Here is a 288,358-nt window from a genome sequence, read left to right on the forward strand (position 1 = left end):
GGCTTGCTGCCTTTGCTCTTCCCCGCTCCCAGACCCACAGTACTTATGCAAATATCTGTAATTTCATTTATTTGATGTCCATCTCCCCCACTCTAGACTATAAACTCGTTGTGGGCAGAGAATATGACTGTTTATTGTTGTATTGTACTCTCCCAAGAGCTTAGTACAGTGTTCTGCCCACAGAAAGTGCTCAGTGAATACAGTTGAATGAATAAATGAAAATATTTTTCATAACAACACAAACACACAAACTTGTTATTCTCTGTGACCTTTAGTGGATTATTTTGCAAGAAAGATATACATTGAGGTGAACCCTGTTTGGTTTTAGTTAAACTAAAACTGAAATGAAGGATTTGGGGCCCTGTAACCAAGTTATTAAAGGAGAATCATGAATTGTTATTGCTTGAAATAAACCACAATTGAACTCTTTTCCTCTTGGTGCAATAGTTCCAGTTTGAAAAGGAACCGAATTCTCCTGAAGGAATTTTGGTGGATAGCAGTGGTTTTCAGTTTTTAAAAAAATTCTCAGAACTCTATAAAATTGCTTCTAACTTTATGGAATACCAGGTTACTTGGAGAGCAACAAATTTTCAGTTCACTGCCCCTGGATTCCCAAAGTTCCACTAAACTGTGACCCACACAAACTGTCAAATTATTTGGATAATACAAGCCAAAATTTCATTTTGAAATAATGACTCAATAATACATGTGAACATATTTTTTTAGTTTGAGTTGTCAGTGAGTTTTCTATAATTGACTTGGCTAAGACGTTCAGTTGACTTAATTTAATTTCCTTCATTTTGGAGGGGGGATGATCAAACTACCCTGGTTCTTGGCACCAAACCGAATAAATCTTTTTGGTAGGTTTAACAATTTGGAAATGACAATAATAACAACAATAATAAATAATAGCAAAGCAATTATAAGGGTGATATATATGAAGTGCTTATCTTGTGCCAAGCATTGTACTAAGTGCTGAGGTAGGTACAAGATAATCAGGTCAGACACAGCCCCTGTATTGCATTAGGTTCACAGTCTAAGCAGGAGGGAGAAGAGGTGTTTGAGGCACATTTTGCAGATAAGAAAACTGATGCAGAGAGCAGCTAAGTCATAATCTTGGTATTTGTTAAGCACTTACTATGTGCAGAGCACTGTTCTAAGCGCTGGGGTACACAGGGCTTAAAGCTCACCTCCTCCAAGAGGCGTTCCCGGACTGAGCTCCTCTTCTCCCTCTACTCCCTCTGCCATCCCCCCTTTACCTCTCTGCAGCTTAACCCTCTTTTTCCCCTTTTCCCTCTGCTCCTCCACCTCTCCCTTCCCATCCCCACAGCACTGTGCTCGTCCGCTCAACTGTATATATTTTCGTTACCCTATTTATTTTGTTAATGAATTGTTCATCGCCTCGATCCTATTTAGTTGCCATTGTTTTTACGAGATGTTCTTCCCCTTGACTCTATTTATTGCCATTGTTCTCGTCTATCCGTCTCCCCCGATTAGACTGTAAGCCCGTCAAATGGCAGGGACTGTCTCTATCTGTTGCCGACTTGTTCATCCCAAGCGCTTAGTACAGTGCTCTGCACATAGTAAGCGCTCAATAAATAAATACTATTGAAAGGTTGTCCCACATGAGGCTCACAGTCTTAATCCCCATTTTACAGATGAGGTAACTGAGGCACAGAGAAGTTAAGTGACTTGCCCACAGTCACACAGCTGACAAGTGGCAGCGGTGGGATTCAAACCCATGACCTCTGACTCCCAAGCCCGTGCTCTTTCCACTGAGCCATGACTTGTCCAAGGTCACAAGAAGGCAAGAGAAGCACACAAGAGATGCATTGTGGCCCACTGGAAATAGCACAGGCAGAACACAGGCCTCAGAGTCAGAGAATCTGAATTCTAATCTTGGTTCCATCACTTGTCTGTTGTGTGACCTTGTCACTTAGCTCATTATAGACAGGGAATACATCTGTTAATTCTCTTGCAGTGTACTCTACCAAGGGCTTAGTACAGTGCTCTGCTCATAGTAACAGCTCAATAAATACCTTTGATTGATTAATTTACCTGTGCCTCAATTACCTCATCTGTAAAATGGGGATTAGGGCCGTGAGCTCCAAGTGGCACAGGGACTCTGTCCAACCTGACTACCTTGCATCCACTGCAGTGCTTAGTACAGTGTCTGGGATATAATAGGAATTTAAATACCATTTTAAAAAAACGGTGCAGCTTGGATTGGACTCCTAGGTTTGTGCACATTGCTTCCCATGCAAATTTGTGACGGTGAAGCTAAGCAATAAAACTTAAACAAGCCTGTTCTTGTTTAAGTACTTCAAATAAAGACATTTCAAGATAATTCAATTTTTGCATGTGGTTTCTAGTTAGGCAATAATATAGTAATAATAATAATAATGATACTGAGCAGACACTGCATACAGAGAAATGTACTGAGTGCTACAGAGAGTCACAAAGAATAATGGCTAGTTTAATAGAAAATGGTTCAAGAAACTTCTACGATAATGAAATTGAAATCAATAAGTAGAGATAAGGGTTGTTCTGTCATTCAGCTGAATGAAGAAAAAGAAGTTTAGGGAGGGGTTTTTTGATTTTTGTTTTTTAAACAATTTTTATTCAGTACATCCCGCTTCTTTTTATCACGTAGTTGTTTGGTTCATCAGGGCACACCTATCCATTAGAGTTAGCAGCCACATCTTCCTTTCTAGAAATTGCAAATTTAAGGTATTTTTGTTTTTAATCTTTATACTGTGGATTAACTCATCTAATGCCCTGGGGTCAGCACCTTGCTACACAGCACTCTGCCTCCATGAGAACCTTTCAGCTCTTTCCTCCAACTGGAATCAAACTTTCAGAAAACCAAGCTCACAACAAAACCATCCTCTTGAGTCATTTTGGATGGGAGCATAACTTCTGGCCTAGGCCACAGATGGGTTGGGCCAGGTTCAATGCTCAACCCTCAGCAAGCCCTCAGTAAATATGATTGATTGATTGACCAGTTGGGAGATGGCGGGAGAGATCAGGGCAGTTGATCCCAGAACATTCATCTCATTCTAGGACTTCAGGAATCAACAACTTTCCATTGCTCTCTGGGTGCTGCCTCTTCAGGCTTAGGTGATTACTGCTTAAGTGAAGTTGATCAGTCAATCAATCAATGGCATTTATTGAGCATTTTCTGTGTGCAGAGCACTATACTAAGTACTTGGGAAAGTACGATACAAGAGAGTTGGTAGACGTGATTTCTGCTCAGAAGGAAGTCAACTGTAATTGGCTCTTTAACTAAATCTATCAACAGCCAGAATACTGGGGCCCTCACCATAACAAAAAAAGAAAAAAAATGCCCTCCAGATAAACTTAAAGTTCCCCCAAGATAAAGGAGTCACAACAAAAATGTGCTTTGAAATTGCCTGAAACTAAAAGCCTTAGCGTAGCACTGAAACTACTTGGTTGATTCCCAAACGAGTCCAGCTTATTCATCTCTTGGCAACACTCATAACTAAATTGATCAGATCCTCGCAAGAGGGGAAGATCTCTCACATGAGGCTTCCATGAGAAAACTCTGAAATGGAAACAAAAATGAAAACCCCTTGAACTTTTGCCCGTGATTAAAATTTAACCGTTTTTTTAAAGTTCATAAATGTTTATAAGTGGTTTCTGGCCTGGATCTGTACCAAAAATGGCAAACCCTGAGGAACAGCTGAGTTGGTGCTAGGCTGGGAAGGAACAGAGGTAGTCAAGCCGGAGATAACTCCCTGAGGCCTTTCTCTTCATGGATTCGTAGTTTGTATCTCTGGGTTAGAGAGATTTGCTGCCTCTCCAACAAAAGATATGGATGTGTCTGCAAAGGGCAAGCTTTTTCTAAGAAAATCTTGCTGAGGAAAATTTCAGTTTTTCCCCCAATCTGCAAAGAATAAACCTCTCATTAAGTACCTATCATTTTGGTACAATGAACTATGTAACTAAAACCTCTGCTGGGGGAGAGGAACCATTAGATTAGTCTTCCTAAGTGACAAAAAAACATTTACATTGTTTCTAGTCATCTCTAGCTCGGACACCCGGCTGACAGGAGTGGGAGGGTCAAAGCACCAACTGGCCACTCATGTGTATCCAGGCTAATTAGTTCATAATAATACCAAAAATGATAATTATGGTATTTGTTAAGCACTTACTATGTGCCAAGCACCGTTCTAAGCACTGGAAGGGGTTAGATACAAGGTAATCAAGTTGGACACTGTCCCTGTTCCACATGGGACTCAAAATATAAATAGGAGGGAGGAGGGAGTTAGGAATGAATCCCCATTTTACCAATGAGGTAATTTAGTCACATTGAAATTAAGAGACTTGCCCAAGGTCACACAGCAGAAGCATGGCAGAGCCGGGGTTAGAATCCAAGTCCTCTGATTTCCAGGCCCAGTCTCTTCCTGGCCATGCTGTTTCTCATAAATTGTCATACACAAAGAGTTGCAATATTGCAACAACATGCCTCCATTATCACAATCTAAGGGGCTCCTAGATTTACTATGCTGAATTCTTATTAAAACTATTTTGTCAGACTAAAGGGTTTGATCTTACTATCAGCGTGAAAAAACAAATAGACTCTGCCCTGTTTTCAACCAAGAATAGGGTTTTTTCTGTTCTATCCCCCTATAAACCATAAGCTCCTTGTGATCTGGGAACATGTCTCCCAACTCGGTTGTATTGTACCCTACCAACCACTCAGTACAGTGCTCTGCACACATTAAGTGTTCAGTAAATACTATTGATTGCTTGATGGATTGCCAATAGGATCAGTATCTGAATTGGACCTGAACTCTCATCAAGTTAGGTGAGGTTGCCCTAGCAAATTAAACAGAAATAATTGGATTATTTGCTAATTTAGACCGGCTAGGGGGAATTCTCCTCTGTAGAGGTTGTCTGCAGCTATTGCTATTGTTCTTGTCTGTCCGTCTCCCCCGATTAGACTGTAAACCTGTCAAAGGGCAGGGACTGTCTCTATCTGTTACCAATTTGTACATTCCAAGCGCTTAGTACAGTGTTCTGTACATAGTAAGCGCTCAATAAATACTATTGAATGAACGAATGAATGAAATGAACCAGCACACCACATCAGACTACTGAAACAAGAATTTATAGGTGTTTTTTTTACTGCTCCATATGATTCATTACCAATCCTAGCAATAATAGTACTTGTAGTGATTAAAAAAAAAGGGGAATAATATATGCTTCAGCAGCGTGGCTCAGTGGAAAGAGCATGGGCTTGGGAGTCAGAGGTCATGGGTTCGAATACAAGCTCTGCCACTTGTCTGCTGTGTGACCTTGGGTAAATCACTTAACTTCTCTGTGCCTCAGTTATCTCACTTGTAAAATGGGGATTAAGACTGTGAGCCTCACGTGGGACATCCTGATTACCCTGTATCTACCCCAGTGCTTAGAGCAGTGCTCTGCACATAGTAAGCGCTTAACGAAGACCAACATTATTATTTAACTCAGGCAAGTCAGTGGTGGTTGTTTCCAGAAACAAATTTAGATTGTCTTCCTGGATAACTATAGCCTGCTGCATAGCTTAATCTGTGGATAAATTCAGACTTATTCATCCATTGTTTAAAATTAGGACCACATTGAAAATTCAATCAATTGATCGATTTTGGATTGATCTCATATGGCCAAATATTTTGGGCTAATCTCTCCGCTGCCAGTTGCCCAATGAAATACCGATAACTGGTTTAATTTAAAAGATGTTTGAAATAACATCCATATTTGAGTCTGTGTAGAGAAAATGTAATGGTTCTGTTTCTCCAACCATCTGTTATGTATACTCACAGTTGAATTAAGACAGGGCCTAACAGGGCTTCAGCCTGGAGCCTTGGGTTTATGTTGGCCTTGGACAATTCCCCCAAATTGTGCCTGTCTAGTTGTTTTGTTTTGCTTTGTTGTCTGTCTCCCCATTCTAGAGCGTGAGCCCGTTGTTGGGTCGGGATTGTATCTACCTGTTGCCGAACTGCACTTTCCAGGCACGTAGTACAGTGCTCTGTACACAGTAAGCACTCAATAAACACAATTGAATGAATTAATTAATTAATGAAATTGTGCTTCCCCTTGACCTTAACAACAAAACCAGTGTTGGTTCATTATGAACATAGTGGTGTTGTTTTTCAAAATGGCTACCACAAGGCAGCCCTCGCTGGCATAACTGTTATATCCCGGCTAGACTACTGTGTCAGCCTTCTCTCTGACCTCCCTTCCTCCTCTCTCGCCCCGCTCCGGTCTATTCTTCACTCCGCTGCCCGGCTCATCTTCCTGCAGAAACGATCAGGGCATGTCACTCCCCTTCTTAAACACCTCCAGTGGTTGCCTATCGACCTCCGCTCCAAACAAAAACTCCTCACTCTAGGCTTCAAGGCTCTCCATCACCTTGCCCCTTCCTACCTCTCCTCCCTTCTCTCTTTCTACCGCCCACCCCGCACGCTCCGCTCCTCTGCCGCCCACCTCCTCGCCGTCCCTCGGTCTCGCCTATCCCGCCGTCGACCCCTGGGTCACGTCCTCCCGCGGTCCTGGAACGCCCTCCCTCCTCACCTCCGCCAAACTGATTCTCTTTCCCTCTTCAAAACCTTACTTAAAAATCACCTCCTCCAAGAGGCCTTCCCAGACTGAGCTCCTCTTCCCCCTCTACTCCCTCTGCCATCCCCCCTTTACCTCTCCGCAGCTAAAGCCTCATTTTCCCCTTTTCCCTCTGCTCCTCCACCTCTCCCTTCCCATCCCCACAGCACTGTACCCGTCCGCTCAACTGTATATATTTTCGTTACCCTATTTATTTTGTTAATGAATTGTACATCGCCTTGATTCTATTTAGTTGCCATCGGTTTTTACGAGATGTTCTTCCCCTTGACGCTGTTTAGTGCCATTGTTCTTGTCTGTCCGTCTCCCCCGATTAGACTGTAAGCCCGTCAAACGGCAGGGACTGTCTCTATCTGTTGCCGACTTGTTCATCCCAAGCGCTTAGTACAGTGCTCTGCACATAGTAAGCGCTCAATAAATAAATACTATTGAATAACTGGCACTTACAGGGCACACTGCCCTCGGAGTTGAGGGATGAGAGAGGAGCCCCCATGTTCTTGGAGATCAACTGTTCTTTTAGAATCCACACCAACTTGGCCGTTTCAGTCTCCTCCCTCCTTGCTCTCAGTGAGCCCAGCGGGGAAGTGATGAACACAAACTTCTCTCCACTAACTAATTCATTTGTGGTGCTTCAAGGAGGAATCTTGTTGATTTCTAGGTTGGGAGAAAAGGTTTATCAGAGAGTGAATAGAATGGGGAAGGTGGGTTTGTTACTTAAGAGATGGTTTTGAGGCAGGTGAAACTGAGAAAGTCAACAATCTTCCCAAAGTAGAGATGATTTGAGAAGGTGCCCCTCCAGGTCCCCCTTTATGTGTGTGTGTGTATTTGCTCACTGGGGTGCTTCTTTGCTGCTCTGAGGGGTGTCACTATGATTGGGGAGAAGAGGGGGATTCCCCACCATCTCTCTTCTTCTCTCAAACCGCCCCCTCCGGCTAACTCTGCCTTTGGAAGAGCAAGCCACAGTGGGAAGCGAGGTGAGGAGGGGAAAGGAGAAGTCCATCAGGGAATGCCTTTCAGTCACAGTGAGGCCTCCCTGAGACCCGCTCCCTTCACACATAAGGTGGCCCCACTCCGGTGGTTCCTGTCTGTGAGGAATGGCTGGAGATTTTTTCTCCTTCTCCTTCCTCAACCTCGGGCTCCCAACCCAGATGCAAAGTGCAGAGTCCGCAGAGACAGGTCAGAGGTGATTTGTGCGTGCATAGCTGTGTGCCTGTATGTGTCTGTGTATGTGTGTACTAACTGAAAGTGCTGTGGCCCCACTGTGCAGCAGGGTGTCACAGTGACTGGGGAGAATGGGAGGGGTCCCTTCTTGCCCCACTTCCTCCCCTCAGCCCCCCTCCCCAAAGCCTCCTTTGCTCTCCTCAGAAACCAGAAATCATGACCTAAAAACTATGGGATGAAATGTGGCAAGGGAAGGGGCAAGAGGGGCCCATGGGGAGGGTCGTCATGACTCTTGATCCCCAGACGACCCCCACCCTAACAAAAGGCCACCCGGTAACTGTTTCCCAGCTGTGCATATGCAGCAAACCGAGGCCTCCCAGAGCTTCTCTTCAACTCGGCCGCCGCTCTCGCTGGTGGCACTATGGCGATGTCATCAAGCAGAATTGTGTATTACATCTGGTCATGGATCACATGAGGGGTCCCTCTGGATGGACCAGCCTGGGGCTCAGGCTTTGGCTAACACAGCCCTGTGCATTAGACTGTAAGTCTCTTATGGGCAGGAAATGTATCTATTTGTTTTTATTTTGTCCTCTCTCAAGCGCTTAGTACAGTGCTCTGCACGCAGTAAGAGCTCAGTAAATATGATTGACTGAATGAATGGAATGAGAATGCTACATCACTGTCACCTGAAATGAGACCATGAAAGTTAACAAAGTCCATTCCTGTGCGATGTTATTTCTTAGAGGGATTTATGATTTTTCCACCACAACAAAATGGATCCAGTTTTCCTTCACCCTCTTCCCCACAGTACCACCCAAGAATATGCACTTGAAGCCTCTTCTTGAAGACCCTAAGATGTAGTACTGGCCCTAAAGAAAGTGATGCCAGGGTGAAAGTTAGAGTCAACCCACCCAAGACTTAGAAATAAGATTCCTATTAGTACTTAATAACAAATAATATTGATCAATGCGTTCATCATTGCATTTCCCCTCTAAAGCAACAGGATGAAGTGTTTGACCCCATTACAGGTAGGTGGTTGCTTCTCCATTTTCCCTTTCTTTGGCCTGAGCGACTGCTACATTGATGCACTGAAGCCACTCTTCAGCATTTTTCTCATCTTTGGCCTTAAAAACGTAGGTCTTGTTATCGGTGAAGATTTCGAAGGCTCGAGGGAGACTGCGGTCTCGACGTTTCTTGGCTACGACTTTCACGCTCTGTACCTTGCTCAGCTCAATCGGGCAATCATCGGGATCATCTTTCTGAAAGATTCAGGGGAGGAGGAATGGGCGGAGAGTTCAGATTGGTCATTAGCAAATTGTCAGGCTCTCGCTGCTGCCTTTTCCTACAAATCTACCATTCTGTCAATCAATCGCATTTATTGAGCACTTACTGTGTGCAGAGTACTGTACTAAGCACTTGAGAGAGAATGATAGGATGGTGTTGGTAGACACATTCCCTGCCCACAACAGGCTGACACTCTACCCTCTTCAAAGCGTGCCTATATGATTGCTACGTTATGGCAACTCTTCTCCAATCTATCAATTAATCAATCGCATTTGTTGAGCGCTTATTGTGTACGGAGCACTTTACTAAGCACTTGAGAGCATACAATATCACAATAAACAGTCACATTCCCTACCCACAATGAGCTTACAGTCTAGAGGGGGAGACATACATTAAAGTAAATATGAATAAATAAATTACAGATATGTATATAAGTGTTGCGGGGCTGGAAGAGGTAGATGAATAGAGGGACCAAGTCAGGGCGACGTAGAAGGGAGTGGGAGAAGAGGAAAGGAGAGATCAGTCAGGGAAGGCCTCTTGAAGGAAATGTGCCTTCAGTAAGGTTTTGAAGGGGAAAGATTCACTGTCTGTTCGACAGTGTAAGATAGAAAGGAACACTGAATCTGTAAAAATGAGCTGGTTTGGTAAAGGTGTTGTTTAACTACAAGAGATAATCAATTTTCATTCAAATATTTGATCATTTCCCACTGGATCAACACATTTTGATCAAATGCTTGAGTGATTTTGTATTAATTTCAGTTACTGAACTCAAAGTTCAATAGAGCAGCAGCATGGTCTAGTAAATAGAGAATGGGCCTGGCAGTCAGAAGGAAGGTTCTAATTCCGTCTCTGCCATTTGTCTGCCGTGTGACCTTGGGCAAGTCACATAATTCCTCTGTGCCTCAGTTACCTCATCTGTAAAATGGGGATTAAGACTGTGAATCCTGTAGGGGACAAGAACTGTGTCCAACTTGATTAACTTATATTTGTCCTAGCATTTAGTAAAGTGCCTGACACATGGTAAGCTCTTAACAAATACTAACAAGAAAAATATCATTTTTCATTGGTTGCATGGCAGTCTGTGTAGCTTACTGGTCAGGTTAGGTGGGTGCCAGAGGGCAGTAGGGAACTGAAAACCTGGTTAAAGGAATTGATTACAGCGCTAGTGGCTGGCATAGCTCCACTTGCTCACCACTTGGCAAGGACCTGGGTTCTAATCCTGTCTCTGCCATATGTCTGTTGAATGACCTTGGACAAGTCACTTAACTTGATTTGAGAGTCTCTGAGCCTGTTACCTCACCTGTAAAATGGGGATGAGTATGAGTCCCATGTGGGACAGGGACTGCGTCCAACCTGATTAACTTGTATCTACCCCAGTGTTTAGAACAGTGTTTGGCACATAGTGAGTGCTTAATAATTACCATTATTATTATTATTATTACTGCCAGGCGTGTTTGCACTTGGGTAAAGAGTGCTACGAGCGAGCAGGCGGGAAGGGGTGCTCATCACTTCCAGGTGTGTCCCACTGGATCAAGGAGTGCCATGAGCGACTAGAAGGGCAGTGGTGTAATAATAAATAATAATAATGATGGTATTTGTTAAGCGCTTACTATATGCCAAGCACTGTTCTAAGGGCTGGAGTAAATACAAGGTAATCGGGTTGTCCCACATGGGGCTCACAGTCTTAATCCTCGTTTTACAGATGAGGGAACTGAGGCTCAGAGAAGTTAAGTGGATTGCCCAAAGTCAGGGACAGGGACTGTGTCCAACGTGATTACTCTGTAGCTATCCCAGAGCTTAGAACAGTGCTTGACACATAGTAAGTACTTAACAAATACAATTATTACTATTAGTATATTAATTATTAATTTGTTCAGTGGTCTGAACACAGTAAGCATTCAATCAAAATGATCCACTGATGGATTGTTTGGTCTTCACGACCCATGTTAGCCAGCAGTTGTTCAGGATTCTTGACGGGCCTGTCCATCTCTCTGAATAATAATAATTATTATTAATAATTGTGGTATGTTTTAAGTGCTTACTATGTGCCAGGCACTATACTAAGTGCTGGGGTGGATACAAGCAAATCAGGTTGGACATAGTCCCTGTCCCACATGGGGTTCACAGTTTCACTCCCCATTTTACAGATGAGGTAATGGAGGCACGGAGAAGTGAAGTGACTTATCCAAAGTCACACAGCAGACGAGTGGCTGAGCCGGGATTAGAATCCATGACCTTCTGACTCTCAAGCCTATGCTCTATCCACTACAGCATGCTCCTTCCCATACTCCAAATGTATTAGTTGGTTCTCAAATGAGAATCACTAGTGGAATAGAATAGAACCCAGGTTTCCTGATTCCAAAAGAGAGGTTCTTCTCACTGGTCCAACAACAGAGCTAGGTAATCGTTGAGGCACTAAACAGGGTAAGTACAGGAGCCTAAGAGAAATTAATACCCTGCATACTAACCGACTTTCCTTTACGAAACAGGAGCTGGTTGCCGGCGAGGGTAAAATAACGGGTTTTCCATCTTTTGATGAACTTCCATCTGACTTGTTTCTCTTTCAGCTTTCCTTCCATGAGAGGCTGGCCATCTTGATTCACAACTAAAGAGGAGAAAGAATGTAATGATCGAGACATTAATTATTATTTGGGTGGGAAACTGATCGACTCTAGTCTGTCAGTTTATATGAAGAAATTTATGGCTACCATCTTAATTATGAAACCACGTAACTGACTCTCCCCGACTTAACTCCTCACTCTAGGCTTCAAGGCTCTACATTCATTCATTCATTCATTCATTCAATAGTATTTATTGAGCGCTTACTATGTGCAGAGCACTGTACTAAGCGCTTGGGATGAACAAGTCGGCAACAGATAGAGACAGTCCCTGCCGTTTGACGAGCTTACGGTCCAATCGGGGGAGACGGACAGACAAGAACAATGGCAGTGAATAGAGTCAAGGGGAAGAACATCTCGTAAAAACAATGGCAACTAAATAGAATCAAGGCGATGTACAATTCATTAACAAAATAAACAGGGTAATGGAAATATATACAGTTGAGCGGACGAGTACAGTGCTGTGGGGATGGGAAGGGAGAGGTGGAGGAGCAGAGGGAAAAGGGGAAAAAGAGGGTTTAGCTGCAGAGAGGTAAAGGGGGGGTGGCAGAGGGAGTAGAGGGAGAAGAGGAGCTCAGTCTGGGAACGCCTCTTGGAGGAGGTGAGTTTTAAGTAGGGTTTTGAAGAGGGGAAGAGAATCAGTCTGGCGGAGGTGAGGAGGGAGGGCGTTCCAGGTCCGCGGGAGGACGTGGCCCAGGGGTCGACGGCGGGATAGGCGAGACCGAGGGACGGTGAGGAGGTGGGCGGCAGAGGAGCGGAGCGTGCGGGGTAGGTGGTAGAAAGAGAGAAGGGAGGAGAGGTAGGAAGGGGCAAGGTGATGGAGAGCCTCGAAGCCTAGAGTGAGGAGTTTTTGTTTGGAGCGGAGGTTGATAGGCAACCACTGGAGGTGTTTAAGGGGAGTGACAGGCCCAGATTGTTTCTGCAGGAAGATGAGCCGGGCAGTGGAGTGAAGAACAGACCGGAGCGGGGCGAGAGAGGAGGAAGGGAGGTCAGAGAGAAGGCTGACACAGTAGTCTAGCCAGGATATAACAAAAGCCCGTAGCAGTAAGGTAGCCGTTTGGGTGGAGAGGAAAGGGTGGATCTTGGCGATATTGTAGAGGTGAGACCGGCAGGTCTTGGTAACGGATAGGATGTGTGGGGTGAACGAGAGAGACGAGTCAAGGATGACACCGAGATAGCGGGCCCGAGAGACGGGAAGGATGTTCGTGCCATCCACGGTGATAGAGAAGTCTGGGAGAGGACCGGGTTTGGGAGGGAAGATGAGGAGCTCAGTCTTGCTCATGTTGAGTTTTAGGTGGCGGGCCGACATCCAGGTGGAGACGTCCCGGAGGCGGGAGGAGATGCGAGCCTGAAGGGAGGGGGAGAGGACAGGGGCGGAGATGTAGATCTGCGTGTCATCTGCGTAGAGATGGTAGTCAAAGCCGTGAGAGCGAATGAGTTCACCGAGGGAGTGAGTGTAAATGGAGAACAGAAGAGGGCCGAGAACTGACCCTTGAGGAACTCCAACAGTTAAAGGATGGGAGGGGGAGGAGGCGCCGGCAAAGGAGACCGAGAATGACGGGCCAGAGAGATAAGAGGAGAACCGGGAGAGGACGGAGTCCGTGAAGCCAAGGTGAGATAAGGTATGGAGGAGGAGGGGATGGTCGACAGTGTCAAAGGCACCTTGCCACTTCCTACCTCTCCTCCCTTCTCTCTTTCTACCGCCCACCCCGCACGCTCCGCTCCTCCGCCGCCCACCTCCTCACCGTCCCTCGGTCTCGCCCATCCCGCCGTCGACCCCCGGGCCACGTCCTCCCGCGGTCCCGGAATGCCCTCCCTCCTCACCTCCGCCAAACTGATTCTCTTCCCCTCTTCAAAACCCTACTTAAAACTCACCTCCTCCAAGAAGCCTTCCCAGACTGAGCTCCCCTTCTCCCTCTACTCCCTCTACCACCCCCCCTTCACCTCTCCGCAGCTTAACCTTCTTTTCCCCCCATTTCCCTCTGCTCCCCCCCCCCCCTTCCCATCCTCTCAGCACTGTACTCGTCTGCTCAACTGTATATAGTTTCATTACCCTAGTTATTTTGTTAATGAATTGTACATCGCCTTGATTCTAGTTAGTTGCCATTGTTTTTACGAGACGTTCTTCCCTTTGACTCTATTTATTGCCATTGTTCTTGTCTGCCCGTCTCCCCCGATTAGACTGTAAGCCCGTCAAACGGCAGGGACTGTCTCTATCTGTTGCCGACTTGTTCATTCCAAGCGCTTAGTACAGTGCTCTGCACATAGTAAGCGCTCAATAAATACTACTGAATGAATGACTTCAAAACCTTACTGAAGGCACATCTCCAAGAAGGCTTCCATGCCTAAGCCCTCCTCTCTTCTCCCACTTCCTTCTGTGTCACTCTTAATTGTTCCTTCATTCATACTCCCTTCCATTCCCACAGTTCACATGCATATATGTGCCATTTATTTATCTATTTATTTATTTATCTATTTATTTATTTATTTATTTATTTATTTAATTTATTTAATTCATTTATTTATTTTTTATCTATCCATTTATTCATTTATATTAATGTCTATCTCTCCCTCTAGACTGTAAGATCATTGTGGGCAGGAATGTGTCTCTTTGTTGTTGTATTATACTTTCCCAAGCGCTTAGTATAGTACGCAGTAAGTGCTCAATAAATACGATTGAATGAATGAATAAATGAATGGCTATAAACACCCATTCATTTATTCATTCATTCAATAGTATTTATTGAGCGCTTACTATGTGCAGAGCACTGTACTAAGTGCTTGGAATGAACAAGTCGGCAACAGATAGAGAGAGTCCCTGCCGTTTGACGGGCTTACGGTCTAATCGGGGGAGACAGACAGACAAGAACAATGGCAACCAATCAGTCATCCTTATATGCATTGAAAATTACTCTGTTTCTGATATATAGCTTCAAAAGAGAGTGCAGTCTAGTTCAATGGGTTACAAATTAAAATCCTAAATTTAGTTTCTAACGTCTTCTGTTCTCCCGGATGACTTTAGAAGAATCCCTTCACTCCTGTGCTCCTCAATTTTCCATGAGTAAAATGAGGACAAAACTTCCTCATAAAATGAGTCAAAAGACATGATTAGAAATGGTCTTGAAGGAGTTAGTCAAATACAGAAAAACTGCCCAGAAAAAGAGCTGTGTAGAGGCTGAAACTTCCAGAACAACTTGCAGACAGAGAAATGTACACAGAGATAGACATTATTCATTCATTCATTCAATACTATTTATTGAGCACTTACTATGTGGAGAGCACTGTACTAAGCACTTGGAATGTACAATTAGGCAACAGATAGAGACAATCCCCGCCCAATAACGGGCTCACAGTCTAAATGGGGGACACAGACAGCAAAGCGAAACAGAGCAAAACAAAACAACATCATCAAGATAAATAGAATCAAGGAGATATACACATCAATAACAAAATAAATAGGTAATAAATAATATGTACAAATATGCACAGTGCTCAGGGGAGGGGAAGGGGGAAGAGCAGAGGGCGGGAGAGGGGTGAACGGAGGGGGAGGAGGAGCAGAGAGGGAAAGGGGAGGATCAGTCTGGGAAGGCCTCCTGGAGGAGGTGAGCTCTCAGTAGGGCTTTGAAGAGGGGAAGAGAGTTAGTTTGGCGGATGTGAGGAGGGAGGGCATTCTAGGACAGAGGTAGGAAGCGGCCCAGGGGTCGACGGCGGGATAGGCGAGAACGGGGGACGGCGAGGAGGTGGGCGGCAGAGGAGCGGAGCGTGCGGGGTGGGCAGTAGAAAGAGAGAAGGGAGATGAGGTAAGAAGGGGCAAAGTGATGGAGGGCTTTGAAGCCAAGAATGAGAAGTTTTTGTTTCGTGTGGAGGTTGATAGGCAACCTCTGGAGGTGTTTGACGAGGGGACTGACATGGCCAGAGCATTTCTGTAGGAAGATGATCCGGGCAGCGGAATGAAGAATAGACTGGAGTGGGGACAGACAGGAGGGAGGGAGATCAGAGAGGAGGCTGACACATTAATCCAGTTGGGATATTATGAGAGCTTGTACCAGCACGGTAGCTTAGGTACACATCATTATACTTGGTTGCTTTCTCGGCTTGTAATTTCTTTTAATGTCTGTCTCTCACCCTTTGGATTATAAGATCCTTGAAGACAGGAATTGTAGGAGCTAACTCTATGATACTCACCCAAGTGCTTAGTACTGTGTTCTGCACACAAGTAAGCATTTAATAAATGTGACTGATTAATTGATTGATGACAACCAACAAGGTCTAATGAAAAGAGCATGGGATTATAAATCACAATATCTGCTGTCCCTGACTTGCTCTGCTACTGACCTGCTGTGTGACTTTGGGCATGACACTGAACTTCTCTGTGCCTCAGTTTCTTCATCTGTAAAAAGGGATTAAAATATCTGTTCTCCCTCCCTCGTGGTCATGGGTTCGAATCCCGGCTCTGCCACTTGTCAGCTGTGTGACTGTGGGCAAATCACTTAACTTCTTGGTGCCTCAGTTACCTCATCTGTAAAATGGGGATTAACTGTGAGGCTCATGCAGGACAACCTGATTATCTTGTATCTACCCCAGCGCCTAGAACAGTGCTCTGCACATAATAAGCGCTTAACAAATACCTACATTATTATTAGATTGCCATTATTGGGCAGGGACTGTCTCTGAGCCATTTATCTTTTGTACAATTAGGCAACAGAGACAATCCCTACCCAATAATGGGAAGGAATCTGAGGCATAGAAATTTAAGCAACTTGCCCAAGGTCATACAGCAAGCCAGTGGCAGAGCCAGGATTAGAACCCTTATCCTATGACTACCATGCCCATATTCCTTCCATTAAGCCATGCTGCCTGACACAGTGCTTGGCCCATAGTAAATCCTTAATAATAATAATAATAATGTTGGTATTCATTCATTCAATAGTATTTATTGAGCGCTTACTATATGCAGAGCACTGTACTAAGCACTTGGAATGAACAAGTCGGCAACAGATAGAGACAGTCCCTGCCGTTTGACGGGCTTACGGTCTAATCGGGGGAGACGGACAGACAAGAACAATGGCAATAAATACAGTCAAGGGGAATTAAGTACTTACTGTCTTATTTCAGGTCAAAAAAAATCACATACATTTAATACATTTATTAAGTACCAATAATAAATTACTATAATAAATTAGCCATGATTGTGACCTTGGTAAAAGGAGAACTCTAGGATGGGAATAATGTGTCAATCATTAATTACTATTCAACCTTTCCATAAGCCATAATACTAAATTGTACATTCCAAGTGCTTAGCACACTATGTTCTGCACATAGTAAGCACTCAATATATACTATTGAATGAATGAATGAATTAATGAATTAATGAATGTGCCAAGAACTGTTCTAAGCGCTGGGGTAGATACAAGGTAATGAAATTGTCCCACGTAGGGCTCACAGTCTGCATCCCCATTTTACAGCTGAGATAACTGGGGCACAGAGAAGTTAAGTGATTTACCCAAGGTCACACAGCTGACAAGTGGTGGAGCCGGGATTAGAACCCATGACCTCTGACTCCCATGTCCATGCTCTTTCCACTAAGCCACACTGCGATAAGTACCAAAATCCCCCCCAAACCCCAAAACGTAGAGTCAGAGAGAATGTGCCTGTGGATACAGAGAGAAAAATGCACCCGACCCTGAAAAACAAATGCTATCTACAATCCTTGGACAGAAAGCAGCATCGCTTAATGGATAGAACACAAGCCTGGGAGTCAGAAGGAACTGGGTTCTAATTTCGGCTCCACCACACGTCTGCTCTGTGGCCTCGGGTAAATCATTTAACTTCTCTGGGCCTCACTTACCTCAACTGTAAAATGGGGATTCATTCATTCATTCAATAGTATTTATTGAGCGCTTACTATGTGCAGAGCACTGTACTAAGTGCTTGGAATGTACAAATCGGTAACAGATAGAGACAGTCCCTCCCCTTTGATGGGTTTACAGTCTAATCGCTAGTCTAATTGCGAGTGTGAGTCCCATGTGGGACAGGGACTGTGTCCAACCTGATTAATTTGTATCTACCTCAGCGTTTAGAACAGTGCTGGCCACATAGTAAGTGCTTAAGTACCATAGTTATTGTTATTATTATTATTCATTCATTCAATCATATTTATTGAGCATTTACTGTGTGCAGAGCACTGTACTAAGCACTTGGCGCAAGGGAAGGTGAAGCTAGGATGATTACACCAATTTATGACTGTGAATTTATACACCCACTTAAATAGTCCCTACAGAACATGCCTCTAAATATGTAAAAAAAAAATAGAATTTATGGGTGGAAGTGAATGGTAGAGTCAGCAGGTGGCTGAGCTTGCAAAGGTATCCAGAGATTCATTCATTCATTCAAGAGTATTTAGTGAGCGCTTACTATGTGCAGAGCACTGTATTATATTCTGTCTTTCAGCCATGGACTGCCCCCTTATTTTGTCCAGCTGTTATGTTCATTCATTCATTTAATGGTATTTATTGAGTGCTTTCTGTGTGCAGAGCACTGTACTAAGCACCTGGGACAGTGCAATACAACAATGAATAGACACATTCCCTGCCCACAGTGACCTTACAGTCTAGGCTGGGGGAGACAAACATCAATGCAAATAAATAAATGAGAAGCAGCATTGCTTAGTGTAAAGAGCGCGGGCTTGGGAGTCAGAGGTCGTGGGTTCTAATCCTGGCTCCGCCGCTTGTCAGCTGTGTGACCTTGGACAAGTCACTTAGTTTCTCTGTGCCTCAGTTACCCCATCTGAAAATGGGGATTAAGACTGTGAGGCCCATGTGGGACAAGCTGCTGATCTTGTATCTACCCCAGCACTTAGAACAGTGCTTGGCATATAGTAAGTGCTTAACAAATACCATAATTATTATTATTATAAGTATGTAAGTACTGGGGGCTGGGAGGGGGGAAGAGCGAAGGGAGCAAGTCAGGGTGATGCAGAAGGGAGTGGGAGAAGAGGCAAGGAGGGGTTTAGTCTGGGAAGGCCTCTTGGAGGAGGTGCACCCTCAATAAGGCTTTGAAGCGGGGAGAGTAATTGTCTGTCAGATTTGAGGAGGGAGGGGGTTCCAGGCCAGAGGCAGGAGGTGGGCTAGGGGTCGGTGGCGAGGTAGGCAAGATCGAGGCACAGTGAGAAGGTTGATATGCCTGCTTTCACAATACCCGCTGCTGGCTCCCTACTGAGAGCTCACCCCCTCCAAGAGGCCTTCCCAGACTGAGCGCCTCGCTTTTCCCTCTGCTCTCCCTCCACCCTCTGCTCCTCCTCCTTCCCCCTCACCTCCCCTCAGCTGAGCCCCCTTTCCCTCTGCTCCTCCCCCCCTTCCCCTCCCCTCAGTACTGTGCTCATTTGTATATATTATTACCCTATTTATTTTGTTAATGAGGTGTACATCCCCTTGATTCTATTTATCGTGATAATGTCATCTTGTTTTTGTTTCGTTCTGTTTTGCTCTGCTGTCTCCCCCGATTAGACTGTGAGCCCATCATTGGGAAGGGATTGTCTCTATCTGTTGCCATATTGTACATTCCAAGCTCTTAGTACAGTGCTCTGCACATAGTAAGCGCTCAATAAATACTACTGAATGAATGAATGAATGCTCGATAGAGGGAGAAACAGATGAATCAGTAGAAACAACCTATTCTACTGGAAAAAAAAGTCAACTTGTGAAGAGCATCAGAGAACTACCTTTAAGTACATCCAATGTGAAGAGAATATCTCTTGCACATCAGAGTTTACAGCCATACTCTCACACATGAGTGCTACTTCAGTGAGTAGTATCATCTTCCAAATTAACAGGAGATATATTAGATATAAATGATATAAATATATATGTAATATGTCTTTATATATACACACGTGTATAGAAACCCTTGTTGTATCCTAGATTTTGCAGGACACCATACTGTAATCTCCAAGGTGAAATCGCAACATGAGAGTTTACCGTCTATGAACTTTGATCTAAAAAGCTAGTATTAACATCAAAGATATAAACATTTGCTTATACCGTCCTTCTGACATTACACTTCAGTCAAAATACCCCAATTAAACTGATTTGATCAATGTAATTGAAAAATTCCTTCCATTAATTAAACATAACTAGCCCACACAGTTAGATCAAATCCAATTTGTTCCTAAACTGTGGCCGGCACAAGAGATCATAGTGTGTATCTGGGTTGTAATTTAGGATCGGGACTGTGTACTTTTTCCATTTTCACCGGCCAGTTGATTTTGTGAACTAGCTTTGAACTGACTACAGCTGAAAGTAATCGGTCTAGCTATATATTATCATCCAGAATGGTGATTTGCCACTTGGGCAACCATGACCTATGACCTAAATCTCTTGTTCTAACCCAAAAAGACATATTCATCAAAGCTAGTAATTGCGTTTAATATTTACACACACATTCATCCCCTATTCACTTCAGTGTAATTAATCAGTAGAGGAACCCTCCTCCAGACGCATGTTTTGAATCTTTTTAAGGAAACTATTCAACTCCAGAAAAATTCTCATTGCAATTACCCTCATCCAACTCTAAATGAAAGCAGGGATCTGGTGGCAATTTAGGGACAAATTTTCTACTCCTGTCAAGTATCTGAACTTAAAGACCCTTCCTTAAAACTCATCTGATGGGATTACTGATGAAGGATAAATCTGGCACACCGCAAACTTCCTCATAATTCATAGACCTCTCAAAGATCACCAGTGATCTCCTTCTTGCCACATCCAACGACCTCTACTCCTTCCTAATCTTCCGCGACCTCTCAGCTGCCTTTGACACGGTTGACCACACCCTTGGCTTCATTGACACTGGCAGAGTGGATAGAGCATGGGCCTGGGAGACAGAGGTCATTCATTCTTCAATTGTATTTATTGAGCGCTTACTATGTGCAGCACTGTACTAAGCACTTGGAATATACAATTCGGCAACAGATAGAGACAATCCCTGCCCAACAACGGGCTCTAATCCCAGCTCTGCCACCTGTCTCAGCAGAGACGAGGAGATCATTGGTGACCTCTGGTTTCTGTGGATCAAAAGGGTTGGAAGTCAGACTGAAGGGGGTCAGGGAGAGAACCGGAGAAGACAAGGTGGAGGCAACAGTTGGAGGCAACTCGTTCAAGGAGTTTGGAGAGGAATGGTAGGAGGGAGGTGGGATGATCACTGGAGGGAGCCATGGGGTTACAGGAGTGTTATTCTAGGATATATAGGAGACGTGAGGGTATTTGAAAGCAGTGGGGAAGAAGCCATTGGAGAGTGAACATATTCTTATATCCTTATAAATAGCCTTTTACTTGGTTGTTTCCCTTACCTGGCATTTATTTTAATGTCTGTCTCCTCCGCTAGAAGGTAAGCACCTTGACGGCAGGGATCGTATCTACCAACCGCATTGCATTGTACTCTCCCAGGTACTTAGTAAGTGCTCTGCACAAAGTAAATACCCAATAAATACTATCAATTGATTGATTGATGAGTCAGCCCTTTTCCTCTGGGGAAATATGGTTTCTCTATTACCACACCGCAATTCCCTTTTACCACACCACAATTCTCTTGCTAGCTTTCCTCCAGACTTCTGATGGGATGGTTTGAAATGACACAGTTTTCCCCTAAGACTACCTATAATATGTCAGTCAATCAATCAATCAATGGTATTTATTGAGCATTTACTGTGTGCAGAGCATGCTTGGAAAAGTACAAGAGGCAGTAAGCTCGTCTTGGGCAGGGAATGTGTCTGTTTATTGTTATACTGTATTCTCTTAAGTGCTTAGTACAGTGCTCTGCACACAATAAGCACTCGATAAATATGATTGAATGAATGAATGAATGAATGGTAGACACGATCCCTATTCGCAAGGAGCTTACAATCCACAAGGAGAGACAGGTGTTAAAATAAATGAGTCTAACAGTCTAACACTATGCCTGCAGGTTCACCTTTAATGAAACATTGTCTTGGATACAAAGATTAGTTCTGCCAGCACACAGTGAGATGCACAGTTGGGTATTTCCTAGTAATTGGATCCATGTGGGCAGATTAGATCAATGAGATCAATCTGGTATATGCATGTCCATGTCTTGTCTTGTTTGATGCCTTCGGGTCGTCTCCAAACCAAGGAGTCACCATGGACACATCTCTCTCAGAATGCCCCACCTCTATCTGCAATCTTTCTGGTAGTGGATCCATAGAGTTTTCTTAGTAAAGATCCAGAAGTGGTTTGCCGTTGCCTCCTTCCGCGCAGTCAACTCCAGTCTCCACCCTTGACTCTCTCCCGTGCCGCTGCTGCCCAGCACGGGTGAGTTTTGATTTCATTTGATTCCACCCGCCGCTAGCCACTGCCCAATCTAGGAATGAGTAGGCCTCTGCTTGACTCTCCCTCCCATAGTCAAGACTGGTAGGGTACTGGAAACTTTCCAGATGCGACCCTGAGAGGGACACGTCCATGTAATTCTCCTATAATATGGGTCTTGTAAGACCCGCATTAAAGAAAACTCACACTGTAGAGCTTTTGCTACCCACACGAGCCACCTCACAACTGATTTTTCCTACACTAGGCAACATTGAGTCACAGTAGGCCTGTACTGTTAGTACAGTACTCAGTGCTTAGAACAGTGCTTGATACACAGTAAGTGCTTAACAAATATCATCAGTATTATTACAACAGTCTGTGCTGTGAAAGAATTGAGTGTATGTACATTTCAAACTGAAGAATATACTTGTGTCATTTAGTCTCCTATATATTTAGTTTTCCTAAATATGCTCATGTATATACTCTTGTCATTTAGTCTCCTATATATTTAGTTTTCCTCATATATGCTTCTTTCTCTCAGCATCTGATCCAACAGTTTCAGGCTTTTGGATCATAGGCTGGAAGCAGTGTTGCCTAGTTAAAGCACGGGCCTGGGAGTCAGAAGACCTGAGTTCTAATCCCACTCTGTCACTTGTCTGCTGCATGACCTTGGGCAATTCACATAACTTCTCTGTGCCTCAGTTATATCATCTGTAAAATAATAATAATGTTGGTATTTGTTAAGCGCTTACTAGGTGCAGAGCACTGTTCTAAGTGCTGGGGTAGATACAGGGTAATCAGGGTGTCCCACGTGAGGCTCACAGTCCTCATCCCCATTTCACAGATGAGGTAACTGAGGCACAGAGAAGTGAAATGACTTGCCCAAGCTCACACAGCTGACAAGTGGCAGAGTTGGGACTCAAACCCATGACCTCTGACTCCGAAGCCCGTGCTGTTTCCACTGAGCCACGCTGCTTCTCTAAAATGGGGATTAACGTTGTGAGCCCCATGTAGGACATGGACTGGGTCCAACCTGATTAGCTTGAATCTACCCCAGCACTTAGTACAGTGCCTGGCACATACTAAGCGCTTAACAAATACAATTATTATCATATAAGACAGCTCACCATTTTCCCCACCAGCAAAGGCTTATTAAAACCATATCTGTTCCAAGAGACCTTTCCTTACTAAGCTTTCATTTTCCCTACTCCCTCTCCCTTCTGCCTATACCCTTTAAACACTTGTTACTCACCCCACCTCAGGCCCACAACACTTATGTACATATCTATAATTGTTTTTATATTCCCGTCTCTCTACCCCACTAGACTGCAACCTCCTTCCTGGCAGGAACCATGTGTACCGATTCTGTTAACTGTAGTCTCCCAAGCAGTGTACTGTACAGTGGCAAGTCTCTGGACCTCAGTTACCTCATCTGTAAATATAAATGGGAGGTATTCAGCAAAAGTAATACTAGTTAAAAAAAATCACAAGCAAAATAGTGTGTTCAGGCAGGTTTTTGCTGACCTTCTGACTCTTCTCTCACTGGACCCATATTTTTCTTTTTGTATTACATAGGAAGTACTTGATAAATACCACTGCTTGAGTGATTAATACTGAAATAGCATCAGAGAATCAGTGATCCACCAAATGCTATGCTATACTATACCATGAAGCAGCATGGCTTAGTGGATAGAGCATGGGCCTGGGAGTCAGAAGGACCTGAGTCCTAATCCCGACTCCGCCACGTTTCTGCTGTGTGACCTTGGGCAACTCACTTAACTTCTCTGAGCCTCAGTTACCTCATCTGTAAAAGGGGAATTAGGACTGTGAACTCCATTTGGGACAGGGACTGGGTCCAACCTGATTACCTTATATCTACCTCAGTGCTTAGAACAGTACTTGGCACATAGTAAATGCTTAGCAAGTACCATAATAATAATAATAATAAATAATAGAAGTCAAGTGGTTTTCCAGGGCTCATGTAGGCCACAGAAGGGTTGAGAATGAGTGCAGCTGCAGGGAGAAGATAAGAAGCCCAGTGGGGCAGTAATTATGTAGCCCGAGCAATTCTTGAAAAACTAATGTCTTCACTCCAGCTTACTCACAGCCTGAGGCGGCTGGGAGCCCTGATCTCCAGGGGCTGCACCGGAGCCCTTTCAATCCAGCGGGTGAAAACACTTCATCGCAGCAAAATTTAATATCGAATCACAAAACCAGCCCCATCCTCCTCTACCTGACTCCTTCGGTCATCAACTCAAGAACAAAATTTTAAAGTCAAAATGATTATCCAATGTTGGTGTTGTAGTAGACCATTTCAGGAGCTCTTGTGTACTCAAATTACATGCTTAAAAACACAAATTCAAAATAAACAAGATTAAGTCACTGATAGCAGGCCTAGCAGAGTAGTGTCCTCTTAGAGATAAAGAACAACAAGCAGTACCTTCCTCAGAAGACTAATGAAGAACAGTGTGGGTAAAACTACCTGCGAGCCTTTTTAAGGACGGTAAGACTTCCACCATGAATGAAAACTGTGGCTTAATTCTCATTAAAAAATAACTAAATGATAAAATCAGATGAATTCAATGATAAACTAATTCCAGGACTAGCACTCATTTCATGTAAGAGGGATGAGAACATTGGCTTTATTACGCAATCCTATTCGGCTAAATCGGAATTCTTTCGTTCTTAGGGTTTAATATTAACTAAAATAAAAACGAGCAGCTTAGTACCTCGGGGATCTTCAGTTGTTCCAGCATCTCTTTGTTGCTACATTTTGTGGAATGAAGAAGAGATTGTGGAGAAATGAATCAGCATTTTAGGGAAGGGTAATGATGTCATCAATTCCCACAAGCCAAGTGTCTTGGCAATATCGGGCTCTGTAAAAAGATTGCTTCTCCAACTCTCCATTGTGTTGCAGTTTGAGGGAGTAACTTAGTTTGGAATTTCCAGTGACTATTGCATATCCCCCTTCTAAGATGATACCAAGTCACTATCAGTATTGTGTAGATGTATACATGCGAAGGCTTCCGTCCCCTCCACTCTACCAAGACTGCTCTCTCTAAGGTCACCCATGACCTCCTTCTTGCCAAATCCAATGGCTCCTACTCCATTCTAATCCTCCTTGACCTCTCTGCTGCCTTTGACACTGTCGACCATCCCCTCCTCCTCCACACCTTATCTCACCTTGGCTTCACGGACTCCCGTCCTCTCCCAGTTCTCCTCTTCTCTCTCTGGCCGGTCATTCTCGGTCTCCTTCACTGGCGCCTCCTCCCCCTCCCATCCTTTAACTGTTGGAGTTCCTCAGGGGTCAGTTCTTGGCCCTCTTCTGTTCTCCAATTACACTCACTCCCTCGGTAAACTCATTCGCTCTCACGGCTTTGACTACCATCTCTACGCAGATGACACGTGGATCTACATCTCTGCCCCTGTCCTCTCCCCCTCCCTTCAGGCTCGCTTCTCCTCCTGCCCCCAGGACGTCTCCACCTGGATGTCTGCCGGCCACCTAAAACTCAACATGAGCAAGACTGAGCTCCTCATCTTCCCTCCCAAGCCTGGTCCTCTCCTGACTTACCTATCACCGCGGATGGTACGACCGTCCTTCACGTCTCTCAGGCCCACGACCTCGGTGTCATCTTTGACTCGTCTCTCTCGTTCACCCCACACAACCGATCCGTTACCGAGACCTTCCGGTCTCACCTTTACAATATCCCCATGATCCGCCTTTTCCTCTCCACCCAAACGGCTACCTTACTGTGAGCAGCAGCGTGGCTCACTGGAAAGAGCACGGGCTTTGGAGTCAGAGGTCATGGGTTCGAACCCCGGCTCTACCACTTGTCAGCTGTGTGACTTTGGGCAAGTCACTTAACTTCTCGGTGCTTCAGTTACCTCATCTGTAAAATGGGGATTAAGACTGTGAGCCCCACGTGGGACAACCTGATTCCCCTGTGTCTACCCCAGCGCTTAGAACAGTGCTCGGCACATAGTAAGCGCTTAACAAATACCAACATTATTATTATTATTATTGGTACGGGCTCTCGTTATATCCCGGCTAGACTACTGTGTCAGCCTTCTCTCTGATCTCCCTTCCTCCTCTCTCGCCCCGCTCCAGTCTATTTTTCACTCCGCTGCCCGGCTCATCTTCCTACAGAAATGTTCTGGGCCTGTCACTTCCCTTCTTAAACACCTCCAGTGGTTGCCTATCAACCTCCGCTCCAAACAAAAACTCCTCACTCTAGGCTTCAAGGCTCTCCATCACCTTGCCCGTTCCTACCTCTCCTCCCTTCTCTCTTTCTACTGCCCACCCCGCACGCTCCGCTCCTCTGCTGCCCTCTTCCTCACCATCCCTCGGTCTCGCCTATCCTGCCGTCGACCCCTGGGCCACGTCCTCCCGCGGTTCTGGAATGTCCTCCCCTCTCCCCTCCGACAATCTAATTCTCTTCCCCTCTTCAAATCCCTACTTAAAGCTCACCTCCTCCAAGAGGCCTTCCCAGACTGAGCTCCCCTCCTTTTCCCTCTGCTCCCTCTATCCCCGCTTCACCGCTGCGCAGCTAAACCCTCTTCTCCCCCCTTTCCCTCTCCTCCTCCCCCTCTCCCCTCCCACCCCCTCAGCACTGTACTCGTCCGCTATATATATCTTCATCACCCTACTTATTTTGTTTATTTTGTTTAATGAGATGTACATCACCCTGATTCTATTTATTTGCCATTGTTTTTATGAGATGTTCTTCCCCTTGACTCTATTTATTGCCATTGTTCTTGTCTGCCTGTCTCCCCCGATTAGACTGTAAACCCGTCAAAGGGCAGGGACTGTCTCTATCTGTTGCAGATCTGTACATTCCAAGCGCTTAGTACAGTGCTCTGCACATAGTAAGCGCTCAATAAATACTATTGAATGAATGAATGAATGAACGACAAGCACACACACAAACACAATTATATTTTTAAATAATTCATGTGGAGAAAGCATGGTTTAGTGGTAAGAGCACGGACTTGGGAGTCAGAGGGCGTGGGTTCTGATCCTGACTGTCACCTGTCTACTGTGTGACCTTGGGCAAGTCTCTGGGCCTCAGTTACCTCATCTGTAAAATTGGGATTGAGACTGTGAGCCCCACGTGGGACAACCTGATTAACTTGTATCTACCCCAGTGCATAGAACAGTGCTTGGCACACAGTAAGCACTTAAAAAACACCATTATTTGTAGAAGTCTTTGGCTGGGGGAGTGATACAATGTAATAGTGCTAGATTAGCAGCATGGCATAGTGGATAGAGCACGGGGCCTGGGAGTCAGAAGAGAATGGGTTCTAATCCCTGCTGCACCACTTGTCTGCTGTGTGACCTTGGATGAGTCACTTTACTTCTCTGTCCCTCAATCACCTCACCTGTAAAATGGGGATTGAGACTGTGAGGCCCACGTGGGACAGAAATTATGTCCAACTTAATTTGCTTGTATCCTACCCAGTGCATTTAACAAATACTATAATTCTTCTTCTCCTCCTTCTTCTCCTTATTAAATTAGGGTCTTTAGGGGCCTTGGGGCAAATGGCAGGAGAGAGAGGGGGAGTCAGGGCCAGGAGCCATGCCAATTGCTATCACCTCAGCCTGCTGGAAGCCAAACTCAAGCACAGCTGGATCAAGCAGACTTCCCCCATCCTCTGGAAGATGTTACAATGCTGGTCCTCTCTCACCCCGATTTCTTCTCACATCTCAGTTACCACTTGTCATCTCATATCCCTACCTCAGCCCATGTCCAGCCATGGATGTGGAGACTGGGACACATCTCTGGGCAGGCACACAGGCAGACAAGGGCAGAATGGTCACCGTTGCTCTCACCCAAATCTTGGCTTATTCAATCATGATGCTTCTGGAGAGATGGGTCACCTGTCTCCCCTTACCCCAGGATGGACTCTTTGCACATAGGGTGGAGGTAGTTATTCTGTGAGGCAGACTAAAAATGCAGAGTGAAGAATCTGCCTTAAACTCTGTGAGATTGGGTGGCATTTGGGGGGTGGTGGAGAAGATGATTTTATAAATAATTAGCTTTTTAAAGACAATACAATTTTATCCACATGAATACATTATTTCATAATGTACATTATTTGATAAGTAGGTATCAATAAAGCAATCATACTTGAGTGTTTACTCTGTGCAGAGCACTGTACTAAGCACCTGGGAAAGTAAAATTTAACAGAGTTGATAGGTTCCCTGCCTATAACAAGTTTACAGTCTAGAGAGGAAGGCTGACATTAATATAAATAAATTAAATTACAGAAATGTACAGAAGTGTAATGGGTCTGAGGGATGGGTAATTAAAGGATGCAAATCTATAGTGCAAAGAGAAAAGAGTGGGAAAAGATGAAATGAGGGCTTAGTTGAGGATGGCCTCTTAGAGGAGATGTGTTTTAATAAGGCTTTGAAGGTGGGAAGAGTGAATCTCTGTCAGATATGAAGAGGGAGGGAGATCCAGTCCAGGGTCAGGACATGGACAAGGTGTCAGCAGCAAGATAGATGAGACTGAGGGACAGTGAGTAGTTTGGCATTAGAGGAGCAAACTGCACAGGCTGGATTGTAGTAGGAAATCAGAAAGGTAAGGTAGGAAGGGGAAAGGTGATTGCTTTAAAGACCATAGTAAAGAGTTTCTGTTAGATGGAGAAGTGGATGAGAAATCACTGGAGGTTCTTGAGGAGTGGGGAAATTCAGACTGAAAGTTTCTGTAGAAAAATGATCCAGGCAGCGGAGTGGAATATGGACTGGAGTAGGGAGAGACAGGAGGCAAGGAGATAGCAAGGAGACTGATGTAGCAGTCAAGGTAGGACAGAATAAGTGTTTGAATGACCACAGTAGCAGTTTAGGTGGCGAGGAAAGGGCAGATTTTAGCGAGTTGTAAAGGGTGAACCTACTAGATTTGGTGACAGATTGAATATGTGGGTTGGATGAGAGAGATGAGTGGAGGATAGCGCCAAAGTAACAGACTTGTGAGATGGGGAGGATGGTGGTGATTTCTACATTGATGGGAAAGTCAGGTGGAAGACAAGATTCGGATGAGAATATGAGAATCTCTATTATGGACACGTTAAGTTTGAGTTGTCTGTGGGACATCCAAGTAGAGATGCCTGATGGCAGGAGGAAATACCAAACTGCAGAGGCGAGAGATGAGGGCTGGAAAGGGAGATTTGGGAATCGTCACAAAGAGATGATAGTCCAAGCTATGGGAAGAGAATTCATTCATTCATTTAATCGATCGTATTTATTGAGCGCTTACTGTGTGCAGAGCACTGTACTGAGCGCTTGGAAAGCACAATTCAATGAGTTACAAGAGAATGAGTTCTCCAAGAGAGGAGGTGTAGATGGGAAATAGAAAGGGACACAGCACTGAGCCTACACAGGGACTCCCACAGGGGGTGGGAGGTAGAGGAGGAGGCCACGAAAGAGACTGAGAATGAGCAGCCAGAGAGATAGGAGAAACCAAGAGAGAACAATGTCAGGGAAGCCAAGGTTGGATAACACTTCTAGGAGAACGGGCTTTCCCACAGTATCTAAGGCAGCTGAGAGGTCAAGGTCCACCCACAGCATCAATCAGTGGCATTCACTGAGCCCTTACTGTGTGCAGAGTTCGGTCCTAAGCGCTTGAGAAAGTACAGTACAACAGAGTTAGTACACACAGTTCTTAACAAAAAAGGAGCTTACAGTTGACTGGGGAAACAGTACAGTTCTATGCACTCACCTTGATCCTCTAATTCCAACCTACTCTGTGTACCTTGTCAATCCCACCACCAAACGCTCGTCCTCCCATGGGCCTGGAACTCCCTCCCCCTTCAAATCCGACAGTCTACCACTCTCCCCACCTTCAAAACGCTCCTAAAATCTCCTCCAAGTGGCCTTCCGTAATTCCTCATTTCCCCTATACACCCTCCTCTTTACTGGATTATGCACTTGTCTGGATTCCCCACAAACACTTTGCTACTTCACCCAAGCCCCACATCGCTTATGTACATATCCTTATACTCTACTCTTTCCCCTATCTGTAATTCATCGTGGCTCAGTGGAAAGAGCCTGGGCTTGGGAGTCAGAGGTCATGGGTTCAAATCCCAGCTCTGCCACTAGTCAGCTGTGTGACTGTGGGCAAGTCACTTAACTTCTCTGGAAAATGGGGATTAAGACTGTGAGCCTCACGTGGGAAAACCTGATTACCCTGTATCTACCCCAGCACTTAGAATAGTGCTCTGAACATAGTAAGTGCTTAAAAAATACCAACATTATTATTAATGTCTCTCTCTCCCTGAAGATTTTCAGCTCCTCGCTGGTAGGGATCATGTCAACCAACTCTATCTTACTGTTCATTCATTCATTCAATAGTTTTTATTGAGTGCTTACTATGTGCAGAGCACTGTACTAAGCGCTTGGAATGTACAATTCAGCAACTGTTCTTTCCCTAGCACTTAGTACAATGCTCTGCACTCAGGAGTACTCAATAAATACCATTGATTGATTATTTGATTGTTGCTCCATTCCCAATGTTGAAACCACTTAAAACCTGAAGGTTTCTTATTTTTAGGAGTAACCCAAAGTATTTAACAGAAACTCATTAGGTCTAAGGCTTTGAGAATTTTGAGATTGCAGGCACTTCAACAAAAACCTGTGAAAGCTTGGTAATAATGACAAAAACAATTAGACTGTAAGCCCGTCAAAGGGCAGGGACTGTCTCTATCTGTTACCGTTTTGTACATTCCAAGTGCTTAGTATAGTGCTCTGCACATAGTAAGCGCTCAATAAATACTATTGAATGAATGAATGAAAAACGGAAAATAATTTTTTAGAGAATACCCCTCCTGGTTCAATTAGTCACTGTTATTTATTAATATCCCAAGAAGGGTATTTTGGGTAGATACACCATCAGGTGTGCCCCAAAAACATTTAGCTCATGTCATTAACTCCCTGGGGGCCTCAAAGGAATGTTAAAAAAGTAACTCAACCCTGACACAATGAGGCTCAAGGCAAATTAAGACTTGGAGCCTCAGTTTGTCTTCAGTTTCTTCTTCCTTTTCTTCTTTTCTTAGAAAAAAAATCCAGCAAACTATGACCAATATATTCAAAACTAGTTCCCATGCTGAATTAATATAATTCAATGAATGTAAATGAAAATGCCTGTTAACTTGTTTTGATGCCTGTCTCCCCCCTTCTAGACAGTGAGCCCGTTGTGGGCAGGGATGGTCTCTATATGTTGCCGAATTGTACTTCCCAAGCATTTAGTACTCTGCTCTGCACACAGTAAGCGCTCAATAAATACAACTGAATGAATGAAAATACCTTCATTCTGGTATTTAATTTGAATTTGCCATATATAAATTAAATCCTGACCACATAAGGAAATAAATACCATGATAGGACTATGTGGAAGGAAAATATTAACTTTGCTGTTCTGAGCTTTACATTTGTAATTTAAAGGAAATATTCATTAATTCATTCAAACATATTTATCGGGCATTTGTGTGAAGAACACTGTACTAAGCACTTGGAAAGTACAATTCAGCAACAAATAAAGACAATCCCTACCCAACAATGGGTTCACAGTCTAGAAATAGTCATTAGAGTATCACGTAGATTGAAAACTACTGTGTGAATGTTAGCATTTTAGTTAAATTCTACAAAGGTAAGATAACATGTGTAACCTGTATTAAAAAATGGAGGCTAGGAGTTTCAATTTCTTTTTCTTTTTCATATTGCACAATGTACCTAGAGAAGAAATTTATATATTTTGACATTTCCAATGCCAAACATTTAATTTCAGTACATTCTATGTGAAATATATTTTGCTTTTATTTTTACCAGAATAAAACTACGTGATTATCTCTTGACTTAAGCTCTCAGTCAAAATTTAACTCAAAGAAAAGGTTAATCGAGAAAAAAATGTAATACCTGGTTGCTATCATAAGAAGTCAGCAGCGAATATGGTCGCTGACATTGTGTAAGTGGCAGAACTATATTCAACTAACAAAATAGTTAAGCAAGCCATGTTGGGGAACCTGTGATGTTCTGTAATATAAATGGGAGGTATTCAGCAAAAGTAATACTAGTTAAAAAAAAAAACAAGCAAAATGGTGTGTTCTGACAGGTTTTTGCTGACCTTCTGCCTCTTCTTTCACTGGACCCATATTTTTCTTTTTTTATTACATAATGTTTTCCCCAGGAAACAAAAGTGGTAAAAACTGATGGAAAGCTATACTTGACAAATTCATTTTTAGACTTAGAATTAATCTAACTCTAACACTTGTATTTAATCAATGAAGTCAACATTTATTACATTTACAAAGACATTTTTACTAGTTCAGTTGTTAACCTCAAGACAATACCATTTGTGGCGGCATATACATTCTTTTTTACTCTCTTCACCTTTTTATTAAACCTGAAAGCTGTTTGCTGGAATAAACACTGGACGACACATTTTATTTTTCCTAACATTTTAGCAAATCAAATCTGTATGTCTTATCTACTGCTACGTCTGTTTCTTATAATGTGGCCTTGGCAGGAATAAGGTTCAACAGCTCCAGATGGGTGACAAATAGTGAGCTTCTTTGTGTGCCTTTTTAAATTGTGTGCATCTTCTTAGACAGACTCAGATTTAATGGCCACAGTTTGCTTTATGCGTATGTAGATGCACATAATATTATTTCATTATACATCCTCTTATAATGCCTACGCTTTTCTAAATTGCATTTTTTACAAGATCTGACTATTACAAAATTTGACTGGAATTGGTAAGGAGAAAATTATATTTTTTTTTGGTAAAACCTGTAAATATTGAGGGTAGAAATAGAAACAGAAAGGAAAATACTAGCCAAGAGCCAGGGGAAGCAAGCTAATGAGGTGTTATGGATCATAGTACAAAGCTGGAGTCTGAAAATCCTTTGATTTGCTTCGCACAGTTTGGCTTGCCTGAACCCTCCTCCTCCTGGGGTCAACTCCTAAGTAAGCTCCTTTCACTAGAATGTAATAATAATAATATTGATATTTGTTAAGCGCTTACTATGTGCAGAGCACTGTTCTAAGCTCTGGGGTAGATACAGGGTAATCAGGTTGTCCCACGTGAGCTTCACAGTCTTAATCCCCATTTTACAGATGAGGTAACTGAGGCCCAGAGAAGTGGAGTGACTTGCCCACAGTCACACAGCTGACAAGTGGCAGAGGTGGGATTTGAACCCATGACCTCTGACTCTCAAGCCCGGGCTCTTTCCACTGAGCCACGCTGCTTCTCTAAAACTCCTTGAGGGCAGGTATCTTGACTACCAACTCTACTGTACTCTCCCAAATGCTTAATACAGTGCTCTGCACGCAGTAAGTGCTCAATAAATACCATTGTTTGATTAATGACAGGCTAACGTGCAGTTCTGGAGCCACCCTGGGGTTTTGATGAGAGAAAGGATCCAGTTTGGTACAGATTTCTTTTATGACCTCTCCACTTCCAAGCCCATCAAAAACCTGGTTGGGGGCGGGGGGTGGGCGGGGGGAATCTAGAAGCAGTGTCCAAGAAGGGGGGGCTTTCTCTCTCAGATGCCTGCAGCAGGAGGCTGTTTCAGAACCCTGAAGTATTTTACACTCAAGCTGCCATGGAATTCACAGATGCCAGTGGGATTACCTCAGTGGTGGCCTCCTCTCTTGTCTCCCTGCCTCCAGTCTTTCCCTATATCTAGTTCATACTTCCTTCTGCTGCCCAAATACTCTTCTATAATGATCTCCCCCTATAGATGGTACCTCCCTTTCTGGACTGTGAGCTCCTTGTGGTCAGGGAACCTATCTACCAACTCTGTTATAGTGTAGACTTTTCCAAAAGCTTAGTACAGTCCTCTGTGCACAGTAAGTGCTCAATAAATACCAATGGCTGATTGATGTCTTTCTTCTCACGTCCCCCCATTTTTAGAAACCCATTCCTTTCCGCATCAAATCACTCAATGATATTTATTGAGCACTTACTGTGTGCAGATCAATGTACTAAGTGCTTGGGTCAGTACAGTATAACACATTTAGTAGACATGTTTCTTGCCCACAAGGAGTTTACAATCCAGAAGGGAGCTTAAAAGTTCTTGACCTTTAGGACACTCCATCAGTTCCCCCTGTCTTATTTATCCACTCTCTTCTTGCACTAAACTCCAATTCATACTCTTTATTCCTCTCACGTTAACCTACTTATTATATCTCATTTCTGATTCTTGGTCCACACTCATCCTCTTTGCTGGAACATCCTCCCACTTCACGTCTGCCAAACTACAGTTCTTTCTATCTTCAGAGCCCTTCCCGAAATTCTCCTCCTCTGGAAGACTTTTCTGGATTCATTTTTCTTTACCTTATGGCATATCCTCCCAACTAATTCATCAGCACTTTTTCACCACCTTTCCACTTACACACTCACATATTTCCTTATGTACTCTACTCTTTAAACACTTACTCAGTATCCCTCTTTCCATTCTCTTCTTTCTCTGTAATTTGTTTTGTGTCTGCCTCCCCGATTTAACCCAAAGGTACTTCAAGGCAGAGATTGGGTCTTCTAACTCAACTCTACTCTCCCAGGTTCTTAGTCAGTCTGTCAGTCATATTTATTGAATGCTTACTGTGTGCAGAGTGCTGTACTAAGCACTTGAGAGAGTACAAGATAACAGACACATTCTGCCCTCCACCAGCTCACAGTCTAGAGCGTACAGTGCTTTGCACAGCATAAACCCTCAGTGAATAATTCAGAATGATTGTTCCCTCTCGATGTAAGCTCAATGAGGTCAGGGAACGTTTCTACCAACTCTTTTGTACTGTACTTTGCCAAGTGCTTAGTACACTCCTCTGCACCCAGTAAGTGCTCAATAAAAATGATTGATTGATTGATTGATTTCAGGCTGAAACCCAGCTGCCTGCCACCAAACCTGCAGAGTAACTGATGAGAGAGTGTGGATCCAACTCTGTTGTACTCTGCTCGCTCAAGCACTTAGTACAGTGCTCTGCATATAGTAAGCACTCAATAAATACCATTGATGACAAATAACAGAATATTCTGCCCAGCAGAGAGAAGTTAAAGTTACAGTCAGTAAAAAAAGCACCTATAATGGGTTCCTTAAAATTTTCTCCTTCTCCAGGAACTCTTGGGAGGATCTGCTGGAGTGAGCAGGAAGTGTTTGTAGAGCAGGGATATTAGAAAAATATCTCCTTGGCAAAATGTCTGCTCAAACACTAGGGAAGCACTGGGTTGTAATAATAATAATAATAATATTAATAATGGTGGTATTTGTTAAGAGCTTGCTATTTGCCAAGCACTGTTCTAAGCTCTGGGGTAGATACAAGGCTATCAGGTTGTCGCAAGTAGGGCTCACAATCTTCATCCCCATTTGACAGGTGAGGTAACTGAGGCACAGAGAAGTTAAGTGACTTGCCCAAAGTCATATAGCTGACAAGTGGCGGAGCCGGGATTAGAACCCATGACCTCTGACTCCCAAGCCCAGGCTCTTTCCACTAAGCCACGCTATAGAAACAAGGCCACCCATGCAAACAAGTTGTTTACTCACTTGAGACTGTAATAATAATAATAATAATGTTGGTATTTGTTAAGCGCTTATTATGTGCCGAGCACTGTTCTAAGCGCTGGGGGAGACACAGGGGAATCAGGTTGTCCCACGTGGGGCTCACAGTCTTAATCCCCATTTTACAGATGAGGTAACTGAGGCACCAAGAAGTTAAGTGACTTGCCCAAAGTCACACAGCTGACAAGTGGCCGAGGCGGGATTCAAACCCATGACCTCTGACTCCAAAGCCCGTGCTCTTTCCACTGCGCCACGCTGCTTCTCTACCATACTGTAAGCTTGCTATGGGCAGGAAATGTGTCTACCCACTCTGCTCTATTGCACTCTCCCAAGCATACAGTACAGTGGTCTGAACACAACACTCAATAAATGCATGCTCAAAAAATATCATTCACGATGGCAGAGTCAGTAGACAAGATCCCTGCCCATAGGGAGCTCACAGTCTAGAGATGTTTCTTTTATATTGTGTCGATTTGCAAGGAAAATGACTGGCTCCCAAATACAGTACAGTTATGTCATGAAGATATTTCCCAATTGGAAAATTATTTTCTTAAGTGTCCTACAGTTAACTGAATTTAACATGTCTAGTGATTAATTTTCTCTCAAAGTGATTTTGCCAAAATCTTCTTCAACTAGCCATGATTAAACATTTATGCAGCTCAACTTACACTGAAACCACACTTACAGGAGACAGTCATTGTTCTTAAATATAATCCCTTTTTTTGCTCATGTATTAAATATACTTATTACCTTGGTCTTCAGTTCGTAAAAAAACAATTAGAAAGTTTTATAATGAAGATAGCTGTGTTCTCCACATTCTTATGAGCCTGAAAATCTTTAAAATATCCCTCTCTTGGTTCTTCTAACTGGCACTGACCCAATCCAGATTTTCCAGTCACTCAACAATCTGTCTTAAAAGAGGCCAGAATCCAAAATTGCCAGCTTCTCCCCTACATATGGTTAGAATTTCTGTAGGGCAATATATTTTAATTGGTGCTCAGCCTTTAACTCCTCACATCTCCATATGGCCAAATAAACAGAAACTTTCTCAACTTCAGGCATAATATTTTGGCAGTTAATGAGATAGATTAATCATAACGGCAAATATTTACATTAAAAAGCAGCAGGAATTAAAGAAGTTAGTGCAGGTGGTATATTCAAAGGCTTTCCAGAAGGTGATCTGGTGCTTTAAAAAAAGTAGCTATTTTGTCAATGGTTCTGGTGTGTACTAACTTCATCTAAATATCAGTAATGGGAAAGAAACTTTGCTAGGATAGAATTCCTTCAGTTCTCTCCTGGGCCAAAATAGTATGCTTTGTCTTTCTTCAAGGAAAGCAGAAGTTTTTTTGTTTCTGTTTATATTTTAAAACTGTAGAGGCAAAGTTATTTCTTTGAACAAATGTTATGGCAATAACTTGAGATATGCGTTAACCTCACTGATTTATTTGGAGACTTTTGAATACAGTTTTGCATTTCCCCCATACATTTTCAAACTCACGAGCCCTCTTTAGACTTTGTTTCTAACATAACTGGCAGAAATGGGATCATCTTAACTGGAATGAACAAAACTGTAAGGAAAACTAGTAACATTTTTTGACAAGCAATTGGCAACAAGTGAGATGGTATCTCAGTTTTCCTATCAGACAATCAGACAGTGTATAAGAATTTCTTGAGTGGGACTTTGAGGTCTACAGTATTTTAAAGAACAAATTGGGTCCCTGCTCTCAATGAGTTCACAGACAAACATACATTTACCCAAAAATACAGTCTTTACATACAGCAATTTACATTGCTGAGGGCTGAGGGGAAGCAAATGGTTAACAGATGCTTTGGGTGGCTTGAAAAGTCCTAGGATTTATTTTCATTCCTTTTTAAATTATTATTATTATTATTATTATTGAATCTGTTAAGTGTTTACTACGTATCAAACACTGATCTCAGTGTGCACTAGACATGAGTTACTCAGGTTGGACACAGTTCCTGTCCCACATGGGGCTCATAGTCTAAATAGGAAGGAAGAGGATTTAAAGATGCCTGTTTACTTTATTTGAGTCTGTCTCCCCCATTCTAGACTGTGAGTCCGCTGTAGACAGGGAGTGTCTCTATTTGTTGCTGAATTGTATTTTCCAAGCACTTAGTACAGTGCTCTGCACACAGTAAGCACTCAATAAATATGATCGAACGAATGAATGAATCCTCATTTTACAGTTGAGGAAACTGAGGTACAGAGATTTGCCTGAGGTCACACAGCAAGCAACTGGCAGAGGAGGGATTCGAACCCAAGGCCTCTGACTCCCGGGTCCATACTCTTTCCACTAGTCCATGCTTCTTCTCATCCTGCTAACTAGAAGGTTTCTGAAGGTAGTGTTTGGAAGAGTTGCAAATGGCCCTGTGCACAGTGATAACCACAGCATGTCTTTTGAAATTCGAATGACAGAAACCAGTTCAGGAGAGGGCCAACTCCAACCTGAGCAACTTTAGAAGCCAATTTGAACAACTTACCTGTTGCCTTTTCAGGATTATTGCACATGAAGCACTGCCAAGCTCCAGCTTCCTCACTGAAACCAAATAAATCAAAGAACCTCGCTTCTTCTAGGTGCATCTGTACCTGGTCCAGATCCTAGGCCAGGAATGAAAGAACATTCATTCATTCATTCAATAGTATTTATTGAGCACTTACTATGTGCAGAGCACTGTACTAAGAGCTTGGAATGTACAAATCAGTAAGAGATAGAGACAGTCCCTGCCCTTTGACGGGCTTACATTCTAATCGGGGGAGACAGATAGACAAAAACAATAGCAATAAATAGAATCAAGAACAGACATGAACCAACCTGACCCTGATTTAACGCATTGTAATATACACTGGAGAAATGAAATCAGACTGGTCAAAATGCTAAGATGCGACAGGGTCCTTGAAGGCGCCTGGAAGATCTTTGGATTTGGAAAGGCTCAGCGTGGTCTAGTGGATATAGCATAGGCCTGGGAGTCAGAGGACCTGGATTCTAATTCCCACTCCACCACTTGTCTATTCTGTGATGACCTTGGGCAAGTAACTTTACTTCTCCGTGCCTCAGGGAACCTCATCTTTAAAATGGGGATAAATACTGTGAGGCCCATGTGTCCCACCTGATTAGCTCATAGCTACCCTAGCGTTAGTACGGTGCCTGACACATAGTAAGTGTTCAATAAATGCCATTAAAAAATTCTATATCAGTAGAATAATCCCACTGTCTCTTATAGTCTACTGACAAGTAAATTGCACCTAGTGGACAGAGACTGTGTTCAACCTAATTTGCTCGTACCCACCCCAGTGTTCAGTACAGTGCTTGGTACATAGGAAGGGGTTGACAAATACTTTAGTTTTTTTGTTGTTTGTCTGTTTGCTTTAAATGGTATAAACTCCTTGTGGGCAGGGAAGGTGTGAATATTCATTCAATAGTATTTATTGAGCGCTTACTATGTGCAGAGCACTGTAATAGTGGATACAATATGGGCCTGGGAATCAAGAGACCTAAGTTCTAATCCTGGATCTGCCAATTAGCCTGCAGTGTGACACTGGTCAACTTACTTAACTTCTCTGTGCCCCATTTTCATCCTCTGCAAAAACGGGGATGAGAAATCTGTTCTCTCTCCCCCTTAGACTGTGAGCCCAGAGTGAGACAGATAAAGTGCCCAATCTGCTTTATATTGTGTCTACCCCAGTGCTCACTATAGTCTTTGGCAAAAAGAAAACATTTAGTAAATGCCACAATATTAATAATCAATCAATTAATGGCATCTATTGAGTGTTTGCCACATATAGAGCACGTATTAGTGCTGGGGAGAGTACGATATGGCAGTATTAGCATACACGGTCCCTGCTCATAACAAACATATGGTCTAGATGGGGAGACAGGCATTAATATAAATAGAAATGTTATTTATAATATAAACTTTAACGATATGTGCTGTAAGGTAAGGCATGGGAGTGACTATCAAAGGACCGCACATCACAGATCCAAGTGCAGTTAATTAATTATTTCAAATTCTAAAACGACTTTGCTCTCGGTTTTCCACGAAAGGCACAACAGCAACTATCTGAATTTGCCTTTTCTGCTTTCACCAACTCTGTTCTTGCCCCACTAGTAGTAATAGCAGTAGTAATGAGAAGCAGCAAGGGTAGTGGATAGAGCACAGGCAGTCAGAAAAGTATGGGTTCTAATCCTAGCTCTGCGATTAATCTGCTGTGTGATCTTGGGCCAGTCACTTCACTTCTCTGGGCCTCAGTTACCTCATCTGTAAAATGAGGATTGAGACTGTGAGCCCCATGTGGTGGGACAGAGACTGTGTTCAACCTAATTTGCTTGTACCCACCCCAGCATTTAGTACAGTGCTTGGTACGTAGGAAGGGGTTGACAAATACTTTAGTTTTTTTGTTGTTTGTCTGTTTGCTTTAATGGTATAAACTCCTTGTGGGCAGGGTAGGTGTCTGTTTATTGTTATATTGTACTCTCCCAAGCACTTAGCAAAGTGCTTTGTACACACTAAACACTCATTAAATTCTAATAAATAAGTGAATGAAGGAATAATCAATCAATCAACGGTATTTGCTGAGCACTTGTTTGAGACTCAACGAATAACTGGGCTGACAAGCCTGTGAAGTGTCTAACTCCAAACTACTTCTTCTTTGGGTCCAGAAGAAGTAATAATAATAATAATAATGATATTCGTTAAGCACTTATTATGCGCCAAGCACCGTTACAAGCACTAGGTAGATACAAGATAGAGAAGCAGCGTGACTTAGTGGAAAGAGCATGGGCTTGGGAGTCAGAGGTCGTGGGTTCTAATCCCGGCTCCACCACTCGTCTGCTGTGTGACCTTGGGCAAGTCACTTCACTTCTCTGGGCCTCACTTACCTCATCTGTAAAAATGGGGATTAAAAGAGAAAAAAATGTGAGCCCCACGTGGGACAATCTGATTACCCTGTATCTACCCCAGCACTTAGAATAGTGCTCTGCGCACAGTAAGCGCTTAACAAATACCATAATAATTATTATTATTATTACAAGGTAATCAGGTTGGACACAGTCCCCACCCCACATAGGATTCACAGTCTTAATCCCCATTTTCTAGAGAGGTAACTGAGGCACAGAGAAGTGAAGTGATTTGCCCAAGGTCACACAGCAGACAAGTGGCAAGAATTGTCCTAGGCCCCAAATAGGGTGGCCACTGATGGCCGCTGTTGACACTGGACATCGAGATGCACGTGACCCCTGGGACGGGGACTGGACATTTGAAAAATGCACTGTCCAGTATCAAAGTGGATAATGAGCCAGTCTAATCCCAAACTCCTCCTTCACTACAGTCCTCTGCTCACAGTGAACACTATCAATAACACTTATGGATCAAAGTAAGACCTCATGTTTGGTATAGGATCTGAGGACCGGTGGAGAGAGGCTTGGTGTTTCACGGATCCAATTTGTCAAGGTAAAGGAGAAGAAAAGGGCTCTCGGAAGAAAAACACTATCTACAAATCAAGGCTTCCTACACTTTTTAGAGTCCCACTTTTCCTTTTGATCTGACAATGCTGACCTGGCAGGCCACTGCTGTGTCCATGTCCACTTATGATGGACATAAATTGAAAAGTCTGTTGGTGACATTGTCAATATTCAAGCTCCTCTTGGAAGCTCATTCTAAGGTCGGGGGCTTGGAAGCGAAGTAGGAAACAATCTACTAGCACAAGATGTCTGCAAACTATGTTTCCTAGAAACTAAAGGTCTACGGTCTACATTTTCCAAAATCCTTTAGGAAAAAGAGGAAATGACCAAATTGGGCTAAGCCTTTAAAATTAGGAAGAGGAAGCATTCTTCCTGTCATCTGGAAAAGGCTAATAAACCTCGCTGATTTGTAAGTACACTCAATCAGAGTTTTGTCCATGTATCTAAGGAAGTTTGCTCACATGTTTATAAGTTTGTGCATCTCAAAGTCTATATATATATGTATATATACATCTAGGAGTGGATCAGCATTTGGATCTTGTATTATTTTACCCTTTCTTGAAACTAACTTCTGTGTCTAAATTCTGAGAGTTTGGGGAAATATCTGGCAATCCTAAGAACTTTTCTCAGGTCTCTCCCACCATCCCTGTGACAGATCATTTTTGTTTGGTTTTTTAATGGTATTTGTCAAGTGCCAGGCACTGAGTCTGTTGTTGGGTAGATATTGTCTCTATCTGTTGCCGGATTGTACTTTCCAAGCGCTTAGTGCAGTGCTCTGCACACAGTAAGCGCTCAATAAATACGACTGAATGAATTGAATGAACGAATAAGGGTACAAACTTATCAGGTTGACAAGGTCCATGTTCCATGTGGGGCTTACAGTCTTAATTCCTTTTTGACAGACGAGGTTACTGAGGTGCAGAAAAGTTAAGTAACTTGCCCAAGGTCACATAGCAGACAAGTGGCAGAACTGGGATTAGAACCCACTGGGGCCTAGTGGAAAGAGCAGGGTTCTGGGAGTCAGAGGACCTGGGTTCTAAACCCAGTTCTGTCACTTGTCTGCTCTGTCACCATGGACAAGTTACTTAACTTCTCTATGCCTTGATTATCTCATCACAGGCCTGGGAGTCAGAAGGTCATGGGTTCTAATCCCATCTCCGCCAAGTGTCTATGTGACCTTGGAAAAATCACTTCATTTCTCTGGACCTCAGTTACCTCATCTGTAAAATGGGGAATGAGACTGTGAGCCCCACGTGGGGCAGGGACTGTGTCCAACCCAATCTGCTAGTATCCACCCCAGCGTTAAGTAGAGTGCCTGGCACATAGTAAGTGCTTAACAAATACAATTATTATTATTAACATTATTATTAGAGTGGGGATTAAGCCTGTGAGTCCCATGTCAGACACGGATAGTGTCCAACCAGATTAACTTGTATTTGCCCTAATGCTCACTACAGTGCTTGGCCACGGTAAACGCTTACCAAATAGCACACAAAAAAATACACCATAAATTCCCTGCCTATAAGGAGTTTACACTGGCAAAGAGTTTGCAAGGCCGCTGAAACAAGGTTATGGGTACTTTACTCTTGCTTTACAGATGCGGGGGGGGGGGGGGGGGCGGGGGGTGGCTGTGACGCTACATGAACGAGATACGATGTGGTAAAGTGAGATGATCAGGACATACAATAATCAGTGGAAAAATGGCATTTTTATGGGATTTGTTAAATGATTATAAGTGCCAGGCACTGTACTAAGCACTGGGGTAGATACAAGATAATCCATTTGGACACAGTCCATGTTCCACATGGGGCTCATAGCTCTAATCTAATTTGGAGGAGAAGCAGTGTGGCTCAGTGGAAAGAGCCCGGGCTTGGAAATCAGAAGTCATGGGTTGGAATCCCGGATCTGCCACTTGTCAGCTGTGTGACTGTGCGCAAGTCACTTCACTTCTCTGGGCCTCAGTTCCCTCATCTGTAAAATGGGGATGAAGACTGTGAGCCTCATGTGGGACAACCTGATGACCCTGTTTCTCCCCCAGCGCTTAGAACAGTGCTCTGCACATAGTAAGCAATTAACAAATACCAACATTATCATTATTATTATTATTATTAATCCCCATTTAACAAATGAGGTAACTGAGGCGCAGAGAAGTTGAGTGACTTGTTCAAGATCACACAGCAGAAAAGTGGCAGAGCAGGAATTAGAACCCAGGTCCTCTGTCTCCCAGGCCCATGCTCTTTCCACTAGGCCACACTGCTTCTTTTGGAAATGGTGGGCGACCTCAAGTACAACTACCAAACCCCATGCCAACTCAGGTTCCAAATTACAGATGGGATTTAGACATGAAATTTAATAAACATTTAAATGATTGGGAAATTATATCAAAATTTTTAAAAGATAAAAAGCTTTGGAAGGAAAGAACGGCTGTCTTGGATGGAACAAATAATGCTATTTGTTGAATGACCTTTTTCTCTACCTCTGTGGAGAGGGTGAAGTTGTAAGAGCAATTTAGTAAAGTATTTAAAAGAATTTCTCTTTCCGCCCTTCGTTTTCCCTTTCAGACTGCAAAGGAAGTTGAGAGATTATTCACTGAATCATTTTGCTGTAAAATGACAGCATGAATCAACACAATGGATTCTGCAAATGTGTAAAACATTCCTTGGTTCTTACAATGCCGACTATGTGTCTTGAAAGGCAACTGTGAAGCAATTTTCCAGAAAGCAGTGAGAGCATACATCTGGAAGGACTTTATGTTCTGGCAAATTTAAATTATGTTCTAAAGTTATTTGTGTGTGTGGATATACAATGCTCAGTATTGCCTCATGTGCTTTGTGTGACTGCATTAAACAAAATCCACAGAAGACACGTATCTTAGACTTTCCAAGTAATACAAAAAAATTGACTTTTCATTTATTTATCCATTAATGTCAAATTTGCCTACCTGGGAATAACCTCTCAGAGTGAGAATTCAATGTTTCCATAATTATTTTTTAATATATCCCCTTGCCTTGGCATTCTAAGAGGAAAAACCTTCCTATAGATAATAGAGAAATATGCATTTTATACTAGTAAAGTATTATTATATTATTAGTGTTATTACTATTCATGTTATCAATATTAATCTCCTGTGGTTTAAAAAAATATGAACAATTTAACTTTTGAAAGACACCATAAGGAAAAATTTGAAAATAAATACAAGAAAAAAAAATCACTAATCCTACAGAATTCTACTAGAACGGAAACATAATCCTTAATTTCCATGCCATAGAAATTTTATGATAACCTTTGCAGTTTTTACTTATGTTTGCATTTTCCTATCTCTATAATTAATAATAATAATTATGGTATTTGTTAAGTACTTACTACGTGCCAAGCACTGTTCTAAGCTCTGGGGTAGGTACAAGGTGATCAGGTTGTTGTCCCATTTGGGGCTCACAGTCTGAGGCACAGAGAAATTAAGTAGCTTGTCCAAGTTCACACAGCAGTCAAGTAACGGAGCCGGGATTAAAACTCATGGCCTCTGACTCCCAAGCCCATGCTCTTTCCACTAAGCCATGCTGCTTCTCTCCAGAACACATTCATTCTATTTCTTTTTTTTCCTCCTATCCTCCTAGATATTTTCAAAATAAATGCTGGTGTTTTAACAAATAGAGATGTTTAGACGTAGCCAGAACCTGTTTAAAAGCAGCATTTAGGTAGCATCTGATGTGTATTACAGGGTAAAGAAGCCAGCTCCTTTGTGAGACCAAAGTCATGAGTTCGAGGCTATGTGGAGAGTTGACCTGTACGCCAAAACAAGCATACATATATGTGTCTGCCTGTCTCTATTCCTAAATACGCAAGCGTATTTAATTTTGAAAAAAGGACACACAGTAAATATTGCCTGTTCCAATTAGTTAGGAAATCAGAGTTATGAAGTGATGTGGATTTTCCTGATGTTGGAAAGGAAAAAAAAAAGATTACTAGGAAACTGGGGCTGTTAGATTCAGTTTCAGAATCTGAAAATTACTGGCAGTGAAGGGATGGAAGGAGAATTACCTGGAAAAAGAAGCAGCCAGTGAGACCAAGAGAGCAAAATGAAGTAAAAGTTGAGTTCTGACTGAACATGACAGCAGATTACAGAACCATGTTAAACTTTTCTTATTTTGGTTCCAAACTAAATAAGAAACTTGGAATGTTTGACCACATGGGAAGCCAACATGTACTCATTTCCATTCTACATATGGCAACAGACATATCGAAACCCGGTTTTTGGTCCTTTAATACTTATTTTGGGTCTTAGCATTTCAGAGAAGAAAACCTGGTTGCTTCTCTTCACAGAAACGCTCGGTTTGACCATGTGTCAGATTCTGTCTTGAAAATTTGGAGTATTTTAGCAACAATCTCTAAGTGATTCTTTGATGGAAGACCAGATGAATGTCTTAAAACATTTTATTTAGTTCAAAAAGGTAATCCACACTCATCTAGGAGAAGAACACAGAACCAAACAAAAAAGCTGGCAAGAAAATCAAGGGAGCTGAAGCGAAACAGTCTATAAAAATGCCAACCTTGAACCATATGGAATCACTAAGCATAGGAGAGGGCTATAAACCAAACTCTATAAATGCATAATGTGAGGAAATGCTTGTCTAATGTTTAATTTCTTCATAAAGTCAAGTTTCAACATATTAAAACCCACAAATTCATCGTCGGTATGACATAGAGAAAAAAAAAGAAAGCTACAGACAAAATACAAGACTTTCAAGCTATTTCTACAAGACATTTCAATAAACATTTCCACTGTGGCACCTTAGGAAGGAATGTGCCAAATCACCAGGAAGAAAAGATGTACTGATCCCCTAATTCTCTCCAGCAGCTATCTTGATTCATGGAAAGCATTTACGCCTGAGCCAGAGTGGACTTAAGAGGTAACTGAAGTGACAAAATTCGCACCACTTTCTAAACTCTATTGTTAGCAGGCAATTCCAGAAAATGGAGAGTGCAGTTGTAAGTCTTTCATCAAGTGGTCATAAGCCTTTCCTTGACTGATGTAAGTGTGGTCTTTTTATCTGTTTCTAAAAGTTTGTGTAGCCATATCTGTGGGTTGAAAGGCAATTCCCCTTACCACCTGGTTTTAACCTCCTCGCTCCTTCCCACCCTGAGACAATTTTCATCAGGGACTACCATGCTTACACATATATAGGCATAAGGAAACATAATGGCATTTGTTAAGCACTTACAATGTCAAGCACTGTTCTAAGTGATGGGGGAGATCTGAGTTAATCAGGTTAGAGCCACTCTCTGTCCCATATGGGACTCACACTCTAAGTAGGAGGGAGAACAGGTATTTAATCCCCATTTTACAGATGAGGAAACTGAGGCACAGAGCAGTTAAATGACTTGCCCAAATTCACACAACAAAATGGACGGAGTTGGGATTAGAACCCAACTCCTCTGGCTCCCAGTCCTGTCCTCTTTCCACTAGTCCTGATTCTACTCTGATGATAATGATGATGATAAGGGTACTTGTGAAGCGTTTACTAGGTGTCAAGCACTGTTCTAAGCCCTGGGGTAGATACAAGTTAATCAGGTTGGACACAGTCCCTGTGCCACATGGGACTCACACTCTTAATCTCCATTTTACAGATGAGGCAACGGAGACACAGAGAAGTTAAGTGACTTGCCCAAGGTCATGCCCTATTCCTCTTTTATTCTGTTACCACTGGTGAACATCATTCCTAGAAGCTCTCTCCAGCCTTGATTTCACCAATTTAATATTCTACTCGTTCCTTTCCTACCACTCTGACTCCTCCTTTTTTGAGTCTCCTTTGCTGGCTCTTTCTCCTCTCCTGTCAGGCAGTCCGAGAGAAGGTTGAAGAACTAGGCATTTAAGACCAAATAACCACCCACCTTATAAGGCCGCCTTAGCTGAAATCACTGCTCTTGATTGGACCAACAGACCCCTTTCTCACACCCTGACGCCTGCAGGAAATTCCCTCCCAGCTTGTAGCCTTCATTTCTGACAGGTTCCATGCTGGATTGGTGCGTTTTGCTCTATAAAATGTTATTTGGGCAAAATTCTTCAAGATGATATGATGAATGAGAATTCTATAATGATTGCTCACTGCGCCATCTGGTATTTAAATTATGAAGTCATCCAACGTTCTGAGCAGGGGGTGGTGCCCGGGAAGAGGGAGGCAGGACTTCCATGAAGCTCTGGAGGAAGGAACCCAGCCTGACTGAGGGTGCATGCATGCCTAGTGGATAGAACATGGGCCTGGGAGTCAGACGGCGCTGGGTTCTAATCCTGACTCTGCCATACGTCTGCTTTGTGACCTTGGGCAAGTCGCTTCACTTCCCTGTAGCTCGGTCTGGAAAATTCATTCATTCATTCATTCAATAGTATTTATTGAGTGCTTACTATGTGCAGAGCACTGTACTAAGCGCTTGGAATGGACAAATCGGTAACAGATAGAGACAGTCCCTGTCCTTCGATGGGCTTACAGTCTAATCGGGGAAGACAGACAAGAACAATGGCAATAAATAGAATCGAGAAAATGGGGATTAAGACTGTGAATCCCATGTGGGAGAGGGGTTGTGTCCAATTCAATTACCTTGTGTCTACCCCAGCACTTAGAACAGTGCTTGGCACATAGTAAGCACTTAACAAATACCACAGTTATTATTATTATTATTACAAAAGTCACTTCACCCTCCTGAGGTGCTGCCCAGACAGCACAGACCCTTCCGAGGAGCTAGTACAGAGCCGCTTGGGCTTCCCGAGGTCCAGCTCTCCTTTCACCTACACGGCTTGGTGGTGGCTTTGGGAGCATCATCAACTGTATATATTTTCATTACCCTATTTATTTTGTTAATGAGATGTACCTTGATAGATCACCTTGATTCTATTTATTTGTTATTGTTTTAATGATCCTATTTATTGCTATTCTTCTTGTCTGTCTGTCTCCACCGATTAGACTGTAAGCCCGTCAAAGGGCAGGGACTGTCTCTGTTACCGATTTGTATATTCCAAGTGCTTAGTACAGTGCTCTGCACATAGTAAGCGCTCAATAAATACTATTGAATGAATGAATGAATGAATCAGCAGCTACTGGAGATGGGGGCCAATCGTGGAGAGGGTGGGCACTAGACTGGTGTCTAATTGCATCATACGCCGGGGAGGGGGATGTGGCTCCATGTTGGATCGTAGTTCAACCCCTTCATCTGCAGATTGGTAAAACTGACAAGATGGCCAGCCAACCAGACTCTAATGCAGCGTGGCTCAGTGAAAGGAGCATGGGCATGGGAGTCAGAGGTGACGGGTTCGAATCCCGGCTCTGCCACTTGTCAGCTGTGCGACTGTGGGCAAGTCACTTAACTTCTCTGTGCCTCAGTTACCTCATCTATAAAATGGGGATTAAGATTGTGAGCGTCACATGGGACAACCTGATTACCCTGTATCTACCCCAGCGCTTAGAACAGTGCTTGGGACACAGTAAGTACTTAACAAATACCAACATTATTATTATTATTAATATTATTAATGCAAATCACACACCATCATCTTAGACCTAGCTGTCAGGCCACCACTCTCCCCATTTTCAATGCCCTACTAAAATTTTAACTCCTAGAGAGAGCCTAATCTCACATATCCCCAATCTATTTTGTCTCCATGCTGCATCACCTGTGGTGCTCTACCTCATAAGAGGTGTATTTGACATTCATCCCACTGCAGCCCCACACCACTTAGGCACATATCCTTATACTCTGACATTTTCCCTTTCTATAATTTATTTTAATGTCTGTCTCCCAGCTAAACTGAAAACTCTTTGAAGGCAGGGTTCATGTCTACTTATTCTACTGAACTCTCCTATGTGTCTAACACAGTGCTCTACACAGTAAGGACTCAATAAATACACAGAAGCAGCATGGCCTAGTGGATAGACCTCAGGTCTGGGAGTCAGAAGGACCTGGGCTCTAATGCTGGTTCCACCACTTGTCTTCTGGATGATCTTGGGCAAGTCACTTCACTTTTCCGGCCCTCAGTTCCCTCATCTGGAAAATGGGGACTAAGACTGTGAGCCCCATGTGGAACATGGATGCAGTCCATGTTTCACTTGGGGCTCACAGTCTAAATATGAGGGAGAAAAGTTATCGAATACCCATTTTACCCCCTCTCGGGGTCACACTTGGAGAGTATCCAGTACTCTACCAATCTCAACTACGGGAGGAAGAGTCAAGCAGAGGCCTGTCCATTCCATTCCTAGCTTGTGTAGTGATTAGCAGGTGGGAGTCAATCTGCTATAAATCAAAACTCACCTGTGCTGGGCAGCAGCGGCTCGGGAGAGAGTCGAGGGAGGAGACTCAAGTTTACTGCGCGGAAGGAAGCAAGGATAAACCTATTCGGTATTTTTACCCAGAAAACTCTATGGATACACTACCAGAATGATTGCAGATGGAGGCGGGGTGTTCTGGAGAGATGGGTCCATGGCATTTCTATGGGTCAGAGACGACTCGAAAGCATTAGACTAGACCAGACCCATTTTACACATGTGAAAACTGAGGCACAAATAAGTTAAGCGACTGGCCCAAGGTTTCACTGCAGTCAAATACCACAATTACAAAGTGGCAGTTTCAGGATTAGAACCCAAGCCCTTTGACTCCCAGGTATGTCTTCTTTACACCAGGCCATACTGCTGCTTACTGCTCTTCCTAATAGCAGATAAAGCGGACTTTCGAAAAAAATAAGCCTCAAACTCAACTGGTTTCCTAACAACCTTTTTCTGAGTCCGACCTCATTATTTTGTATGTATCTCAGCACTGAGAATATAGTCAGTGCTTAATAAAACACTATAAAAATTTTTCCATCTATTCTCAGAAAAGTCATATCTGGCATGATGTTCTTTAACTTCTTATGGAATTGACCCCTCAATTCAAAAGAATGTGAGCTATTCCAGAAGCTCCCTAAAATGTTTTGTCTTCTTGCTAGGTATTGTCTACGTTTTTGGTTTATATTTTGACACCCCATTCAATTACATTGGGCTGCCAAGCACTTAATTATTTGAAAATCAACACGGCATTAAATATTAGCCAGATGACTAACTTAGTTCAAGGAATATATTAATTTTTTTCTGGTATATTGGATATTTTTTCAACAACTCTCTCTGTGACAGATGGAATTTTCTGAAGCTTTGACAATAGAAATGCTTTTTGATTGCAAATACAATAAATTCATCTTTAAATTTGAAATCTTCAGGCAATCCTTTCTTCAGCCACTTCCTCTACATCGGTTGGCTAAGAGGTTCATAGCAGAGTAGTCCTTACACACAGGATCTAAAAGACACTGGAACAAGAAGCAGTGTGCCCTAATGGAGAGAGCATGGACCTGGGAGTCAGAGGACTGGATTCTAATCCTGACTCAGCCACTTTTCTGCTGTGTGACCTTGGGTAAGTCACTTAACTTCTCTGTGCCTCAGTTACCTCATCTGTAAAATGTGGATTAAAACTGTGAGCTCCATGTGGGACATGGACTGTGTCCAGCCTGATTAGTTTACATCTACCTCAGTGTTTAGTATAGTGTCTGACAAAGAGTACTGTTATTATTGTCAAATGTTGTCGAGTCATTTCCGATTCATGATGACATTATGGATATATATTTCTCCAGAACGTCCTATCATCAGGACGACTAATTCTCTGAAGAAGACACTTATGCTAGGAAAAATCCCGGGAAAATGTGGAAGAGGCAGACCAGCAGCTAGATGGACAGAAACCATAGCACTGATAAGGGAAGAACCATTAGCAAGGTTACAGATTATGGCACATAATAAGCATATAACAAATATCATAAAAAAAAATTTGTCTCCAACAAAGCACCAGGCAGCCTCTGGCCAGGACCAGAGACCCAGGATTCTCTGGTGTGAAAAGAGAGGAGAAAAATTTCAAGATGCACTTACTGTCAAATCTTAAAACTTGAAGAATCCTAGGAGGGAATGTTTCTACTAGTTCTATTATATTCCACTCTCCCCAGCACTTAGTACAGGCGTAGAGGCTTTTTCCACTATAGAAAGCACCACCATCCTCCCTGACTCAGAAGCCCATAAGCTTGGCATTATCCTCCACTCATTATCTCATTCAACCCACATAATCACTGTTACCAAATCCTGTCAGTTCAGTCTTTACAACGTCGCTAAAATCTGGCCTTTCCTCCCCGTCCAAACTGTTATCACATTAATCCAAACACTTATCCTGTTCCACCTTGATTACTGCTTCAGCCTCCTTGCCGACCTCCCTGCCTCCTGGCTCACCCTACTCCAGTCCATACTTCACTCTGCTGCCTGGATCATTTTTCTATAAATTTCTCCATTTTCCCCACTTCTTAAGAGCCTCCAGTGCCTGCCCATCCACCTCTGCATCAAACAAAATCTCCTTACCATACCAATTAGTCGATCAATCATATTTATTGAGTGTTTACTATGTGCAGATGTATTATGCACTTGGGAAAGAACAGCATAACATAATTAGCAGACAGGTTCCCTGCCCATAATGAGCTTATACTCTAGAGGATACTTTAAAGAATCAGTGTGGCTGATTAGAAATGTGGATGATTAGAAGCATCAGTGGAAAGAGCCTGGGCTTGGGAGTCAGAGGTCATGGGTTCGAATCCTGACTCTGTCACTTGTCTGCTGTGTGACTGTGGGCAAGTCACTTCACTTCTCGGTGCCTCATTTACCTCATCTGTAAAATGGGGAATAACTGTGAGCTTCACGTGGGACAACCCGATTACCCTGTATCTACCCCAGCGCTTAGAATAGTGCTCTGCACATAGTAAGTGCTTAACAAATGGCAACATTAATATTATTATTATTAAAGCACTCAATGTAAGCCCGTCAAACGGCAGGGACTGTCTCTATCTGTTGCTGACTTGTTCATTCCAAGCGCTTAGTACAGTGCTCTGCACATAGTAAGCGCTCAATAAATACTAGTGAATGAATTGAATGAATACTTGTTCCTCCTACCTTGCATTGCTGTTTTCCTACTTTTTTTTTTCAACACAGCTGCACACTTCACTCTTCTAATGCCAACCTATTGACTGCACCTCAGTCTTGTATATCTCACCGCCGACTTCTCGCCAAGTCCTGCCTCTGGCCCGGAGTGCCCTCTCTTCATAGCCGATCGATGATCACCCTTCCCACCTTTAAAACCTTCTTAAAACTATATCTCCTCCAGAACCCGGTCCCAGATTCAGCCCCTCATTTCCTCTTCTCCCCCTGCCTTCTGCATCATCCTTGCACTCAGATTCACCCCACCCTCAGCCTGGAATATCTGGAATTTATTTATAATAATAATAATAATGTTGGTATTTGTAAAGCGCTTACTATGTGCCGAGCACTGTTTTAAGCGCTGGGATAGATACAGGGTAATCAGGTTGTCCCACGTGAGGCTCACAGGTAATCCCCATTTTACAGATGAGGTAACTGAGGCACAGAGAAGTTAAGTGACTTGCTCACAGTCACACAGCTAAGTGGCAGAGCCGGGATTCAAACTCATGACCTCTGACTCCCAAGCCCGTGCTCTTTCCACTGAGCCACACTTTATTTATATCAATGCCTGTCTTCCCCTCTAAACTGTAAGCTTATGAGCAGAGACTGTGTATACCAATTCTGCTCCCAAGTGCTTAATACAGTATTCTCCTCACAGTCAGCACTCAGTAAATATGATTGATTAATTGACTGATTGAGTTTTTGAATTGTGGTCATTTGGAATTGGAAGTATTCCCTTACAAGTAAGTTTACCCAGTTAGGCAAATATTTTGATTTCTATAGCTCAGAACGAATAAAACAAAATCAACAATTTTCATTCTTTGCCCTGTCCAAAAATCATATCCTTCTTTGGAAAAAGTTGGAGAAAAATCCAGAATAATAGTTGTCTACTGTGTGAACAGTGTTACACATATGTTTCCCATTTTTAAGATTACAAAACACAGTGTATAGTTATTCTTGTTGAGGTATAGTCATTGTAAAAATATTTGAGAAAAAATGAATGAAGTATTTAGCAATTCAAAAACTCATCTAGCCACTCAAAAATTCCTAGGTGCCTGTCAGCTATTGCCAAAAAAAAATCAAGCTTTTGATTATGGAGTTCTTTGAAGCCAAAGGACATTTCACAATTCTGAAGAAAAAAGACACAATATGGAAATGATAACTGCAATTTAAAACGTGCAAGAATCAAGGGGATGATTTCATAGTTTGACTTTGTCTTCTTAGTTTCTAAATGAAGCAAACCCCAAAATAAGGCGAATGCAATACATGTTTGATGTACCTCTACAATAATAATAATCGTGGTATTTGTTAAGTGTTTACTATGTACCAGGCACTGTAATAATAATAATGATGATGGTATTTGTTAAGCATTTATTATATGCAAGACACTATACTAAGCACTGGTGTGGATACAAGAAAATCAGGTTGGATAGAGTCTCTGTCCCCCAAGGAAACTTAGGGCTCACAGTCTCAATCCCCATTTTACAGCTGAGGGAACTGAGGCACAGAGAAATGAAATGACTTGCCCAAAGTCACACAGCAGACAGTGGCAGAAACAGAATTAGAACCCATGATCTTCTGACACCAAGGCCTATGCTCTAGCTACTACTCCTTGCTGCTTCTCATGCTGCTTCACTGTACTAAGCGCTGGGTTGGATACAAGCAAATTGGGAGGGACACAGTCCCTGTCCCACATGGGGATCACAGTCTTGATCCCCACTGTACAGATGAGGTAACAGAGGCACAGAGAAGTAAAGTGATTTACCCAAGATCACACAGCCGATAAGTGGCAGAGCCAGGATTAGAACCCATATCTTTCTGACTTCCAGGTCTGTGCTCTATCCACTAGACCACGCTGCTTCTTTATGTGCTATGAGCTTCTCATAGACAATAAATACGATTGATTGAATGAATGAATGAATCCCATTTACACAGAAGATAACAATATACAGAAAGGCAAGTAAAGGGTGGATTTAGTAAAGATCATTAGGTCCAGTATAACATTATGAAGATAATAACTAGGAGAGAGTGGCTAGCTGCCAAACTGAGAGGCTTAAAACCCAATACCCATACATTTAACTGTAGAATTTAGATTAGGTTTAAGGAAGAATTACCTAACGGTGCAGGCAATAAACACTGCAATAGGCTTCTGATGGAAGTTGCACATCTTGTTCTTTGGAAATATGTAGAAACATGGAATGAGGCTCACCTCTTTGCCATAGTTTGGGAGAGTCCTCCTTGAAGACAGAAGACTTTTCTAGATTACGTCCTAAAATCCCTACCTGTTCTAAAAAGTAATCCAAGCCAAGCTGGCCTATGACACTGTGGCAATATGCAGCAACCACTTTGGCCCTCGATGGCCAGATTAGTGCAAAACTATTGTCAAATTATAGCATTCTGCCCTCCCTCCTACCTGCTCACTCACTTGTTGTACCCACCCCCAAAACAGAAACACAACTGACCAGGATGAGAGGATTCATTCATTCATTCAATAGTATTTATTGAGCACTTACTATGTGCAGAGCACTGTACTAACTGCTTGGGATGTACAAATCGGTAACAGATAGAGACAGTCCCTGTGCCCTTTGACATGCTTACAGTCTAATTGGGGGAGACAGACAAAAACAATAGCAATAAATAGAATCAAGGGGATAAACATCTCATTAAAACAATAGCAAATAAATAGAATCAAGGTGATGTACATCTCAATAACAAAATAAATAGGGTAATGAAAATATATACAGTTGAACAGACGAGTACAGTGCTGAGGGGAGGGGAAGGGAGAGGGGGAGGAGCAGAGGGAAAGGGGCTTAGCTGAGGGGAGGTGAAGGGGGGGTAGAGAGGGAGCAGAGGGAGCAGAGGGAAAAGGGGGAGCTCAGTCTGGGAAGGCCTCTTGGAGGAGATGAGCTCTCAGTAGGGTTTTGAAAAGGGAAAGAGAATTAGTTTGACGGAGGTGAAGAGGGAGGGCGTTCCAGGATGGCGGGAGGACGTGGGCCAGGGGTCGGCGGTGGGATAAGCGAGAACGGGGGACGGTGAGGAGGTGGGTGTCAGAGGAGCAGAGCATGGGGGGTGGGCAGTAGAAGGAGAGAAGGGAGGAGAGGTAGGAGGGGGCGAGGTGATGGAGAGCCTTGAAGCCTAGGATGAGAGTGGCACTGTGAAAATCACTAGCCCTTCCATCAATTCCTTCACGAGGGTTCTCAGACTATGTATACCTTTATAACTGGACGGAAGCTCATTCATCATTTTAATGGGAAACTTCATCATCACTGGACCCATGGCCATCTTAGTTCTGCCGGGGAGGGAACAACCTTTCCCCACAGAGGAAAGAGCTGACCTACTCCATTTTCCAGAGTGGGTTGAAAATCTTCTTTCTGAAGGTCATGGTATCAATGTTTATCCCAATGCAGATCTTAAGTGTCTCTCATTACTATTAGTACTGATAGTTCAGGTGCAAATGGAGGAATCACAGGTAGAACATTGAGATAGCAGGATTTTATAAAAGTTACAAAAAACTTACCTTTATAACTGAAAACTTAAGGAAAAAAGCAGGTTTACCTTCTTGTGTGGGAATGTAGACTGGATCATTGTAGTTTCAAAACTGTGAGTTCCCTTTATCTGGGTTTTCTCCCACAGTGCTCTAAGAACTTGTACAGAATTGGTTTGTATGGACAACGGCTCTGGAAATAAGCTCTAGAGAAAATATGAAAGAAATCCATTAGATCACAGACCAAGGTAGCAGCTGCTTACTTGTTTTTGGGAAATAAAAAAAAAAAAATTGAAATAATAGTGATGACAATAATAATGATGATGGATCTCCTAGACTATGAGCCTGTTGTTGGGTAGGGATTGTCTCTTTCTGTTGACAAATTGTACTTTCCAAGAGCTTAGTACAGTGCTCTGCACATAGTAAGCACTCAATAAATACGATTGAGTGAATTTTGTTAAGCACTGTGCCAAGCACTGTTCTAAGTACTGGGATAGATTCAAGATAATCAGATTGGACACAGTTGCTGTCCCACGTGGTGCTCAAAGTCCAAGTGGTAGGGCGAATAGGCATTAAATTATCATTTTACAGATGAGGAAACTGAGGCACAGAGAGGTTACACACAAAGACAAGTCAGAGAGCCAGGATTAAAACTCAGGCACTCTGACTCCCAAGTCACACTGCTTTCCATGCTGAAAGATTGTAATACAATTTAGGTTAATGGTCAGGGTCCAAAATTTCAGCCTTCCAGTTGTCTTTACTCTTCTCCATTTTGAGGATCAGTCAACAGTATTTACTGAGTGCTTACTGTGCACAGAGGAGTATACTAAGCATTTGGGAGAGTACAGTGAAACAACCTTTAAGGAAAATGTTTGCAAGTCACTGGTGAGCTTGTGGTCCAAGATATGTTTTTCTCTGGGGATACAATAGAGGAGACAAAATCCATATTGAGCCCAGTTTTCTTCAGGAAGGGGGGAGTTAGGCTTCAGGTCAAAAAAAAAAAAAGACAAAAATATCCAACCTCCCTAAAATTCTGCAAAAGAATTGAGCAACTTGTGCATCTACGAGCTCATTTCATATGCATGTAAAAATCCACTTTTCATTTTTAATTCTTAAAATTGGTATGTAGGCACCTCTGAGAGTTCAGGAAAACAAACATTGAAAAAGTTAAAATTTTCATTCCTAAATGAAGCACACTGTTTGGCACTTTAAAAACAGCAAATACAGAAATCCAAACCACTTTTATTTACAGAATGGCATGGAGATATGTTTGCATGTAACCTTGCATCTTACAAGGTTACAAAATCAAATCACATATTCAGTCATCTTTACTTGGCTTTCTTCTTGTATATTTGCCAGATACTCAAGAGCCCTGTGCACTTATTGGAACAAATGTATGTGAAGAAAATGTTTATTGACATATGAGTTCAAAGGGAGACAGGCCAAATGCCCCCAGGGTCAAAGAAACACTGTAGAAAGGAATTAAAAATTGAGTTTGCTTTGCTTGTTGTTAGAAAATTTGCAAACTAAGTGAAATGGTGAGCAGAAACCCACTCACACATACAATCAAATTGATAAACAGAAGTATTAAGTTGGGGGAGGGAAGAAGTCATTAGTTATTTCAGGGAAAGAAATCAAGATAGTTCATTACATTCACTTACAATTTATTTATTTTTTGTTCTAATACATCAAATGGGTGTTTTTAATGATACTATCAAAATGCCAATTAAAATGAGTTTTTTTCAGTAATTTCAAGTCATTAAAATACATCTGACCTTTCCCATTAATGTTAAATATTTCTTGTTCTGAAATATCCACATAATTGAGGCCAAGTTTGAGTTATCCAGATAATTTACTAGTTTGGTTGGATCATATTTTATTCATTCATTCATTCAATAGTATTTATTGAGCACTTACTATGTGCAGATCACTGTACTAAGCGCTTGGAATGTACAATTTGGCAACAGATAGAGACAATCCCTGCCCAATGACGGGCTCACAGTCTAATCGGGGGAGACAATAGGTTTTATTTCATAAACATTTCCATTTTCCAGAAAGCTAAGTGGGTATTGCTCCCATCTTGGCTCCGTATCTGGAATGGAGCAAATAGCATCTATGGCGGCCACGTAGGGACAACTGTGAGGGAGGAGCATGTTTGCTGGCTGGACCCCCACCGGAACAGGGCCATGACTTGCCGCTGGCCTGAGGCAGTCAGTTGGGCATCATGGCCCCAGCCCCTCAGCCAATCTGTGGCCTTCAAACAAGCTTCAGGAAGGGGAAGGTTTCAAATGGGGCCTCTGTTCTAGTGGGGCTCCTGGCCCTCGGGAAATAAATTCCAGAAATTTCCTTAATCCAAACTCGGAATGACTGCAATACATTCTAAATTGAAGAGATTACATCTATGATATTGTGTTCTTAAGACCTGAATTTGACCCATCCTAAGTTTTTCTGCTGATTTCTGCGGAGCTAAAATGCTATTACTCCAGCAAATCTGCATATCAGTTTTTAAAAAATGAATTTGTCCTATAGATAATGGCTTTATGAAATCTTACATTTTAGAACAAAAGTTTTATTTCACCAATAAACTTATAAGGAGAGCCCGTAAAAATGTTTTGATAACAGAACATTCACTTTTGTATCAGGTTGCACATTTTTCAATCATTCTTTTAATCAGAATTGAATTTTATTTAACTTTGTATATACCCTGCTCCAATTGGTGGTTCTGCTTGGGAAACACTTTGATTAACTATTTTTAAACATCATAATCTTTCAATTTTCTTGATTTTTTTTATGATCATTTCACTTGACTACATCAATCGATACATTTAACTAAAAATCTGTCAATCTGTTATTCAAATAGCAGCCATGGCATGGGAATATTTCAGCCAATACATATAAAATACATGATAAATTTTCTGGGAGTACTGAAAGAACAAAGAGTTATTGAAATGGAGATGTTAATTATAAATACATTTAAATAGATTTCCATCACAGAGTAGCCTCCCCTTCCACTCCCAATAGATTAATTTCTTAAGGTGTTACCAAACATATGTATTGCACACACCTGCTGAAAGAGAAACATGATATGGATCCACAGCTGAGGCTGATGACTGATGAGGGTAAAACTGGATTTGCTGTATAGGCAGTAATCACCTTTCAGGGAACAGCTGAAGAACAATTTTGTTACGCAACTTCTGATAGTATCTAAAAACAAGTAGACATAATATCAAATTTGGCTATTTTAAAAATCTAACTGCAGAAATTATATATTTTTTAACTGAACACATAAATGCTTTCAGAAAACTAGCTCTCTAAGGAACTCCAATTTAATCACTAAAGCATTTATTAAGTACCCACTGTTTGAGGAGCATTGAGCTAGGAAATGAAGAAATCCTAATGAAAGCCATCAAAGAATCAGGCCTTATTTAGGAGAGTCAGTCAGTCTATCGGATATATTGAGCACTTACTGTGTGCAGAAGGCTGTACTAAGTGCTTAGGAGAGTACAATATAACAGTGTAACAGACACATTCCCTGCTCACAGTGAGCTTACAGTCTAGAGGGGAAGAGAGACATAAATATAAATAAATAAAATTAGCACAGTAGGAGGAGGAGGAGAAGTAACATCAGCATAGTGCATCAACCCAGTAGTAGGTGCTCAGAAAGTACTCATTATCAAAGTGACACATTCCCTGTCCTTGTGGAGTTTTCACTCTAATGGAGGAGGCAAACACACAAAAAATTTATAACACTATCAAAATGAATCAACTGAGAAGCAGTATTGCCTAGCAGAGCGGCCTGGGAATCAGAGGACCCGGGCACCACTATTTGTCTGCTGCGTGACCTTCGGCAAGTCATTTCACTTCTGTGTACCCCACTTACCTCATCTGTAAAATGGAGATTAAGACTGTGAGTCCCACATGGGACATAGACTGTGTCCAAACTGATTAGCCTCTATCTACCCCTAGAACAGTGCTTGGTACACAGTAAGCACTTCAATACCATTAAAAACTGAGTTGACATACAAACGTCCGGGTTAAAGAAGGTACAAATCCATTTATAAATGCTACTCTGAAAGAGTTTACAATCTAACTGACAACAGGCATAAACTTTGAACTTGTTGAAAAATGAAAAGATGACAATAGTAATATTAGGAAGAAACAAACTATCCAGCAGTAGAGAGATCAAAAAACAGTCAAGTCTTTGAAAGATGCATAGCAGCATAGCAGCCCTCTTCCAGCTCTGGACTGTTTTTTTGTTGTGTTTTTTTAATTGTCCTCTGTCTTCAAGGCCAATATGAGGCAGCCTTTTTATCAGTTCTTTGTTTTGCCAGGTGATTGGGCCTTGGCTTTCATGGGATTGAATTGGAGGGAGGAGGAGGCTCATTTTAGGTCTCAAATATGCAAACAAACTAATGGCTTAATTTTTCACCTAGCTCTAATTTCCACTGAAATCAACTGAAGTAATATTTTACTTGTTTTTTAAGAGAAATTCAATTCCCACAGTCTAAAGAGAAGTGACAATACAAGTGGTTACTTAGTTCACTCAAGATTAAAAAAAACACCTTTTCCTAAAATATCCAGATTAAAAGCAGTCCCTTAGAACTTCACCAGGTGTCACTGGAGATTATCTGACAACAGAATTTACACCGAACTGAAAGGGTTTTATATCAACAATAATCAATAAATCAATTAATGGCATTTACTGAGTGCTTAATGTGTGCAGTTCATCCTACTAAGTATTTTGAGAGAGTGCAATAGATACTGCCTTTGAAGACGTTACAGTCGAGTTGGGGAGGCAGGTATTAAAATAAATAAATTAGGGTAGGAAGATCAGTGATTAATCAGGGACGGCTTCTGAAGCAGATATAGCTTTTGAAGGGCTTGGAAGATGGGGAGAAAGGTGGTCTACTGGATATAAAGGGGGAGGGAGTTCCATGCAAGAGGGATGGTGTTGGCAAGGGGTCAAGGGTGAGAGAGATGAGGTAGAGTAGATGAAGACCAAAATGTGTGGGCGGGGTTTCTGTGGGAGAAGAGTAAAATTAAATAGGGGAGAGAGCTGACTTGCCTGTCCTAAAGCCAATGGTGAGGAATTTCTGCTTGATGCAGAGACAGAGGGGCAAAATCTCGAGGTTTCTGAGGAGTGAGGTGACATTTTTTAGAAAAATGATCTGGGCATCAAAATGAAGTAAGAACTGGATAGGGGACAGGCTGGGAGGTCAGTGAGGGAGCTGAAGCAAGAGATTTCTTGAGAGATGACTGAGAAGGATGAGAGAGTAGATGAGGAGGTGCAATGGGGGAGGTGCTGGAAAGATATTAGGGAATCCATGCTTTAGTTTGCCAAGCTAACCTCGTTGAATTTGAACCTCTATGTCAGAATATAGACCACTTTATTGTGGGGAATGGTCATCTGGATTGCTGGGGGAGCCGGGGGGTGGGGGGATGTATATGTGTGGGGGGGATGGGGGGGTGGGGCAAGTAGGAATAGAGAAGAATTTGTAGATTTAGTAGTGATGAAAGAAGAAAAGCCTAAACTTAAGTTTAAAGGAAAATGTGGCATCCTTTTGCAAAAGACACAGTCAGAATTCATGTTTGGCAACTACAACAGGTTTTTTTTTCTTTACAGATGTTTTACCAAATTGAATTGAGATCAAAATGTCATTCAATCACGAAACAGACACAGGTATTCCTCTAAGGGAAATGTATCTCTGATAGACTTTTTAAAATGCGCCAGAATTAAGAGTGCAAATCCAATCAGTATTCATCTTGGATTAAGGAAAAGATTGCAAACAAAATTAAGTTATTTCTCAAGACCATATGGAATTTCAACAAAGTTTCAAACTTGGCCCCCTCGTCCTAGAGTTGTATTGTGAAGAGACAGTTTCTGTTTTTCCTCCAGAGTTTCATTGCTCGCTCATGTTTCCATTTTCAAATTGATATTGATTATATTTACTTTACCCTTCCAGAATCCACTGGTTTTCTAAAAACAAACCTCAGTGGCTATAGATCACTTTAAAGGGAAAAAATGTTAAAAGATGGAATCTTTTATTTAAAGATATATATGTATATATATATATATATATATTCCCACAAGCTACTATAATCAATCTTTCTTTCATTAGTAGGTCCTACTCAGTGCTTTCATCGTTTTGCATCAACTTGATCTTTATCAGCTTTAGACTCCACATCTTCTCAATGCATTTTTTTTTTGTTTTGGAAGTAATTTTTATGCTTGCAGCTTATTGTTGACAGAACTATGTTTAGATCCTAATTTTTCATTTTATGAAACTGACCTCAAGTGTTCATTCATTTCTCTGGACCCAGTGCCTCATAGGAAATATTGGGGGTTGACAGTTCAGAATATAATTGAAAGCCATGGCTTTGGGCTTTATCACCAAACCAAACTTTAAAATTTGCTTTATCTTTTGTAAAATCTAACCTCCTATTATCAACTAGGGGTTTATTGTGATTACTAGACAGAACATAGTGAGAAAAACAAATACTGCCAAGTCTCTGGTTCCAAAGACCACAATAAGTTAAATTCAGAGACATATCTTGCATGAATTGCTGATGTCACCCTAGTTTCATAATCTCCATCCAACATTATGTCCAATCACAGCAGGGAATTCAATTCCTTCCCTGCTTCTTACTCTGTCCTACCTAACCCAAACCACAACCTAGTTTCTCCTCTTAAACTGAAATCAGCAAAAAATCCGACGACTGCTCTGTCTCTTTTGCAGTCTCTTCCTCTACCTTGGACCTTCTTACTGCAGGGATGCAACAAGTCTCAGTTCTGGCTCCCTTTCTATTCTCCATGTACATACACTTTCTAGGAGAACTCAATCACCCTTGTATCTCCTCCTGTCTTCAGGGCATCGTTACTTGGATATCCCGCCGACACTTCAAACTTCGCATGCCCAAAACAGAATTTCTCATCTTCCCACCCCGACCCTGTCTTCTCCCTGACCTCTCCCTGACTTCTCTATAACTGTAGACAGCACCCCCACCCTCTCTGTCTCATAAGCTTGCAATCTTGGCATTATCCTCGACTCATCTCTCTCATTCAACTCACACATTCAATCTGTCACCAAATCTAACTTCACAACCTCTCTAGAATCTACCCTTTCCACTCCATCCAAACTGCTTCCATGTTGATCCAAGCACTTATCCTAACCTGCTTAACTACGGTTTTGGCCTCCTTGCTTACCTCTATGCTTCCTTTCTCTCCCCTCTCAAGTCTATTTTAACTCTGCTGAACAGATTATTTTTCTGAAAGATCATTAAAACCATGTCTCCCCATTGCCCCCAAAACTCCAGTAGTTGCCCATCCTCTTCTGCCTCAAACGGAAACTCCTTACTCATCAGTTCTAAGGTACTCACTCACCTTTCTCCTTCCTACCTAAATTCATTAACTCCCTAATGCAACCCAACCCACACTCTCTATAAGTTGATTTCATCTATCTTATCCCCAAACCCTTGATCACATCCTCCCTTGCTTCCAGAACTTCCTCCCCTTTCATATCCGACAGTCCCACTCTCCCCACCTTCAAAACCCTCCTAAAATCTCCTCCAAGAAGCCTTCCCAGACTAAGCCCTCCATTTCCCCTATCCTACCTCTCTTCTGTGTTCACCATACACAGGGCGTGTACTTCTTTAGAACATCGCTACTCACACCGGCCCCCACTGTTTATGTGAATATTATTTTACTCAACTATTTCCCCTAGCCACAATCCATTTTCATGTCTCTCTCCCCCTGTGATCTGTAAACTCCTTGTGGGCAGGGATTATGTCAACTAGTTTCCCAAGTGCTTAGTACAGTGCTCTGAACACAGTCAAGTGCTCTAAAAATACCACTACCAATATCAATCAATAGCAGTTCATATTAGAAGCAGCATTGCCTAGTGGATAGATCATGGGCCTGGAAGTGAGAGGACCTGGGTTCTAATCTTGGCTTTGCCATTTGTCTGCTGTATGCCCTTGGACAAGTCACAACATCTTTATGCCTCAGTTACCGATCTGTGAGCCCTATATTGGACATGGACTGTGTCCAATCTGATGATTTTATATCTATCCCAGTGCTTAGTACAGTGCCTGGCACACAGTAAGCACTTAATAAATACCATTGAAAAATTAAGCAATTACTCTATGAGAAGCTCTAAAGTAGGAGCTTGGGTGAGGACAATACATTAGAATTGGCAGACTCATTCCTTGCCTATAGAGCTGCAAAATAGAGGAGGCTGTCTAAATTTGTCTAAAATATCTGTCCCTTCTACCTCATCCTGACTCTATCCTGCTTTCAAACAATAGCAGAGATAGCCTTTCTTCTGGACATGGAACAGGAGCAGGAGAAGGAGGTTATTATGTCAACCACTGAGGCTAGAACATAAACTCCACCCCCCACTGGGATTTTTGGATTAAAAAGTTGGCATCAGTTTTCAAGAAAATGGATGAATTTATTAAAGAAGGCTATAATAAAGAGATGAATTCAAAGGTGTGCAGAGATAATCAAAAGGATTTAGCCTACTACAAGTTGTTTCATGAAGAAAAGTAGGCTTTTTATTCAACCTGAAATGGACATATTTCTCTGAGCTGACAAATCACAACCACACTCAGCAGGCTCCTGCGAAGTGTAAGAATCTAGAGAATAATAGAGAAGCAATGTGGCTCAGAGGCAAGAGCCCAGGCTTGGGAGTCAGACGTCATGGGTTTGAATCCTGTCTCTGCCACTTCTCAGCTGTGTGACTTTGGGCAAGTTACTTCACTTCTCTGGGCCTCAGTTCCCTCATCCGGAAAATGGGGATTAACTGTGAGCCTCATGTGGGGCAACCTGATGACCCTGTATCTACCCCAGCACTTGGAACAGTGCTCTGCACATAGTAAGTGCTTAACAAATACCAACATTATTATTATTATTATTATTAATCCTAAATGTTCAGGACATGTCATCCGGCTCCTCAAAAAACTCCAGTGATTGCCCGTCCACTTACTGAAAAGACAAAAACTCCTCTCATTGGCTATAAAGCACTCCATCACCTTGCTCCCTCCTTCCTCACCTCAAACTTTACTCCTTTAGTGCTAACCTTCTCACTGTCCCTCGATATTGCCAGTCGTGCCATCCAACGTTAGCCCAAATCCTGTCTCTGGCTGAACACCCTCCCTCTTCAAATCCAACAGACAATTACTATCCCCCTCTTTGAAACTTTACTGAAGGTGCATCTCATCCAAGAGGTTTTCCCAGACTAAGCCCCACTTTTCCTCATCTCCCACTCCCTTCTGCATTTCCCTAACTTGTTCCCTTTGCTCATTCATTCATTCATTCCCCTCTTCCAGCCCCACAGCACTTATGTACATATCTGTCATTTTATTTATTTCTATTGATGTCTGTCTCCCCCTTCTCTAGACCTTTAGCTTGTTGTGAGCAGGGGATGTCACTGTTTATTGTTGTATTGTACTTTCCCAAGCTCTTAATACAGTGCTCTGCACACAGTAAGTGCTCAATACGATTGAATGAATGAATTCATACATCTCCTAGTTTAATTGTTGTTGTAACGTTTGGCTTTGAATTACTTTAATAGAGAATAAATAACAGTTTAGTGAGATTTGATGATACGGAATATTGCATGCAAAGGAATTTCATTTTATTTTTCAAGATATTCGGTAACAGATCCCAATTGAAAACATATAAGTCCATGGGAAATCCCATGATACAGTCATTAATGATACATCTGCCTTTTGAAGGTAGATATTTGACTGCGTTATGGGGTATGCCCATATGTTTTTAAAGGGATTGGGTTGTGAGCTCAAATTTCAATTAATAAAAATGTATTGATTTAATTCCCTAGAACACAATTTTAAGGCATAAGATAATTTAAAAAAAAAGAAAATTTTGATTTTAAAGTTTTCCATAAATGAAAAGTTTTACAACTGTTAAAAGCAGATCAATTTTCCGCTGAACTCTTTTTTGCTATTCACAATGACAGCAGATAGCACAAAATATGGAATTTAAATCTCATTTGCTATGATTTGATGCAACCTTCTTTCTTCCTTCAACTGTCACCTTACTTGACCCAAATTAAGGTTTAAAAGTTTAAACAGTTGAATATTCAGTTTAGGGACTCTCAAATTTCTTCTACAATAATTAAATTTACCAAACCTCTGGTCTGGACCCCAAAAGAAGATAGATTCCTCAAAAGATAATTTAAGCAATATTTGATTTAGGAACTGGATTATCAGAAAGACTAATGTGTATTTGAATATAAATGGGTAATTTCATATTTGACCTGAATATAAATATTCAACAGATGGATATTTATAGGGCTTTAAGGGGAAAGGGGAAAGTACACTTTCTGGAAAACATCTCTGAGATATTGTTGAGAATGTATATGGTAATTTGTATGGGAATGTAAATGAATAAACAAATGATTGATTTCCAGAGTTCTGGCAGCACAGCAAAGGACTCTTTCTATAGGTGTGTGATGTTCAGGAGATTCCAGGGGACCCCCTTGTCTTTTTAGCCACATCTGCTCATGGACACAATCTTACACTCAGGAGTATCATCCTTTAAAACAAAGAACTCTAGAGTCATCGTTGGATTTACATGAATGCACAAGTATAATTTAACCCTTTTTTACCTACTCACAAAGAGAAGTCCAATTAGTTGTGAAGGACCATAAGGAAAAGCTTTTACTTTGAACTTTCAGGAAAGATGAGAAAATATGTGTGGAAAATGAGATAATTGCTCTATGAGCATGAATAAACTGTAGAGGAGGTGAATACTTAATAACATACAAGATATTACCTACCTAGAAGATGGGTGATTTGTTGTAAGATGTCCTAAGGTACAGAGCAGCTGATGTCAGCTGCCACATTATCCCCCCAAAATGCTGGAGAACTCAATTTCTGCCTCTGGCCTGGAACACCCTTCCTCTTCAATTCCTACAATCACTCTCCCCACCTTCAAAGCTCTATTGAAGGCACATTTCCTCCAAGAGGCCTTCCTTGGCTAAGCCCTCATTTCCTCTTCTCCCTCTCCCTCTAGTATAACCCTTGTGCTTGGATTTTCACCCTTTATTCACCCTTTCCTCAGCTTCACAGAATTTATGTACATATCTGTGATTTATTTATTTTTATTAATGTCTGTCTTCCCCTCTAGACTGTAAGCCTGTTGCGGGCAGGAAACATGTCTACAGACTTTGTTATATTGTACTTTCCCAAGAAAACAGTAAATAGTAAGTACGATTGACTGATTGATAGGTACCCCAAAAGGTTCAACCAAGGAGGGTTACTTAGCAAGTTGGTACAGCTTTGGCAGGGTCATATTAAAATTCACCTATAATAATGTAACAGTGAACAATACATATGATATTCCCTTTTACAATTCTCATTTTTTCTCTGGTATTAAATGTTTCTTATTGTTATTGATGAATATGTCAAGTGGCATAATATTCTAATCATTTCAGAAATTTTCCATGACTAAATGATTTGTTCTTCACAATCGCATGAGCCAAGAAAGAGCTAACCAAATGTTGCAGCTTTGTTTGATTGAATGACTTTCAGGAAATGAGACTATTCAACAAAAACTCTTTTTGTGGCTGTTTAAATTTTGTTCTCACTTATCATTAGGTATGCACTGTAAGATCTTTGGATCATTTCCTAATCAGGCTAGATGTACTCTTTAATGACAGTTGCATCTTTTCATAATTTCAAGCTCCAGGCATTTTCTGTATTTTTGGATCTCAAGGAGAAATTACTCCACTTATTTATATATTCTTTTTCACATCAAGAACACAATGCTTTACTTTGGTAGCTGCCATATTTGAAGCATAATCAATCATATTTATTGAACTATAACTGCAGGCAGAGCACTGGACTAAGCATTTGGGAGAGTATAATATAGCAGATTTGGTAGCCCCATTCTCTGCCAACAAGGAGCTTAAAGTCTAGAAAGGGAGACAGACATTAATATAAATAAATAAATTACAGATATGTACTTAAGTACTGTGGGGATGAGGGTGGGGTAAATAAGTCAATCACAGTGTAAAGGAATTTCTACAGGTGAGCGAATAAAATGACAGGATATGGACAGGAAAATGTAAATAATGTGTGTGATCATCCAATTTAAGATGTAAAAATAAATAAGTACAAAATTCAATATTGTGTGTGTTTAATCACAGTGGTCTCTCAGGGATTAACATTCCTCCTCGACGGCACTCCACTTTAATGCTAAGGAAGCACCAAATATCAATTTTCTAAAATAAACATCACTTTTTTTGGCTTATCTTCTTTTTCCAATAAAACTGGTTCATTTATTTTTCCTAAATGTTCGAGGATCAGAGAAGCACCATGGCATAGTGAATAGAGCACGGACCTGGGAGTCACAAGGTCATGGGTTCTAATGCCGACTCCACCACTTGTCTGTTGTGTGCCCTTGGGCAAGTCAATTTACTTCTCTGTGCCTCAGTTACCTCATCTATAAACTGCGGATTGAGATTGTGAGCCCCTAGTGGGACAGGAACTGTTTCAACCCAAATTGCTTGTATCCACCCCAATGTTTAGCACATAGTAAGCTCTTAACAAATACCATAATCATATTACTATTAGTATTAATGTTAAATGATCATTATAGGTTACAGTTCATCTGTGAGCAAAGCTTTGAAAAACTATGTCAGGATTTGCTGTGATGGGAAAGTTGAGGCATACTATATCTTTAAGAGAAAGCCTATTTGAGCTAGATTTGGCTCTTCAGAGATTTAAGATTATATTTATTAATTCAGTGGTTAAGAGGAAGAGATTTCATTTAATATAATATCAATACTAAGCTTCCTACAGGGCAAAATTCAGTTTCTCTGCTGCCACCTTATAGATGTATAGCTATATGAGAAGCCAATTACAATACACATAATTTTATGGTGTGTGTGTCTGTGTGTGCTTTCAACAGTCATGAAGGGGGAAGAAGTTAGTACTCAGAAATGAAAAAAATGTCCTTGGAGGAAGGAAGTAGAAGCACAATGGACTAAAATTGAAGTCAGCACTAAGGAATATACCAAAGGTCCTGGTCATAAAGAGACAGAGGTGAATAGACTGAGAAAGAGCAGGGTTCATTTAATAATAATGTTGGTATTTGTTAAGCACTTACTATGTGCCGAGCACTGTTCTAAGCACTGGGGTAGATACAGGGTAATCAGGTTGTCCCACCTGAGGCTCAGAGTCTTAATCCCCATTTTTCAGATGAGGTAACTGAAGCCCAGAGAAGTTGAGTGACTTGTCCAAAGTCACACAACTGACAGATGGCAGAGCTGGGATTAGAACCCATGATCTCTGACTCCTAAAACCATGCTCTTTCCACTGAGTATTGCCCTACCATGTCAGGGAACTCATTTTCCCCAAGGAATGGGAGGCAATGATTTTATTTACTTAAATTTTTATGTAAATATAGGATCACAACTTCAAAAAGGGATAGAGTCTTTATGCATTTTTAGGGATGAACCAGAAAAAAAAGAAAAATAACAATTCCCTTCAAAAGACAGAGGGCACAGAAAGACCAGAAACCAATTCCTATACTGAGAGGAAATGAAGGTTATCTGGAAAAAGCCCTTTATTCTGGATTGGGTGACAATGTACTTTTGTGAGGTCATCAGTTGTCTCAAATTATTTGTATTTCAGTAAAACTACTCTCTCAAGCTCTCTGGTCCCCATCTCTTCCTTCTAATTACCTAGACAACTACTTCATCAAAAAAACTGTAAATACCAGTTGTGATCTCCATAACATCTCCCCTCCGATTCTCCAGCCTCATCCTCCTCCTTCTCCTGCTGTGACTTTACCATCCTTCTCAGAAGATCTCCCACTTCCTCTTAGACTCTACCCCCTCCACAGGTGCCTTTGACCCCATCCCTTACTTCTCTATTAAAACACTTGTTCTTCCCTTCTCTCCCTGATGGACATCAACTGCTCACTTTCCAATGACTGCTTCCCCACTGCCTTCAAACATGTCCATGTATCCCCTAACAAATACCTCCCTTGATACCCTAGCACCCTTCCAGTTACCACCCCATATCCCTGCTACAATTACTCTCCAAGCTCTGAGTGCACTGTTTAAAAAACTGCCTCAATTTCCTCTTCAATTCTTTGCTTGATTCCCTGCAATCTGGCTTCTTATCCCTCCACTCCATGGAAACTGCCCTCTCTAAAGTAACCAGTGAACTCCTTGTCAAATCCAATGGCCTCTACTCCATCCTATCCTCCTTGACCTCTCATTAGCCTTTAACACTGTCAACACCCCCTTCTAGAAATAATAATGGTACTTTTTAAGCACTTACTATGTGCTTACTTACTAGCCAAGTACTGTTCTAAGCACTGAAAACACTGCTTAACTTTGGCTTCACTGAACACTGTCCTCTCCTGGTTTGGCTTCACTGATATTGTCCTCTCTTGGTTCACCTTCTTTCTCTCTGGCTGCTCCTTTTCAGTGTCTTTCAGCAGTTTCTCCTCTGCTTCCCAGTCTCTGACTGTAGTAGTGCCTCGTTACAATTCTGTGCCTCCTATTTTCCATTCACACCCACTCCCCTAGAGAAATTATTTGCTCCCACCATTTCAACTACCATCTCTATCAATCACTCATTCAATCACATTTATCGAGCACGAACTGTGTACAGAGCACTGTACTAAGTGATTGGGAGAGTACAATACAACAATAAGTAAACATATTCATTGCCCACAATAAGCTTTCAGTTGGGAAGAATGATAAACAATCATATTTTTTGAGCACTTACTATGTGCAGAGCATTGTGCTGAGTACAATATAACAGAGTTCCCTATGCAGATGATTCAGTCACACAGCTGACAAGTGGCAGAGTCGCGTTTCGAACCCATGACCTTCGACTCCCAAGCCCGTGCTCTTTCCACTGAGCCACGCTGTTCTCGCTGCTTCTATACAATACTATATACCTAATGCTCTAAACCTATTTCTATTTGAGAATTCTTCTCTAGTGATTTTTCTTATAAAATTAAAAAAAAAATCTATTTCTACTTTGCCTTTTATAAATGAATCAATCATAATTCTTCTTTTCTCAGTAGTTTTCATTTCAGGACAGAAATGAAATATCTGCATATTGTAATGGGGGAAATGATAATAGTATCATCGACTGCTGCATCATCGACTGAAGTAGTTTTGAAATATCAGAAATTCAAACAACCTGTCCCTTGTGTGATCAGATGATTGCAGCTCTGTGGATGCATTTATGGTGAGTCATAGAACTTCCATTCCACATGTATGTCCCTGCTCCAGGAATTTCCCTGGAATACTCTGAAAGAGGTTCCAGGAAATTATAGTAGTGTAAATGATGACACACTTTAAAATAACCAAATGCTAAGATTCTAGTGCTACCCGGCAGGGAACATACTATTTCATAAAAAAAAACACTATTTCTTATGTTTTTAAAATGATGGATTCATTCAACACTTTAGGCAACACTCCAAGTCACCCAGGCTGTGCTCAAATTCCCAGCGTAATTCATGGAAATGGTAAGAAATATCATGAATTTTGACAACTAATGAAGGAACTTTATGGTATTTTTTTCTCAAATTCCCACAAGAACAAAACCTTTCTGGAAAGAAGATACGCTTTCAATAATATAGATGAAGTTTCTTTCAAATCCTGTGGATAAGTGATACTACATGGTATTACTACATGGTCCTGGAAAATTAATTTGAACATCTCTTAGCCTGTATTTCATTATCAGTGAAAGTATGTTGGCATAGTGGATAGATCATGTGCCTGGGAGTCAGAAGGTCATGAGTTTTAATCCCAGATCTGCCACTCGTGTGCTGTGTGACCTGGGGCAAGTCACTTAACTTCTCTGTGCTTGTGTTACCTCATCTGTAAAATGGGGATTAAAACTGTGAGCCCCAAGCAGGACAGCGTCTGTGTCCAACCCGATTTGCTTGTATCCACCCCAGTGCTTAGTACAGTGCTTGAAACATATAAAATGCTTAATAAATACCACAATTATTATTATTATTATTATTATTATGAACTGTTTGTGAAATGGCTGCCATTATTATGTGACACTTGAACTTACATAACTATTTATACCCATTCTCAAAACTTCATTATAAATTGCCTCTGGCCTGGAATGGCCTCCCTCCTCAAATCTGCCAGACAATTACTCTCCCCCCATTCAAAGCCTTATTGAAGGCCCATCTCCTCCAAGAGGCCTTCGAGACTAAGCCCCACTTTTCCTCATCTTCCACTCCCTTCTGCGTCTCCCTGACTTGCTCACCTTGCTCTCCCCCTCCCCACCGCCAGCCCGGCAGCTCTTGTTATATCTGTAATTTTATTTATTTGTACTGATGTCTGTTTCCCCCTCTCTAGACCATGAGCTCATTGTGGGCAGAGAATGTCACTGTTTATTGTCTATGGTACTTTCCCAAGTGCTTAGTACAGTGCTCTGCACACAGTAAATGCTTAGTAAATACGATTGAATGAATGAATGTTTATTAAATTGTACATCATTTTTTTTTATTACTTTGTTGTAAATTTTACCGCTGTCTCCCCTGTTAGAATGTAAGCTCCTTGTGAGTAGGGTAGGTGTCGCTTGCTTGATTTGTTTTTTCTAAGTGTTCAGTATGGTGCATTGGTACTCATGGGTGCTCAATAAATGCTTTTACTACAACAACTATAACTACTGAATTTATCTTTACTGGTTGATGCGAACCATTCCCTAGAGCTAGCACAATTTATTTAATTCCTCTAAAATTTTTCAAATTTGAAAAGTTCAGAAATCTTACCTTCAATAATACACTGATCGGGAATTGGAATTTTCTTCCCAATTTCTGTGACATATGCTTTTACTTTACTGAGATTTTCCTTTAAGTGCAAGTAGAGCTTATCTTGGTACTGTGTATGACTTTCTATTGACTCCAGAGTTCCTCTGGGATAGTTTTCTTTAAGTGATTCTAGCAAATTCTCTGATTCCGGACCTTTAATACCTGGGTGTGAAACTGAAAGATTTTCCAGCTGTGATTCTTCATTGTCTGTATTTAAGGGCAACTTGTCATTTTCTTGGCTAAGATCTGTTTCCAAGAAAGATAGGGGGGATGTTATATCTTCATTTCCCATGTCTTGTCCATCGTCTGAACTCAAACACTTTGTGCGGATTGCATTTAGAGCTAAACTTTTGGTCCTAAACAAAGGAAAATATAAAGGTGTTAAGCAATAGCGGTCACTTAACAAGGAAGATAAGGACAATCAAGAGGCTAACTTCCTGGAAAAAGATTTTTTAAAAGTTGTTTTCAAGGTGCTTGGCTAAGGAGATAAAGTCACAGATATTCACAGAACAGAGAATGAGCCATTAACAAATAGTCAAAGCCATGGTAATTAACTGGCTTTGGTGACATCATGAACAAATACATCATTTCACAAAACAGCCCTTCAGTAGCATGGCCTGCTGGAAAGAGCAATAGTCTTCTGAATCCAGACATCAAGGTTCAAATGTCAGTTCCACCACTTTCCCTAACCTGCAAGCCACTAAACCTCCCTTGGTCAGTATGTCCTTATCTGTAAAATGGGGATAAAATCGATTGTGAGTCTCATGGGAGACAGAGATTATGCCTGATAGAATGTGTAACTCCACCAGTGCTTAGTAAATGGTAAATAAATATTATTTTTTTCAAAGCTGAAGATGTACTCCATAAAGGCGATCAAGTGAAAAGTGATCAAATCTTTAGCTGACAATATTGGCTGTCTTTCTTAAAAATATCTATCCAGGGTTTGAGTAGTCACTGTTAATGTTAGTTTTCAGGCACATTTAATATTCAGTCAATCAATCAATCATATTTATTGAGGACTTACTCTGAGCAGAGCACTGTTCTAAGCTCTTTGGAGACTACCATATGATACAATATAAGATATATTCCCTGCCCACTGCCTAGAGGGATAGTCACATATCTCTGTCCTGACTAGGTAATTGCAGGGAGGCCTAGCTATATTAAAGCATTTGGAGAAGAGTTGATCGCTGATTTATTCAAAAGGACCTGGTTAGAATGAAAGTTCTGGGGGTGAGAATTATGAAAGTCAGATATTTTAATTTGGTCCCAAAAGGTTTTTATTGCAGAACTGGAAAGAAATCTGATTTTTCATAAGTATACCTGTTAAATCTTATATCTTTTCTTTCTTCTTTGGGAACTTGGCCTAAACTATGTCGGCGGAGAGAATCAGGAGTGCTGTTTTCCATACTTATTTTTTCTTCAAAAACTTGTGCTTTATCTCGGAGCTTTTCTTCTTCTTCAATTTCCTTTACTGCAGATTTGACATCTTTCAACTGTTCAACGGACTCTGCTTCAGTGACCCTTTCTGTTCTAAAGAAGTAAAAATCACTGGGTTAAATGCTGTTACACTTGTCTTTGAAATACTTTTTTTTTGCCTTAATGGAATTTGTTAAGCACTTACTATATTCCGGGAATGGAACTAAGAACTGGGGTAGATATAAGTAGATCAAGTTAGACACAGTTCAAGTCCAAGTGGGGCAAACAGTCATAATCCCTGTTTTACAGATGAGTCCCAGGCCCATGCTCTATCCACTAAGCCATGCTGCTTCTCCTCTTTTACTACTTTTCATTATAACCTCTAATATGTATCTGATAAAATAATTATCCTCATTTGAGTGGGTTTTCTTCTGATTCCTTAATGTATTTTGGGGGCATTTTTAGCCCAAGCTTTATCAAAGGACCAGAGGCATTGAAAGCAAATATTGGATTAAAACTAGAGTATGAGAGATACAGAAAAAAAGAACTTCCTTCAAGAGTCAGGTAACCAGACATACTGAGGTTAATACCTGTTTCACCAACTAAACTGTTATCTCATAATTGTCAGGAATCATGACTACCAACTCTATTGTGTTGCACTCTCCCAAGTGCTTGTGTGGATCCCAAGAAGGATTATCGCTATTTTGAGCTACGACCTGTTTACCCGCTAAAGTCCTGCCAGAGAAGCTGCTAAGTTGTTGCATTGTCTCACCACATCCACCATTGTCTCAGTGGTTTAAACTATATTAGTTGTTGGTCTAGCAAGAAAGGAATGGAGCCAGGGAAGAGAGAGGTGGAATATCCTCTAGTCTACAAGCTCCTCTCTAGACGGTTAGTCTCTCGTGGGCAGGGAATGTGTCTACCAACTCTGTTTTACTCTCCTAAGTGTTTAATACTAAGGTCTGCACACAGGAAGAGCTCAATAAATACAACTGATTGATTGATTCTGTAAATGGCTTCTACCCCTCCCTCAAAAACCTGTCTCTCTCCACCCACGTAACTTCTCCTAAAGTCCCCCTCCACCACCTCTCTGTTTCCCAGAGAGGCAACACCTGTGGCTTTTGGGGGTTATGAAGGGAAATTCCCCTGATGGACGTAACTCCTCACAAGGAGCCAGAAGAGCACCACATTCGTTTTTCCTTCCCTTCCTCTCCATCCACGGTGGTAGCAGTGGGCATGATTTCCCTTTCCCCACCGAGAAGCCGGGCTGCCCTGATGTAAGGCTTGAAAGAAGAGCTGAGAGGAGATAAGCATGGACGGGGACAAGGGAAGATACTGAAAGAATGAAAGAAATGATGTCTTAGGGGAACTTTCCTTGTGGATTTGCTCCAGGACTGTCACTACACCAAGAAAATCTCTGAGAAGCAACTTAGACTTTCAAAAGACACTCTGGAAAACCATGCATCACCAAGTAGGATAATACCAACAGACAGAGACAAACGCACCTAGAACTCCCTCAGAGCAAACAGGCCAAGTACTAACAGATCCTAAATAAATCTACGCCCACACCTCAACTACCAGTTTGACCATTGGTTCTCACAGTGAAAATTTATATTGCTATTGAACAAGAAAACAGGCTTAGAAGAATTAAAAGACCAATTCCCTAAATCCACGTCATAGAAATGATCTTTGTAACTGAACCGCTACTAACAAATGCACTATCCATTCCTTCTATGGCAACAGGAAAAATAGAGTAACTTCTTCACAAGGTTACCACTGGATATGCTCTACAGAATTAATATATAGACAGTGAGTACACATGAATGCTGTTAAGACTAATAAGCTACAGAGATATGAAAAGAAATGTAAATTATTAAACTATGTGAAGAAATATTGTATATTACAGTCCCAATACATTCTAAATTCTCAAGGGAAGGTATCAGGTCTTCTACCTCTTTCTGTACTCTCCCAGATGTTTAGTACACTGCTCTGTATACAGTAGGTACTCACTAAGGAGCATTAACAAAAGGAGAAAATATCCAAGATTTTTTATAGTTCCCCACTGCTGGTAACCAGGCTCCTCCTTTGCATCTCGGTCAACCATCTAGTAGTATCTACTGCATACCTGCTGCAGGCAGACACTTTACTAATCACTTGGGAGAGTGCTCTGCACACAGTAAGCGCTCAATAAATACGATTGAATGAATGAATGAACAATAAACTACATAGGCACTATCTCTGGCCTTCGATGTCTATAGTTCACTATTTGTAATTCTTCATTCCCATTTAATTTCTAAAAAACCACTGAGGCCTGAAACACAAAGGCACAGTAATAAACAAAACAAAAATACGACTTTGGGAGTTTTCAGTTTGATTTCACCCAGTAGTGAAGGTTGGAATGAAGACTTGTTGGCAAGGTGAAAGGGTACCGGCATGGGGAGAGAAGAGTATTTTGGGATTGCTAGCATTCATCTTGACTTTTCTCTCTTTCTCCACAAGCTTCCTTTCTACCTTCCTGAGACTAAGGAGATGAAGTAGGAAGAGAATGACCAAGTTTGAAATGAGAAAGATTCCAGGAATAAACAAGGTCCTACTGGTTTCCTCTAAATGAGGGAAATATTTTTAAGAGGGTGTGTTTGGGTATGTGTGTGTGTGTGTATTTGTCATCTTAAATTGAGGGAGAACTATACGGAAATGGTTGCCAAGTGCTGTAATCCCCAAAACACTAACTTGGCCATAATTCCACAATCCTTTTATTCCTCAGACACATCAGATTTCCAGGAGGATGGTTTTAGGTGTCCACTGCCAAGCAAAATCAGAAAAAAAGATCTCTAGAGATGCCCAGGGGGAGGTCTCATTACCTCCCACTTGTGTAAGTCTAGGCTTGCCTCAATAACAAATTGGTCTTTTGACATACCGAAACTTTTACTAAGCAAGGAAGATGAGACTATAAACCTGGCAGGGGGTGGGAAAATTGGCAGTCTTTCCTGCTTGCTCTGTAAATCAAAGAAAAATAACATTAGTTAATGTTTGAAAATCTTGGCCCAAGGTACTTTGCAGAACATTGTATTGCTGCACTGTTGTGTTGTGAGAAAAGAAGAGATGTAGTTCAAATCAAACATCTACAACATTTTCCTTGGATTGGTGTCATGTTCACCACACTTCAGATGTTTTCCTTCTCCCTTTGTCAGTTATTGAATAACCCAGTATCTTTCAGCAGCTAAGACTCACACTGAAATCAGATGCCTCCAACATCTATGTCTTCCAATTGTGCGAGTCGTGCTTTTAAGGGCTACAGAAGAACTGCTCGGAGCCTCTAAACACTGAGTGAGTTCATTTCAGCCATGGATGAGGTGAGCTGTTTATGCTGATAGCAGTTCAGTTTAAAAATATCTTCCCTTCAGGATAGGAAATAGAATTTTTCGAAGTGATTCCTGTGCTTTTCATAACTCTGGCTGCACTTGCGATATACTTTAGAAATGATAGCCCAGTTTGTTAGCTTGGAATTCACTGGGATTGACTGCTCGGCAAGTTTCTGTTTAAGGAAGGGCATCAATCAGGGCTAAGCATCACGTCCCTTAAAAGTGGCCACACCAGCATTGACCAATTCCAGTTACTGACATGTGAGAAATACAATCTGATAGCCCACTAACTCCCATCTTAAAGATTTCCACAAAATGAATTTTTCACATGGAATCTTCAAATAAACCAACTATTGCCCCAATCCAGCTCTACCAAATTGTACATTCCAAGTGCTTAGTACAATGCTCTGCACATAGTAAGCACTCAATAAATACTACTGAATTAATGAATAATGGTAATAATAGCACATTAAGCACATACTGTGTGCAAAGCACTATACACAGCACTGAGAAAAAGTACAGAAATAGGAATGAGACACTTTCAGACATCATTAAAAATAACTGTGGAACTGTTGAAAAAATAATTCTATGCCAAGCTAAATACTAGGTATAAGCTAATCAGATCAGACACAGGGGCTTCGAAGAAAGAGGACAGGCTTGGAAGTCAGAGGTCATGGGTTCTAATTCTGGATCTGTCACTTGTCAGCTGGGTGACTTTGGTCATGTCACTTAACTTCTCTGTCCCTCAGTTATCTCATCTGTAAAATGGGGATTAAGACTGTGAGTTTCATGTGGGACAACTCGATTACCTTGTATCAACCCCAGCACTTAGAACAGTGCTTGGCACAGAGTAAGTGTTTAACAAATACCATCACAAAAAACCATGGGACACACAGTCTAAACAGGAGAAAGAATAGGTTTTGAACCCCATTTTACAGAGGAAGAAACTGAGGCACCAAGTTAAAATGCTTTCATTCCATTGTATTTATTGAGTGCTTACTGTGTGCAAAGCACTTTACTAAACAGTTGGGAGAGTGTAATATAACAATAAGAAGACACATTCCCTGTCCACAACGAGCTCATAGTCTATAGACTTGCCTGAGGAAGAAACTGAGGCACCAAGTTAAAATGCTTTCATTCCATTGTATTTATTGAGTGCTTACTGTGTGCAAAGCACTTTACTAAACAGTTGGGAGAGTGTAATATAACAATAAGAAGACACATTCCCTGTCCACAACGAGCTCATAGTCTATAGACTTGCCTGAGGCAGGCAAGTGGCAGAGCCAGGATTAGAATCCAGGTCCTCTGACTCTTAAGCATGTGCTCTTTTCATTAGATCATATTACTTACTTCTCTTGGGGTATTGTAGCTAGAGGAGCACAATTTCAAGTTCTTCAAGACTTGGGATGTATGTCACTTTAGCTGCAGCCATATTCTTCCTAATACCCTGAGAAGGCTGGTGTTTATAGCATCTCACTCTTCCCGGGACAGTAGGCAATCTCAATGGGGTGGGGACTCAGCAGCTTCTCCCTCCAACTGAATCAATCAGTGACATTTGTAGAGTATTTACTATTTGCAGAGCACTATACTTATCAGGCAAGTGGTAAGGAAATGGCTAGGGCTCCTCTCTGTTACGCCTGTCCCATAGTAGGAGTAGGGGCTGATGGGAAAGTCTCTAGCAGTGGGGCCTAGTGGATAGAGCCTGGGCCTGGAAGTTAGATTTCTAATCCCAGCTCTGCCACTTGTCCAGTGTGTGACTTTGGACAGGTCACTTCACTTCTCTGGGCTTCAGTTACTTCCTATTGAAAGAGTCGTCTACACTCGGTGCCTTGAATTCCTCAACTCCAACTCTCCAACTCTTTCCTGGACACCCCCCAATCTGGCTTCCGTCCCCTCCACTCCACTGAAACTGCTCTCAAAGGTCACCCATGACCCTCTTCTTGCCAAATCCAATGGCTTCTACTCTATCCTAATCCTCCTCAACCTCTCAGCTGCCTGTGACACTGTCGACCATCTCCTTCTCCTCCACACTTTATCTCACCTTGTCTTCACAGACTCCGTCCTCTCCTGGTTCTCTTCTTATCTTTCTGGTCGTTCATCCTCGGTCTCCTTCACGGGCTCCTCCTCCCCCTCCCATCCACTAACTGTAGGGGTCCCTCAAGGATCAGTTCTTGGCCTTCTTCTGTTCTCCATCTTCACTCACTTCCTTGGTGAACTCATTTGTTCCCATGGCATCTCTATGCAGATGGCACCCAAATCTACATCTCCTCCCCTGTTCTCTTCCCCTCCCTCTAGGCTCGTATCTCCTCCTACCTCCAGGATGTCTCCACCTGGATGTCTTCCCGCCACCTAAAATTCAACATGTCTAAGACAGAGCTTCTTATCTTCTCTCCCAAACGCTGTCCTCTCCCTGACTTCCCTGTCACTGTGGACAGCACGACCATCGTTCCCATCTCACAGTCCTGCAACCGCGGTGTCATCCTTGACTCTGCTCTCTCATTCACCCCACACATCCAATCCATCACCAAAACCTGCCGGTCTCACCTTCACAACATCGCCAAGAGCCTCCCTTTTCTCTCCATTCAAATTGCTACCTTATTGGTACAATCTCTCATCATATCCCTACTGGATTACTACATCAGCTTTCTTTCTGATCTCCCAACATCCTGTCTCTCCCTGCTTCCATCTACACTTCACTCTGCTGCAGGGGTTATCTTTCTACAGAATCGCTCTGGGAACGTCACTCCCTTCCTCAAAAATCTCCAGTGGTTGCCTATCAACCTTTGTGTGAAGCAAAAACTCCTCACTATTGGCTTCAAAACTCTCCATCACCTTGCCCCCTCCTTTCTCACTTCCCTTCTCTCCTTCTACAACCCACCCCACACACTCTGCTCCTCTGCCGCTAACCTCCTCATGGTGCCTCATTCTCGCCTATCCCGCTGTCAACCACTGGCCCACGTCCTATCACTGACCTGGAATGCCCTTCCTCTTCACATCCGCCAAACTAGCTCTCTTCCCCCTTCAAAGCCCTATTGAGAGCTCACCCCCACCAGGAGGCCTTCCCAGACTGAGCCCCCCTTTCCCTCTGCTCCCCTTCCCTCTCCATTGCTCCTACTGCCTCCCTCTGCTCCTTTCCCGCCCCTCAGCACGTGTATATTTGTACATATTTATTATTCTATTTATTTTATTAATGATGTGCATATATCTATAATTTCATTTATCTATTTTGATGCTAATGATGCCTGGCTACTTGTTTTGTTTTGTTGTCTGTCTCCCCCTTCTAGACTGTAGCCTGTTGTTGGGTAGAGATTGTTTCTATCTATTGCTGAATTGTACTTTCCAAGTGCTTAGTACAGTGCTCTGCACGCAGTAAGCACTTAATAGACACGACTGACTGACTGACTGAATGAATGAATATACCTAGAACTGTAGGATTGTAGATATGTGGTTCCATTCCATACATTGTTCCAAACGTTTAGTGCAGTGCTTTGCACACAGTAAGTGCTCAGTAAACATGAATGATTGATGGATTGTTCCCTGTGAGACTGATTTGCTTCCTCAGATGGTGCTGTAGGCAATCCTTGTCTCAGTGAAATAGAGATACAAATAGAGATATCCTCTCTCAGGATACAAATTACTCCTTTGATTTTAATAGCTAATTCAGGATCCAGGGCCAATGAAATCTAAATCTTCAGTTGAGATTGTATGTAAAACAGCTCTTGTTGTAACAGTGCTTTTCCCCTTTGTACATCATTATCTTTAGGATGGTGCATTTGTTTTTGTAGACTTTGGAGAGGTATGTACCAAGGTTTCCCAGATCTATCTTCCTTCCTGGCTGAGGAAAACAGAATGGTTCACCTCTTCAATGAGATAGCTACTGAGCCTTCCAAAGAGAATTAATTATACATGCCTTTTATGTTTGACACATTCTTTTTAAGTCTGATTGCTCTTGACACCAGGTGCTTTCTTCTAATTCAAATTTTTGTAAATTATGGATAAATAATATACATTTTTCAGTGAGGCAAAGATGAACCAGTGAATTTGACGTTTACTTTATGATCTATCCCCTGTTGTCTCTTTGCCTAAAGCATTTATTATAGTTGTAAATTAAATGAAATCAAACACCTTTTACAATAGGTGAATGCCTAACATAATGCATTTCCCACCTTTTTCCTGATTGAATAACACAAATATGAAACTATTTCAGAAATCTGAATATAGCGTGTCATCCTTTTGAAATTGTTTTAGTACAATTGAGAATGTTCATGGGTCGACCTATATTTGAATAAAAAAGTGATTGGACAAATTAGGTGTGCAAGTCCTGAGGATTGTCTTTCATCCCGATCAGATCCATTTTGAAGCTGCCAATATATTTCAACACATTGAAAGCATTTGTTCAAGTACTGAGTAAGACCGATCGATCAGTTGTGTTTATTGAGCACTTACCATGTGCATAACACTGTACTAAGCACTTGAGAGAGAGTTCAACCCAACAACCTATTAGACACATTCCCTGGCCACAATGAACTTAAAGTCTAGAGAGGGAGACCTCTCAGAAACATTGTGTCCTCTTAAATTTGAGATATTTGATATTTAATTTGAATATCAATCATATTTATTGAATGCTTACTGTGTGCGGAGGACTGTACTAAGCACTTGGAAAAATACAACGGAGTTGGTAGCACATTTCCTCCTCACAAGGAGCTTACTGTCTAGGGGGGAGACAAATGTTAATATAAATAGATGAATTAGGAGTATTTGCACAAGTCCTTGTCATTATCCTCAACTCATCACCCTCATTTAACCTCCATACTCAGTGTTATCAAATGCTGTCAGTTCTACCTTCATTCATTCATTCATTCATTCAATTGTATTTATAGAATGTTTACCGTGTGCAGAGCACTGTAGCAAGCACTTGGGAAAGTACAACACAACAATAAACAGTGACATTCTCTGCCCACAATAAGCTAACAGTCTAGAGCAGGGGAGACAGACATCAATACAAATAAATAAAATTACAGATATGTACATAAGTGCTGTGGGGCTGGAGGGAAGAAGAGCAAAGGGAGCAAGTCAGGGTGATGCAGAAGGGAGTGGGAGATAAGGAAAAGTGGGGCTTAGTCTGGGAAGGCCTCTTGGAGGAGATGGGCCTTCAATAAGGCTTTGAAATAGGGGACAGCAATTGTCTGTTGGATTTGAGGAGGGAGGGTACTCCAGGCCAAAAGCAGGAGGTGGGCTAGGGGTCGGTGGCGAGACAGGTGAGATCGAGGCACGGTGAAAAGGTTAGCAAAATGTGTGGGCAAGGTTGTAGAAAGAGAGACGTGAGGTGAGATAGGAGGGAGCAAGGTGATGGACCACTTTAAAGCCAATGGTGAGGAGTTTATGTTAGATTCAGAGGTGGATGGGCAACCACTGGAGTTTTCTGAGAAGAGGTGGTGACATGTCCTGAACGTTTTTGTAGAAAAATGATTTTCAGGCAGCAGAGTGAAGTATGGACTGGAGTGGAGGGAAACAGGAGGCTGGGATGTCAGCAGGGAGGCTGATGCAGTATCCAGGAGGGATAGGATGAACGATTATAATAAGTGGTAGCAGTTTGGATGGATAGGAAAAGGCAGATTTTCATACCTGGGACTGACAGGATATGGTGACAGATTGAATATGTGGGTTGAATGACAGAGAGGAGTCAAGGATTAATACCAAAGTTATGGGCTGTGAGACAGGAAGTATGGTGGTGATGTCTACAATGATGGGAAAGTCACGGGGAGAACAGGGTTTGGGATGGATGATAAGGAGCTCTGCATAGGACACATTAAGTTTGAAGTGACGGGAGGACATCTAAGTAAAGATGTCTTGAAGGCAGGAGAAGATGTGAGATTTCACAACATTGCTAAAAGTGGTCCTTTCCTCTACCACCACATTGATCCAACCATTTGTCCAATCCTGGCTTGACTACTGGGTCAGCCTATTTCCTGAACTTCCTGCCTTCTGTTTATCCCCATTCTAGTCCATACTTCACCCTGCTGCCTGGATCATTTTTCTAAAAATCCGTCTTTCTAAAAGTCCAAGCCTCCCCACTCCTCAAGAACATCCAGTGGTTGCCTATCTACCTCTGCATCAAACAGAAACTTAGGTTTTTTAAATGGGTGTTTGTTAAGTGCCAAGCACTGCTCTAAGCACTGGGGTAGATACAAGTAAATCAGGCTGAATACAGTCCTTGTTCCATATGGGGCTCACAGTCTATGTAGGAGGAAAAACAGGCATTGAATCCCATTTGCAATTTAGGAAACCGAGGCACAGAGAAGTCAAGTGACTTGCCGAAGGTCACACTGCAGATAAGTGATGGAGCCGGGATTAGAACCCAGGTCCTCTGGCTCCCAGGTCTGTGCTTTATCCACTAGGCCACACAATTCCCGATTAGACTGTAAGCCCGTCAATGGGCAGGGATTGTCTCTATCTGTTGCCAAATTGTACATTCCAAGCACCTAGTACAGTGCTCTGCACAGAGTAAGCGCTCAATAAATACTATTGAATGAATATTCCCCTATCTTACCATTACTCCTTACTTACCTTACTCCTTACTACTAGTTTTAAAGCACACAATCACCGTTCTATCTTGTCTTGTCTTATGCTGTCGAGTCTTCTCCGACCCATAGTGACTCGATGGACGTATCTCTCCCAGAACACCCCCACTCCCCCATCTGCAATCATTCTGGCATGCATCCATAGAGTTTTCTTAGTAAAAATGCGGAAGTGGTTTACGATTGTTTTCTTCCTTGCAGTAAAATTGAGTGTCTGCCCTTGACTCTCTCCTGTGCTGCTGCTGCCCTGCCCAGTTAAGTTTTGACCGTAGCACATTGCCTTACACTCGGTAGCCACTGCCCAAGGTAGGAATGGAACGGGTAGGCCTCTGCTTGACTCTCCCTCCCATAGCTGAGGCTGGTAGAGTGTTGCAAACTCTCCAGGTGCAATTCTGAGAGGGGACCTCCTTTCTCACCTCAGTGATTTCCGACAACAACCCAGAACGTTCACTTCTCTCCCCTGATACTAACCTTCACACCGTACACTGATCTCATTCTATTTCCCTGCCATCCCCTCACCCACATCCTGCCTCTGTCCTGAAACTGTCCTCTCAAAGGTCACCGATTATCTCCTTCTTGACAAATTCGACAGCTTCTACACCATCCTAATCCTCCTCGATCTCTCAGCACCTTTTGACAATGGACCGCGCCCCTCTTCTGGAAACATTATCCAACCTTGGCTTCACTGATATTGTCCTTTCCCCGATTCTCCTCTTATCTCTCTGGCCACTCCTACTCAGTCTCTTTCATGGGCTCCTCTTCTGCCTCCTCCCACCTAATTGTTATTATTATTACTGAGGGATCCCCCCTGTAATTGAATTCCCCAAAGTCATGAAGGACAGAGACTGGGAATGCCTTCACCATATCCCACAACACCGAGACAAGGACACAATTTTAAGTGCTTGAAGGTGTAGTATTTTAAAAACAAAAGAAAGAAACGCATAATAATAATAATGGTATTTAAGCACTTACTATGTAACAAGCACTTGTTCTCAGAGCTGGTGTAGGTACAAGGTAATCAGGTTGGACACGGTCCCTGTCCCATAAGGGGCTCAGGGTCTTTATCCCCATTTTACAGATGAGGAAACTGAAGCCCAGAGAAGTTCACTGACTTGCCCAAGGTCACACAGCAAAAAGGTGGTGGAGCTGCGATTAGAACCCATGACCTTCTGAATCCCGTGCTCCATTTGCTGTGCCATGCTGCTTCTTCTTAACTTCTTATCACAGTGGGTGGTAAGAATACGGGAAATGCTATAACTGGTAGTGGTTCTGATCAAAACTTTCAGCAGATTCAAGAGGGCTATGTATGAATACGTGGATTTACCAGAGAGAAACACAGGAAAACTGAATGGCACATTATTAAGCATTATAGAGATAAAATAATTGAGCTGGATGGCCCATAGGACAGACACAGTAGTGGCATTTTCGATAGGTTCTGCTCTTCTCTATCAGCTCACATGCCTCTCTCTCTCTCTCCCACCTATCTCTCCCTACCTTTACCCTTCCCGTTCCCCATATGTACATTTATGTCAGAGATGCATTACATATTTTATGTCATCATAAAGAACTGACTTTTAAGAATAGCACTGCCTAAGCACTTGTGCTAATCTGTGGTAAACAGTCAATCAATTAATGGTATTTATTGAGCACTTTCATTCATTCAATCATATTCATTGAGCAGTTATTGTGTGCAGAGCACTGTATTAAGAGCTTGGAAAGTACAATTTGGCAACAGAGAAAATCCCTACCCAACAATGGGCTCACAGTCTAGAAATGGGGAGACAGACAACAAAACAAAACAAAGAGGCATCAATACCATCAAAATACCATACTATACAATACCATACTTGCCATGAGCAAAACACTCTATTATGCACTTGGGAGAGTAATAATAATAATATTAATAATACTTATGGAATTTGTTAACCACTTACTATGTTTCAGGCACTGTACTAAGTGCTGAGGTGGATACAAGCAACTCGGGTTGGACACAGTCCATGTCCCACATTGGGCTCACGGCCTTAAATCCCCATTTTACAGATGAGGTAACAGGCTCAGAGAAGTTAAGTCACTTGCCCCAAACCACACAGCAGACAAGTGGTGGAGCTGGGATTAGAACCCATGACTTTCTGAATCCCAAGCCCATGTTCAATCCGCTACTTCATGCTGCTTTCCTCGATGTACAGTTAGAGTACAATTAAAATTGGGTTGGTACACACAGTCCCTGTTTTCAAACTTAAGAGATCAGATATAGTCAGATAACTAGAATGTGGTCCCTTGCTGGGAATGGGAGGCAAAACTATTGGTGTTCAGGTGACTATTGGTTTATTTCAATAACCAGTTAGGAAAATTGTGTTTTGAACATTGCTATTATCTCATGTTTTGCAACAAATCACTACTCAGGGATCTCGCATAGTTAAAATTGGCTTTCCAAACATTTTCTTTAAAATATTTTACCGAGGGATTTCCCCAGTGAATTCCCTCTTTGCTAGTCTTTCATCTTTCCCATTTCTATAATTTCCCCACGTCTCAACCCACTATATGACTCATTCTGCCTGTCCAAAGCCAAGCCCGTTTGAAGCTGGGCAGGCAGATTTAGCTCCAGACAGGTAGAATGTCCCAGTCAGATGTTGGAAGGTGAGGAGGTGATGAGATTCCAAAGGTGATCATGGGCTGTGATTCTGTGAGGAAAATCCCCAAATGAACACTCTTGATTTGGAAGAGAACCTGAGAAGCAATGTTCCTACTCCATTCTCTCCTTGTCCCTCTCATTCTCAGTTTGCAGACACCCTGATACAACAGAGAGCAGGTTACTTATTTCCTGGGCGAAGCTTTGCCATGCAGTGGCAGTGTGGCCTAGTGGAAAGGGCTCAGCCTGGGATTGGCTTAGTGGAAAGATTCTGTGCTTGGGAGTCAGAGGTCATGGGTTCTAATCCTAGCTCTGCCACTTTGGGTAAGTCACTTAACTTCTCTTTGCCTCAGTTAAAATGAGGATTAAGACTGTGAACTCCACGTGGAACAACCTGATTACTTTGTATCTATACCAGCGCATAGAACAGTGTTTGGCACATAGTAAGCGCTTAACAAATACCATCATTTCTGAAGCAGCGTGGTTCAGTGGAAAGAGCACGGGCTTGGGAGTTAGAGGACATGTGTTCTAATCCTGGCTCCGCTACTTCTCATCTGTGTGACTTTGCATAAATCATTGAACTTCTCTGTGCCTCAGTTACCTCATCTGTAAAATAGAGAAGCAGCGTGGCTCAGTGGAAAGAACACAGGCTTTGGAGTCAGAGGTCATGAGTTCGAATCCCAGCTCTGCCACTTGTCAGCTGTGTGACTGTGGGCAAGTCACTTCACTTCTCTGTGCCTCAGTTACCTCATCTGCAAAATGGGGATTAAGACTGTGAGCCCCATGTGGGACAACCTGATTCCCCTGTGTCTACCCCAGCGCTTAGAACAGTGCACTGCACATAGTAAGCGCTTAACAAATACCAACATTATTAAAATGAGGATTAAGACTGTGAGCCACACCTGGAACATCCTGATTAGCTTGTATCTGTACCAGTGCTTAGAATAGTGCTTGGCACATAGTAAGCACCTAACAAATACTATAATTGCTATTATTATGATTATTAATCCCAGATCTGTCTCCTGAATGCTGTGACTATATCAGCGAGGCCTAGTGGATAGAGCATGGGCCTGGGAGTTAGAAGGAGCTGCATTCTAATTCCAACTGCACCACTTGTCTGCTGTGTGACCTTGGGCAAGTCACTTAACTTTTCTGTGCCTCTATACCCTCATCTGCAAAATGGGGATTAAGACTGTGAGCCTTCTGTGGGTCAGGGACTTTGTCCAATGGGATTATCTTGTATCTACCCCTGCGCTTAGAACAGTGCCTGGCACATAGAACACTTAAATACCATAATTATTATTTAACTTCTCTATTCCTCAGTTTCCACATCTTTAAACTGAGAATTGACTGTGAGCCCCATGTGTCTTAGGGAATGCTTCTGATCTGCTTATATTGTTACCTACCTCAGCACTTAGCACAGTGGTTGATATGTAGTTATTGAGAAGCGGCATGGCTCTGTGAAAAGAGCCCGGGCTTCGGGGTTAGAGGTCATGGGTTCTAATCCCAGCTCCACCACTTCTCAACTGTGTGACTTTGGGTAAGTCACTTTACTTCTCTGTGCCTCAGTTTCCTCATCTGGAAAATGAGGATAAAGACTGTGAGCCCCACATGGGACAACCTGATTACCTTGTATCTACCCAGCACTTAGAAAAGTGCTTGGCACATAGAAAGTGCTTAACAAATACCATGCTATTATTATGATTGTATCCTAAGTATTCTCTACAGTTAGCACTCAGCAAATATCATTGATTGATAGTAAAGACTCAACAAATATCAAAATTATTATTATTATTATTATTAGCCTCATTTTACACCCCAGAGGACAGGATTGAGATACCTTGGCAGAGTCATAATTCCATTCCTCAAAATAGCTCTTAAGAGCTAGGATCCTGCCAATGTCCAAGAAACAGCCTTCATGGAACATCAAACTGTCTGGCCTTTATTGTTCCTAAGGCTGATATTTGGTGTCTCGCTCAAGTCCTTTACTGGCAAACAAATTCCTGAAATACCTTTACAGCTCTTCGGGTCATCATAAATGTTGTTTAAAAAAAGGACAAATGGACAAATGAATAACAGATGGAACATAAATGGTGCCACATGCTAGACTTAACTTCTTCAGAAAAGAAGGGGGAAAAGCAAAGCTGTTCTAGTGCTATGAACAAATAAATAACAAAAGCTGCAGCTCACACATTTAGTCTGTTTTACGCTACAAATGGCAACAGTTCAGGCTTGCTGTTTTTTGTTTGTTCGACTGAGTAGACTTCCCCCTTGATTGAAGAGATAGACACATCCTACACTGGAAGTCTGGTTTCTTTTTGTCAGTTACCTTTATGAAGGGAAAGATCTGTAGTTTTGCATGTAAGGGGGCAGTGCTATGAAAGTATCACATGCTTTCAATTATAATGCTGGAAAAAAAACTCATTAAAGGTCTCTGCGTCAAACTATCCTGAGCCAAGAGTTACTTAAAAGAATTAACTTTGCTTCACATAAACGTGCAGTTCTTAGAGGATTGCCCTAGTGTTTGAAAGTGCATAAAAGCTCATTTTCCTTCATGGAACACAGACTCTGAACATTTGCTCCTGGTGATGATGATCAGTCCCTGTGTAAGTAGTAGCCACATGTATATCAGCTCCTGGGGTGACAGGTAGATTTCAACACCCAGTTCCTCTGTTTAACTTCCTTCCAAATTTCCTTATCCCTGGCTAGAGTTTCCTGGGTATTTAAGAAGAGGAGACAGCACATGTTTTTAGTAGCAGTATTCCCCAGTGGAATGAGATCAGGCCTGGGAGTCAGTGGACCTGGATTCTAATCCCTGCTTGGTGATAATGGCAAGTCACTTATCCTCCCTGTGCCTCAGTTTCCTCACCTGGAAATTGAAGTTTAATACCTGTTCTCCCTTTCTCTTAGACTGTGAGCCTCTTGTGGGCTTAGGACTGTGTCTGAACTTATTATCTTGTATCTACTCCAGAGCTTACTACAGTGGTTGGCACATAGTAAGAGCTTCAAAGATATTATGGTCATTTTTATTTAATTCACCTTATCTTTTTGTTATTTTCTATAGTTTTGAAGCACTCCAAAGAATCCCTTATAAGCTTGCTTAGTTCACACAATCCACACAATTCATTATACTAGAAATGACATTGGATGAATAATTCAAAATTTTAGGTTTACCTATTGCCTCTGACCTCATCATTTCCCAGTTGTTGGATAAGAAGTTTAGCGATGGTGGTGAAACTATTGCTCATTCGGTAGATGTCCCGGCTCTGGGGCCCCAAAATAGATGAGAAGGTGTCGGTGATGTTCTTAATCTCCAGCAGGAGACTATGATGAAACGAATGTTCCACATTAGCCAACTGGTTCACCAGGTATATCAGAGAGCTTCTGGCCTTTTCCTGCCCAGTGCAATGAAAGAGATGTTAGCTGAAGCCCATCACAGCTTTAATCAATCAACCATATCTGTGGAGGGCTAACTGTGTGCACAGCACTAAACTAAGCGCTTGGCAGAGTCCAATATAAGAGAGTTGGTAGATATGTCCCTGGCCCAGGAGCTTACAATCCAGAAGTGGAGGCAGATGTTAATATACATAAATAAAATACAGCTATGTGCATAAGTACTGTGGGACTGAGGGTGGGGTGAATAAAAAGTGCAAATCCATGTGCACGGTTGACGCAGAAGACAGAGGGAGTAGAGGAAATGAGAGATTAATTGGGGAAGGCCTCTTGGAGGAGTTGTGATTTTAGTAGGGCTTTGAAGGTGAGGAGAGTGACAGTCTGTCGGCTGTGGGAGGGAGTCCCAGGCCAGAGGCGGGAGGTGGGCTACATTCCAAAGTCCCAGGAGGAACAGCAAACAAACCGGAGGAGCTGGAGGGCAGCTGCTTCTGAGGTGACTGAAGTTAAATAATTCCACCCCTTGGGTGAATCCCAAGCAGATATGAGCACCAGAAAATAAACCATGTTATCACACTTTCAAACTGCCTTCTAGAACACTGGGGGAAAGTCTAGGACACACAGGCTCTCTGTCAAACTTCAACCAAGAGGAAAAACCCCTTTGCTTTAAACTGTTTTCGGCAAAAAGAAATTACCCTGGCAGAATTAAAAGACACAGGAAAGACACTATGTGCAGAGGAAGGGGATGAAGAGCTGGGAAAACATATCTCTTATCATGGCCCTTGTCCACTTTCTCTATCTGGAGCTGAGATTCAGCACTCAGGTTTTGTCACCAGAGAGAGTCATCCCATCCTCAGCCTCACAGCACATAGCGTGGCTCGGTAGAAAGAGCAAGGGCTTGGGAATCAGAAGTAGTGGGTTCTAATCCCAGGTCTGCCACTTGTCAGCTGTGCGACTTTGGGCAAGTCACTTAACTTCTCTGTGCCTCAGTTACCTCATCTGGAAAATGGGGATTAAGACTGTGAGCCCCACGTGGGACAACCTGATCACCTTGTATCCCCCCAGTGCTTAGAACAGTGCTTTGCACATGGTAAGTGCTTAACAAATATCAACATTATTATGTCCATAATTTATTTATATTGTCTGTCTCTGTCTAGATCATGAGCTTCTTGTGGGCAGGGAATGGGCCTAACAAGTCTGTTGTGTTGTGCTCTCCCAAGGGCACATAGTAAGTACTCAATAAATGCCATTGATTGATTGCTTCCTCTGGTCTAGGGAGTGCAGTCCCTTTGCTTGCTCTATTTATTTATGAATCTTGGTTTGCCCACATTTTATCTTTACATTAGGTTAATGAGAGGTTCCAGTTTTGCCCCCTCTCTGCTCATTGCATTATGTTTCCTGAAACTATGCCTGGTTATTAGGAACATCTCAGGAAGTTAATCTCTTGTCTCCCAGTTCTATTGGTCTCACCTTTTTCAGTGACCCTGAATATTGGTTTTAAATTTGCAGTTGGCTGCCCTAATTAATGTTTATCTTTGGTCATTAGTGTAGTATTTAGGGCGGAGAACCACTCATTAAGTGGTACCTGAATAGCCGGAAAGAGATAATACGACTTTCTCGTGGGATTCATTCATTATTCTTTGGGATAATTAATTTGAGTAAATATAGTTTGATAGTCAAGAATCCCTGCAGGAGTCATCAGTGTAAAGGTAATGCTAATGAATAACCTCTGGAAGCACATGCATAAGAAGGCATACAAATGACCACAGTTTCTAATTGAAAATTCTATATCCAATCAAACATTTTCCATTGTTGATGCACAGCGAAAGCTATCAAGACACTGTGCTATTTATCAAAGTAGAGAAGCAGCATAACCTAGTTAAAAGAGGCTGCGCCTGAGAGTCAGGGGACCTGGGGTCTAATCCTGATTCTATTAATTGCCTGCTGTGTGACCTTGGGCAAATCACTTAATTTCTCTGTGTTTCACGTTCCCCATCTGGAAAATGGGGCTGGAATACCTGTTCTCCTTCCTACTTAGACTGTGAGCCTCACGTGGGAGAGGGACTGGATCTGACTTGATTAACTTGCATCTAGAACACTGTGCTTGACACGTAGTAAATACTTAACAAATACTATTTTTTTATGGTCTTTCTTAAGCCTTTAATAATATTGGTATTTAAGTGCTTACTATGTGCAGAGCACTGTTCTAAGCGCTTGGGTAGATACAGGGTAATTAGGTTGTCCCACGTGAGGCTCACAGTCTTCATCTCCATTTTACAGATGAGAGAACTGAGGCACAGAGAAGATAAGTGACTTGCCCACAGTCACACAGCTAAGAGGCAGAGCAGGGATTCGAACCCATGACCTCTGACTCCCAAGTCCGTGCTCTTTCCACTGAGCCACGTAAGCCTGAGAGTCGGAAGGACCTGGATTCTAATCCTGACTCCACTACTTGTCTGCTGTGCAACCTGGGGCAAGTCACTTACCTTCTTTGGGCCTTAGTTACTTCATCTGTAAAATGGGGATTAAGTCTGTGAACCCCATGCAGGACAGGGACTGCGCCTAACTTGATTAGCTTGTATCTATCCCAGCCTATTACAGTGCCTGGCACATACCAAACACTTAGCAAATATGATGAAGATGATGATGATGATGATGATTAACAGAAAGAGTCTTCGTTCCACCAGATCAACCAGGAAAGTCTCTTGCCTACAGATGGAATTCTATCATATCACTAGGCTAAAATAAAATGCAACGGCCTGTTTAGAGTGAAATGAAAAGGGGATTTCTAGGGGTCTGAAAGCATTCAGATTGTCTAAATAAGCTTTCCTAATTTAATGGATAATGATGAAGTTTGTGTTTTTCATATACATCAAGCACTTAGTACAGCGCTCTGCACACAGTAAGCGCTCAATAAATATGATTGAATGAATTTAAAGAAGTATGCAAATATAGGTGTCCTTCATATTTAAAGATGGTGATGCTGACAGTGAGATTTCATCTTTACATGAGTATCACTGAAATAATTAAATGACAGTCTATACATACTTGTAAACAAATATATGTAAATATACAAAGTATAGGTAAACAAGCTGATGCATGTTACAGAATCAAACGAAACCTGGGTACAGTGAAACATCTAGTCTTCCGACAGGACCAAATGTAACATCTTCCTCATGTTTTGACAGCTGCACTATTAGACTTTCAACTCTGACTAGATTGGAGATATTGCTGCACTAAAAATAAACAGATGTGACACTGCTTGTATATTTTATTGTAAGCCTCCTTTTTTTAAAAAAAAGTCATTTTTCAATGGGGGACATTTCTGAGCAAGAAACCATTTGAAGTTTTCCATTTATGACATCTGCCCACAATTTACCACTTCAAACAAAGAAAATCCAGTGACAAATACTGGTACTGATTCTTTCACCCTAACCCACTTCATTCTAAAATATATGAATGATCACGATTAAAGAGAGTTTCATCTTCCCGAAGACCTAGTAAGAACAGAGTGAGATCAATGTTTATATATCCTCTAAGACTGTTTTGCTTATTCATTTATTTTGTGAAGTGATGAAAGCTATGATTAGAGGCTCTGGCAAGAGTCAATGTCAGGATCAAGCCAAAACCAACCTAATTTAACCTGTTGTGGTGAAAGATTTGTAGTGCAAGCACCAATTGACAGTGCTGGTTTTAATAATTCATCTTCTATATCAATGCCTTCCTTCTGGATTTGGATTTTGATCATTCAAAAGCAGGATTTATTTCTAACATCTTAAGGAAATCCCATGTTCATCTGGTGGTACAGAACTTTTCCTAAAATAGTTATGATAGGTCAGCAGCTCTGTATCTTCAATCTTTCAATCCATTTTGTTTTGTGGGCAGAGAACATGTCTACCAACTCTCTTGTATTGTACTCTTCCAGGAGCTTAGTTCAAGACTCTGCAAACAGTAAGTGCTTAATAAATACCACTGGTGATGATGTTTTTTAAACTTGAAGTGTAAAACCGGAATGGGCAGGGAACTTGTATTTTTTAATTCTGTTGTATTGTACCCTCCCACCCTCTCAGTACAGTGCTCTGCTCATAGTAAGTGCTCAATAAATGATTGATTGAAGTGAATATCACTGTAAATACACTTTAGTAGCATGTTCTTTAGACGAATCCATATATTTTGTAATTTGCCCTCTCTAGGGACGTAAGAGTAGTGTCTTCCTTAACTATGTCTTTCCATGCATTGACCTTTCAGACAAGCCACCCACCCTAAAAACTACAGTAAATATATCGTGTGAATTTTTGATAGAAAAATCATCAAATTGTTCTATCATAGCTAATTTCCTCATCTTCCTCTATGTTGCAGTTCTTCACAATGTTGAAGCGAACCTCCTTGCCTTCCCAACACACTCTTTGAGACACTGTCAATGCTTCCCTTCCCTCTTGAGGTATCTTCCTCCCTCCACTTTATTCCATGCCTACTTCAAAGCCTTAATAAAATTCTACTTTCTGCATGAATTCCTCCCAGATTTACTTTTTCCTCTTTACAATGCCCTGGTTCAGACAACTCTTCCAGCTTTTTTGGAATGTATGGGGAGCTCTGTTTATTGGATGATGCTAGATCTTTACTATAACACTCCAGCTTTTTGCCCATCTTTCCCATTAGACTCTGGATTCTTTGAGGGCAGGGATCATGTCTTCTTTGGTAATTGCCTTAAATATTCTATCCAACGTGTTCAAAAAGATCTCAAGATGCTAATGATGAAAACAGACTTTTCAAATGTTGCAGTAAAGAAACAACTAAGGTAAACCGGGTTTCTGATATTCATATTTAAGGAGTATTTCTTAATCATCTTTTTATAGAAGACATTTCACGCTTTTTCATGAATCTACATTAGGCAAATAATTGTGGTATTTGTTAAATGCTTACTCTGTGCGATACACTGTACTAAGCACTGGGTTGGATACAAACGAATCCGGTTGGACACAGTCCCTCCCTGTCCCACATGCGGTTCACAGTCTTAATTCCCATTTTACAGCTGTGGGAACTGAGGCATAGAAAAATGAAGTGATTTGCCCAAGGCCACACAGCAGACAAGCAGCAGAACAGGAATTAGAACCCATGACCTTCTGACTCCCAAGTGCGTGCTCTATCCACTATGCTGTGCTACCCTAGGGGCAAAGCACGCATTAGTCAGCCTAGTGCTAGACAAACAGGATTTACATTTTGGGAACCAGGTCCCAACACATCCATTTCCAGGCCCACCTTGGGAGCCTTGGCATTACTCCTTTTTCCGATTTAAAGAGAGCATTCAAGATGCTTCATGTCTCAACCCTGCCCTCCAAATCCCCATCCTGAAGAATATAAAGGAAGTGCAGATGAACTTCATTCATTCAATAGTATTTATTGAGCGCTTACTATGTGCAGAGCACTGTACTAAGTGCTTGGAATGTACAAATCAGCAACAGATACAGTCCCTGCCCTTTGACGGGCTTACAGTCTAATTGGGGGAGACAGGCAGACAAGAACAATGGCAATAAATAGAGTCAAGGGGAAGAACATCTCATAAAAACAATGGCAACTAAATAGAATCAGGGTGATGTACATCTCATTAAATGAAACAAAATAAATAGGGTGATGAAGATATATACAGCGGACGAGTACAGTGCTGAGGGGGTGGGACGGGAGAGGGGGAGGAGGAGAGGGAAAGGGGGGAGAAGAAGGTTTAGCTGCGGAGAGGTGAAGGGGGGGTAGAGGGAGCAGAGGGAAAAAGGGGGGAGTTCAGTCTGGGAAGGCCTCTTGGAGGAGGTGAGCTTTAAGTACGGATTTGAAGAGGGGAAGAGAATTAGATTGTCTGAGGTGAGGAGGGAGGGCATTCCAGGACCGCAGGAGGACGCGGCCCAGGGGTCAACGGCGGGATAGGCGAGACCGAGGGATGGTGAGGAGGTGGGCAGTAGAGGAGCGGAGCGTGTGGGGTGGGCAGTAGAAAGAGAGAAGGGAGAAAAAGAGAGAAGGGAGAGAAAGAGAGAAGGGAGGAACTGGTAGTATATATCTCTACTTAAGTTTAATGAATACACAGGAAGGATAGTATGGGGCTCAGTTCAACCCAAAAGGCTTTGTCATGAGTTCTAGAGCACCATGGGGCATTATCTGTCAATGAGGATGACTAGGAATCAATCAGGAGGGTGAAATCCCACTGGGAAAACAATACCTGAATGTATCACCTCGAGCTACCATTTTAGAATTTTACTGAGCTGAAATGTGACAAAAAATACTAGGAACAAATCATCCTAACATTAGCAGTTAAAATGTGAGATTGTGAGATTGCATCTGGAACATTAATAAAATGGGTTTTTGGTTTTTTTTGGTCAAACTGACATTTCTACAGGCACACGTAGCCAAACAGTTGCCTCGGCTTAGTACAAGATGGTTCTCAGAGAGGATGGTTCTAGAAATATTTGCTCTTCATTTCCCTCCTGAAATTTCTAGTCATTTCTAGTCAACCATCATTTGGTCTGCACATATTCAAGAGGTTAGCTGAGAAATGACTTTTCCTTCAAAGAATAAACAAAAGCCCAATTAAAATGTAATCACATTTGCATATCCCAAACAATCTTTGAGGTTAATACAAATTGAATAAAGAGTTTCCATCATTCTCATATTATTTTGATTCACCATGCATGATTTCAGCCACACAACCCGGTTTCTGTGCGGAGCTTGAAAGAACAATAGCAAAACCCAACCAGGAAACCAATACTATCTGGATAATAACAGGGATGAAAAAACAAACAGGAGAAAAAGACATATGCAAGCTGTAATGTCCTTTATTATATTTGAGTTGTTAAATCTAAATGTCAAACACACTACGGAGAAAGCTGGGCCCAGCTGAGACTTCTTGACAAAGTTTTTGGACTAGAGTAAATCCATTGCTTGGAGGTATAAAGACTTTAAGAAAGTTTTCTCTTTCCAAAACCATTTGTTGATTCGATTTATTGCCATTGTTCTTGTCTGTCTGTCTTCCCCCTATTAGACTGTAAGCCCGTCAAAGGGCAGGGACGGTCTCTATCTGTTACCGATTTGTAAGTTCCAAGCGCTTAGTGCAGTGCTCTACACATAGTAAGCTCTCAATAAATACTATTAAATGAATGAATGAATTAGGTTAAGGACTGACTGATGGCTGAGGATTTGGAGCTGTTGCCCTTTTCCCAATCCTCAGACAGTTATATTTTTTTCATATCACCCCCACCTTTTTATGGTATTTATTAAGTGCTTCCTATGTGCCAGGCACTGCACTAAGCCCTGTGGTAGATAAAAGTTAATCAGGTTGGTCATGGTCCATGTCTCATGTGGGGCTCGCAGTCTTAATCCCCATTTTACAGATGAGGTAACTGAAGTTAAGTGACTATTCAATAGTATTTATTGAGTGCTTACTATGTGCAGAGCACTGTACTAAGCGCTTAGAATGAACAAGTCAACTAGCCCAAGGTCACAAAAAAGACAAGTGGTGGAGCCAGGATTAGAACCCAGCTCCTTCTGACTCCCAGGCCTGTGTGCTATCCACTAGGCCACGCTCCTCCTCACCTCTTCCACTCGAGCAGTGTGGCTCAGTGGAAAGAGCCCGGGCTTGGGAGTCAGAGGTCATGGGTTCAAATCCTGGCTCTGCCACTTGTCAGCTGTGTGACTGTGGGCAAATCATGATTTGTACATTCCAAGCGCTTAGTACAGTGCTCTGTACATAGTGAGCGCTCAATAAATACTATTGAATGAATGAATGAACTTCTCTGTGCCTCAGTTACCTCATCTATAAAAGGGGAATCAAGACTGTGAGCCTCAAGTGGGACAACCTGATTACCCTGTAACTCCCCCAGCACTTAGAACAGTGTTCTGCACATAGTAAATACCAGCATCATTATTATTATTATTATTAATTTGTACATGGCAAGTATCAAGAGATCTGCAGTGCTACCTAAGATTGGTTTACTGCCCTGGAAATACCTGGGTTCATGGAGAAAGCCAATCTTGCCTGCACATGCCCACCTCCGATGAGCTTGCTGTTTTTCCTTTCTGGTCGGTCCAGTAGGGTGGGGACAGCTGTATCTTTTTTCTTGCTGTTGTCATTCTTTGTGTGTGATGGTTTGTTTTTTCTTTTCCCTTTGTTTTCACAAGTGCAAAAAGACCCTCCCAACCTCTTACGAAGCTAATCTGAAAAGTCATATTCACTGATGACACCTGATGGGTAAAGTCACACTGCTCCCTGCTACTGCCGAGGACACGAGGATATTCCGTTCTGGGAAGGCAGACCCAACCTACTCTTCCACCAGCCGTTTCACAGAGGGATTGGACAGCAGAGTGGAGATGGCTCAGTGTAAACCATCACCACTACTAGAAAAACAACTCAAATATGTTTATCCGGCATAGTAGGAAGGCAGACTTTTCCTTTCCTAACCATTAGTGTTAGAGCAGTTCCTGCCTGAATGGTAAGGGAACAAAGAGTGCAAGTGAGCCAGGAATTCTTTCTCCAAGACACTCACACTCATGGATTCAAACTCATTATCGGTAGCGTTGTCTTTGAAATGAATGTCAGCTCTATTTCTACTAACTGGTTCACTAATAATAATAATAATGATAATCTTATTGGTTAAGCACTTGCTGTGTGTCAAACACTTCACTTGTCCGGGCCTCAGTTCCCCTAGCTATAAAATAGGGATTAAGACTGTGAGCCCCATGTGGGACAGGGACTGTGTCCAACCTGATTTGTATGTATCCACCCCAGTGTTTAGTACAGTGCCTGGCACATAGTAAGCACTAAGCAAACACCACAATTATTATTACTATTATCAGTATTATTATTTAGCACTTGGGTAGGTACATGATAATCAGGTAGGACAGAGCCCCTCTCCCACTTGGGACTCGCAGTCTACGTAAGAGGAGACCAGGAATTAAACCCCCACTTCACAGAGGGGGAAACTGAGGTATGGAGAAGTTAAGTGACTTGTCCAAGGTCCCACAACAGATAAGAAGCAGAGGCAGGATTAAAACCCAGTTCCTCTGACTCCCAGGCCTGTGCTCTTTCCACTAGGCCATGCTGCTTCTCATTAAAATGCACTTGGTTAACGCCGCTGGAATTAGGATGTTTACTCAGTCAAAAGCTCAAACCAAAATATGAAGCAGGTAGCTGGAATGATTCAGATGAATAAAGAAAAGTCGTGGTTACTAGATAAATGTGAGGAGGCATGTTTCTGTTACTTTAAAAGTGTACAATGTTTCTACATTTTATAATAAAATAGAGGAATCACAATCAATTTTAGAAGCAACAGATTCTAGGAAGCAATATTTAGCCAGCACTGAGCATTCTGCATAATTATGGAGAATAGTCATCTAAGTTTTTATTTCAGATCTTTGAGAGAGCTATAATCCTGAATATTATCAAAGGTCCTCTGACTTCGATTTGACAAACTTTTTAAAGAACAGGAGGATGTTTAAATTTTAAAGGAAAAAGGCCTAGGGAACTCAAAAAGCAATTCGAAACACTGCAACATCAATCTGTGGAGGTGGAACGGTAATCGTAGCATCAAGCGAGTAAAATCATTGCAGCAGTAGTTCTGGCCCTTGGGCCAAGGCCATTGTGAAGAAAGATGTTTATTTTGGGTGGGAATGGAGACCGAGAAAAATCACAAACTTATGGTTAATCACAGTGAATTAAATACAGATATCATCATCTCATTAGGCAAAAAAAAAAATACTGCTAAATGAATTGTGTAGAGCTTTAAGGTAGCCACAGCTGAACCCTCAGAAAGTTCTCATGTTTTGACCTCCCCAGATGAAACAGATGACGAGGCTGAAAAACATTCACAGAATCCATTTGTTTCATAATGGACACTTTCTGATTCTCTAGCCGGTTAATCAAAATACAAATATGATTTGTAGCAGAAGCCTTACTAAAACCATATCTCCTCCAAAAGTCCTCCTCGACTAAGCCATCATTTCCCCTACTCCCTCTCCCTTCAATATCATCTATTTACTTGGATCTGTAATAATAATGTTGGTATTTGTTAAGCGCTTACTATGTGCAGAGCACTGTTCTAAGCGCTGGGGGAGATACAGGGTAATCAGGTTGTCTCACGTGAGGCTCACAGTTAATCCCCATTTTGCAGATGAGGTAACTGAGGCACAGAGAAGTGAAGTGACTTGCCCACAGTCACACAGCTGACAAGTGGCAGAGCCGGGAGTCGAACCCATAACCTCTGACTCCGAAGTCCAGGCTCTTTCCACTGAGCCACACTGCTTCTCTGCCTTTTAAACACTGAATTTTAAGTCCCACCACGTTAATGTACATATCCGTAACTGATTACTGTGTCCGTCTCCCCTACTAGACTGTAAGGTTTGTATGGGCAGGCACCGTATCAGCTAATTCTGTTGTATCATACTCTCCCAACCACTTAATACAGCACTTTGCACATAGTACGTGCTCAACAAATACCACTGGTTTATGGATGGATCGAAAAATAGTTTGAAGTCATGTAGATGAGATGGATTTGGTGAGAGGTTTGCATCTCCACTCATGACTACTGATGGGTGTTGCTAGTGGCCCAGCATTCCTTCCCTTTCCCTGGACTGGACTTAGAGGATGACTCAGGGACCAGGAAGGATGGCTGCAGAATGATGGGGATTGGCTAAATCTGAACCGCTTTGTCCAATCTGCCCTATGTGCTGATAGCAGGCTTCCGACAATCCTAAAATCTAGTCAGTTGGTCAATTGTATTTACTGAGCGCTTACTGTGTGAAGAGCACTGTACTAAGAGGTTGGGAGAGTACAGTACAACAATAAACAGAGTGGTGGTAATAATAATAATACTAATGATGGTATTTGTTAAGTGCTTACTGTGTGCCAAGCACTGGGATAGATTCAAGATAATCAGGTTGTCCCATATGGGGCTCACAATCTCAATCCCCATTTTACAGATGAGGTAACGTATGAAGGGGAAGGGCGTTAAAGGCCAGAGAGACGATGTGGACAAGGGGTTGGCAGTGAGATACATGAGATCGAGGTACAGGGAGTAGGGTGGTGTTATAAGAGGGAAGTGGGGGGACTGGGTTGTAGTTAGAAAGGAGCATTGCTCAGTGGAAAGAGCACGGGCTTGGGATTCAGAGGTCATGGGTTTGAATCCCGGCTCCGCCGCTTGTCAGCTGGGTGACTGTGGGCAAGTCACTTCACTTCTCTGTGCCCCAGTTCTCTCATCTGTATAATGGGGATTAAGACTGTGAGCCTCATGAGGGGCAACCTGATTACCCTGTATCTCCCCCAGTGCCTAGAGCAGTGCTCTGCACATAGTAAGCGCTTAACAGATACCACCATTATTATTAAATCAACAAGGTAAGGTAGGAGCAGGTACGAATATAGAGTCCTTTAAAGACAATGATAAAGAGTTTCTGTGGCAGAATAAGGAAGCTGATGAATTGCTTAAATAGCAGAGAAGGAAGGGTTGATGAGATTCTTTTTGCCTCTGAAGACCCTTTCCTGTTCTCCTGTATGCTATTGTTGAGAAAATTCTCCCCGTTGCCATTTAAATGTGTATCATTTGTTTAAATTAGCTGGGTTCAATATTCTGAAGACACTTTGTAATTAAGCCTGGAGGTGGATGCATAGTGCTGGAGGTTCTTGAGGAGCGGTGACAAATGAGTTGAACATTTTTTTCAGAAAAATGATCCAGGCAGAAAAGTGAAGTTTAGACCGGAGTGGGGAGAGACAGGAGGCAGGGAGGTCAGACATGAGGCTGATGAAGTGATAGAGGAGGGATAGGATAAGTGCTTAGATCAACAAAGTAGTAGTTTATATGGAAAAGAAAGGGTGGACTGTAGCAATGCTGTGAAGGTAGGATTGACAGGACTTGGTGACAGATAGACTGTGGGCTGAATGAGAGAGACGAGTTGAGGGTAATGCCAAGGTTATGGGCTTGTGAGACAGGGACGATGGTTGTGCTTCTACAGTGATGGAAAAGTCATGGAGGGACAGGGCTTGTGTGGGAAGAGAAGGAGTTCTGTTTGTTAGGTTTGAGGTGCTGGCAAGACATCCAAGTAGTGATGTCCTGAAATCAGGAGGAAATATGACACAGCAGAGGAGAGAAATCAGGGATGGAGTTATAGATTGGGAAATCATTCACATAGAGATGAGAGTTGAAGCCATGGGAACGAAAGAGTTCTCTGAAATAGGTGTGTATGGAGAATAGAAGGCAGCCCAGACCTGAGCCTTGAAACACTCCCACAGATTGATTGTTCTGTTGGGGGTCCAAGAATAGTAGGCTAATCCACATAATATCAGAGGGAGACCAAGCAGGAGTAGTTGTTGGGGTCTAAGGAGAAGTGGCAGAGAAGGAAACAGAAAGGGGCACCATGAAAACAGAGTAACTGATTTCCTTGACAAAAATTGTTGCCCACTAGACTGTAAACCTCTTGGTCAGGCATCATGTTTACTAACTGTTCTTTGCTTTTCCAACCATTCATTCATTCAATCATATTTATTGAGCATTTACTGCATGCAGAGTGCTGTACTAAGCGCTTGGGAGAGTACAATAAAACAATAAACAGACACATTCCCTGCCCACAATGAGTTTGCAGTCTAGAGTGGGGGAGATAGGTATTACTATAAATGAATAAATTACAGATATGTATGTTAGTGCTTTGGGGCTAAGAGGGGGGAAGAACCAAGGGAGCAAGTCAGGGTGATGCAGAAGGGAGTGGGGCTTAGTCAGGGAAGGCCTCCTAGAGGAGATGTGTCTTCAATAAAGCTTTGAATGGGGGGAGAGTATTTGTCTGTTGGATTCAAGGAGGGAGGGTGTTACAGACCGGAGGCAGGAAGCAGGTAAGGGGTCAGTGGCAAGCTAGAAGAGATGGAGGCATAGTTAGGTTAGCACCAGAGGAGCAAAATGTGCGGGCTGGGTTGTAGAAGGAGAGAGTAGCGAGGTGAGGTAAAAGAGGACAAGATGGTAGAATGCTTTAAAGCTAATGGTGAGGAGTTTTTGTTTGATACGGCAGTGGATAGGCAATGACTAGAGTTTTTTGAGGAGGGGGGTGACATGATCTGAACATTTTTTTAGAAAAATTACCTGGGCAGCAGAGTGAAATATAGACTGGAGTGGGGAGAGGCAGGACACTGGGAGGTCAGCAAGGAGACTGATGCAGTAATCCAGAGGGGATAGGATCAGTGATTGCATCAACGTGGTAGCAATTTGGACGGAGAGGAAAGGACAAATTTTAGTGATGTTGTGAAGATGGGACTGCAGGATTTAGTGATGGTTTGAATATGTGGGTTGGATGAGAGAGAGGATTGTTATGCATTTATGAGACAGGAAGGATGGTGGTGCCATCAACAATGATGGGAAAGTCAGGGGGAGGATAGGGTTTGGGTAGGATAAGGAGTTCGGTTTTGGGCATGTTAAGCTTGAAGTGACCGAAGGACATCCAAGTAGAGATGTCTCGAAGGCAAGAGGAAAATGAGAGACTGCCGAGAGGAAGAGAGATCAGGGCTGGAGAAGTAGATTTGGGTATCATCCACATAGAGGTGGTAGTTGAAGCTATGGGAGCGAATGAGCTCTCCAGGGGAGTGGGTATAGATGGAGAATAGAGGGGGAACCAGAACTGAACCTTGAGGGACCCCCACAGTTAGGGGATGGGATGCAGGGGAGGAGACCATGAAGGGACTGAAAATGAATGACCAGAGAGATAAGAGGAGAACCAGGAGAGGACAGAGTCGGTGAAGCCAAGGTTGGATAACATTTCTAGGAGAAGAGGGTGGTCGACAGTGTTGAAGGTAGCCGAGAGGTCAAGGAACATTAGGATTAGGATTAGGCCGTTGAATTTGGCAAGAAGGAGATCATTGGTAACCTTTGAAAGGGTGGTTTCTTTGGAGTGAAGGCGACGGAAGCCAGATTGGAGGAGGTCGAGGAAAGAATTGGAGGAGAGGAATCTGAGACAGCGGGTGTTTGGAGACGAATGGTAGGAGGGAGTTGAGGGCGATAACTGGAGAGAGTTGTGGAGTCAAGGGAGGGTTTTTCTTAGGATAGGAAAGTATTTAGGACAGAGTAACCACTCATCAAACACTATAGATGAATTGACTGTTGGAGAGTGACCTCAAAAGGTGAAAAGCTTCGTCAGATGTAAAACTAAATGATGATTCCACTATTCCTTTCTTTTAAGAGTCAAATGATTGGAAATTACATTGAGATTGGAAATTGAAGTGAAATGGTAAATATTTTCTGGAGCTTTTATAGAGAAGCAGCATGGCTTAGTGTAAAGAGCCCGGGCTTGGGAATCAGAGGTCGTGGGTTCTAAACCCAGCTCTGCCACTTGTCAGCTGTGTGACTTTGGGCAAGTCACTTAACTTCTTTGTGCCTCAGTTACCTCATCTGGAAAATGGGGATTAAGATCATGAGCCCCACCTGGGAGAACCTAATAACCTTGTATCTCCCCCAGCACTTAGAACAGTGCTTCGCACATAGTAAGAGCTTAACAAATATCATTATTATTATTATGGATACAAACACAAGCACCCACCTCGATAGCGCCCCACACATACACATATAATGCGGATCTTCGCCCCCACAGACCCCCAGCCACCAGCTTCCAGTCCATCCCCCCCCCCCGCCCCCCGCTCGGGCCCGGGGACATTGCGCTCCCCTTCTCGATCCTGGGGACATTGTGCTCCCCTTCTCGGCCCCAAGGACATTGTGTCCTCGGGGGACATTGTGTCCCCCTGCTCGGGCCCGGGGACATTGTGCTCCCCAACCGCTCCCCCACTCCGCCCGAGGCGGCCATTTTAGGAAGCCCCCACTCTGCCTGAGGCGGCCATTTTGGGAAGGCCTCACTCCCTCTTCCCTCTTGAGGTGATTCATCCCTCCCGCCCCCGCCCCGGGCGACGACGTCCTTGTTCTCACCATGTTACCTTACCTTAGCCGCCGCCTACGGCCGCCACCCACCCCGGACAACCTCAGGGCCCCCCCGCCGCCACAGGGCTATTTGGTCATGAGCTCTGGGACACTCTCGGCCGCTGGCCGCTTGACTTTGAGTCTGATCGGGTAGGGTCGGCTCGTCCCCCGACCCTGGTCATCGCCTGCTTATTAACACTATTGTAGTGTGCCTTACTGTAGCATGTTGCTATATTTGCGATCTCGCTTTTTATTGTTTATTGTCGTCAGATTTTGAATTTGATCAGGTCGCCCCTTAATCGAGTCTACCCCCGACCCTGGTCATCACCCCTTTTATTAACACGACGATATTGTATCATACTGTATCATGTTGCTATATTAGCACCACTGTACTGTATCATATTGTATCATGTTGCTATATTACCGATTTCGTTTATTACTGTTTATTGTCAGTGCTGCCACCCACCTCTCTGGCCTCGCCATGTCCCTCCTCCCCCCCTCCCCCCTCCCGCCCCTTCCTATCCTCCCCTTCCCCTTCCCCTTCCCCTCTCTCGCTCAGCTCTTTCCCGCTCTCTCCTCTGTCTCCTCCCACCCTCCTCTCTCCCGCCCTAGAACCCCACTTTACCAGCGCTACCCCTCTTCCCCCTCCCCCTACTCTTCCCCCCACCTAACCCCCTCTTCACCCCCTCCCCCCTTCTCTCTTCCCCACCCACGCCCCATCCCAGTCCTCTTGTCCCACCGCCACCCCTCATCCCCCTCTCCTCGTCCAGGGCCCCGCCACCTCCTTCCCATCCAAACCCTCCCCTCCCCCCGCCCCTCCCCCCCTCCTCCCCTTGCACCCACAGCTACTTTCAAGTGTGGCCTCTGGAACCCCCGCTCTGTTACAGGCAAGCTACCTTTCATCCATGACCTTTTCCTCTCCCGCTCTCTCCTCCTCCTCGCCCTTTCGGAAACGTGGCTCTCTCCCGAAGACACGGTCTCCGCCGCCGCTCTCTCCAGCGGAGGCCTCTCCTTCTCCCACTCCCCCAGACTCACCGGTAAGGGAGGAGGCGTCGGCTTCCTCCTCTCGCCCCGATGCCGCTTCCGCACTATCCCTCCTCCCCCCTCCCTCTCCTTCCCCTCCTTCGAAGCCCATATCATTCGCCTCTACCACCCACTCCAGTTACTTGTCGCCGTCATCTACCGCCCTCCCGGTCCCACCTCCAACTTCTTCAACCACCTTGACCCCTTTCTCACCTTCCTTCTCTCCTTCTCTCTGCCCACTCTGATCCTTGGAGACTTCAACATCCATACGGATGTACCCGACGACTCCTCTGCCGCCCGCCTGCTATCCCTCCTCGACTCTGCCGACCTCCTCCTCCACCATACCGCGCCCACTCACCGACTCGGTCACACCCTCGATCTTGTCATCTCCTACCGCTGCACTATCTCCTCACTCACCAACTCTGAAATCCCTCTCTCAGACCATAACCTTCTCACCTGCCTCATCTCTCACACTCCCTCCCCCTGCAAATCTTCGCTACTGCCCCACAGAGACCTCCGCTCTCTCGATCCCATCCGTCTTTCCAATAGCATCTCGCCTCACCTTGCCGCCCTGTCCTCTCTTCCCACTCTCGACGATCAGGTCTCCGCTCTCAACTCCACCCTCACTACTCATCTCGACTCTCTCGCCCCCCTTTCCCTCCGCCGCTCTCGCGCCACTAACCCACAGCCCTGGATCACCTCCTCCGTCCGCCTCCTACGCTCCTATGCTCGAGCTGCTGAGCGCCGCTGGCGAAAGTCCAAGCACCAAGCCGACCTCACACATTTCAAATTTATCCTTTCCTGCCTTAACTCTGCCCTCTCCTCCGCCAGGCAAAGCTTCTTCTCCTCCCTCATCGACACCCATGCCCGTCACCCCCGCCGATTGTTCCGGACCTTTAACTCTCTCCTTAGGCCCCCTGTTCCTCCCCCTCCCCCATCTCTCACCCCTAATGATCTGGCCACCTATTTCCTCACGAAAATCAACACGATCAGGTCTGAGCTCCCCAAAGTCACCCCTCCGCCTCTCCCCTCCCCCCCAACAACCCCCTCCCCTACTTTCCCATCCTTCCCTGCAGTATCCTCAGAGGAGATCTCCTCCCTCCTCGCAAGTGCCACCCCCTCCACCTGCGCCTCGGACCCCACTCCCTCTCACCTTCTTAAAACCATCGCCCCTGCCCTCCTCCCTTCCTTAACTTCTATTTTTAACCACTCAATCTCCAAGGGCTCCTTCCCCTCTGCCTTCAAACACGCCCACGTCTCCCCCATCCTAAAAAAAACCCGCTCTTGACCCCACTTCCCCCTCCAGTTATCGTCCTATCTCCCTACTACCCTTCCTTTCCAAAATCTTAGAACGAGTCGTCTACAATCGATGCCTAGAATTCCTTAACTCCCATTCTCTCCTAGACCCCCTCCAATCTGGCTTCCGTCCCCTCCACTCTACCGAGACTGCTCTTTCTAAGGTCACCCATGACCTCCTTCTTGCCAAATCCAATGGCTCCTACTCCATTCTGATCCTCCTTGACCTCTCTGCTGCCTTTGACACTGTCGACCATCCCCTCCTCCTCCGTACCTTATCTCACCTTGGCTTCACGGACTCTGTCCTCTCCTGGTTCTCCTCTTACCTCTCTGGCCGATCATTCTCGGTCTCCTACGCTGGAGCCTCCTCCCCCTCCCATCCTTTAACTGTTGGAGTTCCTCAAGGGTCAGTTCTTGGCCCTCTTCTGTTCTCCATTTACACTCACTCCCTCGGTGAACTCATTCGCTCTCACGGCTTTGACTACCATCTCTACGCAGATGACACGCAGATCTACATCTCCGCCCCTGTCCTCTCCCCCTCCCTTCAGGCTCGCATCTCCTCCTGCCTCCGGGACGTCTCCACCTGGATGTCTGCCCGCCACCTAAAACTCAACATGAGCAAGACTGAGCTCCTCATCTTCCCTCCCAAGCCCGGTCCGCTCCCAGACTTCTCCATCACCGTGGATGGCACGACCATCCTTCCCGTCCCGCAGGCCCGCAATCTCGGTGTCATCCTTGACTCGTCCCTCTCGTTCACCCCACACATCCTATCCGTTACCAAGACCTGCCGGTTTCACCTCTACAATATCGCCAAGATCCGCCCTTTCCTCTCCACCCAAACGGCTACCTTACTATTACGGGCTCTCGTTATATCCCGGCTAGACTACTGTGTCAGCCTTCTCTCTGACCTCCCTTCCTCCTCTCTCGCCCCGCTCCGGTCTATTCTTCACTCCGCTGCCCGGCTCATCTTCCTGCAGAAACGATCTGGGCATGTCACTCCCCTTCTTAAACAACTCCAGTGGTTGCCTATCGACCTCCGCTCCAAACAAAAACTCCTCACTCTAGGCTTCAAGGCTCTCCATCACCTTGCCCCTTCCTACCTCTCCTCCCTTCTCTCTTTCTACCGCCCACCCCGCACGCTCCGCTCCTCTGCCGCCCACCTCCTCGCCGTCCCTCGGTCTCGCCTATCCCGCCGTCGACCCCTGGGTCACGTCCTCCCGCGGTCCTGGAACGCCCTCCCTCCTCACCTCCGCCAAACTGATTCTCTTTCCCTCTTCAAAACCTTACTTAAAAATCACCTCCTCCAAGAGGCCTTCCCAGACTGAGCTCCTCTTCCCCCTCTACTCCCTCTGCCATCCCCCCTTTACCTCTCCGCAGCTAAAGCCTCATTTTCCCCTTTTCCCTCTGCTCCTCCACCTCTCCCTTCCCATCCCCACAGCACTGTACCCGTCCGCTCAACTGTATATATTTTCGTTACCCTATTTATTTTGTTAATGAATTGTACATCGCCTTGATTCTATTTAGTTGCCATTGTTTTTACGAGATGTTCTTCCCCTTGACGCTGTTTAGTGCCATTGTTCTTGTCTGTCCGTCTCCCCCGATTAGACTGTAAGCCCGTCAAACGGCAGGGACTGTCTCTATCTGTTGCCGACTTGTTCATCCCAAGCGCTTAGTACAGTGCTCTGCACATAGTAAGCGCTCAATAAATACTATTGAATGAATGAATGAATGAATGAATAATGGCTTAAGTTTTCTTGGCAAGAAATAGATTGCAGGTTTCAGAGTTTTGCTGCATGTGAGGTGGGGTAACTTCTTGTTAGGCTGCTTTAGTTGAGAGAGAGCACACAGAATCTTTACAGTGGAAAAGAAACTGGATGAAACATCAACCAAAGTAACACAACTAGGAGAATCTACCAAAAATATCAAGCTTCTATTTTCTTACCCATACATATAATCAAAGTTAACCACAGTTTTTTTTTCCAAAGTTCACAACCCTTTGGAGACCCAGGGATTAATTTTGTGTGAGTCTTCCCCAAATAAGTCACAATTAGGACACATAGGAAACAAAATTTGGACATCTGATATTCACCCTATCCCCAACCTCACAGTGCTTATGTATGTATCTTTAAATCATACATCATAAATTGCTTATTTATTCATGTTAATATGTTTTCCCCTCAAGACTGTAATTCTAATTCTATTGCATTGTACTCTTGCACCCACTTAGTACAGTGCTCTGCACATAGAAGGGCTCAATAAATACGATCGATTGATTGAATTGGAATGTCAAATGGAAACTTAGAGGTTTCATTAATCCCAGCTCGGACAGGCTTATAATGATTTAGAAGGTCACCAAACCATGCCATCCAACACTGTTTCCACTGTACAGTGCTGTTTCCAAAGTTTTATTTTCATGTTAGAGGCCTTCTGGTTCTGTGGCAGAACAAGGAAGCTGATGAATTGCTTAAATAGCAGAGAAGGAAAGGTTGATGAGATTCTTGTTGTCTCTGGAGTCTCTTTCCTGTACTCCTGAATGCTATTGTTGGGAAAGTTCTCCCTCATGCCATTTAAATGTATATCATTTGTTCAAATTAGCTGGATTCAATATTCTGAAGCCACTTCATAACTAAACCCGGTTTCTTGGATATATTATGTTTGGATTAAAAGTTCAGTCAGAGGGTATGAGACCTAAAAGCCATAACTGCCAGAGTAGCTTTCTAGGAAGACTGTCACATTTTCAGACATACACACCAAAAGGTATACTTCACCATCAGTTTTACTGTCAAACCGTAAATGGAATTTATTGCATGCTTACTGTATGCAGAGTTGGGAGATATGATCCTTGCCCACAAGGAATTTACAAACTAAGACAACTATTTCTTTTAAGATGAAAAGTCACTTTATTCATATGTGTGTATATAAGGTGACATATATATATCTATATACGTACATTTAAACTCCCTTCATGTTTGTATTTGAAGACATAGCTACTGATCTATGGATATTCTATCCATAAATGAATAATAATAACTGGTATTGGTTAAGTGCTTACTATATAATAATAATGATGGTATTTGTTAAGCACTTACTATGTGCCAAGCACTGTTGTAAGCACTGGGGTAGATACAAGGTCATCAGTTGTCCCATATGGGCTCACAGTCTTAATCCCCATTTTACAGATGAGGTAACTGAGGCACAGAGAAGTAAAGTGACTTGCCCAAAGTCACACAGCTGATAAATGGTGGAACCAGGATTAGAACCCATGACCTCTGACTCCCAAGCTCGTGCTCTTTCCACTAAAGCCAAGCTGCTTCCCTTATATCAAGCATTGTTCTAAGCAATGCGGTAGGTACAAGATAATCAAGTCCCAAATGGGGCTCACATTCAAAGTAGAAGGGAGAATAGGAACTGAATCTCCATTTTGCAGATGAGGGAACTGGGACAAGAAAAGCTGAGTGACTAATTGCCCAAGGTCCCAAAGCAGGTGTCAGAGCAGCATTAGAACCCAGGTCCTCTCACTCTCAGGCCTGTGGTCTTTCTAGTAGGCCACGCTGCTTTGCCTGAATGTGGCAGGAAAGACGAATACGTCATCTATAATCTATGCTGGTGTGTTTTTCTCAGTTGTTGCTTGTTGACCTTCTGATTGCCCATATGGCACCTGTACTGATTGTTTTTCAAATCTGCCTCATGGTCTCCTGATGTTTTGAAAGCCTCTATTCAAAGATCATATCCCCTGTTCAGCTGTCTCATTGTTATCTAATTCTTCAATTTCTCACATTTACTTTTCTATTTTTACACCTTCTCTTGCATTTTCTGGACAGCAGATTTCAGCAACTGCATTAAGTTTTATGTTCCCCATGAAAATCTTTGATGGGTGTTGTGCTTTCTGGGTGAGACCTGGAAGATAACTTCAGTGTTGGGCAGATTAATTGTTGGCCCACCGAGTTATACGCTATATGCTATAGCATATTTACCATATAGAATATTTACTATATAATAGGGTAATATTCATTACCTTATTTATTTTGTTAATGAGATGTACATCGCCTTGATTCTATTTATTTGCTCTTGTTTTAATGAGATGTTCATCCCCTTGATTCTATTTATTGCTATTGTTCTTGTCTGTCCGTCTGCCCCGATTAGACTGTAATCCCGTCAAAGGGCAGGGACTGTCTCTGTTACCGATTTGTTCATTCCAAGCGCTTAGTACAGTGCTCTGCACATAGTAAGTTCTCAATATATACTATTGAATGAAATACTATGGAATGAATATGCTTGTTTTCTTGTGCATGTATTTCAAGAGCACAGTCACCAGTCTTTGGTAATGATACTCTTGCCTGCTGATTTAGAAGTATTTCCAGGTGAATTAGGAGCAGAGTCTAGCATTTATCAGCTTTCACATCCGCTGTTACATGATGGCATAGAAGAAGGTGAATAAGATTGATGTATTACAGAGTCTACTTCATGTGTGAGAGAGAAACTGTCCAAAAGGGTACCTTCAACTCTGCCTCAAATGACTATACTATATCAGTCCATCGTACGTATCGAGTATTTACTGTGTGCAGAGCACTGTACTAAGCACTTGGGAGAGTACACTATAACGTAGTTGATAGACACAGTCCCTGCTCATAACGAGATTTAGCCTCAGGACCTTGGCAAATTTTTTTTAATGGAATTTGTAAAGTGGTTACTATGTGTCAGGCATTGTAATAAGTGATGAGTAGATACAAGCTAATCAGATTGGACACCGCCCATGTCCCACAAGGGGCTCAGAGTCATAATCCCCATTTTACTGATGAGGAAAGTGAGGCCCAAAGACATTAAGTGACATGCTCAAGATCAGACAGAAGACAAGTAAAGAGGCCATTTTTAGAACTCAGGACACTGACTCCCTACCCCAAACTTTATCCACTGGGCCATGCTGCTTCCCTGAAATTTTCAAGACACCCAAATTTGCCCAAGATTTGCCAGATTCATGGTAGAGATGATGGTTCCAAATACTTTTGGAAATCCTAAAAGTATAGCTTTGAATTCTTGATCTCTGTAATTACCCAGCATGGCCTAGTGCGTGGCTCAGGGGAAAGAGCCCGGGCTTGGGAGTCAGAGGTCATGGATTCTAAGCCCGGCTCTGCCTCTTGCCAGCTATGTGACTTTGGGCAAGTCACTAAACTTCTCTGTGCCTCAGTTACCTCATCTGTAAAATGAGGATGAAGACTGAGAGCCCCACATGGGACAACCTGATTACCTTGTATGCCCCCAGCGCTTAGAACATTGCTTTGCACTTAGTAAGTGCTTAACAAATACCACCATTATTATTATTACTATTATAGTGGAATGCACTGCTGCTGAATGCATTCATTCATTCCATCGTATTTATTGAGCGCTTAACTGTGTGCAGAGCACTGTACTAAGTACTTGGGAAGTACAATTCGGCAACAGGTAGAGACAATCCCTACCCAACAACGGGCCTTATGGGCAGCGAATGCACCATTTCTTGTTCTGTATCTCTATATCTAATTGTCCTTCATATTTGTAGGAGAGAGTCACTATTAAGTGTCTCTTCCTGAAGGAAATTTAATTAATGCCTTATATGGAAGCATTTGTGTGTGCTAAGTCAATCAGAGGAAAGGATTGGGAAGCAAGTAGGAGGGTGAAGTGGTTGGGGAACAAAACTCTCAGCCATTTTATAGGCGGGAGATTGGGACAGTGTTCCTGGGAAGGCTCTGATTTGTGAATCTGGATGGACATAGGGGACACTGAGGGTCCGGAGATGATCCTACATTACAACAGAATTAGCAGACATGTTCCCCACCCCTAACAAGTATTGTACTCTCTCAAGTACTTAGTACAGTGCTCTGCACACAGGGGAAGCAGCATGGTTCAGTGGAAAGAGCCCGGGCTTTGGAGTCAGAGGTCATGGGTTCGAATCCCAGCTCTGCCACTTGTCAGCTGTGTGACTGTGGGCAAGTCACTTCACTTTTTTGTGCCTCAGTTCCCTCGTCTGTAAAATGGGGATTAAGACTGTGAGCCTCACGTGGGACAACCTGATTACCCTGTACCTACTCCAGCACTTAAAACAGTGCTCTGTACATAGTAAGCGCTTAACAAACACCAACATTATTATTATTATTACATACCATTGATTGACTGACTGCAAGGAGAAGGAGTGTGGACTAATGGATAGAGCATGGGCCTGGGAGGCAGAAGGTCAGGGGTTCTCATCCCCGCTCCACCACGTGTCTGCTATATTACCCTGGACAAATCACTTCACTTCTCTGCCTCAGTTCTCAGTTACCTCATCTGTGAAATGGGGATAAAGAATATGAACCCAGTGTGGGACAGGGACTGTGTCCAACCTGATTTGCTCGTATTCCCCATCACTTAGCACACTGACTGGCACAGAGTAAATGCTTTACAAATACCACAATTATGATTATGATTATCATTGCCTGGATGCTCAGGGGCTAGAGTTAAGATTCTGGAAAAGTAAGGCTCATTCCCCTGATGGGGAGACAGGAAATCGAGACACCCCGGAATCTGAAGGATTCAGAGAGGGTGAGACTGGAACCTGGGATACCCCAAGAGAAGAGGGGGAAGGACCAGGGGAACATGAGTCCTGAGAGGCCTACAGGGAACTGATAATAATAATAATGTTGGTATTTGTTAAGTGCTTACCTTGTGCAGAGCACTGTTCTAAGCACTGGGGTAGATACAGGGTAATCAGGTTGTCCCACGTGAGGCTCACAGTTAATCCCCATTTTACAGATGAGGGAACTGAGGCATAAAGAAGTTAAGTGATTTGCCCACAGTCACACAGCTGACAAGTGGCAGACCTGGGATTCGAACCCATGACCTCTGACTCCGAAGCCCAGGCTCTTTCCACTGAGCCATGCTGGTACTGGGGGAAAAAGAATTAGATGTAGGGAAAGGCAGTTTGAATAGGATTTCTGTTTGACTGTAGCCTGATTAAGAACACATGCAAGAACACTAGTAAATCCAGGGAGACACGTGGCCTTAGGAAGATGCGGGAGGAGGGCATGCTTTCTCTGTGAGTTTCCTGAAGCCAACCTGATGACCCTCTGTCCTTCGGAGAGACAACTGGGCTTCAAATGAGGTGTAGTGGCCGAGATAAGAGATCTCCCAACCTGTCATTTAGGGAAGGAAAGAACTAGATCTCCCAACCTGCCACTTAGGGAAGGAAAGAACTAGAGGGCTTTAGGACCCAAGGTAAATTAGCAGACATCCAAGCTCTCCAAAAGTGACTTTGGGGGCGATTTTGGCTGGGATTTCCTGTTTAGAAGACTTGCTAACATTACAGTGGGATCCACAGCCCCCACATTGTGCACACAAAACAAAAAATTGCCCTTTGTTCTATAGTCACATTTAAAGTTTGCGACAACTGGCACAGTTTTCTCTTCAGCCTCCTTGCCTCATGTCTTACAAAGTTTCCACTCAAAAACTGACAGTCCTTTTTTTGTTATTTTTTTTCCTTTAGCAGTGTGGCCTAGTGAATAAAGCACGGGCTTGGGAGTCAAAAGAACCTGGGTTCTAATCCTGGCTTCGTTACTTCTCTGCTGTGTGACCTTGGGCAAATCACTTCACTGCTCTTACCTCACCTGTAAAATGGAGATTAATACTGTGAGCCCCACGTTGGTCATGGATCGTGACCAACCTGATTAGCTTGTGTAGTGATAATAATGATAATGGCATTTGTTAAGTGCTTACTATGTGTTAGGCACTTTATTAAGCACTGGGGTGATACAAGCAAAGTGAGTTGGATACAGTCCCTGTCCCACATGGGGCTCACAGTCTTAATCCCCATTTTACAGGCGGTGGCACAGAGAAGTGCAGTCGCAGCAGACAAGCGGCAGAGCTGGGATTAGAAGCCATGTCTTTCTGACTCCCAGGCCTGTACTCTATCCACTAGGCCATACTGCTTCTCTTCCCCAGTGCTTAGGACAGTACTGGAACATAGAAAGTGCTTAACAAATACCATTTGAAAAAAAAAAGACTGGACAGATAAATGTGGTTGAGTTGATTTCTTGAGACATCCATTTTCCTGTTTCAATCAGGGCCAAACATTGTTGAAAGAAAGAGAAATTCAATAGTTTGAATATGTAACAAGAATCAGCACTGGTAAACTCTAGCCTTCGCTGGTGCTGGAAAACTGACAGACGACTAACAAAAATGAAAACAACTTTCCGAATTCCGACAGCAAATAGATGTGCTTATTGAGCACCCAAACGGTACAAAGTATTGTACGTGAAACATATATTTCATTTCGGTCCTCTGTTGGCAATGAAAATCAACTTGGCCTAGATTTAAACTACCTCAGATTTTGTTAATAAAAGTAAAAACAGCAAACAGATTTAGGCTGTTTTTATAGCTGTGGTGACCTGTTTATCGGTCTCTTATGACAGGTAATGTATTCCCACAACCCAAATAAGGCGGCATGGTTTTCTATGAACTTACAATACTTGAGAAAATGTGGTTTTATTGTTAGATTCCTTGCAATTGATTATAGAAAATGACATCTTGCTAAGCAATAGCCTTGGAGAAAGTAGACTTGCATTCCATCCAGAGGAGAACACAACATAAGCTGGTTATTTCCTGTTTCTCAGAACAGCCAGTTCCACTTAGTTCATGTAACCTTGTGCTCAAGTCAGTCAGCTCAGGTACAGACCATCTGTTGCATTTCTACCTCCCATCTGCTTATCAAATTGTCCAACTGGAAGGCCATTACAGTCTCTTTCTAGCAGAAGCCAGAGGGGAGGAAACTAGGTAGCCATGTAAGTGGCCCCCCCTTCCTTCCCCTCACCTTCCTCTTGCCCCTCTCCTCTTTCCTAATTCCCTTCTTTGGCAGTAGTCTTGGAGGAGGTGGTAAACTCAGAGCTGGCTTTTCCCCTGCAAATCTATGAAAATCAGCTGTGTGTCCTAGTTCTTCAACAAGAGATGCAATCCAGATTAAACCGATGCTGGTGGCTGGTAACCTAAACTTCTGAGGAGACCGAAAGCTCACTGTGAACAGGGATCCTGTCTGTTATACTGTTACATTGTACACTTCCAAGTCCTTAGTACAGTGCTCGGCACACAGTAAGCACTCAGTAAATAACGATTGTCTGAATACACCCTCTAGCTGATTTCCTATCATTGTCCGTACCTCAGTGGCCTATGCAAATATTTTGCTAACAGTGTTCCTGTAGAATATTCATTTTGGGCTCAACTCTCCACGGGACAGATGAATATTAAGGGACAATCTAATACTCACAAAGATTGCAGTTTTTGGAACCACTTAGCACTATAGCAACCAGGCAGTGCATGTCTGATTTGGAGACATCATGGGAGGACTTGATTTGGGACTTTCCAGCATCTCCAGGGAGACTCCTAACCACTTTGCCATCTTGATTTGCTTGAGGTCAAGCCCCAAGGTCCAGGCCTGCCAGTAGCAAGGAGGGCCCGGACTGGATACAGTTATCAATCATTCATTCATTCATTCAATAGTATTTATTGAGTGCTTACTATGTGCAGAGCACTGTACTAAGCACTTGGAATGTACAATTCGGCAACAGATAGAGAAAATCCCTGCCCATTGATGGGCTTACAGTCTAATCGGGGAGACAGACAAAAACAATAGGAATCAGCCAGAGATGCACAGGACAACAAGAAGGCAACACTTTTCCCCAGAGAAGAGACTCTGCTTGCATGACCTGAACCTGACATCTCTCAGTCTTATGGGCTGAACATAATAGAAAATACTATTAGCTGATCCCCCACAGGGGTAATAGGAACAAGTCAGGAAATGATAATAATAATGATGGTGATGATAATTATAATAATAATACTATTTGTTAAGTAGTAGAAATAGTAATCGTATTTCCTCTCCATCCAAGCTGCTACATTAATCCAACCACTTATCCTATCCGGCCTTGATTACTGAATCAGTCCCCTTGCTGACCTCCCTGCCTCCTGTATCTCCCAGCTCAGTCCATACTTCACTCTGCTGCCCTGATCATTTTTCTACAGAAATATTGAAATCTTGAAAAGCTGGATTGCCTAGTGGAAAGAGCATGGGCCTGGGAGTCAGAGGACCTGGGTTCTAACTCCAGCTCTGCTAATTGCTTTCTATTTGACCTTGGGTAAACTGCTTAACTTTTCTGTGCCTCAGTTTCCTCAGCTGTAAAGTGGGTATTAAATCTTACTCCCTCCTACCTAGACTATGAACTTCAAGAGGGACAGGGACTGTGCCCAACCTGATTAACTAGTATCTGCCCAGGGCTTAGAACTCTGTTTGACACATAGTGAGTGCTTAATGAAAAACATAGAAACACTAATAATAATAGTAGTAACATGCAGGAAGAGTCACTAGTTTGTCAACAAGGACAGCAAATCTAGGAAGCACAGATTCTGGAGCTAAATCAATTCACTATACCTCCTAACTGTAATAATATTTGTTAAGAATTATGTGCCAAGCACTGTTCTAAGCACTGGGATAGATACAAGGGAATCAGATTGTCCCATCTGGGGCTCACAGTCTTAATCCCCATTTTATGAATGAGGTAGCTGAAGCACAAAGAAGTGAAGAGAGTTACCCAAAGTCACACAGCTGACAAGTGGCGGAGCCAGGATTAGAACCCACGACCTCTGACTCCCAAACCCATGCTCTTTCCACTAAGCGAAGCTGCTTCTCACAATTGTAGTAACTTGGTCCACACAGCACTTAAGTAAATATCTGCAATTTATTTATACTAATATTTTTCTTGCCCTCTTGACTGTAAGCTCGCTGTGGGCACAGGGACTATGTCTGCTTGTTGTATTATACTCTCTTGAATGCTTAGTACAGGGCTCTGAACAAAGTAAGTGCTCAATAAATACCACTGAATAATGAATGCAAAAGAAAACTTAATGATAACAATAATGCTACTTAAGCATTTACTATATGTCAAGTACTGTACTAGTGCTGGTGGAGATATAAGCAAATCAGGTTGGACACAGTCTCAACTCCCATTTTCCTGATGAGGTAACTGAGGCACAGAGAAGTAAAGTGACATAGCCAAAATCTTACAACAGACAAGTGGCAGACCCGGCATTAGAACCCACGACCGCCTGACTCTCATGACCTTCTGATTCTTGAACGTCTCTTCCCACCAGTTTCTCTCCCTTCAGAGCTAAAATTTGACCAAGTGAACCAGTCCCGTGTTCTGTGGTCCAGGACGGAGTTAGAGGTAGCAATGTGTACAATCACTAACACATCTTCTAGTATCTCCTCTTCAATTAAGTAAGAAGTCACTGAAAAGATTATTTTAGTCTGTGTCTCTTCCACTAGAAGTTTTAGCTCTTTGAGGGCACAAATTGTGTCAGTTGAACTTCATACATTGTGATCCCCAAATGGGACAGGGTCTATGTATAATTAATAATGTTGGTATTTGTTAAGTGCTTACTGTGTGCAGAGCACTGTTCTAAGCACTGGGGTAGACACAGGGTCATCAGGTTGTCCCTCGTGAGCCTCACAATCTTAATGCACATTTTACAGATGAGGGAACTGAGGCACAGAGAAGTTAAGTGACTTGCCCACAGTCATACAGCTCTCACTTGTGTACTCTTTCCCAACACCTTGTACAGTGCTCTGCACATACTAAACACTTAATACTATTACTACTACTGATCTTCAAAGTACAGAGCTTTGCACAGAATAAATGCTTAATAAATCTTATCGATTGACAAAAGTAGATACTGGAACCTTGATTTGGTAACAAAAATTTAATCACTGTTCAAACAAATTATTAAGTATTTGTTAACTACTTACTGTGTGACAAGACACAGTATTGTCTTGTATTGTCACACATAGTACCTATGTGGTGGGGTGGATAAAAGTTCATCAGGTCAGATACAGTCCCTGTCCTACATGGTGCTCATAGCCAAGATTCACCCTTTCCTCTCCACCCAAACAGCTATCTTACTGATACGGGCTCTCATAATATCCCGGCTAGATTACTGTGTCAAGCCTGCTCTCTGATCTCCCTTCCTCCTGTCTCTCCCCACTCCAGTCTATTCTTCACTCCACTGGCCGGCTCATCTTCCTGCAGAAACGCTCTGGGCATGTTACTCCCTCCCCTTCTTAAAAACCTTCAGTGGTTGCCTATCAATCTCCGCACAAAACAAAAACTTCTCACTCTAGGCTTCAAGGATCTCCATCACCTTGCCCCCTCCTACCTCTCCTCCCTTATCTCTTTCCACTGCCCACCCCACACGCTCCGCTCCTCTGCCGCCCACCTCCTCACTGTCCCCCGTTCTCGCCTATCCCACCATTGACCCCTCGGCCACGCCCTCCCACGGTCCTGGAATGCCCTCCCCCATCACCTCTGTCAAACTAATTCTCTTCCCCTCTTCAAAACCCTATTTAAAGCTTACCTCCTCCAAGAGGCCTTCCCAGACTGAGCTCCCCTTTTCCCTCTGCTCCCTCTACCCCCAGCTTCACCTCTCCGCAGCTAAACCCTCTTTTCCCCCTATTTCCCTGTGCTCCTCCCCTTCTCCCTTCCCATCCCCTCAGCACTGTACTCGTCCGCTCAACTGTATATGTTTTCATGACCCTATTTATTTTGTTAATGAGATGTACATCGCCTTGATTCTATTTATTTGCTAGTGTTTTAATGAGATGTTCATTCCCTTGATTCTATTTATTGCCATTGTTCTTGTCTGTCTGTCTCCCCCGATTAGACTGTAAGCTCATCAAAGGGCAGGGACTGTCTCTAACTGTTACCGATTTGTACATTCCAAGCGCTTAGTACAGTGCTCTGCACATAGTAAGCGCTCAATAAATACTATAAATAAATAAAATAAGTAGGATGGAGAATAGGTTTAAGTGAATCCCTATTTTACACATATAAAATAGGAATGTAAAACAGATGTAAACTAGGAATGTAGACCAGATGTAAAATAGGAATAGGCTGTGAGTTCGTTGTGGGCAGGGAACAAGTCTATCTACTGTTATATCGTACTCTTTCAAGCGCTTAGTACAGCGATGATGATGACAGTATTTGTTAAGCGCTTACTATGTACCAAGCACCGCTCTAAGTGCTGGGGTAGATACAAGGTAATTAGGTTGCCCCACTTGGGGCTCACAATCTTAATCCCCATTTTACAGAAGAGGTAACTGAGGCATAGAGAAGTGAAATGACTTGCCCAAAGTCACACAGCTGATAAGTGGCAGAGCCTGGAATAGAACCCATGACCTCTGACTCCCAAGCCCGGGCACTTTCCACTATGCCAGCTCAAGGACTTGCTCAAGATCACACAGCACACAAGTGGAAGAACCGGGATTAGAACCCAGTTCCTCCGACTCCCAGGTCCATGCTTCTTCACCTAGGCCACTCTGCTCCTTCAATCAGCAAACAATGAACAATTCAGGTCATTCCCCTTCCTCCAGCCTCTGGATGCAGTCTAGTCTTTCAGTTGCTGCCTTGACTTTAAATTCCACTGGATTTCCCCTCCAGATATGCTCCCCTCCAATGCTTGCTAATTTCTTCCATCTGCTCCCTGAGTCCCACATCCCATCATTGAGCCTTTCTACTCCTAACTTCCCTGAATCCCATCCCTACTTGTTTCTACACTTAGCTAACACCCAGAGAGGGAATTGGGCTTTTGAGACTCCTATTTGTCTGGACAGCTGCTGCTGCTTCTCCAGGATCTGGGATTTGCAAATTGTTTTAAATTCTTGGGGGGGTCTTTGTGGAATTCCCAAAGGAACTGATTGGAAGCAGATTTTTCACACGCCTACATGGGGTCTATTTATAATCCTCAGATTCAGATAATCTCAAAAGCACTGGACCCTTAATAGTCCCAACTAATAAAAATAATGCATAATTATGGTATTTGTTAAGCACTTACTATATTCCAGGCACTGTAGTAAGAGCTGGGCTGGACACAAACAAATTGGGTTGGACACAGTCCTCGACTCACATAGGGGTAACAGTCTCAATCCCCATTTTACAGATTAGGCAATTGAGATACAAGGGAAGTGACTTGCCTAAGGTCACACAGCAGACAAGTGGCAGAATCAGGATTAGAACTCATGACCTAAATAATAAATATTTATTTATTGCTATTGTTTTAATGAGATGTACATCCCCTTGATTCTATTTATTGCTATTGTTTTTGTCTGTCTGTCTTCTCCGATTAGACTGTAAGCCTGTCAGTGGGCAGGGACTGTCTCTATCTGTTGCCGATTTGTACATTCCAAGCGCTTAGTACAGTGGTCTAGACATGGTAAGTGCTCAATAAATACTACTGAATGAATTATTGAATGAATGACCTTCTGACTCCCAGACCCATGCTCTATCCATTAGGCCATGCTGCTTCCCATTAGCTCAAGAAGCAGCACCGTCTAGTGGAAAGAACACAGGTCTGGAAATCAGAGGACCTGGGTTCTCATCCCAGCTGGCTCTACTACTTGCCTGCTGTGTGACTTGGGCAAGTCACTTAACTTATCTGTATCTCAGTTCCCTCATCTGCAAATTGGAGATTCAATACTTCCTACTTAAAGTAAGAGCCCATGTGGGACCTGATTATCTTGGCATATAGTGTTTGGCACATAGTAAGCGCTTAACAAATACCATAATACCAAGAACTATTATTATTATTTAGAAGATAGAAGAGATTAGAAACAGATAAAATGAGATAGAAGATGAAAGACGGGGAGAGAAACAACCAAAAGAAAAAAAGGAGCAGTGTCAATGCAAGGAAACTAGAAAACAAAAGAAGAAAAGAGAAAGAGGATACATAAAGCTATCAGAAGAGGAATATAGAGAATCAAGGCCACAGAGGGGTAGAAATCTCACAAGGGGGAGTTAGCCATCTTGTACTCTTTTATAATGGTATTTGTTATTTTGATTCAGGCACTGTACTAAATACTGGCTCTCCCCAACATATTCACATTCACTCTCAACTGCCATAACTCTGAAGTCTCCTCCACTCAACAACACTACTTCTCACAAAGTCTCCCACGCCCACTGACTGCATCAACCACTCCATATCTTAAATTACTGATATTCGTATTATTGTATTTGCTTAGAGCTTACTATGTATTAGACACTGTCCTAAGCACCGGAGTAGATATGAGTCTATCAGGTCGGTCACACAGTCCCTGGTTCATTCATTCATTCAATAGTATTTATTGAGCGCTTACTATGTGCAGAGCACTGTACTAAGCGCTTGGAATGTACAAATCGGTAACAGATAGAGACAGTCCCTGACCTTTGACGGGCTTACAGTCTAATCGGGGGAGACAGACAGACAAGAACAATGGCAATAAATAGAATCAAGGGGATGAACATCTCATTAAAACAATAGCAAATAAATAGAATCACATAGGCTGCTGTCAAACAAACCTGAACAACTGACTGCAAAAGCTTACTTGGGGTCCACTGTCTAAGTAGGAGGGAGAAAGGTATTGAATTCCCATTTTAGAGTTGAGGAAACTAAGACACAGAGAAGATAAGTGATTTGCTCAAGGTCACACAGCAGGGAAGTAGCAGAGTTGGTTTTAGAACCTAGGTCCTAGCCCCATTTTTTTCCACACTGTTACTTTTGAAATTCTCTCTTGAAGCCCTCAGTTACTTCACCAGTGTTCTCCCCATCCCTCAGTGATCTTCCAACTATTTGGTTAACAGAATCAAAATATTCGGAGTTATCTCCTACTCCCTTAACCACGCTCTTTCTTCCTGCAAAGCCATCTCTCAGACGGAGATCCTAGCCTGCTTTCAAATTCTTCTTTCCTCATGTGAATCTCTGACCCCATCCCTTCACATCCTATAAAAACCTATGTGCCCAATCATATTTCCTCTCTGATCACCATTTTCAATTTCTAATGACTCCTTTCGATCTGCTTTCAAACATGCCCACAACCTCACTGTCCTAAAAAAACAACTTCTCATGACCCCACTGTACCAGTCAATTATTGCCTCATCTCTCTCCTACCATTTCTATCTACACTTCTCAAGTGGGCTACTTATGCCTGCTGCCTCTCCTTACTCTCTTAAAACTCCTTCTTTGACCCTCTTCAGTCTGGCTTTATCTTCCTTCACACTACTGAACCACACTATATAAATCATCAATTACTTTTTTGACAAATCCAACAGATTTTACTCAATCCCAATATTCCTTGACCTCTAACTTACCTTTGGTACTGGGAATCACTTCTTATTTTGGAAACATTACCTAACCTTATTTTTTTCTGCTTCTGTACTCTGCTGATTCTCCTCCTATCTCTACAGCAGATCCCTTCTCAGTCTCTTTCACAGGCTCGTCCTCTGCCTCCCACTTCCCAAATGTTGGATTCCTTCAAGGCTCAGTTCTGGGCCCCCAACTCTTCAATCTTTCATTCATTCATTTGTATTTATTGAGCGCTTACTATGTGCAGAGCACTGTACTAAGTGCTTGGAATGTACAATTTGGCAACAGATAGAGACAATCCCTGCTCAATGGCGGGCTCACAGTCTAATCGGGGGAGACAGACGGAAAAAAACAAGACATCATAATCACGATAAATAGAATCAAGGAAATGTATATCTCATTAACAAAATAAACAGGGTAATAAAAATATATACATAAATGAGCACCATGCTGAGGGGAGGAGAAGGGGGAGGGGTAGATGCAGAGGGAAAGGGGGCTTAGCTGAGGGGAGATGAAGGGGGGAAGGGGGAATCTAAACTCACTACCTTGGGCAACTCATCTCTCATAGCTTCACAGCTACCACCTCAATGTGGATGATTTCCAAATTCACCCCCGACTTCTCTCCCTCTCTGCAATTTTGGATTTCCTCCCTCACTAGGAAATCCCAACATTGATGTCACGCTGACATCACAAGCTCAACATCTCTCAAACAAAACCTCTCATCTTCCCTCACAAATCCTATCCTCTACCTAACTTGCCCATACAGTTTGGTAAAACCACTATTCTATTCCAATAATTCTTTACCCTAAACCCTCTCCTTCCCCTGACATTACCATCATTGTAGAGCATACCACCAACCCCCGTCTCACAAGCCCGCAACCTGAGCATGACCCTCAACTCATTTCTCTCACTCGATCCACATATTCAATCTGTCACCAAATCCTGTCAGTTCTACCTTTACAACATTTCTGCAAACTGCACCTTTCGGTCCATTAAAAATGCTACCATGCTCATCCAAGCACTTATCTTGACTACTGCATAAGCCTCCTTGTTGACCCATCCTGACTCCCATCTCTTCCCTCTTCAGTCAACATTTCTTCCTGCTGCCCTGATCATTTTCAAGAAAAAAAAATCATTCTACACACATCTCCCCACTCCTCAAAAAACTCCAATGGTTGTCCTACCATCTCTTCAGCAGAAACTTCTCACCATCGGCTTTAAGACACTCCGTCAGTTCTCTCCTTCCTACCTAACCTCTCTCCACTCTCAGGGCAACCCAGTCCACGCAATTTGCTCCTCTGATATCAACCTACTTACTGTGTTATCATCTCATCCCCTCCCACCTGCCTGGAACTCCCACCCGTTTTATATCTAACAGACCACCACTCTCCTTCCCTCACAGAGGGAAGGAGGGTTCCCCCTGAGGTACAGTTGAAGGTAAGGGAAAGCGATACAACTTCTGCGTCACTTCCTCTATTTGCCCTCCGTTCTGTGTTATTTATGCACCTGGGTCTATATCCTTCGAACTTTTTGATTTTCACCACCCCCACAGCAAGTGTGTATATCCACTCTTTTTTACTGTAATTTATTTTAAGGTCAGTCTCTCTTTCAGTCTGTAAACTTCTTGTGGGCCAGGATCGGGTCTACCTACCCTATTTTATCGTACTCTCCCAAGTGTTTAGTGCAATGCTCTGCAGGCAGTCAGCACTCAGTAAATACTCTTGATTGATTCATCACATGAAATTTGCCAACTTGTAACCAAACCATTCTCTTTCCAGTCCATTAGTGAACCACCCAAGGCTTAATCCAGATCCGCAACTAATTTAACATTTTATTCATTTTTACCGACAGAGTTCCAATTGGTTTTACAGGAGCTTAGCTTTTCCACATGTCATTTGCAGGCATAAGGAAAAGGAAATGGAAATAAGCCCTTGTCTTGGATAATTGTACCCATTTCAAGTTTGAAAATGAATGATGGCTATGGAATTTCAATAAACCCTGGCATCACATCTTCTCCAAGAGGTCTTCCCCAATTAAACCATCTTTCCCTACTCCCTCTCACTTTTGTGCTGCCTTATGCTCTTGGATCTGTACCCTTTGATCACTTGATATTCATCCCACCCTCAACCCCACAGCATTTATGTATATATCCATAATATATTTATATAAATGTCTACCTCCCCCTCTAGACTGTAAGCTCTTTGTGGGCAGGGAATGTGTCTACTAAATTTGATGTACTGTATTGTCCCAAGCATCTAGTATAGCACTCTGCACACAGTAAGCACTCAATAAATATCATGGTTTGATTGATTGATCACATCGCCACTTAGAACACCAGCATTATTATTAGAAGATACATGATTGTGGCCTAATGGATAGAGTGTAGGCCTGGGGGACAGAAAGACCTGGATCCTAATCCCAGCTCTACCACTTCTCTGCTGTGTGACCTCGGGCAAGTCACTTAATGTCTCTGTGCCTCAGTTTCCTCATCTGTAAAATGGGGATTGAGACTGAGAGCCCCACTTGGAACAGGGACTGTATCCAATCTGATGATCTTGTATCTACTCTGGTGCTTAGTACAAGAGAACTGCTTAGTACAAGAGTGCTTAGTACAGAGAAGCAGTGTGGCTCAGTGGAAAGAGCCCAGGATTAGGGTCAGGGGTCATGTGTTTTAATCCTGGCTCCGCCACCTGTCAGTTGTGTAACTTTGGGAAGTCACTTTACTTCTCTGTGCCTCAGTTACCTCATCTGTAAAATGGGGATTAAGACATTGAGCCTCACGTGGGACTAACCTGATTACCCTGTATCTACCCCAGCGCTTAGAACAGTGCTCAGCTCATAGTAAGTGCTTAACAAATACCAACATTATTATTATTAATTCCTGGCACACAGCATTTAACAAATGCAGTTATAATGATGACGGTCCTAGAGAATTGTCCCCACAGTGCAAGCTATAGCATGTTTACTCTCTTTCACTGGGCACCATTCATCAGTGGCTCCATTAATTTATTCGTCCCTAGATATAGTTTTAACAATATGCTATGTAAATCCTAGAAATCTGTAAATTCTAAAGACACGCACCAAATGGCTCCTACCTACTAAACTATCTGGTGAAATTGATCATATTAAGATGCAAATTCAGCTTAAGAGTAAAATGAGGAGAAAGGGTAAGTTTAAAAAAATCTGCCTGTGTCCATTTAAAAAGGACTCCAATCCAGTTGTACCCTCTCTCTGTTGGAGACTCACACTTTAAAAAAAATCGAAGGGTTTCAGAAGCTGTTTCCTCAGCTGGGTTGTGTCTTGATCCCATGGGCTTCCATGGCATCCAGCTGTCCCCCTCAAAGGTTCCAGTTACAGGGAACAGGGAAAATATTTGGACTAAGATTTTAAAACATCTTAGATTGTTTATTTCATTCTAAAAGGTAAAAGCACTCATTCCTGTGCCCTTTCACTGGTTCCTAAACTCTACACAAAGTGTTCAGGCTTTTAGTAAACCAGCTGAGCACAGCACACTCAGATCACCTCAACCCTGGCAAATTATCTTGTTCATTGAGGCCAAAAATAAGCTTTGGCTTCAAGTATCTGGCCTGAATGATATAGTTCAGGCCTGAATCATCCAGAAAATTTGCTAGTGTATATTTGGTCTTACCTAATGACAGTAACAATATCTGATCTCTGAGCTCAACTCCATACTTGTTAAGGTCTCCCCTGGGTGGATCAATTGGGTGCTCAGGAATCAAGGAAAAGAGTCACTGAACCCTTGAAGTTGTGGGACAGACCATTGTTCCTCCAAGCAAAACTGAGAATCAGAACTCTCAGTCACAATGTATGAGTTCCTAGACCCTCAAACCCTTGGTATTCCAAAATGAACAGCATATGTGGAAAAACAAACGGAGCACTTACCTCATCCATGTGCCCCACCGCTCCATAGATCTTAGCCGTCTGTCCAATCAGATTTGGAAAGCTCTCGCCAATCTCTTTCAGCATCGGAAGAAAGCTGGTCAAGGCTACTGGCTCATAGCCCGATATTTCTATGAGGATGTTTAATATAACGTCAACATGAGCAGGGTCTCTCAAGTGCCCAATTAGGAAAGGTATACACTCCTTAAGGACCTACAAAATAGGAAAAAAGAAAACAAGGGAGAAAATGATCACACACAATGACAGCCAACATTTTGGCTCCCTGAATAAAGCCTATCGTTCAAGGAACCACCTGTTCCTTTTCATTTGCACAGAACCTGATATATTTTTGTAAAATTAGTCCCTGTACAATTTCTCTTGTAGGTAGTGAGAGCTGCAAATTGAAGATCAAAGGCATAGAACAATTTGGTAGAGATGAGGAAATGTGTTTAGTTAAGAATAGAACCCTTTTAAACTTCACAAGTTTGGAATTTCCAACTAAATTCAAATCTTTAGAGGTTCAGGTTTATTTACTGAGGAGAAAAAAAGTGTCCTTCTCGTATTGGAAGTTTTCAAAAAGACTTCAGAAGGAAAACTCAGTTACTAGTTCCTTTCCTTCAAAAACCACATTTTAAAGAGTTACTGGTAACAAACTAATCATGTCATATTCCAAAAAATACAGTATGCTTCTTTTCATTCTCCACTGGGATTCAATTTAAGGGGAAATACTAACAATACTGAGAATGGTGGGAATTTGGGGGAAAATAAATTTGGAAAATGATTTGGAAATATCTTACAATGTCCCAAGATTGTTCACTCTCACTCTTTCTGGGTCATGAAACATTTCCTCATCACTGAATACTTAAAGGAGCTGAACATTTTTTTCAGTTAATACACATTACTTTGCCCTTGTACAGTTTACAATATGTGTCTACTTTGTTCTGTCTTCATTATGTGTGCATGGTCTAGTGGAAAGAGCGTGAGACTGGAGTCAGCAGCCCCAGTTTCTAGTCCAGGGTCTACCACTTGCCTACTATGGTAGAGTCATTTAACCGCTCTGGCCCTCAGTTTCTTCATCTATAAAATGGGGATAACATACCTGTTCTCCCTTTCTCCTAGACTGTGAAGGCTTTGTGGAAAAGGAATTGGGTCTTAGCTGATTATCGTGTACCTATTCAAGTGCCTAGGGCAGTGCTTGGCATCTAATAAGTACTTAACAAATACCATCCTTTATTTTATTATGTCTATTGGCTAGAACACCATTGGATGTGTTATCAGAGACCTGAAAACAGAGCCCCCATGATGATGGAAGAAACAGCATGGCTGTCTACATGGGGTGATAGACATCTACAACATGAGTCTTCCTTCATCTGGAATGTTGCAAGAATGTGACTCAAATCATTATAGGTGAACCGGATGTGTTTTTTAGGTATTTGTTAAGTGCTTACTATGGGCCAGGCACTGTTCTCAGCACTGGGGTAGATCCAAAGTAATAGGGTTGATCACAGTCCATGTCCCACATGGGGCTAACAGCCTTAATCCCCATTTTACAAATGAGATAACTGAGGCACAGTGTTTTACCCAAGGTTACATAACAGATAAGTGGTGGGGCCGGGATTAGAACCAAGGTCTTTCTATCCACCATCCACTAGACCGTGCTGCTTACTTATTGCTTATTGTATTGCTCTGAAAGAAAACTCTCTGAAGACTGGAGAAGCTTCAGCATCAATACCTGAAAATACACTATTGAAGTGCCCCTTTCTGATTTTATAAGTCCACTGTTGGGAAACTACCTTTTGTAGCCAAGCTAAACATTTGACTAGATATAATGTAATTGACCAAAAAATGAAGGATTTGGTTTCTACGATGTTAAATCTGCAACAGTGACTCTTCCTTGATGTGAATGCCTCAATCACTCACCACCAGTGACAAAACTTCAAATTTCAATCCTACGGAGGTATATTTATGATGCAAAAGGAAGATTTAGGGAAACAAATATACACACAAATGTATATCCACGCATAGTGCATTTGACTGCATTAAATCAGGAAATGGTGCTTCTGGTTTTACATGAATGGGTATGACTATAAAACCATTTCACTGATTTTGGAATGACACTACACCATTTAAGTAAAGAAAGCTATCTTTGCAACACAGAGGAGAGTGAGGTGTCCACAGTTAAGTGAACATACCTATAAGCAATGCTGAATCTATTAGAAATGCAAAACATTTACTTAGAGTTTAAAAATGCAATCCATAAAATTTCCTTTACCAAGTTCCTAATCTCCATGTTTAAACACCAAACTCCTTTATGTAAGTGCTTCTAGTGCTTGCACAGTGATTAATTTAGTGATCCTAAGACACAAATCATTGCACTCATTGCATTGTTTCGTAATTTGCGTGAAAGAGGACTTAAGCGATGACATAGTAGAACCCATGGGACAGGAAAAGAGACAAGAAGACATGCCCGAAACAAGGAGTATATTACAATTCACAACATAAACTAAATGGTATTGTAACTAAATTTCAGATTTGAGATTTGGTTAGCTGTAGCCAACTTTGACTACAGGTAGAAGTGGTGTTTTCTGTATGTTAAGAAGCCACATGATAGGCACTATAGTTTTCTGCTTTACACAAGTCATGGGGTTGAAAAGAAGGAATATCAACCCCTGAAGCAGAGACAACTCCTCCTTGCTAATCTCTAACACTCTCTTGGACCCTGGTTCACCATAAGTCTGCTCTAAATATTGCATATCTAGATGTTAGGCCTCAGGAAAATACTGTATTATGCAGTGACTGTAGACACGACTCTCTCAAATGAATCGATGCCTTAACATGGCAGGAGAGTTTGCGTACGCTGATGAAGTTTAGGCCTTTGCCATAAAGGGCTACCCATAATGGAAAGGTCTAAGACAAAGTGTCAAAGTCAATTCACCTATACTGGGCAGCGGCGGCATGGGAAAGAGTCAAAGGCAGATGATCAAGTGTTCAAAACATTGATCAAAGACAACGGCAGAGATGCAAGTTTTAACTGCATGAAAGAAAGCAGTGGTAAACCACTTCCAAATCTTTACCAAGAAAACTCTACGGATACTTATACCAGAACGACTTTATTACAGAAGATGGGACATTCTGAGGAGAGTGTGTCCATGGAGTCACTATGGGTCAGAAACAACTCGACAGCATTTGAAGAATAGACACAACTGCATTTACCATGAATTACACAAACAAAATTTAGGGAAGTATGACAGAGACTGAATTGATATTTTTTGCTTCCATGCCCTGTTTGCTCCAGAGGAATTTCACTGGAGTTTAATCCTTCAATTAATCAGTCAATCAGTGGTATTTATTAAGAATTTGCTATGTAAAGCCCTGCACTAAGTGTTTGGGAGAGTGGAATACAGAAGAGTTGGTATAGATAAGATCCACCCCCAAGGAACTTACAGTCTAGTATAAGCTCAATTCCTTCCACTGTTAGTCAAAGACTTCTATTGAATAACTGAGGACTGGCAATGAAATGTGCATTAAAAGAATGGAATGTATTGACTGGGACCTAACAGATACCTTTCAGAACAGGGCCATGAACAAGAATATGTCGTAGGGAAGACATGTTCCTTTAAGAAAAGTCGGAGAAAGATCATCACATATAAGGAAAAGATCATTCTTTTATGAATCTGAACTGTGAGGCCCATGAAAAATGGAAGAGCATCCAGACCTGCTGCCCTGCCCGCTGAGATCTCCAAACATGGAGGAGATACCCTGCCTAAGTACATGCCCAAACTCTTGCTAAAATTTGGACCATTGAGGCAGTGCCACAGGATGTCAAAAATGCCACCAACCAATCAATAAGTCTAGGGTATTTAGTGAGCGCTAACTATGCACAGAGCACTGTATTGAACATTTCAAAGGAGAAAGGTGAAAGACCAGAATGCAGCAATTATCGAGGTGTCTCATTTCCCGCTATTGATGGCAAGATCTTAGCCAGAGAACTCTTGGATCAGCTACTAAAGAACACCTTCAACTGAATGCACTGAGACTTCTTTACAGCCACTATAGAGCTTACTAATGCATTTGATACCATAGGAAAATAATGATAATGGCATTTATTAAGCACTTTGGGTTGGACACAGTCCCTGTCCCACATAGGGCTCACAGTCTTAATCCCTATTTTATAGCTGAGGTAACTGAGGCACAGAGAAGTTAAGTGACTTGCTCAAGGTCACACAGCAGACAAGTGGAGGGGTCAAGATTAGACCCCCAAGTCCTTCTGACTCCCAGGTTCGTGCTTTTCCACTAGGCCATGTTGCTTGAAATTACTTAGCAAATGTATCTGCCTGGAAAAGATCATCAAGGTTCTATGACCATTCATTCATTCATTCATATTTTCTGAGTGCTTACTGTGTGCGGAACACTGTACTAAGCGATGGAGTAGCTCATGACAGCTCAGCTGTCAGAGCTGGGAGTACCTTGTCTGGTCCATTCCCAATCACCAGTGGAATAAAGCGGGGATTCATAGTGGACCCCATCTTGTTCAGGTTATTTTGTGCAGTCATGTTGGAAGTTCCAAAATGACTTTCCCAAGGTCACACAGACAAGTGGCAGAGCTGGGATTAGAACCCATGACCTTCTGACTCCCAGGCCCATGTGATAAGGTGAGTATTAGAGGAACAAAGTGTGCAAGCTAGGTTATAGTAGGAGAATAGTGAGGAGAGGTAGGAGGGGGCAAGGGGAATAAGTGCTTTAAAGCCAGTGGTGAGTTTCTGTGTGCAGAGCACCATTCTAAGTGCTTAGGAGAGTACAGCTCTCCTACTATCTCCTAATCCTCCTCGATCTCTCAGCTTCCTTTGACACTGTCGACCATCCCCTTTCCTCAACACATTATTTAACCTTGGCTTCACGGACTCCGTCCTCTCCTGGTTCTCCTCTTATTTCTCTGGCCATTCATTCCCGGTCTCCTTTGAGGGCTCCTCCTCCCCCTCCCATCCCCTAACTGTAGGGGTTCCTCAAGGATCAGTTCTTGGTCCCCTTCTGTTCTCCACCTATACTCACTCCCTTGATGAACTCATTCGCTCCCACAGCATCAACTATTATCTATAGGCAGATGACACCCAAATCTACATCTCCTCCCCTGTTCTCTCTCCCTCCCTCCAGGCTACTATCTCCTTCTGCCTTCAGGACATTTCCACTTGGATGTCCACCCACCACCTAAAACTCAACATGTCCAAGACTGAGCTCCTTCTCTTCCCTGCCAAACCCTGTCCTCTCCCTGACTTTCCCATCACTGTGGACAGCTCTACCATCCTTCCTGTCTCACAAGCCCGCAACATCGGTGTCATCCCTGACTCTGCTCTCTCATTCATCCCACAGATCCAATCCGTCACCAAAACCTTTCATTCATTCATTCAATAGTATTTATTGAGCGCTTACTATGTGCAGAGCACTGTACTAAGCGCTTGGAATGAACAAGTCGGCAACAGATAGAGACAGTCCCTGCCCTTTGACGGGCTTACAGTCTAATCGGGGGAGACAGACAGACAAGAACAATGGCAATAAATAGAGTCAAGGGGAAGAACATCTCGTAAAAACAATGGCAACTAAATAGAATCAAGGCGATGTACATTTCATTAACAAAATAAATAGGGTAATGAATAAATAGGGTAATGCCAGTCTCACCTTCACAACATCCCCAAGATCCACCCTTTCCTCTCCATCCACACTGCTACCTTGCTGGTACAATCTCTCATAATACCCCGACTGTATTATTGCCTCAGCCTCCTCTCCGATCACCCATCCTCCTGTCTCTCCCCACTTCAGTCTATACTTCACTCTGCTGCCCAGATTATCTTTCTACAGAAATGCTCTGGGCATGTCACTCCCCTCCTCAAAAACTTCCAGTGGTTGCCTATCAACCTTCGCATGAAGCAAAAACTCCTCATTCTTGGCTTCAAACCTCTCCATCGCCTTGCTCCCTCCTACCTCACCTCCCTTCTCTCCATCTACAGCCCATCCTATACACTCCGCTCCTCTGCTGCTAACCTCCTCACCATGCCTTGTTCTCACCTGTCCTGCAATCGACCCCTGGCCCATGTCCTACCACTGACCTGGATTGCCCTCCCTCTTCGCATCTGCCAAGCTAACTCTCTTCCCCTCTTCAAAGCCCTACTGAGAGCTCACCTCCTCCAGGAGGCCTTCCCAGACTGAGCCCTCCCTTTCCCTCTGCTCCTCCCCTCCCCATTCCCCCTACTCCCTCCCTCTGCTCTGTCCCCTTTCCCTCCCTAACAGTTGTGTATATTTGTATAAATTATTTGACTATTTTATTAATGATTTGTTTATATCTATGATTCCATTTATCTATTTTGATGGTATTGGTGCTTGACTACTTATTTTATTTTGCTGTCTGTCTCCCCCTTTTAGACTCTGAGCCCATGGTTGGGCAGGGATTGTCTCTGTTGCCAAATTGTGCATGCCAAGTGCTTAGTACAGTGCTTTGCACGTAGTAAGTGCTCAATAAATAAGACTGAATGACTGAATTTATGTTGCCAAATTGTACAATCCAAGCACTTAGTTCAGTGATCTGCACACAGTAAGCACTCAATAAATATGATTGATTGAATGAATGAATACAACAGAGTTGGTAGGCATGTTCCCTGCTCACAGAGAGCTTCCAATCTAGAGGGGGAAGATGAATGGATTCAACAGGGAATAGCTTCTGTAGAATAGGATTTTGGTGGGGCTTTGGCAGAATAGGTAGGAGAGGGTTGGTGAAGATAATGGAGAAGAGCATTCTGAAGAGGGGAAAGGGGTGAACAACAGGTTAGAGTTGTGAGAATCAAGAGCGAAGAAAGCGATGCAGTTTTTTCAGCAGCATCTCATTGGAATCTAGAGTGCAGCAACTATTATATGACTAAAATTAACAGATACCCATATCTCTGAGTGAGTAGATCTCATCCTACAGTTCTCAACATCTGGATAAGACTTTGCCCAGTGCTGCTAGCTTAGGAAGTCCATAACCCATAACACTAGAAGACAGTTTATTATTCTAACTGAAAGAACAAGATGGAACTTATAGTGTCTAGGGGAAAACAAAAAGTTGATCCTACATTTTACTGGTATGTTGGGGAAATCTGTCATAAAGAAAACAAATTCATTATTTTTTTCTATTTATGGGGCCCTCTTCGTCAGCAAATCATATTTACTGAGTGCTTACTGTGTACAGTGTGCTGTTCTAAGCACTGGGGAGAGTATAATAACAATAGGCAGACACATTCCTTGCTCACAATGAGCTTACAGTCTAGAGAGGGAGACAGATATTAATATAGATGAATAAATTACAAATATGTACATAAGTGCTGTGGGGCTTGGAGGGAGGATGAATAAAGGGAACAATTCAGAGCAAGGCAGAAGGGAGTGGGAGAAGAGGAAAGGAGGGCTTAATCAGGGAAAGCCTCTTGGAGGAGATATGCTTTCAATGAAAAGGAGAGAGCAATCATCGTAACCATAATTATAACAAACATTATTATGGTATTTTTTAAGTCCTTCCTATGTACCAAGCACTGTTCTGAACAGTGGAGTAGATACATGTCAATAAGCTTGGACACACTCATGATGGAGCACATGGGCTCTCTCGTTCACCCCACACATCCAATCCGTCGGCAAGACCTGCCGTCTCACCTTTATAATATCGCCAAGATCCGCCCTTTCCTCTCCACCCAAACGGTTATCTTACTGCTACAGGCTCTCATAATATCCCCGCTAGATTACTGTGTCAGCCTTCTCTCTGATCTCCCTTCCTCCTCTCTCTTCCTGCTCCAGTCTATTCTTCACTCTGCTGCCCAGCTCATCTTCCTACAGAAACGCTCTGGGCATGTCACTCCCCTTCTTAAAAACCTCCAGTGGCTGCCTATCAACCTCCGCAAGAAACAAAAACGTCTCACATTAGGCTTCAAGGGTCTCCATCACCTTGCCCCCTCCTACCTCTCCTCCCTTTTCTCTTTCTACTGCCCCCTCTGCTCCTCTGCCGCCCACCTCCTCACCGTCCCCCGTTCTCGCCTATCCTGCCGTCGACCCCTGGGCCATGTCCTCCCGCTGTCCTGGAACGCCCTCCCTCCTCACCTCCGCCAAACTAATTCCCTTCCCCTCTTCAAAACCCTACTTAAAGCTCACCTCCTCCAAGAGGCCTTCCCAGACTGAGCTCCCCTTTTCCCTCTGCTCCTTCTGCTCCCCCCTTCCCCCCCTTCACCTCTCCTCAGCTAAGCCCTCTTTTCCCCCTTTTCCCTCTGCTCCTCCCCGTTCCCTTCCTCTCCCCTCAGCACTGTACTTGTCCACTCAACTGTATATACTTTCATTACCCTATTTATTTTGTTAATGAGATGTTCATCCCCTTGATTCTATTTATTGCTATTGTTCTTGTCTGTCTGTCTCCCTCTATTAGACTGTAAGCCCATCAAAGGGCAGGGACTGTCTCTGTTACCGATTTGTACATTCCAAGCACTTTAGTACAGTGCTCTGCTCATAGTAAGCGCTCAATAAATATTATTGAACATGTAGCCTGGACCTCTTGTATCTATATTCTTCACTGCTCTCCTCAGTTGTTAAACCACTCACATTTGTCACCACACTGTCTCTGTTGCTCTATCAGGGAGATGGAACGGCAGAATTATGGAGCACATTCCCCATCCTATTTCTCCTTTGCCAACCCTGATTCCTGCCAATTACCACCCCACTTTCTGTGAGCTAATTTGGGTCCTGCAGGGGGTGAGCATACCTTAAATTAAGAAAGCTCTCAGTGGGTCAAGCTCAGGTTTTGAGGTGAGAAATTCATCCCAGCGTGCATGTTGTATTCCCAGGCATTTCTGGGTGACACTTGGCCTTCTTATCCACCTCTGTGCATATATAAAGTAAGGTAGCGAATGCACTTCTTACCTCAGGTTGCTTTTGCTTTGTAACAGCCTGCAGCAGTCTTAGGAGATGGTGCTGGTTTGCCTGTTCCAGCTGTGACATTAGTGCTAACAGCTCCGTAAGGTGCCTGTTAATTGGCAGTGGTTCTTTATCATACACAGATGGCAGCACTCTGAGCAGAATGGAGTTTCCTGTAAAGGGGCAAAGCCAATCCAAGAATTTGAATTCCAGGGCACTATCAGCCTAAGAGAAATGAAAGCAACAATCAATGACAAATATCCTCATTCCCTTATAGCGTGGCCGCTTTACCAGCCATTTGTTTTATGCAAAACTGACCGTTGATAATTTCTGAAACGTCCCTGAGGTATCATTAGAAAAAAATGTACTGAAAAAAAGTAAAGCATTTTGTGACAAGAACTATTACCTCACGATGAATTTCACGAGTGAAGCAATATGAAAGTGAGAGAAAAATCTGTTGTTAATTATGAACTTCTCTCTCAAGAAGCAAACAGTGCGGGAAAGGGTATCTAATGAGAATGAAAGCTGAATGGTATTTCATAGGAAACTAAGTTATAATGAACCTGAAGTTGAATTAATTCATTTAAAAGTGGGCAGCAGAACGTTATCTATGTTCTTTTCAGAAAACAAGAAACGTGCTTCGTTCAATAAAAGGTTTTAAAGTAGGAAGGGAAATTTACATGCAAAATCATACTACTTTAAACTCGAAGTAGACACGGTGTCCTTGCCATAGTGGGGTTTGTTTCAAAGATACACTCGATTTCATTTGAAAACACAAACACTGAGAAAAATTGCAGGGACTAGTTGAAGGAAAAACATATGGGAAACATATGGGAAACACAGGCTTATCATACTGTGGGATGAGTCCTCTCAAATTCCCTCAAGTTCTTGAAAGTGTCACTCACTTCCCCACAGAATTTTTGCTTTTATTGCCTTTTAAACATGTGCTTTTCAAATACAGAAGATAGTTATTTGATGATAGCTAAGATGAATGGGTTTTCACTGAGGGTATAAAACTTCAGACACAAGGAAAATAATGAGGAACAAAATGAGCAGCTTTTAAACGTAAACACGTACACATACTCAAGCAACTGATGGAACGTATAAGCGAAACATCTCAACACGTGAGTAAAGAAAGCTGATAAATTTCAGAATTAAAAATTGGAATACAGATGGATGGACTCTTCTATAGGGAATGGAGGATAAGCCTCAGTTCTAATAACAGAAACAGGATTTGTGCTTAGTATGTGCCAAGCACTGTACTAAGTACTGAGGTAGATACAACATAATCAGGCCTCACATGAGGCTCACAGTCTAAATAGGAGGGAAAACAGGTACTGAAATCCCATTTTACAGATGAGGGAACTGAAGTACAAAGAAGTTAAAGGATTTGCTCAAGGTCGTACCTCAGGCACATGACAGATTGGGCAGACTAGAGCTCAGGTCCTCTGACTCCAAAGCCTGTGCTCTTTCCACTAGGTCACGGCGCTTCTAAGACTTCTGGACTGATAATCCATATAAAGGAATTCACTAAAGAAAAATAATGGTTTTGGCATAACCCCAAGCACTCAGTCAATAATATTTATTGAACACTATACTGTGGGCAGAAGACTGTACTAAGTACATGGGAGAGAGTAATAGTAATAATAATTGTATTTGTTAAGCCCTTACTGTGTGCTAGGCACTGTAATACTTGTATGTGGGTGTGTGGGGGGGTAATACAAGCAAATTGGCTAGCACTCTTAATCTCCATTTGACAGATGAGGGAACTGAGGCACAGAGAAGTGAAGTGACTTGTCCAAGTCACACAGCAGACAAATGACAGAGCTGGGATTAGAGGCCAAGTCCTTCTGACTGCCAGGTCTGGACTCTATCTATTAGTCCATACTGCTTCTCTAACAGATACAACTGGAAAATTGGATGTGATCCCTACCTTCAAGGAGCTCACAGTCTAGCAGGGAATCAGACACTAAAAGGCATTATAAATGAGAGGAAGTCTTCTGGAGGTTATATTGGAAGATCTGGAATTTGGGAAATCCTACTCCAGTACTAGGTGCTGTAGGGGGTGTGAAAATTGCTGAAAATGATCTGGAATTGCCCAGAACTCAGGTCTGGTGTAGGAAGAGGATCCAGAAGAGTGTTCTGAATCAGTGGGGCTGGTCTGAGGCAGGTTATGCTGCTCAGATCCACTCCTTGCCCTTTCTGTCTACTGTCATTCCTTCATTCATTCATTTAATCATATTTATTAAGTGCTTACTGTGTGCAGAGCACTGTACTAAGAACTTGGGAGAGTACCATATGATTCATTCATACATTCAATCGTATTTATTGAGCACTTACTACGTGCAGAGCACTGTACTAAGCACTTGGAATGTACAATTTGGAAACAGATAGAGACGGCCCCTGCCCAACAATGGGAAGATGGATGATACAGGTGGCAGAGTGAAGTATGGATTGGAGTGCGGAGAGATGGGAGGCAGGGAGGTCAGTAAGGAGGCTGATCCAGTACTCCAGGCAGGGTAGGATAGGTGACTGACTGGATTATGTGGTAACAGTTTGGATGGAGAGGAAAGGATGAATTTTAGCAATGGAATCTATAGGCTGTAGTGACGGATTGAATATATGGATTGAATGAGAGAGAGGAGTCACCAGCAAACAATCTTCAACAATCTTGTTAGTTACTTCAACTCCAGTGTTTCCCCTTTCTAGTCCATCCTACACTGAGGCGATCGTTAGCTCACATCACTCCCCTGTTCTAAGGCCTACAATGACTTCCCCACTTACCTGAGCCCAATTAGAGCTCTGAACAATTGGGCTCAAAGCTCTCCATTCCTTAGTCCTCGCATAGCTTACTGACTTTCTCTCACTGCACTCTTGCTCACCAAGAGTGAAGGTCATTTCTTTGCTTACGCCACCATTTGACTCTCTGCTCAAATCCCTCACTTAATCCCTCTCACTGATAGCCTCCCAATCCAACTTGACAAGCCCCATCCTCTGCCTCTTTCCTTGTCTTGTTTTATGCCATCTAGTCGTCTCCGATCCATACAAACACTATGGACACATCTCTCCCAAGAACACCCCACCTCCATCAGCAATCGTCCTGGTAGTGGATCCATAGAGTTTTCTTGGTAAAAATCAGGAAGTGGTTTACCATTGCCTCCTTCCGCGCAGTAAACGAGTCTCCGTCCTCGCATCTATCCCATGCCGCCACTGCCCAGCACGGGTGAGTTTTGACTTGTAGCAGATGGCCTTCCACTCGCTAGCCACTGCCCAAGCTAGGAATGGAATGGACAGGGCTCTGCTTGACTCTCCCTCCCGTAGTCGAGACTGGTAGAGTACTGGAAATTCTCCAGGTGCGACCCTGAGAGGGGACCCTCTTTTCTAGCCACGCTCAAAATTCATCCAGCACAAAGCCTTCCTGGACTAACCCCGCCTCCATCTCCCCTCCCCGCTGCCATAGCCAACTATCCTTTTCAAACCACCCACCCGGACCACTACAATATTTATATACATATCCGTAAATTCATTTATACAATGTCTTTCATCTTGCAAGGCTGTCTCTATCCATTAGGCTGAGGGAGACAGATCCCCTCAAGACCTAGTACAGAGAGTTGTACCAAACAGTTTAGACATGATACGGTACAGCCACCACGACACAATTTTTTAACATAAAAAGCCCCTTGACATCGGAAACATATTTTTGTACCATTTTGTGTCTCCCCTAGAATTCCTCTGTGCCTCAGCATGGCTCAATGGAAGAAGCATGGGCTTGGGAGTCAGACGTCATGGGTTCAAATCCCAACTCAGCCGCTTGTCAGCTGTGTGACTTTGGGCAAGTCACTAAACTTCTCTGTGCTTCAGTTACCTCATCTGTAAAATGGGGATTAATACTGTGAGCCCCACGCAGGACAACATTCAATAGTATTTATTGAGCACTTACTATGCGCAGAGCACTGTACTAAGCGCTTGGAATGAACAAGTCGGCAACAGATAGAGACAGTCCCTGCCCTTTGACGGGCTTACAGTCTAATCGGGGGAGACGGACAGACAAGAACAATGGCAATAAATAGAGTCGAGGGGAAGAACATCTCATAAAAACAATGGCAACTAAATAGAATCAAGGCGATGTACATTTCATTAACAAAATAAATAGGGTAATGGAAATATATACAGTTGAGCGGACGAGTACAGTGCTGAGGGGAGGGGAAGGGAGAGGGGGAGGAGCAGAGGGAAAGGGGGAAAAGAGGGTTTAGCTGCGGAGAGGTGAAGGGGGGGTGGTAGAGGGAGTAGAGGGGGAAGAGGAGCTCAGTCTGGGAAGGCCTCTTGGAGGAGGTGAGCTTTAAGTAGGGTTTTGAAGAGGGGAAGAGAATCAGTTTGGTGGAGGTGAGGAGGGAGGGTGTTCCGGGACCGCGGGAGGACGTGGCCCAGGGGTCGACGGCGGGATGGGCGAGACCGAGGGTCGGTGAGGAGGTGGGCGGCAGAGGAGCGGAGCGTGCGGGGTGGGCGGTAGAAAGAGAGAAGGGAGGAGAAGTAGGAAGGGGCAAGGTGATGTAGAGCCTTGAAGCCTAGAGTGAGGAGTTTTTGTTTGGAGCGGAGGTTGATAGGCAGCCACTGGAGTTGTTTAAGAAGGGGAGTGACATGCCCAGATCGTTTCTGGGCATGATTACATGATCACCTTGTATCCTCTCCAGTGCTTGGAACAGTGCTTTCCCCATAGTAAGCGCATAAAAGATGCCATCATTATTATTATTATTAATGCAGTGCTCCGCTCATGGTAAGTACGCCTAGTTCTCTAAAATGTGTTCTTGCCTAGCTCCACCAAAATGTGTGTCGAGGTATTCCCTGGTCCAATGCCACACGCTACCCCATGCGTAAAGGAGTTTCTTCCAACACCATGGCACATTCCAGTCTTGTTTGTGTTGTCAGAAGTCAAAGCACATCATCAAAATAATACATTCTGGCAGAACAGAAAGTACTCAAGAGAAGTCAGCTACTGATGGTGAACAGTGGTGAACCACCAATCACATTTGACGTGGTCCAGGGTGTTTTTAGTAACTTTCTGCTTCCTCGCCATCAAATATATCTCTCACCCTATTCTAAATGGTGTCATTTTAAGATGCTTCTTTCATAAAGCCAATCTGATCTTCACCACTCCTTAAATTCTCATGCCTCCTTAAACTTGTACTGCTATCAGTCTATCATATATGACTGGCTTGATGTTTAAGTACTCTGAGATTAACAAAGACTTCCACTACTATTTTCTGGAAACGTGACAAACACTCACCATCCGTACAGCAGCCTCTGGCATTTCCAAACCTTGGCCACTTGGCTGACATCTTGCATTGCTCTCATTATCTCATCTTTTTTTAAATGGTAATTATTAAATTCTTGCTATGTACTAGGGACTGTACTAAGTGGTGGGGTAGATACAAATCAATCAGGTTGAACACAGTCCATGTCCCATATGGGGCTCACGGTCTTAATCCCCATTTTACAGATGAGGTAACTGAGGCACAGAGAAGTGAAGTGATTTGCCTCAGGTTCCCTAGCAGACAAGAGGCAGAGTGGGATGAGAACCCAGGTTCTTCTGACTCCCAAGCCCATGCTCTAGCCAAGCTGCTTCTGGAAAAGCCTAAGTGAGCTCTCCTTTTCTCCCTTTATTACAACTTCCACCACCTCTACATCTAGTAAAACTACTATTACTTCTACTATTACTACTACTAATAATAATAATGTTCGCATTGGTTAAGCGCTTACTAGGTGCTGAGCACTGTTCTGTAGGGTAATCAGGTTGTCCCACATGAGGCTCATAGTCTTCATCCCCATTTTACAGATGAGGGAACTGAGGCACAGAGAAGTTAAGTGACTTGCCCAAAGTCATACAGCTGACAAGTGGCGGAGCCAGGATTCAAACCCATGACCTTTGACCTTTAAGCTCAGACTCTTTCCACTGAGCCACACTGCTTCTATTAATAATGATGATGCTTAATCGCTGACTATGTGCCAAGCACTGTTCCATTATAACTAGTCATAAGAATAAGAATAATTGAGGTATTTTTAAGCACTTACTATGTACAAAGCACCATTCAAGATAATGAGGTCAGACACAGTCCCTGTCCCACATGGGGCTCACGGTCTAAGGGGAAAGGAGAGCAGATACTGAATCCTCATTTTACAGATGAAGAAACCGAAGCACAGAGAAGTTAAGTAACTTTTGTAAAGTCACACAGCAAGCATTTGGCCGAGCCGCGGTTAGAACTCAGGTTTTCTGACTCCAAGACCTTTTCTCTGTCCACTAAACCACACTGCTTCTCTTTTCAAAAGACAAAGCACAAAGCAAGCAATACGAGATCTCTAAAAGTCATAATGGTAGGCTAGTAGGAGGAAGAGAGCAGGGACAAAGAGCTAAGTTATGGAATCACCCTGGTGAGTGTCTGAAAAATTCATGTCCTAGAGCACAAAAACCTGAACCTTATAACTTAGAACAGTGCTTGGCACACAGTATGTGCTTAACAAATACCATCATCATTATTATTATAACTGGAATAAAGAAAAACAAAAAAACTTACTGAATTAAAGATAGCCCAGTAACAGAAAATTGAATTTTAGCTTCTAAATTACATTTAGTCAGTTCAAAGCTAAATTTACCCTTGAAATATGACCTTTGACATTCTACTACCCAAAGTAATACAGTTTTCAAAGACATATTACCAAGAAATGGAGGAAGAAATGTCTATAAAGTTTGCTTCACATTCCCCTTCAAATCATATGATTCTTCTCCAGTTCTCCTATTTAGTTAAGAGCAAAGCAAATGTGAATGTGGTCATATGATTAAACTACAGCTGAAATGGAAACCAGGTTGTGAAGATTAGATTAAGCATTCCAATCTAGAGGAATTTCCCCTTTGTTGTTTTACTTTAGAACCATTCTGTGACCTCTGACAGCTCATAGGTGTAAAAATCGACTTGCAAAAAGTGACTTGGGAGAAAGCTTTCCACACTAAAAGGGCTGTAAAACGTTCAAAAAGCACATGAAATGATGAAATGATGGTCTTGCTTTTGCTGCCATGAAAGCAGTGATTTATTCCTTTCCCTATATACCTCAAGCAGACTTCATCCATCAGGGCTACTGATTCACGTCACAGCATCTAATCTCCAAGGGAAAGTTGTAGTGAGTCAGAACAGTTAGAGTTTTCCCCTTCTCTTCCCCCTCCATCCTCCTCCTCCTCCTAATCCAACTACAATAAAACCTTTAGGGTTTTACATTGTGCAACTTTCAAGCCTCCTTTCACCCTTACACCGATCTCCCTCTCCTCCCACCCCCTCCCCGCTACCAAAATAATCAGAGGAACTCTTATTACGGGCAATGCCCGGCATTAGTCACTCATTCACGGGCAGGCTCGCTCAGAGTATTTATTAAGGGCTTTGAATGCTTCTTCCTCAGTCTCTCCCCGCAAGTTGCTTAGGAAACTTTGCCATAGAGAAGCATCTGAGAACTGGGGCAAATAGCCGAAGAGCTTCAACCTCAGAAATGCATCTCCAAATTATTCTGCTCGGGTTTCTATGTTCTACCTTAACGGCTCAGAACAGCGAAGACTATGATCTCATGTACGTGAATCTGGAGAATGAAATCGAACATGAAATTCTTCCCACTGAAGACAGTAAGTATATTTTAGCTATTACTCTGCTCCTTTTTTCAGCCACCAGAGATGTATTCAGGATGTTAAGCACCTATTAATCGCTAAAGGTTCTATTTATTTGCTACAAATTGTAATCGTATTTTAAATACTTAGCAACAATGAAATCTTTCAGGAAAAAAACTATGTATTAAAATGTAACTTGAGTTATTAATGCAGTATTATGAATAAAATGTGTTTGACACCTTAGATCATTTTTACCTTATTTTTAATATGTAGCTTTGGATAGGGTATGGGAACGTTGCTCTACTTAAATTCATTCATTCAATCATTTACTGAGCACTTACTGTGTGCAAAGCACTGTACTAAGTGCTTAAATGTCAAAATTACACACGGGTTCACCTCCTATTCAGTTTACAGAACACAGTTAGATGCAGATGTGACCAAACTTCATGCCAACAGCTTGGCATTCCATTTATTTAGATGAAATCCCAGCTCCACCACTTGTCTGCTGTGTGACCTTGGGCAAGTCACTTCACTTCTTTGCGCCCCAGTTACTTCATCTGGAAAATGGGTGTTGAGACTGTGAGGCCCATGTGGGACCTGATTTGCTTGTATCCATGCCAGGGCTTAGTACAGTGTCTGGCAGCGCTCAACAAATATCATTATTATTATTATCATCATTATTAATAATAAACACCAACATCTGTGTCTTGTCCTCTAGCCCCTTCATGTGACTGCCGAAGAGAACTCACAGAATGGGATAAGCTCTTCGTCATGTTAGAAAATTCACAGATGAGAGAGAGGATGCTGCTTCAGACCACGGATGAAATCCTTAAGGTGGAACTGCAGAGTTTGCGAGATGTGGTGACTCAGCTTCTAGCCAACTCTGTCAGCACATGCACCAAAGCCATTGAGAAAATCACAACACAGGCAGACCGAATGCTCAAAGGAAACGGCGAAGCAGCTCAGGAACTCAGGGTGCCTTCCGACTTGAAACTGGGGAAGATGCTGGAAGAGGTGCTTTTGGTGAGCCACAATATGTCAAACAGACTTAGTCAACTTGAGAATGCTCGGCAGAGAACAGCCGAAGCTGGGGCTCGAGAAACGACGGTTCAGAGGAAGGACAGGGCCAGTGTGGAGAGCATCTTTAACTCAGTGTTACAAGAACTACAACAAACACGAGCTGAATTACAGACAGCAAAAAGATGGGCAGCTCAGCATTTACTGCCAGCAGGTATGTCTGTGTAATCAAAGTCCTCTCTTTACAGCTCATGATCTTAATGCTTTCTTACACAGAGCAGGGGCACCACACAATCACTTAGGACAGCTTAATTTGCACTCATTACTGTGTAAGATAGGCAACAAGCTGACAGATGATTCCACGCAGAGTAAATCAAAACAGCTCCAGTTTCATGCATCCTTCGCTAATCCTGATTGGGAATTAAATGGAATCAGGATTTAAATTTCTGTTGACCTACTTAGAGATTTCCTTGCTCCTTGATGCTGATTCCTATTCTTCATTTATAATTTCAGGCTCAGGAATCATTCTAAATTTCAATTTCAAGTTCACAATTATTTCCTAGCAAGACGTAATTTCTTGGGACTTTTCTTTCAAAATGACTGCTTCTCTTTCTGGTTTTTCTGACTGATAATATCAACAGTCAGCTCTCAAATCTCAGACTTTGGGTGAAATCTGATATCTTCCAGAGGTTAGGAGTAAATATTACCCCATTCCCTGTTGTCCTTCCTGCTACGTTCCACGCTACGACCCTAAGGAAGTAGTGTTGGTTGAACACTGTGGGAGGTATTCTCTTCCTTTGTAGATGTGGGCAACCACTAGAAGCAAAATTCTGACCTGTCAGACCAAATGGGCTATAAAATGAATTGTAAATAATTTTGAGACTTCTTAGAACTGGGGAAAATTTTTCATAGATCAATCTGCTAATTGTATTTGCCATTTTACAAATCGTATCTTCCCCTCTAGACTGTAAGTACCTTGTGGCAGGAATCATGTATGCCAACTCTATTGAGTTTAACCCTCCCAAGGGCTTACCGATGCTCTGCATACAATACGCCCTCAATAAATACCATTGATTGATTGATGTATGAACACTGGAGACCATGGAGAAGCGATTCAATAATCTATAAATATGACATCAAAGTGTCATGATTTATAGTACTGACCATAAGTATAAAATATATTTTAAGTTTTCAAGAAGTTTTAACAGCTGGCTTTGATTCCTCATATGTCTTGGCAGATTGCCCGTCTGGTTCTCTAGAGAATTCCTAATCACACTGTTATAAATCTTCTAGGAAACTGGTTTAAATTCGGCCTACCCTGTGATTGAGCCAAAAAATCTATTAGTTAAATATCGCTTCATGAAAGAAGAATAATAACCTCAAACCCCTCTCCCAAAAAGCCAATGAAAAGCACTGATTTGAAGTTCTAAACAGCCAGACTGTAATAATGTAGCAGCCCAGCCTAGGCGGTGGAATTGTCTCATTTTCCAAAACAAAGAATTAGGACATATTTTAGCTATTTTAGCTTGCTTAAGCAGCACTTGATAATAGTAATAATAATGATAATGATGGTATTTGTTAAACACTTACTATATGCCAGGCACTGTACTAAGTGCAGGGGTAGATACAAGATTATAGGGTTGGATATAGTCCCTGTACTACTTTGGGCTCCCAGTCTCAATTCCCACTTTACAGGTGAGGTATCTGAGACACAGAGAAGTTAAGTGACTTGCGCAGAGTTATACAGCAGACAAGTGGCAGAGCCAGGATTAGAACCTGGGTCCTTCTGACTCCCAAGCCTGTACTGTGACAGAGCTCAACTTGGTCCAGATGTCCTAAACGCTATAGAAAACACAAGTACCCACCCCCACACATACAGACACATGCACTCAACCTTTTCAAAGGCCCTGCATTAATTCATATTCTTTACTCAATTTCAATGAGCAAGCGCTGAAAAAGATCCCAGTTCAATTTAAGTTTGAAATACCAATGTGTAACTTTTTGAGGAATTGTAATCGAATGGTTTAAGCATAGTTTCATATGAAAATAGCACAGAGAGGGGCATGCCTATAAAAACACCTCAAGAAGTATTAATAAAACATCTCACTCATTTAGATTTTCCACCCTTCATCCTGGCTGCTCTACTCACTGACATTCACAAATCAACAAGCGGCATCTCTACTGAATCCCACAGTAAATCGGCTCCCTCACAGAATCTTCTTTCCATTCTATAATATAATTAATAGTAGTGGTATTTGCTAAGCACTGGGATAGATATAAAATCATCAGGTTTGACACAGTCCATGTCCCACATTGGGTCCGCAGTCTAAATGCAAGGGAAAACAGCTACTGAATCCCCATATTGTTGATGAGGAAACTGAGGCCCAGAGAAGTTAAGTGACTTTCCCAAGGCCCCAGATAAGTGGTAAGCCTGAGATTAGAGCTCAGGTCTTCTGATTCCCAGGCCTGTGCCTTTTTCACTAGGTCACCCTGCTTCTGCATCCACTGCAAAGTTCCTCATTTCCAAATTCATTTTGGATGAATTTAAGTTGTTCTAAATTGGTTTTTCTCCTGTTGCTGCTGCAGGTTGTGAAATGGCTATTTTATTTCCGATGCGTTCCAAGAAGATTTTCGGAAGTGTTCATCCCATGGCAGAGATGAAGCTCCGCTCCTTTAGTGCCTGCACTTGGGTCAAAGTGACAGAAGTGTTAAATAAGACTATCTTATTCTCCTATGGCACAAAAAGGAATCCCTATGAAATCCAGCTTTACCTCAGCAATCGGTCTGCGGTACTCACAGTGAACGGTGACCGGAATAAGATCGCTGCCGCTAACGTGACGTCACTGGGAAAATGGACTCACCTGTGTGGCACATGGAGTTCAAAGGAAGGGAGTATGTCACTATGGGTAAATGGGGAAATGGTAATTTCCACCTCAGGAATGGCCACAGACCACATCATTCCAGAGGGGGGAATTCTGCAAATAGGCCAAGAAAAGAATGGTTGCTGCATGGGTGGTGGTTTTGATGAAAGCTTAGCCTTTTCCGGAAGACTCACTGGCTTTAATATCTGGGATAGAGTTCTCAGCCGTGAAGAGATAAAGTCACAGACTCAAGGAGAAGATTCATGTAATATCAGAGGCAATGTTGTTGGGTGGGGAATTACAGAAATTCAGCCTCACGGTGGTGCTCAGTACATTTCCTAATGTTTGAATGTAAAGCCAAAGAATGATATGCCACATTCAAACATTAAATATATGCCAATTATAGGGTCTTTGGACTTCAGTATCTAAATCAAATCCTCCATGAAATGAGGTTAAGAGGGCTGTGGTGTAGAACACTCTTAAGTTACTCTTATTTTTTTTACAAAACATCAAATGAGCAGATTCAGGAAGCAATAGAGGCTGTGATATAAAATCAGGCCACGGTCCTGATTTTATACTATGGTGCTTTCAGATGATAACAATGATAATAACAATAATGATAATAGTGGTATTTGTTAAGCGCTTACTATGTGTCAAGGACTGTTCTAAGCACTGAAGGAGATACAAGCTATTCAGGTTGGACACAGTCCCTGTCCCACGTGGGGCTCACAGTCTTAATCCCCATTTTACAGATGAGGTAACTGAGGCACAGAGAAGTTAAGTGACATGCCCAAGGTCACACAGGAGCAAGCAACAGCTGTGATTAGAACCCAGATCCTTCTGACTCCCAGGTTCATGCTCTAGTCACTAGAGCACACTGCTTCCAGACATGTCTACAGTGAGCTTTCCCATTTCTGATTCCTTGTTTAGAGAATATTCTAGAGAATGTACACAATTATAAAGATAAATGGGATGATGCTGTTTCTTTTGGGAAGTCTGTTGCATGACCAGTGATGAATTTTATACTGAGAGAATCATAAAAATAACAGGTACTGTTTCGGGTTCCTCGTTCCTGGAACGTATACAGTTACAAAGATAAGGTGTTAAAAAACAATATTTATGCAATGGAGTGACTTACATATAAATGTAGTTTATTTCTCATAACCCAAGTTTCTTTTTGAGAAGAGAATTGTATAAGTTATATTGTACATTGATTTTGTAATAATTTTATTGACTATTTTTGTAAAGTCCTTCTGTAAATAAATGTTTTGTCAAACCATCTGATCCTTGAAGAAATTTTATGCTTTCCAATATGATATCTGGAAGGGGTAGCAATGGGGTGAATCCAGATTTTTCTTCCCCCATCTAAGGTAGATATTACTGAGCTAACCATGTTTGATACTTTCAGGTGACCTCTTTGGCTCTTGGTTTGAAAACTGACTTTGTATTGGTAAGAAACAAGAGATAAGAAAATGTGCTACTTTCAAACATACAGTTGTGTTTCAAAGCAGAGCAGAAGGAGCAAATGGAGATTGAGCGGTTTGAAGATAGTTGTCAGGAAGGGAAGAAGAGTGGACTTAGGTGGGGGAGATAGATTTAGAAAGGAGGCGGGAAGTCTCTTGAGAGATGACTGGGGAGCGGTGAAGGAGGATATGGGTGTAGGACTATTCATTCAATGGTATTTATTGAGTGCTTACTATGTGCAGAGCACTGTACTAAGCGCTTGGAATGTACAAATCGGCAACAGATAGAGACAGACCCTGCCCATGGATGAGCTCACAGTCTAATCGGGGGAGACAGACAAAAACAATTGCAATAAATAGAATCAAGGGGATGAACATCTCATTAAAACAATAGCAATAAATAGAAGGGAGTTGGAGAGGTAGAGGGAGATTTGGGAGAGTTCATGTCTAGTGGTTCAAACATTACAAAATGCTAGTGATGATGACAATAACATTTGCTGAGCGCTTTATGGATTGATCCATAAAGTTGCTATGAAGTGGAAATGATGACAACAATTAAAGATGGGCTTACTATGTGTCTAGCACTGCTCTAAAATGCTGCAGTACTACTACTACTAATAATAACTGTGGTATTTGTTAAGCACTTACTATGTCCCAGGCACGGTACTAAGCACTGGGGTGGAAACAAGCAAATCAGGTTGGATACAATTCCTGTTCTATGTGGGGTTCACAGTCTCAACCCTCATTTGACAGATGAGGTAACTGAGGCACAGAGCAGTGAAGCGACTTGCCCAAGGCCACACAACAAACAAGAGGCGGAGGCGGGAGTAATAATGTTGGTATTTGTTAAGCGCTTACTATGTGCAGAGCACTGTTCTAAGCGCTGGGGTAGATACAGGGTAATCAGGTTGTCCCACGTGAGGCTCACAGTCTTAATCCCCATTTTATAGATGAGGTCACTGAGGCACAGAGAAGTGAAGTGACTTGCCACAGTCACACAACTCACAAGTGGCAGATCCGGAATTGAAATCCATGACCTTTGACTCCCAAACCTGGGCTCTTTCCATTGAGCCACGATGCTTCTCTAAGTAGAACCCATGACCTCCTGACTCCCAGGCCCGTGCTCTATCCACTATGCTACACTGCTTCTCCAAGTTAATGAGGTAGTACACTAAATGCTACAGTAGATACAAGTCAATAAGGTAGGACACAGTCCCTGCCTCACATTGGACTCACAGTCTACGTAAGAGGAAGAACAGGTATTAAATCCCCTTTTTCATTCATTCAATAGTATTTATTGAGCGCTTACTATGTGCAGAGCACTGTACTAAGCGCTTGGAATGTACAAATCGGCAACAGATACAGTCCCTGCCCTTTGACGGGCTTACAGTCTAATCGGGGGAGACAGGCAGACAAGAACAATGGCAATAAATACAGTCAAGGGGAAGAACATCTCATGAAAACAATGGCAAATAAATAGAAACAGGGTGATGTACATCTCATTGAACAAAACAAACAAAATAAATAGGGTGATGAAGATATATACAGTCGAGCGGACGAGTACAGTGCTGAGGGGGTGGGACGGGAGAGGGCAAGGAGCAGAGGGAAAGGGGGGAGAAGAGGGTTTAGCTGCGGACAGGTAAAGGGGGAGGGTAGAGGGAGCAGAGGGAAAAAAGGGCGGGGGGCTCAGTCTGGGAAGGCCTCTTGGAGGAGGTGAGCTTTAAGTAGGGATTTGAAGGGGGGAAGAGAATTAGATTTATGGAGGTGAGGAGGGAGGGCGTTCCAGGACCGCGGGAGGACGTGGCCCAGGGGTCGACGGCGGGATAGGCGAGAACGGGGGACGGTGAGGAGGTGGGCGGCAGAGGAGCGGAGCGTGCGGGGTGGGCGGTAGAAAGAGAGAAGGGAGGAGAGGTAGGAAGGGGCAAGGTGATGGAGAGCCTTGAAGCCTAGAGTGAGGAGTTTTTGTTTTGAGCGGAGGTTGATAGGCAACCACTGGAGGTGTTTAAGAAGGGGAGTGACATGCCCAGAACATTTTTGCAGGAAGATGAGCCAGGCAGCGGAGTGAAGAATAGACTGGAGAGGGGCAAGAGAGGAGGAAGGGAGATCAGAGAGAAGGCTGACACAGTAGTCTAGCCGGGATATAACGAGAGCCTGTAGCAGTAAGGTAGCCAATGTCCAGAGAAGTTAGGTGATTTGCCCAAGGTCACCAGGCACGTAAAACCTCCCCAAATGCAAAATGTTGTGGTTTTGGTCATAAATCTCTAAAGAAGTAGGCTCTTCGCTTTGAGGTAACAGGACAAGAAAGCAGATTAACAGTGACCAATTTAGGAAACAAATTCCAGTAAGTTCTTGTTCCAGTTGCACAAGCTCACTGTGCTCCTCCCTATTTCATGGATTCTAAAAGCCATCTGATTATTGGTTTAATTATTAAGCACAGTATATACGCTACAATAATGGTTAACGTAATCAACTTTTAATACAAATAGACTTAAGAATTAAGCATGAAAAGATCTGTTTTTCTTCCTTTGTTACTAAATCTCCCATTAAGCACAAGAGAACTGCTAGGGACAAGGTTTTCATGTAGCCAGTGTTGCCAGGACTGTGGATTGGTAGATCAGACTTTGGCATTTTCTCACCAGGTAGGTGAACGTCACTGTCAGTGGTGTCTTAGAATACGAACGACAAATATATACATACATACACACACACGTACATAAATGTGCATGTGTACGTATGTATATATATTCATTCATTCAATCATATTTACTGAGTACTTACTGTGTGCAAAGCACTGTATTAAGCAGTTGGGAGAGTACAATATAATCATTAACAGAATGAATTTATGCATCTATTAATCCTCACACCAAAGAGCTACAGTTTTATCGACTAAAGCTCTTCTGACACAATATTACTGCCTCCTTAGATTGAAGGCGAGATTCCTGACTGAGACAATATCACTGGTGTATCAATCATTCAAGTATTTATTGAGTGCTTACTGTATTCAGAGCACTGTATCAAGTGCTTGGGAGAGTACAATACAACAGAATTGGCAGGCACATTTCCTGCCCACAATGAGCTTAAAGTCTAGAGGGGGAGACAGAAATTGGTATAAATAAATTACAGATATGTAGAAAAGTGCTGTGGGGCTGGGAGAGGGGATGAATGAAGGGAGCAAGTCAATGAGAGGTGAAAAGGAGTGGAAGAAGAGTAAAAAAGGGCTTAGTTAGGGAAGGCCTCCTGGAAGAGACGTGCCTTTGATAAGGCTTTGAAATAGGGGAGAATAATTATGTGTCAGATATGCACGTCAGAAGATGGAGGGAGCTCCAGGCCAGAGAGTGGATGTGACCAAGAGGTCGGTGGTGAGAGAGATGAGACTGAGGTACAAAGGAGCAAAGTGTGCAGGCTGGGTTAAAGAAGGAGAGTAGCGTGATGAGGTAGGAGGGGGCAAGGTGAATGCTAAGGAGTTTCTGTTTAATGAGGAGGTGGATGGGCAACCACTGAAAGTTCTTGAGGACGGGGAAACATGGACTGAATTTTTTTGTAGAAAAACGGCCCAGGCAACAGAGTGAATTATGGATGGTGAGCCCATCATTGGGCAGGGATTGTCTCTATCTGTTGCCGAATTGTACATTCCCAGCGCTTAGTACAGTGCTCTGCACATAGTAAGCGCTCAATAAATACTATTATTGAATGAATGATTGACTGGAGTAAGGCGAAAGTAGTGTTTTTGACTGTTATAACATTGGATGATCACCAAACTTTCTGTCACTATAAAATAAGGATTAAAACTTGAAGACATCATTTGTGAAGGCCTATAAGTTCACTGGCGTATTGAATTTCATCCTACAGGCCGTCACAGCCTTTATAACCAAATATTGAACATCTTCTCACCATTCTGATTCAAATTACCAGTCTTAACTCTCTTGCAAATGAAAATATTCACTGAAAAGGAGTGACCAAGGGTTAAGGGTCAATAGCTATGGACCGATATATTTTAATATTTCCACTGCATATCTTTGCAATCAAGGGCCTTTGGTTTAAAAACAATAGTTTCTTCTTTTCCAATCGTTCTGTTTGTTCTAATTCACAGCAACATCTGCTGGTGGAATCGTGAAGGTGCAGACGAAGAACAAAGAATTTACACGAACGAGGTCTGTTTTGGTGCTTTTCTATATCAAATTTTGTCTTTATCTCTGAAAATGAAAGGTGGAAATAGAAATCCGACGATTCCACATTTCCAAATGATGTAATTATCGCTCACTGGAGAGTCACAAAGCTTCCTAAAACTTTTTTTTATTAGCCGTAGTAGCGCGTAACAAATACCGTAATTATTATTAGTAGTAGTAGTAGTAGTAGTTGTAACATTTAACAGTTGTGGTATTTAAAAGCCCTTACTACATTCATTCATTCAATCGTATTGATTGAGCGCTTACTGTGTGCAGAGCACTGTACTAACTACTTAGTAGAGCACAACAATAAGCAGAGAGATCCCTGCCCACAATGAGCTTACTATATGCCACGCACTGGGATAGATAGAAGATAATCAAGTTGGATACAATCTCTTTCCCACATGGGGCTCACACCTGAAGGTGGAGGGAGAACAGGTAATTAATTCCCATTTGATAGATAAAAAATTAAGTGATCTGCTCAAGCTCACATAACAAGCAAGTGGCAGAAATGGGATTAGAATCTGGGCCCTGGTTTCCAGGCCTGTGCGGTGATTATTACCTTTTCCTTACAAATGGATGAAAAAAGAAAGCAGAAGATAAGGACGGATGAAGGAAGAAACATAGGAAAGAATAAATCGAGGTCATTTATTTGAGTGATGATTTTTAAAGTAATCATTTCAATGGACCTTCCATGCCTGTTGACTAAAATAAGTAAACATAATCCACAGTCAAAGAAATAAAAAAATCAGCCAAGGACCAAATAAAAATTAATATTTGTCTTTGAATAATTTGGATATTTCATATTTTTTTTCATCTTACAATGTGTTCTGAAGGTTGAGAAACACGGAATCAACCCAATAACCACCTCTAGCTTTTGTTTACACGCATCCTCATTACTTGTATAGACGTACAATCAACTGCACACTCAGATTATTCGTTCTGATTCCACCAACTGTAAATATCTGTAAATGCACTTGATACAGGCTACTGTATTCAGTGGGAATTCAATAAACTCCATTACTACTACTACTATTATTATTGCTTTAACCAACTGGAGAAAGGGAATTTCCAGACATTGAGGCCTTCTACCAAAAATGTCCTTTATCCTTTGATCTCCCATTTGAGCCTAGAGTTAATTAGCAAATGATCTTAGGCTGATTTTGATTTTTTGAAGAAATGTGAGAGATAATAATAATGATTGTGGTATTTATCATTAAGCCCCTTCTTGCAGGCAGGCACTGTTCTAAGTGCTAGGAGGGATAAACGCAAAATTATATTGGAAACAGTTACTGTCCAACGTAGGACTCACAGTCTCAATCCCCATTTTACAGATGAGGTAACTGAGGCACAGAGAAATTAAGTGACTTGCCCAAGGCCACGCAGCAGACAAGTGGCGGAGCCAGAATTAGAACCCTGGTCTTTCTGACGTCTAGGCCCATGCTCTATCCATTAGGCCATGCTGAGCCTCCTAAAAAATGCCTAAAGAGTTACCGTCCCAAATCGTGATAAGTCCAGGAACTTACTACTCATTTATTGAATTATTACAGCTCTTGTCACAACTGGCATATCAGTGAGTTCTTTCAGTGGGAATCAGCACCGTTGAAGACTCACAGAGTAGAGAGCACTCTGTCAGCACTGTACTGAGCACTTGGGAGAATACAAAATGATCCTTGCCCTCAAAGGACTTCCGGTCTACTATTAATAATAATAAGTGTGGCTGTGAGATGCAGCGTGGCTCAGTGGAAAGAGCCCGAACTTGGAAGTCAGAGGTCATGGGTTCGAATCCCGGCTCTGACGTTTGTCAGCTGTGTGATTGTGGACAAGTCACTTAACTTCTCTGTGCCTCGGTTACCTCATCTGTAAAATGGGGATTAACTGTGAGCCTCACGTGGGACAACCTGATTACACTGTATCTACCCCGGCGTTTAGAACAATGCTTTACACATAGTAAGCGTTTAACAAATACCAACATTATTATTATTATTATTAATAATAATAACTGTGGTATTTATTGAGCATTTACTGTGTGCTAGGTACTGTACTAAGCACTAGGGTGGATACAAACTAATCAAGTTGGAAACAGCCCCTGTCCCAAATGGAGCTCTCAGTCTAAATCCCCATTTGACAGATGAGGGAACTGAGGCACGGAGAAGTGAAGTGACTTGCCCAAGGTCACGTGGTGGACAAGTGGCAGAGCCAGAATTAGAATCCATGCTTCTGACTCCCAGGTCCATGCTTAAGGCCCACCCATACTTGGAAAGTTTACTCGGTTCCTTTTTATTTAGAAAAAGAATCATCTTTCATCTAACAATCTCCAATAGACGAAGTTTTGTGTTTTCAGGGCCTACCTTGGAGGATGCTGTTTACTATAGCCTCGGTGTGATCAGCCAGTAGATCCGCTTTGGTGATGGCAGCTAGAGATAGATAACTTGACATGTTTCTGCACAACTCCTTGTTACCTCTCTGGAGGAATTTCACTGCTACGGGGATGGCTAACGCCATCACGGGAGGCCGATTGTAGTTCTGGGAAAATACAAATAAGCACCGAAGTATCAGCATCCGAAGGAAAAACTCAGGGGTTCTCTCCCAGTAGTGTGTTCAAAATGGTAGTCTCCTATAAATCATACTTTAAGGGAGGTTGTATGGAAAAAAGAACGGCTACGGAACAGCTACCAAAAAGGTTGACCAGAAAGTTTTCACTAGAATTTTTTTATCTTCTCAAAAGGGCCATTTTAAGATTCTGGTGCATCTTGTGCAACTTTTATTAGAAGGGCTCCTACTCCAAATTCGCTCCTTCTTCCGCTTTCCGTGTGTGCCCTCCCCTCCCTGGCGTGTCCAGGGGTCGTTTAGATCAGGCTGTTGTGGTGGGAGGGCTCAGAGTAGGGGGATGGAGTCTGCTGGGTCGGAACTGGTGGTCAGCCCCTTCAGAGCATGGCGTGGACTTGTATGCACACCGGATTCTGGGTCACTGCTCATTTGGCCCAGTGGATAAAATGGCCCTGCTTGCTGTTTAACCTCAGTTTTATACTTTAATGTTGCATCTGTAAAACAGTACTTTTGTAGTTATTACAATAACACGGATGGTAGTCTTTAAATGCTTACTATGGGCCAAGTGCCCTGCTAATGCTGGAGTGGACTCAAGGTAAGCAGATGGGATAAGTCTTGTCCCAAATAGAGCTCCAGTATAAAAGGGACTGAGAATGATATTTTATCCCCATTTTACAGATGAGAAAACAGTGGGATGGAGAAGTTGAATGACTTGACCGATTTCACTCAGCAGGCAAGTGGCAATAGACAGTCAGTCCATTGTATAGCATGGCTCAGTGGAAAGAGCCGGGGCTTGGGAGTCAGCGGTCATGGGTTCTAATCTCGGCTCCGCCACTGGTCAGCTGTGTGACTTTGGGCAAGTCACTTAACTTCTCTGTGCCTCAGTTCCCTCATCTGTAAAATGGGAATAAAGTCTGTGAGCCCCATGTGGGACAACCTGATCACCTTGTATCCCCCCCGCCCCCAGCGCTTAAAAGAGTGCCTCACATATAGTAAGTGCTTAAAAAATGCCATCATTATTATTATTAAGCATTTACTCGTGCAGATTGCTGTACTAAGCCCTTGGGAGAGTACAATATAACAATAAACAGACACATTCCTTTGCTCACAGTGATTTTATAGTCTAGAGGGGAAGACAGATATTAATATAAATGAATAAATTACAGATATTCATTCATTCAATCATATTTATTGAGCACTTACTATGTGCAGAGCACTGTACTAAGCACATGGAATGTACATTTTGGCAACAGATAGGGACAATCCCTGCCCAACAATGGACTCACAGTCTAAGACATGTATATAAGTACTGTGGGGCTGGGAGGGGAGATGAATAAAGGGAGGAAGTCAGGGCAGCGCAGGAGGGAGTGGGAGAAGAGGTAAGTAGGGCTTAGTCAGGGAAGGCTTCTTGGAGGAGATCTGCCTTCAAAAAGGCTTTGAAGGAGGGGATGTTATTGTCTATTGGATATGAGGAGGGAAGGTATAGAAGTCCAGAGGCAGGACACGAGAGGGAGGTCGGCGGCGAGACGGACGAGATAGAGGCACAGTGAGAAGACTAGCTTTAGTGGAGTAAGGGTACAGGCTGGTTTGTAGGAGGTGAGTAATGGTAAGTAGTTTCTGTTTGATGTGGAGATGGATGGGCAACTATTGGAGGTTCTGGACGAGAGGGGAAACAGCCTGAAAGTCTGTACAGTAAAATGATCTGGGCAGCAGAATGAAGTATGAACTGGAGTGGGGATAGGCAGAAGGCAGGGAGGTCAGCAAGGAGGCGGATACAGTAATCACGGCTGGATTAATTCAATTCATTCAATCGTATTTATTTAGCATTTACTGTGTGCAGAGCACTATCCTAAGCACTTGGGAGAATACAATATAAGAATTAACAGACTCATTCCCGGCACACAACGAGCTTACGGTCCCTGGGGGAGGGAGGTTGGAGGAGAAGATAGGATAAGTGATTAGATTAGCATGATAGCAGTTTGGATGGAAAGGAAAGGATTCATTCATTCATTCAATCATATTTATTGAGCGCTTACTGTGTGCAGAGCACTGCTCTAAGTGCTTGGAACAATGTATGGATTTCACTGAGAGAAGGATTGCCTACAGCACCATCTGAAGAAGCAAATCGATCTCACAGGGAGTAATCAATCAGTCAATCAATTGGGTTTACTGAGCACTTACTGTATGTAGAGCCCTGCACTAAGCATTTGGAACAACATATGGAATGGAACTACATAGCTGCAACCCTACAGTTCTAGGTATATTAATTAATTCATTCATTCAATAGTATTTATTTAGCGCTTACTGTACGCAGAGCCCTGTACTAAGTGCTTGGAAAGTACAAATCGGCAACAGATAGAGACAATCCCTACCCAACAACAGGCTCACAGTCTCGAAGTGGGGGAGACAGATAACAGAACAAAACAAGTGGACAGGCATCAATAACATCAAAATAGATAAATAGAATTGTAGATATATATACATTATTAATAAAATAAATAGAATAATAAATATGTGCAAATATACACAAGTGCTGAGGGGCGGGAAAAGAGGTAGAGCAGAGGGAGTAGGGGTGATGGGGAGGGGAGGAGGAGCAGAGGAAAAGGGGGCTCAGTTTGGGAAGGCCATTTGCTGTGTGGCCTTGGGCAAGTCACTTCACCTCTCTGTGCCTCAGTTATCTTATCTGTAAAATGGAGATGGAGAATGTGAGCCCCACATGGGACAAGGACTGTGTCAGCCTGATTTGCTTGTATCCATCCCAGTGCTCAGTACGGTGGCTGACACACAGTAAGTGCTTAACAAAAACCACAATAATAATGATGATTATTAAGGGGTCAACAGACATGAGTAAGAGTGTATTATTGTCATGATATATCCTGAATTATTAAGATTTAACCGACCAGAATGTAGGAGATAGAAAACAAAGTTATTTTCATAAGAAACTAGCTTTCTGAGATTGAAATGAATATCATTTACTAATCACAGAATAATTAGCAACAACAGAAAAGCAGATGAGGCCCATCTTGATGATTAACCAGACTATGGAGATGTACATTTCTAAGTGATGAAGAACCATATTAAGGAAGAAGCAATAGAAATACAGAAGAAAGAATCAAAGCTTTTGCTATTGTTCCATCTAGCAGAACAAAATTTTCAAGTCATAATGACTATCTGAAAGTCCTTACACATCAAAACAACATATTATCCCAAAGGCAGACACCTAAAAAATCATGTGAATTAACCAGATTTTTTCTCTCTAAAGAAACAGCAGATCTGTTTATGAACCAAATTTGGCTTAAAAGTGCAGCTGTCACAGCAGGTAAATCTCTGTGGCCCAGTGGAAAGAGCATGGACCTGGGAGTCAGAGGACCTGGGTTCTAATCTTAGCTCCACCACTTGTCTGTTGTGTGATCTTGGGCAAGTCACTTAACTTCTCTGTGCCTCAGTTACCTCATCTGTATAATGGCGATTAAGACTGTGAGCCCTATAGGACAGGGTCTGTGTTGGAGAAGCAGCGTGGCTCATTGGAAAGAGCCTGGGCTTGGGAGTCAAAGGTCACTGGTTCAAATCCTGGCTCCGTCGCTTGTCAGCTGTGTGACTTTGGGCAAGTCACTTCACTTCTCTGAGACTCAGTTCCCTCATCTGTAAAATGGGGATGAAGACTGTGAGCCCCACGTGGGACAACCTGATCACCTTGTATCCCCCAGCACTTAGAACAGTGCTTTCCACATAGTAAGCGCTTAACAAACGCCATCATCTTGATTATCTTGATTACTTGATTATCGTATATCTATAGTGCCTGGCACAGAGTAGGTGCTGAATAAATACCATCCCAAAAAAAATCAATGAATTAAAAAAAAATTCCTTTAACATAAAAATAAATGATGACAGAGGTTGAAGTGTGAACCAGACTGGAGAAAACTACAACAAAAGCATCAACAAACTGAGAAAACAGCTAAGAAGAGTTTAACAATAGAAAAAGAACTACCGATCAAGTAAATGACTGAATTCCTTAAATTTTTACTTGACTAATATTGAATTAATCAAAGTTAAATTAATTGAAAAAATGATATAAATGTAAAACCCAACTGTATACTCGAAGTGATAACAGATATAAAGAAAACCAAGAAAAGAAATCACAATGAGGATTTCCAATGTTAGCAAAAAAAAACTTTCCTAGAACTTATGACAAGAAAAAACAAGTAATAAAAGTAATATGCCAATAAAAAAGGGGTGTTGGAATTCTGTTCAAGAGTAGAACGCAGTATGGCTAAGGGAAACGAGCACGGGCTTGGGATTCAGAGGACCTTGGTTCGAATCCAGCTCTGCCACTTCTTGGCTGTGTGACCTATGTCAAGTTGCTTGGGCAAGTTCCCTAATTGTAAACTGAGAATGAAATACCTGTTCTCCCTCTTTCTGAGACTGTGAGCCCCACGTGGGACAGAAACTGTGCCTGACTTGAATAACTCGTATTTGCCCCATGCTCAGAAAGGTGCTTGACACATAGTAAGCACTTAACAAATGCCATAATAATATAAATGCCATAATAATATAATAATAAGAAAACAGCTAACTGGGGGAAGGGAGGGTTCCTTAAAAGTCACAATCATTGAACTAAGTAGTTGGGAAAAGATCATCCAATCAAACAATGGTATTGAGAGCTTACTACTAATAATAATAATGTTGGTATTTGTTAAGCACTTACTATGTGCAGAGCACTGTTCTAAGCGCTGAGGTAGATACAGGGTCATCAAGTTGTCCCACGTGAGGCTCACAGTTAATCCGCATTTTACAGATGAGGTAACTGGGGCACAGAGAAGTTAAGTGACTTGCCCACAGTTACATAGCTGCCAAGTGGCAGAGCCGGGATTCGAATCCTTGACCTCTGACTCCCAAGCGCGGGCTCTTTCCACTGAGCCACGCTGCGTACTATGTACCAAACACTGTACTAAACACTTGGGAGAACACAATACAATAGAGTTGCTAGACATTACATCTGCCCTCAAGCGCCTTATAATCTAGTGGGCGGCAATGAGGCTAAAATGAATTATAAGTAGGGGAAAGCAAATTTTAAAAAATTAGGTACATAAAATCTATGCCAGGGTGATGGAGAGATGACTACCTAAAAGCAGCATGGCTCAGTGGAAAGAGGCCGGGCTTGGGAGTCAGAGGTCCTGGGTTCGAATCCCGGCTCGGCCACTTGGCAGCTGTGTGACTGTGGGCAAGTCACTTCACTTCTCTGTGCCTCAGTTCCCGCCTCTGTAAAATGGGGATTAAGACTGTGAGCCTCACGTGGGACAACCTGATGACCCTGTATCTCCCCCAGCGCTTAGAACTCCTCACTCTAGGCTTCAAGGCTCTCCATCACCTTGCCCCTTCCTACCTCTCCTTCCTTCTCTCTTTCTACCGCCCACCCCGCACGCTCCGCTCCTCCGCCGCCCACCTCCTCACCATCCCTCGGTCTCGCCTATCCCGCCGTCGACCCCTGGGTCACGTCCTCCCGCGGTCCTGGAACGCCCTCCCTCCTCACCTCCGCCAAATTAATTCTCTTCCCCTCTTCAAAACCCTACTTAAAAATCACCTCCTCCAAGAGGCCTTCCCAGACTGAGCTGCCCTTCTCCCTCTACTCCCTCTACCACCCCCCCTTCACCTCTCCGCAGCTAAACCCTCTTTTCCCCCTTTCCCTCTGCTCCTCCCCCCTCCCTTCCCATCCGCTCAGCACTGTACTCGTCCGCTCAACTGTATATATTTTCATTATCCTATTTATTTTGTTAATGAAATGTACATCGCCTCGATTCTATTTAGTTGCCATTGTTTTTACGAGATGTTCTTCCCCTTGACGCTGTTTATTGCCATTGTTCTTGTCTGTCCGTCTCCCCCGATTAGACTGTAAAACCGTCAAACGGCAGGGACTGTCTCTATCTGTTGCCGACTTGTTCATTCCAAGCGCTTAGTAAAGTGCTCTGCACATAGTAAGCGCTCAATAAATACTATTTGAATGAATGAATGAATGAATGAATGAACAATGCTCTGCACATAGTAAGCACTTAACAAATACCAACATCATTATTATTAAGGGGTTACTATTCAAGTGATAAAAAAATTACTTAAGTGATAGGAAGGAAAGACACATGGGGAGATGAAAGATTAGCCAGGGAAGGCTTCCTGGAGGTGACGTGACTATAGAAAGGCTTTGAAAACAAAAAGACTAGTGGTTTCCAGATTTCAGTGGTGAAGGAGTTCCAAACAAGAGTGAGCAAGAGGTTAATTTTATATATATATAGTATCTGTTAAGTACTTATTAGGTACCAGGCACTGTACTAAGCGCTGGGGTAGATACAAGCTAATCAGATAGGACACAGTCCATGTTCCACATGGATCTCACAGTCTTAATCCTCATTTTACAGATGAAGTAACTGAAGCCTAGAAAGTTAAATGAATTGCCCAAGGTCACACAGCAGATTAGAACCCAGGTCCTCTGACTACAAGGCCTGGGAGCTATCCATTAAGCCACACTGCTTCTCTTGAGAGATGAGAGTGAGACATAGTGAGTTGGCTGACATTTGAGAGGACACTGGGGGAGGAGCAAAGGTAAGTAGGAGGGAGAGAGCTGATTGAGTGTCTGAAAGCCAGTGGTGATGAGTTTCTGCTATTGAAGACTTGGAGCTGACTAAATCTTACAAATACTTGGATTTCCTGCCATTGAGCAGGATTAATAATGCCGCAGATTTTAAAAGGGTGAAGGCACTTTGAGCTCTACTAAGGAAAATATTATCTCATATGCAGTCAAAAAGACTGAGGCTATAACTGCATTTTTAATATCAAGTCCACTCATTTGGTATTACAAAATTATCTTAACTCTAAAAGCTGTCATCAAATTTTATGATAGAATGCTAATGCCCCAGATTTCTATGTATTGAGAAAGCGGCAATCTAAAGATCATTATACCATATGACAAACGTGGAATGCCAAAGGGCAGGGACTGTCTCTGTTATCGATTTGCACATTCCAAGCGCTTAGTACAGTGCTCTGCACATAGTAAGCGCTCAATAAATACTACTGAATGAAAGAGGAGTTCATGTAGAAATTCTAAGTCATGTTAATCAGAGACTACCTATTATAGCAAAGGTTTTATTGGGAACAGGAGTGGATCTGTATAATTTTTAGGAAGCAGCGTGGCTTAGTGGAAAGAACACGGGCCTGGGAGTCACAGGACCTCGGTTCTAATCACAGTTCTGCAAATTGCCTGTTGTGTGACTTTGGATAAATCACTTCTCGGGGTCTCAGTTCCCTCATCTGCAAAATGGGGACTAAATACCTGTTATCCCTCCTATTTAGACTGTGAGTACCATGTGGGGCCTGATTATCTTGTATTTACCCCAGCACTTAGTACAGTGCTGGCACAGAGTAAGTGCTCGATGAACACCACAATATTAGTAGCAGTAGGAGAAGGAGGATGCAGAATAAATGATAACGTAGAATTATTGAATTTTTACGTTTAGAAGAATGAAACTAAATTTGTGATAATGCTATAATTCTCCATGGCAGAGAGAGAGAGAGTGTGTGTGTGTGTGTGTTTGGGACAGGGGGAAAATCAATTTAATTTATGTGGACCTAGACTAGACTAAACTTTCAACCATATCTTAATATACTTATGGGAAACCCTTCCTCAAATACTGTGGGCGACACAAAAGAAGAGCATTCTGGAGGACTGCAAAGTTTGGAAGCCACAGAGATATCAGTATTATTATTATTAACAAAATCATAAGGCATTCAAGACACTTTGATAATGGCCACTAAGTAATCATAGCCGCCCTCTTGAAAAATCATCATTGTTTAGATGACAGAGGAAGTTTTCTGAGGAAAAATACATATACTTTCAAAAGTTATAGCTTCAGTTTTACATATTTCAATGCCCATTCTCCCTCCTCTTTACTGCCCAACAAACCGGCTTGTGGAGTGCTCAAATTGCGAGATTAGTTATTATATCCCCTAATAGACACTGAAGAAAATACTATCAAAGGCTTTTAATGTGATAAGGTATCTAGGCAACTACAGGCATATCAGTAAGAGAAGAGCCCTACTGTCTGCAAAAAGCTGGGGTAGCAAGGATATAAAGCAATGAGACACAACAGACATGTCAAATCAATTTTACATATAGCATCCAACCTCTTCTCTGGTAATCAGTCTCATTTTCAAAAGAGGCAAAATCGGCTGTAAAATTCAATGGGTTTGGGAAGCAGCGTAGCTTAGTGGAAAGAGGCCACTAAGAGTGGTTTGGGAGTCAGAGGTCATGGGTTCTAATCCCCACACTGCCATTTGTCCGCTGTGTGACTTTGGGCAAGTCACTTAATTTCTCTGTGCCTCAGTTACCTCATCTGTAAAATGGGGATTAAGACTGTGAGCCCCACATGGGACAACCTGATTACCTTGTATCTACCCCATTGTTTAGAACAGTGCTCAGCACACAGTAAGCGCTTAACAAATACCATCATCATTATTATTATTATGCTCACAGTCACTTATTTCTTGAATAGGTTTGATCCCAGGAATGCTTATGGTGTGCTTTTTAAAAATCCCATTACTTCTACCTTGTCAATAAACCTTTTTAAGAGTAGCTCATTTTCAGAGTTCTCATTACATGCTTTGCCAATCACTACAAGTGGGGGGGAAGAGCGTGTGTGTGTACGTACAATAACACATACATATATACCCACATAGGCACATTTGTAAAGGGAGGCTTGCCACACAATAGATAAATCTGAACTGATAGGGTGAAGTCGGTAGCATGTACCTAGAAAAAAAAGTAAATGCTATGGCGAGGTATACCTGCATATCAAGTGAAAACTGCCCATCTTGCTTTACTGATGCCAAGAATTACATTTCTGGATTAGGTTAGCACCAATTTGGGCTTCAGGTAGATATTTACACTGTAAAATGAACTCTTGGGCCACTTCCCAGACGTTGAAATTGGAATGAACAAAACAAGGCATACTAGGGATTTTTAAAAGGCATTCCAAACTCAATTCAATGTTAAAATCTTCATCTCCAACCTAAATGTTTAATAAATATTATTACTATTAGTAATCCCCAAAAATGGGCATAACGGGTAAAAAAACCCGCTCTCGACCCCACTTCCCCTTCCAGTTATCACCCTATCTTCCTACTACCCTTCCTTTCCAAAATCCTAGAACGAGTCATCTACATTCGCTGCTTAGAATTCCTTAACTCGCATTCTCTCCTGGACCCCCTCCAATCTGGCTTCCGTCCCCTCCACTCTACCGAGACTGCTCTCTCTAAGGTCACCCGTGACCTCCTTCTTGCCAAATCCAGTGGCTCCTACTCCATTCTAATCCTCCTTGACCTCTCAGCTGTCTTTGACACTGTCGACCATCCCCTCCTCCTCCACACCTTATCTCACCTTGGCTTCACGGACTTCGTCCTCTCCCGGTTCTCCTCTGATCTCTCTGGCCGGTCATTCTCGGTCTCCTTCGCAGGCACCTCCTCCCCCTCCCATCCTTTGACTGTTGGAGTTCCTCAAGGGTCAGTTCTTGGCCCTCCTCTGTTCTCCATTTACACTCACTCCCTTGGTGATCTCATTCGCTCTCACGGCTTTGACTACCATCTCTACGCAGATGACACACAGATCTACATCTCTGCCCCTGTCCTCTCCCCCTCCCTTCAGTCTCACATCTCCTCCTGCCTCCGGGACATCTCCACCTGGATGTCAGCCCGCCACCTAAAACTCAACATGAGCAAGACTGCGCTCCTCAGCTTCCCTCCCAAGCCCGGTCCTCTCCCAGACTTCCCTATCACCGTGGATGGTACGACCATCCTTCCTGTCTCTTGGGCCCGCAACCTCGGTGTCATCTTTGACTCGTCTCTCTCATTCACTCCACACATCCGATCCGTTACCGAGAACTGCCAGTCTCACCTTTACAATATCGCCAAGATCCGCCCTTTCCTCTCCACCCAAACGGCTACCTTATTGCTACGGACCCTTGTTATATCCCGGCTAGACTACTGTGTCGGCCTTCTCTCTGATCTCACTTCCTCCTCTCTCGCCCCGCTCCGGTCTATTCTTCACTCCGCTGCCCGGCTCATCTTCCTGCAGAAACGATCTGGGCATGTCACTCCCCTTCTTAAAAACCTCCAATGGTTGCCTATCAACCTCCGATCCAAACAAAAACTCCTCACTCTAGGCTTCAAGGCGCTCCATCACCTTGCCCCTTCCTACCTCTCCTCCCTTCTCTCTTTCTACTGCCCACCCCGCACGCTCCGCTCCTCTGCTGCCCTCTTCCTCACTGTCCTTCGGTCTCGCCTATTCCGCCGTCGACCCCTGGGCCACGTCCTCCCGCGGTCCTGGAATGCTCCCCCGTCTCCCCTCCGACAATCTACTTCTCTTCCCCTCTTCAAAACCCTACTTAAAGCTCACCTCCTCCAAGAGGCCTTCCCAAACTGAGCTCCCCCCTTTTTCCCTCTGCTCCCTCTACCCACCCCTCACCTCTCTGCAGCTAAACCCTCTTCTCCCCCATTTCCCTCTCCTGTCCCACCCCCTCAGCACTGTACTCGTCTGCTGTATATATCTTTATCACCCTATTTATTTTGTTTATTTTGTTTAATGAGATGTACATCACTCTGATTCTATTTAGTTGCCATTGTTTTTATGAGATGTTCTTCCCCTTGACTCTATTTATTGCCATTGTTCTTGTCTGCCTGTCTCCCCCAATTAGACTGTAAGCCCGTCAAAGGGCAGGGACTGTCTCTATCTTTTGCCGACTTGTACATTCCAAGCACTTAGTACAGTGCTCTGCACATAGTAAGCACTCAATAAATACTATTGAATGCATGAATGAATGCAGTTAGACTTTTCAGGCACTTATACTTTGTCTTAATCCTTCCTGACCTCTCTTTTGCCCTTGATACTGCAAACCTCTCCCTTCTTCCTAAAAAAAACTATCAGATCTCGGTTTTACCCATATGGTACTCTCCTGGCTCTCCTCCTATGTTTCCGAGCTTTTCAGTCTCATTCAATGGTTCCATTTCTACTTCTCACCTTCTAACTGTGTGGTCTCCTATAATATTTTTTTCTGTGACCCCTACACTTTTACTAAACTCACACTCTTGAGAAACTTATTTGAAATTTTTTTTTGTTGTGTTTTTTAAGCGCTTATTATATGACAGGCACTGTACTAAGCATTTGGGTGGATACAAGGTATTCAGATTGGATACAGTCTATGTCCCACGTAGGACTCACAGCCTTAATCCCCATTTTACAGATGAAGTAAGTGTATGATTAATCCCACCTAATACCAGACAAATGGTGGAGCTGGGATTAGAACCCAAGTCCTTCTGATTCCCAGGCCCATGCTCTATCCACTAGGCCGTGCTGCTTCTCTTGCCTTCCAAATGTGTGTGGCATAATGGAAAGAGCATGGGCTTGGGAGTCAGAGATCGTGGGCTCTAATCCCGGCTCCGCCACTTGTTTGCCGTGTGCCCTTGGGCAAGTCACTTAACTTCTCTGTGCCTCAGTTACCTCATCTGTCAAATGGGGATTAAAAGTGTGAGCCCCACATGGGACAATCTGATTACCCTGAATCTACCTCCAGCTCTTAGAACAGTGCTTGGCACTTAGTAAATGCTTAACAAAAGAAAAAAAGAAACCCAAAATTGTACTTTACTTTTGAGTCTCTCATTTCTGATCCTTTGTCCATGCTGTTCTCCCTGCCTGGAACTACCTCCCCTACCAAATCTGCTAGACCAGATCCTCTCAACTACTAATATCTCTTAAAAATCAATCAGTGGTATTTATTAATGGCTCATTCTACACAGAGTACCATACTATTGCTTCAGCCTCCTCTCTGGCCTCCCCGCCTCCAGTCTCTCCTCCCTCCAGTTTGTGCTTTATACTGATACGTGTATCATATTTTCTAAAAAAAAGTTCAGCACACCTCTTCCCACTCAGTAAATCAATTACATTTATTGAGCGCTTACTTGGGCTTACTGTACTAAACACTTGTGAGAGTACAATATAACAGAGTTGGTAGACATGTTCCCTGCCCACAATGAGCTTACAGTCCAGAGGGGTGACAGACATTAATAATAGTAATTATGGTATTTGTTAAGCGCTTACTATGTTCCAGGCACTCTTCAAAGTGCTGGGATAGTTACGAGCACAGTTGCTGTTCCGTTAGGCTCACAGTCTCAATCCCTATTTTACAGATGGAGTAACTAAGGCACAGAGAAGTGAAGTGACTTGCCCAAGGTCACACAGTAGACTAGTGGCGGAGCCGGGATTAGAACCCGTGACCTCCTGACTCCCAGGCCCATGCTGTATCCACTAAGCCATGCTGCTTCTCGATATAAATAAATTAACAATAAGGACATAAGTGCTGTGGGGCTGAGGGAGGAGTGAATAAAAGGTGCAAATCCATGTGCAATTGTGATGTAGAAGGGAGTCGGAGGAAAGGAAATGAGTATCTAGTTGGGGAAGGCTTTTTTCAGGAGATGTGCCTTCACTGAGGCTTTGACGGTGGAGAGAACGATCGTCTATCGGATATAAAGAGAGACGACATCCCAGGCCAGAGGCGGGATGTGGACAAGAGGTCGGCATCAATCCCTAATTTCCCCATCCTACTGGTCTTCCCTTCTGTATCACTTACGAACTTGGGTCTGTACCCAACAAAAACTTTGATATTCACCCCACCACCAGCCACAGAGCATTTATATACATATCCTTATGTCTGCTGCTCCTCCTATATGTAATTTATTTTAATGTCTGCCTCCCAACTAGACTGTAAGTTCCTTGAGGGCAAGGAACATTTCTACCAACTCTATTGAATTTTACTCTCCCAAGCAATTAGTTCGAGGCTCTGCACATAGTAAGTACCCCCAAAATACCAATGATTGATTGATCGATGGTTTGATCCTCAAATCTTCTGATTTTTAGGTATAAGGCTTAACTGCCTAATCCATATGCATAGGAACATTTTTGGAAGTTAAGAGGAAGTTTACCTTTCACTGTTTCAGATATTTTAAATTGACATGTGGAAATTGAATATGACACCTCTTCCTGGTTTTGTCATTTACTGCCTTCTCCAGTTTTACAACTTTTACTTTTTGGGTGACTTTTGCTTCATCAGAAAAATAGTATTAGGGTAAAGCAATGTAAGATTTTGCAACTTATGATCCCAGGCAAAAATACCTATTTGGCTGTTAAGGTTTCAAGAACATTTTCATTTTACATGAAAACAGTTAAAAATGGGGTGGCAATACAAAATACAAATAGGAATCAAAAGGCAATCCTGTCGCAAGACTAAGCGCACTCTCCACTTACAAATCCGTCATCGACGCCATCCCCCCAGCCCACCCAAATTAACTCTGAAACGATAAAATGTATTCTTACCTGCAAGATACAGCTCATAATATCAGATGCGATTTTTGCATGGGGCGTGTCTTCATCTTTTCCTGAAGGCTTTAAATTGTGTTCTAAGCAGGATTCCCAGAGAGTGACAAGTGCCTTTCCATGTTTCTCAATCGACTCAGTTTCCCTAATGGCTGTTGTAATTCTTGTAATGCAGATCTCTACAACTGCTTGGTCATTATCGTTGGTTTGGTAATCCTTTAGGTAAAGAAAGGACTATGGTTATCAAAGGTTTCTATTTAAAGAAATCTAAAGACAACATATTGAATTCAGTATTTTCAAATATCTTACCTAGGCAATTCAATCAGTGGTATTTTATTGCACGCAGTAAGCGCTCAATAAATACCACTGAATGAATGAATGAATGCTAATGGAGTGCAAATTAAGTGAAATGCCAAATTTAGATCGGTTCTTCTAATTTTTCCACCACGAAATTCCCTGTACATATGCAAACCAAGACTTCTCATCTCAAGAAGTCCAAAACCATGAGCTTGCCCTTCTGCCTGATATCAGCATCATTATCACCATCCTAACCAAATGGGAAAGGACACAATGGAGTCTGTTGTTGCGGGGGGTTTATGTTCTGTGATCACCGGGTGCGTTCACTATCCCTACCAGCCATTGTGCTATATGCTTTGCTCAGCAGAGGTGGACCACTCAAGAAACTGTGGATGGCTCAATGCAAACCATCATCATTAACATAAATGCAATTTCAGCACACGTCCTGCTGGTGGTTGGGCACACCTTTTTCCTCTTAACCATTGGTGCCTGAATTATGCTCACCCTGAATGGAAAACATTCACAAAAATTGTACTGTATTCGATCTTTTCATCCACCCGATTTGCAAGTAGGAAAGACGAAGATAGGCAAAAACTCAAAGAGCATCATCTGAAGAGCAAGCAGCGTTATCTGGTGGAAAAAGCTTGGGCCAGGAGTCTAATCCTAGGGTTCTAATCCCGATTCCACCACTTGTCTGCTGTATGGCCTTGGACAAGTCACTTCACTTCTCTGTGCCTCAATTACCTCATCCAGAAAGTGGGGATTAAGACTCTGAGCCCCATGTGGGACAGGGACTGTGTCCAACCCGATTTGCTTGTATCTATCCCAGTGCTTAGAACAGTGACTGACGTGTAATAAGTGCTTAACAAATACCATCATGATTGAAAACACTGTGGCATAAAACACGGGACTGGGAGTTAGGGAACCTGAGTTCGAATCCCAGCTCTGCCACTTGCCTGCTGTGGGATCTTGGACAAGCCGCTAAAACATCTCTGCTTCAGTTTCTCCATCTGTAAAATGGGGATTCAATGCCAGTTCTCCCCACTGCTTAAAATATAAGCCCCACGTGGGTCAGAGACAGTGTCTCACCTGATTACCTAGTATCTAATATAATATTTAGCACGGTGTGTGATACTTAGTAAGTCCTTAAAATATACCACAATAATAATAGTAATTAGTATTTATAACAATAAAGGGAAGCATCATGGTGCAGCGGATAGAGCAAAGGCCAGGGAATCAGGAGGTCATGGGTTCTAGTTCCCGCTCTGCCCTTTGTCTGTTGTCAGATCTTGGCAAGTCAGTTCACTTTTCCATGCCTCAGTTTCCTCATCTGTAAAATGAGGATTGACACTTGAGACAGGGACTGTGTCCAAACGATTTGTCTGTATCCACTCCAGTGATTAATACTGTTCTAATTAACAAATACCATAATTATTATTCTTAATAGTAACTGATGCCAGCAAAAATTCTGGCTCCTGACAGAACTCAGGGCAGGCAGGAGAGGATACTCAAATTTGGCCCTCCCTGCTGATTGAAGCCTGTTGTTGTGAAGGCTCTTTCCCTCTTTCTTGTCTCCACCCTGAACATGGACTTGTTAAGAGCTTACTATGTGCCAGGCACTGTACTAAGCGCTGGGATAGATACAAGTAAATCAGGTTGGACACAGTCCTTGTCCTACGTGGGGCTCACAGTCTCAATCCCCATTTTAAGGATGAGGTAACTGAGGCCCAGAGAAGTGAAGTGACTTGTCCTAGGTCACACAGCAGACAGTGGCAGAGTCAGGATTAGAACCCATGACCTTCAGACTCTCAGGCCCGTGCTCTAGCCATTATACCATGCTATTTCTCATATATATATGGTCTGATCACTTCCCTCCTTCCCTGAAGTTTCCCCATCCTCAGCATGCTCCGTGGTCACAGAGCTAGGAATTAAAACTGTACCTGTGCACCACTCTCAGCCTCCTCCATCTCCTCTGCGAAAAGTACCCACAGTCCTCGCTCCGGTGCACACCCACAGCACAAAAAGTCCGCAAAACGCTGGGAAGACTGGTGGCAGCCAGGGGCCCGAGCTTTCAGCCTATTTTGCAGATTTGTCTGTGTTGCATCTCAATGTTTCATCACTCTTGTTGTGTTGGTTTCCCATCCCTTTCCCCCACTTACACTCTTAAATCGCGAGCCCCTTAAAACACAGGGATCATGTCTAATTTTCACCTTTGTATCCTTTCCTAGCTCTTAATAAAATGCTCAGCACACATTAAGTCCTTAATAAATACATCTTACTACTACTATATATGCAGATACAATTTCTGTTTGATTTGAACCTGCATATATAAAGCAGAAAAAAATGAATCATTAAAATTTGAAATATTTTACTCTTAAAGCAACACAAAAGTAAATGGACTTTTCTGGTGATATGTGCTCTTGACCGATTAGACTGTAAGCCCGTGAAACGGCAGGGACTGTCTCTATCTGTTGTCCACTTGTTCATTCCAAGCACTTAGTACAGTGCTCTGCACATAGTAAGCGCTCAATAAATACTATTGAATGAATGAATGAAAGGTTCCTTTAAAGTCAAAGGACATTCATGTGCACAAGCATACCGATCAATCAATCGGATTTATTGAGCACTTATTGAGTGCACAACAGTGTACTAAGCACTTGGGGGAGTACAATACAACAGAATTGGTAGACACATTCCCTGCCCATAATGAGCTTAGACTGTAACGATTCGACTGTAAGCCCGTCAATGGGCACGGACTGTCTCTATCTGTTGCCGATTTGCACATTCCAAGCGCTTAGTACAGTGCTCTGCACATAGTGCTCAATAAATACTATTGAATGAATGAGCTTAGAGCCCAGAGAGGGAGACAATCATTAATATAAATATTTATTTACATAACATACAAATACATGGCTTGTTAAGTGATCAAGCACGTGGTTCTGCCTTTGCATTTACTGTTCTAAGAACAGAGAATGTTAATTACTCTAAACATTGATTTATGACTTAAGCAGACCTCTTCCATCTCTATCCTGACCATATTCTTCCTCCAATCCCTGACCAGTCCTGATTCCGGAGTCTGTCTTGCTTCCGTGGATCCTTAACTCACTCTCTTCTCCACATTACTCCTGTCTTGTCTTGTCAGGGCCTTCAGCCTATGCATGTCTTGACCCAGCTTCAGTCCAACCTCTGTCCATTCTCTACATACAATAGGGGTGTGTGGTTCTCTCAATCAATCGAATTTGTGTCTTAAATCACTGAAGCTCATTTTATTTATTAAATGTTCAGTCTATTGTATCCAGTCTTCTCTCACTCTCTCATCTGCTTTCTCCCACTCCCTTTAGCATCTCCCTGACTTGTTCCCTTTGCTCTTCTCCCTCCCCACCTCCTAGCCCCACAGCCCTTATGTGTGTATCTGTAATTTTATTTATTTGTTTATGATGTCTTTCTCCCTGCCTCTAGACTGTGAGCTCATTGTGGGCAGGGAATGTCACTGTTTATGGTTGTATTGTACTTTCCCAAGCGCTTAGTACAGTGCTCTGCACACAGTGAGCATTTAATAAATATTATTGAATGAATGAAAGTTTAAAAGTAATCCAGAGATTAAGACATTTCACAAGGTAGGTATCTGATTAAAGCTCCTGATTCTACAAATCAATTAATTAATCAATGGCATTTACTGATTACTTACTATGTGTGGAACACTATAATAAGTGCTTGGGAGAGTCTAGTACAACAGAATTACTGGACAAGTTCCCTGCCTAAAATGAGCTTACAGTCTTGGGACAAATAGGGGGAATTCCAGAATGATAGGAATGCCAAATCAGCACAGCAACTCAACTGAATTTTATCATATACAATCAATAAAAAATACACATTCCCTGCCTGTGGGCAGGGAAAGTGTCCACCAACTCTATCGTACACTCCCAAGTGCTTAGTACAGTGCTCTGCACACAGTAAGCGTTCAATAATACAACTGATGGAATGACTGATCTGGGGAAAATATCATTTGGCAATGTACCCAAGAAGTTCCATCCAAATTTCAGCCTGGCTATCCAAAAGATAGTCATTTGGGCAGGAGGAGCAGGAGCAACAGTGAGAGCAGAAGCAGCATGGCCTAGTGGAAGGAGCACGGATCTGGGAGTCAGAAGGTCACTTGTCTGCTGTGTGACCTTGGGCAAGTCACTTAACTTCTCTGTGCCTCAGTTCTCTCATCTGTAAAATGGAAATTGAGACTGTGAGCCCCAAGTGGAACAGGGATTGTGTCCAATCCAATTATCTTGTATCTACCCCAGCACTTAGAACAGTGCCCGGCACATAGTAAGCACTTAACAAATACCAGAATTGCTATCACCAATGCAGTAAACCCTCTCCCACCACCAACTTTACCGCCATAACCACCGTGCCCAGTCACTGTCACTTCTGCAAGCTGTTTCTGATTTGGGGAAAGAAGGACACTCAGACTCTTGCCTGTGGAAACCTCCAGACCACAAGTCACTCCCCCAGTAAACAGAGAAACTGTTTGAAGAGTTAAGTGCATATTTTAGGCTTTTTGAGTGACTGGTAGGCAAAACCTGTTCTCTTGACCTTCCAATATTTTTTTTTCTACTTAACATTCCACGAGAAGACCAACTCTAAAAAAAAAAGGTACTTTTAAAAAGAAAGGCCAGCTTGGGATCAGCAGCCAAACCGATTAACAAGAACAGCCGGTAAGATGTAGGTCTGGGAAATGTCAATGCAGTCATCAAGCTCAAGGTGGTTTGGTCTCTCTTTATGTTAAAGTTATTTCTTCTATGGTCCTTGAGTTAGAGTTGATTCAGGGGTGACAGACAAGTGACTGGGGGGGTGATTGCTGCCCCACTTAAAACTGGCAGTGGGCGAGAGGGGGAAAGAGAAAAATGTCCATTTAGAGGTGGAGATGAATTAAGAGCCCATATATATACATGCTCCATCATTAAGTAAGGGGATAGTTTGATAAAAGTTGGACTGAGCTCCAGATCTTCAGTCCACAACCTGCTCTTGGTAGGCAGTGAGAAAAGAAAGACGGAGAATTAGCAAAATTTTCAGACCACCAGAGCCAAGGTAAGCAGACAGACTTATAGCACGAATTTAAGGGAGTTGCTCTCACTAGAGAAAGAATGGAGCATATGTTAATATGAACATTCAAGATTTCCCTACTTCTGTAAAGTGCATATGAAAATATTTCTCTACTGCTCAAATTGTGAATTCAAAACTTTTAGGCAAATTCAATAGAACAGAACCAATTTCTGGCAGCCAATGCCTCTGGTGGGGATTTTCTTAGGGAATTCAAGACGATAAGAAACGCCCAAGCTGACTGATAAGGTTTTAATACTTTAGCCTGTTCAAAGTGATGCAAGTCAGAATCAAATTCAGTTTTCTGTTCCCAGTGGACTTTGAAAGGAAGGATATCTCTCCTAATTTGGAATAGCAGCATTCCTTCGACCATATTATCTGTCGGTTCTCTAATTGCATTACTCCTGTCCCCTTCTTTAGCTTCTTTCAGGGTGCACATTTCCTAGCTATCAATCAATCAGTGACATTCACTGAGAGCTTGCTGTGCACAGAACACTGTACTAAGTGTTTGGGAGAATACCACAGTGCTTGGCATATAGTAAGTGCTTAACAAATGCCATCATCATCATTATTATTACAATGCTGTTTCCTTTGTCTTTTTAATCGATCTGCCAATGATCAATTATCCTTCTCCTCTGCTCATTGGTCCACTTAGAGCAACCAATTTTGAGGCCTATAATTTTTCTAAGGATTCTTCACACTTTTGGGGAGAGTCAAAGGGTCCTCCTTGTTTGGGTTCTCTGCTCTGACTTGTCTGGATGAGAAATTCCCCACAAGTAGTAACCACTTTTGGCAACTTCAACCTCAGAGTCACTTGAGGAAGCAATCCTTTCCATCACTGAAAGGTAGCATCCCTTGGGAAAAAGCGGCTGGAAATACAAGTATTATTTGGGAAGTTGAAATAAACCAAAAACAACTGGCCTTTTGAGACAGAACAATCTGATTATTGCTCTTTTTTTGGCAATGTAAATGTTGTCACAAACACTAACAGAGAAGAGATGGGTGTTTGATCAAATGACTTCATTAAGTGGTGATTTGTATTGTTCGTGGCAGCAAGAAAAAAACACATTCAAAATTCTGGAAGGTGGGACCTGTGTTTTGGCCAATGCCTATTTCCAAAAATCTTGACTGTTATATACAAAAGTGAACCTTAAAAACTAGGCCCATTTTCTAATTCAGTACATAACACTCTGGGGTCAGTGTCCATCCTTCGCCAAGTTAGAATCTTTGCCAAGTCCTGGCGTAGGCTAACGATCTAATACTGCAGCGAATCAGGATCCCACAGCTTTGAAAAACAACTGTGGGATAGTCCAGCCGCGATCCAGAATGGCAGTGTCAAACTCCACTGAGAAATTGGTAGTCACTTTTTCCTGCAAGTACTTTTAAAATATCTGCTTTTGGCATATTTGGACATGTCCTAGCGTGTTGGACCACTGACGGTCTCAGCAGTCCGTTGAGAGGAGAGGGAATTAATAAAGGAGAGGAAAGGGAAAGAGGATTAAGGATTAAAAACTGAAGAGGACTGAGGATTAAAACTGAGCCCCACGTGGGACATGATTAGTTTGTATCTATCCCAACTGTTAAAACAGCTACTGGTACATAGTAAGTGCTTAACTGACACCATCATTATTATTATTATTGAGTGAGAAAAAGGGTGGGGATGTGGCAGCTTTCTTCACTCATTAATAAAAGTGGAAACAGATTCAGATATGTGATATTCAAAGCACTATTGTATTTCTGCTATGGTATTTGTTAAGCATTTAGTACAATAATAATAATAATAATGTTGGTATTTGTTAAGCGCATACTATGTGCAGAGCACTGTTCTAAGCGCTGGGGGAGATACAGGGTCATCAGGTTGTCCTTTGTGAGGCTCACAGTCTCAATCCCCATTTTCCAGATGAGGTAACTGAGGCACAGAGAAGTGAAGTGACTTGCCCACGGTCACACAGCTGACAAGTGGCAGAGTGGGGATTCGAACCCATGACCTCTGACTCCCAAGCCCGCGCCCTTTCCAATTAGCCACGCTGCTTCTCTATGTGCTGGTATGTGCCAGCCACTCTACTAAGCACTGGCGTAGATCCAAGCTAATCAGGTTTGATCCAATCCATGTCCCATATGGGACACGCAGTCTTAATTCCCAATTTACAGATGACATAAATGAGGCCCAGAGAAGTTAAGTGACTTTCCCAAGGTCACACACCAGACAAGTAGACACGTCTCCTCCAAAAAGCCTTCTCTGATTGAGCCCTCCTCTCCTCTTCTCCCACACCCTTCTGCGCCGCTCTTCCTTGCTCCTTCATTCACCATCCCTCTCATCCCCACGACACATATGTCTATAACTGCAATTTATTCATTTCTTTATTTGAATGTCTGTCTCCCCCTCTAGACTTTGAGCTCAATGTGGGCAGGAATGTGTCTATTGTTATACTGTACTCTCCCAAGTACTAAGTACAGTGCTTTTGCACACAGTAAGCACTCAATAAATATGACTGAATGAAAGTAGCAGAGCTATTTTAGACCCCAGGCTCTTCTGAAACCCAGGCCCTTGCTCTATCCACTGCTCATCGTGGACAGGAACTGTGTCTACTGAATCTGTTATATTGATATACCATGCTCGCCCAAGCACTCAGTATGGTCTAGTGGATAGAGCACTGGCCCGGGAGTAAGAAGGTCATGGGTTCAATCCCAGCGCTGCCACTTGACTACTGTGACTTGGGCAAGAAGTCACATCGCTTCTCTGTGCCTCAGTTCCCTCATCTGAAGAGTGGGGATTAAGACTGTGAGCCCCATGTGGGACAGGGACTGTGTCCAACCCAATTTGCTTGTATCCACCCCAGTGCTTAGTATAGTGCCTGGCACATAGTAAGTGCTTAATAAATAGGATTAATATTATTAGTAACAGTACAATGTTTTGGACATGCAGATCTACATCTCCGCCCCTGTCCTCTTCCCCTCCCTTCAGGCTCGCATCTCCTCCTGCCTCCGGGACGTCTCCACCTGGATGTCGGCCCGCCACCTAAAACTCAACATGAGCAAGACTGAGCTCCTCATCTTCCCTCCCAAACCCGGTCCTCTCCCAGTCTTCTCTATCGCCGTCGATGGCACGACCATCCTTCCCGTCTCTCGGGCCTGCGATCTCGGTGTCATCCTTGACTCGTCTCTCTCGTTCACCCCACGCATCCTATCCGTTACCGAGACCTGCCGGTCTCACCTCTACAATATCGCCAAGATCCGCCCTTTCCTCTCCACCCAACCGGCTACCTTACTGTTACGGGCTCTCGTTATATCCCGGCTAGACTACCGTGTCAGCCTTCTCTCTGACCTCCCTTCCTCCTCTCTCGCCCCGCTCCAGTCTATTCTTCACTCCGCTGCCCGGCTCATCTTCCTGCAGAAACGATCTGGGCCTGTCACTCCCCTTCTTAAACAACTCCAGTGGTTGCCTATCGACCTCCGCTCCAAACAAAAACTCCTCACTCTAGGCTTCGAGGCTCTCCATCACCTTGCCCCTTCTTACCTCTCCTCCCTTCTCTCTTTCTACCGCCCACCCCGCACGCTCCGCTCCTCTGCCGCCCACCTCCTCACCGTCCCTCGGTCTCGCCTATCCCGCCGTCGACCCCCGGGTCACGTCCTCCCGCGGTCCTGGAACGCCCTCCCTCCTCACCTCCGCCAAACTGATTCTCTTTCCCTCTTCAAAACCCTACTTAAAACTCACCTCCTCCAAGAGGCCTTCCCAGACTGAGCTCCCCTTCTCCCTCTACTCCCTCTGCCACCCCCCCTTTACCTCTCCGCAGCTAAACCCTCTTTTTCCCCTTTTCCCTCTGCTCCTCCACCTCTCCCTTCCCATCCCCACAGCACTGTACTCGTCCGCTCAACTGTATATATTTCCGTTACCCTATTTATTTTGTTAATGAATTGTACATCGCCTCGATTCTATTTAGTTGCCATTGTTTTTACGAGATGTTCTTCCCCTTGACTTTATTTATTGCCATTGTTCTTGTCTGTCCATCTCCCCCGATTAGACCGTAAGCCCATCAAACGGCAGGGACTGTCTCTATCTGTTGCCGACTTGTTCATCCCAAGCGCTTAGTACAGTGCTCTGCACATAGTAAGCGCTCAATAAATACTATTGAATGAATGAATGAATACACAATAGGCACTCAGTAAATACGATTGATAGATTGATGTGTTCAGTACCTAGTTTGGACCTAGGGTGACTTACTAACTGCCTGTTTGTTGACTGTACAAGCATAGGGCCAATGGGCTATTGTTTTACTATCTATTCCTTCAATCTTTAATGTATTTTAGTGTTTGTCTCCCTGACTAGACTGTAAGCTAATGAATGCTATTGATTGAAAAAGGGATTAATAGATACACGCCTTGAGGGCTGGGATCAGGCCTACTCATTCTGTTGTACTCTCACAGGTGCTTAGTACAGTGCTCTGCACACAGTAAGTGCTCAGTAAATGCCGCTGATTGATTAATTGAATTTTCTTCTCAGTAAATAGGGACAAGTCTAACTATCTCTTCTCCTTGAGTTCTAAGAGCCTGGGCTTCGGAGTCAGAGGTCATGGGTTCGACTCCCGGCTCTGCCACTTGTCAGCTGTGTGACTGTGGGCAAGTCACTTAACTTCTCTGTGCCTCAGTTACCTCATCTGTAAAATGAGGATTAACTGTGAGCCTCACGTGGCACAACCTGATTACCCTGTATCTACTCCAGTGCTTAGAACAGTGCTCTGCACATAGTAAGCACTTAACAAATACCAACATTATTATATATTGAAACAGTTCTGCACAACTCCTCTTGCTTAAGGATAAAATTATTTCACCCTCCCTTTTTTAATTTTACTGATATTTGGCACTCTGCCACCAAATCAGAAAGTTAGAGCAGGAAGCAGTCTACTTACCGAAGATGAACTAATGATTTCAATTTGCTCCAAAGCTTCCGATAGGCTCTCTTCAATCTCAGAATCATCTAAGGAGAAGAGGTCCCCAGCCCGGGAAAGATCTTTTTGTCCCAGTACCAGTCGGAAAAGATGATGCATGGTGTTATACTGATCTTCCAAATTTCTGTATGTACCTCGCCATTTGCTTTTAGGTGAGAAGATGAGTGACCGACGGGTGCATAGAGTGAGAAACAGTCAGTTTTCCAAGAAGAATAAATTTACTTCAGACTTATAGATTTCTTCTGATAACCTAGAAGGAGGAATAACATAATAGGTACATCAGCAGAATGTCACTGAAACTTGGTGCTAATGATGTAACTCTAATGTGCTATTAGTGAGAGATGTTGGGTGAGGGATATTAGAAATGGAATCCTCCTATTATTTCAGGCTACAAATAGCCTTCACAAAATTTCTAGCTACCTAAAGAATTTTCACTGATTCCACCCACATTTATTCCTTCTTAATAATAATAACAATAATGTTGGTATTTGTCAACCGCTTACTATGTGCCGAGCACTGTTCTAGGTGCTGGGGTAGATACAAGATCATCAGGGTGGCCTAAGTAGGGCTCACAGTCATAATCCCCATTTTATAGATGAGGTAACTGAGGCACTATTGACTACAGTGAGGTTTTATATTATCTTTTGGTTTTGTTCACCCTGTTCTCCCTTCCCCTTTCAAAATGCATAATCACCTATTGGCCATACAATATTTTACAAAGTTGGCTATTAAATATCTGGCTGGTGATTAGCTTTTTATATTTTTCCAGAATGATTTTGTGAGGGAGCCATCCCATTCAGAACTTAGCTTTTGGCCACCATTCTGCCTCATATCCTGTGACTATTTCTACACCTTCCACTCCCCACACTCAGAGACAGTCAAAGCACTGTTAGGGTCCACGGCAGATCACCACCAATCATCCCTCTAGACTGTAAACTCATCCTCTAAACTATAAGCTTGTTGTGGGCAGGGAATGTGTCGGTTTATTGTTATACCGTAACTCTCCCAAGCATTTAGTAAAGTGGTCTGCACACAGTAAGCGCTCGGTAAATATGACTGAATCCTGCTCCGTGCACCGCTTCAAAGTATTCCTTCTAAATGGGAAGACACACATGGTTAAAAGCAACGATGGCTCAGATTTATTCAATAAAATGTCACAGGACGGCTACCCCTTTCCACTCTATAAGTGGAGCTTGAATGAATTCTGAGTAACATGAAACACTGCCGGTTAATAGGGTCCTTAATAGAAACCGCATCTGAGAAACTCTTTGAAGTGCTTCTAAGTAAGGCTGTTGGGTTTGAGTGCCTACAACTTTGAAAGTCATCTGTGTTGTTTGCCTCTTCAGTGAAATTTCTATTAGAATCTGTTGACTGCTAAGTGTTGACTTTAAAGAGACCCATGTTTTTTAAGGATTCAGACCTAGCCATGACTTGATTGGAAAAAAGAAAGGGATCGTTATTATAAAACATTTGAGATTGCAACATAGCATAGTGGCTTAGTTTAGAAGAAATATGACAGTTCTTAAAACTGGAAGCATTTCAGAGAAGTAGTTTCTTTCGAAGATGAAATCAGACTCTCCAGATTGAAACAGTGCCTGATTTAGTTGAAATGCCATTTATTTCTTCAATTTGAATTAGGGGTTTAAAAGACTTAAAATTTCCTTTTTTTTTTTTTAAAGAGGGGAGGTAAACTACTGACTCACATGTTCCCGCTCAAGCCATGAGCCACTGTTTCAGCCAACAGGAGAGGGACAGGAAAATATTCCAACTTAACCCCATTAGCCAGCAGATGCCCATGTCCTGGCTCCATCCTTCTGCCTAAATGACAAGAGTTTAAGAGACTACGCCGTTTGATCATTTCACATCCCTTCTAGTTGCTCTCTGTCAGCCACCAACTTTCCTCTCTTCCTGTCTTCCCTAAGAACATGGGGATCAGATGAGGCTCCACCACTTGTCTGCTGTGTGACCTTGGGCAAGTAACTTCACTTCTCTGGGCCTCATTTTTTTATCTATAAAATGGAAATGGATACTGTGAGCCCCACCTAAGACAGGGACTGTATCCAACCTGATTTGCTTGTATCCACTCCACTGCTTAGTATAGTGCCTGGTACACAGTAAGCCTTTTACAAATGCTATTATTATTATTATTATTATTATGAGGCTCGACCCAGAGCCATTGCAAATAATAATGCTAATATTTGTTAAGCACCTACTAATGTGCCAGGCACTGGATTAAGCACTAGGCTAAGTAATAGAAAGAGATCAGACATAGAGAAGCAGCGTGGCTCAGCGGAAAGAGCACGGGCTTTGGAGTCAGAGGTCATGAGTTCGAATCCCAGCTCTTCCACTTGTCAGCTGTGTGACTGTGGGCAAGTCACTTAACTTCTCTGGGCCTCATTTACCTCATCTGTAAAATGGAGATTAAGACTGTGAGCCCCATGTGGGACAACCTGATTCCCCTGTGTCTACCCCAGCGCTTAGAACAGTGCTCTGCACATAGTAAGCGCTTAACAAATACCAACATTATTATTATTATTATTATATTCCTCACAATCCAAGTCGGAGGGAGAACAAGCACTTATCTGCATTTGCAGATGAGGTAACTGAGGCACAGAGAAGTTGAGTGACTTGCCCAGGGTCACACAGCACACAAGTAACAAAGCTGGGAAGCAGCCTGGCCTAGTGGATAGAGCACAGGTCTGGGAGTTAGAAGAACTTGGGTTCTTATCCCAACTCCACCACTTGTCTGCTGTGTGATCTTGGGCAAGTCACTTGACTTCCCTGTGGCTCAGTTCCCTCATCTATCAAATGGGGATTAACACTGTGAGCCAGATGTGGGACCTAGACCACATCCAATTTGATTACTTTGTATCTCCCCCAGTGTTTAGTACAGCACTTAACAAATAGCATGAACAACAACAAACAAACTAGGATGAGAAACCAGTTCCTCCACTACCAGGCCTGTGTCCTTTCCACTAGGCTACACTGCTTCTCCGTGGAGAAGAGCCTGAAAGGAAGGAGTGAAAAGAGCTGAGAGGAGGATCACACAGCAATTCCCCTCCGAAATCCCTGCACCCCAACCCCACCTCCCACACTGTTCCCATTCACTGACTCACAGAATGGGGGCACTTTTCATCTGGAAAATCTGGGCTTCAAGTCACTGATTAGGTAGTGGGTAGTTCATTCAATACTATTTATTGAGCGCTTACTAGAGAAGCAGCATGGTTCAATGGAAAGAGAACGGGCTTGGGAGTCAGAGGTCATGGGTTCGACTCCCGGCTCTGCCACTTGTCAGCTGTGTGACTGTGGGCAAGTCACTTAACTTCTCTGTGCCTCAGTTACCTCATCTGTAAAATGGGGATTGACTGTGAGCCTCACGTGGGACAACCTAATTACCCTGTATCTACCCCAGCGCTTAGAACAGTGCTCTGCACATAGTAAGCGCTTAACAAATACCAACATTCTCATTATGTGCAGAGCACTGTACTAAGCGCTTGGAATGTACAATTTGGCAACAGATAGAGACAATCCCTGCCCACTGACGGGCTTACAGTCTAATCAGAGGCCAAAGGTTTCTACTCCACGGCCAAAGGCAGCACAGTATCAGAGCAGAAGAGACCGGATAACCCCCCACTCCCTTTCCCTTTCCTCCTTTTCCACCCACCATGGTCTACCTCAAGAGTTCAATAAATACAATTGATTAATTGGATTGACCCCCTGACAAAAGCCCAGCCAAAGCAGAGAACCCGATCTATGTACCACTGATTGGGAAGAGACAGAGCGGGAGCAGGGTGAAGAGAAGAAGGGGAGGGGAGGGAGTTGACTTCTCTTCAGCAATTGACTATTAACAGAGAGAAGCAGATTAGCCCAAATGGTAAGAGCACAGGCTTGGGAGTCAGAAGGGCCTGGGTTCTAACCCCAACTCTGCCACTTGTTTGCTTTGTGACACTGGGCAACTCACTTCACGTCTCAGTTATCTCAACTGGAAAATTCATTCATTCAAACATTTTCATTGAGTGTTTATGGTGTGCAGAGCACTGTACTAAGCACTTGAAGAGTATAATTCGGCAACAAATAGAGACAATCCCTATCCAACAATGGGCTCACAGTCTAGAACGGGGGAGACAGACAACAAAATGAAACAAACAAGTAGACAGACATCAGTAGCATCAATATAAATAAATAGAATTATAGATATACACACATCATTAATAAAATGAATAGAATAATAAATATGTACATATATACACAAGTGCTGTGGGTTGGGGAAGGGGGAAGAGCAGAGAGACGGAGTCCAGGCAATGGGGAGGGGAAGAGGATCTGACGGGACTACTTTCTGCAGAAAGGAGGCTTACTGTTAAAGGCTTTGCTATCAGACAATCATTTAAGCCCTTCAAACCGGCTCAGCCATTTGTGAGTTCCTCTTGATCCTATTCCCCCTCTAGACTATAAGCTTGTTGTGGGCAGGGAACAAGCCTACCAACTCTGTTATATTGTAGTCTCCCAAGCACTTAGTACAGTACTCTATACACACAGTAAGAATTCAATCTGTACAATTGATTGATTGATCCTAAGGCTTCCTTGAACCAGAAGAGCCACAGCACTTACATACATATCTGTAATTTAATTTATATCAATGTCTGTCTCTGTCTCTAGACTGTAACTCCAACTCTCTCCTGGATCCCTCCCCTCTCATCTGGCTTCCGTCACCTCCACTCCACCAAACCTGCCCTCTCAAAGGTCACCAACGACCTCCTTCTTGCCAAATCCAATAGCTCCTACTCTATCCAAATCCTCCTCGATCTCTCAGCTGCCTTTGACGCTGACAACCATCTCCTCCTCCTCAGCACATTATCCAACCTTGGCTTCACGAACTCCATCCTCTCCTGGTTCTCCTCTTATCTCTCTGGCCGTTCATTCTCGGTCTCCTTTGTGGGCTCCCCCTCACCCTCCCATCCCCTAACTGTAGGGGTTCCTCAAGGGTCAGTTCTTGGTCCCCTTCTGTTCTCCATCTATACTCACTCCCTTGGTGAACTCATTCACTCCCATGGCTTCAACTATCATCTCTATGCAGATGACACCCAAATCTACATCTCCTCCCCTGTTCTCTCTCCCTCCCTCTAAGGTCATATCTCCTCCTGCCTTCAGGACATTTCCACCTGGATGTCTGCCTGCCACCTAAAACTCAACATGTCCAAGACTGAGCTCCTTATCTTCTCACCCAAACCCTGTCCTCTCCCTGATTTTTCTGTCATTGTGGAGGGCTCTACCATTGTTCCCGACTCACAAGCCCCCAACCTCGGTGTCATCCTTGATTCTGCGCTCTCATTCACCCCACATATCCGATCCGTCACCAAAACCTGCCGGTCTCACCTTCACAACATCGCCAAGATCCGCCCTTTCCTCTCCACCCATACTGCTACCTTGCTGGTACAATCTCTCATAATATCCTGACTGGACTACTGCATCAGCCTCCTTTCTGATCTCCCATCCTCCTGTCTCTCCCCTGTACTTCACTCCGCTGCCGGGATTATCTTTCTGCAGAAGCGCTCTGGGCATGTCACTCCCCTCCTCAAAAATCTCCAGTGGTTGCCTAACAACCTTCGCATGATGCAAAAACTCCTCATTATTGGCTTCAAAGTTCTCCATCACCTTGCCCCCTCCACCTCACCTCCCTTCTCTCCTTCTCCAGCCCAGCCCACACACTTCGCTCTTCTGCCACTCGCCTCCTCACTGTGTCTCATTCTTGCCTTCCCCGCCGTCTACCCCTGGTCCATGTCCTACCACTGACCCGGAATGCCCTCCTTCTTCACATCTGCCAAACTAACTTTCTTCTCCTCTTCAAAGCCCTACTGAGAGCTCACTTCCTCCAGGAGGCCTTCCCAGACTGAGCTCTCCCTTTCCCTTTGCTTCTCTTCCTCTCCCCATTGCCCCTACTCCCTCCCTCTGCTCTACCCCCTTCCCCTCCCCACAGCACTTGTATATATTTGTACATATTTGTTGCTCTATTTATTTTATTAATGATGTGCATTTATCTATGGTTCTATTTATTTTGATAATAGTGATGTTTTGTTGTCTGTCTCCCCCTTCTAGACTGTGAGCCCGCTGTTGGGTAGGAATTGTCTCTATCTGTTGCCAAATTGTACATTCCAAGCACTTAGTACAGTGCTCTGCACACAGTAAGCACTCAATAAATATGACTGACTGAATGAATCAATAGTGGGCAAGGAAGGTATCTGTTTATTGTTATATTCGCCCAAGCACACAGTAAGCAGTCAATAAACATGACTGAATAACATTAGTTTGTATGGCACCAATGAGAAGAAAGCTCTACATTTAAAAGAATACATTATGTCATTGTTGATATCTGCAAGTTGATTGTCTTGGAAGAATTCACTGCATGCAGAAACAGTGATATTGAAAGGTGGAGAAAAATCTCAGGAACAAATGGGAAGAGAAAACTCAACTGTAAAGGCTTACATCTGCTCAGAGAATGTGCTAATATCAATTCGGATTCACTAACATGGTGCTTCAATTACCAAAGAACAGAAATGCATTTCGATTCATTTAAGGAGTGGACCTCTAGGTAATTTTCCAACTGCTCAGTCGGCCAGTGTCAGTTCAATCCTTTCCCAAAGTCCCTATCAATCAGTGGTATTTACTGAGCACTTACTGTTTGCAGGACACCATGCCAAGTGCTTTTTAATGATATCTGTTAAGTGCTTACTATGTATCAAGCACTATTCTAAGCACTGGGGTAGAAACAGTTAATCAGGTTGGACACCGTCCCTGTCCCACACGAGGTCACAGTCTATGTAGGAGGGAGAACAGATTTTGAATCCCCATTTTACAGTTGAGGAAACTGAAGCACGGAGAAGTTAAGTGACTTGCCCAAGGTCACACAGCAAGCAATTGGCAGAACCAAAATTGGAACCCAGGTTCTCTGACTCCCAGGCCTGTGCTCTTTCCACTAGGCCCTGCTGCTTCCTACATTTGGGAGAGTACAATACAGGAGAGTTGGATGGCATGAAATCTGCCTTCCAGGCGCTTACACTCTAAAGAGGCAGACATTACAATGAATTACTGATAGGAGAAATAAGGATCTAAGTACATAAGTGTCGTGGGGCTTGGGGCAAAGGGCTTAAAGGGTACAGAACCAACTGCATAGGTGACGGAGAGGAGAAGGCAAATGACATGATTAAATGAGAGGTTAGTCCTGGAAGCCTTTCTGAAAGAAGTACAATTTTAGTAGAGCTATGCAGATGGGGAGAGCAGTGATCTATCGGGGATAAAAGGGGTGTGAGTTGGAGGCCAGGGGAAGGAAGTGATCAAGGGGTTGACTGCGAGCGAGAGAGAGACAGAGAGAGAGAGAGAGAGAGAGAGAGAGAGAGAGACGAGATGGAGGTATAGTAATTAGACTGGCATTAGTAGAAGGAGGTGACAGGTTGTAGGAGAGGGAGAGCTAAACTGGTGTTTCACCCTGACTTTCAAATTATTCAGACGGTTGAATGTCAAACTGCTAAAGAAGGAATACATATGCAAGAAACTTTATGACAGCTCTTTTAGCTTATAAACTTTTGTTTCCTCTTTCAGTGGGGCCCAGCACTGGGTGTTTCAGAGATAAAAGGAAGTCTAAAGGTGGTGGGTTTCGGCAAGAAGAGAGCACATCAACAAACAAAAACAGAATAGGTTTGACGAGAATAATACCAAGACCAAGGAGCTAATACTCTCGTGTTCTCCCTCTTAATTAGACTGTGAGCCCCATAAGGGACCTGATTATCTTGCATCTACCCCAGCTCATAGTACAGTGCTTGGCACTTAATAAGTGCTTAGCAAATATCACTGTTTTATTATTATTATCATTATTATAATGAAGAAAACATGTCTCATCAATACTTTGCAGATTGGTTCTACGACCCTAACTTATACACCCCTAATGGATCTCATCCTTCCCCCTACCTTCTTTGAGAAGGGAAGTGATGGCTACTTTTGGGAACCGCCCCCCGACCCCTGCACGGTTGTACCAAACTGCCCATCACCCTGAGGTGACGCTCTTCCTCAAATGCCATTTCAAGTCTGCCCCCAAAGTCATAATGCCATGGATGATTGGTAGACAGTGGCAGAAGATACAGCCTCCCTGACGTAGAGCAATTAGAAATTGAGTACCTACTGGAACTGAGGTTTCAAGGAGGTCAGAACACAAAGAAACAAAAGAACGTGACCCGAACTGTGGGTAGCAAACAAAGTGTAGCATCAAGGGGTAATCATGGTCTGCATGTGTTATTAAAGGGATTTTCTGTCATCAATAAGTTATACTCAGCACATTTGCGCACAGAGATGAAAGCCACACCCTCAGTAGCTTTATCTTTGAACCCAAAACACAGTTAAAAATATACTTTCCAAATGACCCCTGGTCACTTTTCTTACCATTAAAAAATCCCCCAAGAATAAAGTACGATTTTTAATAAGTAATTAAAGATCAATCCCCCACTGACCGACGATGTCCGTTTGACTTGTGGATCTGTGCTATTTATCATGACGTATACAACTACTTCCATGCCAAGGTTTTTTGTTGGTGATTTTAATGACCAACACTGTTCTCCATCCATACACAACCCCTATAAGCATACTTGGAAAATTATAAGTACAGAACTAGTAGCCTTTAAAAACAAGAACAAAAAAGATCCCAGAAGAGATATAAAGCAAAAACATCACATTGAAGTATAACATTTCATAAGCAGTCACATTATATATACATTTACAAAATACAAGTACTGAAACTGGGCTTTTTTACCTGTATATTTTCTCCACAGGCAATCTCTAACTGCAGTTGAGTTGCGTGTTTTGACTTCAGGTTGATACACAGTCTTGCCTTTGTGGATCAGGAGTCAGCATACAAGGGCATAGCAAGTTGAATCTACTGCTAACTCAGTGAACCTGAAGTTGTTAATTGCAGTGCCAGAAGCGAAGAATTCAAAGAATGCAGACGAATGCAGCCTCAAAGTTACCAATAGCTCGGTCAGGTGATCAAGGCTGAACCTAAATACAGTGTGGCCTTATCTTTGTGTGAAACGCTCAGTTTCCTAGGCTGAAATACAAAGCCTGCTCCAGTCAAGGGTGGTTGTTTGTATTCGAGAAAACAAAACGGTCAGTGTTAGTGAAAAGCTATACTTTCCTGGGAAGAATGCAACAGACAAAAAGCCCAGGAAGAACCCAGTTTTCAAAGAGAGCAAGCAGGTGAATGAGGCCAGATTAGTGAAGGCATTTCTAGCTCCAGTAATATATGCAACTATTTCGTGAAACTAATAGTAAATGTCGGAGTGAGTTGGTAGTTTAACCATTACCTCCGCACCATTACATTTCATAGAAATCATCTCAGACTCTCGGCATTTGACCCATTAAATAGTCACAAGTAAGGAAACAGCCGCATGACTCTTGGAGTTTCCGGGTTAATAATTTTGGAGAGTTTGAGGAGGTAGACATTTGGTGAAGAAGATGAGCAAGATTTCCCTCATCGCAAGTGAGCAAATGCTGTTCGTTCATTCATTCATTCATTCATTCATTCATTCATTCATTCATTCATTCATTCAACTGCATTTATTGAGCACTTACTGTGTGTGGAGCACCGTACTAAAAACTTGGGGGAGTAAAATGTAACAATAATAATAATGAGGGTATTGTTAAGTGCTTACTATAATAATGTTGGTATTTGTTAAGCGCTTACTACGTTCAGAGTCCTCTTCTAAGCGCTGGGGTAGATACAGGGTAATTAGATTGTCCCACGTGGTGCTCACATTTTATAATCCCCATTTTTTACAGATGAGGTAACTGAGGCACAGAGAAGTTAAGTGACTTGCCCACAGTCACACAGCTGACAAGTGGCAGAGCCGGGATTCAAGCCCATGACCTCTGACTCCCAAGCCCAGGCTCTTTCCACTGAGCCAAGCTGCTATGTGCCAGGCACTGTTCTAGGTAATCGGGTTGGACACAGTCCCGGTCCCACATAGGACTCTCAGTCCTAATCCTCATTTTACAGATGAGGGAACCAAGAGAGGTGAAGTGAGTTGCCCAAGGTCACACAGCAGACAAGTGGCGGAGCTGGGATTAGAACCCGTGACTTTCTCACGCCCAGCCCCTTGCTCTATCCACTTTGCCGAGACATTTTCCCTGCCTGCAATGAACTTACAGCCTAGAGGGAGAGACGGACATTAATATTTATACATTATAGATCTGTACATAAGTGTTGTGGGGCAGGGAAGGGGGATGAATAAAGGGAGCGGGTCAGGGTGACGCAGAAGGGAGTGGGAAGAGAGGAAAGGGGGGGCTTAAGTCAGGGAAGGCCTCTTGGAGGAGAAGTACTCTGTAGACGGAGAGCCGAGATAGGGTAGCGACTGTGCCTGACCTGATTATATTGAATCTACCCCGGCACTTAGTATTCATTCATTCAATCGCACTTACTGTGTGCAGAGCACTGTACTAAGTGCTTAATGCAGTGCTTAACACATAGCGAGCACTTAACAATACCAAATACCATTATAATTATTGATGTTACTAGAAGGGGCAACCTGAGTACCAGCTCACCAATACTAAGCACTATTACTATTTTTAATAATAATAACATATTTGTTAAGCATTTACTATATATCTAGCACTGTTCTAAGTGCTGGGGTAGAAGTTAATCAGATCGGGCACAGACCTTGTCCCACATGGGTCTTACATTCAAAGTGGGAGGGAAAACAGATATTTTTTTTCCCCTAGGCCAAATTACTTCTCAATTTATCTTACTGAATGCAATAATGATAATAACTGTGGAGTTCTTTACGCGCTTATAATGTGCTAAGCATTGCATGAAGGGCTGGGGTAGATATCAAATAATGAGGTAAGACAGTCCTTGTCTCAGATGGAGGTCGAGACAGTGTATCATCATCATTCATTCATTCAATAGTATTTATTGAGCGCTTACTATGTGCAGAGCACTGTACTAAGCGCTTGGAATGTACAATTCAGCAACGGATAGAGTAATCCCTGCCCATTGATGGGCATCATTATCATCATCAAAGGTATTTGTTAATCACGAACTGGGTGCAGAACACTTTACTAAGTACTGAGGAGAGTACAGTGAGGAGGAGGAGGAGGAACAGGTATCGAATCCCCTTCTTCTAATGAGAAGACTGAGGCACAGAGAAGTTAAGTCACTTGTCCAAGGTCACCCAGCAGGCAAGTGGCGGAGTCAGGATTAGAACCCAGGTCCTCTGCCTCCCAGGCTCTTTCCACTAGGTCACACTGTTCTTACTCTCCAGCTGAGGAACAAGGACTTGGAGGGGAATATAGAGAGACCAGAATGTTTGATGTCAGGATTGATTACTTAACTGGTAACAAATATCATTAAAATCAGGTTCGAGGTATCCCTAATAGATTTAAATTATTTACTGCACTGCACAGAATGACAGGCCTGCTTTCCATTATGCACTCTTAGAACAAAGAAGTCAAAGGAAAATGTTTCTTTAGGTTTATTACTGATACACTGATTTCAAAAGAGCAGTAGTGTTGCCTTGTGGAAAGAGCCTGGGCCTGGTCATCAGAGGACCTGGATTCTAATTCCAGCTCCACTACTTGTCTGCTGTGTGACCTTGGGAAAGTCACATAACTTCTCTGTGTCTCAGCCACCTCATCTGTAAGCGTGGCTCAGTGGAAAGAGCCCGGGCTTGGGAGTCAGAGGTCATGGGTTTGAATCCCTACTCTGCCCCGTGTCAGCTGGGTGACTGTGGGCAACTCACTTCACTTCTCGGTGCCTCAGTTACCTCATCTGTAAAATGGGGATTAAGTCTGGGAGCCTCACGTGGGACAACCTGATTACCCTCTATCTACCCCAGCGCTTAGAACAGTGCTCGGCAGATAGTAAGTGCTTAACAAATACCAACATTATTATCATTATTACTTGTCTGCTGTGTGACCTTGGGAAAGTCACATAACTTCTCTGTATCTCAGCCACCTCATCTGTAAGCGTGGCTCTGTGGAAAGAGCCCTGGTATGGGAGTCAGAGGTCATGGGTTTGAATCCCAGCTCTGCCACTTGTCAGCTGTGTGACTGTAGGCAAGTCACTTAACTTCTCTGTGCCTCAGTTACCACATCTGCAAAATGGGGATGAAGACTGTGAGCCTCACGTGGGACAACCTGATTACCCTGTATCTCCCCCAGCATTTAGAACAGTGCTCTGTACATAGTATGTGTTTAACAAATACCAACATTATTATTATTATTATTAAAATGCAGATTAAGACAGCTCTGATCCCCGTGTGGGACAGGAACTGCGCTCAGTCCGACTATCTTGTATCTACCCCAGCGCTTAGTACACTGCCTGACATGTACTAAACATTTAATAAATACCTCTAAAATAAAAAACTCAATTGCTCAAAAATCAGCTGTCATTCACTGATACCAAGCCTGAATCTAGTTTTTACATGAACAATACCACTGACACCTCTGCCATATTCAACAATTTGCAGCCCCTCGTTTATTTGAAACCACAAGCTTTGAAACTTGCTCTAGGTTCATTATAGCCATGTCTGTGGCATTTATATCTCTTTGATAAAAATAAAGAAGCATTCATATGCTTTTCTACAAGGGAGAACAGTGTGGCTTAGGGGAATTGGCTTATGGGCCTGGGAGATAGGGGAGCTGGTTTCTAATTCTGGTTCTGCCACTTATCTTCCAGGTGACCTTGGGCAGCTCACTTCACTTATCTGCACTTCAGTTACCTCATCTGTAAAATAGGGAATAAATCCTACTCCCTCCAATTTCGACTGTGAGCCCCATGTGGGACAGGGACTGTGTCCAACCTGACTATCTTGTATCTATCCCAGGGCTTAGAGCAATATCTGGCATATAGTAAATACTTAGTGAGTACCATTAAAAAAATATTATTTTCTTTGTATAGCAGGACCTTTCCACAACAATCTTTTAGTAAATGAAAAGGACAGAGAGGAGAAACATGATCTACTATATATCCTTTGACTTTCAAGTAATGGAACGTACAAGAAAAATAAAATGTAAGATAAAAAATATATTCCTTTGGTTAAAAAAATGCTCTTGCTGTTATTCCTTTAACTTAGTCCTAAAATGTGTCTCGCCAACCCAAAGTAATCATCAAAAGTGTTACTAAAACTAGTAACATTTTATGAATTATTTAATCTATTATTTATAGCAATTGTTATTTTTAATTTCCAGGAATTTAATAATCTTGTTGACCAAAACCCATTGCCTATAGCTCTTTGTAAAAACATTAATGTTGACTGTCAGTATTTAGAAACCTCTGGTACATGTAGCTCTCTTCAGATACAGTGTAGTCAGACTATTTCTAGAAACCTACATTTTGTGGAAGACATTCCAGGGCAATTTTAAAGCAGTTCGGTTTCTTACTGAGCAATATAAGAATTGATAGTATAAATTTTCCCAGTGGCTTTCCTCCACATTCATCACTGACAATCACATCTTTTAATAATAATACTTGTATTTATTAAGGAATTACTATGTGCTAAACACACTGTACTAAGCACTGGGGTAGATAGAAAATAATTAGGTCTAAACTGGGATTCATGGTCTAAGTAGAAGGGAGCACAGGAATTGAATCCCCATTTTGCAAATGAGGGAATTGAGACACAGAGAAGCTAAATACTGAAGATCAGAGTTGCTGTGGCATAATCTGTCCTACAAATATCTTCCACATCAATTGATTAATCAATCATTTGTATTTACTGGGTGCTTAACATATGCATATAGAGAGTTTCCAGTCCTCTACCAGTCTCAGCTACGGGAGAGAGAGTCAATCAGATGCCTACCTATTCCATTCCTTGCTTGGCCAGAGGCTAGCGAGTGGAAGGCAATCTACTACAAGTCAAAACTCACTGGTGCTGGGCAGCTGCGGCATGGGAGAGAGTCGAGGACGGAGATTCGAGTGTCCTGTGTGGAAGAAGGCGATGGTAAACCACTTCCAGATTTTTACCAAGAAAACTCTATGGATCCACAACCAGAATGATTCCAGTTGGAGATGGTGCGTTCTGGGAGAGATGAGTACATGGCATCTATGGGTCGGAGACAACTCGACAGCATAAGAGAAGACAAGTAGACATAGCTTCTGTCCTCATGGAGCTATCAATCTTGCCCAAGAGGTAATCACTACAATAACGGCCGGCAGGTAAGAGCACCTTTAAATAAATATATCCCACTGTCCTAAAACTAGGGAGCTTCATTTTTGTAGAAAACTCGGGCTGAATTCTCATCCCTCAGCTGACATCATGTGCACCAACACGCTGTTCTTACAAACGGTGCTATGCTGTATCCAGACAGATCCTCTTCATCAAAAGAATATTCTCTAATTTTACCATCCCATTCTGGAAGAAACGAGTCTAGTATTGGTTGGTCCTCCATTTTCTCCCTCCCCTCATCCTTCCCACAACTACATCCAAAAATCCAGATATTTCTGTACATGCACTAGATAGCTGTGGACAAAAACTTCACTAAAAAGTGTAGACTAGTTATAGGGCGGTGCTAGCCTGCGTACCCCCCACAGCTGTGTTCATTCTGATTATGTTGTATTTGTTCATTCAGTTGTATTTATTGAGTGTTTACTGTGTGCAGAGCACTGTACTAAGCAGTTGGGAGAGTACAATATAGCAATAGACAGACACGTATCTACTTCCCCTCTAAGACTGTAAGCTTGTTGTGGGCAGGGAAAGTGTCTACCAACTCTGTTGCATTGTATTTTCCCAAGTGCTTAGTACAGTACTCTGCACAGAGTAAGCACTCAATAAATACCATTGATGAAGACAATGATGATGATGTCGATGATGATCTTCCCCTGTGCTTGGTGCAGTGCTTGGCAGGTAATAATAATAATAACGTTGGTATTTGTTAAGCGCTTACTATGTGCAGAGCACTATTCTAAGCGCTGGGGTAGACACAGGGGAATCAGGTTGTCCCACATGGGGCTCACAGTCTTAATCCCCATTTTACAGATGAGGTAACTGAGGCACAGAGAAGTGAAGTGACTTGCCCACAGTCACACAGCTGACAAGTGGCAGAGCTGGGATTCGAACTCATGACCTCTGACTCCACAGCCCGTGCTCTTTCCACTGAGCCACGTAAGCACCTAATAAATGTCACCAATATTATTCAAGGATTTTGCTTCCAGATTCACTGGTGAAAACACAGTATCAACTGTTGGTGCCTAGGGGCAACCTACCCTTCTTTCCACTCTGCAGCCAGCCTCCATGGACTCTGGAAACTGACCTGTGCCCACCTCTCCTCCTCCCAGATCATTAGTGAAATGAAGGAGCAGAGATGAAGAAGTGGAAAACCCTGAGAAATCAGTCTGACTGTGGTGACGTCAGGGTTTCTGAGTTGGGTCTGTGACAGATGAACAGACTCAGGTTAGCCTCATGGTCCAAACCAGAATTTCCTAATGAAATATTCAATTGTAAAAATGTACTAGTTCTCAGTTTAGACATAAAAATTGCTGACTGAGCCTTAGTGAGGTCATCTGGAAAATTGTCACTGGGGTCCTTAATAATAATAATAATATTAGTTAAGCACTTACTATGTGCCAAGCTCTGTTTTAGCCTCTGGAGTATATCCAAGGTAATCAGGTTGGATACAATCTCTGGCCCACTTGGGGCTCACAGTCTTAATCCTCATTTATAGATGAGGTGACTGAGGCACAGAGAAGTTAAGTGACATGCCCAAGGTCACACAGCAGACAAGTGGCAGAGCTGGCATTAGAACCCATGTCTTTGACTTGTGGTAAGAACATCCCAGTCATTTCTTTATAAGGTTCATTGGGGATTATCTAGGTAAAGGCCATGTAAACTCTGGTAGGACATATTTCTGAAAAGGTTTCAGCAGTGCAAATCTTTACAGGGCAGGCCTGACTTACAGTGGTGATCTACCCTCAGCCTAGATTTTTTCCACTGAGACAAAGGTAATGTTTTGGAAACCACATTCCACTAGTCCCATTTTAGACCAACCCCTGGAAGACCGACACAATATTTCACTTGCCACCAAGAAACATACGCAGGGTTGCTTTCCTCAAAAGACACTGCTAATTCAATCAGTATCTGTAAAGCAATTGGAGACCTTGGAAGAGAGTTTAATTCATATACCCAGTTAACTTACTAATGAAATTAGGATAGGGATAGCCACATCAAGCAGCCTGGAAAGTCTAACTCATAAAGATAAGGTTTTCTCAAAGCCTATATTTTCTAGTATAAGTCTCACATTCAATCACATTTATCGAGTGCTTACTGTGTGTAGAATACTGTATTAAGCTCTTGGGAGAATTCGATATAAAAAGAAATAGGCACATTCCCTTTATTTAAAGTAAATCACCACTAAATGTTCCACAATTTCATTTTAAAATTGAATGCAACAATAATTGCCCACTGACTGGATCCAAGAAAATTTTCAATAATGTTCTCAGATTTTCTCTTGAAAGAAAGGATTAAAGATGATTTTGAAAGAGCATCTTTTTCACACAGTGTGAATGGGCTACAGCAGTTCCCATGGGATCAGCTGCATACATTTCAAACCTTCCCACAAGACATATATTGTTCCCAGGATGTTTCTCAGATGCCTCTCAGTTTCTTCTGTCATGACATGTTTCTACACTTCACTTGTACTAAAAGCCCCTGGATGCTATGTGCTGTTTCAAATGAAGCCGGAGCATTGAGTCCCAAATCTTTTAATAGAACTCATACATATAGTTGTTAACAGTTTACCAGGTCTTCTTTTATAACCCCATAAGAATGTCAGTCCTGACCTAATAACTCTAAATGCTCTCTCATGGCCTTGTTGGCACTTTAATTTTCATTATGATTTCTTGAAAGAACAAGTAAAGTCAGTTGCTTTATGAAAATGATTTCAAAGCCAACCCTTTGTTTCCAGAAAGTAATTTAAAACTAGGAATAAGAAATTAGGTGACCTAATATCCTAATACCTTGCATTCACATAACCCCTGCCATATACCCTTTTCAGGAAAAAATTGGTTTCAAAATATTTTGCTTCAAAGTAGTTTATACTGTCTAGAAAACAGTCTTGAAATTGAAAGCAAATTTCAAAGTACGTGTACCTTTTATTTTCCTTTCAATTACCTGCAATTAAGCTGAGGTAAAAACCACACAAATGTTAGAGCTGTAAACGTACCTCTTAAACGGAAATTAGAACATATAGTACAAAGACACTGCAATTTTTTTCTTTGCTGTCTTCACAACGATGAAACATTAGTTTCAAGCAAATATGAAAATGCCTACTATAAAAGCAAGCAGTAATTAACAGCTAAACTTCTCCTCTCTCAGGTTTCTCAGAGGGGCAACAGGGCAGTTGATAAATTTTCTTCAAAAACTTTGCTGGGCCACCCTTTCTTCTAGCTGCACAGCATGCCTTAAAGAAACTAAGAGAATGGAACAAAAATAATAATTAAACTAGAGTAGATTCGGGTCTTCCCCATTGCTCCAGCGAGGGATAAAACTCCAATTCACTCAACCATTTCTAAAATCCAGCTTTCTCCTCTTAAAACAGACACAAGTTTAAAACAGCCTCCCCCCCAAAATAATCCTTCTCTCATAGGAACATTTAAAATATTGTACTATGTTGTTCATTAAACGACACCCATTTGCACTGTTATCCGCATAATTTGATGAAAGCTGAAAACACCAGGTCAGTTCTGAGGCAAAAATAAGTGGTCGTTTGGGTTATTTTTCCAGTTATTACTTTTTCTCAAAAAGAACAGGCATACGATTGGTCCTACCTCTCGGAGTGGAAATCTCTAGCATCAAACACAGGAGAAGTCAAAATGCCCGGTCTTGAGAGAAATTCTGATAATATCCATTACCTGTATCTCCCCCAGCAGTGGAAATCTCTAGCATCAAACACAGGAGAAGTCAAAATGCCCGGTCTTGAGAGAAATTCTGATAATATCCATTCGGATGGTAAGCATAGCTCACTCAACCCCCTTCCTCTGGTATGAGAGTTTGCCTGCTCTGTGAAGTCTGTCAAACCAACCGTGTGCTCTATTCACTTACCGTGGATTTGTCATGTGGAATGAGGCAAACAAATCTCTCCACTGCACCCCTGATCGGAACTTATTTCTCAGCAGAGCTGAATTCCTACATCACATCTCTAAACAGCTTTCTGAGCAGATGCCTATTTTGAACGAGTTGGAAGGTTTATAGAACCAACAGAGGTTTTAGTCCCGTTAATGAATAACCTACTTTAAAGAATCAAGGAAGTTTTAAGAAGTTAATGTCAGATGTGGGACCTCTTATCAGAAATCAGTGAAAAGAGTGAGCTGCTTTATGCTTGGGTGGGAAGGTTGGCCAGTTGGGGCAGGGCGGGAAGGTGGAGGGAGGGTGGAGAGTGTGAAGCAGAGTAAGGGGGGATTTGAAGGCAAAACTAGGGAGAGAAGACGGCCGTGAAAGCGGAAAGAATGCATTCCTTTACTGTAGGAGAAAAAGAATGACTAACCAATTGGTACTGCCTAAGTAACAAACAGAATGGGTGAAATCAAGAATTTTGAAGCCTCAGGGGAAGAATAAACAATTCCCCTGGGGAATGTCTTGCAGTCCAAGCTGGCAATGTTAGGAAAAACTACTTTTGGCAGAAGGACTGTGGAAAGACGCTCTTCCTTTAGACTTTGACCAAAGTACCTTGCATGTTTTCTTTGACTAACCAGAATAGCCTCTCAGAATTCCAGACTCGTAATCCTAAATTTCATTCCAACATGTGGAACTTTCCAAAAACCTCCCTTCAAAATATCAGTGAGTATAGCCTCATTTTCCAGTAGCCAGAGAAAGCCTACCTCTTTCTTCTCCAGTAGCAGTCTACATTATGAGAGTTGTATTTTTGAATAACCTTGCCTGAAGCAGAAACTACACTATAGTTCTACTATCTTGACCTATACCACAAGTACATACAACATCAAATCGCATACTTCCCAGACTGTGTGCTTTTAGAAGAAACAATCTCTACTGCTTTTAGAAGAAACATTCTCTAATTCCTCAACAGAGTTCATTGTATCCAAATGCATGATGAAAAAACACACTATGGGAAAACTATCTGTTCTTGGATTTTTATAAATACTTTTGTTTGATGGTGGTTTGGGTTCCTAGGGAGAGAAAAACTGATAACTTGCCTTGCTCTCATTTCTCCCCTTCCCCCACCTCCAAGCTCTCAAGGGTGACATTTCACACTGAAACAAGTATGTGTGGGCAGAAAGGACATATAAAGTAGTTACCATGATTAATAAATACAGTTTCTTTGAGTTTCATTGTTTTAGGGTTTTGTGAAAAAAATGTTGGGGATGCAGTGGGGTGTTTCCAGAGTTGACTTTCACTAGATCTTTAAAAGAAAGAAAATTTTAAACAATAACAACCTTTCTTCACAAGATTTGCTAAGCATTGTAATCTAAGAACTTCTCAAATTGAAGGACACTGTGATGAAGATACACTATCAAGTTTCCAATGACAAAGGATCCTGGAAATCCAGGCTGCTAACATAATGCCATTATTGACATCAGCTCTTTGACTTTCTGCTGCCCTCAAGATACTCCCAAAGTGCTGGTGTGAACAGAAAGACAGGAAGCTCGGAGGAGTAGAGATTGGATGCCAACTTTAGTAATCAATCAATGGTATTTATTGAGCACTTGCTGTGTTCAGAGAAATGTACTAAGCACTTGGGAGAGTACAATACAACAGAATTAGTGGGCACATTCCCTGCCCAATAATGAGATAAGCAAGGATTTTAAAATGGTCTCTTTTTCTGTATGCCATAATTGGAAACAGGAAAAGAAATTTATTGTTTGTGAAGGTTATCAGCCCGTTGTGGGCAGGGAATTCATCTATTTATTTTTATAATATCCATAGTATATAACACAGTAAGTGCTCAATAAATATGATTGATTGAATGAATGAATGAATTCTGTAGGATATCCCGACAGCAAATATCAAAGGCACTTTTTATATCTTTGATTAGATTGAAAAAAAATCAGCCAGTCGCATTTGTTGACTGCTGTGTGCAGAGTACTGTACTAAGTGCTTGGGAGAACACAATGCAACAGAGTTGGAAGACACATTCCCTGCCACAATGAACACACAGTCTATGGATCCTAATTCTGGATAGGGTTTTCAGAGATCATCTAGTCATGAAGGCAGAGTCAAAGGATGTGGGTTATAATCCTGGCTCCCTACTTGTCTGCTGTATGACCTTGGGCTTCATTTCTCTGTGGCTCAGTTACCTCATCTGTAAAATGGGGATTAAGACTGTGAGCTCCATGTGGGACAACCTGATTACCTTGTATCCAGTGCAGTGTTTGGCAAACAGCAAGCATTTCAATACCATAATTATTATCATCAGTCCATTGCTCTGCCTCCAAACAGGGTTTGTCATATCTAGCAATTATAACATTGAATTTTAATACTTTCCTTCTTAAAAAACATTTGACTGATATAAGAAAGTTAAGAATGTTTCTAGTTGTTCCTCTGCCTCCAAAACATCAAAATTATAATCTCTTATTAGAATGTAAAGGATAGAAGCATAAGCTTGGGTCTATAAACCTTCTAGGTCCTTTCCCGGGGATATCAGAACAAACTGGGGAGCCAGAGGAGGGGTGGGAGCAGAGACCTTCAAATGTGCATACTTGTATCAATTAATCAATGGAAATTACTGAGTGCTTACTCTATGCAGAACACTATAGTAAGTGCTTGGGAGAGTACAACGCAAAATACATTTTCCCTGCCCACAAGGGACTTTTAGTCTAGGAGGGCATTAGGCAGCAGAAGGGAGAAGGAGGGGAATTAAAATACAGAAGTGATTCCCCCCACAAGAGGACTCAACAGGCCTCTGGTTGCATTTAATAATAACGGTATTAGTTAAGCGCTTATTATGTGCCAAGCACTGTTCTAAGAACTGGGATAGATTTGAGGTTATCAGGTTGTCCCCCTTGGGGCTCACAGTCTTGAGAAGCAGTGTGGCTCAATGGAAAGAGCCCGGGCTTGGGAGTCAGAGGTCGTGGGTTTGAATCCCGGCTCTGCCACTTGTCAGCTGTGTGACTGTGGGCAAGTCGCTTCACCTCTCTGGGCCTCAGTTACCTCATCTGTAAAATGGGGATTAAGACTGTGAGCCTCACATGGGACAACTTGATTACCCTGCATTTACCCCAGCGCTTAGAACAGTGCTCTGCACATAGTAAGCGCTTAACAAATACCAACATTATTATTAACCCCCATTTTACAGATGAGGTAAATGAGGTACAGAGAAGTTAAGTGCCTTGCCCAAAGTCACACAGCTATCAAGTGGCAGAGCCAGGATTAGAACCCAAGACCTCTGGCTCCCAAGCCCTTGCTCTTTCCACTAAGCCATGCTGCTTCTCTTGCATTTGCATTTGCTTAGTTTAGTGACAAATGGTGGAACAACCAAGCCTTCAGAGATTTTTCTTCTAGTATGGAGTAGAATGAAGTTTGCCAGACTGTTTTAGCATCATCTTAAGGGTGGGAGAGGAGGGAGAAACTGAAAAAGCACATCACCATGAACCTCACTTCACCCTACTGAGGTGACACTTTTAGACTATGTTCACATAGACTAAACAAAGGTTAGGGCAATTAACTGGTGCATATGTGTCTGTTACTCTTCTTCATTAGATATCAAGCACCTGGAGGGCTTGTCTTGTCTTATACCATCTAGTAGTTTCCGACCCACAGCTACACCACGAACACATCTCTCCTGAAACCTGGAGAAGATGTGAGACTGTAGGGAAGGAGAGAGGTCAGGGATGGAAATGTAGATTTGGGAATAATCTACGTAGAGAGATAATTGAAGCCATGGGGGTGAATACTGTGATTTTTCATTATTATTATTATTATTAATTTGATGTTATAATGAAACCTCACTCTTATCAGACCTTTTGGTTGTCACTAGGTCCTGTTGCACAACAGATGTTCAGAGTAAGTAGGATGCTTATCTCCAAGCCATTTATGATGAACCAAACTTGGTCGACTTCTCTTGCCCATGCTCAATACCTTGATGTTGCCTGGAATATAGCATCCTTGAAAAATGCTCAGTCTTCGTGGTTTTGAGGACTGTGGATTGCTTTTCATGTTTCAACAGTGTTACTGTGCTGTTACTGCAGAGCCTTTTGTGGCTACTTTTATTCATCAGGACCTTAACTTTCAAAGCAGTGCTTTTTTAGTTTTCGTGGTATTTGTTAAGTGAGAAGTGTGAGGGTTGGGTTGTAGTAGGAAATCAGGGAGGTAAGATGGAGGGGCCATGGTGATCGCTTAAAAGCAAGGGATAAGGAATTTCTGTTTGATGTGGCGGTAGATGGGCAACCACTAGAGGTTCTTGAGGAGTGGGGAAACATGGCCTGAATGTTTTTGTAGAAAAATGATCCAGGCAGCAGAGTGAAATATGGACTACAGAGGGGAGAGACAGGAGGCAGGGAGGTCTATTTACCTGTTTTGATTTGCTGTCTGTCTCCCCCTTCTAGATTGTGAGCCCATTGTCGGGCAGGGATTGTCTCTGTTGCCGAATTGTTCTTTCCAAGTGCTTAGTACAGTGCTCTGCACACAGTAAGCGCTCAATAAATGATTGAATGAATGGAATGAATGAATAAGTGCTTGGATTAAGGTTATTGCTGTTTGCATGGAGAGGAAAGGGTGAATTATAGTGATGTTGTGAGGATTGAACCGATAGGATTTGGTGACAGGTTGAATATGGGAGTTGAATGAGAGACATGAGTCACGGATAACACCAAGGTCATGAACTTGTGAGGCAGGAAGGATGGCAGTGCTATCTACGGGAATGGAAAAGTCAGAGGGAGGACAGTGTTTGGGTGGGAAAATGAGGAGTTCTGTTTTGGACTTGTTAAGTGTGAGGTGTCTGAGGGACATCCAAGTAGAGGTGTTGATCGTCTATGACCACATAGGGGGCTGACTGCAGTTTTGTGGTGGAAAGGTTTGTACTGCTCTCCTGCTTGACCTCCTCCTTCCGGTTCTGCAGGTCTGTAGAATTCTGAGAAGTTGACGTATTTCCTCCACCTCATACCAGAGGCTTGAGGATACAAGGGCCTAAGCCTGAGTGGAGGCTTAGCCCTACTTTCTGACTCCAATTCTCCATCCCTCACCAAGAGGTACCTTCCTCTGTCTTCATTCCTCACCCTACACTTTAGCTGTCTCAACCCTGGTAATATAGCAGGCCCTCAAGATCCTCTCTTCAGTCCAGAATAAGGCCAGGAATAGACAAAATAAAACCGTTTCAGAAATATATTTTATGGTAATTGCCGGTTTCACTTAGTCTCATCATGAACTTGGCCCATCTTTGTATAAATGTCCAGAAGAGGTTCAGCCTTAACTTAGAAGGTGCCAGTATTGAAATAACACTTGGATAGCACTGTACAGGCAAACTGTGGGGTGACTGATTGGAAAATTTCTCAAGATATTTTTCAGTTGCTTTGATGAAAGCTAAAATGTATTTTGCCAACCAACACTGCTTTTCCACAGGTGGATTTAAGCAGCGTGGCTCAGTAGAAAGAGCACGGGCTTGGGAGTCAGATCGTGGGTTCTAATTCTGGCTCCACCGCTTTTCAGCTTTGTGACTTTGGGCAGGTCACTTAACTGCTCTGTGCCTCAGTTGTCTCATCTGTAAAATGGAGATGAAGACTGTGAACCCTACATGGGTTAACCTGAATACCTTGTATCTCCCCCAGTGCTTAGAACAGTGCTTGGCACATAGTAAGCACTTAACAAATACCATAATAATTATTATTAATTTAATAGTATTTATTGAGCACTTACTGTGTGCAAAGTACTGCACTAAGTGCTTGGGAGAGTACAATACAACAACAGTGTAATTCAAGTGTTTCTATTTCATTAAAATTTTGTGGAGGTACAGTTTGTACTAAACTTTTTGTTATTCATTTTCATGGGACTTTTTTTTCAGATCAAATAAGGATGTGGCTTAAATGAATGTTAGAGTCAAAAGAATTGCCAATTCAAAACCCACAAAGCGTGAGTGATTTCCAAGTTGATTAATTAATTGATTAAATTCTCCCATTTCATTATAAAACACTTTATTTTTGTGTATTTATATTTGTCCTCTAAAGTCTAATTGGATAACAGATAGGTTAAATACTGGGGTCCCCCTTCTCATTTTATGCCACTCTAAAGTGTTTGCAATCAATCATTCAATAGTATTTATTGAACACCTGCTGTGTATGCAGAGCACTGAGCTAAGGGCCGATGTCCAATCAATTAATTAATGGTATTTATTGAGGGCTTAATATGTGCAGAGCATAGAACTAAAATCTGGGGAAAATACAATAGAATTAGCAGACACGTTCCCTGCCCATAATGAGCTTACAGTCTAGAGGGGGAGACTCATGTAGATACAATATCTGCACTCAAGAAGATTACACTTCTGAGGGGAAGACAGTAAAATAAATTACAGGTAGGAGAAAGTTGTAGAGTATAAAGATATGAACACAACATACAATCAGGAATAGTGAGCACTCAAGTACTAAAATGAGTCTGCTAAAGACCCAGAAGAACAGAAACTATTGGGGTAAAAGTCCTTTTGTTTCTACTTTCCACTCATGAAAAAATTAGAGTTTGGAGATTTTTTAAAACAGTCAATTTTTTAGAATGATGAATGAAAAGCTTTCAAGGGGGAAAATATTTTGTCTTTCTAACAGTAAATCCTTATTTTTCCTTTATCCCTGAGATTGTTTCCTAGAAACTTAAATCTGTTCTTTCTAAATGTACTTTCTAAATCCAGATGAAAGAAATTCCCTTTGGTTTTTCTACTGATGCTTCTATTGATGAACTTCTAATTTTTTTTCCTATTTCTTATATTTTGGGAAAACTGAAGAGATGCTCAGGCTCCTTGGAAAGCCTCGAGCTGCTTGTAATTCCATCTGTGCAAGGTTTGAAGGAGTGATTTTGAAGTTCTAGTGAAGAGTTTCTTTTTTTAAAAAAATTCATTCAATCGTATTTATGGATCGCTTACCGTGGGCAGAGCGCTGTACTAAGTGCTTGGAAAGTACAATTCAGCAACATCCACCAGAGACTAGACCTGCAAACAGGCAAGGCAGAACGTTAGTCCCATTTCTGATCCTTGCGGTGGCATCCTACCGGAAAGCCCCTGGGTGATGGTTGAGGAGCAGGACGGTCCTCTAGGCTTAAGCTATTTAAAGGCAGGAATTGTGTACACCCACTAGAAGCAGCATGGTTCAGTGGAAAGAGCCTGGGCTTGGGAGTTGGAGATCACGGGTTCTAATCCTGATTCCGTCACTTGTTATCTGTGTGACCTTGGGCAAGTCACTTAACTTCTCTGTGCCTCAGTTACCTCATCTGTCAAATGGGGATGAAGACTGTAAGGCCTACGTGGGACAACCTGATTACCTTGTATCTATCCCAGTGCTTAGAACAGAACTTGGCACATAGTAAGCCTGTAACAAATACCAACATTACTATCTTGAGCCCTTTCTATAGAGCTCTGTGCGGAAGAAGCACACAATAAATATAGTGTTAAAATTCATTGAATAAACTCACCCTAGAGCCAAAACGGGCCTCAGTCGGACCTGCTCCCCAGTTTAAGTTTTGGCTGAGAGATGGGCTAAAAAGAGGATCATAATTATGACACGCAATCAATCAAAAGTCTATCTCAAGTGTTTTCTGTGTGCAGAGCACTGTATTCAGCACTTTTATTCAGGCAATCTTATTTATTGAGTGCTTACCCTGTGCAGAGCACTATACTAAGTATTTGGGAGAGGACAATATAACAATGTAACAGACATATTCCCTGCCCACAATGAAGAGTCTACAATAGAGATTATATACAATAGAGATTGTAGATATAATCCCTACCCACACAAATGCACATTACCTCTCTTTAAGGAAGGAATCAAATAACAGTTATAAATGCAAAGAAGATTTAGGGAGGATTTGGTCATGCATTCATTCAAACGTATTTATTGAGCGCTTACTGTGTTCAGAGCACTATACTGTTTGGGAAGTACAGTTCAGCAACAAATCCCTGCCCACAACGGGCTCACAATCTAGAAGGAGGTAGACAGACCTCAAAACAAGTAAACAGGCATCAATAGTATCAATATAAATGAATAGAATTATAGGTATATATACATCATTAATAAAATAAATAGAATTACAAATATGTACATACATACACACAAGTGTTGTGGGACGGGGAGGGGTAAGAATAATAATAATAATGTTGGTATTTGTTGAGCGCTTACTATGTGCCGAGCACTGTTCTAAGCGCTGGGGTAGACACAGGGGAATCAGGTTGACCCACGTGGGGCTCACAGTCTTCATCCCCATTTTACAGATGAGGGAACTGAGGCCCAGAGAAGTGAAGTGACTTGCCCACAGTCACACAGCTGACAAGTGGCAGAGCTGGGATTCGAACTCATGAGCCCTGACTCCAAAGCCCGTGCTCTTTCCACTGAGCCATGCTGCTTCTCCAGCGTGAAGAAGAGGAGTGAGTGATACCGATGGGGAGGGGAGGGGAAGCAGAGGAAAAGGGGGCTTAGTCTGGGAAGGCCTCCTGGAGGAGGTGACTTTTCAGTAATAATAATAATGTTAGTATTTGTTAAGCGCTTACTATGTGCAGAGCACTGTTCTAAGCGCTGGGGGAGATACAGGGTAATCAGGTTGTCCCAGGTGGGGCTCACAATTAATCCCCATTTTACAGATGAGGCAACTGAGGCACCAAGCAGTGAATTGACTTGCCCACAGTCAGCTGACAAGTGGCAGAGCTGGGATTCAAACCCGTGACCTCTGACTCCCAAGCCTGGGCTCTTTCCACTGAGCCATGCTGCTTCTCAGTAGGGCTTTGAAGGGGGGAAGTGTGCTACTGGTCCTCCTTATCTTGTACATCACACTTCACCACACCCACCTATCTGCAGGACCTGTTTCTGAACAACCCTAGGCTTCACTCTAGGCTTCAAGGCTCTCCATCCCGTTGCCCCCTCCTACCTCTCCTCCCTTCTCTCTTTCCACCGCCCACCCCGCACGCTCCGCTCCTCTGCCGCCAACCTCCTCATGGTCTCCCGTTCTCGCCTATCCCGCCGTCGACCCCCGGGCCACGTCCTCCTGGAACGCCCTCCCTCCTCACTTCCGCCAAACTAATTCTCTTCCCCTCTTCAAAACCCTACTTAAAGCTCACCTCCTCCAAAAGGCCTTCGCAGACTGAGCTCCCCTTCTCCCTCTGCTCCCTTTACCCCCCTCCCTTCACCTTTCCGCGGCTAAACCCTCTTCTCCCCCCTTTCCCTCTGCTCCTCCCTCTCTTCCGTCCCATCCCCTCAGCACTGTACTCGTTCGCTCAACTGTATATATCTTCGTCACCCTATTTTTTTGTTAATGAGATGCACATCACCTCGATTCTATTTATTTGCTATTGTTTTAATGAGACGTTCTTCCTCTCGATTCTATTTATTGCCATTGTTCTTGTCTGTCCGTCTCCCCCGATTAGACTGTGAGCCCGTCAAAGGGCAGGGACTGTTTCTATCTGCTACCTATTTGTACATTCCAAGTGCTTAGTACAGTGCTCTGCACATAGTAAGCACTCAATAAATACTATTGAATGAATGAATGAATGAATGAATGAATGAATGAACCCCAATGATGCACAGCATCATTTAGAATCCGGATGACCATAATGGGTGAGCTTCAATTTACTGTCCGCATAACGACCTCTCTAACACGCTTCTGTGTGGCCCTCGGGACCTCCTCACCAGGGACACATTGCTGCTGTCTCCAGTTCGTCCGTCAGTCAGTCAATCATATTTATTGATGATGATGGTATTTAAGCGCTTACCATGTGCCAAGCACTTTTCTAAGCACTGACGTAGACACAAGGTAATCAGGTTGTCCCCACGTGGGGCTCACAGTCTTAATCCCCATTTTACAGATGAGGTAACAGAGGCCCAGAGAAGTGACGTGCCTTGCCCAAAGTCACACAGCTGATAAGTGGTGGAGCCGGGATTAGAACCCTGGACCTCCGACTCCCAAGCCCTTTCCACTCAGCCAAGCTGCTTCTCTTCTCTTTATTGAGCACTTACTAGGTGCAGAGCTCTGTACTAAGCTCTTGAGAGGGTACAACACAGCAATATAACAGACACATTCCCTGCCCACAACAAGCTTATAGTCTAGAGGGGGAGACAGATAAACTACAGATATGTACATAAGTGTTGTGAGGCTGGGAAGGGAGGATAAATGGAGGGAGCAGGTCAGGGTGACGTAGAAGGGAGTGGGAGAAGAGGAAATGAGAACTTAGGGAAGATCTCTTGGAGGAAATTTGTCTTCCATAAGGTTTTGATGGGGTCCAACACAGTCACACAGTCTTGGCCCCCACCTTGCTACTTGAAAATGAGTTCCCAAAATGTCCTTGATCTCCCCTGAAGTCAGAGGGTGCAGTTTAGAAGCAGCTTGGTGTAGTGGATAGAGCACAGACCTAGGAGTCAGAAGGTCATGGGTTTTAATCCTGGTTCTGTCACTTATCTGCTCTGTGGCCTTGGGCAAGTTCATTCATTTTTCTGGGCCTCCGTTACCTCATCTAGAAAATAGGGATTGAGACTGTGAGCTCCATGTGGGACAGGGACAGTGTCCAACCCGATTTGCTTGTGTCCACCCCAGTGTTTAGTACAGTGCCTGGCAAATACCGCTATTATTATTATTACTATAATTAGGAGAAGTGGGGAAAGCAGTGGTGGACCCTTAATAATAATAATAATAATAATGTTGGTATTTGTTAAGCGCTTACTATGTGCCGAGCACTGTTCTAAGCGCTGGGGTAGACATAGGGGAATCAGGTTGTCCCACGTGGGGGCTCACAGTCTTAATCCCCATTTTACAGATGAGGGAACTGAGGCACAGAGAAGTTAAGTGACTTGCCCACAGTCACACAGCCGACAAGTGACAGAGCTGGGATTCGAACTCATGAGCCCTGATTCCAGGGCCCGTGCTCTTTTCACTGAGCCACGCTGCTTCTCGTGGCTCAGTGGCTATTATGATGATAATAATAATCATCATCATATTTAATAAGTGCTGACTATGTGCCCAATGCGTTCTAAGCACTGGGGTAGATACAAGCTAATCAGCTCGTCCCACGTGGGGCTAACAGTCTTAATCTCCCTTTTACAGATGTAGTAACTGAGGCACAGAGAAGTTAAGTGATTTGCCCAAGGTCACACAGCAGACAAGTGGCAGAGCCGGAATTAGAGGCCAGATCCTTCTGACTCCCAAGCCCGGGCTCTTTGCACTAAGCCACGCTGCTTCTCTTAGTCTGGGGCAGAGTGAGAGAGGTAAAATTTAAAAGCTGGAGATGTCTCCCTTAAATCGTACATTGTGGTACATTCCAGTGGGCCTCTGACACGGCCCTAGGAGATTCCTCCTTCCCCCGGGCCAGACCTCTGAACAGCTGACTGAGGCAGTAAGCAGAGTGGCTCAGTGGAAAGAGCCTGGGCTTGAGAGTCGGAGGTCATGGGTTCGAATCCCAGCTCTGCCACTTGTCAGCTGGGTGACTGTGGGCAAGTCACTTAACTTCTCTGTGCCTCAGTTACCTCATCTGTAAAATGGGGATTAAGACCGTGAGCCTCATGTGGGACAATCTGATTACCCTGTATCTCCCCTAGCATTAGAACAGTGTTCTGCAGATAGTAAGCGCTTAACAAGTACCAACATTATTATTATTATTAGTCTAGGCATTGTGTTTGGACCAGCATGGACTAGAGGAAAGTACATGGACTGCGAGTCAGAGAACCTGTGTATGTATATATTTTTATTGCCCTATTTATTTTGTTAATGAGGCATACATCCCCTCGATTTTATTTATCGTGATTAAGTTGTCTTGTTTTTGTCCGTCTCTCTCCCCCGATTAGACTGTAAGCCCATCAGTGGGCAGGGATTGTCTCTATCTGTTGCCAAATTGTACATTCCAAGCGCTTAGTACAGTGCTCTGCACGTAGTAAGTTCTCAATAAATACTATTGAATGAATGAATGAATGAATGAATGAATGGGTTCTAACCCAACCTCTATCCCTTGGCTACTTTGTTACTTTGAGCAATTCCCTTAACTTCTCTGTGCCTCAGGTTTCTCTCCTATTCAATGGGGATTTAATAGCCTATCCTCCTCCTACCTAGATTGTGAGCCCTCTGTGGGGCAGGGCCTGGTTCAATCAGATGATTTTGTATCTCCCCCAGTGCCTAGGCATTGCAAGCGCCTAACAACCAACGTATTTACGAGTGTCATTTTTAGAACCAAGGCAGAGCGTAAGTAGCTGCCCCAGCTCTGGCATGAGAAGCAGCTTGGTTTAGCGGAAAGAGCTTGGGAGTCAGAGGTAGGGGGTTCTAATCCCGGCTCTGCCACTTGTCAGCTGTGTGACTGTGGGCAAGTCACTTAACTTCTCTGGGCCTCAGTGACCTCATCTGTAAAATGGGGATTAACTGTGAGCCTCACGTGGGACAACCTAATTACCTACCCCAGCTCTTAGAACAGTGCTCTGTACATAGTAAGCGCTTAACAAATACTAACATTATTATTATTAATCCCAGCTCTGCCACTTATCAGCTGCGTGACTCTGGACAAGTCACTTAACTTTTCTGTGCCTCAGTTCCCTCATCTGTAAAATGGGGATTTAGATTGTGAGTCCCACATGGAATAACCTGATTACCTTGTATCTATCCCAGCACTTGGAACAGTGCTCGGCACATAGTAAGCGCTTAACAAATGCCATCATTATTATTATTAATATGGGAAGGATCACAGACTGGAATTGGCAGGAGCGGAGAAAAGTCTCCGTCTGCTGGAGAGTCATTGTCGAGCAGGGAATGAACCAAAGAGGCAGGGCCAAAGGCAGAGAGAGAAATGGAGAGGGAGGGGAGGGGTAAAGGGGAAACGGTGAGAGAGAAGAACAAAGATGCTTGCAAGACACTGTGAGACAACATCCCTGCAGTCTCATGGAAAAAAAGGAATTTCCATTCCAAATACTGACGTGATGAGCAAATGGAGATTTCTCTGAAACCCAGTGTGCCTGGCAGCTATCAAGAGTGTGATGGAGACACCACCAAGACTAGTTCAGAGAAAATGACCCAGAGATCTCAAAACTACTCGCGGCAAAACAAGAAATGTATCAGTGATGTCGTACAATTAAAAATGATTATAATAAAAAGAAGTCTTACAAAAATCTGGGATGGGAAGCAGCATGGCCTAGTGGAAACATCATGGGCAGGGAATCAGAAGACCTGGGTTCTAATCCCGGATCTGCCGATTGCTTGCTGCGTCAACTTGGGTAAGTCACTTAACTTCACTGGGTCTCAGGTTCTTCAACTGCAAAATGAAACAGCATGGGCCGGGGAATCGGAAGACCTGGGTTCTAATCCCGGATCTACCGACTGCTTGCTGTGTGACCTTGGGTAAGTCACTTACCTTCATTGGGTCTCAGTTTCTTCAGCTGCAAAATGGAGGCTAAATCCAACTCCCTCCTATTTAGTCTGTGAGCCCCTTGTGGAACAAAGGACTGGGTCCATCGTGACTAACTTTTATCTACCGCAGATCAATCAATCAATCAATGGTATTTATCAGCCCTTACTAGAGTGCCTGGCATATAGTAAGCGTTTAACAAATGCCATTATTATTATTATTACTATTATTATCTGAGCGCTTACTATGTGCAAAGCACTGTACAAAGCACTTGGAAGAGTACAACAGAATTATCATTCTCTTCCCATAACAAGTTTACTTAGAAAAGTATTTGACATAGTAAGCACTTAACAAATATAATAATAATAAGGAAAAGTGCAGATCAAGTGAATTACCTGCATCACCATTGTTGAACTGTCAATACTGAAGAAATCCGTGGCTATACGGATCAGTACAGTGTGGCTCAGTGGAAAGAGCCCGGGCTTGGGGGTCAGAGGTCATGGGTTCTAATCCCAGCTCCACCGCTTGCCAGCCGTGTGACTTTGGGCAAGTCACTTCACTTCTCTGGGCCTCAGTTCCCTCATCTGTAAAATGGAGATTAAAAAGACTGTGAGCCCCACGTGGGACAACCTGATCACCTTGTATCCCCCCCAGCACTTAGAACAGTGCTTTGCACATAGTAAGCGCTTAACAAATACCACCATTATTATTATTATTACCAAATTAAGAATTCTCATTAATGTAAAGAAACTCTGTGTCTCCTTCTACTTTAGGACAATCTGTGGCCATGAGAATGACCAATTCTGCCTCTGTGAAGCCAAAGATGCTGCTCTATATACCACAGCTGGGTGTGGGGCTTATTTGTGCTTTGAAGACTGCTGGGGTATTTTTCCACTTACCAAAACTATGTAGCTTAATCAGCTATTAAGCGGGCATATTCATTCTCAAATAAAAAATTGGAAGATGGTTGTCTGAAAGCAGACTAAACCCCCCTTTTCCTCTGCTCTTCTTCCCCACCCCATCACTCTGACTCCTTCCCTCTGCTCTACCCCCCTCCTCATCCCATAGCACTTGAGTATATATGTATATATTATTCTATTTATTTTATTAATGATATGTATTTAGCTATAAGTGTTTATTGATGTTATTGATGCCTGTCTAACTGTTTTGTTTTGTTTTGTTGTCTGGCTCCCCCCTTCTAGACTGTGAGTCTGTTGTTGGGTAGGGATGCGTTGCTGAATTGTACTTTCCAGGTGTTTAGTACAGTGCTCTGCATACAGTAAGCGCTCAATAAATGAGATTGAATGAATGAATGAAACACCTAATGAGTTATGGAAGGGTAAGAAGAGATCAGGAAGTAGATAGTCAACAAAGACATGAGTATAGACCTGAAAACCCAGGAGTCTGTGTGACCTTGTCCCCATCCTCACTCTTAGATAGTGAGCCCCTTGAGGATCAGGAACCATGTCCTTGGTGTAGTGGATAGAGGTCTGTTCAGAGAGTCATAAGGTCATGGGTTCTAATCCCGCCTCTGCCACTTGTCTGCTCTGTGGCCTTGGACAAGTCACTTAACTTCTCTGTGCCTCATTTATCTCATCTGTAAGATGGGGATTGAAACAGTGATCCCCATGTGGGACAGGGACCGTGTCCAACCCGATTTGCTTTCATCTACCCCAGCGCTTAGTACAGTGCCTGGGACAGAGTAAGCACTTAACCAATACCTTAATTATAATTAGGTATTAGTTCACATCTGTGTACTTTCTTCCAGCACTTAGTAGAGAGCTTTGCATACAGGACTCACATAATGCATATTATTATTACTGCTAAAGAACGTTTCTCTAACATTGGCACTTCAGTTCTATCCGTCTTCTACTCCTGAGAAGCAACAAGCCATTTGGCTATCCTAATTTTCAAAGATGATCATATGAGGTCAGTGAGCGGGCAGAGAAGGTGTCTGCTAGCTCTGTTGTATCATACTCTCCTGAGTTCTTAGTACAGTGCTCTGCACTTAGTAAGCACTTAATAAATCCCACTGATTGACTGATTGATTGAACATCGGCTTTCTGAAGACATGTAAACAGTGTTCTGGATCTTTTGCAGTCTGATTTCTTTAAGGTCTTAGGTCTTTGGCTTTACCCCAGTTTGCAAGCAGAACTAGTCATAATCCCCACACTCCAACGCTGACAACTGTATTTCCTTTCAGAGTGAAATGCTTTCTATTTTACAAATCAGTTTGCAAAATATTTCCGTATCATTATTTTTGAAAAATGGTGAAGAAAAAGCAGTGTGTGGATTTTATTTCTCTGCTTTTTCTGCCTATTTTCCTTCATGTAACGGGGCATCTTTGATTCTATTTATCCCTTGATTCTATTTATTGCTATTGTTCTTGTCTGTCCGTCTCCCCCGATTAGACTGTAAGCCCGTCAAAGGGCAGGGACTGTCTCTATCTGTTACCGATCTGTACATTCCAAGCGCTTAGTACAGTGCTCTGCACATAGTAAGCACTCAATAAATACTATTGAATGAATGAATGAATCTCCTAGAGTGTGTGTGTGTGTGTATCCGTGTGTGTACTGGATTTGAGGATGTATATTTAATATGAATATTTACATTCCACAAGGGGGCAGATTATGACAAACATATGATTGAATTTCTAAACATCAGAGTTAAAATGTAAACATAGAATTCATACGTATCTCTAATAAGCTTTATTCATGCTTCATTCCCTAATAGTATTTAATGAAGCCAAGAGCTAAACCAATTAACTTTTCTTCTTTGTTCCTCAATATAATTCAGTCGTTGATATTCAGCTCAAGCTAGTTCAGTGTCAGTTCAACAGGTTATAGAAGCTAACAAACTGAAATCTCTAATTCTTGTTAAAAAATTATTTCATTTGTTTTGATTACTTAGCATGTACAATCGATCTACCACACAGCTCAGTATTGAATTGTTAATCATGGCACTGATAATGATTGGCCCCTTCTGAATTACAAGTACTGATGGTATAAAATTAAAAATAGTGACTCTCCCCACCGCATAAAGGAAGACTTTCCAGGCCACAGCTTTCCCCTTCTTCAAAATTCTTTGAAATCATAGGTCCTTCAGGAAGGCTTCGGGCCTTCCTCAGTTAATTTTTTCTCCTTAGATAAAGGCCTCCCAAGTACCACCTCAACATTTTTGTGTCACCTCCACACTTATGCGCTCACAACTGCCCATAGCACTTCTGAACATGTAGACTTGAATATTCGACAATTTCAGCATTTATCCATCTTTGTATTCTCTTCCTCCTAATCTATAATCATTTTTGCATCTGCCCTCTGCCCTGCCAGAAGATTGTAACTTTTTTGAGGACAGGAATTGCGTCTTCTGACTCTTGCACTCTCACAAGGACCTAGTTCAGTGCTCTGCACACCATAAGTGCTTGTAACTTTTTTGAGGACGGGAATTGTGTCTTCTGACTCTTAAACTCTCACGAGAATCTAGTTCAGTGTTCTGCACACAATAAGTGCTCAATAAATATAAATGATTGATTGACTGGTTAAAGTAAGGCCATGAAGACTTTTCTACTGATTTACTTGGAGGACATTTCCGGCTGGGAGGATAGCGGGAAAGGGAGAGGGAGAATAGGCCTCCTTTTTGAGTCCCGAGCTCTGTAGTGTAGGGACTGCACGGGGTGTGTATCTGATGGCCTGCGGAGACACCGGGTGATAATCCAAGGACAAGGAGGCTGTCACAAGTACTGGTAACTGTTCCACACTTCTCTCCGACATCCAAACACTACTGCAAACAGAGCAAGAACACTACTTGCTGCTACTGTTTCAGTGATTTCCTACTTGAAGGAGGTTGGAGCCTATTCCAAACAAAATCAGGAAGGCTAAGGAAGAGGCTAGGGATCATCCCTAACCACTTCAAGTTCTCATCACCCCGTCAGGGGAAGAGTTTGCCCTTAAATGTCCCTAAAGGCTCAGCAGAGTTATGATTTTTTTCCACAAACCATTTCTTGACTCCTAAAGGTGCTCTTGACATGAACTAGTGTCATTCATTCATTCATTCAATGGAATTTATTGAGCACTCACCGTGTGTAAAACACTGTACTAAGTGCTTGAAAAGTACAATTCAACAATAAGGAGTGTCAAACTCAGTATTCGCAAAAAATGAAAACTAAAAATCTGAATGATTGTAGTAATCAATCAATCCATATGATTTACTGATTGATTTAAAATTATTCTTGTTAAGTGCTTATTAAGTTTGAAGGGCTGTACTAAACACTAGAAGAGATGTAAAATAATCAGGTAGGACACAGTCCCTATCCCACTTGAGGCTCACAGTCTAGCCAGGAGGTAGTATGATTTAATCTCCATTTTACAGATGAGGAAACAGAGTCAAGTGACAAATGATGTAGATAGGATTAGAACCCAGGTCCCTCTGACTCCCAGGCCAGTACTATATCCACTAGGCTAAGTTGTTTCTCAATTTAGCCTTAACCTCTGCATTTTTTATTTTATAAGTTTTACCAATCTATTTACAAATCGTGTCTCCGGGAAATATGCTGTGCTTATCACAGGGAATAAAAAACAAACAAGAGCTAAATCCAGTAACAGGCAGTGCCTGTACTACTGCTGCACTGTTTCATAGATGGACTTGGATCTTTGTGCCTGTTTGTTGTTGTATTGTACTCTCCCAAGTGCTTAGTAAAGTACTTGCACACAGGAAAAGCTCAATAAATACGACTGAATGAATGAAACTAGAGCCACTGCATAAATTTCACCAGCATTCCGGGTTGTATCTTGATTGTACTCTCCCAAGTGCTTAGGACAGAGCTCTGTACAAATTAAGTGCTCAATAAATACAACTGAATGAAGGATTGAATGAATGAATGGTGTCCATGGCCCAGTTCAGATTATGGGGGTTTTGGGATGTTTTTAACAATAATAAAAATAATAATTATGACATTTGTTAAGCTCTTAGTAAGTGCCAGGCACTAGCTTGGAGTGAGCAGGGATTGTCTCTCTTTATTGCTAAATTGTACTTTTCAAGCACTTAGTACAGTGCTCTGCACAGAGTAAGTGCTAAATAAATACGATTGAATGAATGTACTGAACACTAGGGTGGACACAAGCAAATCGGGTTGGACACAGTCCCTGTTCCGCAAAGGGCTCCCAGTCTTAATCCCCATTTTCCAGATGAGGTAACTGAGGCACAGAGAAGTGAAGTGAATTGCCCACGGCCACACAGCAGACAAATGAAAGAGGTGAGATTAGAATTCTTGACCTTCTGACTTCCAGGCCGGTGCTCTATCCACTACGCCAAGCTGAGGGACCATCTCTAGCTGCTTCAAGTTCTCACCACCCCAGCAGGGGACGAGAGGTTGTCCTTAAATGCCCCCAAAAGCCCAACAGAGAGATGATTTTTTCTCTTTTCCACAAACCAACAATTACTGCTCTCCTCGTGCATTTGAAAGTAATTGCCCGACACAGCTGGCCTAAAAGAACTTATATCTTTCAGCTCCAGTTCAACCCCACTTGAGCTAGATGAATCTCCTTCAGTTATTTTTCTGGCTGAGAAGGCCTGGATTTTGACTGCAGAAAGAAAAATGTAATATTAAATTGGCTGGATCTCTGCCCAGTAGCTTGGTAATTGGTACAGTTGAGAGCTGGCAGTTTTGTATCTGTGTTTGACAAAGGCGCGTATGCTCATCTCCTCCAAGAGGCTTTTCTGACTAAAGCACTCATTTGCTCTTCTCCCATTCCCTTCTGTGTCGCCCTTGCATTTGGCTTAGTACCCTTTATTGATGTTCTCACCCTCTCTATCCCCGCAGTATTTGCATACATATCTGTCATTTATTTATTTATTTACATCAATGTGTGTCTCCCCTTCTAAATTATAAGCTCACTGAGGGCAGGGAACGTGTCTACCAACTCTGCGATACTGCGTAATCAATTGTATTTCCTGAGCGCTTACTGTGTGCAGAGCACCGTATTGAGCATTTGGGAGAGTGCAATATCACAGAGTTGGAAGATATATTTGCCACTCTGTACTCTCCCGACTACTTAATACAGTGCTCTCTGTAAACAGTGAGTGCTCAATAAATACGATTGATGGCTTAGCACATAGTGCTCAATAAGTACCATAATTATTACATAGAGTTTTAAAGAACAATATATATCCTGTTCAAGAGCTGGGGCAAAATCAAGTTGATGTGGTGGAGGGTAAAGGGGAAGGGTTGGAATTGGATAGGGTGAAGCCACAGATGTGATGTGTATCTCCTAAATTGAAACTGTCAATAGGAGTTAAAATTGTCACAAAAAAGTTGTAAAGTTCCTGCCTCTGGTGTGTTACTGGCCCTGGCTCACAGTGCGATAGAGTGAAGGAAGCATTTTTCCAAAGCAATGTCTCTTGCTTCCCCTTCCCTTTGGATCAGATTAGAGATGAGTAGCATGGCGTAGTGGATAGAGCACAGGTCTGGGAGTCAGAGGGTCATCGGTTCTAATCCTGACTCCGCCACTTGTCTGCTGTGTGACCTTGGGTAAGTCATTTAGCTTCTCTGTGCCTCAGTTGCCTCATCTGTAAAATGGGCATTAAGACTGTGAACCCCATGTGGGACAACCTGATTACCCTGTATCTACCCCAGCGCTTAGTACAGTGCTTGGTACATAGTAAGCGCTTAGCAAATGCCATAATGATTTATTATTATTATTATTATTAATGAGTCAGTCAATCAAATTTATTGAGTGTGGACTGTGTGCAGAGCACTATGGAAAGCTCCAGGAGCCTTTCCCAGAAAAGGAGCTCCCCTTTTCCTCTGCTCCTCCTCCCCTGCCCATCACCCCGACTCCCTCCCTCCGCTCTACCTGCTTCCCTGCCCCACGGCACTTGTGCATATTTGTACATATTTATTATTCTATTTCATTAATGATGTTTATTTAGAGATGAGTAGCAGGTTTATTTTGAAGTTATTGATGCCTGTCTACTTGTTTTGTTGTCCGTCTCCCCCTTTCTAGACTGTGAGCTCGTTGGGTAGGGATTGTCTCGATTTGTCGTCAAATTGTACTTTCCAAGTACTTAGTACAGTGCTCTGTACACAGTAGGTGCTCACTAAATATGACCGAATGAATGAATAAATGTCCCTGGATCCGTGTGAGGTTTGAGCAGAGGTTGGGAGAATCATCCCGGGATCTTGGCGTAGCCTTTACGTGAAGAATACATGTATGTGTGTCCCAGGCAGGGGGGTACAATCGGACAGATGGAGAAAGAGATGGAAAGACAGCCGGGGCGACAGACCCAGAGACAGAGGCGTAGAAAATCATCATCATTATCATCATTATTATTATAATTACTATCATCATGGTACTTAAGTGCTTACTAGTGCTTAATCCAATAATATAATTATTATCATGATTTTTGTAAAGTGGTTACTACGTGCCAGGCACTGTATGTTATACGGTATTTAAGCGCTGACTGTGTGCCAGGAGCCGTGCTAAACTTTGGGGTGGATAAAAAGTAATTGGGCTGGACACAGTCTCTGTCCCGCATGGCTCTCACAGTGCTCATCCCCCTTTGACAATGAGGGAACTGAGAAGGCCCAGAGAAGTGAAGTGACTTGCCCAGGGTCACACAGCAGACAAATGGGGATTCCGGGATTAGAGTCCATGACTTTCTGATTCAGAGAAGAGAAAAGGGAGAGAGAAGGAGAGAGAAGGGAGAGAGAGACAGAAGAGAGAGAGAGAGAAAGGAGAGGGGGAAGAGAAAGATAGAGAAGAGAGAGAGAGAGAGACGGAGCTAGACAGAGGAGGGAGACAGAGGGGGAGAAGAGAGAAGGGAGGGAGGGGGGAAGAGGGAGAAGAGGGAGAAGGGGGGAAAGAGGGAGAAGGGGGAAAAGGGGGGAAAGAGGGAGAGGGGGGAGAGGGAAAGGGAGGGAGAGAGAGAAGGAAGGAAGGGAGAGGGGGAAAGAGGGAGAAGAGAAAGGGAGAGAGAGGGAGAAGAGAGATGGGAGGGAGAGGGGGAAAGAGGGAGGAGAGGAAGAAGAGAGAGGGAGAGGGGGAGAGGGAAGGGGGAGAGAGGGAGAAGAGAGAGAAAGAAGAGAGGGAGAAGAGAGAGAAGGAAGAGAGGGGAAGAGAGGGAGAGAAGGAAGGGAGATAGGGAGAGGAGGGAAAGAGGGAGAAGAGGGGGAAGAGGGAAAAGGGGGGAGGGAGGGGGAGAGAGAGGGAGAACAGAGGGAGAGAAGGAAAGGACAGTGGGAGAGGAGGGAAAGAGGGAGAAGAGAAAGGGAGAGAGAGGGAGGAGAGAGAAGGAAGGGAGAGGGGGGAAGAGGGAGAAGAGAAAGGGAGAGAGAGGGAGGAGAGAGAAGGAAGGAACGGAGAGGGAGAGGGGGGAAAGAGGGAGAATAGAAAGGGAGAGAGAGAAGAGAGAGGGAGGGAGGGGGGAGTTGGAGAAGAGAAACGGAGAGAGAAGGAGAAGAGAGAGAAGGGGGGAGAGGGGGAAAGAAGGAAAGAGAAAGGGAGAGAGAAGGAGAAGAGAGAGAAGGGGGAAAGAGGGAGAAGAGAGAAGGGAGGGAGAGAGAGGGAGAAGAGAGAGAAGGGGGAAAGAGGGAGAAGAGAGAAGGGAGGGAGAGAGAGGGAGAAGAGAGAGAAGGGGGAAAGAGGGAGAAGAGAGAAGGGAGGGAGAGAGAGGGAGAAGAGAGAGAAGGGAGGGAGAGAGAGGGAGAAGAGAGAGAAGGGGGAAAGAGGGAGAAGAGAGAAGGGAGGGAGAGAGAGGGAGAAGAGAGAGAAGGGAGGGAGAGAGAGGGAGAAGAGAGAGAAGGGGGAAAGAGGGAGAAGAGAGAAGGGAGGGAGAGGGAGGGAGAAGGGAGAGAGAGGGAGAGAAGGGAGGAGAGAGAGAAGAGAAAGGGAGAGAGAGGGAGAAAGACAGAGAAGAGAGAGGGAAAAGAGAGGGAGAGAAGGAAGAGAGGGAGAAGAGGGACAGAGAGAAAAAGGAGGGAAAGAGGGTGGAGAAGGGGGGGAGGGAAGAGTTGACGGAGGGAGAGGAGGAGGAGGAGCAGGGAGCCGGGGGTTGCGGGAGGGGGTGGGTGTGTGTGTCCGGGGAGGAGGGGCTGGGCTGGGGGCAGAGGAGGACCCCAGGAGCTCCGCCCCCTCCTCTTCCTCCTCCTCCTCCTCTTCCTCCGGCTCCCCCGGCTCCTCCTCCTCCTCCTCCGCCCCCCGCTCGGGGCCCGGGCCGCTCGGCCTCTACCCATCCCACCGCCCGCCCGCTCGCCCGGCGGCCGCCACCCTGACCCCCTCTGCCCCCCTCTCCTCCCCCTGCCCTCCTCCCCCTGCCCTCCTCTTCCCCCTGTGCCCGTCTCCCTGCCCCCTCTCCCCCCTGTGCCCCCCTCTTCCCCCTGTGCCCTCCTGTCCCCCCCGTGCCCTCCTGTCCCCCCCGTGCCCGCAGTCTTTGTCCCCGGGGCCCTGGAGCCGCTTGGCCGGTGAGTAGGAGACCCCTCCGACCCACCCACCCACCCACCCACCCATCCAGCGACCGACGGAGCCGGGAAAGGGCCAGGCGCGGGACACTGCGCGGGACGCTGTGCACTCCCGACCTGCGGGACACCTGGGTGCCCCGCTGCCATCCCCAGGTCGCCCCACCCACCCACCGCTCGCCCCCGTCCTGTCCCGGCTTCCTAACAAACCCTGCCTCCTCCCTTCCTCCTTCCTGATTCCGCTTGCCTCCTTTTTGGACATTTAATATATTCGTTCGCTAGTATTTATTGAGCGCTTACTATGGGCAGAGCACTGTACTAAGCGCTTGGAATGGACAAATCGGTAACAGATACCCCGTCAAACGGCAGGGACTGTCTCTATCTGTTGCCGACTTGTTCATCCCAAGCGCTTAGTACAGTGCTCTGCCCATAGTAAGCGCTCAATAAATACTATTGAATAAATACTATTGAATGAAAGATACAGTCCCTGCCCTTTGACGGGCTTACGGCCTAATATATGTAATATATGTGTGTATATATATGTATTATACGTGTGTGATATATATATGTGTGTGTAATATATAGATGTGTAATACATATAATGGCATACCAGCTTTTCACTACTAATTATTATGATGGTATTTGTTAAGCGCTTACTATGTGCCAAGCGCTGGGGCAGATACACGCTTCTGAGCGGGCGCTTGTGCGTAGGCGAACTGATGGGCGGAGGAACGTTTACTTGAAGTTGTCGTAATAATAATAATAATGCTGGTATTTGTTAAGTGCTTACTATGTGCCAAGCACTGTTCTAAGCGCTGGGGTAGAGACAAGGTAATTAGGTTGTCCACATGGGGCTCACAGTCTTAATCCCCATTTTACAGATGAGGGAACTGAGGCACGGAGAAGTGAAGTGACTTGCCCAAAGTCACACGGCTGACAAGCGGCGGAGGCGGCATTAGAACCCACGACCTCCGGCTCCCAAGCCCGTGCTCTTTCCGCTAAGCCACGAATAATGATGGTATGCGTTAAGCCCTTACTATGTGCCACGCATTGTTCTCGTGGTGTATTTACGGGTGACAGTCTTTCATTTATTCACTTGTATTTATCGAGTGCTTACTGTGTGTGGAGCACTGTACTGAGCGCTTGGGAAGTACAGATGAGAGACAATCCCCTTTCGTGAGTGTGTGTGTAATAATAGTAAAAATGTTGGTATTTGTTAAGCGCTTACTACGTGCGGAGCACTGTTCTAAGCGCTGGGGGAGATACAGGGTGATCAGGTCGTCCCACGTGAGGCTCACAGTTAATCCCCATTTTACAGATGAGGGAACTGAGGCACAGAGAAGTGAAGTGACTTGCCCACAGTCACACAGCTGACAAGTGGCAGAGCTGGGAGTCGAACCCATGACCTCTGACTCTGAAGCCCAGGCTCTTTCCACTGAGCCACGCTGCTTCCTGTACGTGGTGTGTGGTGGAATGGAGAGGTTGGTTGCAGGGTTTGAGAACTTTGGAGAAAAGAAGAGTCACACACACGGGGTTAGAAAGGAGGACCCCCAGACATGTGTCTGTTTACTTATTTTATTGTCTGTCTCCCCCACATCTAGACTGTGAGCCCGTTGGGTAGGGATTGTTTCTATTTGTTGCTGAATTGTGCTTTCCAGGCGCTTAGTACAGTGCTCTCTGCACACAGTAAGCGCTCAATAAATACGATTGAATGCACAGATGAGGTCAAGGGGCCCATCCAAGTAAGGAGGAGGCAATAATAATGGTAGTTATTCAGGTTTTACTATGTGCCAAACAGAACTAAGCATTGGGCTAGACACAGATCAGACACAGTATTTAGTCAGTCATTGTCCTATTTATTGAGTGCTTTCCTTGAGCAAAGCACTGTAGTAAGCGGCTGGGAGAGTACAGTATAACATTAAACAGACACCTTCCTTCCCCACAAAGTCACATGGAGCTAATATCCTGGGCGGACGGGAGAACATGTTTTAATGAGATGTTCATCCCCTTGATTCTATTTATTGCTATTGTTTTTTGTCCGTCTGTCTCCCCCGTTTAGACTGTAAGGCCGTCAAAGGGCAGGGACTGTCTCTGTTACCGATTTGTACATTCCAAGCGCTTAGTACAGTGCTCTGCACATAGTAAGCACTCAATACTATTGAATGAATGAATGAACATGTATTTCATTCATTCATTCTATTTATTGAGGACTTACTGCACGCAGAGCGCTGTAGTAGGAGCTCCGGAAAGTACGATACAGCAGTAGACAAGTGGACCGGGGGGGGGGCGGGGGGCGGCGCAAGGGAGGTGGACATCAATATAAATAAATAAAAATGACAGATATGTACTTAGTGCCGTGGGGCTGGGTAGGGGGAAGAGCAAAGGGAGCGGGTCAGGGTGACGTAAAAGGGAGTGGGAGATGAGCAAACTGAGGGAGCTTCGTCTGGGAAGGCCTCTTGGTGGAGATGTGGCTTCAATAAGGATTTGAAAGGGGAGAGAGTCATTGTCTGGGGGATTTGAGGAGGGAGGGCATTCTAGGCCAGAGGCAGGATGTGGGCTAGAGGTTGGTGGTGAGATGGGTTACCACTAAAAGAGTGAAGTCTGAAGGCTGGGCTGTAGAAGGAGAGTAGTGAGATGAGGTCGGAGGGGGTAAGGAGGTGGGGTACTTTAAAGCCAACGGTGAGGAGTTGTTTGATGCGGAGGTGGATGGGCAATCCAAACTAGTTCTCTTCCCCTCTTCAAAGCCCTACTGAGAGCTCACCTCCTCCAGGAGGCCTTCCCAGACTGAGCCCCCCCCTTTTCCTCTCCTCCTCCTTCCCTCCGCATCGCCCCGACTCCCTCCCTCTGCTCTACCCCCTTCCCTGCCCCACAGCACTTGTGTATATTTGTACATATTTATTGCTCTATTTCATTAATGATGCGTATATATCATTCTGTTAATTTTGATGTTATTGATGCCTGTCTACTTGTTTTGTTGTGTGTCCCCCTTCTAGACTGTGAGCCCGTTGTTGGTAGGGATTGTCTCTATCTGTTGTCGAATTGTACTTTCCAGTAGTATAGTACTCTGGACACTAAGCGCTGAATAAATACCACTGAATGAACGAATGAGTCGCGGGAGTGTTTTGAGGAGCCGGGTGACATGTGCTGCATGTTTTTGTAGAAGAATGATCTGGGCAGCAGAATGAAGTATGGACTGGAGTTGGGAGAGACAGGAGGCTGGGAGGTCAGCAAGGAGGCTGATGCAGTAATCCAGATGGGCTAGGATGAGGGATTGTATTAACGTCGTAGCGGTTTGGATGGAGAGGAAAGAGCGGATTTTAGTGATGTTGTGAAGGTGGGACCTACAGGATTTAGTGATGGATTGAGTATTTAAACTCCATTTTGCAAATAGGAACACTGAAACCGAGAGAAGTTGTAACCTATTGAAAGTCATAAAGCAGACAGATAGCAGGTGTCATGACGAGAACCCAGAGTTTGCAGTCTGATGCTCTCATAGAGAAATAGTGTGGCTTAGTGGCAAGAACCCGGGCTTGGGATTCAGAGGTCATGAGTTCTAATCCCAGCTCCACCACTTATCAGCAGTGTGCCTGTGGGCAAGTCACTTAACTTCTCCAGGCCTCGGTTCTCTCATTTGTAAAATGGGGATTGACTGTGAGCCCCATGTGGGACAACCTGATTACCTTGTATCTACCCCCAATGCTTAGAACAGTGCTTGGCACATATTAAGCACTTTAACAAATACCGTCATCATCATTCGTAGTCTGTCAGAGAGTCTGGTAGGTACACTCATTCCCAACTGAGGCTGGGAACGGGAGAGAGCCCTGGCCAGCAGCCTTATAGGACTCCTGCTTACTGTGGCTCTTCTGTATTGACACGGGGGGAGAAGATAATCCAAAGAATTGTGGGAATGAAGTTAGTAACTTTACCCCCACAGTTCCAGTTCTTAGGGCCAATAATCCTTAATAATAATGATAATAATAATGGTATTTGTTAAGTGCTCACTCTGTGCCAAGCGCTGTTCTAAACACTGGGGTAGATAGAATATAATCAAGTTAGACAGTCCCTGTCCCATGTGGGGCTCACCGTCTTAATCCCCATTATACAGATGAGGGAACTGAGGTGCAGTGAAGTGACTTGCTCAAGGTAACACAGCAACAAGTGGCAGAGCTGGGAATACCCTTGTATCCCACCAACTCAACGTTCGTGCCGTTGTTGAGTGGGAAGATTTCTGTGTAGCCGAGTTTGCACGTCCATGGATGTGTGTATTTGTGGTGAGAGTATACGTGAGCTTTTAGGCATAACATGGTGTAGTGGATAGAGTAGGGGCCTGGGAATCAGAAGCTCATGGGTTCTAATCCCAGATCCACCACTTGTCTGCTGTGTGACCTTCAGTCAATCACTAAACTTCTGTGCCTCAGTTACCTCATCTGTTAATAAAGGGGGATTAAGAGTGTGAGCCCAATGTGGGACAGGGACCGTGAACAACCTGATTAACTTGTGTCTATGTCAGTGCTTAGAACAGTGCTTGGCACATTGTAAGCACTTAACAAGTACCATTATTATTATTATATTACATGTGGATATGGGACAGGGAGAAAAGGGACTGAGGAAGGGCAGGCCTGTGGGGGCTGCCCACCCTCTCCAGGGGCAGAGTGGTGAACGGTCAGGTGGAGGGCCCACCGTCAGCGGGAAGACTCTGTGGACACCCGTGGGTTCCTAGAAGGATGCCACTGAAAAGGGAGTGTTGACGAGTAGTACACCAGTTCTCCCATTATGAGAGTTGTCACTCTCCGTTTCGGAAAAAGCTCAATCATAGAAGTAGAGCGCTCCGCTTAAAGTCCATATCCGCATGGGTAGAAGGAAGAAACACATGCTTTTACTACTCATTTTGGCTAGAAAACAGGGAATCGGGGACCATTATGCAACAGTGCCCCCCATGTGCATACAGTGTGCTGGGGGACAAAAGAAACCATTTTTGCGCACAGGCAGGGTCAGGCAGTGTGTACTACAATGGAACTTTTTGTTAATGTTGAGTTTTATAAGAATTCAACCCCTGCATTATAGGAAAAAAGAAGCCTATACTTAAGTAGCCATCCATACTCTGTTTTATTTTTTAGTGACAGAAAAGACCAAGACATGGAGAAGAAAAGATAGAAGATGGAGAAAACCCAGAAAGTTTGAAAACCTTATTTATTGGGCGCGTACCGTGTGCAGAGCACTGTACCAATCGCTTGGGAAAGTACAATACAACAGAGTTGGTAGAAGTGATCCCTGCCCACAAGGAGCATGATGATGTCATTCATGTTCCATGTCCCTCAAACACACGTGCATGCCTCCATTCGCATACAGGTAGAAGAGAGAGCGGCGACAGAAGTAGCCATTACTTCATGGGAAAAAATCCTTCAGCTCCTGGAATTCCCAGCATTGATATCCCCCTGCAGTTTGGATCTAGCTGCTTGGTCCCTAATGGGGATTATGAAACAGTCCTATTCTTAAACCTGAATATCAGGTAGCCCGGAAGACCTTCCTGAAGGAGCCCTCCGGGTGACTTTACAAAACCCATTTAGGGAGCTCAGGATCCTAGGTAACTCCCAACAGGAGAAGGAAGCATATACTAAAAATTATGTTTTTATTCATCTCAACAATGCCCAAGGTGAGACTTAAATCCCCAGTTTACATCATCCATCCTTATGGGAAATTCAATTCAAATAGCATATTTTGCTTACGATATCATTTTTCTAGGAACCTCAAATAAAACAAGGAATACCTTTCTCTGGCCCCATTGTTTGCCCGAAATGCCTGAATAACCTTCAGCACTTTATCCGCAGAGATTCCGTCCAGTGTGACGTGATTTGCAGTAGGCCTTTAGTTCATTGCTACGTACGTTTTTATTTTCTTACTTTTTAGATTTGAAGCCCCTATTCCCTCTCCACCTTACCTTGGGTTGAGCATGATCTGCTGCCATGCGTCATGCCTTCAGGCCAAAGAATATAATGGACCAAGAATCTGGGAGGAGCAGGAAGGAGGAAGGTAAGTTCATTTTCTCTTGTGTTTGTGGGGTTTTTTTTTACCATTGCAATTTATTTTCACTTTTGAATTTTACCAAATTATTCAGTTTATCAATATGGTACAAATTCACGGGGTAACCCTCAATTACACTCATCTAGACTGTAAACTCACTGGGGACAGGGAGTGTGTCTCCCAACTCTGTTATAGCGTACTCTCCCCAGTGCTTAGTCCAGTGCTCTTCACACAGTAAGTGTTGAATAAATATAATTGATTGATTAACTTTTTCCTCAGGTAATGGTTTAGTACAGAATTGAATTACAGCCATGATTTTACAGTGGACCACCTGATACTTTGTCTTTTATTAATGCTTGCAGCGTTTGGTCTGCGTAGTGGCCCAGCGCTTAGCACAGTGCCTGGCTCGTAGTAAGCACTTAACAAATACCATAATTATTATTATCAGAGTTTAGTAGTCATGGTAATGGTGTTGATTAAGCACTTATTGTGTGCAGAGAACTGTACTGAAGGCTGGGGAAGAGTATACACGTGGCAATTAGACATGGACCCTGGCCCTTGAGGGGCTCACAATCTATGAATAAACTTAGGGGAGAGGAATTGACAGATCTGGAGCAAGGAAACAACAAAAAGGTTAAAGCCTAGGAGGTGAGGACAAATACACAATCCACAGAAGAAAAATGAAAATCAGTAGGGAGCTGTGGCTAGAGGAACAGAATTTCAAGCTCCATCTGATTCAGAATTCATGGCATACCCGAAGGCTTAGCAACAGCTACCATGGCCACTAGCCTTCCCAAGGTTTTAAGGAGGCCTTATGCTGCAGGTGAAGGCATCATACCCCAAGTCCCATTTCCAAATTCATTCCCAAAACTCTGACGTCGGCACCAGGCCCTGACGTTTGGGAAATCTCAGGTTTTTTTTCCATCCTCCACCATCTCTGTCCTTGAGTTCCTCAGTGCCCTGGCCCTCCTTCCCTCCCTAGCCACTGCACTGTCTAGACCTGAGCCATGATCCTTACAAGGTGGGATTTAGGGGTCACTTTGGGGAGGGTAGGATTAGAGCAGGCTTCAAACGTGTATGAGTGTCCAAGATCAAACCAGTCCTAAAAGGGGTGAGGTGGTTCAGGTCAGGAGGTCTGAACCCAGCTCGGTTGTAAACAGGTTTGGCTTCAACCTGGCTGAACGAAGATCGTGAGCTCCCTGTGGGTAGGAAACATGCCTACCAAATGTTATATTGTATTCTCCCAAGTGCTTAGAACAATGCCCTGTACACAGTAAGCGCCTGACTTCTCCACTTTGAGAAGCAGCGTGGCCTAGTGGATAAAGCACGGGCCTGGGAGTCAGAAGATCATGAGTTCTAATCTGCCACTTTGCTGTGTGAACTTGGGTAAGTCACTTCACTTCTCTGGGCCTCAGTTCACTCATCTGTAAAATGGGGATTAAGGCTGTGAGCCCTATGTGGGACAGGGACCGGCTCCAACCCCATTATCTTGTTTCCACCCCAGCGCTTAGAATAGTTCTTGGCACATAGTAAGTGCTTAACAAATACCATAATTATTGTGATTGGTCGATCGATTGATTGTAGGTTCATGATCTGGCAGGATAACCATTCCTCTGGGCACAGCTCTTTCCTGTTAACTATTTGGTCTTGGGGCAGTTATATCAGAGCACAGACAGGCCAGTGCTAGGGTGGGAGGTGAGGGCAAGCCTTCCATTACATGGGTTATCAGTCATGTGTGCTCCTGCGACTATCAGAGGTAGGTCCAAGGATTATAATAATAATGATGGCATCTGTTGAGCGCTGTTTGAAAGCACTGTTTTAGGTGCTTGGGAGGGATACAAGGTGATCAGGTTGTCTCATGAGAGGCTCACAGACTTAATCCCAGTTTTACAGGTGAGGTAACTGAGGCACAGAGAAGTGAAGTGACTTGCCCAAAGTCCCACAGCTGACAAGCAGGGGAGCTGGGATTAGAACCCATGACCTCTGACTCCCAAGTCTGTGCTCTTTCCACTGAGCCACTGCCTTGTCTCCACTGACGCAGCCTAGCGCCCTTCAAGTGAATCTGCACTAGTGGGAAGCAGCAGCTTAATGGAAAGAGAGGACGGGTCTGAGAGTCAGAAGATCTGGGTTCTAATCCTGACACTCTAAGTGATCTGGGGCAAGTCACTTAACTTCTCTGTGCCTTGGTTTCCACATGGAGATTGAATCCACTCCCCCCTAATTATTCATTCATTCAATCGTTTTTATTAAGCGCTTACTGAGTGCAGAGCACTGTACTAAGCGCTTGGGAAAGTACAATACAACAATAAACAGTGACATTTCTTTCCCACAGTGAGCTCACAGTCTAGAGGCGGAGAGACAGACATCAATACAAATAAATAAAATTACAGATATATACATAAGTGCTTTGGGGCTGGGAAGTGGGGACAGAGCAAAGGGAGCTAATCAGGGTGAAGCAGAAGGGATGAGAGATGAGGAAAAGTGGAGCTTAGTCTGGGATGTGAATATCATGTGGGACAGGGACTGAGTCCAACTTGATTATCCTGTATCCACCCCAGAGTTTAGTAAGGTTCTTGGCTCATAGTAAGCGCTTAACAAATTTGTTATTGTCTTACACTGTCGAGTCTTATCCGACCCATAGCGATGCCACGGACACATCTCTCCCAGAACGCCCCGCCGTCCATCTGCAATTGTTCTGGTAGTGGATCCATAGAGTTTTCTTGGTAAAAGTCTGGAAGTGGTTTACCGTTGCCTCCTTCCACTCGGTAAACGAGCCTCCCTCCTCAACTGTCTCTCATGCCGCTGCTGCCCAGCACAGGGGATTTTGACTTGTAGCAAATCACCTTCTAATAATAATAATGTTGGTATTTGTTAAGCGCTTACTATGTGCAGAGCACTGTTCTAAGCGCTGAAGTAGATACAGGGTAATCAAGTTGTCGCAGTGAGGCTCGCAGTTAATCCCCATTTTACAGATGAGGTAACTGAGGTGCAGAGAAGTGAAGTGACTTGCCCACAGTCACACAGCTGACAAGTGCCCAGCACTTAGAACAGTGCCCAGTGCTTAGAACAGTGCTTGGCACAAAGTAAGCAAATACCAACATTATTATTATTATTATTATTATTAAGTAGCAGAGCCGGGATTCGAACCCATGACCTCTGACTCCCAAGCCTGGGTTCTTTCCACTGAGCCACGCTGCTTCTACTCACTACTAGCCTTTGGCTGTGCTAGGAATTGAATGGACAGGACTCTGCTTGACTCTTCCTCCTGTAGTCGAGACTGGTAGAGTCCTGGAAATTCTCCAGGTGCGACCCTGAGAGGTTGCTTAACGAATACCATTTTAAAAAAGCACTGAGGAAAAAAAATCCCCTAAAACATCCTCCTCCCCTTATATTAAAATAGTCTGAGCCCTCGATTAAGATGTCCCAGGCCGTAGTTTCATGGGGCTCACGGTCTCAGTCTCAGTCCCCATTTTACATATGTGGAAACTGAGGCACAGAGAAGTTAAGTGACTTGCCCAAGGTCACACAGCAGACAAGTGGCAGAGCCGGGATTAGAACCCATGACCTTCTGACTCGCAGACCCGTGCTGTATCCCACTACACCCTGCTGCTTCTCAGTACTGCATCAGTCATTAAGTAGGTGATACCTACTCAGATTTAGTTGTTATAGGCACAAAATTACTATCAGAGAGCTGTAGTGTGGCATAAATCTCTCTTTCCGCATTCCCACGTGTTGGTCCTAACATGAAGATGGAAAATGCCTGGTTAGAATCCTCCTTCACATACATGAAGGCAACAATTAAATCACGTATCTCCTTGAGGCTTAAGTATCCCAATTTCCTTACCCTTTCATCTGAAGCCACAGTTTCCAAAGCCTTTCTTAGTCTACCTGTAGATTTTCCATGGCTTTAAAATATGGATTGGCATGGTAGACACAGTCCTCTGAAATGGAACTGACTGGAGTTCATTCACTCATTCAGTCTTATTTATTAAGTGCCTGCTGCGTGCAGAGCATTCATTCAATTGTATTTTTTGAGTGCATACTGTGTGCAGAGCACTGTTCTAAGCGCTTGGGAAAGTACAATACAGCAATAAAGAGTGTCAGTCCCTGCCCACAACAAGCTCACTGTCTAGAGTTAGGGAGGCAGACAGCAATGCAAATAAGTGGACATCAGTATAAGTAAATACATGATGGGGAGATGAGTTTTATTCTCTTCTTGCGTGTGAGGGGAAAATCAACTAATGAATAGTATTTATTGAATGCTTAATCAAGCAGTGGTTTTTGGGTTAGTACAAACTCAAACTTCCCTTGGGGAAGCACGATACAATGGAGTTGGTAAATGTTAGCCCAGCCCACAGATTGCTCACAGGGATAGACAGACATTAAAATAAATTTCAGATAGGGGATAAATTCCCTTCGATTTGACTTAGTTCCTGACCTTTCATTCATTTATTCGATTGTATTTATTGAGCGCTTACTGTGTGCAAAGCACTGAACAAACCACTAGAGAAAGCACAATATGACAATAAACAGACACATTCCCTCCCACAACGAACTTGAGGGTAAGAAAAGCAAGGTTTCTGAGACTGAGGACATGCTATCATCCTAAAACTGTTGGCTTATCTGCATTCCGAGAATAGGAAAGAGAAGATATAATCCCTCTGTAACTATTTTATTCCTTCAACTAACGACTGCTGGTAATCTCTATTTATAATATTAGTTGTGTGGGAGTGGTGGATGTAGGTGAGTCTGTCTTGTTTGTCCTCATGGAGCTGGCTTTGTAGGGATCACCTTTTATTTATAATTTTAAAAATGTATACTAAAACTAATACTCCCATTTTTGAAGAATGTACTTGCAAAATTCCCCACTCAATAAAACTTGGACAGTAGTTTGTGCCCAACACTGTGCCCACAAACACAAGCCACCTCCAACAACACCTTGACACTCTGAACACAAACAGGCTCATGTGTCAGAAGAATGTTCCATAAATCTCTAACAGTCTAGCTAAAACTCACACACCCAGTAAACCAGATTTATGTCCATTGTACAGATGATTGTTGCTTATCTTCCCATCACTTACCCAAGGCTTTCATTTTGACAGACTACTCCACCATAAGGTCTAAAGAGAGTTTTCTTAAGGGTCAAATCAAAGGAATCATATTGCTTTGTCACTAGTACTTAAATTTAAATTGACCATAAGAAGAAAAATTGGGACATGATCATTTTGTTCTAACAATTTATTTTGCCTATTGAAGGTAACTGTATGCCTCCAAGGAAGCTGCTTAAATTAATTTCATTCTTTCTGCCATGAACATGTATGCCCCTGTCTTTGCTAAAATAGGTACGTCGTTAACAGCAGAGTCCTTTAAATTGGGATTGGGGTGAATTTTTTTTCTCTGAGGGTTAATCCATCAGTTCCATATTTAATATTGAAATATGGGTGCAGGTTAATATAGTTATATCTTTGTTTTTAACTTTTTTATGGTATCTTGTTAAGTGCTCAAATACATCGAACACTGTTCTAAGTGCTGGAGTAGATACAATATAATCCCATATATGGCTCTCAGTCTTAATCAGAGAGAGGAAGATTTAATCCCCATTTTACATATGAGGTAACTGAAGAACAGTGAGGTTTAAATGACTTACCCAAGGTTAGTCAATCCAACCATCAATCAGGCGTATTTATTGAGTGTATACTGTGGACAGGGAATGTGTCCATTGTTGTGTCGTACTCTCCCAAGCATTTAGTACAGTGCTCTGCAGACAGTAAGGGCTCAGTAAATATGAGTGAGTGAATGCAGAGCACTATACTAAGCACTCGGAAGAATACAGTATGACAGAGTTGGAAGACACATTCCCTGCCCACAACGATCTTACAGTCTAGAGGTGGAGACAGGCATTAATATAAATAAATAAATTGGGGTAAGTTCTTTGGGGCCGAGGGAAGAGTGAATAAAGGGTGCAAATCCAAGTGCCAGGGTGACACAGAAGGGAGTGGGAGAAGAGGAAATGAGGGCCTAGTTGGGGAAGGCCATCCAGCAGACAGATGGAGAAGCTGGGATTAGAACCCAGGTCCGCTGCCTCCCAGACCTGTGTTCATTCCACTAGACCATGCTACTTCTCACACTGCTCTAACTTAAATAACTCCATGTTATTCTGATTCATTTCATTTTAACATTCACATATTCTCTATTTCATTTTTACAGAATTGGAAATACCTTGAATCAAACTCTCTCCCTGAATGTGGAGGTGCTGCGAGGGGATATTCCCCCAAAAACTGATTGTGTGCCCAAGAGACGTACAAGGGAAGTTGATTATCAGCATTTAAAAGATGGTCACTCCGCTTCACGATTTCAATCTTTCTTCTTTGGAGAGTGGAAGAGTCTGTGAAAATGGAACAGCATGGATTTGGCATCTCTTGGAAGAATGTGTAGATAATGCCTGGGAATACTGGAGTGTGATCTTAGGGCTGATTTCTATCATCTGTTTTTTGTTTGCTGCACTACCGTAAGTGTAAAATCCTATATATCTCGTTTGTGATTGAACATTCCTTCTTGAATTCTTATTATAAACTTTTTATATTTTATGACAAGGAGGGGAAGAGAATTGTTGAAGCACAGGTCTTGCCTGCATTGACAGCATTTTGTAAGGCATTTCTTCATAGGCAATCACTCTCCCTAGTCCCCTGTCCTCAAATCAGTGCAGGGAAAACCTGCAGTAGTAATGATCAATAATTGTTATTTGTTAAGCACTTACTATGTGCCAACCACTGTACTAAGTGTTGGGGTACGTACAAGATGATCAGATTGGACACAGTCCGTATCCCATATGGGGCACATAGTTTATTTAGTAGGGAGCAGGATTGAATCCCTATTTTATAGATGAGAAAACTAAGTTGCAGAAAAGTTAAGTGATTCGTCCAAGGCCACACAACAGACAAGTGGCAGAGCCGAGATTAGAACCCATGTCCTCTGACTCCCAGGTCCATGGTCTTTCCACTTAATGATGCTGCTTCTCTTCTCTTTTTAGTGCCAATCTAACAGTAGTAGGGTTTCCACATTTTTGGAACCCACTTTAAGCCCATTCTGAGAACTCTGACACCATCATGAACAGCCTGATTGATTGCATACATGCAGAACTTTCCCAAATCTCAGTCCTGTCCCCCAGCTCTGTCACTACTTAAGTGCCCTTCAAGGCAGTCCAGTAGCCCAGGCAGACAGAGAGGTGTCAACCCCCAAATCACCAGCAGTTGCCCCCCCCAAAGTAGTTTCTGATCTTTTAAATATTAGTTGGGAAACATAGAAAATTGCATTAGGTTTATTGAACTATATTCAGATCCTCAATTCACTTTCTCATTAGAGTGCTCTATACAGAGTAAGTGCTCGATAAACGTCACTGATTGATGGACCATCTTTTGTAGGTGTGGTCTTTGTTTTGAGGGTGGGTGCCAATGTGGAATTTTACTTTAGTTTGCTAATTGCAATATGCCATAACGCTATCATTTTCCATTTTCTTCAAAATATCTACTCATCTCATCTACTTGAACCGAGCGTGCTTTTGGAAATGAACTTTTCAGTATAAATTGCTACTTCTGCTAGAGAAGCAGCATGACTTAGTGGATGGAGCACAGGCCTGAGAGTCAGAAGGACCTGGGTTCTAATCCTGGGTCCACTATTTGTCCACTGTGTGACCGGGCGCAAATCACTTTACTTCTCCGTGCCTCCTTTACCTCATCTGTTAAATAGGGATTAAGACTACCAGCCCCATGTGGGACATGGACTGTGTCCAACTTAACTATTTTGTATCTATCCCGGGGCATAATACCATGCTTGACACATGGTAAGCGCTTAACAAATACCATAAAAAAAGATTATAAGCATTATACTAATTTAGACTTTGGAGCTACTTGGGCAAACAAACATCCGGGAGGCAAGTAACCCAAGTGCTGCTTCCAGTCCTTGATGACAGCCCACTATTTGACTTTATTTGACTGTGCTGACAGGAATCTTCAGTAATGTATGACCCTCTCTCCAGTCCCTCACTCCGTGCAGATGAAGGTGGTCTCCAAGCAGTGTCCTGAGTCCTGGCAGTAAAGATGTCGGGGAAGGGACCTCCAGGAGCTTCAGGATGTTGCTGGCAATTACCTTGTAGTAACAATTATGGTATTTGTTAAGCACTTACAATGTGCCAGGCACTGTACTAAATGCTGGGGTAGATACAAGCAAATCGGGTTGGGCACAGTCCCTGTCCCAAATGAGGCTCACAGTCTCAATCCCCATTTTACAAATGAGGGAACTGAGGCCCAGAAAAGTGAAGTGACTTGCCTAAGGTCACACAACAGGCAAATGGCAGAGCTGGGATTAGAACCCAAGGCCTTCTGACTCCCAGCCTCGTGCTTTATCCACTATGCCATGCTGCTCCTACACTACACCTTGCTGTACCTACCCCAATGCTTAGAACAGTGCTTGGCACATAGTAAGTGCTTAACAAATACCATTATTATTATTATTGTTATTAATTGTGCTAATTCTGTACCTATCAGGAGCTCTGCTCAGACAAGCTGAATAGACAGAGATGTTCTATGACCCTGCTGTCCTGTTTCTTCAAACAAGACCTAGAGTTTCAAAGTGAAAGTGTTTCTGTTTGAAACAAAGGAGATCCAATGCCAGGCAATTGATATTACATGTTCAATATTACAATAGTCTCCTGAAAACATCTTTGATACTAAGAACACAAGGGCATAAATGATATGATTCTGTGTCAGATTGTTGAAGCTCCTGGTGAGTAGGGATTATGTCTACCAGGTCTATTGTATTATACTTTTCCAAGTGCTTAGTACAGTGCTCTTCACATAGTACTCAATTTCCATTGATGAATCTGTGATTGTTTATTCATTAGTATTTCTGACTATCTATTGTGTGCAGAACATTGTACTAAACAGTAGGGATTGCAATTAGGGTAATAGATACAGTCCTCTTCATGGAATTTACATGAAATGAGCGGGAGAAGCTTACTAAGAATAATAATTAGTGTACTTGCTAAGTGCTCACAGTGTGCCGTGCACTGTTCTATGCCCTGGGGTAAATACAAGTTAACCAGGGTGGACACAGCCCCTGTCCCACTTAGGGCTCAGGCTCTTATCCCATTTACGGATGAGGTGACAAATAATAATGTTGGTATTTGTTAAGCGCTTACTATGTGCCGAGCACTGTTCTAAGCGCTGGGGTAGACATAGGGGAATCAGGTTGTCCCACGTGGGGCTCACAGTCTTAATCCCCATTTTACAGATGAGGGAACTGAGGCACAGAGAAGTTAAGTGACTTGCCCACAGTCACACAGCCGACAAGTGGCAGAGCTGGGATTCAAACTCATGAGCCCTGACTCCAAAGCCCGTGCTCTTTCCACTGCGCCACGCTGCTTCTACTTCAAAGGCACAGAGAAGTAAAATGACATGCCCAAGGTTGCACAGCAGACACTTGGCAGAGCCAGGATTAGAACACAGCTCTTTCTGACTCCCAGTCCCATGCTCTATCCACTAAGCCACGTTGCTTCAACAGAACTGGTAACATCAGTAATATAGAAAAAATGAATAAACGACCAAATAAATTGACATATACAGAATATTGAAGGTGACTGCTGAAATGGAATGCCTTGGGGAATTTTGCAGAGGGGGAAATGCTTCCTGTAGGAAGTGAGTTTTCAGGAGGATTTTGAAGAAAAGGTGGGGTGGAGTCTGGCGGATTTGAAAGCAGGGAGAGTTTTAGGCATGGGGAAACGCTTTGCACAGTGGACTGGAAAAGGGAAGTCGAGTGTGAGGTAGACTGTAAGCCTGTTGTGGTCAGGGAACCAACTCTGTATTGTACTCTCCCAAGTGCTTAGTATGGTGTCCTACACATGTAGTAAGCACTCAATAAATACTTTTGATTGATTGATAACAGTTAAAAGGACTTTTAGGAAGAGCAATCAGGCAATTGTATTTGTTGAGCAATTATTGTGTGCAGACCATTGTACTGAGCGCTTGAAAGAGTAAAATATTTCAGAATTGGTAGACACATTTCCTGCCCGCAATAAGCTTACAGTCTAGAGGTAAACTCTAGCAAAGAGTGAGATTTGGTATGAACCTCACAACTAAGGAAATTGGTAGGTAAAGAGAGCAAATAGAGACCTTTGAAATTAAGGATTAGGAATTTTTGTAGAGATTTCTGAGAAAGGGATGAACAAGGAAAAAATTAGAGACATTTGCTCGTGTGTACCTAATACTTAACAGATGGTCTTATGCATTAATGCTGTTTCTTATGTTTCTAGGTTATAAGAGTAAAGAATCTTAAGAAGACTATAGTTTACTTCATTTAGATTAAGAAAGCTCAATTAAATGAGTTAAAATCATTTTTGCTAATAGATTTGTTAAATCTCCAGTATTAAGTACAGGCCAAGTTGCTGAAAACTGAAAGTTATAGTGAAAAGAAATGGTTTATATCAATTTTTATCAAACTTTTGGACTGCATTAATTTAAGCTTTGGGAATTTGTACCTATTGGTCTGTTGTGCTATTCTGAAAATTCTCTTTCACCATTATTTGAGAAGCAGCATGGTTTAGTGGCAAGAGCATGGGCTTGGGAGTCTGAAGACATGGGTTCTAATTCCGGCTCCACCCCTAGTCTGTTCTGTGACCTTGGGCAAGCCACTTAACTTCTTGGTGCTTCAGTTACCTCATCTGTAATATGGGGATTAAGACTGTGAGCCCCATGAGGGACAACCTGATTACCTTGTATCAACCCCAGCACTTAGAACAGTGCCTGGCACATAGTTAGCGCTTAACAAATACCATAATTATTCATTATAATTATTATCATTTAATGAAAAAGATATTCATATTGATTTCATGTTAATAGCACTGTAGAATTTACACTTTGAAATCTTTCTAATCTGTGAAATTTTTCTAGACAACTTTATGTTGCATACAGAAATGGAAAAGTGGACGAAGCTCTTTCTCTTAGCTTTTTGCTGTGCTGGATAGCTGGGGACCTTACAAATTTCATTGGCTGCTATTTGACCAATCAGCTACCAATTCAGGTAAGTGGTTTGCTTGGCTGAGTTGGGTTTTAATGGTTAAATATTAAGATGGTGCTCCTATTCATTGCTGGATATGCCTGCATTTGGGTATATTCAACAGACATATATTTGAAGAGAATCAACTGACAGTTCTTTGGCACAAGTTGATCCTACTTTGGTTTCATAAAAATTCCTCTCGAGATCTAACCCCTTCGCCTGCACCTCCAACCCCATCCCTTCGCACCTTATCAAAACCCTTGCCTCTCTCTTCTTCCCTCCCCGTCCACTATCTTCAACTGTTTACATTCCAGTGGCTTCGTTTCCCACTGCTTTCAAACATGCTCATGTATCCTCTATTTTTAAAAAACCCTCCCTTGCAAGCACAACTCCTTCCAGTTATCCCCTCATTTTTCTCCTACCATTCCTCTCCAACCTCCTTGAGTGATTGGTGAACACTCACTGCCTCTACCTCCTCGAGTTTGGCTTCCATCCCCTTCACTCCATGGAAACTGCCCTCTCAGAGGTCACCGGTGGTCTCCTTCTTGGGTAATCCAACGGCCTCTAATCCACCTAGACCTCTCAACTGCCACGAACATTGTGGATCATCCCCTTCTCCTTGAAACTATCGACTGAGGACAACTAGGGAAGATGAAGCATTGGCTTCATTCATGATGAGGGGAAGGAGGAGGGATGAGAGGCATGAAGTCTTCCATTTGATTTTTAGTCTATAAATGTGTTCTCTTCTGTCATTTAAGGTTTGTCGATGTCTGGATAATCTTCCCAAATCACATTATATTTATGTGTTTTTGAACCTGGAGCATTGGATTTATGGGTTGTATGTGCTTCATCCCCAGATTTTTACTGCCATTTTTTATGTCAACATGGATGTCATTATGATCTCGCAGTTTGGCTACTACAAGTTAAAGAACCGGAAGATGAAAAATTGTAAGATGATTAATAGCACTCATTCAAACACAGAATTTTGTTATAAGTAACTTTATTTTACATTTAATAACCTTGAAATCAGTTTAAAGTATTTAGAAATGTTCATGATCTCACCAAGTAGTCTTGAAGTATCATAGAAGTATATTCATTTGACTATTCATAAATTAACAAAAACATTAGTTTGTTGGTTTTACTTTTTGCTAAGAATTTTGGGTAAAACAACTATATAAAATAGGACTTTAAAATTGCTCTTCATTGAAATTATTCCCTTTTATCTTTCTCACTCTGTGAGACTCTCTTGAACTTGGGATTTTGAACAAGGGTTAAAGTAATAATAATAACAACGATAGGTGTTATAAACGTTATTATGAGTAGACCAATTTTTCCAGTGTCCAGAATTATTCCTTGGGAGTAAATTCAGTACTTTAGGTGGAGCATTCAATCTCTCAGACTGCTAAGGAACTATATTTTTAAGGGAAGCAGCATGGCTCAGTGGAAAGAGCCTGGGCTTCGGAGTCAGAGTTCATGGGTTCGACTTCCAGCTCTGCCACTTGTCAGCTGTGTGACTGTGGGCAAGTCACTTAACTTCTCTGTGCCTCAGTTACCTCATCTGTAAAATAGGGATTAACTGTGAGCCTCACGTGGGACAACCTGATTACCCTGTATTTACCTGAGCACTTAGAACAGTGCTGTGCACATAGTAAGCACTTGGCAAATACCAACATTATTATTTCATTGAGTGCTGTCACTGGAAATAGTTGATGCTCCTCCAAAAGGCCTAAAGTACTCTCGGGTAGTGCTTTGGGCACACAGAGATTTGGCTCATCAGTCAATCAATCAGTCATATTTATTGAGTACTTACTGTTTGCAGGACACTGTATTAAACACTTGAGGGATACAACACGACAATATAACAGACACATTCCCTGCCCACAGCGAGTTTTCAGTCTAAAGATCAGGCTCATCATTTATGGAGCATTTTATGCAGTTGCTGTCTGTAGAGGGAAAATTCCTAGGGAATTATAAGTGGTCTTTATTAGTGTGTTTTTTCTTTATCATGAAAGTAGAGCATAGCAGCAATGTAATATACTCTTACCATTCTCCTCTGAAGAAGGAAAACACATTTGAAAAACTGTGACGTTTGAGTCCCACAGTGGACAATTTGGACCGTTATTATTATGGTGTTTGTTAAAGTGGTAACTATGTGTCAAACACTGTTCTAAGCACTGGGTTAGGTACAAGATAATTATGCCAGACACAGAGCCTGTTCCAACTGAGGCTCACAGCTTAAGAAAGAGGAAGAACAGGAATTGAATCCCCATTTTACAGGCGAGGAAACTTAGGCAGAGAGAAGTTAAGTGACTTGCCCAAGATCACACAGCAAACAAGTGGCAGAGTCAGGATTAGAACCCAGGTCATCTGACTGCAAGGGACATGCTCTGTCCACTAGGCCACACCGTTCCTCCATTTTGTTGAGTACTAAGAGCAACTCAGCAAGGTGATTTATGCTACCCCACTCCATGCCATCCCCGCTTCCTTTCTTGGAGATGAAGGTTGGGTAGCCCACAGGACACCCTTTGTACTTCACTGCCAACACAGCAGGCGCTAAACTCTGCTGACAAAATCAGTTCAATAAATATAATCATATAACAGCCTAAGAAATAGGTCCTGCCAAATTGGCTCAACCCTATAGGTATCGATTCCATAGAGGCTTCGTTCTCACAAGCTCTCTGGGCCGTGAAGGCGACCCAGCGAGCCCGCCCCAGCTCTCAGAGCTGGAAAAGGACTAGGGGTGGCTGGAGGTGTCCTTTGTCAAATGGTACCTCATCCTCCACCCACCCAATCAGTCCCCCGTCCCCCAGACAGAGATCATCAAGTTACCAAGCAGGGGGAGAGGCAAAAACCCCACTTCTCTGCCCAGCGCCTTTGGTCCCAGCCGCCTCAAACAGCAAAAAATGACCTGAGAGCTGACTGACCCTGTTCTCTTAAGTGCTTAGAACAGTTCTCTGCCCACAGTAAGTGCTCAGTAAATACCATTCATAAAATGATCGATCAGCTGGTGACACCTCATAATCTCTGGGTAGACTAGGCTGGAAAGAAGGGCAGATAACTTAAAATGAAAGTTTGACACCCAGGCCACCATAACAGTTCCTTGTAGTTTTCATTATCTAACTTTCCAGTGAGAGTGGGTGTGGCCTAGAATTGTTATTGCTTTCACAAAAATATTTCATAATAGTTGCAAACTGGCTCCTACTATAAGAGAATGGGACAGATGTCTTTGATCTAATCCAGACTCCTTAGCATGTCTGTGGGGTATTCATTGCTGTATTTTACTCAGTTCGTGTATGTTTTATGTTTAATATCTGTTTCTGTTGACCTCATTTAAAAGAATATTAAATCTGCTCAAGTAGGTCTATGTCTTTTAATTTGTCAAAAAGTCTGTGTTTTACTGGGTTTTTTTTTTAGGGAGTGGAAGCCTGAAGACTTGCTGTGTTGTCTGGATCGTAGGTTGTATGCTATTGTCAGTGATAATACCAAGTCAGTTTCTGCTGACAAACCAGAAGCAAAGTCCAGCGTTAGAAGCCAATAAGGTAAACTGGAATGTATGTCAAATTGGAGTAGTAAATGTTTTATTTTTAAAATAAGCAGTCTAAATCTCCTTGAAGATGAAGATATGATTTTTAGGGTACACTGAGGTGAAACAAATTAGTTATCCTTTGAAATATATGAGTTTAGTTTTGTTGAGTCCCTATGAGTGCAGAGCACTGTACTACAGTGTTTAGAATTCATCTGGGGAGTCAGGTCCAGAATAAATGAAGTCTAGGAGGAGAAAGTGCTCAAATAATAGAGTACGTAAATTTATACATTGATATGTACAACAGAGCAATAAAAGGTTCTGGGTGCAAAAGTGCTGAGATACGAGTGGGGCAGATATTCAACTGTATTTATTGAGTACTTACTGTGTGCAGAGCACTGTACTAAATGCTTAGGAGAGTACAATACAATAGTAAACAGACACATTCCTTGCCCACAACGAGCTTACAGTCTAGAGCGGGAGAGACAGACATCAATACAAATAAATTACATACATGTACATAAGTGCTGTGGGGCTGGGAAGGGGGAAGAGCAAAGAGAGGATGTCCGAGCGAAGCAGAAGGGAGTGGGAGATGAGGAAAGTGGGGGGGTTAGTGTGGGAAGGTCTCCTGGAGGAGATGTGCCTTCGATAAGACTTTGAAGTGGGGGAGAGGAATTGTCTGGCGGATTTGAGGAGAGTGGGCGTTCCAGACCAGAGGCAGGACGTAGGCTAGGCATCGGTAGCAAGACAGGTAAGATGGAGGCACAGTGATAAGGTTAACATTAGAGGAGCAAAGTGTGTGGGCTGGGCTGTAGAAGGAAAATAGCAAGTGAGGTTGGGGCCGGAGGGGGGGGCGCAAGGCGATTGAGTGCTTTAAAGCCTATGGTGAGGAGTTGTTGTTTGATTCGGAAGTGCATGGGCAACCACTGGAGTTTTTTGAGGAGCGGGGTGACATGTCCTGAACGTTTTTGCAGAAGAGTAAAGTATGGACTGGAGTTGGGAGAGACAGGAGGCTGGGAGGTCAGCAAGGAGGCTGATGCAGTAATCCAGGTAGGCTAGGATGAGGGATTGTTTGGATGGAGAGGAAAAGGCGGATTTTTGCGATGTTATGAAGGTGGGACTGACGTGATTTAGTGATAGATTGAATACGTGGGTTGAATGACAGGAGTCAAAGATAATGCCAAGATTATGGCCTTGTGAGACAGAGTGGATGCTAGTGCCATCTACAGTATTGGGAAAGTCAGGGAAAGGACAGGGTTTGGGTGGGAAGATAAGGAGTTCTGTTTTGGACATGTTAAATTTGAGGTGACGGGAGGACATCCAAGTAGAGGTATCTTGAAGTCAGGAGGAAATGCGAGACTAGAGAGAGGGATAGAGATCAGGGCTGGAGATGTAGATTTGGGTATCATCTAAATAGAGGTGATAGTTGAAGCCACGGGAGCGAATGCGTTCTCCAAGGGAGGTGTGATTTGGGGAGAAGAAACAATAATCAGGAAAACCCTCCTGGAAGAAGTGAGATTTCCCAGAAGGACTTTGAATATAATGAAAGCCATTTTCTAGTAGATTTGAAGAGGGAGGACATTCCAGATAGGAGGGAAGATGTGAATAAAGGATTGGAGGAGAGGAAAGCAAGAACAAGACACAGTTAGAATGTGAACATCTAAGCAAATTTCTAAGAACCGGAAGTTTGTTGAAATTTCTCAGCCTTTATCTTTAAGGAAATTTCATTTTTATTTGTTGTGATGTGTTTTAAAAGCTATTTTAGAGATTTATGAATAAGTAATTTTTCATAGGTTATGGGATTATGAGAGACCCTGGCTGCTAAAATTGTTTGGTTTCCTCACTACTGTGTAAGCAGAAAAAGGATATTTTTCAGTAGACCAAATTTCTCTACTGACTCTCCCAACTGTCCAAAATTCTCATTAGCACAACCCCTTTTGTGTTTCTGTTTTCAGGATCCTCATGGTATCATCAAAATGTCTGGCTTTATTTGTGGCTATATATCTTGCATATTTTATTTGGGATCTCGGTTTCCCCAACTGTATAAGAATGTAAGTGATTTATTGAATTTTTGGTTCCAGTAATTCATCATCTCTTCCTGTCTTCCTCTGGAATTTACTTTTGAATTGACTTGTCAAATAATTTTAACAAACACCAGAATAACAATATTTTCATTTTTAAGAATATTATGAGGAAGTATATTTGAGAAGCAGCGTGGCTCAGTGTAAAGAGCCCGGGCTTGGGAGTCAGAGGTCATGTGTTAGAATCCCGGCTCTGCCACTTGCCAGCTGTGGGCAAGTCACTTAACTTCTCTGTGCCTCAGTTACCTCATCTGTAAAATGAGGATTAACTGTGAGCCTCACGTGGGACAACCTGATTACCTTGTATCTACCCCAGTGCTTAGAACAGTGCTCTGCACATAGTAAGCGCTTAACAAATACCAACATAATTATTATTATTATTATTGTATGCTCCCACTCCTATGCTAAGTCCAAACAATTTTAGCAGAACACATTTTCAGACCATCCAACACAAATGTGTTCTGCTAAACACACAGCACAAATGGCCCCATGTGGCTCTTGAAAATGACATTCTCCTATAAGGTGTTTGAACCCATTAATGTGGGAGGAACAGAAATTAACTTGATTTTCTACAAAAGTCAGGTTTCATAAGCAGTTTTCAGTGCAAGTCTCCAGTGGTAGATCAGACCGCACCGCAGAGAGTAGAACCTTCCCATCCAAAAGGATGCTGAGGCCATCCCGGGAGCTCCCCGTGAATGGATAGTGACCGGAAGGCTCTATAATCAGATCATTTGGAAAACACAGATCCATAGCTAAGCCACCTTACACCCCTGAATTCTGGAGTGATTCTGAGGTACACATACTGTAAGTGTGCTCTGAGACAGACACACCTCAGGTATATTCTGCAGATCCAGGACTGCGGTAGAGAGCCAGAAGAACCTTGAATTCTGGGGCCCCGTTAGGACACTATATGGCCTTTTGGGGGGAGTCCATAATAGCTTACAACTCCCAAGCGGTCTTGAAAACAACCCACCCATCCAAGAGGCCTTGGCCAACATCATCATCATCACTATTATCATCAGTGCTATTTATTGAGCACTTACTATGTGGAGAGCACTGTACTAAGTGCTTGGGAGAGTCCAATACAAAAGAGTCGGTAGACCCACTCTCTGCACACATTGAGTTTACAGTCTGAAGGCGAGACAAATGTTAATATGACATGGGCCTAGAAAGGAAATCTTGGGGCACCTGTTATTGACCCCCAAAGCCCATTGCCTTTGCTAGTAATTCCAGATGTTTGACTCCCTCCTCAAACCTCGTGTCCCTCTGCCTCAGCCATCTCTTGCCCCTAATGACCTGGTCGCATAGTCTTATCAGGTCAGGTGTGATCTCCCAAAAATCTCTCCTGCTTCTCTCCACTCCTTCCCTCTTCCTGCCCCTTCTTCAAGTCTTCAACTTTCCCAGCAGTATCTCAAGAGATCTGTCTTTCCTCAAAATCCTGCTTGAGAAGCAGCGTGGCTCAGTGGCAAGAGCCCGGGCTTGGGTGTCAGAGGTCATGGATTCGTATCCCAACTCTGCCACTTGTCAGCTGTGTGCCTGTGGGCAAGTCACTTCACTTCTCAGTGCCTCAGTTACCTCATCTGTATAATGGGGATTAACTGTGAGCCTCATGTGGGACAACCTGATGACCCTGTATCTACCCCAGCACTTAGAACAGTGCTCTGCACATAGTAAATGCTTAGTAAATACCAACAGTAAAATCCACTCTCTTCACTTGAACCTTCCAACCCCATCCCTTCACATGTTGTAGAAGCACTTGTCCCCACCACTTCTTCCCTCCCTGACCACCAACTTCAACTACTTGCTCTCCAGTGGCTTTTTCCCCACTGCTTTCAAACATGCTCATGTCTCCCCATCCTAAAAAAAACCCCTCCCTAGACCCCATGGCTCCCTCCACTTATTAGTCCATGTATTTCCTACCATTCCTCTCCAAACTCCTTGAGTGAGTTGTCTACATGTGCTGTCTCCATTTCCTCTCCTCCAAATTTTTCCTTGACCCTTTCCAATCTGGATTCTGCCCCCTTCACACCACAGAAACCACCCTCTCAAAGGTCATGACTGATTTCCTTTTTGCCAAATCCAGTGGTCTGTACACCATCCAAACCCTCCTCAACTTCTCAGCTGCCTTCTACACTGTTGACCACCCTCTTCTCCTGGAAATATCATCCAACCTTGGCTTCACTGACACTGTCCTCTCCAGATTTTCTTTTTACCTCGCTGGCCACTCATTCTCAGTCTGGTTCGTGGGCTCTTCCTCTGCTTCTCACCCCCCCAACAGTGGGAGTCCCCTAACATTCATTTCAAGGTCTCCTTCCATTTTCCAGCTACACCCACTTCCCTGGAGAACTTATTCACTCCCATGGCTTCATCTATCATCTCTATGAATTCCCAAATATATATCTCCAACTCTGATCTCTCTCCTTCCCTGCAGTCTTGTATTTCCTCCTTCTTTCAGGACCATATCTACTTGGATGTCCTGCCAACAATTTAAATTTGACGTGTCCAAATCGGAGCTCCTTTTCTTCCCATCCAAACCTTGTTCTTCCCCTGACTTTCCTTTAACAGTAGACAGCGCCACCATCCTTCCTGTCTCTCCAGCCTGCAACCTTGGCATTATCCTTGACTCTCTCGCATTCAACCCAAGTACTCTATCATTAAATCCTATCAGTTCAACCTTCACAATATTGCTAAAATCTGCCCTTTCCTTTCCATCCAAAGTACTACCACTTTAATCTATGCATTAATCCTGTCCTGCCTCAATTACTCTATCAGACACTTTGCTGACCTCCCTGCCTCCTGTCTTTTCCCCACTCCCATCCATACTTCACTCTGCTGCACAGATCATTTTTCTATAGAAACATTCAGTCCATGTTTCCCTACTCCTCAATCTCCAGTGGCCCATCTACGTCCGCATCAAGCAGAAACTCCTTTCCATTGGTTTTAAAGCACTTAATCACCTTGCCCCTTCCTATCCCTCCTTGCTACTCTTCTATTGCAACCCAACTCCCATACTTCCCGCCTCTAATGCCAATGTTCTCACTATACCCTAGTCTCGTCTGTCTCACTTCTGACCTCTCACCCATGTCATGCCTCTGGCCTAGAATGCCCTCCTCTTTATATCTGACAGGTGATCACACTCCCTACTTTCAAAGCCTAATTGAAGGCATGTCCCACCTAAAGAGGCCTCCCCTGATTAAGTCCTCACTTCCTCTTCTCCCACTTCCTTCTGTGTCACCCTTGCACATGGATTTGCACTTTTACTCAACTCTCCCTCAGCCCCACAGCACTTATGTATATATCTGTAATTTATTCATTTGCATTTGTTTTCTGTCTCCCCCACTGGACTGTAAGCTCATTGTGGGCAGGGAATGTGTCTAGATACTGTGTTATATTGTATTTTCCGGAGCACTTAGTACAGTGCTCTGCACACAGCGCTCAGTAAATATGATTGAGTGACTAGAATGATTGACTGTGGGCTAGAATGGCTTTTCCAGGCCTACTTTGGCATAAACCCAGAGTCAGTGGAGGTCTTGAGTTCCAGATATTCTGAATCAGTGGAATTTATTGAGCACTTTTGTATTCAGAGCACTATATTAAGCATGTTGTAGAGTACAGTATGGTATAGTTGATAGACATGTTCCTTGCCCATTAGTAGCTTACAGTCTAGAGGGGGATGACAGACATTAAATAAATTAGGGATATGCACATAAGTGCTGTGGGATTGAGGATGGGGTGAATATCAAGTGCTTAAAGAGTCCAGATTTAAGTGCAGAGGTGATGCAGAAATACAAGGGAGTAGGGGAAAAGAGGGCTTAATCGGGGAACGCCTCTTGAAGCAGATGTGATTTGAATAAGGCTTTGAAGGTGGAGAGAGTGGTGGTCTGGCATAGGTGGAATCCTTCCAGTATTCTAGATGTCAGCCTAGAGATGAGCTGTTGCATGAGCGAGCCCCAGCTTTTGTGAACAATCCATGTTTTGATGCAAATCTGCTTCTAAATTTCTCCAGCAATGGACATTAAAAAAAAATGGGCACTTTGAACGTCTGCTTGCAAAGGAGGCACAGGCATTTTTGCAAGTAGTACACTATGATGTGCCAGGAGAAAAATCAACCTAACCATTAAAAATCTATGCTTCATACTAAATAAACCAGAAGAGTCCTATCAAAACATACGAAATTCTTCACTACAGATGTCACTGCTTATTTTATTCCCCTCCTGTTTGTTTACTGAAAATTCTCTCCCGTGAAGGAGAATACACTAGGCCTAGTTAGAAATGAATCCCTTTGAACTGTGTTAGAGAGTATTTTCATATGGTTCGATTGAGAACATTTATGAAGGAAAGTAAAGAACAGATGGACTCCGTGTTGGATCAATCAGCACTAAGACCAGCCAAAGCCTTTTTTCAGATGAAAAAGATCAGTCAGCTTTTTAGGAGTTTCTGAGCGTTTCTCAGTCTTGCAGATAAATTCAAGAAACCGAAGAAACTTAATAGCCCGCAATGAGAGCCGTGACCCACATCAACATGGAGAAGCGCAGTTTCTTCCGAACACTGTATTTCTTCTAACTAAAATAGTTATTTACCGTTGGGCCAACATTTTTTCTCCTTGACCAGATATATCAGGTCCTAAATCAATTGACCTGCACTAATATGAATAACAGGAATTCCTCTTAATAATAGTAATTGTGGTATTTTTTAAGCACTTGCTATAGGCCAGTCACTGTATTAAGCGCTGTGGTAGATACAAGAAATTGGGTTGGACACAGTCTCTGTCCCACAAGGGGCTCACAGTCTCAATCCCCATTTTACAGGTGAGATAACTGAGGACCGGAGAAGTGAAATGACTTGCCCAAGGTCACACAGCAGATAAGTGGCAGACAGACCTGGAATGAATATTGTAATCAATTGTGCAGTAATGTCTTATGCTTTAAAAAGAAACTGTTTTCTTTGTCTCTAGTTCCGAAGACGATCAACAGAAGGCACATCATATCTGTTGTTTGCATTAGCCATGTTAGGGAATTGTACTTATGGGCTTGGCCTAGTTTTAAAGTTGCCCTCATCTGACTCTCAGAGGACCATCTTCTTTTTTCATCACCTTCCCTGGTTTATTGGAAGTTTTGGAGTTCTGTTTCTTGATTTTTTTGTATCCTTCTCTGAGTAAGCAAGAATAAGCTAGGAAATTATATACCATGATATCTGTTCGAGAACTGAAAGTGACATTTTCTGTATTGTTTTAAATACTATATGTACATTATTTTTAAATCAGTTGGTTATTTTAAAATCTCTTGGGTTATTAGTGTATCCCTTGCATCAGGCACATTCAAAAAATAAGCCTAAAGTATATGTTCTAATAATAATAATAACAATACAATAATTAAGGTATTTGTTAAGCACTGGGGTAGATACATGGTAATCAGGTTGTCCCTTGTGGGGCTCACAGTCTTAATCCCCATTTTGCAGATGAGGTAACTGAGGCACAGAGAAGTTAAGCGGCTTGCCCAAGGTCACACAGTAGGCAAGTGGCAGAGCCAGCATTAGAACTCATGTTGTCTGACTCCCAAGCCTGTGCTCTTTCCACGGAACCACGCTGCTTCTCCTAATAACTACCTAATGTTCTGCTAACATATAGGTAGTTATTCCATTTTAGGCAAGTCAAAGAGTGAATATCAGTAATAGGGGGAATATAAAAATCAGTCAGTAGTGTTTATTGAACCCCTACTGCTGGCAAAGCACCATGCTACGTGCCTGTGAGAATACAGTAGAAGTAGAATTAATCGGTAGCATTTACTGAGCACCTAATGTGTGCAGAGCACTGCACTGAATGCCCGAGAGAGTACAATAAAATTAGTATCCATGATACCTGCCCTCAAGGAAGGAAGACAGTGAGGCAGAATGGCCTAGTAGAAAGAGCATGGACTTAGGAGTCAGAGGACGTGGGTTCTAATCCACTTATCTGCTGTGTGACCTTGGGCAAGTCTGTGCCTCAGTGACCTCATCTGTAAAATGGGGATGAAGACTGTGAGCCCCACGTGGGACAACCTGATTGCCTTGTATCGTCCCCCAGCACTTAGAACAGAGCTTGGCACAAAGTAAGCGCTTAGTAAATCCAATCATTATTGACAAACCCTTCAATAAATTACAGAGAGGAAGAACAATCATTAATAGTAATTGTCAGTCCATCGTATTTATCGAGTGCTTACTGTGTGCAGAGTACTGTACTGAGCACTTGGGAGAGTACAGTGCAATAATAGACAATGACCTTACACTGTAGGGGGGAGACAAACATTAATATAAAATAAATTACAGATATGTACATTGGTGCTGTGCTTCTGGGATGGGGGATGAATAAAGGGAGCAAGTCAGGGTGGTGCCAAAGAGAGTGGGAGAAGAGGAAAGGAGGGCTTAGTCAAGGAAAGCCTCTTGGAGGAGATGTGCCTTTGTGCCAAGCCCTGTACTAAGCTCTGGGGTAGACACAAGATAATCAGGTCCCACATGGGGCTCACAGTCTAAGTAGGAGGGAGACCAAGACTTGAATCCCCATTTTGCAAATAAGGGAACTGAGGCCCAGAGAAGTTCAGTGACTTGCCCAAGGTCACACACAGGTACATGGTGGAGCTGGGATTAGAACTCAGGATCTCCTAGGCCTGTGTTCTTTCCACTAGACCACACTGCTCCTATGATCCCGGCCCAAAAAGAGTTTATAAACTCAGATATTGTTTTAGGGCTAGAGAAGTTGCTTTACATTTTAGGCGATTAGTGTGTAATGTGGACCTTAGATTTTCTAGTTGAAAATCCAGAAAAAATAATGAACTGATCCCCGGAATTCAGTTTCTCATGCATAAGATCCTGTAGATCGCTCTCTTCTCCAGTGTCCTGTAAATATTTGCCTCCAGTGCCCAGTGACAGTGAGGTCTCTCTCTGTTGCTCAGTTGTACTTTCCAAGTGCTTAGTATAGTGCTCTGCACACAGTAAGCGCTCAATAAATACTATTGAATGAATGAACGAATGATGTCTGCAGCCACCAACAATGCTCCTTTTATACTTGCCTTTTATTTAAATTATTTACTGCATGCTTATGTAATAATAATAATAATGTTGGCATTTGTTGAGCGCTTACTATGTGCTGAGCACTGTTCACCCCACCCTCAGCCTGGAATATCTGGAATTTATTTATAATAATAATAATAATAATAATGTTGGTATTTGTAAAGCGCTTACTATGTGCCGAGCACTGTTTTAAGCGCTGGGGTAGACACAGGGGAATCAGGTTGTCCCACGTGGGGCTCACAGTCTTAATCCCCATTTTACAGATGAGGTAACTGAGGCACAGAGAAGTTAAGTGACTTGCCCAAAGTCACACAGCTGCCAAGTGGCGGAGCCAGGATTCGAACCCATGACCTCTGACTCCAAAGCCCAGACTCTTTCCACTGAGCCACATGTGCCAACCACTGTGCTAAGCATAGGATTAGATACAAGATATTCAGAATGGGTTCATACTGAGTGTGCAGTCTAAAACAGATTTTGAGAGTGGGCTGGTTACTAGTAATTGTAATCCATTAAGACTGTGAGCCCCACGTGGGACAACCTGATTCCGCTGTGTCTACCCCAGCGCTTAGAATAGTGCTCTGCATATAGTAAGTGCTTAACAAATACCAACATTATTATTATTATTATTATTACTGAAACTCTGATAGCAGCGTCATCGGGAATGGGCTACTGATAAAACGCCCCTTGCTACCTTCCTAAAATCACATGACCTGCGGCACGCCAGTGTGTAAGCTAATGACATTCATTCATTCATTCTGGTATATTTATTGAGCACCTACTGTGTACAGAGAACTGTACTAAGCGCTTGGAAGATTACAATACAATAACCAGACACATTCCCTGCCCACAGCGAGCTTACGGTCTAGAAGTGGGGAGACGGACATTAATATAAATAAACGCTCAATAAATGCTATTGATTGATTCTACTTCTACTGTACTATTCTCCCAGGCATTTAGCATGGTGCTTTGCAAAGAGTAGAGGCCCAGGAAATTACAGATGGAAGGTTCTGTCACCCATCCCTGCAGTCCCAGTGTGGTGAACAGGTGGAGAGAGAAGGGGATAAGGAGACTGACACTCCCAAAGATTTGCGCTCACTCCGCCAACCCCCTCCAGACCTGGGGAGATAATTCAGCTGAATTATCTCATTCTATAGTCATTTACTCTTTTCACCAAACTGAAATCTGTCTTCCGAAGTAATGCCCTAATTTAGCCATTAGGAAAAACAAGCCAGGCTAGGTTAAACTCTTGTTTACGGTCTTTTCTTGTTTCCGCGAATTTAGTGAGGGTTTTTATTTAATGGTATTTAAGGCACTGTTTTAACCCTGGGGAAGATACAAAGTAATCAGGTTGGACACAGTCCCTATGCCACTTAGGGCTCACAGTCTTAATCCCCATTTTACAGATGAGGTAACTGAGGCCCAGAAGAGTAAAGTGACTTGTCAAAGGTCAAACAGCAGGCAAGCAGTGAAGCCAGGATTAGAGTTTAACCAGGTCCTTCTGACTCCCGAGTCCATGCTCTATCCGTTAGGCACCCTGCTTCATTTGACTGTGAGCCCGTTATCGGGCAGGGATTGTCTCTATCTGTTGCCGAACTGTACACTCCAAGCGCTTAGTACAGTGCTCTGCACATAGTAAGCGCTCAATACATACTATTGAATGAATGAATAAGGATTACTTTCTCCAAATCATACCTTAAAAAAATGACTACACAGGCACTTAGCCATGGAAATTTGAGGCAGTTCTACCTTCTACTCATTGGAAGTGAAGGTTGAATTTAGAGAAAAGGCAAGTTGACAGTAAATTGACAGCTTTTGGATATTAGTTCTGAGGTTCAGTACCAGTACTTCAGCTTGAAATTCTCAGCTGGTTTATAATGATGGTATTTGTAAGCACTTACTATGTGCCAAGCACTGTTCTAAGCTCTGACCCTCTGGAATTTGAAGGGATGTAACTGTACTCTTCCAGACCGCGGAAAGAGAGACTGCCGACTCCAGTCTGAACTCAGGTTCCCCGCATTTCAGCTTCAGGCCACTGCCATCCATGGCTCTTACCTCTGATTCAGACAGAGGGAGTGGGGCACGCCGGCCAGTGAGTTTCCCCAGGAAATAGCTGGATGTTACACTCACGGGCTTCCCCTTGACCCTTCTTGTGGGTACTGGTACCTAGCATTCCCAAGACTAACCTTTCCCAAAACAACCCTAAGTTTGCTAGGGTCTGAGCAGCGGCGTGACCTGGTGGAAAGAGTACAGCTCTTGGAGGCAGTAGAGGTGTGTTCAAATTCCAGCTCTAACACCTACCTGCTAGGTGACCACCTACCTGCTCGGTGACCTTGGGCAAGTCACTTGATTTCTCTGTACCTCAGTTTCCTCACCAGTAAAAATGGAGATCAGAGCAATCAATTGTCTTTATTGCATGCTTACTGGGTGCAAAGCACTGTACTAAGTGCTTAGGAGAGTAAAATATAACAGAGTCGGTAAACACGTTCCCTACCCGCGATGAGTTTACACTCTAGAGGTGGAGACAGACATTAATATCAATATTTATATTAAGGTAGGGAGAGCTAGTCTCCCTTCCTCTTAAACTCTGAGCCCTGTGTGGACAGGGACTATATCTGATCTTTTATGGCAACAATCACAGTGTTTAACACAGTGCTTTGAACATAGTAAGCATTTAACAAATACCAACTTTATTATTATTATAATTCAAAACCAAAATTATTTCCTGAGAGGTCATTTTCCTTAAGGAACTTTTGATCGATTTCAGCTGAATTTCTAAATTGTCTTAATATGACGCACTATCCCTGTCCTCAAATCTTCCTAAATTTCAGAATTTATTCATTTTTTCAATCCTATTTATAGAGCACTTACTGTGTGCCAAGCACTGTACTAAGCACTTGGAAAGTACAATTCAACAACAGAGACAATTCCTACCCAACCCAATGAAGTGCTTAGAACAGTGCTCTGCACGCAGTAAGCGCTCAATAAATATGATTGAATGAATATCGACCAACAGGCTCACAGTCTAGAGTCATCTCGCAGGTCTGACTTCGTTTGAAGTCTGAATCCAATCTCACCAGAAATTAATCTCAAAATCCAAATTCAATGAAAAACAGATGCTTTCAAGCAAACTAGAAACATCCAATGATGAAAATTTAGCCTCAAGGAATGTAGAGTATTTGTAATCACCAGGAAGGACAAATAAAGTTGGACCTCAAGCTAGGAAATGAGAAGCTTCCAAAGAAGCTCTTATTTTTCTTTTGCCTGGTGATTCCTCTCATATTACTCTATCTTTCGATCAAGATTATTAAGTTCTCAATAAAAATGGCAGAGTGGACTTCATTCTCATTCTGGTTGCTTCAGTAACAAGAAAGATTTCAAGTCTGAGAGATAAAGAGCTAGTTACTGATGTAGGTGTAATCTCAGTGAAATGATACATCAATAGACGTTTCATATTTCTGCAACCTCATATTTGTAAAAATCAGGCTATTAATGTTGGGTTTTCATCAAGACATCAGGTGTATCTACCAGTTACCTTTACCTGTGTCTTTTCCAGAGGCATTTCAGTGGTCTACTGAATATTCAATAGACAATTTCAGTACACTTAATATAATTGATTTTACTTAAACTTGTCTAGTTCAGTGCTAAACCCATCATAAGAGCTCAGTCAGTCCAAAATGCAGTCTGGAAGAGCATTTGTGTACATGACGGAAAGAGGAAGAAACAGGTAAAAAGGTTGATTAATCAATTGATCAATTGTTCAATCAATCATATTTATTGATTGCTTACTGTGTACAGAGCACTGGCAGGACAGTGTTAACTGCGTATGGTTCCAGAAATAGGCTGACTAGCTCACACTGACTGTGACTCTCTTCAGCAGCCAGAGTAATAAAAATGGAATTTAAGTGCCTACTATTCATTCAATCGTATTTATTGAGCGCTTACTCTGTGCTATATGCCAAACACTGTACTAAGCACTGTACTAAGTCTTCTCTATTTTACTTCTTTCAAAAAGTTGTTCATTCAGTAATGTGCACTCGGGTTAAGAGATGCAGTGTGAACTAGTGGGTAGAGCATGGGCAGGGGAGGCTCTGGGTTCTAATCCCTGCTCTGCCATTTGCCGGCTCTGTGACCTTAGGCAAGTCACTTCACTTCTCTGTGCCTCAGTTACTTCATCTATAAATGGAGTTTAAGACTGCAAGCCCCATGAGGGACATGGGCTGTGTCCAACCCGATTACTTTTATCCACCCCAGCACTTTAGTGCTGCATCTGACACACAGTAAGCGCTTAACAAATACCATTATTATTAATTAGACTAATTTAGCTTAGCATGGTGCTTGGCACATAATAAGCACTTAATTACTGTTATCTTTACTATAATTCAGATCTGGTCCCTGCCCCATCAGGAGCTCATAGCTTAAGAAGAAGGCTGTAGAGTGACAGACACAGAGAGAGTTCGAAAAGAGCGGACTATACCTGCTTTCTATCCCCTGCCCTCTTACTGAAGTTATAAACTAAACTAGATGTTGAAAAAGATTGCTCTGCCCCCAAGTGGCTTCTGAGCGTGTGTTACTCCCTCTTTGAGAGATTCACATAGGAGAGTTAAAATCAATATTTTAAGATAAAAGAGCACATCTTTTCTGCCAACCCGTGAATTGCTTAGTGTCGTATTATTTGTCCTGGGAGTGCTCCAGCAAATCCCGATATTGATGCTGATTAAACTCTCATAATGTGTTCAGTGTGATCTCCAACTAGCAGCAAGCCTGTCTCCGCCCCCCCAGAATTCCTTTTTAATATCAGTGGCACCCAGATGAGTCTAAAACATTTTCCCAATTGCTATGAGAAGCGGCATGGACTAGGAGAAGGAGCACAGCCCTGGGAGTCGGAAGGATCTGGGTTCTAATTCCACCATTTGCCTGCTTTGTGAACTTGGGCAAGTCGCTTCTATGTGCCTCAGTTCCCTAATATGCAAAGTGGTGATTCAATACCAGATCTCCCTTAGATGGTGAGCCCCATGTGGGACCTATTATTGTGTATCTACCCCAATGCTGAGTACAGTGCTTGGCGCACAACGCTTAACAAATACCAGTTATTGTTACATCTTAACCCCATGTGTCTGCTTGTTTTACTATGGATCTTCTTTATTTTGTTCGCAAGTATTCTAGGTGGGAAGAAAGGAGTCACCGAAAAGGACAGAAGGTAAGCAAAGGGCAAGGAGCAGTAATTGGAGGGAATTAGCAAAGAGAAACAGAAAGTCAAAGGGAAGTATAAAAAGAAGAAGGAAATTTGATTCGTCTTCTTTACTTCCTATGTTATTCCTGAGTTACTTTACTGGAAAGTGACTTTTTAAGGGAATGAAACTAAATTCTACAAAAGCGACTCTGATGATCCCATTGTTAAATGTTTCCTTATCTAAAAACCGTAGATGACTGCTCAGTTCATTTTATACCGCAAACAGAACCCAAGACGATCCAGTTTGGTGATACTGGAAGTAGAGCCTTTATTGATCAATCAGGAGGAATCCTAAAGCAGCTAGCCGATGGAGCGGTAATTCTGCAGATGCAATATACCGAGAAAATAGATATTTGAAGACTCATTTTTTGTTTTTTTTTCTATTTTTTGTATTTAAAGGATAGAAGATTAAAGTCCCTCTGACCATTCAAAGAACTTGTCCATTCTGCAACTTTTTTTCTATGCAAATCCTTATGTTATGCAGAAAAATGAAAGACTTGTTATTTTTTTTTCCACACACGCACACCCCACTCCCCTCACCCCCAGTAAGGTTTAATGAATATCAAATTACCACAGTATAGCAACACCAAGGCTGGAGAGAAGAGATAGAGGAAGGGATTTTGTGGTTTCTTTTAAGAAAGTCATCACTCAACCACTGTTCTGAGCACCTCCTCTGGCAGGCACAACTCCAGTCTCATGGATCAGCCTTGAGAAACTTCGCTCTGACATTACATCTCCCTTCCTTCCTCTTCCCCCCTTTCTCTCCTCTCTTCCACATTTAGAAATTGATCTGATGGTTGGGGACTTTTTTTTTATATTTTGGAAAAAAAGCTATGCTTTTCCTATAAAAAATTGCACAATTGTCTGTCATTTCTGTTCCATTTGTGTACTCTTGGAATTACTTTCTTACTGTTTAACTGTATCAGCTACCACCAGAATTACTATCTGTGTAATTATTTAATTGTAACTAATGTTATCATGTATAGAACAACAGAGAAACATTCCAATATGCACTAGATGATCTCACTGTCATTTAAAGATGCTGGTTTTTAAAATATTTACATTAAGTTGAATGTGCAATGTAGGGCTTTGAAAGTCTAGTAGTATGGAATTGTAAATTCTTCCTACTTCTAAATCAGATTGTCTTCCATAAACTGAAAATGGTTTTTCAGTATTTTCAGTTCGATTTTTCGGTGATGTAAAACTCATGTTCCAGCACTCTACTAAGGTTCCAACATTATAATTCAGTTACAGTGGATCCACAAGGTTTTTTCTTCACCTTATAATTATTCCTTTGCTATTCAGATTTTTCTTAATTTAAGGAATTGAAAAAAATCTGTTATGCTATGAAAGAAGAATATTCTGTAGGTGTTAGTTTATTATAAAAGGGAAAAGGAGGAAAATAGATCATTTGTATCCCAAATTAAATTTTAAATGAAAGTGATGTTTTTGCCATGATTCCATACTGGTGAATTCTGACCCCAAATATCTAACTATCTCTTAGCTTTTGCTCAAGGTGAATCAGGTTCAGTTGGGACTATCTGATTGGACTGAAAATGAAACTGATGAGACTGCCTGAATGACCATTAAGCAATAACAGGTATAGGCTCAGGTTATCATCGTTTATTTGAAATCATATTTGCCTGATAAATGAGTTATTTTCAAAATTGCTGGAGAATAAGGTGACATTTAAATATCATTCACAACTTCTTTGTAGAAAATACACTCTTCTCCAGTGATTTGGCACATTGGTATTTGTCACTTAAGCCTGTAAAGGAATAAAAAAAAGCGCATTCCAAATAGTATTTCTTGTGTCTTTTGATTGGGGTTATTCATCAGTTGAAAATGAATGTTTTCAAGAAAGAATGTTTTTATTACAGTCATTTCCTCCTAAGATCCACCTCTCATTTGATCCCTGCCTGTTTCTTTTTCCCTGATTCAATTATAAGGAAACTCCCTGCTTTAAGTAGAAGGGGAATCCACCCTGTACTTTCCTCTTCCTTGCTTCTATCTCCCTTCATTCGCTCTCTATCTTTTCTTCCTTTCCCTTCTCTTTTCATCCCTCTCCTCCCTGCCCTACTCTCGCCCTCCCATTCCCCTCTTCTTCTTTTATCTCTTTTCTTCTCTCAATCAATCAATAGTATTTATTGAGTTGCTTCTATGTGCAGAACTCTGTCCTAAATGCTTGGGAAAGAACATTAGAGGAAAAAGGCAAGATCCCTGTCCTCAAGGAATTTATAGTCAAATGGAGGAGGCGGGTGATCTATCTATCTAGTCACCCTACCCAAATCCCTGGTGACCATACCCAGCCGTCACGAAATACTACAGATGAGATACGTTTTACACTCTGAGAAGCAGTGTGACCTAGTGGAAAGAGCATAGGCTTGGGAATCAGAGGCCTGGGTTTTATCTCCAGCCCTGCCACTACTCTGCTGTGTTACCTTGAGCAAGTTACCTCATGCCTCAATTTTCTCATCTGTAAAATGGGGATTCAATCCTACTCTCTCCTACTTAGACTTTGAGCCCCATATGTCCAACCTGATTATCTTGTATCTACCCCAGCACTTAGTACAATGCTTGACCCACAGTAAAATGCATAACAATACCATAAAAAACAAATCACCCCGGGGGGAAAATCCGTGAGCCACTCTATGCTGGGCCATATAGTTGTCCTGAGCCTAAGGCTTTTACTTAGGGAAGAGTCTATACAATAGAGAAGAGTCTACATCTGGTAGAAAGGAAGTGATAGGTTAATATGGTTGCTCTCTTAATTTGGTGGCTACTTTATACTTAAATTCTCTCTCAGCCTTTTCCCTAAGCAAAGCTCTCAAGCAGCCACATGGCATATCTGCATGACTTTGGCTAACCAAATCATCCACTGGGCCCTGACAGTCTTAGGCCTCAATGGTTATAAATATTACCTCGCAGATCTCATCTCCGGTATTCTTTGTTGTGGTCTTTCCCATGTGTACTTAATTAAATCCAGTTTTTGAACATTATCTAATCTGGGGACTTGGAGTCTACACAACTCCCAGATGCATCTTGGATGCTGGTCTTCGTTCCATTTTTTTTTTAGTAGTCTTGAATATAGGGTGGCTGATTTTGATCTTCATTTATACAGCAGAAAAGCTGCTCCAATTTTGATCCCGCAAAAGGAAAAAAAACCCTCATTTGAAGCTAATACTGTGTATCAAACCAGGCCTTGGCTCTGGGTCTACATTCTTTCAAATAACAGTTCGACTTATATTGCTTCAGCGACTTCATCTATGAAAATGACTTCTATAACTGCCTCACCAGCCCCAACCTCTCATCTACCTTCAATCTTGTATTTCATGCTGCCTCCAGAATACCTCCCACGAGACTCTCTGGCATCTTAAACTCAATGTGTCAAAAAAACAATTTCTTGTCTTTCCTCCAAAACCTACTTCTTCTGACTTCGCCAAACAGTTGATAACATCACAATTCTCTCCGTCTCAAAAAATTCACAACTTCAGCATCGTCTTTGATTTCTTTCTGCCTGCCTTTCAACTCAAATATTCAGGCTGTGTTTAAATCCCGCTGGTCTGTCCTCCACAAAAACCCCCTTCTTCTCCTCCTCTTCAGCCTCCACACTGGTCCAAGTCCTCAGTGCCTCTTTGCTTGTTTAATATAGGCATCCTTTTGGGTCTCTCCTTTTCAATTCACCTTATACTCAGCCAACTAGATCATCTTCCTGAAATGATATTCAAAATGCATCACTCCCCTCAAAATCATCCAATGGCTCCCTGTTTCTCCCAGCAACAAGCAAAAATTCTTACCTATTTGGTTCAAAACTCCCCACCAAGTGGCAGCTTACTTTTCCGCTCTCTTTTCCCGCTTCACGCTCCCTTGTACTCTTTGCTTCTCCCAAGATCACCTCTTAACTTGTATCTCTTAACGCTTTCTCCTATCATTTCCCGTCCCCTTCTCCAGATGGAATTCCACCTAAGATCCACCAAATTTTCCCTTTATTCTTCAAAGTCTTCCCTGTCAGCTGCACTATGTATTCATTTGTGTAACTCTGTTCTCACGCTTGATTCTACTGTATGTCTACAGTGTGTGCCCAGTTGATTACAGTTGATCAGTGCTATTTATTGAGCACTTACTGAATGCAGAAAACATTTGGGAGAGTACAGTACAACAGAGTTGATAGACATGTTCTCTACCCACCATGAGCTAACAGTCTAAAGGAGGAGATGAGCATTAATATAATTTATTATATATTAAATATTTACATTATTACGGTACTTGTAAAGTGCTTTCTATGTGCCAAGGACTAGTCTTAGTCCTGGAGTAGATACAACTCAACCAGGTTGGACACAGTCCCTGTCCCAGAGGGGCTCACACTCTTAATCCCCATTTTTACAGATGAGGTAACTAAGGCCCAGAGAAGTTAAGTGGCTTGCCCAAGGTCACGCAGTAGACATGTGGCAGAACCAGAATTAGAACCCAGGTCCTTCTGTCTCCCCTGCCCTTGCTCAATCCATTAAACTACACTGCTTCTCTGAAGTGCTGTGGGGTTGTGGTTGGGGTGAATATCAAATGTCCAAAGGTCCCAGATCTAAGTGACAGTCTCCTCTGAGGCAGGGATTATTTCTTCTACTTTTAGTATGTTTCCAAGCACCTAGTACAGTGCTTTGAACAGAGGGGCCCTCAAAGATACTGATCGTGATGGTGAGGAACATGCCCTCCCACCACCCAAATAATGTTGGTATTTGTTAAGCGCTTACTATGTGCAGAACACTGTTCTAAGCGCTGGGTAGATACAGGGTAATCAGGTTGTCCCACGGGGGGCTCACAGTCTTCATCCCCATTTTAGAGATGAGGGAACTGAGGCCCAGAGAAGTTGTGACTTGCCCACAGTCAGCTGACAAGTCGCAGAGCTGGGATTTGAACTCGTGACCTCCGACTCCCAAGCCCGGGCTCTTTCCACTGAACCACGCTGCTTCCCATATGAGAGAAAGACATCAGGAATTCACCCAAGGTCTTGCTTTGGAACCCCAGATTCTATTACATTATTGTAGGTCAGTGAGTCTTGAAAGCTATAAAAATCACCACAGCCCCATGAGGACCTGGTGCTGGCTAGACTGACCATGAGAAGACAAAACCAAAGGATCAAACAATCGTCTCCAAACCATCAAGAGGCTAAAAGTTATCGAAACAACTAGGCCTGGTTACAAGTAGCCATGTGAACAGTGTGTTGACGTGTCTCTCGATCAGTGGTATTTATTGAGTGCTCACTGTATGCAGAGCACTGTACTAAGCCCTTGGAGAGTATATTACATCAGAGGTGGAAGGCATGTTCTAGTGGAAAGAGCACTGGCCTGAGAGTCAGAGGACCTGGGTTCTAATCCTGGCGCTACCAATTGCCTGCTCTGTGACCTTGGGCAAGTCATTTAACATCTCAATCAATCAAGCTCAGTTGCCTCATCGGTAAAATAGGGAAATCCAAAGGTTTCCCATCTACCTGTGCCTCAAACAAACTCCTTACCATTGGCTTTAAGCACTCTATTACCTTGCCCCCTCTCCTACCTTGCCCCTTCTCTCTTTCTACTGCCCACCCCAAGAGGGAATTTTGCATAATAATAATAATGTTGGTATTTGTTAAGCGCTTACTATGTGCAGAGCACTGTTCTAAGCGCTGGGGTAGACACAGGGGAATCAGGTTGTCCCACGTAGGGCTCACAGTCTTCATCCCCCTTTTACAGATGAGTTAACTGAGGCACAGAGAAGTGAAGTGACTTGCCCAAGGTCACACAACAGACAAATGGCAGAGCTGGGATTCAAACTCATGACCTCTGACTCCAAAGCCCGTGCTCTTTCCACTGAGCCATGCTGCATAGAAAGTAATAGTAGAAGGAATAGTATGTCTTGAGCATCCCCCATTTAGACTGTGAGCCCGTAATTGGGCAGGGACTGTCTCTATCTGTTGCCAAATTGTGCATTCCAAGTGCTTAGTACAGTGCTCTCCACATAGTAAGTGCTCGATAAATACGGTTGAATGAACGAATAAATTTGGTGCAGTGCACTGTACTAGGAATCAGGAACATACAGAGAAGAGAGATGTTCCCTGACCTCAAGTTTTCACTGATGGAGGAAGACATACAAGGTCCCTGACAAAATGTATCAAGAACTCAAAAGAACTTCCAAAAATGCCTTTTCCCAAGTGAGGAGGTCTTTCAGAGTCTTAAAACATGGTCAACCTGAAAAGCTGTGACTAATAATATCATTTGTGGTATTTGTTAAGCAGAATAGCATTCATTCAGTTGTATTTATTGAGCACTTACTGTGTGCAGAACACTAATAATAATAATAATAATGTTGGTATTTGTTAAGCGCTTACTATGTGCCGAGCACTGTTCTAAGCGGTGGGGTAGACACAGGGGAATCAGGATGCCCCACGTGGGGCTCACAGTCTTAATCCCCATTTTACAGATGAGGTAACTGAGGCACCGAGAAGTTAAGTGACTTGCCCACAGTCACACAGCTGACAAGTGGCAGAGCCGGGATTCGAACTCATGCCCTCTGACTCCAAAGCCCGTGCTCTTTCCACTGAGCCACGCTGCTTAGAGAGATAATCTCTGCCCACAGTGAGCTCACAGTCTAGAGGAAGGGAGGAAGACATCAGTACAAGCAAGCAGGCATCAATATAAGTAAATGAAATTGCAGATATATACATAAGTGCTGTGGGGCCGGGAGTGGGGGGAAGAGCAAAGGGAGCGAGTCAGGGTGATGTGGGAGATGAGGAAAAGGGGGCTTAGTCTGGGAAGGCCTCTTGGAGGAGATGTCCCTTCAGTAAGACTTTGAACGGGGAGAGAGTAATTGTCTGGCAGATTTGAGGAGGGAGGGCACTGAGTGTGGCATAGTGGATAGAGCACGGCCCTGGGCGTCAGAAAGTCACAGGTACTAATCCCAGCTCCACCACTTGTATGCTGTGTGACCTTGAGCAAGTTGCTTCACTTCTCTGTGCCTCAACTACCTCATCTGTAAAATGGGGATTGAGACTGTGAGCCCCACTTGAGACAGGGACAAGCAAACTGATCTGCTTGTATCCACCCCAGCACTTACTACAGTGCCCGACACATGGTCAGCACTTTACAAATATTACAATTATTATTATAATAAAGCCAGGGAATACAGAAATCAGTCAGAGCTGATGGCATCATTGAAGAAATCGAGAGGATAAAAGCAGACCTAAACTTCAGATGTCTCTACATGCTATTCCCTAACATGGATTCCTAGAAAGAAAGGCACAAGATTTCTGAGATGCTGCCATGGTCACCATCTTCAAAAAATAGGTGATATCTCTGACTGTGGAAGCAATCTCCCCCTTTTAGACTGTGAGCCCATTGTTGGGCAGGGTTGTCTCTATCTGTTGCCGAATTGTACATTCCAAGCGCTTAGTACAGTGCTCTGCACACAGTAAGCGCTCAATAAATACGATTGAATGATTGAAGGGGTCATTTCATTGCTTTCCGTTGCCAGCAAGAGTCTAGTCAGAATCCTTCGAGGCAGCGTTAGCTGTGTACTCCGAGTCCCACTGTGACTTCAGACCAAAACACAGCAAAATTGTTATGATCTTTTAGTACAACAGGTACCGAAACACGTCGGAGAGCCATACCAAGACCTCCATACTGTGTTTACTGACTAGAGAAAAGTTCCTGGAGAATGAAAAAGAATTTTAAAGCAGGATGAAACCAGACAGACCTTGCAAAGCTCAAAAAGAATTAGACCAGCAAGTGTCTTTCCTGATATGCACACAGTGTGGAGCAGAGTGGTGGATACACTTATGTACATATCTATAATGTCTGGCTCCCCTCTCTGGACTGTAAGCTCGTAGTGGGCAGGGAATGTGTCTGTTTATTGTCATATTGTACTCTCCCAATCGCTTAGTACAGTGTTCGGTACAGTTACCCAACAAGTTTTCCCAAACTTCTATTCTTTTAAATGTCCCTATCAGATATGAATACTAACATTCTTAATCATATATTTTCAATATATTTAGAGAAGCAGTGTAGTCTAGTGGAAAGAGCACGGGCCTGGGAGTCAGAGGACCTGGGCTGTATTCCCAGCTCCACCACTTGTCTGCCTGGGCAAGTCCTTAACTTCTCTGTGCCTCAGTTCCCTCCTCTGTGAAATGATGATTAATTCCTACTCCCTCCTACCTAGACTGAGAATTCCCATGCGAAACAGGGAATGTGTCCAAAATGATAAACTCGTATCTACCCCAGTGTTTTGAACAGTGCTTGGCACGTAATAAGCACTTAACAAATGAAATAAACATTACTATTATATTTTTATTTTGTAACAGATTTCTTGTTTTCCATTTTTATCAATATCTCTATTATGAAATTATTTTCTTTTTTTTATACATTATTCCCTTTAATTCTCCTCACTCAAAATCAAACTTATGATTCAGCATGCCAAAAGTGAATTAATTAAATTGTCTCGACATCCATAATTTCTTTTTGCTCATTTTCTTCTCTCTCAACTACTTAGCCCACATTTTGATTTAGATTCCCTTTCACACTGGGTCTTCCTTGTTCACTTCTTCCCGGTAGTGCACATTCTCATAATGTACCCTCCTCCTCCTCCTCTTTCTAATCCTCCTGCTCTTCCATTCTCATTCCTCTACTCTTTACCTCTGGCAGTCATCAACTTTCTCCATAGATCTTAAATCCCCATATTGTAGACCTCCTCCTTCTTATCTTGCCATGAGCAACCAAACTATTTTGTGCAATCACAGTGACAGAGACCTATATTTATGATCTGGAACCTGAGCATCAAGTGTTGGTGTTTTTTTTTAAGAACCACCATGGCGGAATAGTTGGGTCTCAGGGGTGAAGCCTGACCAGATGTCACAAGAGCCTTGGTTTGGGGTTTTTTTAACCAAAGGAATCCTTCCACAATAACTTCCACCCCCTCATCATCATCATGATCACATTGTAAAGGAATCCCCTTGAAATGACCTTTAAAGGAAAACAAGTATTTCCTCCTCCAAATTAGTGAGAAGCAGAGTGAAAGTACATGGGTCTGGGAATCAGAAGACCTGGGTTCTGGAATTCCCACTTCTACTCCTCACCTCTGTGGTAAGCCCACAACAGGCTGCCTTGTCAGTGACTGTTTGTCATTCCACGAACAACAACAAGGAAGAGACTTTGCAAAGGCACTGATGGGCTCTACCTGGGACAGGTGATTGCTAGCCTGTGGGGGTGGACCATGGAGGGAAGTGTGGCCTTCTCTCCTTGTTCTACCTGGTAATGGGCCTGGACCAATCAGTGACTACCATGTAGAGTCACAGCTGCAACACCTAAGGCAGATAAAGGGGGCACCTGGAGGGAGCATGGAGTTCCACAGAGAAGCAAGTTCTGAACTAGCAGGAGAGCAGCACTCGGAAGCAGAAAGAAGAAGTGTTGGCAGAATGGGCTCCTTAGACCAGAGACTGGTATTGGACCCTTGGTGGAGTGAGTGTGTATGTGTGTCACTCTCTTGCATGGTAGTAAAACTAAGTAGAAACCTTTTCCCAGTAACCTTGGTGATCAGAGATGCAGTTTGAACTCTACAACGGGTCACCAAGGCTCCCCCCGGTCCAGGAAGATCCAAGTTGGTTTGAGTGGGGGGCTCGTGACAATCTCCTCTACCCCCAAAATAAGCGGTCATGTTGGATTCTGTCCAAAAGATAGTAATATCAGGCTCTCCCAAAGTCCTACTTCTGCCCATCACTGTGGCCTATGAATGGTAGTAACAGCAGGGAACTTCTTTCACAATAGGTTGCAGTCGTAGCTGCTGCAAAATATTTAACCTTATGGATAGGGCGTGGGCCTGGATGTCATCAGAAGAACTTGGGTTCTAATCTCGGCTCTACCATATGTCTGCTGTGTAATCTTGTTTGTTTTGTTTTATGGTATTTGTTCGTCTCTTACCATGTTTTCTAAGTACTGGGAAATCACTTCTTTGTATCTCAGTTACCTCAGGTTTAAAATGGGGTTTGACTGTAAGCCCCACTTGGGACATGGATGGTTCCCAACTTGATTATCTTGTATATACCCCATTGTTTAGTACAGTTCTGGGCATGAACTAAGCACTTAGTACAGGGCTCTGCACACGGTAAGCACTCAGTAAATATGAATGAATGTAGTGCACACTTAACAAAAGCCATTTTTTTAAGAATTTAAGAGGAAAAGGATGAGTGATAGTTGAAGAGTGAAGGAGCAAGTCAGATGTCTGAGCTGGGCTGGCCTAGATACTGCAGCTTGGTGTAGACGATGGCAAAATCTAGGCTATGGCCTTCTTGGCAAATGACAAACCCATTAGCACAGCAAGATTATATCCTTAAATGCCATTAGTATTTATTGAGCACTTACTGCATGCAGAGCTCTGAATTAAGCACTTGGAAAGATACAGTAGAGCTAATCCTAGTCTGCTACTTGCCTGTTATATGACCTTAAGCATTTCATTTAACTTTTCTCTGTTTCCTCATCTGTAAAATGGGGATTGAATCCCTGTTCTCCCTCTGACTTTGAGCCCCTTGTGGAACAGGGACTGTCTCTCAGCTACCTAACTTACAACTAGCCCAGGGCTTAGTACAGTCTTTAGAACATAGTAAGCACAGAAAAAAAATACAATTATTCAGTCTCTGCCACTGTGGAGATTCTAAGTATATTTTCCAGAGTTCTAAGCATGACGTGGTCAGCTACGGTCCAAGCACAGTGGAATAGAATAAAGAAAGGTAGATAGATATGCAAACACACACAAGTACACAGGCAGGGACAATACACAGACTCACAGAATCATAAAGGCACATCCACACAAACCCTAATTATGGCAACATCCTCAGTGTGGGTCAAAGGGCAGGAACAGTGACACCTACAACCTGCATCACCACAACCGCTGTAGTTGCTTTCTGCCTTGACTGTGTCTTTCCAATTTGGTTTCTTGGCACAGAACATGTCATCGAGTTCTCAGAGATGGAAACTTTGGGGAACAGCCGTTGGCAATGGCAGAAGCAGCTGCAGCAAGCATGGTGGCTGAATCAGATTTTTTTCGATGGTATTTAAGTGCTTATGTGCCGGGCACTGTATAATATAATCAAGTTGGACACGGTCTCAATCCTACATGGAGCTCACGGTCTTCATTCTCCCATTTTAGATGAGGTAAGTGAAACGCAGAGAAGTGACTTGCCAAAGGTCACGCAGAAGACGAGTGGCAGAGCCGGGATTAGAACCCAGGTCCTTCTGATGACGCCCAAGCCTGACCCCATCCACCCAAGCCTGGCCCCTATCCACTAGACCAGATGTCATTTTGCCGCAGCTACCAATCAACCTCTCCAGCAGTAAGTGTTTCCCTGTGGTAACTACCAAACTTAGGCCACAACAAGTTCCAGAAGTGGGACTTTGGAGGAGCCTGATGTTGCTATCTTTTGGACAAAATCCAATATGGAGCCAGGACTTAGCCTTCCTTTGGGGCTAGAGGAGGTGGGAAGCGGTAGTGGGAATTCCAAGGAACGGCTCACTGACTGCGGCACTTTACCTTCTATGTGCCAATGAAACTTGGCTCCATGGTACTTTGGCTTCCCAGAATTCTTGCTGCTTCCAGGTTTCTGGATCTGAAAGTGTAACATTTGCCTGTCTCCTCGCCAGCCTTCTGGCAGGTGGCGGTCCTGGCGGGGGCGCGTTTCAGGGCTTGGAGCTCCGATATGTCGGTCCCAGGGAGCCGGCGGTACAGCTGGCCACATTGGACTCAAGCCGCAGCAGATTCCTCTTATGAACGCTGGGATTCTCCCAGGGGAGATGGGGTGGGGGTACCCCAGAAGGATGCTGCATATACAGCTGGCACAGATTGTGTTTAACAGACTGTATCCATGACATGTTAAGAAAATAGGAACAGGTTACCGAGCACAAGTCTGAATAGGCTTCTCCTGGATCAGAGGAGGGAGGTACCGTGAACTCTACAAAGTTTCTCTCCAGCTCATCTTTTCTGTGGACTTGTATGTTCATCTTATAGTCCACAGCTATCGCTCGTGCATCTGATTTCTCAATTTGGTTCTAAAATATTCAAGCACTGTACTTGCTAACTGTAATCCAAAAGTAAAAGAGCCAGTTGATTGTATTTACTGAGTGCTTACTGTGTACAGAGCACTGTACTAAGTGCATGGGAGAGTAGGAGAGTACAGTATAACAGTAAACAGACACATACCCTGCCCATAGCAAGCTTACAGTCTAACAGGGTATATACCTCCTCCCCAGCTTTTCAGGAGGCTTCTCCAAATTAGAGCATTTCATTTTTAGGACAGGCAGTGAGCTCTTAGAGGACAAATCTGGTGCATTGTCCTCTTGCAAGTACTTAGTACAGTGTTCTGAGCATAATAAGCGTTCACCAAGTGTAATTGACGATAATAACACAATATTTTTGTAGTGTTGAGGAATGAAAGGGTTAACTTTGAGAAGTCCCTGAAAATGGGGGACCATTTCTAAGGAAACCTGCTCCCCACATCACAGTAGGATTGTGTGGTGAGAGAGCACAGGGTTTCCGGCCTTGTGGAGTTGCTGGTGCCAATGGGAAATTGACCAGAAGCCCTGATGGGATAGCTGACCTGGTAGCTGTCCTGGGCCCTGGTTGGAGCAACCAGACATGCACAGTGGCAAAGATGATTATTTCATTCAATAGTATTTATTGAGCGCTTACTATGTGCAGAGCACTGTACTAAGCGCTTGGGATGAACAAGTCGGCAACAGATAGAGACAGTCCCTGCCGTTTGACGGGCTTACAGTCTAATCGGATTATTTTTATGTAGAGAAACTCATTCAAATGGCCCTGCCAAGCATATGTAAATTGCCAGTGTGTAATAATCCTGCTCAGTGGATGGTATGAGAGAAGCAAGTGAGCAGCATTATCCTCCTTCTGGGTGGCGCTCACACCAACTACATGAACTAAAACAGGACTCCAAGAATATATCAGGTGCTCATTTGCTCTAGACCTTAAGCTCACTATGGGCAGGTAATGTGTCTGTTATACTGTTATATTGTACTCTCCCAAGTGCTTAGTACAGTGAGCTCTGCACACAGTAAGTGTTCAACAAACAATTGACTGACATTCCACCTTTGTTTCTGGAATCTGTGCACTACAGGAATGGGATGCCAAGATCTTGGTTGTCTCTTACTTTTGGGATAAGGGCCCGTGGGGAATCCAGCCAATAAACTCATTTTTAGTCCCAAAATAGGTCGCTTGCTGTCAGATAAATGCTCATATGGGGAACTGGGGAAGGGGTAGCCTGGTCCCCTGGCTAACATAGAGCACTTTTACCAGATTTTATCTTTGCTTTTTTGTTGGCTTATCTCCAAAATAACTCAACAGGTTTTACATTATCTTGGATATGAATTCAAAATATATATTTTAAATTCTCAGGATGTTTTTCCTCAACTAAAACCAATAAGTGATAGCTCATTTTCATTTGTTCTAATTTAGACAAATACTTTCTAAAAAGCACATTCTATTCACTTCTCATCTACAAATACCCAAAATATTCTAAAGGAGCCATGCTTTATTTTCCCTAGATGGTCGGTCTTCCACCCTATTTGTTCAGTGCATCAGATATTTGTATTTATTGAGCTTACTGCACCTAGAGCACTGTACTAAGCACTAAGGAGAGCACAGTACAACAATAACAGATGCATTCCCTTCCTCCAAAGAGCTTACAGTCTAGAGAGGGAGAAAGATATTAATATAAATACAATTACAGATATGTATGTAAGTGTTGTGTGTCTGAGAAGGGGGATGAATCAAGGGAACAAGTCAGGGAAACACAGTACGGAGTAGGACAAGAGGAAGAGAGGGCTTAGTAAGGGAGGGACTCTTGGAGGAGATGTGCCTTTGAAGGTGGGGAGAATAACTGTCTATCTGTCTACCTATCTATTTATTATAGCTACTCCCCCTAGGGCTCCCATGAAGGTAAGGTTTTGAAGCTCTCCTCATTAAGCTGGTAGTTCAACTCAGCAGAGCAGATGAATTTCCCTAGGGAGTGTGTGTGTAGATCAAGAATAGAGGATTCTGAAATAGTCCAGATGAAATTATGATGAGGAGGGTAATTAAAACATTTATTAAATATTTACTATGTGTCAATTCTTAGGACCCCTCTGAATTGTACCTGAAGAGTTTCCACTACTCTACCAATCTCGACGATGGGAGGGAGAGTCAAGCAGACACCTATTCCATTCCTATCTTGGGCAGTAGCTAGTGAGTGGAAGGCAATCTGTTACAAGTCAAAACTCACCCATGCTGGGCAGCAGCGGCATGGGAGAGAGTCAAGGGCGGAGACTCAAATTCACTGCGTGGAAGGAAGCAATGGTAAACTATTGCTGGAATTTTAACCAAGAAAACTATGGATATGCTATCTGAATGCAGATGGAGAGCTGGGCATTCTTAGGGAGATGTGTCTGTGGTGTCGCTAGGGGTCGAAAATGACTCGACAGCATAAGACAAGTCTTAGGGTAGATACAAGGATATCCAATAGGGCACCATCCCTGCGCTCATGAGGCTCACAATCTCTCATCCCCATTTAACAGATTAGGGAACTGAGGTCCCAGAGAGAATAAATGACATACCCAATGTTACAGAGAAGGGCCGTGACAGAACTGAGGCTAGAGCCGTGATTTCCTGACTCCCAGACCTGTGGTCTTTCCATTAGGGTAATCAGGAAATGGACAAGTCAACCTACTAACAGCATTTCAATTTAGGACTAGAACCATAACAAGTGTTTCGTGCACTCAGTTTTAGCCCTCCCTCTCTGTGCTGTGTCATGCGGTCATTGCCCAGGGTCAGGCTGAAGGCAGTGAATTAATTGACTGAGTTTCTGGTGAAGTGCTTTGGGCCGAACACTGGATGATGCACAAGATAATTGGGTTAGACACAGGTGCTGTCCCACATGGGGATCCCAATCTAATGGGGAGGGAGAACAGGTAATCCCCATTTTTACAGATGAGGAAATTGTGGTGCAAAAAAGTGAAGTGACTTTTATCAAGCTCACACAACCAACAAGTGGTAGAAATGGGATTAGAATCCAACTCCTCTGGCTCTGAGGCCCATAGTCTCGCCACTAGGCCACACTGCTTCTCTAAAGGAAAATGAGGGAAAACAATATTGGCAAGTGGTTTGAAGTAGTTATCTGTATTCATTCATTCATTCAATAGTATTTATTGAGCGCTTACTATTTGCAGAGCACTGTACTAAGCGCTTGGAATGTACAAATTGGCAACAGAGACATCCCTGCCCTTTGACGGGCTTACAGTCTAATTGGGGGAGACAGGCAGACAAGAACAATGGCAATAGAGTCAAGGGGAAGAACATCTCATAAAAACAATGGCAAATAAATAGAATCAGGGTGATGTACATCTCATTAAACAAAATAAACAAAATAAATAGGGTGATGAAGATATATACAGTTGAGCGGACGAGTACAGTGCTGAGGGGGTGGGACGGGAGGGGGGAGGAGAGGGAAAGGGGGGAGAAGAGGGTTTAGCTGCGGAGAGGTGAAGGGGGAGGGTAGAGGGAGCAGAAGGGAAAAGGGGGGAGCTCAGTTTGGGAAGGCCTCTTGGAGGAGGTGAGCTTTAAGGATTTGAAGAGGGGAAGAGAATTAGATTGACAGAGGTGAGCGGGGAGGGCATTCCAGGACCGCAGGAGAACATGGACCGGGGGTCGACGGCGGGATAGGCGAGATCGAGGGATGGCGAGGAGGTGGGCGGCAGAGGAGCGGAGCGTGCAGGGTGGGCCGTAGAAAGAGAGAAGGGAGGAGAGGTATGAAGGGGCAAGGTGATGGAGAGCCTTGAAGCCTAGAGTGAGGAGGAGTTGTTTTGAGCGGAGGTTGATAGGCAACCATTGGAGGTGTTTAAGAAGGGGAGTGACATGCCCAGAACGTTTTTGCAGGAAGATGAGCCGGGCAGCAGAGTGGAGAATAGACTGGAGTGGGGCGAGAGAGAAGGAAGGGAGATCAGAGAGAAGGCTGACACAGTAGTCTAGCTGGGATATAACGAGAGCCTGTAGCAGTAAGGTAGCCGTTTGGGTGAGGAGGAAAGGGTGGATCTTGGCGATATCGTAAAGGTGAGACCGGCAGGTCTCAGTAACAGATCGGATATGTGGGGTGAATGAGAGAGACGAGTCAAAGATGACACCGAGGTTGCGGGCCCAAGAGACGGGAGGGATGGTCGTACCATCCGCGGTGATAGGGAAGTCTGGGAGAGGACCGGGCTTGGGAGGGAAGCTGAGGAGCTCAGTCTTACTCATGTTGAGTTTTAGGTGACAGGCAGATATCCAGGTGGAAACATCCTGGAGGCAAGAGGAGATGCGAGCCTGAAGGGAGGGGGAGAGGACAGGGGCAGAGATGTGGATCTGCGTGTCATCTGCATAGAGATGGTAGTCGATGAGAGCGAATGAGTTCACCAAATGAGTGAGTGTAAATGGAGAACAGAAGAGGGCCAAGAACTGACCCCTGAGGAACTCCAACAGTTAAAGGATGGGAGGGGGAGGAGGTGCCCGCAAAGGAGACCGAGAATGACCGGCCAGAGAGAGAAGAGGAGAACTGGGAGAGGACGGAGTCCATGAAGCCAAGGTGAGATAAGGTGTGGAGGAGGAGGGGATGGTCGACAGTGTCAAAGGCAGCTGAGAGGTCAAGGAGAGAATGGAGTAGGAGCCATTGGATTTGGTAAGAAGGAGGTCACGGGTGACCTTAGAGAGAGCAGTCTCGGTAGAGTGGAGGGGACGGAAGCCAGATTGGAGGGGGTCCAGGAGAGAATGAGAGTTAAGGAATTCTAAGCAGCGAGTGTAGACGACTCGTTCTAGGATTTTGGAAAGGAAGGGTAGTAGGGAGATAGGGCAATAACTGGAAGGGGAAGTGGGGTTGAAAGAGGGTTTTTTTTAGGATGGGGGAGACATGGGCATATTTGAAGGCAGAGGGGAAGGAGCCATTGGAGATTGAGTGGTTAAAGATAGAAGTTAAGGAAGGGAGGAAGCCAGGGGCGATGGTTTTTATAAGGTGAGCGGGAATGGGGTCTAGGCACAGGTGGAGGGGGTGGCACTTGCGAGGAGCGAGGAGATCTCCTCTGAGGATACTGCAGGGAAGGTTGGGAAAGTAGGGGAGAGGGTTGGTGGGGGGGAGGAGGAAAGGGGAGGGGGGACTTTGGGGAGCTCAGACCTGATTGTGTTGATTTTTGTGATGAAGTAGGTGGCCAGATCATTGGAGGTGAGAGAGGGGGAGGGGGAGGAACAGGGGGCCTAAGGAGAGAGTTAAAGGTTCGGAACAATTGGCGGGGGTGATGGGCATGGGTGTCGATGAGGGAGGAGGAGGAGAAGTTTTGCCTGGCGGAGGAGATCTGCATCCATCTGATTCCTCAATTATATGTACCCTATAAAGCAAAAGGATTAGGAATGCCATGACAACATCCTCTTCCCAAGACTGATCATAATAACCTCTGGACTCACTCCTGGAGATCTATAAAGCAATAATTACATGCAAGAATGCTTGACCCTATGCATTTCCAACTCTATGTAAGCATTTACTACTGAGAAGCAGTGTGGCCTTGTAGATAGAGCACAGGTCTGGGAGTCAGAAGACCCTGGGTTCTAATCCTGAATCTGCCACTTGTCTGCTGTGTGACCTTGGGCAAGTCACTTAATTTCTCTATGACTGTTACCTCACCTGTTAAATTAGAACTGTGAGTCCCACGTAGGACATGGACTGTGTCCTACCTGATTATCCTTTATCTACCCCTGCGCTTAACACATGGGCGATGCATAGTAAGTGCTTTAACAAATACTATAAAAAAAGTCCATTACCAATATAGAATAGTGACGTACAATAAAACTTCATTCCTGCAGCCTAATAAAGAGCCTTTAAAACACATTAACATCAAAATTATTTGGCATCACCCATTTGGATTCTGCCTCCCCACATACTTTTACTGCTTCCATGCCCTGAAATTAAGAGAAAATAAGCATCTATATAAAATTAAATAACTTACCCAAGGTGACACAGCAGGTAAGTGGGAGAACTGAGATTAGAACTCAGGTCCTCCAACTCCCAGGCCTGTATTTTTTTCCTAGTTCTGCAAAAACCTTGATGGCAGCCCCAGTGCTTGCTTCAGTGCTTGGCACATCATAAAGATTTAAATTTCACCATTATCTGGCCTGTTCCTTTTCAAAATGGAAGGGTTCACAGAAGTCAAGAAACACCAGAAATAAGTCTCAGATTCCATCTGTAGGTGATGGACAATCAGCTGAGAAAGCTGATCTACTTAGACTGTGAGCCCCCTGTGAGCCAGGGACTGTGTCCAACCTAATCAGCATGTACCTAACCCAGCACTTAGAACAGTGTTTGACACATAGTAAGCACTTAATGAATACCACAAAAAAAAGCCATCCATTTCCACTCAGGCTGCCAAAACTCAATGCTGTTCCCTCACCCAGTAAATCACAAATCCAGTGCTCCAAGCAGGTATAAAGCTATACTCTACAGGGAAATTAACAGAGGCCTGATAAAGGTTTTTGGCTGGACTGCCAAGGGACAGGGATAGAGTCTACATTATGGATGATAAACAGAAGTGGGACTTAGGGTTTTTATGCATTTGATAGTCCAGTCCCCTTCACTTGGCAGATCTCTAGGAAAACCTAGCCAACCATCTGTTTAAAAACCTCCTGCATCTTCCCATTCATTAGCCATTTAATCTCCTCTTGGCAGGACTGAAAGTAAATTGAGGCAACTGACTGTGAAATGTGTGTCACCAAAGCTACTGACTGGGGTAGACACTCAGACGGTACATCGGGAAGATGGTAGGAATCGAAAGGAGAGCCTTTGATTTGGTCACACATTTCTCTGTTCTGTTAATAAGGTTTGAGCAATCCTGTGGTGGGAGACACTGTTCAGAAGGACCAAAGTCACAGAGATCTGGCCCAAACCCTGGCAGAGACTCTCCTCTAAATGAAAGCCATAATGTTACCTTTCAGGCTATTGATACTGAGGGCTCATCTGTGTCTTTGTGAGTTTAGGGAGGTCTTTTTATTTGTTAGTAGGTAAGAACCATGGATTGCAGCATAAACTCTAGTTGGGTTCAAAGTCTCACTTTATCTTGGGGAATTGATACCTAGGACAAGGAGAAATCCCGGGGAAGACTGAGTAGTTAATTTATCAGTGCACTCAAAATACAATGAAAAGACTTTGTAGTCAAACAGCAGCAAGCTGTGTGACCTAATCGAGAGATCTGGGCCTGTGAATCAGAGGACCTGGGTTGTAATTCTAACTCTATCACTTGCCTGCTGTGAGACCTTGAGCAAGTCACTTCACTTCTCTGTGCCTCTGTTCACTCATAAAAATTCAATACCTGCTATTAATAATAATAATGATGGTATTTGTTAAGCACTATGTGCCAAGCACTGTTCTAACATAATTCAAGATAATCAGGTTGTCCCACATGGGGCTCACAGACTTAAACCCCATTTTACAGAGGAGGTAACTGAAGCCCAGAGAAGTGAAATGACTTGCCCGAAGTCACACAGCTAAGTATCAGAGCCTGGATTAGAACCAAAGACCTCTGACTCCCAAGCCTGGGCTCTTTCCACTAAGCCATGCTGCTACTTAAACTGTGAGCCCTCTGTGGGACAGGGGTAGTGTCTGATCTGCTTATCTTGTATTTATCCCAGTGCTTAGTAGTGCTTGGCACATAGTAAGTGCTTAACAAATTACACCATTATTATAGTTAAAATGTTCCTGGGAAAACTCACAATTATTTGCAGCAGGACTTCTTTTGAATACTCTGGAAGCCAATCAGCCATACTTGGACTCTGGAGCCTGCAGTTATAGCATGGAAGGAAGTCTATTCATTTAGAGGCCAGCAGTCTACTTTCCATTGAGCCCCTCCAAAACCCAGGTAACCCCTTTCATCACCAAAATGCTACCTCCAAATGAGGAAATGTTTGGGGCCTCTAATTAGGTCCTTTCTCCAGATAGAAAAGAGGCCTGAATCTGTTACAAGAGGAGAATATTGTGAACTTGGAATACCTGAGAATGGGCTCGCTTCAGATGGCACCAATTTGCCCAGCCTCCAGCATTGCGGGGTTGATGATGGTGGTATTTAAGTGCTTACTATGTGCAAAGAATTGTATTAACTGCTGGGGTAGATACAAAATAATCAGGTCCCACATGGGGTTCACAGTCTAAGAGGGGAACAGGTCCTGAATCCTCATTTTGCAGGTGAGGAAATTGAGGCTTAGAGAAGTTAAGTGGCTTGCCCAAGGTCGCACAGCAGGTAAACAGAGGCTCTGGGATTAGAACCCAGGTCTTCAGACTGCCAGGTACATGTTCTATCCACTTGGCCATGCTCCTTCTCCTCACATCAGATGTTCCACAGAGGGGCCTGATAGAAAGAGCTTGGGACTGGTTGTCAGGAGCCCTGGACTCTAATCTCATTTGTGTCCCCGACCTGATATGTGACTTCGGACAAGTCACTTTAACTCTGTGAGCCTTTGTTTCTTCATCTGTAAAATGGGGATAAGGTAACCAGTCTTCCCATTTCTTAGACTGAAAGCCTCTGTGGGACTGTGTTGGATCTGATCTGATCATCTATATCTAGCACAGTTCTTTGACAAACAGGAAACACTTACTGAATTCCATCATGATTCAGTTCCTCAACCAGAAAACACTGACAGCTTTTCATTCAATCATATTTATTGTGTGATTATTGTGTGCAAGACACTGAACTGAGCGCTTGGGACAGCTTGACCATGGAATGATGGCCTAGAGGAAGGTCCTAATTTTGAAATGATTACCTTCCTCTAGACTGTAAGCTTAAAGTGGACAAGGAATGTACCTATCAAGTTTGCCATATTTTATTCTCCCAAGGTCCCAGCCCCACAGCACTTACGTACATATCTGTAATTTATTACAGATACGCCTGTCTCCCCCCTAGACTGTAAACTCCCTGTGGGCAGGGAATATGTCTCATTTATTGTTCTATTTCACTCTCCCAAACACTTACTACAGTGCTGTACACACAGTAAGTGCTCAATAAATACAATTGACTGGCTGACTGACATAGTGGTCTGCATACAGTAAGAGCTCAATAAATATCAATGATTGAAATGAATAGCCCAGGGCTCTTTCCTAGGATGGGCTCTTGACCAAGTTCTCAGCCAGTTTTTGTCTCCTTGACATCTTCCACAGTATAATCTATTAGTCACAACTGGTCAAGAAATATTTGGCATTGAAGAATGAAGGGGCACCCACTGAAACTTGAAGATAATAAGTTCAAGACAAAGGAAATAGAGAGATTCATCTCCCCATATGAGTAGTAAAAATATTTTGGGAAGTCACACATTTCAGAAAGGAATAGTAATAGGCTCAATAAATGAATAAATGAATGGAAAATCAGTCTATAATGTGTTATTAGAGGGAAAATTTAAGGAGGTTATGCCAATGGGAAGTTGTGTTGCATAAAAATAGTAGCAGGTAGAGGGGTTGGGGCAGTTTCCTGGACAGTGACCTATGGCAGTGGTTACTGGGGAGTATGTTTGATATTTTATATTCTCCCAAAAGCTAGTTCAGTGCTTCAGTACCTACCAAGCCCTTAAGTATTCACAATCTCTGGAACATGAATGAACATATCTCTACACTCTGTTAATTCTACCATTTATAATTAAGAGTCTTTTTCCCCTGCTAGACTGTAAATTCTTTGAGGACAGGGATCACATCTACTCTCCCTATCACACTTTCCCAAGTGCAGTACTTTGAAAATTAGGAACTAAATGGGATAGGATAGGCTGGATGGCAGGAGGGTCCAGGGAAAAAAGCATTGCATTACGAGCTAAAGGACCTGAGTTCTTTCTAGTCCTAGCCCTTTTCCTGGCCTATGTGACAATCCGTGGGGCAACTCACTTAATCTTTCTGTGCCTCGAGCTACTCATCTGTAAAATGGAGTAATAATTCTTGCCTCTCAACTTCCCACTGATATTATGAGACCCTAAAGTGAAATAACTGATATAAGTCCTGGGAAAAATAATATCACTATACAAATAAAAACAGCATGACCTAGTGGAAGAAGGATATGCCTGGGACCTGGGTTCCAATCCCAGCTCTCAGCTCCGCCACTTGTCTGCTGTGTGATGTTGGGCAAGTCACTTCACTTTTCTGCGCCTCAGTTATCTCATCTGTAAGGTGGGGAATGAGACCGTGAGCCCTGGGTGGGACAGGGACTGTGTCCAACCTGATTTGTTTGTATCCACCCCAGCGCTTAGTACGGTGCCTGGCATATTGTAAGTGTTTAACAAATACCATTATTATTAATTGCTTGCTCTGTGACCTTGGGCATGTCAGTCAATTTTTCTGTTTCCTCATCTGTAAAATGGCGATTAAATGCTCCTCCTTCTAACTTATACTCTGAACCTCATGTGGGACAGGGATTGTGTCCAACCTGATTAAACTGTAGCTACCCCACTGCTTAGAATAGTGCTGTTGAAAAGTAGCATGGCCTAGTGGATAAAGCACAAGTCTGGGAGTCAGAAGAACATGGATTTTTATCCCAGCTCTGCCGCTTGTCTTTTGTGTGACCCTGGGTGAGTCACTTCACATCTCTGGGCCTCAGTTACCTCATCTGTAAATTGGCGATGAAGACAGTGGGACAAGAACTGAACCCAAACTGATTAACTTGTATCTAATCCAGAGTTTAGTACAGTGCCTGACACATAGTAAGTCCTTAAGGGATACCACAAAAAACAGTGCTTGATACATAGTAAGTGTTTAACAAACACCATAAAAAGAAAAAAAATGGAATTAGTGTCCCAGAGGGCGAGCACTACCTAGTTTTTCTAAACTTTCTTGACCACTGCTAGAAACATACATAGATCCCTTTTTCTTCTTCCTCCTAGCTAAAATTTGGTTTAGTGCCTGTCTTCCCTGATGGATGGTAAGCTCTTTAAGGACATGGAATCTGTTTAATAATTATACTGTACTCTCCCAAGTGCTTAGTGTGCTGCTCTGCTTTCCGTAGGTGTTCCATAAGTACTTGATTGATTGACTGATTGAACGCTATGATGTCCGGACAATTGGTCTGACCCAGTAGCGATATTTCTTATTCTCCTGTGTTCTTGTGTACTCTAACATGGAATTTATCTAGAGAATCAGTGTGGCCAGGTCAATATAGAACAGGCCTCCGAGTCAGAAAGACCTGGTTTCTAGCCCCGACTCCAACACTCTCTGCAGTGTGACCTGGGCAAGCTACTTAACTTCTCTTGTGCCTCAGCCTCATCTTTAAAAAATGGGGATTAAGATGACCTCCATGTGGGACATAGACCGTGTCTAATCTGATTAGTTTGTATCTACCCCAGTGCTTAGAACAGTGCCTGGCACATAGTAAGCGCTTAACAAATACCATAAAAAAGATGGCTTCCACAGGACAGATCTTCCCATAAACATGGAGAGTGGTTTTCCATCTCCCCTTGAGTTAAAATTCTGCAGGCAAGTGGATGCTACATGAGTCACCCATAGCAGAATCTGACATTGATCCCAGCACTTAAGACAGTTCTTGTCACATAGTAAGCTCTTAACAAGCATTTATTACACATTACCATAAGCTTCTTGTGGTAAATGAACACCTATACCAACTCTGTTGTGTTCTACTTTCCCAAACACTTAATATAGTGCTTTGTACACAATAAGAACTCACAGATACTACTGATTGATGATCATTATCTTTATTATTATAGTGGCTCAATATGGAAAGAAGATATGTGTCACTGGAGTTAATATAAATGAAACGCTGTTGTTTGCATTAATTTTTCTCTAAAAATACCATTCATCCCTAACCTATGCTAGAGTGGGAATTTTTCAAATAAAAGGATGAACTCAGCTAGTAAGACTTTTTTTTCCCCATCCTGTGTCCGACTCGACTTGCTGGTTTCCACCCCAGTGGTTAGGACACTGCCTGGAACAAAGTAAGTGCTTAACAATTACCACAGTTATTAAACTGTTCAAATGTCAAGCTCAATTCTTTCCTTTCTCACTCTAATAAGGACAACAAGACACCACCTGAGCTAAGGAAGGACAAAGCCTCCCTCCATCTCTTTCCTGATTTTCTGAGACAGGAAGAGCTAATGTCTGGTGCAATAGGGAAGCACTTGACAACCAACGAGGCAGAATTTCAGCTGCCTGTAAACTGGGAACATTTTTTCTTTTATCTTAAAACCCTTCTTTAGCAAAATTGACTTTGGGGCAACCCCATAAGTACTAATAAATAAATTGCTATTTGTTAAGCACTTACCAAGCACTTCTTAGTGCTGGGGTAGATATAATCGGGTTGGAAGCAGTCCCTGTCCCACAGCAGGCTCACAGTCTTAATCCCCATTTTACATATGAGGGAACTGAGGCCCGGAGAAGTGAAGTGACTTGCCCAAGGTCACACAGCAGACAAGTGGCAGAGCAGGAGTTAGAACCCAAGTCCACTGACTCCCAGACCAGTGCTCTTTCTTCTTTCCACTAGGGCACGCTGCTTCCCTATCATTCAGCACCATCTGCATCAGTATCACAGCAAAGCCAGTCAGTACTTCAAAGACTTGGTAAAGGAAAATGCTCAGCTCCCCCTGCTCCAAGGAAGCACTGTTGCTATAATAATAATAATAATTTGGTATTTGTTAAGCACTTACTATGTGCCAGCATTGTTCTAAGCGCTGGGGTAGATACAAGGTAATCAGGTTATCCCACATGGGGCTCACAGTCTTAATCCCCATTTCACAGAGGAGGTCACTGAGGCACAGAGAAGTAAAGTGACTTGCCCAAAGTCACACAGCTGACAAGCGGTGGAGCCGGGATTAGGACCCACGACCATAGGTCGACTCTAGGTATGCTCTGTAGCCAATAAGGATGCGTGTTTTACAAAACAATCCTTCACCTCCCGTCATGCTCTGCCAAAGCAGATCATATCTCACAATCATATATTATAATTATTTATATTAATGTCTGTCTCCCCACCTAGACTGTTTTACTCTGTCAAGCACTTAATACAGAGCTCTCCACATAGTAAGAGCTCAATAAATATCACTGAATGGTTGATATTTACTAAGCACCTACAGAGTTCAAAGCACTATACTAAAAGTGGGAAAAATGCAAGGGTGAGAATTACAGCTGGGCCCTTCTCCCAGATTAGGAAACAGACACCTAAGCAACAAATGGTGATGAAGAATTTAAGATGCACCACAAAACTCGGGAAGGGTCCATGGAGAGGGGAGTGTTGCTAGATGGAGACCAGGATGGAATTGTGAAAAAATTTATGAGCTAAGAGAGTCACTCAGACATCGGAGAAGCAAGCTCTGTGAGCTGAGACACCTCCAAGAAAGCTTGTGAAAGGGGAGGAGAGAAAATAGAACATATTTATCTAATGCTCTGGCAGCCTCAATAAAAGACGACAGGGGGATGAGCAATAAAAGAGATATTGGAAAACTAGATTAAGGGCCCAAAATGCATAGATGAGAGTGATCGTATTCCTGGAGGGAATCAAGCAAACCATTCTCATCAAGGGACTTGAAGTCAATAATCTGATAGCCTTTTTCTCTCTTTTTTTTTTGAGCCCCAACTCTACTGTCAGTAAACACAGAAGCAGCCATTTTGCACATTAATCCAAGCGTTAGTTTTGCACAATGGAAGAACCAATACATTCAGAGTAACAGAAACTAGAGGCTATAACTAGTAACTATTTTAACCTCTGCAAGTAAAAGAAATTTATTTCAGAACTAGAAATCTCTTCAGGCTTCCTTCCTGCCAGGCAGAAACCTAAGCATGCGAGACAGGAGGTAATATTTTATTCCACAATAACATCCTTGAAAGAGAGAAAGCTGTTCAAAATTTTGGATCTCAAACTGGGTTGAATAATATTTATATTGGGCAGTCTGGCCCAGGCCACATTACAAATCCCAAAGGGTCTTGTAGCACCCTCCCTTTGCCAGATGCATGTTAGTAAGCTTTGATGATTATCTATTATTGTACTTTCCCAAGTGCTTAGTACAGTGCTTTGCACACAGTAAGCACCTAATAATTACAATTGAATGAGGGGAAGCAATCTCCAACACTCTATGCAGCAATTCAGTAAGGTTCATTTTGGTCTGCTGTTGGCCCATTGGAAAAAGGATTGTGGGAAGCAGGAAGATTTAGGTTTTAGTACTGGTTTGACCAGTTTAGAACTATGCTATAGTGGGTGAAGTTGGTAATAATGATGTATTTGGTAAGCGCTTACCTGGTCTAAGTGCTGGAGTAGATACCACTTACTGGTTCAGTAAGTTTGGCACAATCAGTGGATCAGTTTGGATCAGTTTGGCACAGTCCCTGTCCCACATGAGGCTCACGGTCTTTAATCCCCATTTTATAGGTGAGGTAACTGAGACCCAGAGAAGTTAAGTGATTTGTCCCTGGTCCTACAGTAGACAAGTGGTGGAGCCGGAATTAGAACCCAGGTACTTCTGATTCCCAGGCCCATGCTCTATCCACTAGTCACTCTGACTGAAGAACCACCTAGGGAATGCTCTGAGGTGGGCAGGCCCAGCAGGAATCCCGAAAAATTTCTGGGCAGTAAGATCGCAGCAGTCTCCAAGGCAACCCCCAAATGAGCAGGTTACAGCGCCCAGCATGGCATTATACTGCACGGTAGTCACTGCCATAAATGGGTCAATCAGTCATTTAATAATAATAATAATAATAATAATTATGTTGGTATTTGTTAAGCACTTACTATGTGCAGAGCACTGTTCTAAGTGCTGGGGTAGACACAGGGGAATCAAGTTATCCCACGTGGGGCTCACAGTCTCAATCCCCATTTTACAGATGAGGTAACTGAGGCACAGAGAAGTTAAAGTGACTTGCCCACAGTCACACAGCTGACAAGTGGCATTAACTCGATTCAGAGCACTGTACTAAGCGCTTGGGCATCTTGCACGTGAAAACTTTTCCACGTACTATGAAACTGCACCATGACTGCCTTCTCGTTCACTGCACACCATGCTCCAGTGGGAACATGATTGGCAGAGGAGAGGGGATGAGTAATACTGACCAAGTCACTTTCACTGTTTTAGAGTGTGTGTCCACTGAAGGGGTGGGGACTGTGTCTAATTCCCACTTGGGTATTCTTTCCCAGCACTGTGAGATCTTAATCAATGCTATTACTACTTCTACCAATTACTTGGCACAGATTCTTGGTCCTAAAGTTTCAGGACCAAAAGTCATCTTTTATTCCCGATAGGTGATTCCATCAAGAGAAGCATCATGGCCTAGTGACAAGAGCACGGGCTTGGGAGTCAGAGAGTGTGGATTTTAATCCTGGGTCTGCCAGTTGTCTGCTGTATGACCTTGGGCAAGTCACTTAATTTCTCTCTGCCTCAGTTACCTCATCTGTAAAACAATGGGGATTGAGACTGTGAGCCCCATGAGGGTCAGGGACCATGTCCACCCTGATTACCTTGTATCTATCCCAGAGCTTAGAACAGTGTTTGGCACATAGTAAGTGCTTAACAAATACCATAATTATTATTATTATTTACTTGCTGTCCGATAGGTATCCATGTTTCAGAGACTTAGAAGCTTCCCAGACAGTGAAGCCTACAAACAACAGCCAGTTGGAACTCACAGCAGGATTTTATTCCTCTCCTTATCCTGAGGGTGGAGAGTCCTTTTGTCTTTCTCTTTCTGAAAACCACACAAGAAGTCTAACACTTCATTCCTAACATTATAGATGAGCCTGGTCTTGGTAGGATGTATTTCTGATCTCTTTGCCGAGAGACAGTTGAGCTTCCTTCAGCTTCCTAATAAACTTCAGCTCATTCTTGATCCTGCTTTTCATGGCTCCAGGCATCCTTCGTAGAACTCTGTGCTGACTTACCTCACTTGACCCAGGTATGAACAGAGACTTTACAGGGTGCATTTTGTTAACCCCTTTAGCTGGCAAAAGTGAATCCCATTCTCCTCTTTATTGTCTTCCGAGTCCAAGGGCTATCCACTTTCTTAGGACCCACACCCTTAGCCTGAGCAGTCTACGCAATAGCACAATCCCCAGACATTTGTTAGTCCCACCCCCACCTCCAGGATGTGTAAAGATTTCTCTAAGCAAGCAATTTTAATCTGTAAAGGAATCCATTTCCAGAATTGTGGCACAGAATACCAGTTTCAGGAAATTGGGATTAGCAAGGAGTCTTGTATAAATGGGGGGAGTTACTAACAAGACAATCTATCATGCAGCAGCATGGCTTAGTATTAAGAGCACGGGCTTGGGAGTCAGAGGACATGGGATCTAATTCCAGGTCTGCCACTTGTCTGTTGTGTGACCTTGGGTAGGTCACTTCACTTCTCTGTGCTTCAGTTACCTCATCTGTAAATTGGCGATTAAGACCATGAGCCCCAAATGGGACAACCTGATTACCTTGTATCTTCCCCAGTGCTTAGAAAAATGCTTGGCACATAGTAAGCACTTAACAAATACCATTATTTTTTAAAAATCAATTATATATATATTATTTTAAATAGGTCTTTTTTAGTGGTTACTTTGTGCCAGGTACTGTACTAAATTCTAGTGTAGATACAAATTAATCAGGTTAGACACGGTCCCTGCCCCTCATGGGGCTCACAGTCTCAATCCCTAATAATGATATTAATAGTATTTGTTAAGCACTTACCATGTGCCAGGCACTGTACTAAGCACTGGGGCAAATACAAGGTAATTATGTTGGACTTGGTCCCTGTCCCACATGGAGTTTACAGACTTAATCCCCCTTTTACAGGTAACTGAGGCACCGAGAAGTGAAGTGACTTGCTCAAGGTCACACAGCAGACAAGAGGCAGAGTGGGATTAGAACCCAGGTCCTTCTGACTCCCAGCCCCATGTACTATCCATTAGGCTCCGCTGCTTCTATTTTACATATGAGATGCCTGAGGCACAGAGAAGTTAATGATTTTGCATAAAATGACAAAGCAGACAAGTGGTGGACCCTCAATTAGAATCCAGGTCCTTCTGACTTCCAGGCTTGTGCTCAATCGACTAACCCATGCTGCCTCTGGTAAGCATTTATTAATGCTTACAATGTGCAGAACACTGAACTAAGCATTTGGGAGAGTGCAATAATAATAATAATTATAATAATAATAATGTTGGTATTTGTTAAGCACTTACTATGTGCAGAGCACTGTTCTAAGTGCTGGGGTAGACACAGGGGAATCAGGTTGTCCCAAGTGGGGCTCACAGTTTTAATCCCCATTTTACAGATGAGGTAACTGAGGCACAGAGAAGTGAAGTGACTTGTCCACAGTCACACAGCTGCCAAGCTGCCATGGGATTCGAACCCATGACCTCTGACTCCAAAGCCCGGGCTCTTTCCACTGAGCCACGCTGCTTCTAATAGACACAGTACTCGCGATCAAGGAGTTCACAATCTAGCAGGGAAGACAGATACTAACATAAATTACAAATGGGCAAAATTACAGAGTGTAAATTTGTGTAGATAAATGCTCAGGGTAGCAGGAGGGTGGAGGAGGAGCTGGAAGAGGGTGAGGGAAGAGTGAATGCCAAGTATTTGGAAATGGGATATGGCAGTAATGGGGAAATAAAGTATGGAGATAAAAACCATTCCAATTCTCTTCCCTCCTCTTCTTCCCTTCTTTTCCTCTTCCCCTCTCATACTCTCTCCTGTCCTCCTTTTCTTCTTTCCCTCCCTACTTCCTTCCTTCCCCTTCTCTCTCGCTCTCTCCCCACTCCCTTCCCACCCCCTCTCCTTCTTTCTTCTCCTCTCCCCTTCTCTCTGGATGTTGCTTTCTTCCCAGGAGACAGTAGGATCTTTAAAGATTTTGAAGATGTGTTGCCCTACTGAGACCTGTATAAAGTTAAAACAGTGAGACAAAAGTGTAACTAATCTGCCTTAGTGTTTGAAAGGGTTCAAGATGATGTACCAAATGAGTGGGGGGAGTGGGAGGGGGTTAAGCAGGAGCCAGCTGCTCTTCCATAGCTTTTGCATTTAAGCTTGTTCTCAGTGTTAATTTCTTCCTCTCTGTTTTCATTTCTCTCTCTTGATATTGTGAAGCTCTGCCCAGCCCACTAAGGAACATGTAATAAATGAAATGCCTAATTTAAATTGCAGTCTTCACTGTGTAGACTTTACAGAAGGAGAAGGTCCATTTACATAACATACCAATCAAAATGGAGTGGTCACCCACCGAGTAGCATCACTGGGATGTTTGGCCCATCAAATGAGAGAATTTCTGGCAGGGTGAGAAGAATAGAAGTCCCTGAGGGTGTAAAACTTGTTGATTTGCTTTGGCAACTGAAAACGTACTTTTCGTCAGCTCCCAGAAGTTGGAGAAGACCGGTAGCAAGCCTAACAACATAGAAAAGAGCTAAGTGGATTTTAGCAATATTTTACAAACTGAGTTAAGAACATGTACAAGACTAGGGAAATTTGATTTGTTATTCCACAATTTGTTTTATTCCCTCTGACTGATCACCACTGTTATTTTATGTAAGTTTCGTAACTAGTGTTACATAAGATATCAAACTGATACTTTTCAAGATAACAAGTGATACTTTTCAAGAGGAATGATTGTACGCTTGGATGCTTGATCAAAGCTATTTTAGAGAGACCACATTATTGTTTGGCGTGAATGGATTAGTCAGTAGGAGATTCCACAGCTCTTTTGGGTTGCTGGGCGGAGAGTCAGTTATCAGAACCCCAAAAGTCTTTCAGCGTTCTTGGGAATAGGAATTGAAAAGGAATTGGGTTGTTTGGCTATGTCTGGGCGATTGTGGGGTCACTAGTTGGAACCATTTCGGAAGGGGCAGTGAAGGTTAGAAGCTCCAAGGCTGTCTCTTTGAGAGTGTGGTATTTCTTAAGTGGTGACTATGAGTCTGTCAAGAATGTCCCCCGTTCAGACCAACCAGGACCTTTCTGGACCAAGGGAACCTCGGTGACTCATAGTAGAAGTCAAACCACACCTCTGATCAACAAGGTGAGCGTGGAAAGGTTTTTACTTAGTTTTACCAACATGCAAGGGATTGACACATACATACACTCACTCACTCCACCGCCCAAGGGTCCAATACCAGTCTGTGGTCCAAGGAGCCCGTTCTGCCAATGCTTCTTCTTTCTGCTTCTAAGTGCTGCTGCTTTCTGCCGCTTTCGAGCAGTCATTCATTCATTCATTCAGTAGTATTTATCGAGCGCTTACTATGTGCAGAGCACTGTACTAAGCGCTTGGAATGAACAAGTCGGCAACAGATAGAGACAGTCCCTGCCGTTTGATGGGCTTACAGTCTAATCGGGGGAGACGGACAGACAAGAACACTGCTCTCCTGCTGTCCCACTATGCTTCTTTGCGTGCCTCTGTATGTACCTCCCTGCGATTCAAAATAAGTGCCTTTTATCTGGCTTAAGCATCGCAGTTGGGACTCTATATAGCAGTCACTGATTGGTCCAGGCCCATTACCAGGTAAAACAGGGAGGAAAAGCCCCACCTCCCTCCATGGTCCACCTCTACAGGCCAGCAATAACCTGTCCTCAAGTAGAGCCCATCAGTGCCTTCACCAGTCTCTTCCTTCTTGTTGTTCGTGGGATCACAAACAGTCACTAAAAAGGCAGCTTGCTGTGGGCTCACCACACTTTCTGATAAGCACTGGGGGTAGATGCAAGACTATCAGATCGAACTGAGTTCTGGCTCCTCAGTTCCAGTCAAGGGAAGAGCTGGCAGTAGGTAGTCTGGAATAATAATAATGTCGGTATTTGTTAAGCGCTTACTGTGTGCCGAGCACTGGGGAAAGCACTGGGGTAGATACAGGGGAATCAGGTTGTCCCACGTGGGGCTCACAGTCTTAATCCCCATTTTACAGATGAGGTAACTGAGGCACAGAGAAGTTAAGTGACTTGCCCACAGTCACACAGCTGACAAGTGGCAGAGCTGTGATTCAAACCCATGACCTCTGATTCCAAAGCCTGTGCTCTTTCCACTGAACCACACTGCTTCTCCATCCACTGCATCTTCTTGAAGTCTTTTCTGTAAGATAGTCACCCCATTTGAAATAGCTTTGCAACAGACTGGTCTGTGTTCTACTGCTCTCTCCCAGAAGCCCATAGTTACATCACACTTCTGAGGGTTTGTGGTTCATTTTGTCTTTTCAGTGTTTCTTCTATCCTTCTGGCTCCTGGCCCCATTCCACTTCAGTTCTCCATTCATAGTTTTTGGTCATGCTGCTGTTGCCCATTCTTCTCATGGGACCCGCCTAACAAGGGTGTGACAGGACAAAGCAATGGTCACTGTCCATCTGTGTTCTAGTTGTCTGTGACCTTGTCAGGTAGGTGCTCTGCCAGTCAGATGTGATTTCTGTGCTGAGTCTCTAAGAGCTAAGAAGAGTTGTTTTGCTGGGAGATTTCTCCCTTCTTGTTTTGGTTTCTACCTCTGCTTCAATAGCTAGCGGAGGGAGAGCTTCGACTGAGTAGAGGATCTCTTCACTGGTGCGGACTGGAAATAACTTCAATCTTCTTCACATTAATGGCCAGTCCATAACTCTTTCCTGATTCTGAAAGTGGTTATTAGTCATTGGTAAATCTTTGAGACTGTGTGTGTGTGTGTGAGAGGGACAGTGTTTCTAAAGCAGGGATGGGCAGCACATCAATCACTAAATGGTATTTATCAGGTGCTTACTATGTGCAGAGCCCTGTACTAAGTGCTTGGGAGAATATAATGCAACAGAGTTGTTAGGCATGTTTTCTGTCCACCAGGAGCCTAAAGTATATAGATTTAGATGGGGGTGCCAGCTTTCTAAGGGGCAGAAGACAAGGAGGTAATGGGGGTCATTACTTTTGTTCATTCATTCTATCATATTTCCTGAGAGCTTACTGTGTGCAGAACACCATACTAAGCACTTGGGAGAGTACAATATAACAATAAACAGACACTTTCCCTGACCAAAATGACATTAGAGGTAAGAGGGGAAACAGACATTAACTTAAATAAATTACAGATAAGAACATAAGTGCTGTGGGGCTGGGAGGGGAGATGAATAAAGGGAGCGAATCAAGGT

The 288,358-nt window shown here is 43.1% G+C and overlaps 3 protein-coding genes and 1 non-coding gene across 10 annotated transcripts; 2 read left to right on the forward strand and 2 right to left on the reverse strand.

Annotated features, from left to right (window-relative positions):
- Positions 1 to 8,514: 8,514 nt before the first annotated feature.
- On the reverse strand, positions 8,515 to 197,562 carry VEPH1 (ventricular zone expressed PH domain containing 1). 5 transcript variants are annotated; one of them, XM_029075215.1, is made up of 14 exons: positions 197,463 to 197,562; positions 179,350 to 179,638; positions 169,055 to 169,270; positions 155,451 to 155,625; positions 135,957 to 136,123; positions 127,038 to 127,247; positions 89,518 to 89,738; positions 73,679 to 73,888; positions 72,521 to 72,714; positions 58,601 to 58,740; positions 55,608 to 55,742; positions 38,057 to 38,174; positions 11,535 to 11,671; positions 8,515 to 9,041 (listed from the first exon to the last, which is right to left on the reverse strand). In XM_029075215.1, exons 2-14 carry the CDS (start codon positions 179,485 to 179,487, stop codon positions 8,805 to 8,807), a joined length of 2,298 nt encoding a protein of 765 aa, XP_028931048.1. In that variant the 5' UTR covers positions 179,488 to 179,638; positions 197,463 to 197,562; the 3' UTR covers positions 8,515 to 8,804. The 5 variants fall into 5 exon arrangements, with proteins under 5 accessions (XP_028931048.1, XP_028931026.1, XP_028931034.1 ...); XM_029075193.1 differs by having other exon boundaries at positions 72,320 to 72,714; XM_029075201.2 differs by lacking the exon at positions 197,463 to 197,562 and adding an exon at positions 188,183 to 188,463 and having other exon boundaries at positions 72,320 to 72,714.
- On the reverse strand, positions 139,184 to 139,321 carry LOC114816896. Its single transcript, XR_003764700.1, has one exon. It is a non-coding gene; the product is annotated as a small nucleolar RNA SNORA7 (small nucleolar RNA).
- PTX3 (pentraxin 3) lies at positions 143,278 to 148,123 on the forward strand. Its single transcript, XM_007657026.3, has 3 exons — positions 143,278 to 143,610; positions 144,311 to 144,823; positions 147,196 to 148,123. Exons 1-3 carry the CDS (start codon positions 143,379 to 143,381, stop codon positions 147,810 to 147,812), a joined length of 1,362 nt encoding a protein of 453 aa, XP_007655216.2. The 5' UTR covers positions 143,278 to 143,378; the 3' UTR covers positions 147,813 to 148,123.
- Positions 197,563 to 220,262: 22,700 nt separating the features above from the next.
- Positions 220,263 to 257,074, forward strand: SLC66A1L (solute carrier family 66 member 1 like). 3 transcript variants are annotated; one of them, XM_029074896.1, is made up of 10 exons: positions 220,271 to 220,327; positions 226,229 to 226,351; positions 231,599 to 231,684; positions 232,550 to 232,850; positions 237,286 to 237,415; positions 238,249 to 238,339; positions 240,806 to 240,930; positions 242,870 to 242,965; positions 247,950 to 248,135; positions 255,463 to 257,074. In XM_029074896.1, the coding sequence occupies exons 4-10, from the start codon at positions 232,675 to 232,677 to the stop codon at positions 255,562 to 255,564; spliced, it is 906 nt and encodes a 301-aa protein (XP_028930729.1). In that variant the 5' UTR covers positions 220,271 to 220,327; positions 226,229 to 226,351; positions 231,599 to 231,684; positions 232,550 to 232,674; the 3' UTR covers positions 255,565 to 257,074. The 3 variants fall into 3 exon arrangements, with proteins under 3 accessions (XP_039769175.1, XP_028930729.1, XP_028930713.1); XM_029074880.1 differs by lacking the exon at positions 231,599 to 231,684; XM_039913241.1 differs by lacking the exons at positions 231,599 to 231,684; positions 247,950 to 248,135 and having other exon boundaries at positions 220,263 to 220,327; positions 255,195 to 255,551.
- The last annotated feature ends 31,284 nt before the right edge of the window (positions 257,075 to 288,358 follow it).

Source organism: Ornithorhynchus anatinus, chromosome 1 (genome assembly GCF_004115215.2).
Source record: "Ornithorhynchus anatinus isolate Pmale09 chromosome 1, mOrnAna1.pri.v4, whole genome shotgun sequence".
In the NCBI taxonomy this organism is placed as follows: Eukaryota; Metazoa; Chordata; class Mammalia; order Monotremata; family Ornithorhynchidae; genus Ornithorhynchus; species Ornithorhynchus anatinus.

What these genes read in the sequence shown, in the direction of transcription:
- PTX3 (XM_007657026.3), top strand. Translation starts at nt 143,379, where the DNA reads ATGCTTCTTCCTCAGTCTCTCCCCGCAAGTTGCTTAGGAAACTTTGCC. An exon ending in AATTCTTCCCACTGAAGACA is followed by an intron (nt 143,611 to 144,310) that starts GTAAGTATATTT and finishes CTTGTCCTCTAG; the next exon opens with CCCCTTCATGTGACTGCCGA. An exon ending in TCAGCATTTACTGCCAGCAG is followed by an intron (nt 144,824 to 147,195) that starts GTATGTCTGTGT and finishes TTGCTGCTGCAG; the next exon opens with GTTGTGAAATGGCTATTTTA.
- VEPH1 (XM_029075193.1), bottom strand. Translation starts at nt 179,487, where the DNA reads ATGCATCATCTTTTCCGACTGGTACTGGGACAAAAAGATCTTTCCCGG. An exon ending in CAAAGCAAAAGCAACCTGAG is followed by an intron (nt 127,248 to 135,956) that starts GTAAGAAGTGCA and finishes CCTATTTTGTAG; the next exon opens with GTCCTTAAGGAGTGTATACC. An exon ending in CGGTGGGGCACATGGATGAG is followed by an intron (nt 89,739 to 127,037) that starts GTAAGTGCTCCG and finishes TGCACTGGGCAG; the next exon opens with GAAAAGGCCAGAAGCTCTCT.
- SLC66A1L (XM_029074896.1), top strand. Translation starts at nt 232,675, where the DNA reads ATGGTCACTCCGCTTCACGATTTCAATCTTTCTTCTTTGGAGAGTGGA. An exon ending in CAGCGTTAGAAGCCAATAAG is followed by an intron (nt 240,931 to 242,869) that starts GTAAACTGGAAT and finishes TTCTGTTTTCAG; the next exon opens with GATCCTCATGGTATCATCAA. An exon ending in TTCTGTTTCTTGATTTTTTT is followed by an intron (nt 248,136 to 255,462) that starts GTATCCTTCTCT and finishes TAAAAACCGTAG; the next exon opens with ATGACTGCTCAGTTCATTTT.